This window comes from Balaenoptera ricei, chromosome 2 (assembly GCF_028023285.1).
Source record: "Balaenoptera ricei isolate mBalRic1 chromosome 2, mBalRic1.hap2, whole genome shotgun sequence".
Classification (NCBI taxonomy): Eukaryota; Metazoa; Chordata; class Mammalia; order Artiodactyla; family Balaenopteridae; genus Balaenoptera; species Balaenoptera ricei.
In genome coordinates, this window is record NC_082640.1 from 112222232 (window position 1) to 112493958 (window position 271727).

The 271727-nt window shown below is 44.7% G+C and overlaps 11 protein-coding genes, 1 long non-coding RNA gene and 1 pseudogene across 55 annotated transcripts; 8 read left to right on the forward strand and 5 right to left on the reverse strand.

Annotated features, from left to right (window-relative positions):
• Positions 1 to 36347: 36347 nt before the first annotated feature.
• Positions 36348 to 96609, reverse strand: LOC132360546 (uncharacterized). Of its 2 annotated transcripts, XR_009501125.1 has the most exons (6): positions 96532 to 96609; positions 96319 to 96430; positions 64629 to 64727; positions 62482 to 62634; positions 45052 to 46251; positions 36348 to 36409 (listed from the first exon to the last, which is right to left on the reverse strand). It is a non-coding gene; the product is annotated as an uncharacterized LOC132360546 (long non-coding RNA). The 2 variants fall into 2 exon arrangements; XR_009501124.1 differs by lacking the exon at positions 36348 to 36409 and having other exon boundaries at positions 44952 to 46251.
• Positions 51870 to 52370, forward strand: RNASE2 (ribonuclease A family member 2). Its single transcript, XM_059915627.1, has one exon. It carries the CDS (start codon positions 51870 to 51872, stop codon positions 52368 to 52370), a length of 501 nt encoding a protein of 166 aa, XP_059771610.1.
• Positions 96610 to 96789: 180 nt separating the features above from the next.
• METTL17 (methyltransferase like 17) lies at positions 96790 to 103073 on the forward strand. The gene is made up of 14 exons (XM_059913743.1): positions 96790 to 96881; positions 97033 to 97186; positions 97275 to 97409; positions 98295 to 98373; positions 98610 to 98691; positions 98991 to 99064; positions 99527 to 99621; positions 99990 to 100060; positions 100251 to 100358; positions 100630 to 100698; positions 101399 to 101449; positions 101706 to 101798; positions 102022 to 102206; positions 102282 to 103073. Exons 1-14 carry the CDS (start codon positions 96801 to 96803, stop codon positions 102385 to 102387), a joined length of 1383 nt encoding a protein of 460 aa, XP_059769726.1. The 5' UTR covers positions 96790 to 96800; the 3' UTR covers positions 102388 to 103073.
• A 1071-nt stretch (positions 103074 to 104144) lies between these two features.
• Positions 104145 to 106411, forward strand: SLC39A2 (solute carrier family 39 member 2). Its single transcript, XM_059915628.1, has 4 exons — positions 104145 to 104418; positions 104607 to 104737; positions 104984 to 105031; positions 105480 to 106411. Exons 1-4 carry the CDS (start codon positions 104304 to 104306, stop codon positions 106110 to 106112), a joined length of 927 nt encoding a protein of 308 aa, XP_059771611.1. The 5' UTR covers positions 104145 to 104303; the 3' UTR covers positions 106113 to 106411.
• Positions 106412 to 112441: 6030 nt separating this feature from the next.
• Positions 112442 to 121232, reverse strand: NDRG2 (NDRG family member 2). 8 transcript variants are annotated; one of them, XM_059913748.1, is made up of 17 exons: positions 121125 to 121232; positions 119399 to 119465; positions 118605 to 118676; positions 118217 to 118258; positions 117721 to 117826; positions 117370 to 117490; positions 117125 to 117187; positions 116133 to 116193; positions 115844 to 115930; positions 115594 to 115650; positions 115315 to 115418; positions 114800 to 114844; positions 114449 to 114500; positions 114161 to 114208; positions 113872 to 113907; positions 113667 to 113718; positions 112442 to 113436 (listed from the first exon to the last, which is right to left on the reverse strand). In XM_059913748.1, the coding sequence occupies exons 3-17, from the start codon at positions 118668 to 118670 to the stop codon at positions 113270 to 113272; spliced, it is 1107 nt and encodes a 368-aa protein (XP_059769731.1). In that variant the 5' UTR covers positions 118671 to 118676; positions 119399 to 119465; positions 121125 to 121232; the 3' UTR covers positions 112442 to 113269. The 8 variants fall into 8 exon arrangements, with proteins under 8 accessions (XP_059769731.1, XP_059769727.1, XP_059769729.1 ...); XM_059913744.1 differs by having other exon boundaries at positions 118596 to 118676; XM_059913746.1 differs by lacking the exon at positions 121125 to 121232 and adding an exon at positions 120876 to 121105 and having other exon boundaries at positions 118596 to 118676.
• Positions 120657 to 136930, forward strand: TPPP2 (tubulin polymerization promoting protein family member 2). Of its 18 annotated transcripts, XR_009500869.1 has the most exons (6): positions 120658 to 121032; positions 126204 to 126444; positions 126698 to 126851; positions 127651 to 127788; positions 132496 to 132802; positions 136614 to 136930. XR_009500869.1 is itself a non-coding variant. In XM_059913756.1 (5 exons), the coding sequence occupies exons 2-5, from the start codon at positions 126272 to 126274 to the stop codon at positions 132715 to 132717; spliced, it is 687 nt and encodes a 228-aa protein (XP_059769739.1). In that variant the 5' UTR covers positions 120657 to 121032; positions 126266 to 126271; the 3' UTR covers positions 132718 to 135499. The 18 variants fall into 18 exon arrangements, 17 of the variants coding, with proteins under 17 accessions (XP_059769739.1, XP_059769742.1, XP_059769744.1 ...); XM_059913756.1 differs by lacking the exon at positions 136614 to 136930 and having other exon boundaries at positions 120657 to 121032; positions 126266 to 126444; positions 132496 to 135499; XM_059913759.1 differs by lacking the exon at positions 136614 to 136930 and having other exon boundaries at positions 120657 to 120977; positions 126266 to 126444; positions 132496 to 135499.
• Positions 128667 to 130171, reverse strand: RNASE13 (ribonuclease A family member 13 (inactive)). The gene has a single exon (XM_059913771.1). The coding sequence runs from the start codon at positions 130063 to 130065 to the stop codon at positions 129604 to 129606; it is 462 nt and encodes a 153-aa protein (XP_059769754.1). The 5' UTR covers positions 130066 to 130171; the 3' UTR covers positions 128667 to 129603.
• Positions 136931 to 140172: 3242 nt separating the features above from the next.
• On the forward strand, positions 140173 to 141429 carry LOC132360548 (ribonuclease 8-like). The gene is made up of 2 exons (XM_059915629.1): positions 140173 to 140243; positions 140765 to 141429. Exon 2 carries the CDS (start codon positions 140805 to 140807, stop codon positions 141273 to 141275), a length of 471 nt encoding a protein of 156 aa, XP_059771612.1. The 5' UTR covers positions 140173 to 140243; positions 140765 to 140804; the 3' UTR covers positions 141276 to 141429.
• An 11809-nt stretch (positions 141430 to 153238) lies between these two features.
• LOC132359551 (ribonuclease 8-like) lies at positions 153239 to 153695 on the forward strand (annotated as a pseudogene).
• Positions 153696 to 165354: 11659 nt separating this feature from the next.
• On the forward strand, positions 165355 to 186190 carry ARHGEF40 (Rho guanine nucleotide exchange factor 40). Of its 8 annotated transcripts, none has more exons than XM_059913779.1 (24): positions 165355 to 165537; positions 168120 to 168317; positions 168939 to 170190; positions 170337 to 170504; positions 170638 to 170758; positions 171310 to 171406; positions 171517 to 171597; positions 171730 to 171846; positions 175794 to 175889; positions 175995 to 176110; positions 176486 to 176612; positions 178246 to 178368; positions 178470 to 178613; positions 179114 to 179724; positions 179851 to 180085; positions 180447 to 180533; positions 181135 to 181350; positions 182071 to 182241; positions 183051 to 183228; positions 183963 to 184067; positions 184299 to 184442; positions 184950 to 185080; positions 185482 to 185542; positions 185663 to 186190. In XM_059913779.1, the coding sequence occupies exons 1-23, from the start codon at positions 165535 to 165537 to the stop codon at positions 185536 to 185538; spliced, it is 4578 nt and encodes a 1525-aa protein (XP_059769762.1). In that variant the 5' UTR covers positions 165355 to 165534; the 3' UTR covers positions 185539 to 185542; positions 185663 to 186190. The 8 variants fall into 8 exon arrangements, with proteins under 8 accessions (XP_059769762.1, XP_059769758.1, XP_059769759.1 ...); XM_059913775.1 differs by having other exon boundaries at positions 165424 to 165537; positions 170388 to 170504; XM_059913772.1 differs by having other exon boundaries at positions 165426 to 165537; positions 185781 to 186190.
• A 519-nt stretch (positions 186191 to 186709) lies between these two features.
• Positions 186710 to 200938, reverse strand: ZNF219 (zinc finger protein 219). Of its 6 annotated transcripts, none has more exons than XM_059913782.1 (5): positions 200826 to 200938; positions 190202 to 190293; positions 188496 to 189903; positions 188051 to 188182; positions 186710 to 187783 (listed from the first exon to the last, which is right to left on the reverse strand). In XM_059913782.1, the coding sequence occupies exons 2-5, from the start codon at positions 190205 to 190207 to the stop codon at positions 187179 to 187181; spliced, it is 2151 nt and encodes a 716-aa protein (XP_059769765.1). In that variant the 5' UTR covers positions 190208 to 190293; positions 200826 to 200938; the 3' UTR covers positions 186710 to 187178. The 6 variants fall into 6 exon arrangements, with proteins under 6 accessions (XP_059769765.1, XP_059769769.1, XP_059769766.1 ...); XM_059913786.1 differs by lacking the exons at positions 190202 to 190293; positions 200826 to 200938 and adding exons at positions 194955 to 195375; positions 195458 to 195560; XM_059913783.1 differs by lacking the exon at positions 200826 to 200938 and adding an exon at positions 195458 to 195474.
• Positions 195453 to 209428, forward strand: TMEM253 (transmembrane protein 253). Of its 7 annotated transcripts, none has more exons than XR_009500873.1 (12): positions 195453 to 195861; positions 197464 to 197557; positions 197677 to 197820; positions 198154 to 198264; positions 198358 to 198414; positions 198696 to 198806; positions 198922 to 199068; positions 199417 to 199493; positions 200048 to 200207; positions 207701 to 207921; positions 208528 to 208617; positions 209300 to 209428. XR_009500873.1 is itself a non-coding variant. In XM_059913788.1 (8 exons), the coding sequence occupies exons 3-8, from the start codon at positions 197713 to 197715 to the stop codon at positions 199495 to 199497; spliced, it is 615 nt and encodes a 204-aa protein (XP_059769771.1). In that variant the 5' UTR covers positions 195453 to 195861; positions 197464 to 197557; positions 197677 to 197712; the 3' UTR covers positions 199498 to 199992. The 7 variants fall into 7 exon arrangements, 1 of the variants encoding a protein (XP_059769771.1); XR_009500871.1 differs by having other exon boundaries at positions 200048 to 200190; XR_009500874.1 differs by lacking the exon at positions 207701 to 207921.
• Positions 209429 to 236134: 26706 nt separating this feature from the next.
• On the reverse strand, positions 236135 to 237661 carry LOC132360549 (olfactory receptor 5AU1). Its single transcript, XM_059915630.1, is given in 4 exon segments — positions 236135 to 236352; positions 236355 to 236819; positions 237327 to 237429; positions 237431 to 237661. Coding segments are annotated over 4 exon segments (936 nt in total). The 5' UTR covers positions 237581 to 237661.
• Between the last annotated feature and the right edge of the window lie 34066 nt (positions 237662 to 271727).

Here is a 271727-nt window from a genome sequence, read left to right on the forward strand (position 1 = left end):
ATGGAAGGAATTCTTTCACAATGCCTGCGTATATCAAATTGTCACTTTGTAAACGTTAAATATCTTACAATTTTATTTGTCAATTATACCTCAATGAAGTTAAAAAGGAAAAAAAATACCCATTCTAATGCCATTTTTAGGTTATCCCAAATCTTAGCCACTGTTCCCAATCTTACTGACTGCCGAATATACCAACCATCACCAGATCCCCATGATAAAACCCTCTGGGCAATTCTGATTTCATCAAATGTGACCACAGGCAATCACAGCCAATGGCATTTCTACCCGTACCTACATGGAAAATTGACTCCAAAGAAGTCAACTGGTGATTTTGCTAGTGTCCCTCTCTCCCAGGGAAAAAAAAAAAATTTACAAAAATCTATTGTTCAGACCCTAGATAATTCTAAATTTGAACTCAGCAATCTTTGTAGGGTGATGAGCCAAATTCTTAGCACCTGAAAGAGACTAGTAGAGATCCAAACATGTAAGACCTTGGTTCCAACCTCATGTCATAAACAACTCTTTTTTCGTTGGATCTCCGTGTATCTCTCCTGGATACTACTTCCTTTGCGATCAGGATGCCTGGTCTTGTTAGCCTCAGACTAACACCTCAGGAACATTAGGAATAGTATTCCAAGACTTGTCTGTAATTGACCCTAATTCCATAAATCACCAAGGCTGGAATTCCAACTTAGATATGAAGTCCAGATGAGGCCATTCTGAATTATTTAGGTGCACTGCTTGGAAGAATTACTGGCTCAATTTTTATTTGAATAATCAGAGCAGTGTTCCCATCAGTGGGAATCATACAAACAGAAAAGACTTTAAGAAACCTACTACTGGGGGGAAGGATAAATTAGGAGGTTGGCATTAACATATACACACTAGCATATATAAAATAGATAATCAACCAGTACTTACTGCATAGCATTGGGAACTATACTCAATACTCTGTAATAACCTATATGGGAAAAGAATCTGAAAAAGAATAGATGTATGCATATGCATTAACAGAATCACTTTGCTGTACACCTGAAACTAACACAACATTGTAAACCAACTATACTTTAATATAAAATAATATAAAATAAAAATTAAAAAAAAAGAAACTGGGAATTCCCTGGTGGTGCAGTGGTTAAGAATCCGTCTGCCAATGCAGGGGACACAGGTTCAAGCCCTGGTCCGGGAAGATCCCACATGCCGCGGAGCAGCTAAGCCCGTGCGCCACAACTACTAAACCTGCGCTCTAGAGCTCGTGAGCCACAACTCCTGAGCCCACGTGCCACAACTACTGAAGCCCGCGCACCTAGAGCCTGTACTCCACAACAAGAGAAGCCACCTCAGTGAGAAGCCCGCGCGCTGCAACAAAGAGTAGCCCCCGCTCGCCGCAACTAGGCAAAGCCCACGTGCAGCAACGAAGACCCAACACAGCCAAAAATAAATACATAAATAAATAAATTTATTTATTTAAAAAAAAAGAATCTGCCTGCCAATGCAGGGGACATGGGTTCGAGCCCTGGTCCAGGAAGATGCCACATGCTGTGGAGCAACTAAGCCCATGCGCCACAACTGCTGAGCCCACGTGCCACAGCTACTGAAGCCCACGTGCCTAGAGCCTGTGCTCCACAACAGCAGAAGCCACCGCGATGAGAATCCTGTGCACCACAACGAAGAGCAGCCCCCGCTCACCGCAACTAGAGAAAGCCCACACACAGCAACGAAGACCCAACACAGCCAAAAATAAAATAAATAAATAAATAAATATTTTAAAAAAGAAACCTATTACTAACTCTGGCAGAAGTTGTTAATGATACCACCTCTGCCCTAGATGGAATACTGATGAGTCTCAACTCAACAGCATGAGTAGTGATGGACAATCATATTGCTTTAGATTTCTTGTTGACTAGTCACAGTAATGCCTGTGCCAGTGCTCATACTTCTTGTTGTACTTGTCAATGAAATAGGCAAGTTTAACAGGCTATCCATTGCCTTAAAGGAGAAGCTATTTGGATGTCTAAGGTTGAGCTTCACGGCCTATGGGATTTGTTCTCTGGGCCTGGGTTGGCCAGCTGGGCTTTGTGGTTTCGAAGCACCTCAGAGAGACTATTGCTCTTGTTTTAGTGATAGTGGGCATTATGCTGGTCTGTTGCAGAATCTTAAATGCTTCTGTGCAGCCTCTCTCTCATCAGATGATCACCATGATGATACAACAGAAACATCAAGAAGATCTTGCAATACAGTTGACCATGAAGATAACTGAACTGTTTTTGAGCAATGAAGATCTGGAATTCTAGTTTTCCTTAAGTTGGTCAACCTTTTGGAAGTGAGAGAATGAACAAGAAGAGGGACTGAGACACCAAATATACAAACAGACAGCAGCCAGACTATAAATAAAGATAAACTTCTGACCCCAAATCTGTAGCAATAAATCCAGGAAGCCAACGCACTATACATAGCAAACCAGTCCAGGAAACCAAAAAACAACCCCAGTAGCAAAACACGTTGGCTGTTTGCTGAAAACAGCTGTGACTTGATTAATAACTGAAATTTCCCTAATTTTTGTCCCCACTTCCCCAAATTAGGACCAACTGGAGAAAGCCAGATATGTGCCTCTAGCTGTAGGTTGTCCTGCTTCTAGTTAGCCCACCTCCAGCTCCATGCCAACAGCCTCCAATTAGGGCACATCTGAAAACTGCCCTTTTTTCCACCATAAATCTTTCCCACTTCCCTGCTTTTGAGTCTTTGCCAAACACAAGTGATAGTGGTTGACTTCCTTCTACAGTAAACTCTGAATAAATAGACTCTTCTTGTTCCCATTTGAGTGGTTTTGTTCATTTCCACATGATCTTTAAAAGAGCAAGGAAGGGGGTATGTAGAGGGTGAGGATGTTTTTTTACAGGGAAGGTTCAGAAAATCTCAAGGATGTTTTGCCATTAGGCTGGCTCCAAAGGCTCAGCACAGCCCCCCAAATACACACACACACACACACACACACACACACACACACACACAAATATTCCAGAGTTCCTTGTCAAACTCAGCAAGTAACAAAGCAGAGAAAAATTAGAAGGAAAAAGATGGAAAAGTGGAGGCAGGCAAAGAGGTGACTAGTGATTGGAAGGGGAGGGCAACGAGCAGAAAGGATGGAGGAAATACCCAAAGAGACATCTGAAGCCAGTGCTGCCCCTGCACTGGCTCCGCCCTGCCCCCACCCTGGTTCCCTGCAACCCAGCTGCCCACAGAGGGGAAATAGGGTCACCGCCAAGATGACATCCTTCAACTCACCTTTTTCCATCCAGAAATCCCACATGTGATTCTAAACCTAAGATGTAAGAATTTTTTTTTTAACATCTTTATTGGAGTATAATTGTTTACAGTGTTGTGTTAGTTTCTGCTGTATAACAAAGTGAATCAGCGATACATATAGACATATCCCCATATCCCCTCCCTCTTGCGTCTCCCTCCCACCCTCCCTATCCCACCCCTCTAGGTGGTCACAAAGCACCCAGCTGATCTCCCTGTGCTATGCGGCTGCTTCCCACTAGCTATCTATTTTACATTTGGTAGTGTATATATGTCCATGCCACTCTCTCACTTCGTCCCAGCTTACCCTTCCCCCTCCCCATATCCTCAAGTCCATTCTCTAAGTCTGTGTCTTTATTCCTGTCCTGCCCCTAGTCTAAGATTCGTTTTTAATGACTGATTATATGGAGAATGGAAAGGACAGCGGTGGAGGCTAAGCTGAGTTAATGACCAGCACTTCTCCCACCTCTAGCCCTTCCTGTCTTGTAGAGAGCTCCATCCTGGCTACAGGGGCCTCTTCCCCGACTCTCTGCATTTAGGCCACTCCCTGTCTAACAATGACTTACGACAGGTCTTAGAGCAGAACTGGGCAAGAAACTGCAGGGAGGGAGGCAGAATCAGGGATCTCCATCTTCAGGTCCCTTCGTCTGGGGACTCTTCCTCTCCCGTCCTTCCCTTTGGCCTCAGACACTGAAAGTGTTTGGAGATAAACACTTCAGAGCTGATTCTCAAACAGTCATGCCTGAGGAAGTATGCTGGGTCTGAGAATATTTGGGGGCACATGAGAGGCAACGAGGCAACTTCGACAAAGCTGTCTTCTGTCTCCAGGTCTCAGCCTCCCTTTCTGAGCTTCTTCCCCTGCTCATCTCCTCCACACATCTGTGCAGAAGCTCCTTGCTTCTTCTCTCCTTTCATCTACCTCCTTAAGAATCCAAAATCATTTAGAACCCAGTTAAATTGAATATATACTTTAAGCCTTATTTCCAAACATAGAATAAAATTTTTATCTTCTTATTAAAGAACTTCATGTGACGAGGGTGCATATGGATGCGTTTTTTTGGAATAGGGGAATGCAGTACCTGACACCCCGAAATCTCACCGAAGAGACTGTGATAAGCCCGAGTGTGAAGGGGAATTGTGTGTGGAGAGGACATCCAGGTGCAGGCAAGTGAGAAACAAGGGGATGGTGTCCTGAGCTCTGGAAGGTATGAATGCGACTGACATACCCAGGCCCTTGGGATCCTGAGCTTGTCCTCCTAGAGGAGGGACTGTGCAGCGTCAGGCTTCATAAGACTCTGCAACGTCCCCCTGCTCTTCCTGCCCCCAAGCATGGCTAGGCTATCCAGGTCCCCAGTCTGCATCCTCGTGAGGGGTGGTGGGAGGACCAACTTGAGTGTTCAAGGCAGGCTCCCAAGACTACATCACATCGTGAAGATGTATCAGTGACTGGCTTGATCCCAAGCCTGGTGGCGGGGGGTGGAGGGGGGCTTGGAAATTAACCTCTGAAATCCCCTTAAATTCAAAGGCAGCCCAGGAAGTTTAGAACTATACCTCACCTGCGGGCTCCAGGCCCTGGGGAGCCTCCTTAGAGAGACTGCGGCAAAGCCCACCCACACCTCCTGCACACTTTTCTCAGGTGGGGCATCTGCCCCTCTCCCAGGTTACGCAGTTTTCCTGGCTCCTTTTCAGGAGCGAGGCTCTGGACTCTGGACTGTCTGTAGCCAGCTCCACGGAGACAGAGGTTACTGTGGATGGCAGTAACTTGGGAGTCCCTTAGAAGCCCAACAGCGTGGCCCCTCAAGCCTGTCACAAAGCTATGCATTTATCAGCCTTAATTGAGAAACCTATTGTACAATCTTCTCCCAATTTCCTCCTGCCCATGTTGCCGAAATCTCGGCTTCTCTGTGCACCGATGCCGAACAGAAATCTGCTCACGGGCAGGCGGCCCCGCAGGGCCCCTTGGCTTGATCGGAAGCTCGGGAATCTCTCTCCATGCCAGCCTCCTTCAGGAGAGCAGAGGGTCGGAGGATATCTCTGAGTCCAGATCGCCTCTGACTCCCTGCCACAGGGCTGTGCCCGGATCGCACCCGGCCCGCCGACTCGGCTGCGGAACTCCGAGCCTGCGGTGGAGAACGGGGGAGAAGCTGACCCAGCAGCCGCCGAGGCTTCTTTTGCCTTGAGGACATCTCTTGCCCGCGCCGGCCTGGACTTCCACTCCGAGAAAATACTAAATATTGGAGGATCAGAAAGAGGGCATACGGAAGTCGCGACGCACCCGTCAGCATCTACGGTGAGTCTCCCGGAGTGCACTCCGTGACCTTTGACCGTCCCCTTATGGGAACTTCGGTTCCAATTTGGGGATTTCCCTGCAAAGGGAAATCCTGATGTGGAATTCTCCCTACAAGGGAAAATTCTGATGTGGAATTCTCCCTACAAAGGGAAAATTCTGATGTGGAATTCTCCCTACAAAGGGAAATTCTGATGTGGAATTCTCCCTGCAAAGGGAGATTCTGATGTAAGGCGTCGCTTTGGAGCAACGGTGCAGGTCGAGTGGGACTCGGAAGTCACGTCCGCCATATGTTTCTCGTTTTCCTTTTTGAGCATCCCTTTGCTGTTTCCTTTTACGGTTTATATTTTATGTGTGACTTCCAGCTGATGAGGTGAAGGTTTATGTTTTGACTTGAGCAGGCTAACATTTAACGTCTGTTACCAACTGCTCAAGCCAAAATGGGAAACGCTTCCTCTAAGGTTCCACCCCAACCTGGGAACCCTTAGGGAAAATTTTAAATGACTGGTCGACCTATAGCTATGATCCAAAGACAGAGAAAAATGGCCTGAAATGAGTCTCCTACAATTAGATCTTTATTGCCACAGGATGGGGAAAATGGACTGAGGTTCCCTTATGTTCAGGACTTTATGCCCCTTTTATTATAATCCGGCTCTAGGTGGCTCCATAATCAAAAGCCTGAGGAATCAGGGGCTTCCCTGGTGGCCCAGCGGTTAAGAATCTGCCTGCCAGTGCAGGGGACCCGGGTTGGTCCGGAAAGATCCCACATGCCGCGCAGCAAATAAGCCCGTTCGCCACAACTACTGAGCCTGCGCTCTAGAGCCCATGAGCTACAACTACTGAGCCCGCGTGCCACAGCTACTGAAGCCTGCGCACCTAGAGCCCGTGCGCCACAGCAAGAGAAGCCACTGCAATGAGAAACCCGTGCACTGCAATGAAGAGTAGCCCCCGCTCGCTGCAACTAGTGAAAGCCCACGTGCAGCAACCAAGACCCAATGCAGCCAAATTAATTAATTAATTAATTAATTTTAAAAAGCCTAAGGAATCAGAAAGACAAACAAAAAACCCCCACAAAAACAAAAAACTCTCCTGACATTCTTTTTTTTTAAATTTATTTAACATCTTTACTGGAGTATAATTGCTTTACAATGTTGTGTTAGTTTCTGTTGTATAACAAAGTGAATCAGCTATATGTATACATATATCCCCATATCCCCTCCCTCTTGCATCTCTCTCCCAACGTCCCTATCCCACCGCTCTAGGAGGTCACAAAGCACCGAGCTGATCTCCCTGTGCTATGCAGCTACTTCCCACTAGCTATTTTATATTTGGTACTGTATATATGTCAATGTTACTCTCTCACTTCGTCCCAGCTTACCCTTCTCCCTCCCCATGTCCTCAAGTCCATTCTCTATGTCTGCGTCTTTATTCCTGTCCTGCCCCTAGGTTCATCAGAACCTTTTTTTTTTTTTTTTTTAGATTCCATATATATGTGTTAGCATATGGTATTTGTTTTTCTCTTTCTGACTTACTTCACTCTGCATGACAGACTCTAGGTCCATCCACCTCACTACAAATAACTCAATTTCTTTTCTTTTTATGGCTGAGTAATATTCCATTGTATATGTGTGCCACATCTTCTTTAGCCATTCATCTGTCAATGGACACTTAGGTTGCTTCAATGTCCTGGCTATTGTAAATAGTGCTGCAATGAACATTGTGGTACATGACTCTTTTTGAATTATATTTTTATCAGGGTATATGCCCAGTAGTGTGACTGCTGCATCATATGGTAGTTCTATTTTTAGTTTTTTAAGGAACCTCCATACTGTTCTCCATAGTGGCTGTATCAATTTACATTCCCACCAACAGTGCAAGAGGGTTCCCTTTTCTCCACACCCTCTCCAGCATTTATTGTTTGTAGATATTTTGATGATGGCCATTCTGACCTGTGTGAGGTGATACCTCACTATAGTTTTGATTTGCATTTCTCTAATGATTAGTGATGTTGAGCATCCTTTCATGTGTTTGTTGGCAATCTGTATATCTTCTTTGGAAAAATGTCTATTTAGGTCTTCTGCCCATGTTTGGATTGGGTCGTTTGTTTTTTGATATTGAGCTGCATGAGCTGCTTGTATACTTTGGAGATTAATCCTTTGTCAGTTGCTTCGTTTGCAAATATTTTCTCCGATTCTGAGGGTTGTCTTTTCTTCTTGTTTATGGTTTCCTTTGCTGTGCAGAAGCTTTTAAGTTTCATTAGGTCCCATTTGTTTATTTTTGGTTTTCATTTCCATTTCTCCAGGAGGTGGGTCAAAAAGGATCTTGCTGTGATTTATGTCAAAGAGTGTTCTTCCTATGTTTTCCTCTAAGAGTTTTATAGTGTCTGGCCTTACATTTAGGTGTCTAATCCATTTTGAGTTATTTTTGTGTATGGTGTTAGGAAGTGTTCTAATTTCATTCTTTTACATGTAGCTGTCCAGTTTTCCCAGCACCACTTATTGAAGAGGCTGTCTTTTCTCCATTGTATATTGTTGCCTCCTTTATCAAAAATAAGGTGACCATATGTGCGTGGGTTTATCTCTGGGCTTTCTATCCTGTTCCATTGATCTATATTTCTGTTTTTGTGCCATTACCATACTGTCTTGATTACTGTAGCTTTGTAGTATAGTCTGAAGTCTGGGAGCCTGATTCCTCCAGCTCTGTTTTTCTTTCTCAAGATTGCTTTGGCTATTCGGGGTCTTTTGTGTTTCCATACAAATTGTGAAATTTTATGTTCTAGTTCTGTGAAAAATGCCATTGGTAGTTTGATAGGGATTGCATTTAATCTATAGATTGCTTTGAGTAGTATAGTCATTTACACAGTGTTGATTCTTCCAATCCAGGAACATGGTATATCTCTCCATCTGTTTGTATCATCTTTAATTTTTTTCATCAGCCTCTTATAGTTTTCTGCATACAGGTATTTTGTCTCCTTAGGTAGGTTTATTCCTAGGTATTTTATTCTTTTTGTTGCAATGGTAATGGGAGTGCTTCCTTAATTTCTCTTTCAGATTTTTCATCATTAGTGTATAGGAATGCAAGAGATTTCTGTGCATTAATTTTGTATCCTAAAAAAAAAAAAATTGTATCCTGCTACTCTACCAAATTTATTGATTAGCTCTAATAGTTTCCTGGTGGCATCCTTAGGATTTTCTATGTATACTCTCATGTCATCTGTAAACAGTGACAGTTTTACTTCTTTTCTGATTTGGACTCCTTTTATTTATTTTTCTTCTTTGATTGCTGTGGCTAAAACTTCCAGAACTATGTTGAATAGTAGTGGTGAGAGTGGGCAACCTTCCCTTGTTCCTTACCTTAGAGGAAATGGTTTCAGTTTTTCACCACTGAGAACAATGTGGGCTGTGGATTTGTCATATATGGCCTTTATTATGTTGAGGTAAGTTTCCTCTATGCCTACTTTCTGGAGAGTTTTTATCATAAATCGGTGTTGAATTTTGTCAAAAGCTTTTTCTGCATCTATTGAGATTATCACATGGTCTTTATCCTTCAATTTGTTAATGTGGTGTATCACATTGATTGATTTGCATATATTGAAAAAGCCTTGCATTCCTGGGATAAACCCCACTTAATCACAGTGTATGATCCTTTTAATGTGCTGTTGGATTGTGTTTGCTAGTATTTTGTTGAGGATTTTTGCATCTATGTTCATCAGTGATATTGCCCTGTAGTTTTCTTTTTGTGTGGCATCTTTGTCTGGTTTTGGTATCAGGGTGATGGTGGCCTCATAGAATGAGTTTGGGAGTGTTCCTCCCTCTGCTATATTTTGGAAGATTTTGAGAAGGATAGGTGTTAGCTTTTCTCTAAATGTTTGATAGAATTCACCTGTGAAGCTATCTGCTCCTGGGCTTTTGTTTGTTAGAAGATTTTTAATCACAGTTTCAATTTCAGTGCTTGTGATTGGTCTCTTTATATTTTCTATTTCTTTCTGGTTCAGTCTCGGAAGGTTGTGCTTTTCTAAGAATCTGTCCATTTCTTCCAGGTTGTCCATTTTATTGGCATAGAGTTGCTTGTAGTAATCTCTCATGATTGTTTGTATTTCTGCAGTGTCAGTGGTTACTTCTCCTTTTTCATTTCTAATTCTGTTGCTTTGAGTCTTCTCCCTTTTTTGTTTGATGAGTCTGGCTAATGGTTTATCAATTTTGTTTATCTTCTCAAAGAACCAGCTTTTAGTTTTATTGATCTTTGCTATTGTTTCCTTCATTTCTTTTTCATTTATTTCTAATCTGATCTTTATGATTTCTTTCCTTATGCTAACTTTGGGTTTTGTTCTTCTTTCTCTAATTGCTTTAGGTGTAAGTTTAGATTGTTTATTTGAGATGTTTCTTCTTTCTTGAGGTAGGATTGTATTGCTATAAACTTCCCTCTTAGAACTGCTTTTGCTGCATCCCACAGATTTTGCATCGTCGTGTTTTCATTGTCATTTGTTTCTAGGTATTTTTTAATTTCCTCTTTGATTTCTTCAGTGACCTCTTGGTTATTTAGTAGCGTACTGTTTAGCCTCCATGTGCTTGCATTTTTTCCAGTTTTTTTTTTCCTGAAATTGATATCTAGTCTCGTAATGTTCTGGTCAGAAAAATACTTGATACAATTTCAATTTTCTTAAATTTACCAAGGCTTGATTTGTGACCCAAGATATGATCTATCCTGGAGTATGTTCCATGAGCACTTGAGAAGAAAGTGTATTCTGTTGTTTTTGGATGGAATGTCCTATAGATATCAATTAAGTCCATCTTGTCTAATGTGTCATTTAAAGCTTGTGTTTCCTTATTTATTTTCGTTTTGGATGATCTGTCCATTGGTGAAAGTGGGGTGTTAAAGTCCCCCACTATTATTGTGTTACTGTCGATTTCCCCTTTTATGGCTGTTAGCATTTGCCTTATGTATTGTGGTGCTCCTATGTTGGGTGCATAAACATTTACAATTGTTAAATCTTCTTCTTGGATTGATCCCTTGATCATTATGTAGTGTCCTCTTGTAATAGTCTTTATTTTAAACTCTATTTTGTCTGATGTGAGAATTGCTACTCCAGCTTTTTTTTTTTAATTTCCTTTTGTATGAAAAATCTTTTTCCATCCCCTCACTTTCAGTCTGTATGTGTCCCTAGGTCTGAAGTGGGTCTCTTGTAGACAGCATATATACATGTCTTGTTTTTGTATCCATTCAGCCAGTCTATGTCTTTTGGCTGGAGCATTTAATCCATTTACATTTAAGGTAATTATCGATATGTATGTTCCTATTACCATTTTCTTAATTGTTTTGGGTTTCTTTTTGTAGGTTTTCCTTCTCTTGTGTTTCCTGCCTAGAGAAGTTCCTTTAGCATTTGTTGTAAAGCTGGTTTGGTGGAGCTGAATTCTCTTAACTTTTGCTTGTCTGTAAAGGTTTTAATTTCTCCGTTGAATCTGAATAAGATTGTTGTAGGTTTTAGGTTTTTCCCTTTCATCACTTTAAATATGTCCTGCCACTCCTTTCTGGCTTGTAGAGTTTCTGCTGAAAGATCAGCTGTTAACCTTATGGGGATTCCCTTGTATGTTATTTGTTGCTTTTCCCTTGATGCTTTTAATATTTTTTCTTTGTATTTAATTTTTGACAGTTTGACTAATATGTATCTTAGCATGTTTTTCCTTGGATTTATCCTGTATGGGACTCTTTGTGCTTCTTGGACTTGATTGGCTATTTCCTTTCCCATTTTAGGGAAGTTTTCAACTATAATCTCTTCAAATATTTTCTCAGACCCTTTTCTTTTCTCTTCTTCTTCTGGGACCCCTATAATTTGAATGTTGGTGTGTTTAATGTTGTCCCAGAGGTCTTTGAGACTGTCCTCATTTATTTTCATTCTTTTTTCTTTATTCTGCTATTTTATCTTCCAGGTCACTTATCCATTCTTCTGCCTCAGTTATTCTGCTATTGATTCCTTCTAGAGAATTTTTTATTTCATTTATTGTGTTGTTCATCATTGTTTGTCTGCTCTTTAGTTCTTCTAGGTCCTTGTTAAACATTTCTTGTATTTTCTCCACTCTATTTCCAAGATTTTGGATCATCTTTATTATCATTACTCTGAATTCTTTTTCAGGTAGACTGCCTATTTCCTCGTCATTTGTTTGGTCTGGTGGGTTTTTACATTGCTCCTTCATCTGCTGTGTATTTCTCTGTCTTCTCATTTTGCTTAACTTACTGTGCTTGGGGTCTCCTTTTTGCAGGCTTCAGGTTCATAGTTCCCATTGTTTTTGGTGTCTGCCCCCAGTGGGTGAGGTTGCTTCTGTGGCTTGTGTAAGCTTCCTGGTGGAGGGGACTGGTGTCTGTGTTCTGGTGGGTGGAGCTAGATCTTGTCTTTCTGGTGGGCAGGGTCACATCTGGTGGTGTGTTTTGGGGTGTCTGTGAACTTAGTATGATTTTGGGCAGCTTCTCTGCTAATGGGTGGATTTGTGTTCCTGTCTTGCTAGTTGTTTGGCATGGGGCATCCAGCACTGGAGCTTGCTGGCCTTTGGGTGGAGCTGGATCTTAGCATTGAGATGGAGATCTCTGGGAGAGCTCTCGCCGAATGAGATTACATGGGGCTGGGAGGTCTCTGGTGGACCAATGTCCTGCACCCCACTCTCCCACCTCAGAGGCACAGGCCTGACACCAGGCTGGAGCACCAAGACCCTGTCAGCCACACAGAATTATCAAGATACTGGACATTAGCAAGTGAAACCACAAGAGAAGAGGCCCGTGCTATGCCTGGTCCTGCTGAGCAATTTTCAGACTTCAGCTCATTCTGGCAACAGGGCGACTGGGTCAGTGACACGAGGCAGGATGGGGTCTGTGAGGCAGGTAGCGCTCACCCGGTGCGCAGCCTGAGGGACCTGGTCGAAGCCCTTGGGGAAGGCCGACAGCGGCCGGACTCTGGACTCCTGCGGCTGTGGCCTCTTTGGGGTCTCCCTCCTGGTGTCAAGTCACTCTCACTCCTGCTTTGGCAGCCATGACTTTACCCTGAGCTTCTTCACAAGGCTAGCGCTCCCTGAGGTGATGCGGGAAAAGTGCGGGCCTCGCGGAAGCGCGAGAAACGGGGGCCTCTCCTGACATTCTAAATAATCCTCTTCTAACTTCTCCCGGCTCTTGGGGGGCGGGGGTGGACCGAGCTAACCCCACTCCTGCAAGTTCCCTTACTCTTTTAGATTCTTCTGATCAAACTAAGACCCCACCTCCCCAGAGGGACAGTCCCTGCTGGGACAACATTTTATCAGCCAGTCTGCCCCTGTTATCAGAGCCCATTTGAGCACTACCTGGTTTAAATTTTAGCTATGAAACCATGACCACAAAAAGAGAAAGGTGATTTTTAACAATATGGTCACAATATTCTTTAGACTCTGGAGAAATTTGGTTAAAATAAAACTTTTCTTAAAATTGCAAAACCAGTTCTTTTTGCATGTGCAGTTAGAAAAAGCTTGCTTGTTAAAATACTTTTCTTCAAAATTCTGACCCTGAGAGAGCAAAAATATGCCTAGGACAAAGCTTGAAGTTAACTCTTATCATGTCCTTGAGCTACAAACACAGTCCACTTTGCCTGAGACTTCAGCCTTGGGTTAACTAGTAGAATTTCAAGCCAAGAGGAAAAAAAAAAAAAAAAAAAGAGGCAAAGAGACATTTAAATCCCAAGTGGAGACTATGAGATCTCTGTCTGTCTGGATATATGTATATGTCTCAGTATGTGTTTTTGTCTTTGGATAATATTGCTGAGGTTAATTTGTAAATGAGCTCTATTTAATTGGCTTAAATGAAAAGTAAGCACTTACAATCAAATGATTCTAAATACAAGAAAAATTAAATAAATTTCAGGTTCACGTGGACTGGGAAATATTCAATACTAAATTAATACTTGGTATTAATGTTTAAGTCTGTTGATCTAATTAATATAGACATGTCTTTAGAGCCATCAACATTAAGTATAATGCTTTTATTGTGCCTAGGTTTAATATAAACTAAATAAGATCTTATTATATGTTACAAATTTGTCAGCAATGAAAATAACTTGATGTGAAGAAACTTTTAAGGAAAAAAAATTGCAAGTGAGATAAGAGCTTTGGGTGAAATTTTTAGGAATAATTATGTTTTAGGAATATTTGCTTAAGAATGATCTCTCCAAATATTCGACAACTTGAAAATTTAGAGTGTGCTAAATTAAGTTAAAGGATGAAAGTTTATTAAATAACTAGGCCATTTCCAAAAAAAATAAGGTACTGAAACATTAATTACTGAACATTGGCTTCCTTTTACAGAGAAACAAAAGGTTTAGAACTATTAAAAAATGTGTTTGGTGCCACACTGAGATATTTTCTATAAGAAAGCACGTTCTTCAAAAATTATTATTTGTATGTATGTTTACCAATCTACAGAGTGCTGATATAAAGGACAGTTCATGGTTGCTTAAGGAAAGTAGGACGTGTGTTTTTAGTAAAGAAGGTATGAGGAATGGAATTGCATTTTATTAAGAGAAAAGGAAGTAAGTCTGACTTAACAGGTGGCAGTTTCTGAATGGGAAAATAAAGTGATGGACACAGAAAGTGATGAAAAAGGTTTGTGGAAAGTGGACCCTGAGAAATGAGTTTTATACATGGTACAAGTTTTCTTAAGATGTTGAACTGCCTTGGATGACAGATTTTAAGCTTCTTTACCTTGTAAGTGATCAGTTCAATATTTGCATTTAAAATCTTTTCTTGTTACTTTGCTAAGGGAATAACTATTATTTCACAGTGACATATGATCTTATCTGACTGAGTGTTCTAAACTCTTTTGATTTTTTTGATAAAACTTCCCAAATCAAACTGTAATGAAGTTTCTCTGACCTCTAGCTAACTTTGGGGTGCTTCAAAGGGCCCCTGAAACATCCCAAAGAGAGATATTACACTAATTAGGTTCATTTCATATGTTAAAAGCACGTGGGAAGTATTGTCAAACGTGTAATAAATCTTCTTAGGTTATATGGTGATTGTTACTAATATAGATATTCTAGAAATTGTATGGAGTTTCAAAAAAATTCTGATATGTCCTGGTAAAATGTTATCAGTCATAATTCTAGTTATTATCTTAAGTGCCATATGTTACAACAGTAACCAAGTTACCTTGTTAATTACATTGTAATCAGATTTTAAACTTCCTTAAGTCTTTTGTCATTATAGACATGGTTTCACTCTGATGCCTTTGCAAAAATGCTTCCTCTTCAAGAAGTTTTATAAAAAGGACTTTTAGATAAATACAAGTTTCTGACTTTCAGACCATAATGCTAAACTGGATATAAAGAAGCTCTTCTCAGGACTGCCCGGGTGGTGCGGTGGTTAAGAATCTGCCTGCCCAGGCAGGGGACGTGGGTTCGAGCCCTGGTCTGGGAAGATCCCACAACTAAGCCTGTGCACCACAACTACTGAGCCTGCGCTGTAGAGCCTGCGAGCCACAACTACTGAGCCCACGTGCCACAACTACTGAAGGCTGTGTGCTTAGAGCCTGTGCTCTGAAACAAGAGAAGCCACCACAATGAGAAGCCCGTGCACCTCAACGAAGAGTAGCCCCTGCTCGTTGCAACTAGAGAAAGCCTGCACGCAACTTGAAGACCCAATGCAGCCAAAAAATAAATAAATAAATAAATTTATTTTTAAAAAAAGAAGAAGCTCTTCTCCTCAAGCTACTTATGGTTTACAACAATTTGGTAATTTACCCTTATGGGTAAAATTAAAACATTTATCTTTTCTCTCTCTCTGCTCCCTCCAGAGACTGGAAACTCTTGGGTCCCCAGCAGCTTTAACAGATAAATTAAGAAGGCTACCTCACTAACAGGTACAGAAATCTCAAGGTATTTTCAGGAACTTTAAAAGGGAGGAATTCACCTAGATCTGGTAAGTGAAATCTGTGACAAGCCCTTGGTGTGACTTTCCTGAGAGGTCTTTTAAAAGTTCAGTCTGAGACTCCTTAAAAAAGTTTCAGCAAGCAAAAAGCCTATATGATCAATTATAGTTATATAAATTATCAGGCCAAGTTTATTGAGACCAGACTGAAATTTGGTTCTCCTCTCTGTTAAGAGAACAAAGTTTTCTTGGAATGCTGCTTTAATAACAGACTATGTATATTTCCTTGGCTTTAAGTGATTTTCATTTGCTTTTAAAATCTTTTGTTACTTTGGTAAAGTAAGTAGTATTTCACAATGATCTATGAAGATTATGGCGCATGTAGATAAAGTTCATTCTGCTTCTACAAAAATTAAACCCTCATTGCCAGACTTTTGCCATCCTGATGTCCTTAAAACATAACAACAGTCTACTCCTAAATCAGGGAATTTAAAATGGGTAAACAACAGCTGTCAATCAAACAGGGTTATGGGAAATCCAAGACAGCTGCTTGGCTTTTTCCGGTTCCCTGACAAACCTCATTTTTTATTTGATGGGATAAAGCCTTCCCTGGCTGCAGGGTTAATGCCCTCACAAGAAAGAAAAAAAATTATGTTTTACTGAATGTTAAATTCTAGTTTTGTTAATTAAGGTCTGTGTTTACCAAGACTCACTTCCCAGATAGTTCCTTGCTATTATGTTATATTGCTAAAAAGTTTAATTGAATTATTAAAGGACACTCTAAGTTTGTTTCTAAAGCTTATCTCAGTAATCTGTCTTTGGATGAAGATCAGATGCCCCACGACCTACAACCAGGGGATTATACATACTGGAAAAGACATAATTTAAAGGACTATCTCCAAACTGGATGGAAGGACTCTTATCAGGTACTCTTAACTGGCTCATACACAGTAAAACTAATGGGAATTAACTCTTGGATTAATTTCCACTCACAAAGGGCCCCTGCACTGGACTGGCCTATAGAGAGGACAGCTGACCTCAAAATCACCTTAACGCTCAAACATGGGAGAAACTACACTCACACCAAGATGAGAAAAAGACAACATCAGAAATAGCTTATCCAAGATCCTGGACCTGACTCATATTCTCATTTAGAATGTTTTCTTGACTTCTTGGACCTTTGCATATGAATCAGATGTTTTTCTATCATAGGCACGATCCTATGCTAGTTTTAAAAATCAGTCCAATTGTTGGGTTTGTGGTCAGTTACCTATGTCTAGTACTTCTGGGTTACCTGAGTGGATTTCTCCAGTCCAAGGCTCTAATTGGTTGACTCTTAGGAAATTTATCTTAAAAGGAAAATTATAGTCATGTTCAGGCCACTATTGATATTACTAGATGAGATCCCCTCACCTGACCAATTAATAATACCTGCTCTGACCCTGACCATAAATATGAATTTTCCTCTATTACTCAAAGTTCAATCAGAGCAACAAGCAAAATTTCAGCCAAGGAATAAAACTTCCCACAATTATGGGATGGATTTATGTAGTTAACACCAGGCTATGGTAATTTAAAGTTAAAGGCTCCTCTATGCTGGGAACAATTAAATCATACTAAAGATAATCAGTCTAGTAACACTAGGAAACTGGGCTGAGCACCTTATGGACAATGCCAATATATAGTTTCCCTGAAGAATAGGGACTGGTACAGAGCAGACTAAGTCAGATGACCTGGGATATACTGGGCTACACCTAATGGAAGTTCTTGGCTTAATTCTTACTTATGACTTTATTAATACTGCCAGCTATGCTATTTGTATTTTGCCTATTTCAAAAAAATTACTGTTTCTTACATTACCAAATGTGTGACTGAACCTCTGATAAAATGATGATATATAGTTCCATATGAGATCAATGATTGCAATAGTCTTAACTCTAGGTGTGAGAAGCGGCAACAAGAGGGAATATTGTCCTGGACCATACAAGATTAGGAAGACAGGTGGTCCAGAGACTTCCACATACTAGTAAAGGCCTAGTCCAGTAATAGCACATGGAGTGGCCTATCAGCAAAATCTTCGCCAGACCTGGGAATGAGCATTCCTAACTCCGTGGGACAAAATGGTCATGAAATGTCCCAAACCATGGTTGAAATTTTGACCATAAAGGGGCCCTGCTGACTGAAAACTGACACTTGCCATCTACTTCTACAAGGATTAAACCATGAGCTACTGTAGCTGTTGACTTTCAACACCCCCTACAAGGAGTTCAGGGTGGAGATCTTAAATGACGCACTCTGTGCTCTGGGAAAAACTGACAGGACAGGCCTTCAAATAGTTAAATACTTTCAGGAGAAGATTTTATGAGCCCCAATTCTTGCATCTTCTCATACCTAGAGAAACACTGACATCATTAACAGTGACACTATGGTGTGATTTTAGGCAAGTCCTTTTATTGCTAAGAACTTGAGTTTTCTGAGCTGTGTTAGATTTGGGATGCCACCAGCCATTCTCAAAACAATGTCTACTGGCAGCTGGTACCTGCAACCTTACTTCTTAAAGGTCTCCTCTTGTAACTATTACACTTTTAGATGATAACATTGCTTTAGATCATATGTTAACAAAAAGAGAAAATACATATGTAGTGACCAACAGCTCCTGTTATTTATATGTTAATACCACATCAAAGGTTAAAACCTACTTTGATGAAACTAGATAACCAGCTACCTGACTACAAGTCTCCCCAAAGTGCCACGCCTAGACTGGGTTTCAGGCTTATTCTCCTAAAAAGAAATGAGATCTGTTTTGTCTATTAACGTTTAGGTTGTCACTCCTCCAAATACTTCTAACAGAGTCTGTTACACCTACATCAATCACACTGGGCTAATAGAAGAGGACATAAAATTATATATATGACCAAATGGCTCGATTCCTTTAGACAGGGTAACCCAAGCACTGACTCTGTCTGGACCAGGATCAACTACTACCAAACGTAACATGGCTCTTAATCCTGCTTGGGCTCCCGGCTACAATAATTCTTTTACTAGTCTTTGGCCTCTGTTTTTTTAAACTACTTGTTAAATTCTGTCTCTACCAGATTACAATAGGTTCACATCAAGATAATGATGATGCAAAGATTCCAGCCATTTCTCAGAACAGATCCTGCCAAAACAACAACAGAAGTCACCCACCCTAGGGCCCTTAATAAGACAGGGCGAGAGCTCCATAACCCCAACTAGGTTGGGTCTACGAGCCCCTTGCCAGCCTGAAGAAGCTACAGAAGACAGGCCGTCATCCCTCATCCTCCCAATAAAGATTTCTTGGGGTTCATGGCTCTTGGGGGGGGGGCAATTTAAAATAGGAGATAGATGGGCCCCTGGGCCGGACAGCTGGTGTTTGTCAAGTGGAGCAAAACTGAAGTTTTGTCCTCAGCCAGACAAGAACGATGCCTGTTTCCCTTCCTCCCTTGATATGGAGGGAATGAACTAGCAGTGGGGAATTAGTTTGCAGTAAAAATAGAAATGAAGTTTTCCCTCTCCTGAGAACAAGGAAAATAAAGGGAGCAGGCTAGAGAAGAAACATAAACTGGCCTGAAAGAGTTAATCATTCCTAGTTTTTTTGTTTGTTTTTTAACTGTTACTAACCTGTAGTGTCTGTAACTAGATTTGTACTTCACAAAGCTAACCTATTACTCTTTAACACTATGTGGATTACATCCTGCACCCCCTTGTAGCAAATCACCCCTTGTAGCATTTGCATCTCAGAAGAAAAAGTCACAGGCCAATAACCCAGAGACAAAAGGACCCAATTACCAGGCTGCCTGATGCCAGCTGTGACTGCTTTGAGATAATGCAGGAAGAAGAATGCAAGAACTTCACTATTTTGATCCTTATCATATACCCTGTGAGCCCCACATACAAAATCCTTTCTGATTCCCGAAGGAGGGGGGGCACTGTTCTTGAGGCGCTAGCCTGCTGTGTCTTCCCTTCTGCCTGGCAGAAAAATAAAGCCATCTCTTCCTCCAAAATCTCTGTCTCCGAATTTCTGTTCGGCATCGGTGCACAGAGAAGCCGAGATTTCGGCAACACCCACACCACAACACTTCACCTCACATGACAAATCAACTACAAAAGGGCAAAAAGCTTTCAAGGCTGTACAGGTTCCTGCTGATTATCACTATTTTATAACACTTCCCATTTCTCCTTCTGTCCATCCCACCCACGTACACCCAACAGCACACACTGGGAAAGAAAGGGGCTCCAACATCTTGAGCACAGGCTGCCCTTTCCCAGAGGGTGGCTCTGACTTGCGTGTGAGCCCGCCAGGTGCAGTCAAGTCTGGACTCCAGAACACACAGAGACAGGCCCCAGTCTCCCACCTCCACCTCCCAGCCTTCCCACACTATCACAGGGTTCCTCAGCCCCAAGGACAGAGCGCCTTCTCCATATGTCCTTTCCCACCCCAATTACCAGCCCTGGGTCTTCTTAAATTGAGGCCAGATACTGCCCAGGGTGTCTGAGGAAAGACAGAGACTTGGGTGTCTGGGGTTCCTGATTGGAGAAGACCTAATTACCTAATTACCTTTTAGCCTGAGTTGGTCAGTGGTCTCTTGGTTTCAACCATTTTAGGAGAGTCCCTGCACCCCCTGCTTCCATTCTAGAGTAAGCCCCAGTGCCCTCATCCCTTACATAAGGGATAGCCCGCTTGTGCCAGCTCTTCTGGTGGCTTATCACAGTGGCGTTAATTGTTGACCAGGACTCCTGTGTGAAAGAAAACAGCTGAAAAGAGAGGAGGGCAGGGCACCCGAGGGATGTGGGGACCTCAAAACCGCAGCCTCTACCAGAGCTACATACCTTTTCTTCTCCTGAGAAGAGCTAAACAACTAAATCAAGGACTGTGTTTAAGATCCAAGTGCTGAGAATACTCTCCAACAGAAGCAGCCTCTAGAGTTGTAACATAAATCAGACCTTGAGAAGAGCTCCAGTAGACATGAGGATGGAGTTATTTGGAAGCAACAAGAGGAAAGGGGTGGAGTGAGGGGGAATCAGGGAAGGTTTCAGAGCAGAGATTACATTAGGGAAGACTTTTAAGGATACAGAGTTTTGTTTTGTTTTGTTTTCCCCATTAGGGGGAGGGGAAAAGTAATTCAGACAGAAAAAAGGCCAGAGAGTGACGTTAGACACATATGGCGGAGTACTGTGTGTTTAGAAACTAGCGAGTTTCTCCATGTGGCTGGGAGGAGGCAGGGGATGGCACAGAAATAAAATTTAGACCAGGGGAGGAGTATCTTTTTTTTTTTTTTTTTCATGATAAAATCAAAGTTTAATATCCTTTTTTTAAATTTAATTTTATTTATTTTTTATACGGCGGGTTCTAATTAGTTATCCATTTTATACATATTAGTGTATACATGTCAATCCCAATCTCCCAGTTCATCCCACCCCCCCCCCTTCAGCTTTCCACCTTGGTGTCCATACGTTTGTTCTCTACATCTGTGTCTCTATTTCTGCCCTGCAAACCGGTTCATCTGTACCATTTTTCTAGGTTCCACATATATGCATTAGTATACGATATTTGTTTTCAGGGGAGAAGTATCTTGAATGTCATGCAGAACACTTCAATTTGTAAAAGATACAGTTCCCTTGAACTCAAGGATGGACCGGACACAAGCAATGCAAGAGGCCTTCCTCCAGGCGTCCCATTATACACCCGAGGAGACTGAGGGCCCAAGTGGACCCAAGGTCAGAGAGCTGCGTCTTGGCAGCAGAAGCAGAAACCAGTGTCAGGTCCCCAACTTCCAGGGCAGCATTCTCACTAAACTGGGCTGCCTGGTGTGCCGTGGGGCAGGGAACCCGCCCTCGGGTTGGACACCCAAAGGGCTGCAATTTCTCATTGTGAAATAATCCCCTTCTTCTTCTAGCCTTGGATTTCCCCCTTCTCGCTCTTCCTGCTGCATCCTGTGGTGGGAGAAGACAGAGGTAGCTTTGCTGCTCCCCCTACCTGTGGAGTTAGGGGCCTGGGGACTCATACTGGGGTACAATCAGGGGCACTTCCACTGGAGCAGCTGGAGTAAGGGGACAGGAGGCAGGGGAGCCTGTTTAGGGGGAAGAGGCCCCCCCAGGAAAACAGCTACTCCAAACAGTACCCCTCCCTTTCTTTAAGAGGCAGCGCATGCTGGTTCCACCAAGGAGGCAAGGTCTTGAGAAAAGTCATTTGCTTAGAAATTTCTTGGGTCACACATCTTCCGTCTCCTGCTTTCCTCCTGGTATTAATCATCTGGACGGTTACAACCAGCACAATGGTGCTTCTTTACCCACAGGCAGGGGATGTTAAAGACAAACCACGTGGATGGGGAAGTCGATTCCGGAATATCAAGTGAAAAGAGTCAGCTTTATCGAGTTTAGGGGAAAAGTCTCACATCTACATAAGTGGAGTCTTTTATGGGGTCACTAAGTTCAGCCTCTTGACCTACTGGCTGACCTGCTTTGAGCTTTGAATTAAACAGTCCTGATGCCTTCCCTCATTGCGAACTGATCTGGCCTGAGTTCCCACTCCCTGAATACGGGTTTCGTTTCTCCAGAAAGGTTAATCCTTAATCCCTCTCTGCTTTCCTGGTTCTGCCCCAAACTCAACTTTTTTATTTTTTCTTTTTAAGTCATTTTATCTCTCATAAAGCAGCTAGCAAAGCAGACCTCAGCAGGGCTATGGTTATTTTCTATGAGCAGGAGAGGGTATCCCACACTCAGTACACACGTGTGTGAGGAAAAATGTGGGTGCCAGAGAGTCCATCCCCCTCCACCAGCTGGGTCAGTGGACTTCTGTCACTGTACTGTGCAGTGACTGTGGCCAAGTCATGTGATCTCTCTGGGCCTTAGTATTGTTTTCTGAGAAACGAAAGAGTGAAGAAAGATGATCTCTAAGATCACCCTGAGTTAAAACATTGTTTTGTTTCTTTAAAAGTATTTTCTTCTTCTAAAGATCTTCTGCTCAATATTTCCCAGGAAGAAAGGCAATGTAAGATCTCAATATCAGATCTATTTTCTTAAAACTTTTATGTTTTTCACAGAGCCGAAGTTGCTTTTATGGATCTATTCACCAATTGCCTTCGGTCTAACTGAAGAACAACTCATTCACACACCTTAGTCCAGAAACACAGATACACAGAAAGGGAGAAGAAAGTTCTCACCTATACCCGCCATCCTCCCCCAACTGAATCCCTGTCAAAGACCAGCAAGAAACGGGTTTTGAATATTTTCACACAATACACAAATTCCTATCTTCCTATGAAAAAATTAAATGTCTCCAGTATATTCACAGATAAGTGAAGTTCAGAGAAAGCATCATCCTGTGTTTGTCAATTCCCAAATGTCTTCAGCTCAAAATAATCCTCATGCCATTGTAACACATTCTAGAACTCTTTAGGGATTTATCAAATACATAATTATTTTAAGAAAGATCAGATCCACATTTGCCATTTAGGAGATGAGAGTTCCAAACGTGGAAGACAAGAAACTAGAAGGAACCTTGTGATGTTGGAGTGAAACTTGAGGGAACACTGCCTAGTCATGGGTTTTGATATTGATATAAAATGGAGATGTAAATCTGTGTGCGTGAATTTACATTCATATAGTTCCTCGATCTGTTCACTCAAAGAGGCTGAGAATAGCAACACCCCAACAGTGACAAGCACACGTAGATTTTAGCCAGAACATGGCTTTTAAATATCATGTACTACCCTTAAAAAGAACCTTGGAGAAATAGCTCCTTGAAGAACTGACTGATCCCAGGGCTAAGACGGGGAGCATAGGAGATGAGACTAGAATATCTTGTGCCAGAAAGCAAGGAAGTACCCAAAGAATGATAGGGACATGTCAAAAGGCCACAGAAGTCACTTTAAGGGGCTCCCAATGGCCAAATCTGTGACAATTTGAGCATGAAGATAAACAATGAAAATAACAGATTATATAACCTACTAAAAAATGAGAAACCATGAGGCTACACTGATACAATAAATAAATGAATAAATTGGAAGTTTGATGAGGAACAAGATATTGACACAATTTCAAAGTACAATCTCCCCCAACATTTATTAATCACAAAGGAGAAAACAGTAACTGTACCAGAGAAGCCTGGCAGACACTACCTTAATAAGCGGTCAAAGTGAATAACATAAGTTAATAGGGCAATAGTCTAAATGTGACGTGCCACCTAATAAGGTACAACAAGAAGAAAACAGCACCACTTCCCTGATATTCCTATCAAAGATGCACAAAACTTGAATTTAATCATGAGGAAACACCAGGCAAACCCAAATAGAGGTATGCTACAAAGTAACTGTAAAAGTCATGAAAGTCAAGAAAATGCTGAGGAATTATTCCGACTTGAAGAAAAAGAGACATGACAACTAAAAGCAGCAGATGGTAATCATGTACCAATATTCATTTCCTGATTTGGGTGGCTATTGATGATCATGATTAAGTAGGAGACTGTCCTCCTTTGTATGAAATACACAGTGGTGTATTGGCAAGTGTGGGAGGGTGGCAGAAGTGATGGGCATCATGTCTTCAATTTGGTTTATGTCTCAATTGGTTCAAGAAAAAGAAAGCTCTTGGAACTACTTGCAACTTTTATGTAAATTTGAAAATTGTTTTCAAAATTAAAAAAATAATAATAATAAATATGTCACAGTGGGAAAGTCCAGACAGAGGACTTCTAAATCTAAGAGGACCTGAGTCAAAATTTCTAATGCAAGCATGCTGCAAAATATTCAAAACCAGACAGACGAATGGATAAAGAAGATGTGGCACATATATACAATGGAATATTACTCAGCCATAAAAAGAAACGAAATTGAGTTATTTGTAGTGAGGTGGATGGACCTAGAGTCTGTCATACAGAGTGAAGTAAGTCAGAAAGAGAAAAACAAATACCGTATGCTAACACACATATATGGAATCTAAAAAAAAAAAAAAGGTTCTAATGAACCTAGGGGCAGGACAGGAAGAAAGGCGCAGATGTAGAGAATGGACTTGAGGACACGGGGAGGGGGAAGGGTAAGCTGGGACGAAGTGAGAGAGTAGCATGGACATATATACACTACCAAATGTAAAATATATAGCTAGTGGGAAGCAGCCGCATAGCACAGGGAGATCAGCTCGGTGCTTTGTGACCACCTAGAGGGGTGGGATAGGGAGAGGCAAGAGGGAGGGGATATGGGTATATATGTATACTTTTAGCTGATTCACTTTGTTATACAGCAGAAACTAACACAATATTGTAAAGCAATTATACTCCAATAAAGATGTTAAAAAAAAAAACACCAGACATGAGAATGAACACAAGAAAGTCTGGGACAAAAGGGTATGAGTGAGATGGTCTTGAGTAATCACTTAAGATACTTGTGAGGACAGGCTAGGCTATGATACCTGGGTGATCTGGCTGTTAAAGGGCCAGAGGAAGTGAAAACAGAAGAGAGGGGTAGATGTAGTCCAGAAACAACACACTAATTCTAAGAAGCATTCCAAGCAGGTCTGTTAAAGCTCTGATTTACTGTTTTGACTTGAAAGTAAAGGGATGATAAATAGCACTCAGCATGGAGTCATATGAAAATCACGAGTCTAATCTCATCTCCTGCCTCGACAAGGTAGAATTAGGAAATGCAGGGAATATTTTGCATCTTTACTTCAGCAAAGCATTTGATAAAGTCTCTCAATACAATGGCTGCCTTCCCAACTGGTTAAAGCAGATCTGGTGATGCTGTGACAGAGCTGTCTCCTCAGGCCTGTCTTGTTCACTGTTACAAACGACTTAGATGAAGATGCTAAATCTCATCACAGTAGATGGCATGACGGACAGATGACAGACAGAGAGAGAAAATAATATGGATGATAGAAAAGCTCTTGCCAGGCTGAAGCAGTGGATTATATCCAATAAGAAAAAGGATGAAATTTCACAGGTATGAATTTTTTGCTTTGGGGAACAGAACACCAATTGCTTAAATACAGGATGGAGGTGGGGTGGTGATGAGCAGCTTATCGGCATTACCTTTGTTCATGCTACATTCATTGAGTGCTTGCCCAAGAGTGAATTAGACAGAGATCCTGCCCTCAGCGACCTTGCAGTCTAGTGGGAGATGTAAACAAGTAAACAGGAAATTAAAACACTACATGACGGACTTCCCTGGTGGCACAGTGGTTAAGAATCCGCCTGCTGGGGGCTTCCCTGGTGGTGCAGTGGTTGAGAATCTGCCTGCCAATGCAGGGGACACGGGTTCGAGCCCTGGTCTGGGAAGATCCCACATGCCGCGGAGCAACTAGGCCCGTGAGCCACAACTACTGAGCCTGCGCGTCTGGAGCATGTGCTCCGCAACAAGAGAGGCCGCGATAGTGAGAGGCCCGCGTACCGCGATGAAGAGTGGCCCCCACTTGCCGCAACAAGAGAAAGCCCTTGCACAGAGGCGAAGACCCAACACAGCCATAAATAAATAAATAAATAAAATTTATAAAAAAAAAGAATCCGCCTGCCAATGCAGGGGACACGGGTTTGAGCCCTGGTCCGGGAAGATCCCACATGCCAGAGAGCAACTAAGCCTGTGTGCCACAACTACTGAACCTGCGCTCTAGAGCCCGTGAGCCACAACTACTGAAGCCTGCGCGCCTAGAGCCCGTGTTCCACGATGAGTAGCCACCGCAATGAGAAGCCTGCGCACCGCAAGAAGAGTAGCCCCCGCTCGCCGCAACTAGAGAAAGCCTGCGTGCAGCAACGAAGACCCAGCACAGCCAAGAATAAATAAATAAATTTATTTTTTTAAAAAATGCTGCATGACAATGACTATTAGTGCTAAAGAGCACAGAGGAGGCAAAGCAGTGAAATTCAGCTCTTGTGGAATTTGGAAATATTTCCCGGAGTAAATCACAGCTGAGTGGAGACCCAAAAGATGAGTAGAAACAAAGTAATTTTGAGGGAAAGAATTTTCCAGGCAAATGCAGCAGCAAGTCAAAGATCTGCAGATGAGGGAGGGCATGGCTCACTGCACCTTGAAAACCCTGGAGGTGCCTCTGTGGCTGCAGTTGGAGGCTAGAGGAGCTGGAGAAGACATCAGGGAAGGACCAGAGGCAATTATAGTAAAGAGTCTAAAGGAAATGATGATGGCCTGAAATAAGCCGTGGGAACAAAAAGCAGTAAGTAAACAGTTAAAGATATGAAAGAGATGAAATATGCAGAACTTGGTGATTGATTGGTTTAGGGCAATGAGAGAAAGGAAGGCATCAAGTAGAACGCCAGGATTATACTGTCCTGTGTAGCAATTTAATTTTTCGTTTAATACTTTCAATAACACTAAGAGATTGTTGGGCTACACCCCACAGACCTGCAAGCCCTGTACTTGCCCAGCCTCAAGATCCAAGAAAGAGCTGATAACAGAGACATCAATGGTTTAATGGATAGGGGGATCTTACATCTCTGAAGCAAGGCCCTGGAGCGACACCCCACCGTGTGCAGCAGACAATGGGGAGGACAGGGCAGCAGTCTCGGAGGAGGAAAGTTACCACTTGTAGGGGGAATTGATGTCAGGTTTGCTCATCAGTTACCAGGGAAACCAACAGAGGAGCACACCACTTTGACAAACTATCAGAGTGGAGATAGTTCTGATCTAAAGATTAGAATATGACTAGTTGGGGCCAGGGGGAAGTATGTAAGCTCTGTGATGAAGAGGGAAGGTCAGTCAGGTGAGTAGGGGTGTAGGTGAGGCAGGGACTGGTTGAGCAGAGGATGTACAGAGGGCAAGAGAATAGCCATCTTGGATGGCCTGATCTTACAAGATAGATGCTATTATTATTATATCTACAGATGAGCAAACTTGAAGTTAAATAACTTGCCAGAGTTAAGGTTAGAAAGTAATAGATTTGATATATTCAAACTCAGATTAACGAAAACACAACAGACTGGGCATTTATTTTTCACATATCAGGTATAAGACATAAATAAGAAATAAAAGAAAATTTAATGTCAATTTCTATTTAACCTTAAAAGTTTATGACTCTACTCTATTTTCTGAGTTTCAACTTTTTGTCCATAGATGTTCATAGATGTCCAAAAGTGTTGACATTTGAATGTCCGATCATAGCAACAAGGATCATAAAATAAAACATCTTCTAGGTCCTCCTTTGTTACTAATGGAATGTCCAACAGCAGAGGAGTGCAGAACTCCTCGGAAGTGATGACTCTAGGAATTCTGGCTTAGATTACTCATTTACGAGACAAAGAACACAGATGGAATACCCAGTATTATGAGAAAGATAGACTATGAGTTTTCTAAGATTGTCTTCAGAGGAATGACAGGCTGTTAGCTGACTTAGTAGAGACTATGGAAGCCAGAAAACAGAGGATTATAATGTTGAAAGTACTGAAAGAAAATCATGCCAATCTAGAATTATTTACCTGTCACTTTAAAAAGAAAGTAAAATAAAGCATTTTCAGATAAAAAAATAAAACTTCATAGAGTTTATAACTAGCAACCCTTCACTAAAGGAAATTTCAAAGCATGTATTTTAGATTGAAGAAAAAAGCTACTAAGTAGAATTCTGAAATTCAGGAAGGAATAAAAAACAAAGAGCATGATAAATATGTATGCAAATATTTAAAAATCACCATATAAAACAATGTCTTGTCCAATTAAGAAGATAGAATTAAAATGCACAACATCAATAACATAATTTGGAAGTGTTATAAATTGTCAGGTGTTCAACAGATGACTAAAAGGTATTGATTAAGTTTAGACTTTTATATGTTTAGCATGCATTTTGGAACTTCTAATGTAAATAAGGAAAAGAACAGAAACACAGTGTATGAATTCCAAACTAGCAGAGAGAACAAGTGGAATGTGGACCAGTTAGGATAGGCTAGGTTGTGCTGCAGTAACAAACAACCTCAAAAATTAAGTAGTTTAAAGTTTATTTTTCATTCCTGCTATATGTTCATCCTGGTCCAGCCAAGGGGTTCTGCCCACTGTAGTCACTTGGGAACACAGGTTGACACAGGCTTCAACTTGACATACACTTTCACAATCACAGAGGGAGAGGAAAGAGAACATGGTAACCCGCAGGTCAGCTCTTAACCCTTCTGGCAGAAAGGACACTTGTCACTCTACTTACACTTCGTTGACCAGAGAAAGTCACATGGTCACATCTAAGTACAAGGGACAGAGAGGTAGAATCCTTTTAGGTACCTGGAACAAGAGAACTAAACATTTGTGAATAGCCTTAATGGTTCTCATAGAATGACTGACAGGTACACAACTAATCCAAAAGAAGGAAAGAAAGGAGAGGTAATAGAAATACCAGACAAATGAGACAAATAGAAAAGACAAAATAAGATGGTAGATATACACTAAAGAAGATGAAGATGAATAATTACAACAAATAAAAATGGGCTAAATGGTTCAGTTAAAAGACAAGATTGAGAGATGGGGAAAAAATCTAACTCTATGCTATTCACAAGAGACGCTTCAAAAACATAGGAATTCATAAAGCTTGAGAATAAAAAATAAAAAAGTATGCTATACAAATTGTGGCACATTTGTGCATTAGAATCCTAAAGAGGAATGAAAATGAAAAATATGCATATCTACTTGTAGCAACATGAATGGATTTCGTAAACGTGATGTTAGTTAAGTTATAAAAAATATGTTCAATGTGACTCTTTTTAAAAAAATTTATTTATTTTATTTATTTATTTTTGGCTGCGTTGGGTCTTCGTTGCTGCGCACGGGCTTTTTTTTTTTCTCTAGTTGCGGCGAGCTGGGGCTACTCTTCTTGCGGTGCGCAGGCTTCTCATTGCAGTGGCTACTTGCTGTGGAACACGGGCTCTAGGCGCGCAGGCTCAGTAGTTGTGGCTCACGGCCTCTAGAGCGCAGGTTCAGTAGTTGTGGCACACAGACTTAGTTGCCGTGGCATGTGGGATCTTCCAGGACCAGGGCTCAAACCCACGTCCCCTGCATTGGCAAGCGGATTCTTAACCACTGCGCCACCAGGGAAGCCCTCAATGTGATTCTATTTAGATAAAATTCAAGAACAGGCAAAATTAAACTGTACTGTTTAGAGATACGTATATAGGAAATAAAAGTAGCAGAAGAAGGAAGGAAATTGCTATTTCAAACATAAATATAATGGTTTCTTCTAGAGGGAAAGAGGGAGCTGTGGTTAGGGAAAAGCACATGGTTGGGGCCTTTGAAGTGCTGGCAGTGTTCTATTTCTGACCTTGGCTGAAGTTATAAGAGTGTTTGCCTCATAGATATTTTTTAAACTTTCCAAACATGAATGTTTTTGGCACTCTGATATATATATATATATATATATATATATATATATATATATATATACACACACATACACATATATATGTACACATTTATCTGATATATATCTGATGATATCTCTGATATATATATGATGTAGCTTACAATTTTAAAAACTGCTTTAGAAGGAAATCGTTTATTAGGCGATTAGATGTGAAAATTAGGAGTTTGATGGATTATTTGCTGGAGTAGTTTCAGAGCATCCTTATTCCAGAAAGTTGAAAAGAAAGTCAGAGATGAAGAATGGAGTTAACAAAGAACCTGACAATGACAGGAAGGTGCTATTAGTGCACTAGCTTGATGAGGGTAGGCTGGGGAGAGGTGTGCATATCCTGAGGAAAGAGTCCGTACAGGAGAAGACACTGAAAATACAGCACAGAGATAGAGCATTGCCCCAAGAATTGGGCAGAGACAGGATCCAGCTTGCAGGTAAAGGAACAGCTGTCCTGTATGTGAGAATGGTGCACAGGGGTGAGGTGCGTACCAGATAAGGAAAGGGATGCAACTGAGAAACAGTGAAGTTGACCTAGAATACGAGCAAAACAGAAATGTCCTTTTCAGCAATGGAAACTGCTTCTACAAGTGGAACTTGAGTCCCTTCTCCCCTGTGGCTCAAACCTCTGTTTTGAAACAGGGTTCTGAGAAAGTCTGCATCACCTCTGTTGTCCTCTAGGTCATGGGGCAAGTTATCTAGTACGGTCTGAGTCTGTGATGCATTACTGAAGGGGTTCATTTCCACTGCATTAAATCATAGCTACAGGTTTTACTGCCATCACACGTATTAAAAGACAATATTAATCTCTAGGTATTTTTCTCAAGTAATTTGACATATATCACAACTTTAGTTTTGTAACTGAAAGTGGGGTCTGGCTGCTCACCGCTCAAAAGCCCAGAGAGGCAAGGTTGGTGGAAAGGAAAGTTTGTTTTATTTTGGATGCCAGTAATGGGGGATGGGGGTGGGCGGTGGACTTCTGTCCAAAGGCTGACTCCTCCGCCAACTGACAATCAGAGGGCAAGAGCTTTTATAGGAGGGAGGGGCTACATGTAGAAACAGCACAGTCAGCTCTGACAGTCATCTTGAAATTGGTCATCGGTGATCTGACCAGAGTCATCTTGATTGTTTTAAGTACAGTTAATCTTCAGTTCCAGAGTCAGTTTGTTCCCATTTCCTTGAGGCAAATTCTCAGAATTGTGGCAGCTTATGTCATGGCTACAATCTGGTCATCATGTAGCTAACTTCTTCCACCTGGTGGGCGTTTCAGTCTCTACAAGACAGTTCACAGGACATGGTTCAGCATATTATCTCTAGCCCTTGAGAAGGAACTAAAGGTCCTTCACTATGCTTAATGACTAAACTATTATTATTTAGTCTTGTTGGACTGTTTTTCTTCGCTTCTGCATTTTCTCATTTCTCTGATGAAACTTAATCTTTGGCTAAAGTTTTTCCACAGACAAAAGGCAGGCTGAGGACATGTGGGGGAAGGACCATAGGGTCCTGGTCCATTTCAGTTTCTTTATATTCATAAAATGTGATACTTATCTCCACAAATTACTCTGGAGAATTTGAATAGAGCTAGTAGAATGAAGAGACCAAATATATTTGTTGCAGCTTCATGACTGGTTTGCTGTGTTCAGGGAAAATTATTTCACCTCTCTGGATCTCAGTTTCATCATCTGTAAAACAGATAGGCTGGATAATTGGCAAGCAATAATAAAAGATAATTTAAATGTATGTGTGTGTGTGTGTGTGTGTGTGTGTGTGTGTGTATTGGGGTGGATTTGGGGTGTGGAGTCAGTTCACCTTTTTAATGATTCCTGCAAAACTGATTGGCATTTTTCTGGGTGAGTGCAGACTTATGCACAAAAGTCCTGATTTACTATTTTAAAGATCAGTCATTTTTCAGCTTCTATAGTTTGTTTTCTTATCTGTAAATTGGGGATAATTAAAGTACCTTACTGAATGTTTGTGTCCCCTCAAAATTCATATATTAAAGCCTAACCCTAAGGCTTCCCTGGTGGCACAGTGGTTAAGAATCCGCCTGCCAATGCAGGGGACACGGGTTCGAGCCCTGGTCCAGGAAGATCCCACATGCCGCGGAGCAACTAAGTCCGTGCGCCACAACTACTGAGCCTGTGCTCTGCAACAAGAGAAGCCACCTCAATGAGAAACCTGCGCACCTCAACAAAGAGTAGCCCCTGCTCGCCACAACTAGAGAAAGCCTGTGTGCAGCAAAGACCAAAACGCGGCCAAAAAAATAAAATAAAATAAATTAAAAAAAAAATAGGAGTGACAGTGATTAAAGTTTTTGATTGGGAGGGAGGGATGGTCTGACAGTTCTCTAAATTTTATCTTTATATAGAATTGGGGAGCAGCACAAATGGAGGGCACATGTCGGGGAATGCAGGGCAGGCAGATCCAGGCTTGGGGCACCTGTGAAGGTCATGAGTCATTGTAGACACACTGAGATTAATGTCAGAGGAACATGCAGCAGGTAGTGAGACGTTCAAAGCAATGTCTCTGAGAGAAAATTGGTACACTGTGTATAAACCGAGCATAATTCTAGAGGCGTGATGGTGGGAGCCATGGCAATGCCTGAGTCTGGGGGGTGGGGGAATGGGATGGAAAGAAAAAAGGAAACGAAGGAAGTGGATGAAGGCTGGAGCAAGAGGTGTCTAAACAATGCACCTGAAGGTGCCTTTGGACACTCCGTTCTGTGTGGTAGACAGAAGAGTAGCCAGGAAGAGGCAGGGAGCAGACCCAGAGCAGTAGCATGCCTGCGTCCCCTGTCCTGCCCTTTCTCCTGAACTCCCTCTCCAGAGCCCTTAATCCCTGTTAAGCTCCTGGGGGGAAGCTGCCTTGTAGCAGCTTCAACTCAGACAGTTGCAAATAGCATTTCAGAGCTGAAAGCTGGTCAGCCAGCTCTGATGACTGGAGTTGCAGCCCTTATTCACCGGAATAATGAAATCATTATTAAGTTCTCAGGGGACAATGGAATGTTTGTTTAACATTTCTGAGATGCTGCTGATTGCTCAAGTTCCAGAGAGTGTCCTCTTCCAGAGAAAAGCATTTAAAATTAGATTGGGAGTGGAGAGTGGGGGGTGGTGGGGGGAGCTTGGGAAAGTTTGCTCTGAACTTTCACTGACCTTTCATTGAAAGGGCGTGCTCCTTGTATTCTGTCCATCCTGTCTAGTGGCTAAGCTTGAGGAAAGAAGGGGGGCGCTCTTCCCATGTCGGCCTGCTTATCTGTCTGTTATCATCTGCCTCTGAACCACTTCCTCTTCCTGATTCCAGGCCCACTTAACTCTTCATCTGTGACTTCGTGGAACATAATGTAGTGAAGAAAAGCATGGGCTCTGGGGGGGTACAAAGACATGAATTTGAGCCCAATGCCACCTAAGGCTAATAACATTGTCTTGGTTACCTGTTGCTGCACATCACACTTACTAAACAACAATATTTTAATTCTCTCTTCTGATTTTATGGTTTAATTGTAACCCTTACGTATTAAGCAAGGTATAGTAGGGGTGGGGGAAAAGTTGCAAACATATCCTAAACCTTTTTAGTAGTCTTGTTTATTATAGTGGTAGGGCAAATAATTCTCAGACTATTTTAGATGTATTACAAGAGTGCGCAGATGAGTACAAGGGTTAATGTTGTGTGTTGGAAGAAGGAACATGTGAGTACCTAATGGGGGGAAGGTAATGCAGGGGAGAAAGAAACATTTTCCTCTGTCCATTAAGGTTCAGTGACTGAGGACCTACAAAACAAACAAAAGATAGACTACAAGAAAACAAAGCAAATTTAATTGCAGACATATGTACAACACCAAGAGTGAACCGTAATGGACTTTGAGTGATTATGATGGGTCAATGAAGATTCATCAGTTGTAACAAATGTCCCCCTCTGTTGGGGGATGTTGATAGTGGGGCACGCTAGGCATGTGGCAGGGGTGGGAGTAGGGGGTACATGGGTACTCTCAGTACTTTCTGCTAAATTTTGCTATGAATCTAAAACTGCTCTAAAATATGAAGTCTATTTAAAAGGAAAAATTTTAAAGGGGGATGTTGATTTCTTCAAAAATTTCGAAGACCTAAATGACAAAGAAAGACTGGAAATATGACAGATTAAAAATGGCTAAAGAGTCATACAAATAAATGTGACACGTCACACCAGGCTGGAATCTGTAGTAGTGGAAATATGTTATCGAGGATATTATTGGGCCAACTGACAAATTTGTATACAAAACAGATTTGAAAAAAACTATTCCATCAGGGTTAAATTTACTGCTCCAGGTGAAGTTGTTTATTTACCATTTTCTGAATTTTCCTTTTGAATCATTTGCCATTCCTGCTGCCTAGGGTGCTTTTGCCCATCCATTCGCATACTATTCAGCTCCAAACTCCAACTAACTACCCCATGACCCTTGATAGACTTGTCTTACTATTTCAGCCCTGAGTGATCTAATCTTCCTGTGAACTCACAGAACCTTTTTCTGCACTGCTTATACTGTGCTTTGTGGCCTTGAAGTTTTGGTTGTCTCCCTATATAAATTTAGTTTCCATCTAAACGGGAAGCAAACATATATAGGGATGTTGAGTTATTGTTACTGAAAGCTCGGCCTCTCTCTACACTGGTGCCAAATCGAATCTTGGAGACAGAGTTCTGGGTGAAGTAGAAAAGGATAGCTTTATCACTTTGCCAGGCAAAGCGGGGCACAGCAGGCTCCTGCCTCAAAAAACTATGTGTCCCAACCCGGGAGGATTGGAGGAGAAGTTTTATAGCAACGGTTCAAGGGTGGGGTCTCTGACAAGGTCAGGGGTGAGCAGGGCCTGCGCTCCCTTCATCTCGTCTCAGGTGGTCGGTCCCCTAATCTGGATGAGCTCCTCTGGCCCCTTTAATCTGGCCTCAGGTGGTTTCTTGGCTGCTCCTCCCTTGATTAGCAACTGTTCAAATCTGCCCTTCGGAACTCAGGGAAGGTCCTGGAGGCTGGAGTCTTGCCTACAAGAGACGGGGGACAAAAAGACCTCCGTGCCCAGGAGCCCCACAGGGCATCGCTTGGTTTCATTATGCTTCCTTTTACCTCACTGACCTCTCTTATGATAGATGTTCACTATCATTAACTTATTTGACAATTATTTATCAAGCATCTACTATGCACTAATCCTTATTAACACGCAGATAGATGAGACACAGTGCCTGCCCTCAAGGGACTTAAGAGTTCTATAGGGGGAGCCAAACTATTTAAAAAAAAGTTTTAAATGTGCAAGGAACATAAAGAAAGGAATAGGAATTGTTCCAAGGAAGGCTCCACGGAGTAGTTGACACTTAAATTGAGACTTGAAATGGGTGTAGGCGTTCACAGGTGGACAGGTCCCAATATGGTACACGGCTGAGAGAGGGTAGATGACCCGGGAAAGGCATCTGCATAACCTCCAGGTCTGTGCCCCTAGCCTTTTGCATGAGTGCCACAAGCCTCAGGCTATACCATCCCTACGGCTGAAATGCTCATGAAAGGGAGGAGCAGATGGGTGACCTCAGGAGACTGAAGCCATTGCTGGAGACTGGAGGAGCTACAGTGGGACAGGGACAGTTTTGGGGATTGCCACAGACAGAGAAATGAGAAGGAAGCCTTGATATTAATCAGGAACATGTAGAGGTCTGTGAGATTGATGGGGTTCAATGAACCCAGCCTGAGAACAAGCCGTCAGGCACTTGGGCAGCCTGTACACAATGGCTATGCACTCAGAGAGGAGGCGCTGGGTGATTTCTGCAGGGACAGGTTGATTAGACCACGATAGATGATGCCAATAAAGGAGGAAATTAGGCCACTGAGAAAGAAGGGAGAAATCAAACAGAAGTTCTTTATTCTATCAGTGATCTTTCATTACCATTAACGCATGGGATAATTGATTAATTTAGAGATTAGTCCATCTCTTCCTCTTTTTTGGCAAAAGGAAACTATACGTAGAGAACTAATGAAGGGAGAGTCAACATTTATCCTTAGTAATCCAGTAGATCAGCTCACAGCCCTTCTCTGCAGCTCTATAATAATGACTCTGAATCTCTGTGTTTGCATTTTGAATGCATTCAGTTCTTCTCTATTGTTTTCTTTTTGTTTGTTTTTTTTTGGCTGCACCTCATGGCTTGTGAGACCTTAGCTCCCCACCCAGGAATCGATCCCACACACCCTCAGCAATGAAAGCACAGAGTCCTAACCACTGGACTGCCAGGGAGTTCCCTCTATTCTTACTACTTATGCTAAATTAACATCTGTTCAGAATTTGTCATTACTTAACACAGTTTGTTGCGTGGCTGCTGATGTTAGAACTGTTAGCATGTCTCCTCCAGGGAGAGCATCATGCAACTTCTCTTTGTCTAGTGATGAGGCTCATTACATCACTCTTTCCTCTGCAGGAGGACCTCAGAACCTCAGAGACACCCTCCTCACTTAAAGATTTGCTGTGGAGAGAGAGTTTGTCACCTGAGATTTTGCTGCTGCTGCCCCTGCTTGGGTTAGATCTTGCACAACTCCTTGTGGTGAGCTGATCCACATTTCATTCCAGTGATGGTCTGCAGTCAGTGATGTCTCTTTCTGTAAGAAATTGGGGGTTTCTCTTTAGCATTTTCCTGAGGCCACACCAATTCTAGGACGGGAGATCTATTCCCTGGAGAATCCCCTGTTGACCCTTCGGCTGACTCTTCTATTATGTATGTCTTCTCTTTCTATCTCTTCATCAGCATCTCACTTCACCTCAGCCGCACTGGCCTCTGTAGGCACCTAAAAGATGCCAAGCCTTTGCCTGCCTCTGGACTTTTGCACGTTCTGTTCTTTCTGCCTGAAATGTTCTTTTATATGACATCAGGTTTCAGTTTAAATTTCCCTTCATCAGTGATTCTTTCCTGACCACCCTGTCTATAGTCCTTGTCTTAGTCCCTTCAGGTTGCTACAACAAACTTCCAAAGACTGAGTGGCTTACAAACAACAGAAATTCATTTCTCACAGTTCTGAAGGTTGGGAAGTCCGAGATCAAGGCACCAGCACATTTGGTGTCTGGTGAGAGCCACTTCCTGGTTCATAGATGTCTCTCTTTGTCCTCACATAGTAGAAAGGGCCAGGGAGCTCTCTGAAATCTCTTTTATTTATTTATTTTTAATTATTAATTAATTAGTTAATTTTTTGGCTGCGTTGGGTCTTTGTTGCTGCACGCAGGCTTTCTCTAGTTGTGGCGAGCAGGGGCTACTCTTCATTGTGGTGTGCAGGCGTCTCATTGCGGTGGCTTCTCTTGTTGCGGAGCACGGGCTCTAGGCACACGAGCTTCAGTAGTAGCGGCACGTGGGCTTCAGTAGTTGTGGCACTTGGGCTCAGTAGTTGTGGCTCCCGGGCTCTAGAGCGCAGGCTCAGTAGTTGTGGTGCACAGGCTTAGCTGCTCCACGGCATGTGGGAATCTTCCCAGACCAGGGCTCGAACCTGTGTCCCCTTAACCACTGCGTCTCCAGGGAAGTCCCTGGAATCTCTTTTAAAAGGACACTAATCTCATCCATGAGGGCTCCACTCTCAAGACCCCACCTCCTAACATCATCCCATTTGGGGTTAGGATTTCAACGTAGGAAATTGGGGAGGATGAAAACATTCAGTCTATAGCAATTCTCTTCTTTTCACCCACCAGTTCTTCTATCATATCACCTTACTTTTCCCTTCATAGCTCTTATTATAATCTTCAATTATTTATTTGTTACTTATTTAACATTTCTCTGCCTCCACTCCAATGTATGTTCAAAAGAGTAGGGCCCTTGTCTGTCTCTTTCACAACTGAGTTCCAGTGCTTAGCACATTTCCCACATTTCTTGGCAAATAATAGGTATTTAACTAATAGTTGATGAATGAATAAACTAATAAATAGTGAAAATTACCCTCCACTCACTCTCTGGCAAGCTATTTTGCAGTTAATTTTTAATCAGTCTTATAGAATCAGTGTAATCCTTTATTATAACTCCATCAAGGTTTCCGATTATATAGGACAAGAATAACTACTTACGATATTCTCTTGCGAAACTAGAGGCAGGTGCCTGAAAGTCAGGAATCATATCTAATTCACATAATCATAATAGCATACATGAATCCTACAATTATAATGATTCAAACCATTCACTAATAGGTGGAACTAACAGAGTTTTTTTTAATTATTAGTAGGCCTCACTAGGCATGGTGACCTCAGAAGCCTTTCTGAGTTTTCCTTATATTCTTATGATCTCCCTCTGCTACCCCATCCCTGCCACACACATACTTTAATGTGCTGATTCATTCCTTACCCTAAAAGAAGTTAGTTTTCTAGGGGGAAAATATTCTTATCTTTTTTTGTTCAGAAGAAGAGGAAGACACAGAAATTCTGACCAGAGAAGTGAAGATTATACACTCACTCTTTACCTAAGACTGGATCTGGGGCAAGTGTCTTATTCTAGAAGTTTCCTTGGAAGGGAAATGCTAAAGGGAAGAATGAGTGGATATCTGTTGGGGGTTCCCATAAGAGAGTTCGATGAAAAGAAAGGGCCCCTGGACTTCCCTGGCAGTCCAGTGGTTAGGTCTCTGCGCTTCCACTGCAGAGGGCATGGGGTTCCATACCTTGTCGGGGGAATTAAGATACTGCATGCCGCGTGGCATGGCCAGAACAAAAAAAGAAAGGAAGGATGCCTGGGTTCAATGCCTGAGAAGTTGCTTCTCGCACCAGATATCTCAGGGGCAGTGAGCTCAGGACACCGGCGCTATGCTGCATGGCATGTAACATGTGCGTTTGGCATGTACCTTTGTGTTTGCTACATTTAATTTAGGTCTTTGTTTCCCTTTTGTTAGTAAAGATAATTCCCAAAATGCCAAATGGATTTTCCATCCACACTGGGGTCTGTGGGCGTTAACGTGGGAGAGAGAAAATGAGACAGAAGTTAATGAAAACCTGCAGCAGAGTTCATGGGTCTCAAGCTTGATTTGATTAAACCTGGAAGAATTTTTTCAGAGAAGTGATTCTTTTATACCTCTAATAATAAATATGCTTAAAATGTTATTAGATTAGAATTATATTTTAAATAGTTGGTTTCTAAGTAACGACCAAACTTTAAAAATCATATTTGTTTTACAATTTTTTTAATTTAAGTACAGTTGATTTACAATGTTGTGCTAGTTTCTGGTGTACAGCAAAGTGATTCATATATATATAATATATATATGTATATATATATTCGTTTTCATATTCTTTTCCATTACGGTTTATTACAGGATATTGAATGTAGTTTCCTGTGCTATACAGTAGGACCTTGTAGTTTATTTTATTTATTGTAGTTTGTATCTGCTAATCCCAAACTCCTAATTTATCTCTCCCCTGCCCCCTTTCACCTTTGGTAACCATAAGTTTGTTTTCTATGTCTGTGAGTCTGTATCTGTTTTGTAAATAAGTTCATTTGTATCATATTTTAGGTTCCACTGTTTTACAATTTGTATGCATCAAGCACCACTATTTACAGAAAGCCATCCCTTTGACTGTCCTCCCCTGGATTGCTGGTGTCTGCATATAGAGGCCCTTATGGCTATGGAACCTTAAGGAGAGGCTTTCTGGACTCGGAATGCTCACTGGCATCAGGGAACAGATGCACATCACAGAAGAAGGTTTTCACAAATTTTCACATGGGCTAACTTCTTCCTTCTGCATCTTCATTCACAAGCCCCCTCAGTTCAGACTCTTCCCATCGTTCCAACAATCTGCATCCCAGAAGAAACATGAGAGTTTTATCAGGAAAAGAGTGGGAATCAGCTTTCATGTTTACCCTGGAGAAGGAAGGCTACAGGAAGTTTCATGTTTTTTTTTTTTTTTCTTTGTAGGTCCTTGTGTCCTCAAGGTAAATGGCGTGACATTTCCATCAGTATTTGAAAGCTTCTATCTGGCAAGGCTCTGTGACCTATGGGCACCATCAGTTCTGTTCAGAACTGTGTGTCCTCCCTCTTTTCAGGTTCACTGCCTAGTGGGACATGAAAATTACAGTGACAAGAGTAAACATGAGAAGGTAAAGATTCCCAGCACCCAAAGGAGATCATAAAATATTTCAAGAGCATTCTCCAAAATGTATCAGGAGTCATGGGGAAAAGGGGTTCCAGGGCCCAAACATTTGGGGATAAAGAACAAAATAAAGTTAAATAGAATTATAACAGAACTTTTCATATTTCTAACATGCATTGTAAATATCTTAGAACCAACTACGATAAGCAGATTGCTTAAACTCTCCTCAACCCACAGGAACTACTCTTTCTCCCCAGCAAAGCATCCAGTAAGGCTAGCGTTTCTGCAGTACTGGTCTTCTAAGATCCAAGGAGATTAGAGATCCTTAAAAGTCACTATCAGAAGAACAAAAAGGAAAAGAAATGAAGGTCAAAGGGAGAAATGGCTTTATTTACTTTTACCTCCTCTGAATGGCCTTAACAATGGTTTTAATTATTCTTTTCAAAGCCTTAACCTGTAACCACTGACTAATGTGAATCAGTAAACATGTTTGGTCCCTTAAGGCACCTTGTGGAAACTTCGTTCCTACAATACTGATCATCTAAGATAATGGGGAATTAAAGACCTTTGAGATGCACTATTCAGGGGAAGAAAAGAAATGCAAACCAAATGGATGTGATGGTTCCGTTTTAACTCCCCTGGTTGGTTCTACTGACTTTTTAGATAGCCCTCTATAAAGCCTTGTTAACCATAGGAGCCGAGCTCCAATGTGGGTTAGAATCAAACGTTCCATCCCAGCCCCAGTTTTCAGAGGATTTGTTAGGATACCTAAAATACAAACTCATTTGCCAGCTTTTGCTCTGTCATGCCCCTATTTGACTGTTGGTCACACAGAAACCCCTGAGACAGGCCACTGAGTAAAAGAAGAAACCAGTTTTTGTCAGGATATGCTGGGCTGGCTAAAGAGCTAGTTCCCAAGGAGAGGGGCCAGGAGTCCAGAATAAGATGCCCGGTTGACTCAGGCTGATGTCAAAATTCCAGAAGAACCAAGCCAGTGGGAAGGCTGGTACTACTGGCTTTATAAGTGAGGTGGGAGCCATGGTAATGTGTGCAGTGAACAGTGGAGAGAAGGATCCTCTCCACAGCTGGAGGGTCTGGGCAACAGGAGCCAGCTCTCAATGGGAGAGCGCTGGTGAGACATTTGAATCTCTGGGGTTCCAGTCATGGCTCCAGTCCTAGAGGACAACTAGAGTTCAAAGCAGGAAACAGACAGATGATCACTGAGACATAGAACAGAAAGTAGGATAACATATAATTGGTAGAATATTCTGATTTATACATTTAATGACTTTTAGCGGACTCGATGTGCTGTGTCAGATGTACAGTATGTCCCTCCATTCATCAATCAAACATTTCTGAGCATGGACTCTGTGCCAGGTAAAAGGGATTCAAAGACACACCCAGTCCCAGGGAGCCCCCAGTCCTGTGGACTTAACTCACTAGATGTGGCCACTCATCTGCCTCCATGCCTGGCGAGGCATGAGGAAGCTTCTGGAAGATTCACCTTCTCATGAAGTCTTCATTCGCGTTCCCTTATACCCTCCCTTCCCTCCTCCTTCTCTTTCTTCTTTTCTTCCTTTCAGATGTTCCATACCTGCTGGTCTATTTTAGCACACTTTATTACAGCACGTGTGTCCGTCTGCAACAATACATGCTGACCTAGAACATCCTAGAGACAATTACCTGGGGGTAATTGGGTATTGGTTTTTTCTTTTTTCTTTTTGGCTGCATTGGGTCTTCGTTGCTGCATGTGGGCTATCTCCAGTTGTGGTGAGCAGGGACTACTCTTTGTTGTGGAGCATGGGCTCTAGGCACATGGGCTTCAGTAGTTGTGGCACGCAGGCTCAGTAGTTGTGGCGCACGGGCTCAGTTGCTCCGTGGCATGTGGGAATCTTCCCGGACCAGGGCTCGAACCCGTGTACCCTGCATTGGCAGGTGGATTCTTAACCACTGCACCACCAGGGAAGTCCCCGTAATTGGGTATTGTTAGTGGACCTTCACACATGTTTGTGCTTTTGCTTAATAGACTTCCAGACTATTAGAGAATGTTAATCCTGGAGATCCAGATTTTTATTAGAGTTTCTAGACCTCTCTTTTAGAGAAATGCAGGAGCATCTGAATTCATCATCACCCACAATTAGTGAGAGCAAAGAGATGCATCCTAAGGGTGCTTACTTTCAAAATGATTCCCAACTTTCATAGAAATATTCTGTAATTTTATATAATTAGCTTACTTTCCAACTGCTAACAAAGATCTGTAGCACAGTCACTTCTAATTTTTGTCAACAGAATGGCTCTCAGGAGTGTTGCCACTTGGTAGAAACTTCCCCATTCCCACTTCTTTGAGACTGAGGAAAAGATGCTCAGTCATCATACAAACCAGCCCTTTTTCTCAGTTCACCTTCCCCTGCTCCCCGTAACACACACACACACACACACACACACACACACACTAAAGACCTCCTTTAATTTAGACCAGGAGAAAACAGCTGAGGGTCCCAATGCATGGACCCCTCTATCTTTGCAGAAACTGCAGGATCTAACATTGGGATTCAAGGTGAATCTAATATTACAGCCTTCAGGATATAATAATAACTTCCTGTTCTCCCTATTCTGGTTCCTGGGGTGGGAAGAGCACAGAAATTTTCCAGTTAGAAAATTAAAGAATATACGCAAACAGGATATTTTGCTGAGACGTGAATTTTTCTTTCTTTTTCTGTACGTTCCTCATTCCCCTAGTTCCAAGTAGGAGCCGCACCCTTTGTATTTCCTTGGTTCAGGGATATCTGCTTTCTAAAGCTTCTGCTTTAGAAAATAAACATACTACTTCATGGAGAACAAAACCCAGTATTTTCGAGTTATAACTCAAAACTTCCAAAGCTATTTCCATGCACTATTCCCAGGAGTTTCACATACTGTCATGTAATTACAGTTTCCAATGTCCTTCATTTCTGTGTAGGTTTCTATTTCCACTTGGTGTCATTTTTCCTCTGCCTTAAGGACTTCCTTCAGGCAATGAATTCTTTTAGCTCTTGTATGTCTGAAAAAGTCTTTGTTTAATAAGTCTAATAAAACGACAGCTCTCATAAGCTTTATCAATTTTAAAAGGTATAAATAAAATGTCAGAAATAAGATGTAAAAAGAGATGCTGTAAATATTAACAAAAGAATAGGAACAACTTTGTGCCAATATATTTAAGCACTTTAGATGAAATGGATAAATTCCTAGGGGGAAAAAAAAACTTGCCAAAATGATCTCCGGAAGAACTAGGGATATCACTTATATGTGGAATCCAAAAAAATAATATGAATGAATGTATATGCAAAATAGAAACAGACTCACAGATATAGAAAACAATTTGTGGTTACTAAAGGTGAAAGGGAAGGGAGTAAGGACAAATTAGGGGTATGGGATTAACAGATACCAACTACTATGTATAAAATAGGTAAGCAATAGCACAGGGAATTATAGCCATTATCTTGTAATAACCTATAATGGAGTATAATCTGCAAAAATACTGAATCACTATGTTGTACACCTGAAACTAATATAATATTGTAAATCAACTATACTTCAATTTTTAAAAAAAGGACTAGGGCTTCCGTGGTGGCGCAGTGGTTGAGAATCTGCCTGCCAATGCAGGGGACACGGGTTCGAGCCCTGGTCTGGGAAGATCCCACATGCCGCGGAGCAACTAGGCCCGTGAGCCACAGCTACTGAGCCTGCGCGTCTGGAGCCTGTGCTCCGCAACAAGAGAAGCCACGATAGTAAGAGGGCCGCGCACCGCGATGAAGAGTGGCCCCCGCTTGCTGCAACTGGAGAAAGCCCTCGCACAGAAACGAAGACCCAACACAGCCAAAAATAAATAAATAAATACATAATAATTAAAAATGAATATCTGCTAAAAAAAAAAAGAATAAATAAAGGAACTCCAGTTTAAAAAAAAAAAAAAAAGGACTAGAAAACTCAGCATGTCTATAACCATTAAAGAAATTGAAATAGAAGTTAAAAATAGTCTCAAAGAAAGTATCAGGGCCAAACAGCCTTACAGATGAGTTCTGTAAATAATAAAATAACATATAATTCCAATTACAGAAAATAGAGAAAGAGGGAATATTCCTCAACTCATTTCTGAAGGCTAACATAGAATCTGGATACCAAAATCAAACAAGATAGTTCCAAAAAAAATTTTCAGACCAATTTCATTCATGAACATAAATGCAAAAAACAAGAACAAAAAAAGACCAAAAAAACCCTTAAATATTAGCAAGCTAAATACAGTGATTAAAAAAAGAAAATTTAGCATAACCAATATGAGTTTATCCCAAAGTTGGTTTAATATTCTAAAATCAATTAATGCAATTCACCCCATTCACTGATTAGGAGAGAAATACTATACGATTTTATCATTAGATGAAGACAAATCTTCAATAAAATTCACAATGCATTCAAGAGTGGAAACTAGGAGTAGAAGGGAAGGAAACTTTCCCAACCTGAAAGTGAAAGTCTACGGATATCCACAGCACCAAAAGCATCTACCACAATGGCCCTTTAACATTTTATTGAAAACATTTTTATAGCAAGCATTAAGTGTGGAAGGTCACAAACGACTGTAACACAACTACAGCTCCTGGCTTCAGGGGAGAAGATGAAAATAAGAGTATCCAGTTTTGTCACCATTATTCCAGGAGGGTAAAATCCCCAGTCTACTCCATGAGCACCTAGCCAATCAGTCCATGGATGGCTGCCCTAGAGTCAGGTGCCCTCCTTTGATTCAAAGCCCTGTCACCATTTTGATGGAGTCTCAGAGAACATGGTCATCTATGGCTGCTCCTTCTTGTGGGTAGAAAAACTTCCTTCAGAAGAGGATTGTATATATATATATACATACATACATATATATATATATATATACACACACACACATATATATGTATATATATGTATATAATGGATTCCAAGAAAGAAATAGGCTCTTTTTTTTCCAGTGCAGCCAAACTGCAAAGCTTATAACACAAGTAGGTGCTCTGTACAGATCTTACTTCCTCTATATCTGCGGTGCTAGAATGTAAATCTGTAGGCAAGTTAAATACTAAAGAGTACGAGAGCGTGAAAGTTATGGTAAACTCAGAAATCTGTTTTTTTGAAAGTTAGGCTGTATTTATGCTGGCTGAATGTTCTGTTTAATCACCTGTTATCCTCCATTGCCGTGTCGGTAACCAAGAAGCTTCCAACCCATCTCTCCCTGTCTTGAGAGGAACCCGGAAAGCAGCTCTGGTCTCTGTTTGGCCCGGGGTCTCAGGTGGCGCAGCGCCCCCTGCGGGCCAGTTGAGGCGGCGCCGGCGAGAGACGCCGAAGGGACCGCTTGGTGTGGGAGTCGCCCGGCTCCGTGCCACCTCTCCTCCAGGTAGCGGCTCCTTCCCGTGCTGTGTCCCCCGCATCAGGGGTCTGTTTCTATAAAGGAAGCAGGTTTCCCTCACGGGAGTCGTCCCAAATCCCCTCCGCAGGAGCCCGCAGGGGAGAAGGGAGCCGAAGGACCCGCAGGAGGACCCTGCGAGGCGGGCCACTCGGGGCTGCCCAGGGCCAGCGCCATTGGGAGTTCTTATTAGAGCAGCTCGTGGGCAAATCAGCCCAGCCAGCCCGGCTTGTGTAGCCGCTCCAGGGGAGCAAGGCTTTTCCAGAGGTAGATTCCCTTTGCGAGGTAGCAGGGCTTTCTCCCCAGCTCCCCAGCCGCATCTTGTCCTACACCCAAAACACCGACTCCGTGGCAGGAGTGTGGGGTGGAGCGTGGAGTCAGGGTCGGGGGAGAGGCTGTGAGAGAGATGCTCGTGACTGGGAACAATGAGGGATCCAGATGCGAGAGAAGAAGCGTTTACAGGGAAGACTTTGGCAGGGCTTCAAAGATCTGGAGGTGTAGGGTGCAAGTCACTGGGCTTCCCACGTCAGGGCTGGGGGCAGACTGGCCGTCCAGGTGAACAGGGCCCCCCTCCTCACAGCCCACGCGGATGGGCCTGGTGGAGTCCTTCTTACAGCAGTGGCAGTGCGGGGGCCGGCTGCCTGCTTTGGCAAAGCAGTCGGTGACGCTGACATCGTGAGCACCGTTGTGGCAGCTTTGCAAGGAGCTGCTCTGCTGGTACAGGGCACAGATGGAGTTCTCAGAAATCTGCTCTGGTGGCCAAATCCTCGTGAATGAGGGTGTTGATCTGCTTGCACCTACCCCTCCGGATCAGCCACCCTCGCCTCATCATCACGTCACAGTACCGGTGGTGTCCTCCAGGGACTCATGACCTGGGGTTGTCTGTACACCTTCTTGAGAAGGGCAGGCCTGGAGTGAAGACAATTGGCCCCAGGAGGAGGAGGAGAAGAAGGGTCCACATCAGATTCATGTTCCCTGTGAAAGCAGGTCGAGGAAGAGTGGGGTCAGGGAGCAGGCTGTGGTCCCTTGCCCCCAAGATACCTATTGTATTTCTAAGAACTCTCAGCCCAAACACTTCATGTCCCGGCTGGCCCCTATCTACACTTCTTCTTGTACTCACAGCAACTACTGTTCTCACATTCTCCTTCCACCTCACACCCCTTCTTTTCTCTGGGTAAGAAGTGAGAAGAGAAGAGAAGGACTTGTGAAGAAAGGAGGTGCCTACCACCCACTCACCCCTTTATAGGCCTGACATACAAAGGTATTTTCAAACTCCGAAGTGATTTTTGCTCCTCACTTGAGTAGTTAACCTAAAAAAGTGTTTGCATCTATCAGCCACCTGATTCCCCAGCCTATGAATGAAGCAGGTGTCCCTGCCAAACCTTTTCTACAGTAGGTGAGCTCACTACTAATCCATATGCCTCGCATCTTAGAAAATATTTCCACTTCCTTAAATACATATGCCTGTTTTAAATGCTGTTAAAAAGAAAATGGAAGCATTTCAGTTCTAAGAGAGTAGACTTATGTTTTCCCCACAGATTCCTCTGCCTCAGAATAAAAATTCCTGGCTCCTCAGGGCTTCCCTGCTGGCGCAGTGGTGAAGACACTGTGCTCCCAAAGCAGGGGGCCCAGGTTCGATCCCTGGTCAGGGAACTAGATCCCACATGCCACAACTAAGGAGCCTGCATGCTGCAGTAAGACCCAGCATCTTACTTATAAATAAATATTCTTTAAAAAATTCCTGGCTCTTCTATGTATAGGGCCTGTCATCATGAAACTTCCCAACGAGTGCCCAGGGAGTCTGAGTAAAGACTGAGTGTATATTCTGACTCTTTTACTGAATACCTGGGAGTCCCAGGGCAGGGTTTTTGCAGAGCAGATGACAACCACAGAGATAGATATGTCCCTGTCAGTGGTGGATACTCCTAGCAGAAATGGAACCTCCGTTGCCTTCCCTCCTTCCTCTAATCCTATAGGAATTACATTGTGGATATTTTCTTCCCAGACCTTAAAGGGAAGGCCATATGGAAAACTCTCAGGTCTGTCAATGATCTTTTTTTTTTTTTTTAATTATTTTATTTATTTATTTATTTTTGGCTGTGTTGGGTCTTCGTTTCTGTGCGGGGGCTTTCTCTAGTTGCTGAGAGCGGGGGCCACTCTTCATCGCGGTGCGCGGGCCTCTCACTGTCACGGCCCCTCTTGTAGCGGAGCACCAGCTCCAGATGCACAGGCTCAGTAGTTGTGGCTCATGGGCCCAGTTGCTCCGTGGCATGTGGGATCTTCCCAGACCAGGGCTCGAACCTATGTCCCCAGCATTGGCAGGCAGATTCTCAACCACTGCGCCACCAGGGAAGCCCCTGTCAATGATCTTAAACAGATTGCCTAGTAGGACTAATTTCATGTTTACTATTTCACACCCACAGTCTTTACCAGCATCACACAGAGTACCTATGACACCACCGCACATATGAAGAAAAATACCTGCAGTTTGGTGACTGTCGCTAGCTTGCTATTATTGGAGGTGGGCAAATCACCTCATCCTTATACTCTAAAGTGAAGGTTATAGACTAAAGATCTTTTTCACCTCAATCATTCTCTGTCTTTCACTCCCTAACTAAGCATTACTTGTGTGTATGAGTCCATGTGTGATTTTCTGTGTGTACATATTGTTTTGTACATGTTCAGGTAAGCAGAAATATTTTGTTTGCAAGTTGGGTTTCCATTTGAGAACTGTGAATCCAATTAAATCTAATTTTTCTTAAAAACAGTTGTTAATGAATTTAGGCAAAAAAAAAAAATCCATCTCTTTTATGTAAAGATTACATTCTTTTTGTCTTCACAATTTAAACTGTGAATGTTCTTATTATGGGAGAAGCTGCCTGAGACGTAGGTCTGCATTTCAGTAAGGTAAGGGAAGAAATAGTACATACGCCTGTCCAGAGCTCCAAAATCAGTTATGTTAGGGGACCTGCTAATGAAGGTGGTGGCAGGGGCACATACAGTCAATCAACAAGTTGTAATATAAGTAGATTTCATAGGTCTTATCTTGATAGTTCTCCCTGGCAGATAGGCCTCAGAAGCCTTTTGTCTGATTAGGCAACAGAGCAAAAGCTGACTGACAGCTGGCAGGAAACTGAGTTGAGATCTAATAACTAGATCTCAATATCCTTTATAATTGGCCAAGAAAAGAGGAACTGCCTTTTTTGGAACTTCACTATGCTTAGCTATTCTTGTTTAATTCACACCATAGTTCTAACAAGTATGTGTTATTATTTACAGGTTTCACAATTTCGTGTGTTCATGGCTCTGCATAACTGGCCATTGGGCTTAAAGAATCCAACCCTTTGGCCAAGTGGTACATATAGGGTCTCATTTCTCAGAATTAGTAGAGCTCGGATTCAAATCAAGGTCTTTACCTGACCTTAACTTTTTGAAGAGGGTATGTGGCAGGCCGCAGGACAAGCAAAGATTTAGAAATTCATTCAACATGAAAAAAAACTTGTCTTTATATTGAGGGAAAAATTACCTTTGTAGTGAGAGACTAACCTAGTCGTCTGAAAACAACCAAGAGGAAAAAGCACATTACCTAAAATTATTAGTTGTGATTAGTGGCAGTTACTGAATGATATGTAGATTAGCCAACAAAAATTTCTATGAAGAGATTTAGTGTAAGGTAAATATGCATAGAGGAAAGCTATGGACGAACCAATCAGGAAAAGCATAGAAGGTGTGCTCCGAATACAATTTTAAAGGTGGACCATGGTTGCAGATTGGGCATGATATTGGGTGAGTCTCTTCTCAGGACGCTTGTGATAAGCGTGATGGGCAGTATCTGAGTGAACAGACAGGATGTGATCAGTAGGTAGGAGTAGAGTGAGTGAAAACCCCTGAACTATTGCCACCTTCAACAGAGGTGGGAACTACTCAGCTCTAGTTGATCCCTTGTGGTAATGGAGACTCAGTGCACCGACAACATCTCCGGATTTTTAAAGGTAAGACAGGAATGCAAATTTTTATGTGAACTATCCCAACTTGAAGTGTTAATATTCCAAAACCCACTATTAAAACTATATGCTGATCAAGAACAGGTTTTGAGCCAGATGCACTCCCTGTGACTGCAGTGTATGATTTTTAGTTCATATTATAGACACTTGAGTACAGGTCCTTCTACCCAGGGTGGTTGTCGGTATCACAGAAGGGCTAAACTACACCTAATTCATTTTTACATCCTCATCTCTCATGAAAATGCTTTCCACAAAATATACATGAAAAAAAAAAAACTTACTTCATGGTAAAAGATATTAATGCCTTTTAGGCAGAACAAGATTTCAGGCAGAATCCTATTAGCACTGCACTGAGTCCTATCCAGGTCACCATTATGTCCATGTTTACATAACGACATCAGTGGTAAAATAATTGCATTTCCACATGACAGAAATATAAAAAGGTAGTTTAAAAAAATGTGGATTAATTTTCTTGGAAGGTTGTACAGTGCCATTTGAGGACCTAATCCAGTTTCCTTTTTTTAAATTTTATTTATTTATTTGTTTGTTTGTTTGTTTATTGGCTGCGTCAGGTCTTCGTTGCTGTGCACGGGCTTTCTCTAGTTGCAGCCAGAGTGCGCCACTGCGCCATCAGGGAAGCCCCAGTTTTCTAACTAAGAGGTTAGACCAGGGATTTAATATCTCTTATCTGGAGGCCTTTCCTACCTTGATGCACTTTCCCTGTCTGTACAATGTCCCACACCATCTTCTTAGCCTAGAATGCTCATTTATTCCCTAAAGTCCCTAAACTCTGCTTATCCTTTATGGGCCAGCTCAAATGGACATTTCTTCTGGAAGCCTTTCTTATCCCATGAGGCCAAGTAAGACCCTTCATTCTCAGGGTCCCCATAAAACCATCTTCACACAGTGTTATTACCTCTATCACATAGTAATAAAATTATTATAGGTCTACAATTATTTTCCTCTGCTTCTCTGAGAACCAAGAGTATGTTTCATGCATCAAGTTACATACTATGACTTCCATAATTTCAGGAATACAGTGTCCTATCCATTGATGCTCATTTTATAAATTAAAAAATTTTTTTCCTGTTAACATCAAGAAATGAAATGTACTAGTAAGATAAATGACAACTCTAGGACAGACTGTTTTTTAGAAAATAGCACAGATTGAAAAGAACACAGGAATTCAAGCTCTAGCTTGGAATCCCTTACATGACACCAAATGTTCATTCTCTGGCAGATTTTACAGACTTTCTTCTGGGTGTTTTTAGGTCATGCTACTTCACAGGAAGTGAAGGCAAAAACTGCGCCAGGGTAAAAACAAGAGAAAGTGAATTCAATGCATAGGAAGCAGAAAAAAAAAAATGACAACAACAATAACAAAAAGTCATAGATTTGTCACAAACTAATTACTTATAGGATTTTGAGCAGTGAGAAATTCAGAGCTCAAGTTTCCACCACAGGGAAGTGAGGAGATAAAGAACATTTGGGTGAGAAGGAACCAGGGTGATTACTAAAATGAAAGGGGTGCCTGGGTTCCTCTGGTGCAAACAAGCCTCCTGGCTCTATTTGTTCTGAGTACCAGGCCTGCCTTCATGTACTTCAGTCTTTCAATGTGTTGCCCCCAAGTTGAGTTATAAAATCTATAGCCATTCTGGGACTTCCCTAGTGGCGCAGTGGTTAAGAATCCGCCTGCCAATGCAGGGGACACCGGTTGGAGCCCTGGTCCGGGAAGATCCCACATGCTGCAGAGCAACTAAGCCCATGTGCCACAACTACTAAGCCTGAGCTCTAGAGCCCGTGAGCCACAACTCTTGAGCCCTTGTGCCACAACGACTGAAGCCCACGTGCCTAGAGCCCATGCTCCGCAACAAAAGAAGCCACCGCAATGAGAAGCCCGTGCACCGCAACGAAGAGTAGCCCCCACTCGCTGCAACTAGAGAAAGCCCATGCGCAGCAACAATGACCCAATGCAGCCAAATAAATAAATAAAAATAAAAAATCTATGGCCATTCTGCAGCCAGTGATATTTTTCATTTAGGAAATCCAGACCCAGTGGCAGAGCTCTGCCCTGCACAGGATGCCTGGAATTAGATTTGTTACAACAGAAGCAGCAGTGGTTCATCCCTGGGTACGCATTGATCAGCAAATGATAAAACAAAGGGCTCATTGCATAAGTGGACCATGTCCTAATCTGTGCGTTTCTTCATGTCCTAGATTCAGAGCCCTCCTTGTTCTGCTCGCCCCACCCACAGGGGCTGCTCTATATCTCCAGTCCCAAGAACTGGGGGGAAACCAGCTGCCCCTGAGCGCCAGGACCACCAGCTGGATCTGTTCTCACAGGAGCCACAGTAGAGATACTGGGTAAGACAATGAGCCCCAGACCTGGAACAGGAGAGACAGCAATGAAGCAGCAACAGGGGGAGCGGTGAGCTGAAGTTAGTGCCCAGGACACATGACAGACTTCGGGGAGCAGAGGGGAGAGGAGCTAGAACCACAGTGACAGCAGGGTGTCTGCAGGGTGAGTGAGGAGGGAGTGCGTTATTTGTGGGCCGGGATGCAGAAGATACCCTTCTTTTCACAGGAAACATGGTTCCAATACAGCAGAATGCCCGGCTTCCTCTCTTTTTGCTGCTGGGGCTCTTGGGAATGGTGATCTCACTCCATGCCCAACCTCCTAATTTAACCCGGGCTCAGTGGTTTGAGATTCAGCACATAAATATGGCCCACCCTCAATGCAATGATGCAATGCGGGTGGTTAACCGTTACAGAATGGAGATGCCTAACCGTCCCAGAATGGTATGCAAAAATCAAAATACTTTTCTCCACACAACGTTTGCTGAAGTAGCTCGTGTTTGTACCACCAGAAATGTATGCTGCCCTTCATCATGCAGGAAGAATTGTCATATTAGCTCAGTTCAAGTGCCTGTAACCCACTGCAACCTCACAAGAAATGCACGACATTATATGGACTGCCGTTATACACCGACACAGGCACAGAAGAGCTTCATCATTGCGTGTGACAACAGATCACCACAGGACAATGCCACGTACCCCGTGGTTCCAGTTCACTTGGATGTGATCATCTAAACCCTGGGCCAGCACTTTGGGCCGTGCTCATCTGCCAAGCGCCACAGTCCTGTCCCACCATCCACCCCAGATATCAGCATCAGTCCTCATCTCACCAGCCTCCAGGTCCCTTTAAGCTTTGCTCAGCTGAAGCTCCTTGTGCACGCACAATAAACTTTACAGAATTACCTACAAGGCTCCGTGTGTCTGTCTGTGCTCTTCTATCATGTAGTTACATTCTGGTCTAGAGGCTTTTCCCCTTCTTCTAATCTGAGATTTGTGGGAAATAAATAGATGTGAGGATAAGAGGCTCCTTGTGTCATGAAGTTGTGCAGACTTTTCCTTCTCTCTGCTTTAGGCCAGGAAGCTGAGGCTTCCTCTCATAGCTGCCTATTTCAATACCAGGAGGCAAAGAGCCCCCAGTAAGTAGAAACAAATGTATTTGATTCTGATTTAAGAACCATACATTTTATGATAAAAGAGAACGATACGGTGTAAAAACAAAAAGAAAGGGGGAAATGCCATAATTGTGATAAGACCAAAAGAAAAAAGCAAATTTTAGCCCCAGAGATTTGTTTTTAAATAAGTGTATCAAATCTTCAGATATTAATGGTTATCCTAGGGGTGGATCCAGAGTTTGAGTCTAATGTGGAATGAGACAAATTGTTCAGGTAGTATATGGACAGATTCCAGTACTACCTGGAGAAGAGGTGAAACTCTTTCCTGGCGATTTCTGTGTCCTGGAGAAGGGAACAGCTGGTCATCTGGTAGCAGAAGGTAAAGAAGGAGACATGGAATTGGGCTCTCTCCCAAGGAGAGGATCAGTGGCTTGTTCACATTCAGGTCAGGTAGGGGCACAGGCTCCAGGATTACAGAAATGTAGACAGACAGAAAAGGGAGCGGATAATGAAAGCCCCTACTCTGCCTCCATCACAAGGCTGCACTCAGGAATCAATGAGGAACAGGAAGGGAAAGCTCTTTGCAAACTGTGGTCAGATGCAGCATTCAAGTGACTGTTCGGGGGACATGTTGGGTCTTTTGCAGCACCTGACTCAGAATAGAACGCAGGTAGCATGTCATTAAATCTGTACCTCTGTCCTTGAGTCTGGGATTCCTGACCTCCTATTTTTCAGCTCCTCTTTCAGGCCCAGATATACAGCAATTTCCATTCCTCCCACCCTCCATATGGGCAGTCATTCTTGCTCTTGGTAGTACTACATATGGCATCTGCACTTGAGCATCTTCTCTGGAGAAGCCACTGGAGGATTTGTTCCTCCAGGCGGGTCTGTTGACTCAAGCTATTGCGTGGAGATACTAGGTTTGGACAATTCCAGGGCTCAACAGAATCCACTGACTTTAGGTTAATAGAGAGTGGCATGAAATGAGCTTACCCTTCCAACAGGCTTGGAGTAACAGAAGGAGAAGGTGGGATACCGCAAGGCTGGAGTCACATTTGCCATGATGCAGTGAACCTTCCTTGTCTCAGCAGATCATATGTCACTTCCCAGCCATGGACACAGCCTCTCTAACACCGTATGGTAGAGGGATCAGCCAACTCAGCTGCCCCATCTCTCTCTGCCTTGTGTCGTCATCCCCTCTCCCATCATTCACTCATCATTCATTAATGCAGTAGTTAACCCATGTGCAGATGTGCTCTAGGCAGATTTCTAAGCTCGTGAGGATGCAATGTAAACAAAGACACATTTCTGTCCTAGGGTGCCTATTCTACTGGGAAGAAAATGAACTTACAAAATTATTTTTCCAGGTGATAAGTGTCAGGAGGAAAACTGCACTGAGGAAAACAATGTACAGTCATCTCTCAGTATCTTCAGGGGATTGGTTCCAGGAGACTCTGCAGATATCAAAATCCACAGATGCTCAAGTCCCTTATATAAAAGGGGGTCATACCGTTGGCCCTCCACATCCGTGGCTTTCACATCCACACAGAGGGCCATCTGTAGTGGGTCTCAATGAGTCCATAGAAGTGAATCTGCAGTGTGGTTGGTAGGGGCCCAATGAAGGAATGAATTCTGAACAATATCAGAAGCAGCTGGTCATGCAGAAACTAAGGGGATAGTCTTCCTGAGAGAGACAGAGACAGAGACAGAGAGACAGAGAGAGAGCATTCAAAGGGCCCAACATGAATGTAGATTAGTCATGTTAGAAAAATAAAAGTTAGTCTAGCAGGACAAGAGCATTTTAACCATGAGCATTAGTGATAGAGGTTATTGAGGCTCAGATGCTTCATACCTATGGAGATGAAAATAAAGAGTAAATTTCCTATGGGGTACAAATGGAGCATGTTAGATAATACTGTGACCTGAAGATCAGTCTGGCAGCTGTGCAGGGACTGCGGGGACAGTCAGAAACTCGTGGTATCCAGGCCAAATCCCAGAGGCATGGGATAAGGTAATAGCAATAGGGCAGAAGAAAAAGTGCAGGTTTAGGATTATGTTTCCAAGTTCGAATCATCAGGCTTTAGTGAAGGATTGGAAGCGGAGGGAGAGGGGAACAGAAGAGATTTCCTCATGTCAGTAAAATGCACCTTCATCCTCTCACTCCGCAGCACCATGCTGTTCCCCCTCCCTGAGGCCATGCTTCCCCACTCTCTTCCTGCTTTTCCTCTGTTCCTCATCTTCCCCGGTCCCTGTGCTGAAGATTGGGCTGGGGTCAGAGGGAGCTGGTGGCCCTGAAGCTTAGAAGTAGCTTCTCCCTCCCGGGAGGCAGGAGGATTCAAAGCAGAGCAAGGAGGATTCTGTGCTCTGTGACGACAAAGCCGTGGCTTGGCTCCCACCGCCCTCTGTAATAGACACTCAAGATCTGACTGCACTGAACCTGAGGCCAGCACTACAGTGGCCACTATTAGAGAAGTTAATTGTTCACGTCAGCATGTTCCAAGGACACGTTCCTTGGAGTCCACTTCTCTTCCCTAAGCCTCCATTTCTAACTTTGTAAAATGCTCGTAATAGTACCAAATCTCAAGGAAGTCTTGGAAGAGTGAAAGCAGTTAGTGGTTGTAACACACTTTGTAAGGTACAGCATGAAGTGAAAGGGCCGTTCACATTGTTATTGTTTCTAGTTTATGTTTTAACATCAGGAGCAGATTCCTCTGTGTGGGTACGAAGCAGATTGTCTCAAGTGACCCTCAGATCAGGGAGAGAAGGCCCCAGGGTCAGGCCAGGAGATGTGAGAGGAGAGCAATCTGATCTAAATCTTCTGATTTGTTTTTGTCTGATATTGAGATTTTAGGCACTGTTTCCATTTGAATCACATAAGGGAGTGAGACTGTGACAACATGGACGGACCTAGAGGGGATCATGCTTGGTGAAATAAGTCAGACAGAGAAAGACAAATACTGTATGATTTCACTTATATGTGGAACCTACAGAACAAAACAAATGAACAAGCATAACAAAACAGAAACAGAGTCATTGGTACAGATAACAAACAGGTGTTTGCCAGAGGGGAGCAGGATAAGGGAATGAAAGAAATAGGTGAGGGAGATTAAGATGTAAAAACTTCCAGTTATAAAACAAATGAGTCACAGGTATACATTTACAGTGTGGGGGAATATAGTCAATAATTATGTCATATCTTTGGTAACAGATGATAAGCAGATGTCATGGTGTTCATTTTGAAATGTATAGAAATACTGAATCACTCTGCTACGTACCAGGAACTAACATAGTGCTGTAGGTCAATTATACTTCAAAAACAAACAAACAAACAAACAAAACAAACTCATAGAAAAAGAGATCAGATTTGTGGTTACCAGAGGTGGGGGATGAGAGGGAGGGGGATTTGGATAAAGAGAGTCAAACTTCCAGTTATAAGATAAATAAGCACTAGGGATGTGATATACAACATGATAAATGCAATTAACATTGCTGTATGTTATATATGAAAGTTGTTAAGAGAATAAATCCAAAGAGCTCTCATCACAAGGAAAAAAAATATTTTCCAATTCTTTAATTTTGTATCTATATGAGATGATGAAGGTTCACTAAATTTATGGTGCTAATTACTTCATTATGTTTGTAAGTCAAATCGTTATGCTGTACACCTTAAACTTATACAGTGCTGTATGTCAATTATATCTCAGTAAAACTGGAAGAAAAAAAAGAGAGTGAGGCAATGAGTAGGGAAGGGAGCACAGAAATTCTGTTCCCATCCCCAATTCAAATTACCTATGAAAAATAGCCTTTTTTTGAAACTAAAACTTTACTTATGTTATTAAATTTGCTTCCTAAAACGCACATAGAAATGTGGCACTGTTAACTGTTATTCATGTCTCAAGTATGAGTTATAATAATAACATAAGAACAATGCCTAGGTAGCTCCCATCAGGAAACTTGCATAAGCCTCTTAGATAGCCTCACCAGAGGGCAGACAGCAGAAGCAAGAAGAACTACAATCCTGCAGTCTATGGAACAAAAACCACATTCACAAAAAAGATAGACAAGATGAAAAGGCAGGGGGCTATGTACCAGATGAAGGAACAAGATAAAACCCCAGAAAAACAACTAAATGAAGTGGAGATAGGCAACCTTCCAGAAAAACAATTCAGAATAACGATAGTGAAGATGATCCAGGACCTCGGGAAAGGCATGGAGGCAGGGCTTCCCTGCCAGCGCAGTGGTTAAGAATCCGCCTGCCAATGCAAGGGACACGGGTTCAGGCCCTGGTCTGGGAAGATCCCACATGCCGCGGAGCAACTAAGCCCATGTGCCGCAAGAGCCCGCAAGCCACAACTACTGAGCCCACGCACCACAACTACTGAAGCCTGCGTGCCTAGAGCCTGTGCTCCGCAACAAGAGAAGCCACAACAATGAGGAGCCCACGCACCACAACGAAGAGTAGGCCCCGCTCACAACTAGAGAAAGCCCGCGCACAGCAAGGAAGACCCAACGCAGCCGAAAATAAGAACAAACAAATAAATAAATAAATACATTTATTTTTTTTAAAAAATGGAGGCAAAGATCGAGAAGATACAAGAAATGTTTAACAAAGACCTAGAAGAATTAAAAAACAAACAAACAGAGATGAAGAATACAATAACTGAAATGAAAACTACACGAGAAGGAATCAATAGCAGAATAACTGAGGCAGAAGAACGGATAAGTGACCTGGAAGACAGAAGGGTGGAATTCACTGCTGCAGAACAGAACAAAGAAAAAAGAATGAAAAGAAATGAAGACAGCCTAAGAGACCTCTGGGACAACATTAACCGCAACAACATTCGCATTATAGGGGTCCCAGAAGGAGAAGACAGAGAGAAAGGACCCGAGAAAATCTTTGAAGAGATTATAGTCTAAAATTTCCCTAACATGGGAAACGAAATAGCCACCCAAGTCCAGGAAGAGCAGCGAGTCCCATACAGGATAAACCCAAGGAGAAACATGCCGAGACACATAGTAATCAAACTGGCAAAAATTAAAGACTAAGAAAAATTATTGAAAGCAGCAAGGGAAAAACGACAAATAACATACAAGGGAACTCCCATAAGGTTAACAGTGGATTTCTCAGCAGAAACTCTACAAGCCAGAAGGGAGTGGCATGATATACTTAAAGTGATGAAAGGGAAGAACCTGCAACCAAGATTACTCTACCCAGCAAGGATCTCATTCAGATTCGATGGAGAAATCAAAAGCTTTACAAACAAGAAAAAGCTAAGAGAATTCAGCACCACCAAACCACCACCAAATGCTAAAGGGACTTCTCTAAGTGGGAAGCACAAGAGAAGAAAAGGACCTACAAAAACAAACCCAAAACAATGAAGAAAACGGTCATAGGAACATACATATCGATAATTACCTTAAACGTGAATGGATTAAATGCTCCAACCAAAAGACACAGGCTTGCTGAATGGATACAAAAACAAGACCCATATATATGCTGTCTACAAGAGACCCACTTCAGACCTAGGGACACATTCAGACTGAAAGTGAGGGGATGGAAAAAGATATTCCATGCAAATGGAAATCACAAGAAAGCTGGAGTAGCAATACTCATATCAGATAAAATAAACTTTAAAATAGAGAATGTTACAAGAGACAAGGAAGGACACTACATAATGATCAAGGGATCAATCCAAGAAGGAGATATAGCAATTATAAATATATATGCACCCAACATAGGAGCACCTCAATACATAAGGCATCTGCTAACAGCTATAAAAGAGGAAATCGACAGTAACACAATCATAGTGGGGGACTTTAACACCTCACTTACACCAATGGACAGATCATCCAAAATGAAAATAAATAAGGAAAAACAAGCTTTAAATGACACAATAGACCAGATAGATTTAATGGATATTTATAGGGCATTTCATCCAAAAACAGCAAATTACACTTTCTTCCCAAGTGCGCACGGAACATTCTCCAGGATAGATCACACCTTGGGTCACAAATCAATCCTCAGTAAATTTAAGAAAATTGAAATCATGTCAAGCGTCTTTTCCGATAACAAAACTGTGAGATTAGAAATGAATTACAGGGGAAAAAACATAAAAAAAAACACAGACACATGGAGGCTAAACAATATGTTACTAAATAACCAAGAGATCACTGAAGAAATCAAAGAGGAAATCAAAAAATACCTAGAGACAAATAAATGAAAACATGACGATCCAAAACCTATGGGATACAGCAAAAGCAATTCTAAGAGGGAAGTTTATAGCTATACAAGCCTACCTCAAGAAACAAGAAAAATCTCAAATAAACAATCTAACCTTACACCTAAAGGAACTAGAGAAAGAAGAACAAACAAAACCCAAAGTTAGCAGAAGGAAGGAAATCACAAAGATCAGAGAAGAAATAAATGAAATAGAAATAAAGAAAACAATAGCAAAGATCAATAAAACTAAAAGCTGGTTCTTTGAGAAGATAAACAAAATTGATAAACCATTAGCCAGACTCATCAAGAAAAAGACGGAGAGGACTCAAATCAATAAAATTAGAAATGAAAAAGGAGAAGTTACAACAGACACCGCAGAAATACAAACCATCCTAAGAGACTACTACAAGCAACTCTCTGCCAATAAAATGGATAACTTGGAAGAAATGGACAAACTCTTAGAAAGGTATAACCTTCCAAGACTGAACCAGGAAGAAATAGAAAATATGAACAGACCAATCACAAGTAATGAAATTGAAACTGTGATTTAAAATCTTCCAACAAACAAAAGTCCAGGACCAGATGGCTTCACAGGTGAATTCTATCAGATGGCTTCACAGGTGAATTCTTCTCAAACATTCAGAGAAGATCTAACACCCATCCTTCTGAAACTCTTCCCAAAAATTGTGGAGGAAGGAACACTCCCAAACTCATTCTATGAGGCCACCATCACCCTGATACCAAAACCAGACAAAGATACTACAAAAAAAGAAAATTACAGACCAATATCACTGATGAATATAGATGCAAAAATCCTCAACAAAATACTAGAAAACAGAATCCAACAACACATTAAAAGGATCATACACCATGATCAAGTGGGATTTATCCCAGGGATGCAAGGATTCTTCAATATACGCAAATCAATCAATGTGATACACCATATTAACAAATTGAAGAATAAAAACCATATGATCATCTCAATAGATGCAGAAAAACTTTTGACAAAATTCAACACCCTTTTATGATAAAAACTCCCCAGAAAGTGGGCATAGAGGGAACCTACCTCAACATAATAAAGGCCATATATGACAAACCCACAGCAAACATCATTCTCAATGGTGAAAGACTGAAAACATTTCCTTAAGATCGGGAACAAGACAAGGTTGTCCACTCTCGCCACTATTATTCAACATAGTTTTGGAAGTCCTAGCCACTGCAATCAGAGAAGAAAAAGAAAAGGAATACAAATTGGAAAAGAAGAAGTAAAACTGTCACTGTTTGCAGATGACATGATACTATACATAGAGAATCCTAAAGATGCCACCAGAAAACTGCAAGAGCTAATCAATGAATTTGGTAAAGTTGCAGGATACAAAATTAATGCACAGAAATCTCTTGCATTCCTACACACTAATGATGAAAAATCTGAAAGAGAAATTAAGGAAACACTCCCATTTACCATTGCAACAAAAAGAATAAAATACCTAGGAATAAACCTACCTAGGGAGACAAAAGACCTGTATGCAGAAAACTATAAGACACTGATGAAAGAAATTAAAGATGATACCAACAGATGGAGAGATATACCATGTTCTTGGATTGGAAGAATCAACATTGTGAAAATGAGTATACTACCCAAAGCAATCTACAGATTCAATGCAATCCCTATCAAATTACCAATGGCATTTTTTACGGAACTAGAACAAAAAATCTTAAAATTTGTATGGAGACACAAAAGACCCCGAATAGCCAAAGCAGTCTTGAGGGAGAAAAACGGAGCTGGAGGAATCAGACTCCGTGATTTCAGACTATACTATAAAGCTACAGTAATCAAGACAATATGGTACTGGCACAAAAACAGAAACATAGATCAATGGAACAGGATAGAAAGCCCAGAGATAAACCCACGCACCTATGGTCAACTAATCTATGACAAAGGAGGCAAGGATATACAATGGAGAAAAGACAGCCTCTTCAATAAGTGGTGCTGGGAAAACTGGACAGCTACATGTAAAAGAATGAAATTAGACACTCCTTAACATCATACACAAAAATAAACTCAAAATGGATTCGAGACCTAAATGTAAGACCGGACACTATAAAACTCTTAGAGGAAAACATAGGAAGAACACTCTTTGACATGAATCACAGCAAGATCTTTTTTGATCCACCTGCTAGAGTAATGGAAATAAAAACAAAAATAAACAAATGGGACCTAACGAAACTTCAAAGCTTTTGCACAGCAAAGGAAACCATAAACAAAATGAAAAGACAACCCTCAGAATGGGAGAAAATATTTGCAAACGAATCAACGGACAACAGATTAATCTCCAAAATATATAAACAGCTCATGCAGCTCAATATTAAAAAAAAACAAACAACCCAATCCTAAAATGGGCAGAAGACCTAAATAGACATTTCTCCAAAGAAGACATATAGATGGCCAAGAAGCACATGAAAAGCTGCTCCACATCACTAATTATTAGGGAAATGTAAATCAAAACTACAATGAGGTATCACCTCACACCAGTAAGAATGGGCATCATCAGAAAATCTACAAACAACAAATGCTGGAGAGGGTGTGGTGAAAAGGGAACCCTCCTGCACTGTTGGTGGGAATGTAAATTGATATAGCCACTATGGAGGACAGTATGGAGGTTCCTTAGAAAACTAAAAATAGAATTACCATATGATCCAGCAATCCCTGGGCATTGGGTATATACAATCTGGGTATATACTGGGCATATACCCAGAGGAAACCATATTTCAAAAAGACACATGCACCCCAATGTTCATTGCAGCACTATTTACAATAGCCATGTCATGGAAGCAGCCTAAATGCCCATCGACAGACGAATGGATGAAGAAGATGTGGTACATATACACAATGGAATATTACTCAGCCATAAAAAGGAACGAAATTGGGTCATTTGTTGAGACATGGATGGATCTAGAGACTGTCATACAGAGTGAAGTAAGTCAGAAAGAGAAAAACAAACATTGTATATTAACGCATATATGTGGAACCTAGCAAAATGGTACAGATGAACCGGCTTGCAGGGCAGAAATAGAGACACAGATGTAGAGAACAAACGTATGGACACCAAGGGGGGGAAAGCAGCGGGGGGGTGGGGGTGGGATGAATTGGGCGATTGGGATTGACATGTATACACTGATGTGTATAAAATTGATGACTAATAAGAACCTGCTGTATAAAAAAATAAATTAAATTAAATTTAAAAATTAAAAAAAAAAAGAGAACAATGCCTACTTCAAAATTCTCAGTATTTCAAAGGTATGTTGGATTCAGAATTGGTGACATGAGAGACATTAGTGAATGGGAGTAGCAGGGTGATTACAGTGGCTAACAGGAACACCAAGTAGATCAAATCGTTCACACATACCCACTGAGTTAGAAAATACGACCCATGGTGCACCATCTGGACATTACCAAATCTGGCAAAAGACATCAGGACCCACCTATATTAGGTCAGTGCACTTCTGAACTTACCAGAAATTCAGTCTCGCCTATGAGGTGAAATTTGTCTGGAGGGGAGTCAGGAACCTAGGACACAGCTAATAATGAGAAACAACAAATTCTTCATTTGCTTTCTAACAAAATGCGAGAGCCATTTGCCACAATCCTTTCATCATGAGCAGTTATCTAAAAAACAAAGAGATTCAAAACCAAGTGGAGGATTAAATTAATTCATTTATTCATCTATTTTAATATCCTCTACACTTTCCCGTGGATTTTGACCAGCTTGTGACCCACTGGGTCCTCCACAGCTCTGATTGTTTCAGGAGCTCCTCCGGCCACAACGGTGTGCCGAAACCCCTTCCCTCCACAAGTACTTGGCCTTGCTGATGATGTCCTAACAATCTGCAAGAACAGTTAAACCGCCCTGAGAAATAACGGGCTGTTATGGCTTAATGTGCAGCTTATCAGAACTCAGATGATGAAAAGAGAACCAAAGTTTCTCTCTCTTTCTCCATTTCCATCTCTCCTAGACCTTGGTGCTCATTTCAGGCAAATTTCTCTCACATTTTTGTAAGGTGACTGCAACAACGCCAAACCATATACCCTCTCAGGAATAAGTCCAGCAGAGGAGGGCCATGTCTTCATACGCCAACATTCCCATCAAACGTATCTGATTGTGTTTAGGGTTGATCTCAGAATCAACCACTGTGACCTGAGAAATGAGAGATGCATGCACTGATCAGGTCAAGTATGGTTCAAGGAAACTGGTGGTCCCACAAACCCTTTCACAGTATCTATTAGGTTCTTACCTTTCAAACCACATATCTATGTGAGGCCAGGTTCTCTTTACATAGTTTAGCAAAACAACATAGCACAATGGATGAATGCAAAAGCAGATGTGAGAATCCAGCTGTCAATATAGAGCCAGCCATTAAAGAAAATGTGAAACAACGGCATTCTTCTTATTACTATTTTTTGTTTTAGAAAATAAGTTTTTAAAAAAAATATTATATCAACATTTAATGATTCGATATTGTTATTAAATGATTTTTGAATTAATTACTAAGCATTCTAAAATTTCTTGGTTCAAATTTCTAATAAGGTAAATATAAATAGGTATAATCAACATAAACAAAAGCTCTTTGCTGTTCTCAGTAACTTTTAGAGTGTAAAGTGATACTGAGAGCAAAAACTTTTAGTCTTGCTGCTACGGAATATTGGGCAGAGGTCGGGGTGTGTGGTCGAGGTGAGGTTGTCCCATACTGAAACCTGGGTTCATACCCACCCTGCTGCTCTCCTTTGACATTCTGTGAGGCCAGAAATCCAACCATGGTTTTTCTGGTATCAAGCTATTATTCTAGGCAGCGGATATTGGTCGTAGTCAACCAACATATACAACATCGTATTTGGTCACTCATCATGACCTCCGCAGAGTCTCAGAATGGGGGTTGTTTTACTGAGAGGTCAAATGAGGTTGAATTCAGTGGGCACTTTCCATGGTCTTTATTAAGACGCCTTAGAAGAAACTAAGGCACTGTGGTGATCACCGATACCTCATCTTTGTGTTCCACTCGGTCACAAAGTGAATCTTGCCTATGCCCTTGTTCATTTAGAAAACTGCAGAGTTTGGGAGCTCAGGAGTCAGCACTTCCAAATCTTTCTTCAGATGTTTCTGTTGTAACCTGTCCCCAGCCTGGCATTTGGGACTCACTTTAACTGATCCTGACTTCAGAAGCCTATGATGGAAATTGATAGTGTCTCGATATTGGGGCTATTCCAAGGTGAGAGGAAGTGGAGGTACCATTTGCCTTGGGAGCCCAAGACAACTCCAGCTACAAATACTTCTAATCATGCACCTATATCCTAGGAAAAACCTGTGTTAACTTGACCCAATCATCACCTGAGTGCACACAACTGACCTACCTGTCATTGTGACATTTTCCCGTTGAATGAAGGGAGAAATGATCAAAGGTTTTGGCTGAGACCCATTACATGGAATAAAAGACCTCAGTACATTGCTACATCCCTTGTGCCTAGAACAGTACCTGGTACCAATCAGATGTTAAGTAAAGTTTTTGAATGAATGAAGACACATAGATTGTATCAATTTTTCATTTTTGCATAATAAATTAATGAAAACTTAGCAGCTTAAAAACAACATATAATTATTATCTCACGGTTTTTGTGGATCAGGAATCCAGGCACAGTTTTTCTGGGTCCTCCACTCAGGGTCTCACAAGGCTGCAATCAAAGCGTTGGCCAGGCCGCATTCTCATCTAAAGGGTTGATTAACGGAGAATCTATTCCCAAATTCATTCAGATTATTGGAAGAATTTATTTCCTTGCAGCCATCAGGGTCCTTGGACCACATTTTGACAACTGCTTTACTAGAGTGCAAGTATTATACTATATGTTATTGCAAATATCCAAAAAGAAACACACGTTTACCTATATTAAGGAGGAATAGCAGAGGCTAATGAAACAACTGAACAGAAAGTACCTATGCCATGGTAAAACCATTTAACTCAGGTACTCAAAAGTATCACATAACAATTATACATATAATATATATATATATATATTATATGTGATCAATTAAAATGGCAAAAAATAATTTTATTACTTGTGTATATAAACATAGCTTCTGCATGAAGGGAAAATAACAAGGGTCCTTGGGGGTATGAAAGGTGAGAGAACCATTAGAATGGAGACTCACATTCTATAAATACATTTTATTAAGGAAACATTATTACCTAGGAAACAAAACCCTGACATACCTGATGAAGCAGGTATTTCAGCCTGGATGATATGCCCATCTTAGACAAGAGACTCAGAGGCCACCTGAATGGATGAAACTTACCTTAAACCTACTATGCATCCTGCCTCCTTCTAAGAAGCAGCCCACAATGAAGGATAACATCACGCTTTGAAGGAGTCGCTTGTGGCTCTGCTTCTACCTGCTATTACGTCACTCTTTGGGCCTCAGTATAACCTCTAAAATGGGGATAGTAATACCTGCCTTATGGGCTATTGTGAGGGTCAGTTTAAATAAAGAAATTGTTTTACAAATGAGAACTTTGAATTTGCTCTAGAATATGTTCAGTGTGAATATAAAAATAAGTTAGTTATCTCTCTTGGCATCTTAGTTTGTCCTCCATATATAAACATGGTTATTATTTTAACCCTCTCCGGTATTAAAAGACCAAAGTTTGATCCAATTGATACTGACTCCTCAGATTCCCGTTACAAGAAAAAATAACTGAGTTGTGCTGAAAATGTTCACTTTCCCTAGGCTTCATTAGATCCAGTGACACCATGTGCATCTGGAAGGCTTTTCTGTTGTCAGACCACAGCATTCCCCACCGTCCACCCATGCAGGAGCTTCAGCAAAGGCCCTAGGAAGCCCATGACAAGTACATGGGGTGACTTGCCAATAGCACATGCACTGACGTAAACACATGGTGCTTAATGTTGCTGCTTTGTTCCACTATAATCATTCCAACTTGTTTATACTAGTAAAAGTTTGGAAACAAACAGAATATCCTGAATATGGGACTGGATAAAAAACAATGGTATATCCTTACAGAAGAATACTATACAGCCACTAAATAGTATAAGGTACACTCTTGCTGCGGGCATGGAATATGTCCAAAATATATTGTTGCTGGGAAAGAGGTAATGGTGTAGAACACTGAATATAAAGTGTTACTATTTGTGGGGGGGGGGGGGGAAGAGGAGAGAAACACTCGCATCTATACTCATGTCAACAAACTTATAAATGTGTTTAACATGTGTAGATTATATAAAGACTGTAAAAGTATACCAAAAAAAAAAAAAAACTGAAAAATTATTGCGTCTGGAAAATAAAATTTGGGCCTATTAGACAAGGACCAGAGGAAGACATCCTTTTTACTAGATTTGCTCTCAACGTTTGAATTTACGTCTGCCATTTGCAGGTACAACGCATCTGTATTTTGAACGGAAAAAGTCAAATAGGCTACCTCAGTGTAGCCCTTTCTCAGTCGAGTAAGGAAAGGTCCCTGGTCATAGAAAGTTCAAACAATGAAGTGATGAAATAAAACGTAAATTGCCTTGGTGATGCAGCATAGAGCTGACCTCGAAACTCCCACCTCTCCCCTCGAGGCGGAGAAGCAGAGCGCCGCAGATATCCCTCCTTCCTCGCCCGGCCCTCCTTCCGCACATCACCACCTTCGTGATGGAGAGTTCGTGGTACACAGTAGGCGCTCATTATCTGAAGCCTACTTACTTATTATCCTGCGGTTTTCCTCAGTGATTGAAGGAGGCTTTTGAAAGTTCGAAGCCATCTCTAAGAACCCGGAGGTAAAAGTTCTGGTCCCTCTCGGCCCGCGGGGTCCAGGCGGCGCAGCGCCCCCTGCCGGCCAAGGTGGCGGCCGTGGGAACCCGCCTGCTAGAGCAAAGGCGAGGGGAGAGGTGGGGTCGCCCCTACTCCGCGGCCCCTCCTCTCCTGGCAGCGCCTTGTCCTCGGGCTGTGCTTGCAAGTCTGGGGTTTGTTTCTATGAAGGAAGCGGAGACCCTCGGGGTAGAGCCTCCAGACCCCTCTCAGAAGCCTGTGATCTGCCCGCGCGGTGGCAGAGGCTTTGGGGGTGAAGAGACTCGAAGGAAAACGCTGTGGACCCGGTCACTCGGGGCTCAGGGTCAGCACCATCGGAGTTTTATTAGAGCGGCCGTGCGCAGATCGGTCAGTGAGCCTGGAGAGCATCATCCCATGGTGGGAGCATGGCTTTCCCGAGCAGATGCCCACCGTCCCATCACCACAGTCGCGCGCACGCAAGAACTTGCTGACTCTCCGGGCCCGGTTTCCTTCAATCCTGCCCAAGAAGAGGGCGAGGAGGGAAGAGGGGAGAACTAGCCAAGAAAACCGGCAAGGCTGGAGCAAGGCGCGAGCCCAGCACGGAATTTCGCAGCAGCACCTGCCCTCTGCTGGCGGGAAGGCGCATTTACAGATGGCTCCGCGTTGCGGTCAAAGGCCCTCAGCCACCGGAGAGGCTGTGAGAGAGGCAGCCGGCTGGGTTCAGCGAGGGGTGCGGATTCCGGACCGGAAGCGTTAGAAGGAAAGACTGAGGTTCACCAAACAAAAGGGGATTGGATCACCAGCACTTGTCCTACTAGGAAAGGAGGTGTCTACACCAGACCCCTATTAGGCCTCGTGGGTGATCAGTGTGGAGCTTCAGTTGCAAAAGCAGCTGGTAAGGGCTGGCATGGAGCCTAAATCAGTCAGGGACCTTGACATCTCAGGAATATTGTGTCATGGCAACTGATTTGAGGAGGCTTATTCAGCAAACATTTCTTGAGTACCTATGTGTGAGACACCGTTAGAGGTATGTGGGATTCTTCAGAGAATACAGCAGACAAAAAGGAGACAATAAAAATAATAAATATGTAAGTTATATAGACAGGGTGATGAGCTCTATGGGGGAAATAGAGCAGGAAGGAGAATGGAGGGGTGGGGAAACTACGGGTAGCATTTCATTTATTTTTATTTGCCAGGGCAGCTTGTGGGATTTTAGTTCCCCTGCCAGGGATTGAACCCAGCCGCCCTCGGCAGCCAGAGTGCAGAGTCCTAACCACTGGACCACCAGGGAATTCTCTACCTGCAGCATTTTAAATTAGGGGTCATGAAAGAGCCAGGAGACAGTGGTGTCCCACACCCAACATGCAGATTGACACAACTATCTGTCTTGAGGGCATTGGGACTGATCTCACAATGCTTTTCACCCTTGTTTGTGTCACAAGAAGCCCCATTGCCAGGTCAGCCTCATCAAGGAGGAGGGAGTTATCAACCATGCCTGATGCTGCTGAGCCTGGAGAATCAACCCGATTGCGGTGGGGAGGTCTTACTTCAAATGCAAGGAGTGCCCCCTAACCCTTACTAATGATGCTGAGGAGTTAATTGAGGAAATTTACAAAGTTCTTGGCCTAGAAGAAGACTGTCTTGTCCAGGAGTGAGTAGGAAGAGGATACGCATCTGAGTCATGTTCTCTGTCCTAGAAGAGGGAATGGAGAGATAGAGAGTAGGGCATCTCTGTCTCACTTCCCTTAGTTACCAGTCCCTCCTCCTCCAGACTCCAGGCCCTCAGGACTCTCCCTTTCTCCTCTTCCTCACTCGTCTAAGTACTCATTTGAGAAGCTCACTTTGTCATACTTTCCTTCCTCTTCTGTATCGAGTTCCAGCTCCTCCCTCCTTACTTCTCTCTGTCCCACTACCTTGACTCTGCACGTTCTCCTGGAGATCTCTGCAGGTTGTACATAGACCCACCTTGTTTTTTAAATAGCCACGTAGTACTTATGGAATCCTTGTTTCAAGGAGCCATGTGTTTCTTTCCCAGTTCTATCTCTACTTTTCTGTGTCAGCTAGATAAATCACTCCACCATTCTGGTCCTCAGATGTTAAATGAAGGACTTGGAACAAATGTCCAAGTTCCTTCCAACTCAGACTCTTGTAATTCTCTGAATTCCTGATAAAGGAGTAGGGGTGTGTGTGTGTGTGTGTGTGTGTGTGTGTGTGTGTGTAGTGGAATGTCTACAGAAAATGCAATCCTCATTTCTGAATTTTTCTACTATGTAAATCTTATTTTTTTTTAAAGATTATACCTAAATCCAGAAGAAATAGCTCGATTACCTGAAATAAAATATATGTATGTATATGTGATGGTTAATTTTGTGTCATCTTGACTGGGCCATGGGGTGCCCAGATGTTCAGTCAAACACTATCTTGGGTATTTCTGTGAGGGTGGTTTTAGATGACATTAATATTGAAATTGGTAGACTGAGTAAAACAGATTGTCTCCCTAATGTGGGTGGGCCTCATCCGGTCAGTTGAAGGCCTGAATAGAACAAAAAGGCTGACCCTTCCCCCAAATAAGACAGAATTCTCCTGCCTGATGGCCTTCAAACTGGGACATCGGCTTTTTCCTGCCTTTTGACTCAAACTGAAACATCAGCTCTTCATGGGTCTACAGCCTGCCTGCCTGCGTTTGGATTAGAACTCCACCAACAGCTCTCCTGGGTCTCTAGCTTGCTGACTCACCCTGGAGAGCTTAGAACTTGCCAGCCTCCATAATTGCATGAACCAATTCCTTACTACAAATCTCTTTATATATATTTAATAACATTGGTTCTGTTTCTCTGGAGAAACCTGACTAATGGAGCATGTATATTTATTATTGTTATTGTTGCTTTACTCTTATCAAGAAAAACATTTAACTATTATATTGCAGGCAGCATGCAAATCCCTACCCCTCAGAACTGTTGTTTAATTGAGCAAGATAAAAGATCATCACAGAAGACTACAGGGTGATCTTAGGCCTCTGAGGCTGTCTAGATGTGAAGACTGGCTAACTGGCTAATGCACTTGGGGAAACCTGTCAGTCAGCAAACATTCATGGAGTAGTTCCGTTCTTGGCACTCTCCAGTGAGGCTCACCAACCTCTGGTCTAATAGGAAAACAGAAGGCCTAAAACTTATTAAACCTAAGAGAAAGCTTTGATGGGTGCTATACAGCCTAAAATATCTCAGCATCATTCACGATATTTATACCTCATGGAGTGTTGAAAATAAATGCAAAAAGGGTTGAAAATAACAAGAAAGCCACCACCTCTTTGATGCACCTATTTCATACAAGGCAATTGGGATTAAGCCTCACAATAATGCTGTCCAGTTGGTAACACTCCCTACACTTTCTAGTGTTTTCACCTGTGCTCAACATCCAGCATGACCCACCATCAGACTTAGGATGTCTGTGTATCCAGAAAGAATTTTACTGTTTCCCTGGTAGAAAAGGGAAGGCAGACTCCTTGAGTGAGGTCACATGGTTGGTGAATAGCAGAGCTGTGAGTCAAACTCTGATCTTTTTTTTTTAAAGCCCATGCACTTTAACAGACAAACAAGCTTGTTCCTCTCACGTGAGACTGAGGTGAAATAGGAGATAACGTTCCACACAGGAAAATATCCTGGCTTTGGAGAAAGAACATACCTTAACAATTAAGAGGCCCAAAATTAGCCTGAATGGCATCAAAAGGAAAGCCTTAACTACTAAAAATTATCAGCAGTAATGACGATTGTTGAGAAACAAGTGGAATAGCTCAAACTGAGAAACAAGACAATTAGGGCATAGACCCAGGTAAGCCTGACTGTTCATCTCAGGATTTCCCAGACATCAGATATCCTGCACCATAGCTCCATTCCATCTGTATTATTAATATTTCCTTTTTAGCAGCTCAGTTTTTCACACAGTTTTGTTCTAAGCAATAATATATATGAAACCACAGATTTGACACACTGATTATTCATCACGTTAAAATAAACCCATAACAATTAATACCTTAAATATTTCTCTGTGTACTCCTTAACATCAGTCAGCTCACTTCTCAGCAGTTATACACGTTTCATACTTTCATAAACAGCTGTATCTCGAGTTTTAAGTTGAAAAATTCTACCTGGAAAAATGCTTTCACAGAAGAATAAAAAACCCAAGGACACTAGAAAAAATGAAGCCCCAAATCAAAGATTTGGTCATATTCACTCAACTCTGTTCAAAAGAGAGGCTAAACCAAGCAGTGTTAAACAAGCAGTGTTTATAATTATAAAATGTTATTATCACTGCATTAGGAAAGCCGTGTGCAGAAAGGTATTGACAGTTGGCATCTCCCTTTCAGCAGGTTAAGGGCACACATCGCAAGAGTACCCTGGGGCTGAAGAAATTGCAAGCGCTAGACATCAGATGACTTTGAGAAACCCTGTGGCCAATGTCCTCAACAGTTGTTTTTACTACAATGCAGAAGACTGTTTCCCAAGACTATATCTTACAATGTCCCTGGATTACAAATAATGGCATAATGACATTGGCTGATAATTCAGTGGCTGCTGATGTGGTGATTAAACTAATGAAATAACAGAACAAGCTCACATTTAGCAGCGTTTTGATACTAAAGACAATATCATGCTGAGAATCCAGTATACTTTCAGTATGGGTTTGTATTAATTTCTTTTCAAATAAACAGATCCTCAGCCCAAGGTCTTTCCTGTCAACTAGGTCATTTGGATTTAATTTGAAGGCAATGGAGGGCAATTAAAAATGTGCAGAGGGAATCTATAGAAAAAACTATCAGAAAATGTGTTTGGGGATGTTCTCTGAATACAGTCTAAAGGAGAATGGTCAAGGATAGGGTAGAGTATCATCTAGACTTCTCTCAGGACACTTAACAAGTCTGATGGCTCATAAACACAAATGTCTACAGGAGCCAGATAGGTATCATCATTGAGTGAACAGACAGGATGGGAGTCAGGAGGGAGGAGTGGAATCAGGGAAGAGTTCTTGAGCTTTTTAGAAGTGGCAGTTGCTACTCTGCTCTAGCTGATGGTTACATGGCCACATTTTGGCAGGCTATTTTAAGGCAAACCAGGGATCCATATTTTCTATGTGAAAATCCCTGTTTGGAAAGGTTATCATCAACTCCAAAAATTATTTTTAAATTATTTTAAATTGTTAACAACAACAACAAAACCCACTGACTAGGCCAATCAGATCAGCTCTTGAGCCAGGTAGACTATGACTGGAGTATACGGGTTTTGCCTCATATTATAAACACTTGAGTACAGCCTTGCTGCCCACTGAGACACTAAAGCATCACAGAAGGGGTACAATATACCTAATTCACTTTTATACCCTCATCACCTATAAAAACGCTTCACACACAATATATATGAAAAAAAAAACGTGCTTAATAGTCAAAGGAATTAAGGAATTCCACAAAACAATATGACAAAATAGAGTGCTGTTAGCTTGGCCTTCAGTCCTGTCTAGGTCAACATTTGTGTCCATATTTATATAAGGACAACAGTGGTAACAGGATCACATTTTCAGATGAGAATATAGAAAGGTAATAAAAATTACGTGGATTAATTTTGTTGAAGGATTATAGTATGCCAGTTCAAGAGTCTAATTCCAATTTTTCTCACCTAGAAGCTGGACCAGTGATTTAACCTCTATCTCTTAGGACTCAGTCCTTCTCCACCTTTGTGCATTGTTCCACACCAATTCCTTCACCTAGAATGCCCAGCCTTTCCCTAATGCTGAGCAAACCCCTGCTTATCCTCACGGCCCTGCTCTGATGGAGTCTACTCCTGGAAGCCTTCCTGGACCCATCAGGGGAAGTAACTTCCTCCACCCCTTGAACTCCCACTAAGGCATGTTTATATAAGTGATATTACTTCTATCACAAAATCAGTTTCTCTACTTTCCACAGGCCACTTGGGGATCTAGACTACACTTCATGTATCTTGATATACCTTGTGGGTAACACAGTTTCAGGAATAGAGTACACTGTCCATAAATGGGTGGTTTACAAAAAAAGATAAAATTCCCAATTTACATAGTGAAATACAAGCACTAAGAATGTACATGACAATTGTGTAGAAAACAGCACATATGTGAATAAATCCAAGATTCTAGAAACCTAGACTGCAGTCCTTTATACAACACCAGATGTTCATTCTTGTACAGATTTTACAGAAAGACTTTTGTGTTTTTTCAGGTTGTTAGTTGACATAGAGTAGAAGCAATGATCAGGTCCAGACTGAAAATTAGAGAAAGTAAATCCAATGCAAGTGAAACAGAGGAAGAAAACTCAAGAAGTACTTAACAAACTGTTCTAACACTTTGCAAAACTGAACAGCAAAAAAATCAAAGACTCAGTTTGCAGCATCAGGAGGTGATGAGATGCAGAATGTTTGTGTGAAGAGAAAGCAAGGGGCAATGCTAAAAACAAAAAGGAACCTGGGTTTCTCCTTTGCAAACAGCCTTCCCTGGCTCTATTTGTTCCAACTATTAGGACTCTTTTTTTGTTGGCCGTGCCGTGGGGCTTGCGGGATCTTAGTTCCCCAACCAGGGATTGAATCCGGGGCTTCAGCAGTGAAAACACGGAGTCCTAACCACTGGACCACCAGGGAATTCCGGGCCTCTTTTTACATAACATGGCTCTTTAGTGGGCTGGAGTAGGATTAAAGAGTTGAAGGGGGTTGGGGGAAGACTGAACTGGCCTGTAGAATCTTAGGAGATTTTATTGATATCTGATGCCATAGTACTTTCAGAGCTTGGATAAAGGCACCCTACTGAGTTCCAAATGGAAATTTGGGGGCTTCCCTGGTGGCGCAATGGTTAAGAATCCGCCTGCCAATGCAGGGCACGCGGGTTCGAGCCCGGGTCCAGGCAGATTCCACATGCCACGGAGCAACTAACTACTGACCCTGCACTCTAGAGCCTGTGAGCCACAACCACTGAGCCCACGTGCCACAACTACTGAAGCCCGCGCGCCTAGAGCCCGTGCTCCACAACAAGAGAAGCCACCGCAATGAGAAGCCCGCGCACCGCAACGAAGAGTAGCCCCCGCTCACTGCAACTAGAGAAAGCCAGCGCACAGCAACGAAGACCCAATGCAGCCAATAAATAAATAAATAAATGTCCCTTTTTAAAAAATAAAAATGTAAATTTGGAGCAAGGTTTGTACAAGAAAAAGAAGGTAGCACCTCCCATAACACATTCCACTCCTCTCCTGGTTTTAGCCCTTAAAACAAGACTTGGCACATATAATGCAGTCAGTAAAGGATTCCACTAATTCAGAAATGAAAAATAATTTCCATATCATAAATAAATATATTTTCTCATTATATACCTTTCTCTCCTCTCTCTTTTCTCTCTCTTTTTCCACCCCTTTCTTCTCACATTTCTTCTTCATTTTCTAGACAACCTCCTGGGCTGAGTAGCTAGGTTGCCCATGTTGGTTCTCAAAAACACTGACAGATCCTTCCAGAATTCTCTCTTGAATTAGTTCCTGCTGCAGGGCAGTATATTAGAAATGGTATTTCTAGAAGGCATGGAGAAGTTAATGAGGAACCCAAGTTTCCTTGGGATTCCTCTCTGGAGACTGGAATAGAAACTGCTAAATAAGTAAGTTGTTGAACAGTGGAGGCCCCTGGCCCAGATGACTACATTTGGGATAATTTTAAGGTTTCCTTCAGAGAGTCATGAACTGAGAGCAGGAAGACTTCTACATCCTCTCACTGCCATGGCCACTCTGGTGCCCATGTCGAAGTCCCAGGTCCTTAGGAGAGATACGGGAGATTCCCAGTGGGTGTCCAATCCTTTGTACCTCTAGAGAAGCTCCTATATGAGCAAGACTCATGTTCTGAGGATGTCAGGGATCCATTCATGCCATCCCATGCAGAGGGGAGCACTGCTCTGTGACACTATGTGGACTGGAGTTCCCCTACTCCCCTGTCCTATATCTGTAGGGAGCCCTGGCAGGGTCTACCCAACCAGTTTTTTTAAAATGTATGAGCCCTCTGGAACCAGCTTGCTCTCTTCAACATAGGTTTTTGCCAAAGGAGATACCCTAAACATACGGTGCACCCCAGCTCCCTCTTCAGAGGCAGCCCGGAATAAATGGGAACACTTGGCTTTTGAGGGAGACACTCCTGGTTCTGCGCTATTGTCTGTTAACTGTGTGGGCCTCTGTTTGATCACCTTTAAAATGAGACTAATGGGGACTTCCCTGGTGGCACAGTGGTTGAGAATCCGCCTGCCAGTGCAGGGGACAAGGGTTCGAGCCCTGGTCCGGGAAGATCCCACATGCCGCGGAGCAACTAAGCCCGTGCGCCACAACTACTGATCCTGCGCTCTAGAGCCCGCGAGCCACAACTACTGAGCCCGTGAGCCTAGAGCCCGTGCTCCGCAACAAGAGAAGCCACCCAATGAGAAGCCTGCGAACCGCAATGAAGAGTAGCCCCCGCTCACCGCAACTAGAGAAAGCCCGTGCGCAGCAACAAAGACCCAAGGCAGCCAAAAATAAAAATAAATAAATTTAAAAAAAGAAATGAGACTAATGGTATCTACCTCATGGGTTGTCATGAGGGTTAAATGAGTCAATTTATGTAAAGTGCTTACCCCACAGAAGTTGCTTGAAAATGAGAGCTTGCAATTTGCTCTAAAATTCTCTCTATATGAAACTAAATTAGCTGTTCTTACCTGTATCTAGTTTATCTAACACATATAAATAGGTATTTGCTTTCTCTCGTATTAAAAGACCAGAACTTTGAAACTATAATGCTGACTTCCATGTGCAGATATGTCACTGGGCTCTCACAACAAGGAAACGTCCCCTGGTCGTGTTGTTACGTTCTGAAAAATAATAGTCTCCCAGGCTTCCTTGGGGTCAACGATACTGGGTGCATCTGGAAGACTTGGTGCTGCCAACTCACAACTCCCCTCCACCTCACAGCTTGCAGGAGCTTCAGTGCTGGGGTCTTGGGAACGTTAATCATGTATGGGAGTGAGCTGGTCAACAGCTGAATACAAAGGGTTTGATGTTGCTATTTTGTTCCAGGATATACATTCTATCTTGTTTCTAGCAGTAAAAGACTGGAACAAACTGTATGATTGTATCTATGATTAAATAGCCACAGATGAGAATACCATGCAGCCATTAACTAGAGTGAGGTACATCCTTCGCCAAAACATAGTAGTTACAAAATAAGGTGTGGAACACTGTATATGACACTACTATGCGTGGGGTAAATGGAAGAGATACACACAAACACACACAAACCTCTATACGTACCAATAAATATATATAGGTGTATAGGCATATATATTATGTATCGACTGTGAAAAGATACAAAGAAACTAAATATCTGTTGCTTTTAGAAAAGAAACTGGGGCCTAAAAGACAAATATTAAAGGAAGATATTCTTTTCACTGGATACACATCGCTAATGTTTGAGGTTATATTTTTACCATATGCCCGTACTATCAGAGACAGAGATACAAATGATGATAGTGAGAGAGACAGAGAGAGAGAGACACGCTCACAGAGAGCGCCTGCTCTTGGAGCAGAAAAGAGAAGCGCTCTGCTGATACTCTCTCCCTCCTCCCCTGGTCCTCCTCCATCTTCACTCTACTGTTGGCGGCTCATGGTACACAATGGATGCTCAGTAGATGTGTCTGCTGCTGCTCTTCTGTCTTTGAAAAAGTGTGACTATCCCAAGGCAGCAGGTAGAATAAGGCAGGGGGCCAGTTCGCCGCGGAAGGGTAAAAATCTTGTACTTTGGCAGCTGATCTGTTTTAGGATATTTAAACCTATGTGTCTATTTCTCTCACGGCTCAAAAAGGCTTTTAAAAGATAAAGCCGGTCTCAGCCTTGCTAAGCAGAGCCAAGAGGGAAATTTCGACCTGTTGCTCTCGGCTCGTGGGGAGCCAGCAGCATAGCGCCCCCTGCCTGCCGGTGCGGTGCGCGGCGCCTCCGCCAGAGAAGAGGGTAGAGCCGCCAGAGGAAACGCTGTCAGCCAGAATCAGTTTTATGAGAACAGCTCGTGAGCAAATTGCCTCCATGACTCAGAGAGCATAACCCTAGGGCGGGATCAAGGCTTCCCGAAGTAGATGCTGCCCCGCTCCCACCCCACGCACTGCGAACCCTGCGAAGATTCCCCAGGCGAAAGGGTGACCAGGGAAAAGCCGGCCAAGTGGCAAGTCTCAGCCTAGGATGTCACGGGGGCCCTGCACTCATCTGGCAGGAAGGGCAATCACACGCGGAGGAGACAGCATAGCCATTCTCCCGTCGTACACCCATGTCTCCTCACCCCACTCCCTGTCACTTGAGGCGCCCTGAGAGAGATGGTGGGCTGGGGTCAGTGAGCTGTGCAGATTCGGGGAAGAAGTCTAACGAGGGGGAAGCACCACAAAAGGCGGTCCAATTAAGGCGCTGGGGCGCTGAGATCCTCAGACGGCCCACGGAGGACCCGGTGACCTGGGAGTCCAGCCCTCCAGATCAACCTGCTGATTCCGCACACAGGCCACTCGGATGTGCCAGGACCAGATCCTCGACCTGTAAGGACAGTCAGAGGGCTAGGACCCCAGAGATACCACTTGGTGGTGAGTTTTCAGAGGCGGAAAACTCATTCATTCCGGCACCTGGTAGGTATGGCGCTGCACGTCATTTATCCTTTGCAAGCTCTGGCGAAGGAAGGTATTGAGGGACTTGCAGACCCTAGAGACCCTTCCCCTGTGCTGCGTCATCACGTGGTGGTACTGACTGGACCCACGCGGGATCCTGGACCTGGGGTAGTCATGATGACGCTGTGGCAGTCCTGGGCCTGGGAGAAAAACAGTCTGATCTAGCAGCAGAAACTGGAGGAGGGTCCACGTCATAACCGTGTTTTCTGCGAAAGGCACGCAGTGAGAATGTCTCTTCCCCGAGACACAGTATCTTCCCCCCTCCTAGTCAGGAAATGTAGTACTGCAAGTTCTCGCCACTCTGTTGGAATTTTCTGACACTCCCTCTTCTGCACCAGTTTCGGATACTCACTTGGCCACACCCTCTTCTACTTGACGCATCTCCTTCTTTTTCTTCTCTAGGGCTTCCCCTTCCTTTATTCCCCATCCCTCTGCACTGGCCCAGCACATTCCTAATCACAGTGCTGGGGTCTAGATTTCTTCAAGGAACTGAGGTAGAGGGAGCTGTCACACAAGAAGAGGCCACATCCCACCTCCTTCTAAACGTGGTGCAGAGATCCCATCTTATCCCAAAGGATCTATGATCCTCACCTAATCGCTCCTCAGTAATTGCCATAACTTACATTTGTGAAGTGGTTTAGGGATTACAGAGCTTTTTTTTTTTTTTCTTTTTTCTTCCCATCTGATCCTCACCACAACCTTATGAGTTAAGGCAAGCATTTTTACAATCCCATTTTATAAAGAGATAACTGACTCTCAGAAAGTTTCAGCGACCTGCCCGAAGTCAGACAGCTAAAAAGTGAGAGGGAGGCTAGAATAATGGTGAGCCCTTCAAATTCAATAAAAACAAAGTTCTCCACCATTAGAAACCTGCCTCATGCTGCAAACTAAGAAAGCCTCCCCAGCCTCCTCTTCCTCTCATGCTCACTTTGCCTTATTTATAACTACCTCACTCAGCCCCTTACCCACTCTTCTGCCCAGGACCACAGAAGGGTCGCCACAGCTATTGCTACCCCTCCAGTGAGAATCCTCACTCCCACAGTCTTGATCTCATGTGCCCAGCCCCCTTTAATAGGCCCTGGGGCTGAGGATCTCGCAGAGTTAGAGTTGAGGATTCTGTGGCTGGAGAAGTGTTGAGGGTCTTTCCCTCCCAAGGTGTATTGTTCTATTGCCCAGGGAGGGAGGGACTGCATGTGGTGGGGCTGAGTAAGGAGTACTGTCCCATTATCTTCCAGGGATGAAAGTTGAGACTTTCAGTCTTGACACTCAAATAGGACCTCAAGCAATGTGTGACGAGACTGCATAGCAGGAGCCCAGTGGTCCTTGGGGAAATCAGACCCCGGCATGGCCTGGAGGGTGAAAAGAAGCAAATAGAAGGCAGCCCCAACTCCCGGACTCCCCAGATAATTGTCTCCTCTCCTTGAGCCTCTTTTTTTGCCACAGGTTGTAAGGGGAAGGAATCCAATTGTTCCATTTCATCTGGAAGAGCAGTGGTAAGGAAGAAGAGAGTCTAACTAGAAAGCGTAAATCCTTTCACCAAATGCAACCCAGTCTGAGCAAGAAGCCAGCCTCCACCCTGACTGTCCTCTCCCCTAAGTAGCCCTGGGGCTCTCTCATTTGAAGCCAGGAAATCAAAGGGCCTGGGGAAGAGAATATTCATAGGTTCCCAGTGAAGAAGGGTCCCTCAGAGTCAGCTGGAAGGAAGGGAAGAGGACCTGAGGACGGAAGGCAGGAAGAGCAGGAGCTGAGATCTGAGGAAAAGAATTGGTGCTGACTGTGTAAGTAACGCTGCTCCTCTAATGCCCTCCCAGGTTCCATGAAGAAAAATCCTAACCCCCTAGTCCTCTCCTCCTTCCATCATGAGAGCCAGAACTTTGGTCTCAAGACTTTTTTGGTCACAGTCCACACTTGGGGACAGCTCTCTAAATGCCTCATCAACTTCATGCACTGCAGACTGGGTCACCCTCTTGCTCAGCCAAGTCTTTGCTTTTCTATTAGTTGGTTCTTTCAGCCTGACCACTCAGCCCTGATTGGCCTTCTTCCTCCTGGATTCAGGGCTTGCCCTGTGCTTCAGACCCTATTCTGATCTGCCACAGGCCCTTAGACAAGAATCATTACCCCTCATCTGGAAAATTGAAGTAAAAGATAGATACACGTTCACTTATGATGCATGGTCCATAGCACTTGCTAAGCAGATCTTTACCGAATGAAAGGGAGCCACCCCCTAGGCAAAAGGAGAGTGCCTGAGTCCCTAAACCCGGCATCTCAGCCATCTAGCCATTCACAGCATGGTGGGGTGATAACAGGGCTTCTCCTATCCATAGAGCTCTCCAGGGTCTCCCAGATCCCTATGTTGGCATCTACATGATCACTGCTAGAGAGTGCTTTCTCATATGTCTAAATGCCTTTGGGACCAATGTACTGCAATTGTGACCCCATTCAGCTTGTTCTTGTTTTGGAGGAGATGGAATATAAAAACAAACTACATGTTGACCCTTCTTAGTGTTGCAAAACTTTTTCTTCCCCAGGCCCTCTCCTTTAACTTTTCCTTTAGGTTATAATTCTCAGGCTTTCAATCTTCCCATCTCACTCTTGGCAATGCTGGTGAGCAGGATTAAGTCCATTCTTCTCTGGAGACAGTTAGTGTATGTTCCCATCACTTTCTCCTATACTGTGGCCTGACTCTCTGCTCTGCCAAGGCACCAGGGGCCCCATGCCAGATGGAGCTGCCATGGGAAAGGGAAAGGATCATGTAGGTCTTGCCTGTCTTGTGCCCTGTGGCTCCAGCTGCCAGTCTCTCCTACCCAAGAAGTCATCTCTGCTTCTTATTAGGGGCTCAGGGATCACTGAAGTCCTGCATTGTGTTAAAGAGACCCAGGGAATGCAGCTCATGCTTGCCAGCTGCTACTACACGGGAGTTTGTAGCCAAGGTGGCATGATTTGCCTATGTCTGTCCCAGGGAAGTGAAGGGATGAATATGTACCTCTAGGCAGAAAATAAAAACCAGAGTCAGGCTTCCCTGGTGGCGCAGTGGTTGAGAATCTGCCTGTTAATGCAGGGGACACGGGTTCGAGCCCTGGTCTGGGAGGATCCCACGTGCCGCGGAGCAACTAGGCCCGTGAGCCGCAATTACTGAGCCTGCGCGTCTGGAGCCTGTGCTCCGCAACGAGAGAGTCTGCGATAGTGAGAGGCCCGCGCACCGCGATGAAGAGTGGCCCCCGCTCGCCGCAACTACAGAAAGCCCTCGCACAGAAACGAAGACCCAACACAGCCAAAAATAAATAAATTAAAATAAATTAAAAAAAAAAAAAACCAGAGTCAAGGGAAAGAAACTAAACGTGTAAAAAGTTTTTCTAATGTCAGCCTTGAGAATGGTTGACTAACTTGCTGAAATCACTTCCAGGCCTCTCCTCCAGCCAAGCTGAACCATGGACAGCCACCTCCAGGTCTTATTCTGGCTCTGCCTGGAACATCCTTCCCCACGTGGTTTTCCAGGGTAATTATTTATCCTCCCAGATTCAGTGTGGTGTCATCTCCTGCAGGAAACCTTCCCTGTCCCCTGCCGCACCCTCACCAGACCTGCAGGTAGGCCCCCATCTTCCCCATTCACGTCTGTATTATTATTATCTGATTATTGGTATGTTTTCCCCCAGCCGTCCATCAGTTCCTGAAGGGCACAGTATGCAACACCAGTCTCTGATGTCTCTGCCTAGAATGTTATCTGTCATTTGGAAGGGACCCTATAAATGTTCACAGAATAACAAAATTGGGATCAATGGATCAAAGAACACAAACAATCCTTTCGGCTCTTGATATACTGCAAAACTGCCCTCCAAAACGTTAACACCTATTTATAATGCCATCTGCTGTGGAATATAAGTTTCACTGCAACCTTGCTATTTTAATGGGAGAAACTGTGTCCTAATGCTTTTTTTGGGGGTGGGGGGGTGTATTTTTGGCTGTGCCACGCGGCGTGCGGGGATCTTAGCTCCCTGACCAGGGATCAGACCCGTGCCCCCTGCAGTGGAAGTGTGGAGTCTTAACCACTGGCCCACCAGGGAAGTCCCTATCCTAATGTTTTAACATGTATTTCTTTACTAGTGAGGTTAAATAGTTTCCCCAATTTTTATTTCACTAATCATAATCCTCTACTGTGAACTGTCTCTTTATATCTTAGTAATCATTTTCTGACAGCTTGCCAAGGCTACAGCCAAATTTCTTTCTCCCCTTAAGCAAGGAGCCACAGGCCCAACCTTGCAGTTGAATGAAGGACTTGTTTCCTAAGCTCTGTAGATCCATATCAACATGCCCCATAAGGGCAGCGTACAACCTAAGTTTGCTACAAGGCCCAACACAGGTAAGATTCTCCACGTTACAGACTTTATTTTCTTGGTGGGAGCTACAGATAAGAAATACAGTCTGACAGTTTTCAGCAGATGCCTAAAATTTATGGAAATGTGCAAGTCTGCAGAAAAAAAGATCTATCCCATCTATCCCTTGAAATTTGTCAAGTCTGTTCTCTAGAACTTCTTCCCTTAAACCTCTCGATGGAGAGGGAAAGCAGGAGTAGGCAGCATGTGGTTTTGCCAGAGCACAGGTCAAGGACATGCCCACACTGAAAACTTCTTAGCCAGCTTTGCAGTCAGCTGGTTAAGTTGTTGCGATATAAATTTGAAAGACAAAGTCTTTTTCTCCAAAAAGTGTGGCCTGAGAGATCCTATTCTATCCCTATACCTCTCCGGCATGAGGGAGGCCTCTCCCGTTTCCTCTGATAGATAGTTACGTAAAGCGCGTTGTTACGTAAAGCGCGTTGTCACCATGGTGACAATGGCTTTTCACAGTACATGCTAACTAGAGAGCATTAGGGAAAATTTCTGGGTACTGTCTCAAGCCACACAACGTGCTTGCCACACTCTCAGCCACCATTCAGGCTGTGAAGCCTGCTGCAGTGCACTTCAAAGTTCACATGTACAGCTAGTCCCCATTTTAGGCCAGAGCTCTTTATCCCTTGCTCTCTGAAGAAGCAGGGTTCTTTCAGTCTGAACTCTGGGTCCAGCCTTCACGGCTCAAGTAGAAACTACCCTCCTTAGGTCCATACAAAGTCAACTTGAGAGCTCATCTGTATTCTGTTTAGAGAACATTTCTAAACTAGTCTCTTCCTGGCCGACAATTCTAACCTTTTCCTGCCCTGAAAACATTCTCTTCTTGTTTAAAAGTTCACCAACTATAGAGCATCCAGAGAGCCAGCAACCATCTCTTTCAGGAACTCATCCAACTCACTCAAAAATTTTTTTGATCAGATGCTTATTAGGAATCTGCTCTGACTATATGCCTGACTTTGCCTAAGTGCTGAAGATATAGCCAGAACTACCCTTAGGCCCAAGAAAGGAGAGCCCCCTTCCCTGGGCCTCACATTTGAGGAAGCCCCACAAGTAACTAATGTAGACATATAAATAATAAATTTACTAACCAACAGATGTGCCTCTATTACTTGGGATCCAGTGCAACCTATCATCCTAAACTTCTGCTTTCGGACTGACATGGCTCTAATCCAGGGGAAACACTTTTCCACATCTCTTGCCCAAATGCTTAAAGGTGACTATGTCGAGTGACAAGACTCCTTATAGATTGTGCCTCTTCCAGGATAGGAGACAGGCACTGCTTCCAAATACAGGAAGGACTAGGCAGCAGAAGCATATAGCAAAAAAAAAGACAAATTTGTCAAATTCTTCCTCTCAGAGAGCATGACTGTAGTGCATTTTTATGTTATGATGTAACATGGTACAAAGCACCTATTTCTTTTTTCCCTTCATGTTCCAATGCACAGTTCTGAAGGTACTCAAAAATTAGCACAATATCCCCAATAGTTGTACTTAGCAGCTGAGGCACAGTTTGCAATAGACAACAATGTCTTTACTCTTAAATTTGTATATGTAGGCTTGGACAATATGTGTGAACTTGATACAAATTCTTTGCAACTATCTATGTATCTAGATAATGCTTTAAGAAATGGTAAAAATCACAATGTAAGTTATAGTACTTTATATAATAAAATAGTCCTTAACATTTAATGTGATCATGTTAATTTAACATATGCAACCCCATTACAGTGTGAGAACACGGTATATAAAACTACCAATTCATTTCCAAATCTAAGTATTGCTTTAAGAACTGTATTAACAATACCAGTTGCTATGGACTTAACAGAACAAAATATTTTCAAATTACATTAATTTTTAAAAACTAATAACTACAATGATTCAAGAAAGACTGGCTAATTTGACATCAATTGCTGTCCAAAGAACATAAATTATGTAGAAATCTGGACTGGAACAACACAGTGATTTTGCTGAAATGAGGGCCAAAAAAATTTTTCAGCTGTGCCTTTAGAAGGTCGATCTGTCTGCCCTGCTTCCTTTAAACAGAAGACGTCCCACACACCATCAATTCTCTGCTGCTTTCAACTCCAGTGATCTTGCCCAGACTTTGGAAGGAGAAATTGGAAGGGACATGATTATATGGAAGTTAGAGAGCTATTTCTGGTACAGAGGATTTGTGTGACTATAGAAAGGAGGCTTGAGGAGAAGCACGTTAGATTCCGAGGCTCTTCACATGTTTCTGGGTCACTGATGCTCTCAGCATTTGAGGTCAGTGAGCAGAGGCTGGAGATTTCAAGCATGGGTGGGTCATGCATTTTTTGCCCCCTCCCATCCCAGCGGCCTGTAGATTCCCCTTTAGCCTCCTCTGCTTTCAGCCATACTTTCAATGACCATTTCCTTTTCTTTTCCCAAGATCCTTACCAACCAGGACTGGAATCATCTTTAGTTTGAACCATATTGTATCAAGAGCTGGAGCAGAGCTAGAGAATGCTTCATAGAAAGAACATCAGGATCAGAAAAAGGAACAATCTTGATCATTTTCGAAAGCTCTGAATCCCCAGGAAGGAGCCAGAGAGGGCTCTAAGGAAACAGAAGATGAACAGAAGTGATTTCTGAATGAGCTGGAAATGAGGAAGAATGGAATAAGAACCATAGGACAGGAGGGAGAGCTGAGTTAGTTGGGGCGTGGTAACTAGAAACCAAATTCAGGATTGACTTAGGAAGGGACCTGGGAGCTGGGGAAAGTTAGGAAGAACCATGCCAACCACAGGGGGGCACTGAATCCCCATGGGCTAGCCTGGAGTGTGCAGGACCCACAAAGCAGAGAGGTCAGTCAAGGACAGCAAAGCCCTTCTCCCTTGCTCCCAGCAGACAGCATCTCTCCCTCTACCTAACTCTTGGGTTCCTTACAGATGCAGAGGCATCTGTAGGAGAGAGACACACAGAGTCACCACCCATTTCACACACCACCTCCATGACAGATACATACACACACACGCTCTCTCCTATGTACACACAACTGTAATTTACTCCCTCTTCCGAAGATTACCCTGCTAACAGTGTTATCTTTTTAGGCAAATGTACTGAGAAGACCTGCCTTCCCTTCCATAACGAGCAACAGCAGCTATTGCCAGTCAAGGCTGTGAGTTCTTTGCCTTTTCCTCATGTTTATCTAGGAGCTGGTTGGTCCACTGACTCCAATTATGCTGTTTCTTTTCTTTAGTGTGGCATTTAAGCACTGCTTGCTGCCTGCCCTGTGCGTCGTTAGCCTCCCCATTCCTGGCCATCATGGAGCCACCTGCTGTTGATCAAAGAAGTTTGATGATTTCTGGAAATTATTGGTAATCATGAGACAAACCCTCCTTTTTGTTATAAAAGCAACTTGCCCCTTCTACTCAGGGAGCTAGCACTTTTTCCCCCATCTTCTCCCTTGTGCACAAGCTATCTATTTTTATATATATATAAATTTATTTATTTATTTTATTTATTTTTGGCTGCGTGGGGTCTTCGTTGCTGCACTCGGGCTTTCTCTAGTTGTGGCGAGCAGGGGCTACTCTTTGTTGCGGTGTGCGGGCTTCTCATTGCGGTGGCTTCTTTTGTTGTGGAGCACGGGCTCTAGGCACACTGGCTTCGGTAGTTGCGGCACGCGGGCTCAGTAGTTGTGGCTCACCGGCTCTGAAGCGCAGGCTCAGTAGTTGTGGCGCACGGGTTTCGTTGCTCTGCGGAATGTGGGATCTTCCCAGACCAGGGCTCAAGCCTGTGTCCCCTGCATTGTCAGGCGGATTCTTAACCACTGCGCCACCAGGGAAGTCCTATGTTTTTAATTGAAGCATAGTTGATTTATAGTATCATGTTAGGTTCAGATTCGTTTCCCTTATAGTTATTACAGAGTATTGAGTATAGTTCCCTGTGCTATACAGTAGGTCCTTGTTGGTTGCCTAAGAGTCTTGTGGAAGCAATTATTCATTTCTGTGGTATTGCTGTCCAAAAATATGGAAAGGGCCTGATAACACCCTCACATATATACACATAGCTGTAATTTACTCCCTCTTCGGAAGATTACCCCAATAACAGCTGTTGCCAGTCAAGGCTGCTGCTGGTTGGAGTTCTTTGCCTTTTCTTCATGTTCTACCACAGCTTAAAAATATCAGGGCTTTTAATGGTACTCTGTCTGTGCTCATACTAAGCTTGTATGTTCTTCCTGACACCAAGCTTTGCCTCATAAGATAGAATGGCAGGAGACCAAGGGAGAAGTGAATGATGATTCATCTTGGAAAAAATATTCTTGGATCAAAAGTAGAGGTTTCAGGGGGTAGGGGTGGGCAAAATGGGTGCAGGGGGTCAAAAGGTACAAACTTCATTATGTATTCAATGAAATGAATAAGTAATGACAGCATGGTGACTATAGTTAATGCTGTATTGCATAATTGAAAGTTTCTAAGAGAGTAGATCTTAAAAGTCCTCATCACAGAAAAAAAAAAAAAAAAAGAGGAGAGGGTCTTTGGATGGCATGTGTTCCCAATCAGCCTTCTGAAAGACAACAAAGAGAAAATTTCAATTATGAAGAGACTAAAGCATTTATTCTGAGGGGCGCCTCAGGAAAAGAAGTGGACTGACCCCCTCAAAAGTAGTCAGGAATTCTCTGAGCAGCCCTGGGATTTTAAACATCCCTCTATCAATATCACTTACTGGGAGGAAGAGTACAAAATTCTAGACAAATGTGCAGTCCCCACTGCAGCAAGAAGAGGATCTTGTGAGGCTGGAAAAGACCTCAGAATGTCTGATTTAAGGGGCAAATATTTTAAATAACATTTTAAAAAATGTTTCTAATTAGAGAAGTAACACGTATTCAATAAAGAATTGTTAGGAAATTTGGAAAAGTTACAAATCTTAAAAAAAAAAAAAAAACCTAGTCAGCTGTAATCTCACCAACCAAACACTCTCTGTATTTGCAAATTTCCAACCAGTATTTTTTTCTGATTATATTCAAAACTAAAATGTGTGATATGATACATATTATTTCATGTTCTGCTTTTTTATTTTATTTTTAATTTTTTTTGGCTGCTTTGGGTCTTCGTTGCTGCTCGCGGACTTTCTCTAGCTGCAGTGAGCGGGGGTTACTCTTCGTTGCAGGGCGCAGGCTTCTTCTGTTGCGGAGCACAGGCTCTAGGCTTACGGGCTTCAGTAGTTGCGGCACGTGTCATGTTCTGCTTTTTTGCTCAGCAATATAAAAGGAATGTTTTTCCACTCCCATAAACTTTCTCCTAGGGAGGAATTTATGGCAGCTTAGTTCGCCATCCTACGTTGGTGCCATCACTTGTTTAACCTTTCTCCTATTGCTGAGTATTTCAGTTATTTTCCCTACTCAGGACAGCAGCCTGAGAGCTGATAACTGAAATGTGGCCCTCAGTGGTGGTGGCCTTTCCTCATGAGCTCTTTCAAGTGCTCATGATCACCAGGGTGGGGACTTGTTCTCCTTAAAGTCCTTGGTTTTTGTTTCAGTTTAGAGTGTTAACAACATACCTCAGTGCTGGTGAAACAAAAGGGATATCTGGGCCAGCCTCAATGGCTGTTGGTATTTCACAGATGAAACACTGAAAATTCAGGATGGATGGACCAAAGCAACCCCAGACTTACCATGTGCTTGCTTGACTTCACCTACTTACAGTTTCATTCTACTAAAACTTTTCTCGAGGTGAGCAAAAACCAAAATGAATGTACTGTTCCAGAATTTTTCTTTACCTATTTTATAAAAACGGTCATTTTTTTCCACTTTCTGCCAGATTTCAGAGATGACAGCACAGCTTGACTCAGTGAGTGGTGTCCCCCAGTGTAGAGATGTTGCAGCTCTCCCCCATCCCCCCACATAGGAAGGAAACACTCCTTGCACTATTTTTCTCCTATTGGTGAGGCTCTGCTCTAAGCCACTCACACCTGTCCCCTTTCACATAGTACGATCTTTACTGTCATAATAATTTTAAAGAAATTTTTTTAAAAATACAGTATTTAGAAACAAAACAAACAAACAAAAGTTTTCCTTTAGGTTGATGACAGGGAGCAGGGGATGGTCACTCAGTTCCCTTGAATGAATCCGGCCAGCCCCGGCTGTGGTCCTAAGTTGGTGGAAAGATTGAGTAGCAATAGGAGACTGCTTATAGCTCTACAGCACATGGGACAAATCAGACAGAAGCCAGCCAACTAATACTGGACACATATGGTGATTTGTGCGATTTGTTTAGGTATTTTTAAAAGGATGCCTCACTTCCCACTGAAGTGAATTGTTTTGACAAAGGGTTTTCACTTCACTTTGTCAAATTATAAACATATTGTTATTTTAAAATTTCATAAACATGTTTGTGTAAATCTTACTTTTAAACCTGTTTTCGAGAGAAATTTTTTAAAGCAGAAAATGTGTTTGTGTCTGAAATAAGTAATGTAACCATCTTGTTTGTTTTTGTGGAAGAACTGGTGAGGACCTGGGGTCAGGTTCCTGGCTGCCTGCAGTAACCCTCAATCCCTGGTGTGAGTTTTAGCATAAAAGCTTGGGCAGCCACACCATCTCTGAACATTGAGCACCGAGCACCAATATCCCTGCACTTCTAATGGAGAAGGTTGAATCAGGTTTCCTGCAGACCGTTACCACCAGTCTTTGAAGGGACTCCAGTCTCCTTGTGGAGAAAATCTTGCAGATGGAGGTCACTGATGGGCAGCAGTCACTAGGCAGCAGCAGCAGCTTGGCATGGAGACACTAATGGTTTCCAAGTTGGTATGTGTGTCTGTCCCTATTTTCCTACACTACACATTTGCTTGCTTAGCTAATTGACAGAAATAAATGTAAATGCTGCATTAATCAAGTGAGTGTGTATGTGTCATAAATATTTTCTCTCAGGATTGCCTATACTTTGAAATCCTGAACCTAGGGGCTTCACATTTAACCTTATTACTCAAAATAAAACACATATCCTTTCTTCTTGTAGTTCTTGGCCTGCTGAATTCTTGAAAGCCATAAGAGAGATGTATAGCCACCCATTCTGACTCAACTTGGTCGATCCAGTGAGACTTTATCACTGCAAGAGAATTTTCCTGGCCTTACCTTCCCTCCCCGGGACAACTGTCACTCTGAGCACAGAGTCATGTTTAAATTGCATTCCAGCAACACAGAAGTCGAACCAGTAGAAATGTACCATGCCTACTTGTTGAATATCTAACTTGCGTCCCAAATCTATTAACAGGACCTACTAACCTGAAAGGGTCCCAAATCTCTACTTTAAAATATGTATTTTAATTTTTTTCTATAACTCCCCCTTCCCATGCTGTAGAAAGTACAGTTTACAAATCTCAGTCAAATGCCAGAAACCTAAACATCTAAACATTAGAATGAGGTGCTAATTCAGTTGATATTGATACTGTCCTTAACCACAGGGGGGGAGAAAAATGATAATGCATCTCACTTGATTCCCAGAGAGCTAACTTAAAATATACTGAGATTCCAAAAATGAACATAAAACACAAGACACAGAATCAATAATCAAAGATAGAAGAAATATTCTTTGGCGGGAGGTAGGGATCTGGTTTTAGAAATAGGTAGACCTCATAGATTCCCACCACAGGCAGAAGCAACACAATACCATTGCCTTTAAAAAGAATGTCTAAAACATAACAAAAGAAAGACTTTCTGAAAGTTGCTAAGTAGGAAAAGCAGACCACTAACAGAGCAATACAGATAATAATAATCCATGGCATTCCACTGAAAAAATAAAAACTACCATGTGGACACCAAGAAACAAAGGATACTTTAGTTAACTATGTATTCTTATGTGAAGACAACAGAGAGTCATTCTTAGATTACTAACATTTATTTAACTGACATTTCTTTTTTTTTTTTAATTTATCTATTTTTGGCTGCGTTGGATTTTCCTTGCTGCATGCGGGCTTTCTCTAGTTGCAGTGAGCAGGGGCTGCTCTTCGTTGCAATGCATGGGCTTCTCACTGCGGTGGCTTTTCTTGTTGCGGAGCATGGGCTCTAGGTTTGCAGGCTCTAGAGCACAGGCTCAGTAGTTGTGGCACACGGGCTTAGTTGCTCCGCGGCATGCGGGATCTTCCCAAACCAGGGCTTGAACCCTTGTCCGCTGCATTGGCAGGCGGATTCTTAACCACTGCACCACCAGGGAAGCCCCTGACATTTCTTTCTGAGGGTCTTTGATGTGACAAACACTATTCTAAGTGCTGTGCGTATAGTGAGCAAAACAGATAGGTGCCTGCATTTTAGAAATTTTGTCCCCATGATGCCAAAAGCTCAACGGCTCTGTACGCTGGTGCCGAATCAAATCTTGGAGACAGAGTTTTGGGTGAAGTAGAAAAGGATAGCTTTATCACTTTGCCAGGCAAAGGGGGACACAGTGGGCTCCTGTCCTTGAAAACTATGTGTCCCAACCCGGGAGGATTGGAGGAGAAGTTTTATAGCAACGGTTCAAGGGCGGGGTCTCTGACAAGGTCAGGGGTGAGCAGGGCCTGTGCTCCCTTCATCTCGTCTCAGGTGGTCGGTCCCCTAATCTGGATGAGCTCCTCTGGTCCCTTTAATCTGGCTTCAGGTGGTTTCTTGGCTGCTCCTCCCTTGATTAGCAACTGTTCGAATCTGCCCTTTGGAACTGAGGGAACTCAGAACTGGAGGCTGGAGTCTTGCCTACAAGAAATAGGGGACAAAAAAGGCCTCCGTGGGACTTCTCTGGTGGCGCAGCGGTTAAGAATCCGCCTGCCAATGCAGGGGACACGGGTTCAAGCCCTGGTCCGGGAAGATCCCACATGCCGCAGAGTAACTAAGCCCGTGTGCCACGACTACTGAGCCCGCAAGCCTAGGGCCCGTACTCCACAACAAGAGAAGCCACCGCAATGAGAAGCCCTCGCACTGCAACAAAAAGTAGCCCCCACTCGCCACAACTAGAGAAAGCCCACGCGCAGCAACGAAGACCCAACACAGCCAAAAATAAATTTAAAAAAAAAAAAAAAAAAAGGCCTCAGTGCCCAGGAGCCCCACAGGGCATCGCTTGGTTTCACCCACATACCTTGGATATTTCTCAAACTAGTTCAGTGGGGTATATTTGAACTAAGAAGAGAAAGTCCTTCTGTTGCAGCAATTAAATACCCGCAGTGAGAGCCCACTTTCATTACCATCATAACCACAGACACTGCAAGGGGAAGAATGACCCTGCCTTTGGCATCAAGACTATTGCTTGGGACCTCCTATGTGGCCTGCATCAGTGAATCAGGTGAGGATAAATTATTTATCCAATCTGGGAAAGATAGAAGTCAAATATCATAAGAGGAAAAGGTAGTGCAGTCATCACCAGGTGGCTCTGCTGGCTTGATAAGTAAAATCAAAGATACAGAGGGCTATAACCAAGGAGAATTAGCTAAACTACCACATTCTATTTAATCACAGTTCATAAGAGCTCCCCTAACTTCTGTTGAAGTTACTTCAACAATATCACTTACCTCTAGAGGAAAGTAAGGGACTAATGGGAAGAGTTAATTGGTATTTACTTCAAAACAAAAGAGAAAGTGAAGGTCACTCCAGGTCCAAAAAAGATAGATAGATAGATAAGAAAAAAGGAGGAAAGGAGGGAGGAAGGGAGAGGAAGAAAAGGGGAAGGAAGGGAAAGGAAGGGGAGGAGAGGGGAGGGTAACAGGCTGGCTTTCTAAAGGCACAGCTGAAGCAACAGTTTGGAGGCAACATTCTGAAAGGATGGGGTACGGTCCTTCAGGATGCATTGTATTTATTGAACCAGAAACCTCTAAATGATACTGTGTCCCCCCTAAAAGATGATACTCAGTCTTCATAAGTAGAAGCAGGAATGCTTCCCAAACCATCACTCAAACAGACTACCAATTATCCATACTCTAATTACCCTCTTCATCATCTTTCAACCTTAACCCTGGCTCTGCAGGTCAAGGTCCAAGTCCCAAAGAGGTTGCACTCTTTCCTCCTCCTCATCTCCTCTTCTAACCCGACACAACTTCTCCCACCACCAACTCTTCCATCTTACTTACTAAAACCCATTTATACTCTCCTCCAACACATCCCAGATGAAAGAGGATTTACCATACTATCAGGACTAAATAACCCTAATTACATATCCCCCCTCCCCCCTCCTCCACTCCACACATACAGTAGAGAAGAATTCCATATGGAACCCCAAACCCAAACATCCCCCCCCACCAACTCCCTACCCCCCCACACTCCATCCCCCCTCACCACCCTCCATCCCTCCCCATACATTCCCATGCTCCACTGTAGCTGTGAGTGTATATGTGCAGCAACGTCAGCCAGAGAAAGATATGACTATCAAGAGTTTGGACCACTCAGGAACAAGGGTTTGGGTCCATAACACCAGACAAGCCAATAAGACATAATAGCTGAAGGCGAAGGGAAATGAGAATGGATAGTAAAGGAGGGAGAGGATGGGTGCCAGTTGCAGCCCTGAGATCAACTGCAGTAACAGTGACTATAATTTTCCCCACTAACCTTCATCTTCCAAGTTTCTCTTCCAAAACAGAGTCCCATACAAAGCTTGAAGGAATTGTCTCTTGAACCTATCTGGAGGACTAGATCTGTGTGGCTGTAGGGCAGCTGTGGAAATGAACTACTCAGATCTCCTGCTGTGGGGATCATAATTAACCGATGGCCCCAACTGCCACCCTCTGAATCTGCTACGCTTCCCGTGGGCTGTCTCAGACAATGACTGAGTGTAGCAGGGATACTAAGTCAGATCCATTTCTCAGGATGCAAGACTCCTCTGATGGCCACCTTAACATCCAGTAACCTAGCTGAAACTTTTAGAACTGTGCCTATCCAACCTGTTTTCCTTCCCTCCCTCTTTCACAGAGGTCAGACCTGCATCACAGTCTGACAGCTCCTCCTGCCTCTTCTGGCTTCCTCTCTCTTTCCCTCACAGGCATTCTCCCAATAAATCTCACATAAATCTAATTCCATCTTAATGTCTGCTTCTTTAAGAACGTAAACCAACATAGACCTGCCCACAAAACAGATTAAAACGGTAATCCATGATTTCAAAACAAGCTAAGAAAATAATACAAGACATGAAAGAACATGTATCAAAATTAGAAAAAATTCAGAAAAAAGGGTGACATATTCAGGAAAGTTACAAATAAAAGTGAAAATTGTTTAAAAGATAAATACTAATCTAGAAGACACACAAATGCAAATAAACTCAACAAATAATGCCTTAAGAGAAGATTTTAAAAAGGAAAACAACAAAAAGAAATGAAGAAAGTGATAAAAAGGGTACTACTTGGGATCTTTGATGGTAGAATTTCTTTAACTTCCCAAGATATTATTCCAGTTGCTTCACATCTTCATTACTGAGACTTTCTCTAGATCTAATTATTAGCTCTTTCCATTGGTCATTATCCATCTCTAACCAACTTATCCAAACCTTCCTCAAAGAATCTTTCTTATTTTCCTTTACTTAATTGGGGGGGGTGGTGGTATTTCTCTTTAATATTGTCTAGTTTCTCCACACTTTTATCTGCTTTTTAAATGTAGAGCCACTAATTGGAAATATTACCCAGGTCAAAGTATGATCAGTGTTAAGTTGGTAGAATTCATGGATTAGGTATGAAATGGGCTCATCTATGCTTTATGGGATTGTGACCTGGTTAAATGACTAGACTCAGCTCCTCAACCTAGTCTATCCTGCTGAGATTTTCCAAGCATGGAAACAAATATGTCACTTTATTAACATCATCAACAAATATTGATTAAGCATTATCAATGTACAAAAAATTATGTGCACTGTTTTAGATGTGTTAAGGACATCCTTGATCCCTGAGGAGGCTCATGTGGAGGTTTCTGTTTTGTTTTGTTTTTATGAACAACACTTTGGCTTAAGAACAAAGACACATAAATTCAGAACTATGTCAGCTTTTGAGATGTTGTATTATCGAAGGAAGGGAACAATCCTAATTAGGCCAGTGTCAAAATACATGAAGCCACATCTATGTTGGTAGTTCTAAAGGAAAAGCAGGAGGGACATTCAGAGGCACCACCAAGCTCTCCTGCTCATTACTTCTCAGTCTCCAGTGCTTTGTCTTACTTGGTCCCAAATATCCCCATTTTCAAGTCTGTCTTGGAAATAAGACATGAATTCATAATAAAAATTAAAATGTGATCATGTCCCTTTAAGTTCCCAAAATACATATGATAATAATAGCATAAACACATTGAGCATTTACTTTGGGCTAGACATTATCTTATTAAATCCTCACTCCAATAACCCTGTGAGGTAGCAACTATTATTGTCTTGCTGCTCTAGAATTCAAATTCAGACTGCCAGACTCCAGATGCCAAGCACTTTATCCCTATGTTCTGCTACCTCCTTACGTCAAAAAATAACATAGCCAATCTTATGCTATAGCTAACCTACAGTTATATAGTTTATCTTGCTAACACTTGAGCCAGCAATATAAAGTAAAACAAAGTGTCACAAGAAATGAGACTAAGTGTGGCAGCATGAATCAAAGTGGTGGGGAGGTGAGGAGAGAAGGTGAACCTGAAAGGGAGAAGAGCAGTGAGTGGGGCATTTACAACAGCGGTCTTAAGCGCCCCTAAGTCTCCTTCCGTAGCATTCAGATTATGAAAAGGCCTCCTTTATTAGAAGCAAAGTTTAATAACCCAAATGCAAACCAGACATTTAACTCTCCAACTGATATAGTTCCCCATACTTTATCACATAATTTTCATATTTGGATGCTTGCAGTTACACCAAAGACAATACTGCTACCCATCCAGCCACCAGATTTCTATCCCAAAAGGTTAAAATACACCATAGCTAACTAATGTGTTTGCTATAGGAATCAAGAGGTTAGAGTGGGTAAGTTCTTTTTAATGCTACATGTTAATTTAATACTTCAGAACATTTAGCTTATTGTTCTTAGTTAACTTGTGTCAACTGAAAAAAAACGCACAATGTGAGCGTTGTGAATTAAGTTTTATTTAGGGGCAAAATGAGGACTATAGCCCGGGAGACAGCATTTCAGATAGCTCTGCTCCAAAGAGGCAGGGGGTTAGGTCAGTATATATGTGATTTTGGTGAGGGGTGTGGGGGATACCTGCAATCAAGCACACATTAAAAAATTTCTTTTTATTTATTCATTTTTTTGGCCAAGCCACATGGCATGTGGGATCTTAGTTCCCCAACCAGGGATCGAACCCGTGTCACCTACAGTGGAAGTGCAGAGTCTTAACCACTGGACTGCCAGGGAGGTCCCAAGCACACAGTTTTGCAGAAGGTTGCTGCTACTCTCGTGAAGGTTACTTCTAGTCATGAGGAGCAGACTTCACCATGAAAGATTTTAGTGCTTTTCTAGATATGCGGAGATGCAAGAATTGGGCTCATAAAAATCATCTCCTGAAAATATCTAACTCTCTGAAGGTCTTCTCCGCCAGTTCCTCCCAGAGCACAGAGTGCCTCATTCTTGATCTCCACCCTTAACTCCTTTCAGAGAGTGTTAAAGTTCAGCACCTGCAGCAGCTCATGATTTAATCCTTGTAGAGGTAGATGGCAAGTGCTAATTTGTAGTTGGCACTTGGTAACTTGCATTCTAAGTGCCAACATTATGCAGTAGAGCATATGTTTAAAGGTGACGATCAGACTTAGACTGCCAAGGTTTAAATCTTGTTTTCACCTAACAAGCTCTGTGATCTTGGGCGTAATAGCCACCTGAACACTCACTTTCCTTGGGTGCAAAATGGGGTTAAAGTAACCTACCATATAGAATTGTGGGGACTAAATGAGGTAGTACCATATAAAAGTGCTTGCCACACTATCTGGCACATAATGTTCTCATGGTGGCTATTTACCTAAGAGTACTGGTTTAATATTAAGAGAAACTAACATGCAAAAAACATTAAATCTCATAAAAAGAAATGAAATGGAAGTATTTGTAATGAGGTGGATGGAGTTAGAGTCTGTCATACAGAGTGAAGTAAGTCAGAAAGAGAAAAACAAATACCGTATGCTAACACATATATATGGAATCTAAGGGAAAAAAAAAAAAAAAGGCCATGAAGAACCTAGTGGCAAGACGGGAATAAAGACACAGACCTACTGGAGAATGGACTTGAGGATATGGGAAGGGGGAGGGGTGAGATGTGACAGGGTGAGAGAGTGTCATGGACATATATACACTACCAAATGTAAAATGGATAGCTAGTGGGAAGCAGCCGCATGGCACAGGGAGATCAGCTCGGTGCTTTGTGACCACCTAGAGGGGTGGGAGGGAGGGAGATGCAAGAGGGAAGAGATATGGGAACATATGTATAACTGATTCACTTTGTTATGGGGCAGAAGCTAGCAAACCATTGTAAAGCAATTGTTCTTCAATAAAGATGTTTAAAAAAAAAACCATTAAATCTAGTATTACCTATTATTCTGTTAAATTCGGACGCCTAAATCTGGCTTTCCTTATTTCACCTTTCCGATACTGCATTCTCTCCGTTTCACACAGGAGGTAAAAATCCCAAGACTTCAGCGTTCTCCAGAAGAGAAAAAAAAGAACACGGGTAGTTAATACAAACAGAAACGCTGCCTGTCTCTGACGCGTTTCTAGAGACCGCAGCACAGGGCCCGCTCCTACCTCCTCCCGCCCTCTCGATTTCTGGAGGCGGAGACAAATCCCAACACAGAGTCGAGGCCACCTCGCTTCCGGCTCGCTCCGTCGGAACTGAGGCGCACGTACGGTCTTCAAGGAGACTTACATATCGATTGCTTATTGGCTACTAGCAAGCACTCCTTCTCCTCATTGGCTGATTCTGCCCCGCGCCGACGTTCCGCGGAGGATGTTCGCCGCGGCGAGTGAGAGGGTCACTGCACCTAAATTTCCGGTTCCGGTTCACCTCTGGCTCCATGGCGACCGCTAGAGGACCAGGGTATCTGCTGACATTAGGCAGATGGCGCCGCGGCCTTGGAATAGCTCCCCAGTCCCGAGTGAGTGCTTACTTTCCCTGCTGTCGAAGAGGCTGTGGATCTCAGAAACAGCTCCGCTCCGAGGAGGAGCGCTCTCGGCCGCCCCTTCCTTAGCCACCGTCCGCAGCCATGCTTTCTGCCCCCCAATCAGCTTTTCTTTCCCGGTCTGCAGGCTCTCGCTGCCCTCGTGCCCGGCGTATCCCAGGTGGATAACAAGTCTGATTTCCTGGGGAAGAGGCCCCATCGCCGGCACCCCGGCATCCTGCAGCTGTCGCGCGTGCGGCTGCCGCAAGTATTGGTTGACGCCGCGCAGTTACTGCTGCTGGGTGAGTAACGGTGAGAAATGGAGGCTCGAGAAGAAGCGGAAACTGGGCCTGCGTGCAAGTGATGCCACTTTTCATTTTTGGTCCTTAGAGAGCTCGATGCCCAATATGGAGAAGAAGGTGCAAGCACTGACCAATTATCTCTGGAGCCGGCATTTACCTGTAGAGCCAGAGGAGTTGCAAAGACGGGCTGTCCATCTTGAGAAAAAATTCCTGGAAAACGCAGGTAGGGCTTAAGAATAAAGAGTAGGCCAAATTGAAAAAACAGAGGGAAATGAAGAGCAAGAAATAATTTCGCAGTCTCTTAAATAGATACTGCAATTTCTTATTTGACTTTCTCACGAGAGCAGTTATTACAATGATGCCTTACTAAGAGAAGACAGATTATTTCAGAGATTGCGCTTGGGGCTTGAGTAAAGGTCAGTGAGTGCTTCAGTATCCTGTCAAAACTTAGATCTTTGGTTTTGTCCTCCAAGTCCACTGGATTAAGACCATCTAAGCTTTTGTTCAAGTAAAATAAAGTTCGTCTCCAGTACTAAAACCCACTACAGGGAAAGGAGAATAATTTATCGGGTTATTTTTATGGTTATGAGTTGTCTCTTATTAAGAAACCTGCCTTTTATTCATCTTGTATTCCCCGAACTTCTTATAGCATCTGGTTCATAGTAGGTGCTCGGTAGATAAGATAGTATTGAACAAAACACAATCATGAGACTTTAGTTTTTCAAGCCCCTTTCCTCTCTATAGGAGCATTGGAGACGTCACAATATTAAGTTTTGGGGAAGTGAAGAAATCCACAAAATACTGTGTTTATCCTAGCCTTTAAATTTTTGTTACACCTCCTTTTAATATAGAACACACCTGTGGGATAGAGTTGGTTGAGTTGAATGAACTGCTGTTAGAGGAAATATACTATCTGTTACACTTTGGTGGTGGTGGTGGTCATTGTTATTCTTACCTGAAACTTTTCTCTAGGTTTGACTTCTCTCTTAAGCTTTGAGGCTTTTCCCAGGTGGGAATTGGGGATGAATGGGCAGGCAGTCTATTCAGATATTGGATCTGAGCCCTGTTCTTCCTAGGTCCTCACTTCCAGTCCTTGTTCTCACCCCAGACTCATGTCAGATGGAAAAACTTTGTGGAGAAGTGCTGCATGCTCTGCGTAGAACTACCTATCATTGGCAAGAGTTGAGGTAAGGGAGACTAGAAGGGCTGCAGAAGAAGGAGACTTGGGGAAGTACAGTTACACAATTTTGTGTTTGAAAAAGCGACCTGGCTTGTAAGCCTCCCTAGGACTCTTCTGTGTTGAGAAGTGAAAGTGTTGAGCTGGAAGAGCCCTTTCCAAAGATTTCATTTCCTAAAAGTCTAGAGGGTAGCTACGGGATAGAGGTTATTTCCCAGTGGTATGACTCTCTGGTTTTTCTGGCAGCTACAGTGAGGGACTGAGCCTGGTGTATATGGCAGCAAGACTGGATGGTGGCTTTGCAGCAGTCTCCAGGGCATTCCATGAGGTGAAATTCGCTCAGTTTCCTACCGTCAGTTCCCTTATTCATAAAGTAGTCTTCTGGGGTAGGATACTTGGGACGTTGCATGTGCATATTTTTTTTTTTTAGGAGGTTCTCTATTCTCTGAAAGGAATTTTTGACCCAAGAAAGGTTTAGAAGCACTGTTTTAAGAGCTTTCTATTCTATAAAGCATTTACATTGAATCTTAAAAGGCATTCATATCTCATTTTCTCTGTTGTGGTCCCCTAATTCATGTTGACCAAGCGTCTACTTTCCCCACTGTGGGGTGTTGTATATTTCTTTAGATCCAAGCTCGACTTCCAGAGTTCCAGCCACAAACCTTGATGGACTTTGGCACAGGTACTGGCTCTGTCACCTGGTGAGTATCTTTCTCTTTCTCTGTCAATTCTAGCTCTAGAGAGCCATGCTTACACCACGTCAATATCAAGAGACTGCAGAACCAGAGGGAGAATAGGAAAGTTGGGGACTGGAATGTTTCTTCCCTCAGGTTAGACAAGGCATGAGAAGGTATATGGATTAGGGCCAGAACATAAAGAAATGTCAAGTGAAAAAAAGATCCATGATTAGAAGGATAAAAAAGGAAAGGAATTTAGTCTAGGGTAGAGGTGTTACATATTATCAGGATTGTTTTGTGCACAAATAGTTTTTGAGTCTGCCTTTTTTTAAGGAGTTGTAAATGAAATAAGAAAATAACACTATTAGTTTTTCCAACTATTTTAACATAGCACTCTGTTCCTCCAAGGGTGGGTCGGGAACAGAGGGGTCTCTTGTAGGGATGACTCTGTCATGAGAACTGGCGATTTACTTTTTGCCATTTTAGGGCTGCTCATAGTACTTGGGGCCAGAGCCTACGTGAATATATGTGCGTGGACAGCTCAGCAGCCATGTTGGAATTGGCAGAAAAGCTACTGAAAGGTGAGGACAAAGTATAAGGAAGGGCTTTTCCAAAGTTGAAGGAGTTAAAAAAGCAAAGGAGTACAAGAGAGGGTCTTTTATTGGGGAGTAGAGGAGAGGGCTAAAAGTTAAAAATGAGTCTCATCTTCCAATACAATAGTCCAGCAGAAGATGCTGGAGACCTTTGTTGGACTGTGAATGGGTAGGGTAAGAATAACAGGACAGGTGACCCAGTATTCTCTCTGCCCTTTTTTATAGTTGCTTACTCTGTTGCATCTCACCCTCAGCTAGCGTTTTTCTTTGTTCTCGGGGCCATGTTTCTTATCGGAATGTCACTTCAGTTTACACCTGTACACTCATAGTTGCCACATCTCTACTTTCCTGTACAGGTGGTTCAGGATCTGGGATGCCTTATGTGCCAGGTGTCTTTTTCAGACAGTTTCTACCTGTATCACCCAAGGCAAGTGGCGATGTTTAAAGTATGCTAAATGTGGAGTGTGCACATGGAAAACTGTGGCCTTGGCTTTGCAACCTTGCATTAAGTGTTAGAAAATAAAAGAAAGCAGAAGAAATTTAGTGGGATAGACCTTTGTTGTACTCTTAGAAGAGGGAGATGTCAGGTCTGTCATGTTCCTTGTCCTGTGCACCAGGTACAATTCGATGTGGTGGTATCAGCCTTTTCTCTCAGTGAACTGCCCAGCAAGGCCAACCGGACTGATGTAGTCCAAACCTTGTGGCGCAAGACAGGTCATTTTCTGGTGAGTAGAAACCCCTTTTTCCCTTCAAGTTTTAAAGCAGCTTCATGGGTTTCATGCCTTTCCTTCTCCCCGTTGGAGCTTGTCTTCATTCTTGACCATTTTTCTCTTACATAGATCCCTTTGTCCTTCTTTTAGGGTCTCCATCCACATCTTATATATAATGCCCATTTCTTTTAGGATCCCTATTCCATCTGGGAATGTTCTTACAGAGCTACTGACATTTATGTTTTCGTGTAATTTGGGGCTTCTTATTTTCCCCTTTTGTAATCAGGTATTGGTGGAGAATGGAACAAAAGCTGGACACTCCCTTCTCATGGACGCCAGGGACCTGGTCCTTAACGTAAGGTTCTTTCTCCTTTTTTCACCTTACCCTCCATACCCCACCTATTCTCACCAGTTACTGGCACGCCTGTGAAAACTGAAGGGACTCTGTCATACAATGGTGAGGATGACTCTCAAGATAGTAGGCATATGAAGTCATTATGATATGGGGTAGTGGTTGGCAAACTTGGGCCTGTGGGTCAGATCCGGCCTGCCACCTGTTTTTATAAGAGCCGTGCTTGTTTGTGTGTCTGTGGCTGTATGTCTGTTGTCTGTGGCTGTTTTCACAGTACAAACAGCAGTTGAATAGTTAGGAAAGAAACAGATTTTGCCTACTCTCTGGGCCTTTTATAAAAAACATGTTTGCCGACCCCTGATCCAGGGCATTTCTGAGCCAAGAACCTTATCTCTTTGGGACAGTATGAGCCAGTGTATAATCATAAATTTAATTGTCTTAGAGTGGGATCTTTTTGAGAGTGGAGGTTGCTGACAAGGGAGAGCACCATACTATGTGCCAAGTTTCTGCCTTTCTCCTGCTGCAAAGAGAAAGTTCTTTGTTTGGAGGATTAAAGAAGCAGCCAGCTTAATTCAAAGAACATAGTTAATAATTACCAGAATTGAATGTTAGAGGAGTCCTCAATTTACTGAGTGCAGAGATTGAGTTATGAGAATAGACCCCTCAGGCCCAACCTAATTTTTTTGATTTCCTTTGATTTCAGGGAAAAGAGAAGTCACCTTTGGACCCTCGGCCTGGTTTTGTCTTTGCCCCGGTGAGTATTACTTCTCCCTTTCCCAGCGCGCAAAGATCTGAACTCAGCTGTGGCCAGGAAAAGTAAGAGAGTAAAGCTAAGCCACCTCCACTACTTTGTGTCCCTATCCAGTTTCTTTCTTAGTGATTCCTCTGGCTTTCCTACCCTCTGCTCCTGTGCTCCCCTATCCCTAGCCCTTCTTGACTCTCACTCTTAGGTTTTCAGTTTTATGATCTGTTCTTTTGTCTTACCTCATGTCTTTTGTTTGTGTTCACAGTGTCCCCATGAACTTCCGTGTCCCCAGTTGACAGCCTCTAAGCCCCTGGCCTGTAGCTTTTCCCAGGCCTACCATGCCATCCCCTTCAGCTGGGTATGTACTCTGGGAATGCTGTGGTAGGGAGAAAATAGCCTGGGAGAGTACAATGAAAAAGACTCAGAGGCGGGAGGATTTGGAAAATTCAGAGAATAGCTTGGAGATTTTAGGCCCTGAATGTGCATGACTTATAGAATATGAAAAGGGCTGCAGGAATGGGGTTCAAATTTTTTTTTCCCTTGTCTTTTACCTCTAAGCCATCTCTATATCCTTAACTTAGAACAAGAAGCCAAAGGAGGAAAAGTTCTCGATGGTAATCCTTGCCCGAGGGTCTCTGGAGGAGGCTAATCGCTGGCCCCGAATCACTCAGCCTGTTCTTAAACGGCCGCGCCATGTGCATTGTCACCTGTGCTGTCCAGATGGGCATATGCAGCATGCTGTGATCACAGCCCGCAGACATGGCAGGTATAGAGGGTGTGACCAAAATTAGTGGAAGGTAGCAAGAACCTGCAGCCCACATTGACCCTCTGTTTTATATAGGGATTTGTATCGCTGTGCCCGTGTCAGCTCCTGGGGAGATCGTTTACCTGTGATCACGCCATCTGAGCTTCCTCCATCACCTGTTCAAGATCCCCCTGAGAGTTGACAAGGATGTGTAACGAGTGTTTTCTTCTATCATGACTGCCAAGGCTGAAGCTACCTGGTATCCAGGATGGGAGTGCTGGTACTTTTACAGCAAAAAACTAGTTAAAATAGCCTCCATTATAGTAGGCCTTATTCTTTTAGCTCACTCGGCCATCCTCTCACAGATGCTTTTCTTTCTTGTTTAATTGCACTTTGCAGATGATTGCCTTCTAGCTAGAATTGTACTATGCACCTGGTGTTTACTCCTCCAAGGAAACACTCCCTAACACTCCCTTCCCTTGTGAGCATTGTTCATTCCAGAAAGAAGGTCACCGTGCAGTAATCTCAAGGACCACCAGAACCAGTCTGGAGAGCAGCTAACACGAGCTTTGAAATTTTCCAGAAGTGAAGAATGCAAGCTTGCATCTACCCTGATCCTTATCTATGGCCCTATTTTCCACTTCCAAACTATAAGACCCCTTGCTGTTCTCTCTTAAGGGAGGGCACAGTCTTTAGGGCATTAGCCTGCTGTGGCCTCCTTTGCCTGGCAAAGCAATAAAAGCTACTCTTTTATACTTCACCGAAAACTCTATCTCTGCGTCTCTGTTCAGCACCGGTGAACAGAGGCTGAGTTTCAGCAACAGTACCCCTATATAGCTGTGTTCGCTTAGGTTTTAATAATAATTAAAAGTTTTCAAAGAACGGAAATGGATCTTGTGATTCTTAAAAGGTGTAGAAGTCTGTTGTCATGGCCTGTCCTATAATGAAGAGAATCCTCAGATTTTCAATGCTTCCCACACAAATCTCCAGCTCACCCTGTCCTGGAAGAACCCTGCTGCTTCCACCAGATTCCAGGACTTCCCAGGGAGTCCTGAGATAATCTGGAGTAGTGGGGAAAGCCACCCCCAACTCCCTGAGAACTGGCTCAACAGGTCTCAGGGTTGTTAGGCAGGCCACCTGAATAGGGGAATCAGCAGCTGCTTGGCTTCTATTTTTTTCTTCCTCCTTCCCTTTCAACTTTCTCAGCCCCCTCAGAGTTCACTTCATACATTTCTCTCAAGAGTTGATTCCCCTCAGGCCTGAATCTATCTCCACCCTCATATATCCAGGCAGGAGCCTTCAGTTTTCCCTTAGGCCTTGCTGTTTCAGAGCTAGAGCAACTTTCTTTGTCTTAAAACTCTCAGTCCCTCTCCTATAATTTATATCAGGAAACAAGCATAGTCAAAAGTTATAGCAGTATTGGTGTTGTAGTACTAGAAATCTTCCTTCTAGACATTTCCATGCCTGGAGCTGTTTTTCTGGGGTTACAAGATAGGGGAGTCCCCCTCCTCTGCTAGTTCCCACAGAGTGGTGGCAGCTCCACTTCCCAGGCCCTCCTCCTTACCCCAAGTGGCCCCAAATCCCCTCTGAAAGGGTGCAGTTCAGGTATCAGCATAGCAACCTATAAGACTTGAGGTGGGGTAGAGAGGGTATAGAAGGCTTAGATCAAATGTCCTGAGTGAGGCAGGACCAGATTGTCCCCAACACAAAACAGCTGGGGAGAGCTACCATAGACTCCCGTTTTGGATTAGAACAGCCCCAGGCTAGAACTAAGACTGCACAGCCCTTGGGTTAGTTGGAGCATTGAAGAGGAGGAGAAGACACAGCACCAGGCTGTGCCTGGCAGGGAGTCTGGAGTTTCTGATTTCTAAATTCAGGAAGGCGTCAGCCAGGGGAGGGGCCTCCATGTAGGGGAAGGGCGGGAAGCTGGGGCTGGGCAAGTTTTCTATGCAAGGCTGCGCAAGAAGAGGCCACACAGACCAGAAAGAAGACCCAATAGCCTTCTGAAACTCAGAAGAGTGGACGCTCCAGCTTTGACCACCTGAGACACCACTCCTGCTGCCAAGATTGTAACTCCATTTGTTATTCTGAGGCCTCTACTTACCCTGTACCACAAGGATGGAGCCACTACTAGGAGTAAAAATTGGCTGCCTGTTTTCCCTGCTGGTTCTCACTCTGGTCTGTGGCCTTTTCCCCATCTGCTTCAAATGGTTCCAGACTGCTACAGCCACAGGTACAGCCCGACCACGTCTTTGTCCCCATAACCTAAGTCTGACTCAGCCTTGTCACCCTATCCTGATACCTTGCTCTGATTCTCTCATCATCCCCAAGCTTGGGACATGGGGTGCTGCCTGTGGCTCTTCAGTCATCGCTGTCTGTCTCCTCTTTGCCAGCTGGATTGTAACTCCTGCTTTTTATTAGGTCGTCATCGCCGGGTCCTCAGCCTCCTGAGTTGCACTTCTGCTGGCATTTTCCTGGGAGCGGGTTTCATGCACATGACTGCTGAAGCCTTGGAGGGAATTGAATCAGAGATCCAGAAGTTGGTGATACAGGTGAGCAGCAGAGTTGCTGAGCTGCAGGGCTGTGAGGCCAGAATGATGAACAGAACCAGGAGGAGAAAGGGGGGAAAGTAATGAAGCCAAGGACACAGGAGGAACAGCAGGGAAGATGACAGCTCTTGCGCGGAATGATGGAAGCAGGTCAGACTGGCCTTTAAGGAAAGTGATGGAGCCGAAGGCACAGGACGGGAAGCTGAGCTGCTCTTTCCCTCGTCTAATTTGTGCTTTTTTTCTCCCTAGAACAGCACAAACAGTGAGGGGAATTCTGATGATGCTGATTCAGCTTATGTAAGTATCTCCCACCAGCCCCTACCTGGAGAGTAAGGAGAGCCAGAGATGCCTTTCATGCCCAGACCTTTTGGAGAGGATTTATGTGTGGAATTCCAGGAATTCCTTCTGCTCCTCAGCTCTGGCATTGCGGAGGAAAAGAGGAGCCCCCCAATCCTTTTGGGCTTATGAAACCCCAGAAAGAACTCTTGTTTAGCCTTCCATTCTTTCTCTGGACCCTTTGACATGCTTCATATCATTTTCCCATTTTTTAAACCTGTTGATACTGTTTCCCTTAGTTCCTCTGGTATTCTTGTTGTCGAACGTCCGTGTCTACTCTTGGCTTCATTTCCCTTATTTTCATTCTATTACCACACTTCCCATTCTCTTCAGTCTCCCAATCCCATGTCCATCCAATGCAATTTCTTGCCTTCCTTTCCCATCTCACAACCCTTCTTTCTGTTCCTAGATGGAGTATCCCTATGGAGAGCTCATCATCTCCCTGGGCTTCTTCTTTGTCTTCCTTTTGGAGTCGCTGGCATTGCAGTGCTGTCCTGGGGCTGCTGGAAGATCAAAAGTGCAGGAGCAAGAATGGGGTATGGCTAATGTCCTTGAACCCCATAGCCATGGACCTCTACCCTCACCATCACGAGGTCCCCTGCGAGCCCTCGTCCTCTTGCTCTCTCTCTCCTTTCACTCCGTGTTTGAAGGTCTAGCTGTGGGACTGCAGCCAACAGTCGCAGCTACCTTGCAGCTCTGTCTTGCCATCCTGGCTCACAAGGGGCTCGTAGTGTTTGGTGTAGGACTGCGGCTGGTGCAGGTAGGCACTGGATCACGTTGGGCCATGCTCTCCATACTGTCGTTAGCTCTCATGTCCCCCGTGGGCCTAGCCCTAGGGCTGGCTGTGCCTCAGGGAGTCTCTGAAGGGCGACAAGGCTTGGCCCAGGCTGTGTTAGAAGGCATGGCAGCTGGCACCTTCCTGTATGTCACCTTCCTGGAAATTCTGCCCCGGGAGCTTGCAGGTCCTGAAGCCCCTCTGGCCAAGTGGGGCTGTGTAGCCACCGGTTTTGCTTTCATGGCCTTTATTGCCTTGTGGGCCTGAGAGATACCTGACTTTTCTGATGGATCTAAGATGACCTCCCTACCCCCAAGAGATGCCTCCCAAATGACCTTAGCCCTCTGACATTTCTTCACTGAGACAAAGTGACATTCACTAGGCATCATTCCGTAACCTGGACCCCAGCTTTTCGCTACGCGAGATGCCATTTCTTATGCAGAACTGAGAAAAGGATGTTTCAGTTGAGTGCCTATAAACTGGAGGATTGATATAAAGACCATCACTCCAGATTTGACTCTTGTCCCGTTTATCCTACTGTTGTGTAATAAAATGTCCATTTTATCCTTCCCCTTCAGCCATGCTATACTTCATTTCTCCGGGTTGCCTAGGAGGCACCTGGTACAGGAGGTGTGGTGGAGTGGAGAGCGGGAAGGGTGAGTGTGGGATGCAGTCTTATTTTCTGGAATTGGGCCCCCAGCCATTCTGTCAGTTGCAGGCCATGCCTCTCGAGACATGGGAGCATTGCTGAAATTCCAACGACCTACTACCACCTTATGCACAGGTGTTGAGAAACTGAGCCAGAGTTCCCAGAATTTAGAGAGAAGAGGTTTAAAAACAGAAACCACAGGGATCTAGATTTTTTTCCTATGCTAACCACACCCACCCCACTCCCAGTGCCTATTATCAGTCTCCCACAAAGTGTCCAACAGACTCTTGAGATAAGGCTAAATGGAGCCTATTTCCTTCTGGTTGCTATGTTTCACGCTGAGCCCTGTGTGGCTTCAGGGCCACTCTTGCTCTTCTTTGAGTCTCTGTCTCCCTCCAGCTGCCTTGTGCTGAGGGATTAAGAAGCAGTGTGTTTGGAGAGGGAGAAAGGCACCAGAGAAATGCCTGGGGTGATTACTTGGCTCTGCCACGACTTAGCGGTTTTCCTTCTGCATGCCTGACCTGCCGCTAGGGCTCCAGCCCCTCCCTGCTGGACAATTTGCCTTTCAGTTTGAGCGACTCCCACAATGTGTTGCTTCTCTTAGAAGCTGCTAAGGACATGTACATTATGTGCAACTGAGGAGGAGCAGGATGGCTGTTGCCCAGCCCCTGACCCACGAGATGGAGGAATATATCAGACTTAGTGGAGAAACTGGGAAAGAGAAGGTGTGCCCTTTGAGCTCAACAGCTTACCACTTTGCCCTTTCTCATATTTTCGGTGTGGAAGCCCAAGTGGCTTTAACATGGACCAGGTCTCCCAAGTTTCATTCTTGTCTCAGTCTGTCCTCTGTCCGTCCCATCCCCCTCCCCATAAATTAAGATACACACACCTCCTCAGCAGCCCAGCTTACACACACAGGGGTCAGCGAGAAGGCAAGCTTCAGGCAAAGCTAAATTAAAATGTCTGACATGGGAAATAATCTCCCTGAAGCACCATCCTATTCCGTTTTCCCTTCAGTATTAAATGTTCTCACGTGGAATACACTCACAGGTAGTAATAATAGAATTTCTACATTGAGCACCTGGCACTGTGCTATTGCTTTCACATACATTATCTCCCCTTCCCAACCCTGCCAGGTAGATCTTATCCCTATGTTAAGTCTAGGGAAGTGCATTTAGAAAAGTGAAATAACTTGATAGCTAGCTGGGGTTCAAACCCGTGTTTCTGTGATTCTAAGAAAAGCTCAAGATGTAGATTCTCTTCTTCCTTACCTTTCCCTCCCCATCTTCTTTGTTAGGGTCTCATAAGAAAGCAGAGAACACATTGGATAAGTGAGGCAAGTTTAATAAAGGGAGTATATAGAAAGGTGTGGGCAGGGTTTAGACAGAGCAACAAGGGATGGTGTAATTCCCTGGGGCTGAATAATAACAATGCTGTTACCTAGGCTGAACAGAGGGAGCAGTTACCAAAAACTAGAGGGCCATCCAATAAGAGGTGTGGCCTCGGTGCAGGGATGCAACCAACCTGCAGGGACTCGACCAGGAGGAAACCAGAGGAATACCCTCACTCTCCTTCTACTCTTTGACCTACTGCCAATGTCTCCTGTTGGCCATACCCAAACGAAGAACGAAAGAAGCCAAACCAAAGAAGCCAAGGACGAAAATGTCTGTTGATGCACTGCAGATAGGTCAGCCTTGTGAGGTACAGGTCCTAAAGAAGTCTGGAGAGGCAAACAGAAGACGTCCCACACACCATTGATTCTCTGCTGCTTTCAGCTCCAGTGATCTTGCCCAGACTTTGGAAGGAGAAATTGGAAAGGACATGATTATATGGAAGTTAGAGAGCTATTTCTGGTACAGAGGATTTGTATGGCTATAGAAAGGAGGCTTGAGGAGAAGCACATTAGATTCCGAGGCTCTTCACATGTTTCTGTGTCACTGATGCTCTCAGCATTTGAGGTCAATGAACAGAGGCTGGAGATTTCAAGCATGGGTGGGTCATGCATTTTCTTGCCTCCTCCCATCCCAGGAGACTTTAGATTCCCCTTTAGCCTCCTCTGCTTTCAGCCATCCTTCCAATGACCATTTCCTTTTCCTTTCCCAAGATCCTTACCAACCAGGACTGGAATCATCTTTAGTTTGAACCCTATTGTATCAAGAGCTAGAATAGAGCTAGGGAATGCTGCAGAGAGAGAACATTGGGATCAGGAAAAGGAACAATCGTGATCATTTTCAAAAGCTCTGAATCCCCAGCAAGGAGCCAGAGAGGGCTCTAATGGAGCAGAAGATGAACGTGATTTCTGAATGAGCTGGAAATGAGGAAGAATGGAATAAGAACAGGCATGAGAACCATAGGACAGGAGGGACAACTGAGTTAGCTGGGGCATGGTGACTAGAAGCCAGATTCAGGAGTGAACCTTGATTCTCTCAGCCTTGAGAGATAGGTTGTAACTGAAGAAAATTAGAATCATGAGAGTTGAAAGATAAAAATAGGAGTGAAGATATACAGGTTAGGAAAGTAGATAAGAGGAGAAGCTAGTTGGAATAGTCACAAGAGAGTTTATGTGAATCAGTTTTCAAGTCTTCTCAACTCCTGTGTCCCTTCCCCACCCCTCGTTCTCCACCCCATCTATTTTTATATATTTAAACAGAAACAAAAACAAAAGAATGAGACCTCCAATTGCCCTCCCGCTTTGAGCCAGCTTTCCATTTTTGCACCAATAAATGATTTTCTGAAGCAACCCCCTGGAGCTTTCCACCTTTCCCTTGCTTACAAGTTGAGAATCGGGCTTGGATATTGCTGTTGTAAGATAAGAATTTGTGAAGAAAGGGAGCCGGGGAACAGCATCAAAGGGAAACCAGAGTTTTGTGAATACCCCAGAGCCAGGAGGGAGGCCAGTTAGAGAACACACGTCAACAATATACACCCAGGAACAAAAACCAAAGAGCTCCAGACTAATTCTTAGGAGACAATTCATTCCACTTCGCCCTCCCCTGAAGGACAGCTTTCCAGTGTCTTGCCTCCCTCACCAGGGGAAACGGTCCCTTGCTCCTGGCTCTGGGTGACAGAGTACAAGAAACAGCTGCCAGATTTGGAGTGGGTTGGTACATGTGAGTGTGCCGACTGGCCAGATACCCTCACATTCCCCCCGCTGACCTGAGGAAGAGCCCATGGTTACTGGCAAAGGTGAAGCCAAAGGGGTGCAGACAGGGGTTATGCCCACCCCCAGTCTGTGGGGATGCTTAAGGACTAAGTCTAAAGACACCAGTTGTCAATGCTTTCCTTTTTATTTCAGTTTTATTCTGAGTTACTGTCTTTAGACTCATTGAATGTCAAAAACAGAAAGCATTCTACTTTTACTGTATATTTATCCAACTGGCCAAAAATTCTGATGTTGGTGAGGAGAGAGTGTGCAAACGACTACTTTGTTCTGGGCATGGTTTACCCTGACCACACCCCTGGCCTCTGGTCAGAATAGACTCTCACTTTCCAGTTAGTCCTAAAATCTCTCTAGAAAGGTCACGTCTCCCTCTCTGGCTTTTCCCTATTAGAGGAGTACTCTTTAAAGCTTAACATCTATCCCTCCTGCTGTAGTTTCACTGCTTTGTGTGTTCCTTTAGAGAATCACCCTTTAATATCTCTTTATGAGTTCCAGAATTTTCAAGCTGACAACCCAAGGCTCTCATGACCGTGTTCTTCTAGTTTTAATCTCCTTCCCATAGCACCCTTGCTTAGCTATCTTGGGCTTCTGTTCCTAAAGTCAGGGAAACATTCCTTGAAAATGAGAGGAAGGGAGAAACAGTCCTAAGCCTGAAGCCGAGACAAAAGGGCAGTAGTTTGCCGTTCAACATCTGTGAAGTCGCCCCACCTCTCCTCTGAGCCTCTGAGCGCCAATCTTGAGAATGGGCAGGAGCCACAGACCACTGCTGACCATGGTATCAGGCCCTCCCACCATAGCTACTGCTAGAATCACAAAGAACAGTGGGGGACTCAGGAAGGGACCTGGGAGCTGGGGAAAGTTAGGAAGAACCATGCCAACCACAGGGGGGCACTGAATCCCCATGGGCTAGCCTGGAGTGTGCAGGACCCACAAAGCAGAGAGGTCAGTCAAGGACAGCAAAGCCCTTCTCCCTTGCTCCCAGCAGACAGCATCTCTCCCTCTACCTAACTCTTGGGTTCCTTACAGATGCAGAGGCATCTGTAGGAGAGAGACACACAGAGTCACCACCCATTTCACACACCACCTCCATGACAGATACATACACACACACGCTCTCTCCTATGTACACACAACTGTAATTTACTCCCTCTTCCGAAGATTACCCTGCTAATAACAGTGTTATCTTTTTAGGCAAATGTACTGAGAAGACCTGCCTTCCCTTCCATAACAAGCAACAGCAGCTATTGCCAGTCAAGGCTGTGAGTTCTTTGCCTTTTCCTCATGTTTATCTAGGAGCTGGTTGGTCCACTGACTCCAATTATGCTGTTTCTTTTCTTTAGTGTGGCATTTAAGCACTGCTTGCTGCCTGCCCTCTGCGTGGTTAGCCAACACCCTCACCATCAATAACTAGCTCTATAACTTGTATAACTCTGCTGGTCACCTAATACTGCCCCCTTCTAGTCCTGGCCTACTGTATTTAAAATAGACTTGGTCCTGTGAGAGAGAGTGAGGAAAAGCTCAAGATTCAAGAACATATTCCATGCTCCACTTTTATGCCAGTGTGTTGGCACCAGACACCAAGCTGCATTAGTCCTCAGCTTGGTTCCGCTGAGGAAACTGTAATTGCCTGTGGAGTTTCTATAAGGTAATCTGGCAAATGACCTTGTAATAGTCTATCCACAATCCTCTTGCCAATAATGCTATACGGTTCCTTCTCATTTTTACTTCATTATTTTTTTAAGTTTATTTTCATTTTTATTTATTTTTGGCTGTGTTGGGTGTTCGTTGCTGTGCACGGGCTTTCTCTAGTTGTGGCGAGCGGGGGCTACTCTTCGTTGTAGTGCACAGGCTTCTCATTGCGGTGGCTTCTCTTGTTGTGGAGCACGGGCTCTAGGCACGCGGGCTTCAGTAGTTGTGGCACGTGGGCTCAGTAGTTGTGGTTCACGGGCTCTAGAGCTCGGGCTCAGTAGTTGTGGCACACGGGCTTAGTTGCTCCGCGGCATGTGGGATCTTCCCGGACCAAGGCTCGAACCCGTGTCCCCTGCATTGGCAGGTGGATTCTTAACCACTGCACCACAAGGGAAGCCCTCATTTTTACTTCTTGTGCCCCAAGAGCCCAAGAATCAGCTTGCATCAGCCACAGACTATCTGAAGTCCTCTTGATGATTGTTCATACTTGAAAAGCTTCTCAGAGAATCACAAACATAGTCTAATTAACTCCCTGATTCAAAGGAGAGATTTCTGAGAGGAAGTCTTTTTTGCTGTGACTCTCCTGAAGGAGTCTTCCTATTGGGATCAACTATGAGCAACCCAACCCCTCTAGCAACTGCATGACATGAGGCCTGGTCTACTGATTGTATCGAACCATCTAAAATAGAATCTACGTGACCCTAGGGAGGATCCGATCCTGCTGGAAAATGAGTCACAAGATGTCCTTGAACACTTCAGTCAGCTTTCTACGCTTCCTTCTTTAAGATCACGATGTTGGTGACGTCTCTGAAATCCTGTGGCATTTCTCAATGGTCCATTCCACAGATATGAAGTATCCTAAGATCTGAGTAGCTCCTCCCACCCCAAACTTGAAAATACTATCAATATTGAGGACAATACCATTCTATTGGAATAGGGACCAGTAACTATGAGGTCACATTTTGTGGCGTGTCTATGCTATATAAGCCCTCTCCCATGGTTTTTGTCACTTTGAGAAGAGAATGTGAGAGCTGGGCAGGGAGAGGGCAGGAAAGGGGCATGAGGCAGGCATACTCAGACAAGGAAGAATAATGGAACTCGGATTCCTCTACAGTTTATTGTTACAGCAGAAGTTGTGGGAGACAGGAGGGTGCCCCCCACACATAACGCACCGTGGTCAGAGCCCCAAGGCAACCCTTCCCACCGCAATGCCAAGCCCCAAGCAGCCCTGCCCAGCTTGGCTCCCTCCCCCCTCCCACTCTAGACACACACTGTCTAGACAGCTACCAAAGTTAGAGCAGCCAATGGCCCCAGCCCCCTTCCTATTGCCCAGCTCCAATCCTTCTGTCACACTTGTTCACTGCCCACCACTTCCCATTCCAGCTTCCATTTCCACACTGAATGTTTCTGTCACATCCTGAGGACCACTAACCTACCAGCAGTTCTCCCGACACACATTCATTTAGGCCCATACCCTTCAGCAGTCTGAAGGGTTCATGAGAAGCCATATCAGCTTTGGTGAGTGTGGTGCCCCAGCCCCGAGCCCCCGACTCTTGCAACATGGCATAAGGAGGCAGAATCCGGAGGAGGCGCCACGGACAACTACAACAACCTCTTATCCCTTAGCTACAGACACCCAGAGTGGGGAGGGGGGGATACGTGCCTTCTCTGCCTTAACACCATGATGAAGGAGGGGGGTCATTTAGGGGTCTGGGTCCCTAAGAGATATTAGGACATCTCTCCCAGGAGCTGAGGGGAATCACAGGTTAGAGGTCAAGGTTAGGGTAGCCATCAAAGATCAAGTTCCTCTCCGCACACGATCTGCCCCGCTTCCCTTGCTCACTCTGGCCCAGTGCCCTACGCACCTCCCAGGTTAGTGCTGGGGGAGATGAGGGCTGGGTCCCACACCAGGGCAACAGGGGTCATTCAACAGGAGACCTCCATGGTGTGCCCTGGGGGCCCTGAAGGGAGATGCCCAGACTCGCTGCTCTGGGACACGGTGCGAGAGCGGGATCGGTTGCCATCCAGGGATGCGGCACTGGTCAGGGAGGCTGTGCGAGACCGGGACAGGCGAGTCATGCAGGACGAGGCCACTGTGGAGACAGAAGGAGAAGCAGGCAGTCAGAGAGGAGAGGGGAAGAGAGGCTGGGATGCTTGGCTGGAGACGAGAGTTACAGATGGGGCCGGGGGGTCAATGAGCTTGATTTGGCAGATGGTGGTAAATCCAGGAATTAGCCTGAAAGGGTTGCTCCCCTCAGTGCCCCTCCCTCCTCCTGTGCCAACACCCCCTGTCCTCATGACAGCCTCTGACCCACATACTCACTATAGCCCATGCCTTGCAGGAAGTACTTGAAGGCCTCGGTCAGCTTGCCTGGCTGTAAAGGTAAAACGAGGAGAGGGAGACAGGGAGGGGAGGTTAGAAGCTGAGCTAGAGCTCACGGCCGTGGCACGTTAGAGATGGGGTGTGTGGCGAAGGGTATAGTTCAGGGCCACTAATATCCCACCCCACAGATGGCAGGGGTACTCACCTGAGTCAGCTGGGGCTGACCTCCGGAGTCAGCCATCTGTTCAGGAGAGAGCCATCCAGAAAAAGTGATACACACATAAATAAAAAGCCATGCCGAGAGGTAGAAGAGGGTCTCTCTTCCCCAGGTTCCCCGCTCCAAGCCTTTAGGGTGTTTTTTATTTTTTTTTTACTCCACCCACCCACTTGCTCCCATGGAGGACCCTGGGAGCCTAGCAGCTGAATCTAGAGAGGAGCTATGGCTCTGGACAGGGGGCCAGGAGTCAGGCTGGGCGCGGGGTACGGTTACTGACCTTGAGGAAAGAAGTCTGGGTGGGGTCCAGTTTCGAGTTACATTCCACCTGGAGTAAGGAAGAGGCTGAATGAATGAGGTCACACTCCCTGTGGCCCCTCCCAACCAAGGGACCCAGGGACCCAGACCCAGTTTCTTTCTTATCAGCCCCCTACCCATTTCCTTCTTACCAGGAATCAAATTCTTACGCCCCAAAGTTGCTCTCCCTGTCCCAAACAGAGCTTGCCTCTTGGCAAGACAGCCCTCTGACTGCCACCCTCCCTCACCCACACCAAGATTCCCTACTGACCACTGCATCTTCATGGGGTGCTTGGTCTCCTACCACCAGCATCACAGGGCACCTAGAGGCATAGTGTCGGGGAGTAGGCAGTGAGCCCCTGGCACTCCTTCCCCCGTCTTTTCCCAGAAGAGCAGCTGGAAGATGTTGGCTCCAAAGAGGAAACATCCTTCTGAACCTTGCTGACCCCACTAACAGGGTTCAAAGTGGTAAGACCTAGAGGGACGTGATTTGCTAAACAGGATGGGGTTGGGGGGGCAGGTGACAAGAAAATTCCCTGGCAGAAGACTCTCCTTCTAAAGGATGGAGGCACCTAGGGAAGATCCCGGGAGAGAGGCAAAGCTTTATCCCTTAAAGTCTTACTTGAGGGTGATATCGCTTCCACGCTCAAAGTTCAGGTCTCGGCGACTGAAGAGGGTGCAAAAGAAGAGTAGGAATTTTAGGCAAGTAGTGCTATCCATCCAGATAAGCCAGCTCCCCCGTGAGGAAGTTATCTTCCTCCCCAAGATTAGAGTCAAATATTGGTGATTACAGGTGGGAACTGAAGGAGAAGGTGGCAGACAGGCCTCAAGCATGAGCCCTGTGGTCATTTGTGCCCAAGGTCCCTGGTCAGAGGGCAGTGAAGGGGATGAAGGGCACAAGGATACGAGATCATCTAACTTCTGGGAATCCAAAAATCTAAGGAAGTAACAGGAGAGAGGGGGCCGGCTCTCATAATTCTCCCCCTTGGGCCTGTCCTGCAGCTGCCCCAGCTGCCCCCAGCTGACCACCAAACCCTGCCCGCCTTGCATGGCCTACTTCCCAGTCTCCCCTCCCCTTCTCTGTGCCTCCCATGACCCCTGTTACTGCTTCTACATTTCTCTTACATGCCCACTCACTTGTTGTAGCTGTTCCAGTACAGTTCAATGTTCTCCAGGTTGGGGGCATGTGTAATGATATTTCTATACTTTTGTATCAACTCAGAATTTCCAGACAGCTCTTCCTGAAGGAAAGAAGAGGGAGAATAATTAGGGCTGGGAAGGGAAGTCAACAGTTACTGGATGCGAAGAGGCAAGCCCTCTTCCCTCCCCAGATCCTATTCCAAGTAAGGAAGTCACCCCAAGCATTCCAGTCCCTGCTGGTCCCCTCTACTTCTTCCAACTTCCACAACCACTTACCTGGCTGAAAAGATGTCCAAGGATCATCTCCGGAATGGAAGAGGTGAGGCCTGTTAGCTACGTGGAAAGGGCAGGTAAGAAAGCTCAGGACATGAGGTGGAGAAGAGACCTAGGCAAAGTGACATGGCTTCTTTCCTGCTCCATCCTCCCTCCTTGAAGCTCACAGGCCAATCAGTTATGTTGTTAGAGCCTGAATGGACCCATACGGGGGAAGCCCGCCCTAGATCTCAGCGCACAGGCCCCTCCAAACCTTGTGAGCTGCCCAATCCATCCAGCCCTTGGCATTGGGATCGATGTTGATGAGGACAAGACCCTCGACAGTATCCGGGTGGGTAAGCTGAGGGGCAGTAGAGGGAACGGAAATCAGAGGCATACATGGCCTTACCCCCTCCCCAGTGAGCTCCATCCACCCCAGGCTCCACAGGGCCTGTCTCCCCACCCTCTTACCCACGTCCTCCCCCTAAGCACACACTAATAAACAATACTCTGCCTGAGCCTTGGACCTGCCTTTCCCTCGTCTGGGGTTTTTTATTTCTTACGGCATATCGCGACAGGACGTAGGCCCCAGCTCCAACACCGACTCCAATTATCGTGGAGAAACTGTGAAAGGGAAATGTAGGTCTAATGGGTCCTGGTGTCCAAAACTTTGACTCTCCAAACTCCTCACCCTCCTTCCCAAGGCCACGGGCGCAAAGGACAGAAAGGGACCTTCCTTTGGGGGATGCTGAAAAAGAAGGTGCCAAGGAGCTAAAAATGGACACTGGTGGTCAGCGTCAGTCCCTGAAGTCCTCCCCCAGCTCCCTCTGGGAGAGTGAGTGTCTTGAAAAGAAACACCTGTTCGCCAACCAACCAGACACTGTTTCCTATGTAGCTGTTTGTCCATTCTCAACTTTCAGGAGCTAGTTCAACTTGTTCTGTTTTAGTTCCTGGTTCCTCTAGAGGAACTGGGAAGAAGGGAACTTGAAGCAAGATGTTAAAAAAAAAGATACAACTTTAGTGAACAACAGGAAGAATGGGGAGAAAGAGAGCCAAAGGGTGAACCAGAGCTGCCCAGGGCCCTGGTGCCCAGGAAAAGCCAAGCCAAGGACAGAGCACCAAGGAGGCCTTGCCCGGCTTTCTTTTCCTTCTCCCACTCCCCTCACACACACGGTGCCCAGGGCACCAGGTGTGTGTCTGGAGGAGGCAGAGGGGGTGGGAGGGAAAGACAGGTCTGTCTGGTTCCTCGGGGACTGTGTCACCCCCTCCTCTTTCTTCTCTAGCTTCTAGATCAGAGAAGCCCCTCCTCAGCCTGAGGCAGGGCCAGGCACACAGTTTCCTTTTCTTCTCCTCTATCCCTTAGGGCTACTCTGCTGACTCAAGCCAGTTTTCCACACCCACCCGCTTCCTCTCGGCAATCAGATTGGAGCATGGAGAAGGGAGGATACTTCTAGTCCAGACAGAACTCGCCCAGAAGCCGTGGACACAGGCGTTCTAAGGGCCACCTTGTGCTGGAAAGAGAACTCTGGCTTGTAGGGGTCCCCAGGCCTCTCACTTTAAGTACTGCAGGATGCAAGGGATCATGTCCGCAAGCTGGTCCAGAGATGGGTACTGATATCTGGGGAAGAAAGGAATGTTGAGGAAAACAGCAATCTGCCGTTATGGCCCCCACCTCAAGTGTCCTACTCTTCCTCTCCCAGAATCACCACTCGCCCTCCCTTCCTTCTTCCCCGGTCCAATCTTCTCCATACCTGCCACGTGCCTCACAGTCTGATGAGGAGGGAAGGAGCTAATTCTCACCCCAAAGGGAACACGGGAGCCCCCTCTTCCATTCCAGGGGCATCCACATGAACCCGCACGAAGTTCTGAATGATTTCCTGCATATCCGCAAATTGAAACAGCGGCTTGAAGCAGGATTTATCTAAAGAGAATCCCCATCACCCCAATAGTAGAGTTAGACAGGGAAAATGTCCCCAAGTCACAACCCACCCTCTTTCTTTCATGCCACAGTCAGGCTAGGAGAGAACTTTTCCTTGACATGCCACATGGCTCCCTTCCCATACTGACCCCTCCCCTCACACTGACCGGGGTTTTACCCTTCCCCGCAGCCTCTTCCCAGAAAGAAACGGGAGGGGAAGTGAAGGTCCTTACAGTTGAGTCCCACATCGTGGTAGGTGAGTATCGCTGGGCGTTTGGGTTTGGGGGTGCCATAGACAGTAAAAGTGACGGAGCCATAAGGTGTCTCCACAGAGTGAGTCTGCAGGAAAACAGGTCACCATCAGGTAGGAGTTAGGCTAAGAGGAAAAGAGGCAGGAGAGGAATCTCCACAAAAGTCAAGGAGTTGAGGGGAGAGGGGCAAAGAGAGGAGACGGGAACCAAAAAATAGAAACGGGATCGGCAAGAATTCAGTTTATGTAAAAATGACACTGCAAGATGATTTTGAGGGTGGAAAAGAATAATGAAAGATCGCAGAGCATCAGGGAACTCTGAGAAGGGAGGAGAAGGAACGAAAGAGGAGAAATGGGGACAGGAAAGGACTGGAATAGAAGGAGAGGAAGCAGAGAGGAGAGAGAGCCAGGTAGCAGCCCTTTCCTTCCTGGGGAGAGGACAGCCCCTCCTCCCACCTGCGGCTGCCCCAAGCTGTTACCTGTCCCTGGTCCAGGAGGATTCGGGCAGCTAACTCAGCCTCCTGGAGAAAGACACACACGGACAGATACACACGGAAACACACAGCCACGCAGAGTCAGATGGAGAGACAGATACAGATAAAGAAAGGTAGGTAAAGAGACCAACAGAGACCAAAGACAGAAAGAGATTGACAAAGAGACACGGAGAGGATGAAGGTTAGCGTAGTTACAGGACAGAAGCCTGGACTCTCAGTTGTGGTGTATGGGGAGAGAAACGCGGGTAGACATGGAGAAAGCAGGGGTGTGGTTAGACGGAGATCATGAATTTGGGAAGGTAAGGAGTGAGGGGGTTGCCTGAAGGTCTGGAATTCGGGCCTGGGAGTCAGAGGGTCTGATAACCTTGGCCACCTCAGGTGTCTGCCCTGGCAACAGCGGCTTCTCCTCCGTGATCTGCACCTCCTGCAGCTCCGCCATGGTGGCCTGGCAGGGTGAGGAAACACGGAGACTGGGGAGGCTGGTTCCATACCCCCGCACCTCCTCGAACAGCTGGCTTCCTCCCTCAGCCCTGGACAATAGGGCGCAGAGGGCCCCAGGAGCTGAGGACTACTCCGGGACACAGAGAGGGCCTTTCCTGCCCCCAGCTCCAGATCCAGGCAGCGGGGGAGGAGGGCTTGTGGAGGAGGGCTCAGGACACCACTTCCTTTTAGCCTGGCCATCCCCAGCACCCCTCAACACCCACACCTCCGGACCCCTCTCCCCTGTCCTGGATGGAAATACCAGGGTGGGGCAGCAGTGCAGCTCGGGTGTCCCAGGCTATACTTATGGGCCACCCCACACTCCTAGTTAGGTAGGGGGTGAAACTCATGGCTCAGTGACTGGGTACTCTAAGGATACTAAGGATGGGTAATGAGAGTTCACCGTGGACTGTGACCTTCAACTAAAGCCCCAAGGTCAGCAGCCAAAGGGAAAGGGGCTAAAAATGACCTGAGTAACATGACCAAGAGGGGGAGGGGGAAACAAGAAAAGAAGCACAAGGGACATCTGTGTCCAACTGACTCAGTGCCTCCCTTCCTCTCAAGACTCTTCCTCCTGACTGTGAATAAATTAGCATATATTCAATCTTTGAAACGGGGGCGAGGAGCAGAGCACCTGTGCAGACCAGCACAGTAAAGGGCCCCCAGCCCGGGGGTGGGGTCACTTACTGGGCTCCTATTGGCTGGATGCAGTGGGGTTAAGGGTCAGGGTTCTCACTCCTCCTGGCTCTGGGGTCTGAGAAAACAAGGCAATGAGGTGAATGACATGGGAGACAGACCCTGGGTCTTTTAGGGACAGAAAGCCTAAGCCAAGACCTGGACTACCTGGGTCACCAACCCTTGCCAGGTCACTAACTCTCCCCAATTTGTACCCCCGAGTCCAGTGAACAAGTCTTCTCTAGGCCTCAACTAGAATCAGTACAGGCTGGAGGGGTCTGCGGGGCAACACAGAGAGCAGGTATCAGTCCAGGCGGGGGGGGGGGGGGGGGGGGGGAGGGGTGGCGGGGCGGGGAGAGGAGAGAAGGAAGTGCTGATGTGGAGGAGAGAGCGTGGCTTGTATCAGAACCTATGGATTCTAGTCCGGGGTTCTGCTGCTACCAGTGCGACCTTGGCTCAGCCTGTCACTACTCTTGCCCTCAATTTCTCATTTGCAAACTACAAGTGGGGACTAGGGGATCCCCAAGATTTTTGACAGCTCTCGAGTGAGACGGGGTAGCAGAGCACGACTGTTTCTCTCCACTATTAAAAAAAAATTTTTTTTTTAAGCCTCGTGCCATCTCTTCTCTCCTCCACCCAGTCTCGGTGTGGGTCCCGCGAGTGGAGAAGGCGGGGGGGGGTGGAGCGGGGAGTGAGGGGCGGTCCCACAATCTCTTCCCAGCCTTCCCCGACGACCTGCAAAGGCCGAGCGCCGCCGGCTGGGAAGGGATGAGTAGGACAGAAGGGACTGACTGGGCCCAGCCCCCGGGACCTGTCCCTACGAGTCCCTTCGCTGCGCGTCCGCGTGGGGACTGACACGCTCGCGCGGCTGGCGCGGAGCGCCCTGGACCCCGGGCACAACCTCGCGCACGCCCCAAACACGCCCTGCAGCCCGCGGAGCCTCCGCCTTTGTGCGCGGCGGCCCAGCGGCCCTCCCGGCGGGCCCCTTCCCGCGAGCCGTCAACTCCGAGGGATCGGGATCAAACCGGCCCCGCCCCCACCCCGGCCCCGCCGGCGCCAGCCAGACCCCGCGGCCCCTCGCCCGCCCTTCCCCCTACCTGCTGCCGCCGCGGCCACTTCCACCTTCACTTGCCTTTGACTCCCCGGCCCGCCCCGGCTCAGGCTCCCCACAGACCCGCCCCCGGCCCGCCCCCGCCCGCCCACGGGCCGCCGGATCCCCGCAGATCCGCCCCAGACCCCCTGTAAACACGCCCCCCTTCCCCCCGCCCCAGGCTGCCTGCCGCTCTGGGAGGGGCTGTGCTGGGGGCCCGAAGGGAGCTCTAAGGAAAACAAACTGCTGGGTGCTTCCAGGCTCCGGCCCCGGCTACCCGCAACGGGGCGGCTGTGGGGTACGCGGGGATCCCTTAGTCCCGCGGGGGATCCCCACGCCCGCCCGCAGCACTGCCGCCACCCGTGACCTGGCTCTGCCTGTCGCACTCAGGCTCCTTACTTCACCCCCAGACTCCGAGGTGGGGACGGATAAAAGGGAGGCGAATCCAGGGCGCTGGCATCCCACGAATTTGACTCCACCCGCCCGGAAACAGAGTACTAGGTTAAGGGAGGATCGCTGCTGAGGAGGCGGGGGTCTCGCCCGCTGGGAGGGGAAGGTGTGCCTGCGCGGACTGGGCGGTGGGGGCTGGAGGTGGGAGCGTCGAGGGCGCAGGAGTTCCAGCTCCGGGGCTCCCAGGGTCCTTGGTACCTCCTCTCTCTCCGCAGTGTCCCGACGCCTGCTCTCCGGCCGCTCCCTGAGGAGTTGGAAAACAAGGCGGGGAGGGGGGACGGGGATTGCGGGGGCCGCTATAAATAGAGGGAGATCGCGGGAGGGGGGGGGGAGAGGATGGCCAACGGGGACTCCCGGGTCAAGGCCCCAAGGGGGGGCGGAGGAGGGGCCAGGGACCCCCAGGGGTTCTGACTCTTGGGTAAACAGGCGCAGGGGTGGAGTTAACTCTGTGGAGGTGGAGTGGGGGCTTGGGGAGGACGCAGTGTCCTGGGCTGGGACCCAAGAGACCCTGTGGCTTCAGTGCTAACCCCTTCTAGTCTGGCCCAGAGAAGGACGGTGAGGCCAGCTCGGCCCGGCAAAATCGCATTGCCCAGACGCTGGTTTCTCAGGCACTGCTGCGTCTCTCAGGGCCTGGCTGGGTTTGATGTCCTGGACCCCTCACTCGCCCTGCCCTCCCCCCACTTACATGCACCCTCCCTGTGCCCCTAAGAGGAATGCCACCCAGAAGGGGATCGTTATGTGGCTAAAGGGATTCAAAGCTGTCTTAGACAAAAGGACACCAGACTGAATTTCTCCCCACCTGCACCCCTTCCAGGCCCCCTCACCCGCTGAGGTCCCCACCCTATCCTCCTTCAGCCTGGCTCCCGAGTTGCCATTTCGGGGGCTAGGCACCAGGCCAGTTGGGAACAATGGCCAATGGAACTGGAGCTGCCAACTGCAACACCAGCTCAGACTGCCCCCCCAAGACCCCCAAAGTGCCTGCCCCCTCCTGCCTGGGAACTGCCCACCACCACCACCCTCACCACTCACAACCCAATCCCATCCAAGGAACATCAATGCCCCTTTCATCCCCACTTGGCAGGGTCTATTGGAAAGGAGGGCCCAAGAGGGAGGAGGTGACCCACAGTAGAACCGGTCAGGATCAAGCCCAGCTTTCAGCAGCCCCACATCTAAAGGATCTCCCTAGATTCCCCAATTTGGAGCACCCAAGTTTTCCTCCATTCCCTTCCCCCACTCCCTTCATAACTATTTACCCAGAAACTGGCACAGCAGGTGGGCACCCTGGCTCCTCTCCTAGTCCCCTCTCCCCTCTGATGTCATTTTAACACTCTCCCGGACAAGGGAAAGCCTGCTGGAATTGGGACTGTAGATAAAGATGCATAAGACAGAAGAGAGATTTCCCCAGCCTGACTGCAACTGGGGGAGAAAGAGAGCCTAGGGTGAGAGCTTCTGCCGGCAGCCTCCTCTGATGTGTCTAAAGTAGTCTTACTTGGAGTGGGGGAGGGAAGGACCTGGAGGTTCCAGCATCTAAATTCGTCTCTGGGTCAGGATGACTCAGGGGGAACCTGATAAGGGGCCGACGCAGGGGCGTAGGGCAGACAGGAGTTGGGAAATTTCCACTGGGATCTGTTTGCTTCCTAGGCTTGGGGTCTCAGCCTGCCGCAGGCAGTAATGAGGCTGCTTCTGATCTAAGATGGGGTTCCTCCTTGTCAGGGCAGGTCTCAGCCTGGCCCAGTGTCAGTGGCCCAACAAGAATACTTTCTGTCTCTAATTTTCTTCTCTTGGGCCAGAAGCAGCTTCAAACTATACCTTCCAGTAAGCCACAGTTTTTTGTTTTTTGTGTTTTTTTTTGTTTTTTTTTTTTTTTAATTTATATTTATTTTTGGCTGTGTTGGGTCTTCGTTTCTGTGCGAGGGCTTTCTCCAGTTGTGGCAAGCGGGGGCCACTCTTCATCGCGGTGCGCGGGCCTCTCCCCGTCGCGGCCTCTCCCGTTGCGGAGCACAGGCTCCAGACGCGCAGGCTCAGTAGTTGTGGCTCACGGGCTTAGTCGCTCCGCGGCATGTGGGATCTTCCCGGACCAGGGCTCGAACCCGTGTTCCCTGCATTGGCAGGCGGATTCTTAACCACTGCGCCACCAGGGAAGCCCCTAAGCCACAGTTTTAAGTACCTGCTCCATACAAGCCACTGTATAGATGGAATTCAAAGAAGTGTGATGTCTAGTCATACCCTCTCTAGAGCGTAGGATCCAGTAGTTGAGTGAAGGTATAAAGATAGAAAAAATTAAGAAGTGATGTATATATAAGTTAATTGTTTAGACAATAAGTCCTATAGCAATAGTTTCCCACCCTTTTCAAATGGGAGATCAGAGATTTCCATTTCCAAATGATGGTTTTAGAATCCCCTGATGGGGACAAACCGTGAATTCAGCAATACTTTCAAATAAATTTGTTCAGTCTTCTGATAATCGCAACATCTATGCATCTATGCACCTACATGTGCAAAGCTTATTATTTACTCAACGACCAGTCTTCTGTGTACATACAGATTGCAGAGGTCCTTGCAAGAACTCAGAAACCCTTGCCCCAGGAGGCTGCAGCCCACAGGCTAGGAACCATTATCTTAGTATAATTCAGAGGAGGAAAAGGGTTGGTTTTCTTTTAAAGCAACGAGTGCTCAAGCTGTTTCATTTTGGGCTTTTTTTATGAATTTATTTTTTACTTATTTATTTTTGGCTGCGTTGGGTCTTTGTTGCTGCGCGCGGGCTTTCTCTAGTTGTGGCGAGTGGGGGCTACTCTTTCTTGCCGTGCACGGGCTTATCATTGTGGTGGCTTCTCTTGTTGCAGAGCACGGGCTCTAGGCGTGCGGGCTTCAGTAGTTGTGGCTCGCGAACTCAATAGTTGTGGCTCACGGGCACCAGAGCACAGGCTCAGTAGTTGTGGCGCGAGGGCTTAGCTGTTCTGCGGCATGTGGGATTTTCCCAGACCAGGGCTCGAACCCGTGTCCCCTGCGATGGCAAGCAGATTCTTAACCGCTGTGCCACCAGGGAAGTCCCAGGAAAAGGGTTTTGTTCCTAGGGTAAACCCTATGAAGAGTACAACAATGGAGTACTTGAGTGGTAAGGAGGGGCATTCTATCCAGGCAGAGAGAGATCATGAAGGAAAGTTTTGGGACAGAAATACACAAGTTACTTTGATGAATTGAATAGTAGCTACTATGTGCAAGGTAATTCCCATATATTATCCCCTAATACTATGTAAGGTAAGTACTATTGTCCTCACTATACAGATGAAGAAATTAAAGCTCAGAGATGTTCAGTGACTTGCCCAAGGCCACTCAGCTAGTAGATGACTTATCTAAGACTGAAATCCCCAGATTCATTCCACTCCAAGGTTATTCTCTCTCCACTAGGCTTCAGGTAGCTTCTGAAGCATATAATGATTAGGCCATTATGGCCCCGGATGAAGAGTAATGTTGATGAAAGGTAGGTGATGTTTGGTAAGGTAGATTGGAGCCAAGTGTGAAGGTCCTTGAATGACAGGCAAAAAGGTTTGGCATTTCAGAAAGGTTTGAAGATCCATAGAGTGTTCTTGAGTAGCAGCAATGGATAAATAATTGTTCTGTGAAAATTAATCTGATGGGGGGTTTAAAAGAGATGGATTATGGGGTGGATAGGGGTGAAGCATTTGACTTAGGAAAGAGGTCGTTTAGAAGTCAGGATAATCAACTGGATATGAGATGACAGGGACTTGAATAAAGTGTGGGAGTAATAGCAATGGAAAGAAAGGAGTGGATTTGTAAGACAAGGGAAATTATAGGAATTGCTGACTGATTAGATGGGAAGGAGAGGAAAGTCACCAACCTAGTTGCTCTCTTTTAGGGGCCCTGAAGTTCATTCATCTGTATCGTTTCTAGCCAGAGAAAAGGCCAAAGAGAAACCCCTTCTGAAAGAAGAAACAACACATTTAGAAAAAACTGAATAAAATTATAGCTTTACTTTTAAAAAAAAGGGGCGGGGGGGTGGAATTCACTGGCGGTCCAGTGGTTACTCAGTGCCTTCACTGCCCGGGCCAGGTTCAATCCCTGGTCCGGGAACTAAGTTCCCACAAGCCACACGGTGCAGCCCCAAACAACAAACAAACAAACAAACAAAGAAAATCCTTGACCTGCACAGAAAATTATCTAGAGTCTGAGGCTCAACCTCACCCTGACCCACCCAGATGTGCGACCCTCCAAGGCCCATGCTCTTTCCACATGGGGCCCAACTTTGGAAGCCATTTAAAGCTCCTATTACACCTGGTCTGCCAAAGCCAGTGGGATTTTCCATGTTGGTTATGAACCTGGGCCTGGAGACTAGAAAAAAGGACAATGTTGGACTGATGTCAACCTGTTTCCATTAACTCCTTCCCTGAGCTCTCCTCACCTTTTTTTTTTTAATTTTATTTATTTATTTATTTATTTGTGGCTGTGTTAAGTCTTCGTTTCTGTGCGAGGGCTTTCTCTAGTTGCGGCAAGTGGGGGCCACTCTTCATCACGGTGCACGGGCCTCTCACTATCGCGGCCCCTCTTGTTGCGGAGCACAGGCTCCAGACGCACAGGCTCAGTAATTGTGGCTCACGGGCCTAGTTGCTCCGCAGCATGTGGGATCCTCCCAGACCAGGGCTAGAACCCGTGTCCCCTGCATTGGCAGGCAGATTCTCAACCACTGCGCCACCAGGGAAGCCCTCTCCTCAGCTTTTGTTGAGGGACAGAGCATAAGGCAATTTGATAAAGACCCAGAAGACTGGGTCAAGCAGGGCTGAAACCATGAGGGAAGCTTGATCACCTGCAGAGATCAGGAGGTTGGCAACATGCTCAAAGCAGCGTGCAAGGTAGGGACCTAAGGACCCCACCCCCAAAGATTAAGGCTGTAACAAGGGCTGAAAATGATGTCACATAAACACTGCTGAGGTCATAGAAGCTTCCCTCTTCTCCCCAGTCTTCCCACTGCCACACAGTCTCACCAGCCAGCTGGCTCCCACAGATCTGCACACACTTACTTACAAAGGCTGGGAAGGGTCAGACACCATCTGGGTACTCTCAGGTACACAGAAGTGATGGGGCAGTGGGTGGTGGTGGTGATTATTCAGTATGTAGGATCCACACTAGTATCCCTCGTACTGGGAACAGTAGGTCAGATGGGAATCAGAGGGAAGGGGGGAGAGAGGGAGAGGGAAAAGGGGGTTTGTTCCTGTTGCTGATTCTGATTTTACTTTAACCTTCATCATTATTACTCCTCAGTCCTCCCTTCCCCTCCTCCCTCACCCGCAAGTCTCCCCCATACTGTCCTCCCCCATCTCCAGTTGACCATGGCATCAGAAGCAGAAAGAACATTCCAGCGGTTTGCTGTCTTTGGAGAATCGTCAAGCAGTGGCACTGAAATGAACAACAAGAACTTCTCCAAGCTGTGCAAAGACTGTGGCATAATGGATGACAAGACGGTCACCTCCACTGACGTGGACATCGTGTTCAGCAAAGTCAAGTAAGAGACCAGAGACGGGGGGGGGGGGGGGGTGGTGAGTAGAACTAACAAGGTGGTGGGATGTGGGAGGGTTTCTGTGGTGGAACATTTGTAATGTGTCTCCTGAGCACCTGCTGGGTGCCTGGCACTGTGCTAGTCCCTGTCGTCAAGGCGCTCAGTGTGTAGAGGCCCTGTCTGAGTAAGGGGAGGGTTAGACCTTGGAAGGTGATGAGTTCATGTTCCTGAGTTCCTGGATTTCTGTCTGACTGATCAGGGCCAAGAATGCCCGAACCATCACTTTCCAACAGTTCCAGGAAGCAATGAAAGAACTGGGCCAGAAGCAGTTCAAGGGGAAAAGCCCAGATGAAGCCCTGGAGAACATTTATAGACTCATGGAAGGCAAAGACCCAGCTACCACCGGTGTTACTGTGAGTGAGTCTTCATTCCTGACCCCTGACCCTACTTCCCTGAGTCCCTGCTGCTCCTGTGTCCCTTCCTCCATGCCGATGTCCCTAACCCCTGCCAATAGCAGCACTGCAGGGAGACAGGGCGGAGGCCTCTGGGCACTGTTGGTATTGAAACAGACTTTAGAGATCATCCAGTCATTTCAGAGGTGAGGAAACTGTGAGAGGAAATGACTTACCCAAGGTCCACAGCTATGTTAATAGTAAAACTTAGACTCATTCCCAAGCGTCCAGGATCTGGGCCAGGCAACTAGGGCCTGCTGGCTTTTGGGGGACACTGAGCGCGGACGACTTGGTACCTGGGCCTCTCTCCTCTTCCCGCTCTTATGTAAGGTGAAATATCTGACTTCCTCCCTCTCACCCGCCCTCTGTTCCCTACTTGTCCCCTCTCTACTAAAAGCTCTTCCTATTCTAGGTTTCAAATAGGGCCTTCCCAACAGGACAGACTTTGTGTTTTAGGTCTGGGGTTGAAGTCCTCTGGCTGCAGCCTAGTCAAAATAGCTCCTCTGGAAGCAGAAAAATACACACGCACACACACCCCCCCACTCATTCCCATACACCAGATTTCTTCCTCACAAGTGGATGGTTCTTATTATAGTTCCTGCCTACAGCTGCACCTGGGCCCTAAGCAAGCAGCACCATGCCAAGGGTTGAACAAGAGCTCTGAGAACTAGTCGAACTACTAGAAGGCCATCTCTAGAGAAGGGGCGTGATGGTGGAGGGGAAGGGAGAGGGCTCAGACGCCTCATCCTCTGGCTTGCAGAAAGCAATGACGGTGGGAGGGGTGAGCCGGCTGACGGACACCAGCAAGTACACGGGCACCCACAAGGAGCGCTTTGACCAGAGTGGCAAGGGTAAAGGCATCGCGGGACGGGAGGACATGACTGACAACTCAGGCTACGTGAGTGGCTACAAGGGTGCTGGCACCTATGATAAGAAGGGCAGCAACTAGGGGGTAGCCTCAACTTAGCCTGCCGGCCCTCGACCCTGCATCTTTAACACCGGGGAGCTTGGGGGCCAATAAACATCTGTGTGTGCAGCAGCTCATGGGCTCTGTCTTCCACCAGGGTGAGGGAAGAGGGGCCCCTTGGTGCAGAGACGGAGAGAGGAGCCGAGAAACCCAAGGATGGGGGTTCTCAGCACCACACCCTTTACTCTACTTGGCCTCCCCGCCATTAGGTAGCAACGCCTTCAACAGCTGCTTCTAAGAACACGGCTGAGGAATATATTTGGAGATAAGAGAGAAGCTAGATGTGGAGGCAAAAGTATTTGCTACTTGTGTTCACATAATACTGATATCCATCCCTTTCGACCTGCCAAAGGGGAGTAGAAATTCCTGATTTGAGCTAGTAGGACCCAGATATTAGCAACTAGACCCTTCCCGGTCCCTCCACCTTCCTCATCTGTTGCAATCCATGTTTTGTTGAGGAGAAATAGAAACCAGAGAGGGTGGGCCAAAGATCTACTTAGCCTAACTGCTGTTAATGAGTTTATTCTAGAGCTGACGGGGAGGGAGAATCCATTTTCAACACCCAGCCTGGAACTGAGTTTTACCCCACCCCACCTCCATCATGGTAGACATGGAATGGAAGATCCTACTGACTGCCAAGGGTAGCCCAGTAAGATGGCCAGAGGTGGGTGGCCTCCAGGACTCTGAGAGTAGGAGTTCTGGTGCACTGAGGAAAAAGGAATGAAATCAGAACTAATTCAGATGTGTTTTTTTATCTTTTTATTTTGCAGTGATTCACAGGCAGATGCAAAAAGTACAGAGAGGTCCCATGTACCCTTCACCCAGTTTCATCCAATGGTTATATCTTACATAATTCAGATATGGTTTTAAAACCTTCTGTGACTACAGCTGAGCCCACTTCACCCCTTCCTTGTCAGAGGCAGATTCTGGAGTTTGGGGGATGTTAGGAGGAGGTTGGGAAGTAAAAGGATGCAGGAATCTGGGGGGAATAGGTCAGAGAAGATAACTTGGAACTCCAGTGAGCCAAGCTGAGACGGATGGAAGGAAAAGAGGTCAGAGAAGAATAAAGGGTGACTAAAGAGGTTGGGTGTGTAGGGGAGAAACTGCACTGGGCTCCATGGTGGAAGGAGGATGGAAAGGACAGGTTACATGAAGAGGAAATCAGTGATTCCATAGAGAGGAGCAGACTGAGAGCTTGGGAGAGGGGGCGTGGCCTGGAGAAATGAAGCTACTATGAGTCTAAGACTCTCAGGGAGGTCCCTATAGCTAGAGATACCTACCATGTGGGTGAGTGAGTAGAGGGAATCATAAGGGAAATGGGGAAGACTGAGAAGGGAAGGGTGGCAGGGATGGGGATTTGAGACTCGGAACTGGTACCATGGTGTGAGCTGAGGCTCTGGGCCTCCAGCCACGATACAGGATCTGGCCCAGTAGATGAACAGTCACTACCAACTGGACACAGTCAGCTTCTTGGGTGGGCGAAACTGTCTGTGGGAGAGGGAGGATGTGGCAGGAGTGATGGGGGGAGATAAACAAGTTAGAAAGAGCCTAGAAGACAGTACAACTTTGCATGGTGACCAAAGCTCTGGACATATTTCCTATCTCCCTGGTCTCTTGGGAGGGGATCCTGCCTACCTTTGAAGCCAGGAAGGAAGCCTTGTACCAGGGATCAGAGCTTCAGGAGTGGGGACAGGCTGGTCCGTAGCAGCAGTAGGGGGGCTGGTTCAGACTTAACACCTCCCATCCCTAGTAGAGGCCAATGATATCTATCGGTTCAGCATCATACTTTTGGGAGCAGAGCAGATACAGCCTTTGGTTGGTTAGGGTGCTGGTGTAGTGGCAGCTGGTGGGTGGCTGCTTGGAGCTCAGGGAGCAGATTGTGAGGGGGAAGGAGTCCTGGGTGACTGTACAATATTCATTGTAATTCTCACAGAAGCTCTCACTGTACTTGCAGAACTTCTTGATGACTGTCCACGGGGCATGTAAGACATAATGGATCTTTGGGCAATACCAGCTTTGTTGTCTGCCCCGTACATAGGACATCAGACCATTACAGTAGCCCCGGAAACCCTTTGCGTAGTTAACCTTGGGATAGTCGATATGTAAGGTACGGAAGTTCTTGATGGCAAGCTGTAGCTGGATGTTTTCGACCAAAGCTGGCCCTAGAACAAGCTGGAGGAACAGGAGCTGGACCACAGGTGGTGCCATTCTTCCTGCTGGCAGAGTTAAGGTGGTTGGAAGCAGAGGTGGGTCTCGAGTGGCTGTCCGCCCCTTCCCAGAGCTTCCAGTGTGCCCCCAGCCTTCCCCATGTGCCTTCCCCTATGCCCTCAAAGCCGGACTGTCCTTCAGAGATCATCTGGCCCAAGTCCTCATGCCTCAGAGAGAGGAGACGTTTGCCCAAGGTCACCCATCTGGTCAGCCACCTCTAGCTTGGTCTACCTTAGGGTCTCAGCCTCACCCAGTCCGGGAGCTGTAACACTTACGAAATACGAGGTCCAACTGGTCCTTGGGTGAGAGATGCTTCCCCTCTATCCCTGGCCCAGTTAATCCTTCTGGTAAAAATGCAGAGGGTCCAGAAGGGACAGGCTCAGCTACACTTCTCTGACTGAAGTGGAAGGACAGGAGCTGGAGGGCAGCAGGGCAGGGGTGGGATTCTTCCTTCCTGAGGCCAAGGACAGCCCAAAGGTAAGAAGAGGCTAGAAAGGTTTCTGGATGAAGACCAGTCTGGGAGGAAGGAGTGTCCCCTGGGTTTGAGGAGCCCCTGTGCTGAGGGGGGTGGATGAGGGGGAGGAAAGAGACATTGCTTTCTGGTCTCCTCCTCTCTGGTGTCATCAGAACATTTAGTTCCAGCCTCCTTGCGAGAAGTCCCGAAGTTCTTGGGTTTCCTTTGATGTCTTCTCTGGTTCATAGGCCATGCTCCTGTGGAAAGGTGACAAGGAAAGCACCGTCATGTTCTTGAGGAACAAGGTGCTGCTTATTCCTGACCCTCAGAGAACAGAGGGTTTTCCGCTCTCTCATCCCACTCACTGGATCCCCGGAGGCCACGTACGCAAGGGCCTCCCGCCCGAGTGCTGGCCTGAGAATCAAAGACCTCGGTGTGGACCCCCCCCACCATCCCCACCATCAACTTCACTCCAATCGTGATCACACGGACACTCTCACCTGTAACCTCAGGCCCTCTCAGAGTCACAGCACTCCTGGAAATCTATGCATGCTGACCCCGAAGCCTCAAATTTGTCAGGTGGGATTAGACAGCATAGCCTGGACTTGAGGGGGTGTGGACCGCCTGTGTCCAGCAGATCAGATTCTTGCTGTAGTTTGTCATGTTGGAAAAAAGGGCCAGTCTCCTAACTCTTTTTCATCAACACCTGCCCCTTCATCAGAACCAAAGAGCTAGCTCCCTAGAGCCTGCCAGCCACCGTCCTTGATGCCCACAGGCCTCTCAGCCCTGCCTCCACGCACCTGTTGTCCAGGTTGTGGGCTTAGGACAGCTTACCATTGTCTCCCTGGAGAGCGGGAGAAGGGAGTCAGAACAGAGAAGCCTGAGTGTCCCGAGGCCAGTGTGTAGTTCAGGAAGGGTGGGGGGCGCATGAGAGAGACGCATGGGTGTTCCTCGTTCACAGCCCCCTTGAACTTGCTCTTTCTGGCAGCACAAAGCAGAGTCCAGAACTGAACCCATCCTTCGCCAACTCGCTTACCCTCCTGCCTAGTCCCTTTCCTCAGTTACTTATGCAAGAAGGCTGAGAGTGGTCCTCGACCCCGCCCTCTCCTTAATCCCACCTGTTAGGAGGCGGTACAGCATGGTGGTTAAGAGCAAAGCTTTTGAGTAAAACAGACCAGGAATTGCATCCTGGCTCTACTGCTTCCAGGCTGTACACCATCAGTCTAAGTTCACTAAACCAGTGTAAGCTTCAGTTTCTTCATCAGTTAATGAGGATAACATTCTGTACCTCATGGCAGTCTTAGGATTCGTTAAGATTTATATCAAGAGCTCTTAGCCCAGGGCCTGGCACATGGTGAGTACTCAATCCGAGCATGAGTCCATCAGTCACGCAGCTCCGACAACCTTTTTTTTTTATTAATTCTTTTTTTTTTAAATTAATTTATTTATTTTTGGCTGCATTGGGTCTTCGTTGCTGCGCACGGACTTTCTCTAGTTGTGGCGAGCAGGGGCTACTCTTCATTGCAGTGCACGGGCTTCTCATTGTGGTGGCTTCACTTGTTGCAGAGCACAGGCTCTAGGCACGCGGGCTTCAGTAGTTGTGGCACACGGCTCAGTAGTTGTGGCTCGCGGGCTCTAGAGCACAGGCTCATTAGTTGTGGCGCACAGGCTTAGTTGCTCCGTGGCATGTGGGATCTTCCCGGACCAGGGCCTGAACCCGTGTCCCCTTCATTGGCAGGCGGATTCTTAACCACTGTGCCACCAGGGAAGCCCTAATTAATTCTTTAAAATTATTTATTTATTTATTTGTTTGTTTGGCTGCACCAGGTCTTAGTTGCGGTGTATGCGATCTTCGTTGTGGCATGCGGCTCTTAGTTGTGGCTTGCAGGATCTAGTTCCCTGACCAGGGATTGAACCTATGCCCGCTGCATTGGGAGCGTGGAGTCTCTTCCATTCCTATTTCTTCCCCTGCTCAGGCTTTCCCCTCTCCAGGACGCCACACGCTCTCCAACTCCAGGAGGACTCTACACCTCACAGGACAGAAGACCTCCATGATCTGGCCGCCACCGTGTCTCCAACTGCATCTCCATCTCTGCCTGCTTCCCCCATTGGTGCCCACCCCGCCTCTCGCTCACGTTATCTCCTCTACCCAGCATGCTGCTCTCTCCTCCCGCTCTCACCCCCGTCAGTTCCGCTGAGCCAGCTCATGTGAAGATCAGCCCGGATGTCCTGTTTAAGAAGCGTCTGCTTGGAGCACCTCCCCAGGGAAGTGTGCACAGCCAAGTGAGTGAGGATAAAGCCCACATAGGCAGGTGGCTCATCTGTATCCTTCAGGCTGGTGTATCAGCCAACACCCAGTGGGAATCCATGCAGGGTGGGGCCAGAGCCTGGCTGACTCAGGTCTTTGTTTTGAGGAAACTAGCACTTTGTGGCCCCAGCCTCAGCGTGTGCCACCTCTTCCTTATTTGCTCAAGGCTGCAGCTTCCCTTGGAAGAGAAAGGGGCTTTTCATGCCTCTTGGTCGTCTTCTTTCTTCATTCCTACCCACCCACCACCGCTCACCTCTGCACACAGTGTTACAGAGATGGAACAGCACATAGTAGAGGAAAGAGTTTAGGCCTTGATCTCAGATAACCTACTGAGCTTCTGTTTCCTCTTCTATAAAATGAAAGTCTTCCTTACCTCATGAGGCTGCAAGAATAAAATGAGATGGTCAATATGGAGGTGACTTTTAGCCATTAAACAATATATAAATGGATAACTGGATACGGTCTCCTAGGTCTTATACCAACTCACTTTTTTCCCCAACTCACTTAACATCTGCAAAGCCTTCTGCCTTTTTTTTTTTTTAATGTATTTATTTTATTTATTTATTTTTGGCTGCGTTGGGTCTTTGTTGCTGTGCGCGGGCTTTCTCTGGTTGTGGCGAGCGGGGAATATCCTTCCTTGCGGTGTGCAGGCTTCTCGTTGCGGTGGCTTCTCTTATTGCAGAGCACGGGCTCTAGGCGCATGGGCTTCAGTAGTTGTGGCACGTGGGCTCAGTAGTTGTGGCTCGTGGGCTCTAGAGTGCAGGCTCAGTAGTTGTGGTTCATGGGCTTAGTTGCTCCGCGGCATGTGGGATCTTCCCGGACCAGGGCTCAAACCAGTGTCCCCTGCGTCGGCAGGTGGATTCTTAACCACTGTGCCACCAGGGAAGCCCTGCAAAGTCTTATATTCCCCAAATGAGCCAAGTGACCTCCCCACATCTCCACTCTGCCAATCTAGAGCCCTATTTAACACCTGACTTAAATTCATCTTCACCAAGATTTCTATTAGTCATGCCCCACGTTGATTACTTTTAAATACTTTAAATTGTTGAATACTAAGAAAATAGAAAGGTAAATAAGACAGTTCCAGTCCAGATTAAATTTACAATTCAGTAGGAACAACACACGTATGAACATATGTTAAAAAGGCATGAACACGGGACCAGGAAAAGTGCTGAGTGTGCGATGGGCCTTCACGTTCCTACCTACAGTCCTACTGGTCTGGTCTTTAAAATCCTATCCCAGAGGAGCTGATCCATAAGATTGCTTCATCCATTCTGACAAAGCCTGAGATTTGTGGAATTGTTACCCCATTACACTGGACTTTATATATGCAAGAATCGTCCTAGAGATGAAGAAACTAAGTTTTAGAGAGGGATAGTAGCTTGCTTGAGGTCATATGTCTAATTCAGTAGTTCTCAATGGGGAGCAATTGGATCACATCTGGAGACTTTTTTTGGTTGTCACAACTGGGAGGTGCTACTGGCATCTAGTGGGTAGAGGCCAGAGATGCTACTAAACATCCTACATTGCACAAGACAGCTCCCACAGCAAAGAAGTATCTAGACAAAAATGTAGATTGTGCTGAGGTTGAGAAATTCTGGTCTAATGAGAGAATCAGATTTCCTAACAAAAGCAGACTTATTTATACTTTATATATTGAAAAGGATTGGTAAATATCCAAGACTTAGAAATATTTTTGTTAGACTTTGCTTGTGATGGTGCTGGTTCTTCTACCAGCAAAAGGATTATTGATAGTTCATCATTGAAACAACTTTTCGTTATTTTTCCCGTAAAAGTGACTTTCTGCATAGAGCCATCTACACATTCTTTCCCTCCTCCCCTCCCCAATGGTAGGATTTCTAGAACCACTGGCTAGAGTGACAAGTGCAGGGGTGATTCCCTATGATTGAGGGGGAGCCCCAAGATTTTGCCCCAAGTGAGCTCACTACAATCTCAGTGGCATCACTTTTGCCCTGTCCAACTCATATTGTTCAAATAGCAAACCGTGTCCTGGGTTGTCCTTGAACCCAAAGGATTGCTTCAGCCATTTCAACCTTCTTGTCATAGGTTCACCTCCTCCCCAGGGTGAAAGTTCAGGAGCTGCCTTGTCAGTTCCTCAGCTGGGACTGGGATGATTCAGGTGATACCACCTGGGACTGGGATCATTCAAGGGCTGAATGAATGCCTTCTAATGTAGAATTTGAATCATTTAGGGTCCCTTATTTGCAAGGCACTATGCTACATCCTGTGGGAGGTACAGAAGTAGTATAACAGATGGTCCTTGTCTTCTGGGAATTGACAGTCTAAACTGGAGGAAAGCAATAAATATATATGAAGAAATAACCAATGACTCAAGGCAGAAAATTATACATCTTGAAGATAGTAAATGTTGTAGGAATTTAGAGGTGAGAGAGATCCCTCTGAATTAGGAGGGTCAGAGAAAGTTTTCTGGGGAGAGAGGGAGTCACCTGGGACCTCGGGGTGAGTCTCAAGGAACAGTTGAGTTAAGTGGAGATAAAGAGAATTATGAAAGGTATGTTTGAGGAAAGAGAGAAAACCAGCCTGGCTGGGTTGAGGCAATCAGTGGGAGAAAAGTCAGAGATAAAGTTAGAAAGACGGGTTTGCCAGATTACGGCAGACCTTGAATATCAGGCTAAGGAATTTATATTTTATTCTATAGATAAATGAGGAACTGGCAATGGCTTATGAGACAGAGTGACCTGGTGAGGCCTCTCAACCCCAGACCGGGTCCTCCACTCCTACATCCTGGCTTGTCTAAAGGCATTGGTCTGGGAGCCAAAGATTCCAACCTTCTGTCCCTGCTGCCTCCTCCAGATCCACAGCTGTTCCAGGAAAGGTCATGAGAATTCAAAGACCTAAAGTGAATCCCACATCTGACCCCGACTTGCTGTTTTTTTCACTTTCCCCGTCTACAAAAATGAGTCCACTACCTTTATTTATCCTGGGATAACAGAACTTGGATCTGCTCCTGCTTGGAGGGAAACTCTCACGGGCTTTCCATCGGTATCCAGAGGCTGTGTGGAACTCCGGAAGAGAGAGAGGCTGGCCTCTGAAGGGTGGGCACCAATCCAGGCTTGGCCCTCCTCTCTCCCAGCCCCCCACACCCCCTCCCAGTGCAGGCTAGAGGAAGTAGCAGCTGTGGTCCTGTGGGGAAGACAGGCAGAGGTGCACCTGGCACTATTGGCATTTTCACAACACCCACCCGAACAACTTTAAACACACACACACACACACACACACACACACACACACACAGAGCAGCAGCCTGGGGAGAGGTTAGGCCAAGAGCAGTGACTATGCCGCTAGAAGGAGAAGGAGGCGGGGGAGCTACCTCACATCCCTGGATAGAGGCTGCCACGTGAGGGGCCTTCTTCCCTCCCATCTTCTCTCCCACCATTTTGTCTTCTGCTCTCCCTTCTTTAATTTTTCTCTTCTCTCTTCTGCCAGACTCCCTGCCCAGTCCTTGGCCTGATGCCTGACTCCTTTTGTTCTCCCTAACCCTGTTCCCCTTCCTCCATCCTTTCCTCTCACCCTATGAATGTAGTGAAGGAAACATGGCAAAATTATCCTACCGAGTGCAAAGTGAAACGGATCTTGGAAGCTGGATAGTTTCGGCGAAAAAAGTAAACAAAATCACCTGCCTTATCCAAATAATGGAGGTGAAATAAGGGTTTCAGCTTGAACTGTGCAAATAGTAGGTTCGACTTTTCAGTTTTCACACGCAAACCTAACCCTTTACTCCCTCTTCCCTTTGAACTGGGACAGCACGGCTGTGTTTACTTTCACAGAGCGCTAAGGAAGCCTTCTGGAGAACCCCACGTGATGAAGTTAAAGGGCAAACTGGGATAATTATAATGACAGGAAAATACAAGAGCAGAGAGCAGTGCAAGCCATGGTTTGGAAACATCTCACCCTAGAATAATGAGAAGTGAGGAGGAGTCCGGGCAGGCGAGGAATCCAAATGAGCTCCTGGCCTCCCACCCCCTCCTCTGACCCCAGCCTCCGGTCCAGGGCTGGCCTGATCCACATTCTGTCCACAGTCTGCTTTAAACCATGGATTTTACCTCCAAACATTTGCATTTCTACAGCAGCAGAAGCATAATTCTCTACCCAGAAGTTCCAACTACAAAGATTCAGGCACCTGAACAAAGCAGTGAATGCTGCTGCCCAGCCAAGGCCTCACAGAGGGGGAACCGGAGGAGCAAGAGGCCTGGGGGAACTGGCTCCCGCTTCTCTGCTGCCACCTAGTGGTGTTTCTCCCTCCAGCACCATTTTTTATTCCAAAGATACTTCATCCTGACCCACAGCTATGCTCTCTATCTGCTAAAATGATGTCCCCTGACCTCAAAACAAACACCCATCTTCCTGACTCAAAATCCTAACTTCTGGACCAGAACACAAACTGTATGACCCACATGGTTTGCGTGGGCCTTTCTGCAGTCACATCCACACAACAGCCAGGGGATTTTTAAACAGATAGGGCTTTTACTCCTCTGCTACTTTTTTTCTTTTTTTTTTTTCTTTTGGCCATGCCGCACGGCTTGTGGGATCTTGCAGGATCCCAGTTCCCCAACCAGGGATTGAACCCGGGCCATGGCAGTGAAAGCCTGGAATCCTAACCACTAGACCACCAGGGAGCTCCCTTTATTCCTCTGCTTAGAACCCTCCTAGGGCTCCCCACTGTGTGCACAGCAAAACTCCTAATGGTCTCTGAGGCGTCCCGTGATCTGGCCTCTGGTCCCTCTCTGACCCCATCACTCATCCGCTCCAGCCACACTGGACTCCTCACTGTTCCTCCAACTCCCCAGGCATCCATCTGCTTTAGGGCCTTTACAGTGCTGTCCTCTATGCTTGGAGCATTCTTCCCCAGACAAGCATAAGTTCACTCTCACCTTGAAATCTTTGTCCCAGAGTCACCTACTTCAATGACCCTATTTAAAAATCACTGCCTGAACACTCTTTGACATAAATCGCAGCAAGATCTTTTTTACCCAACTCCTAGAGTAATGAAAATAAAAACAAAAATAAACAAATGGGACCTAATGAAACTTAAAAGCTTTTGCACAGCAAAGGAAACCATAAACAAGACGAAAAAATCCTCAGAATGGGAGAAAATATTTGCAAATGAAGCAACTGACCAGGGACTAATCTCCAAAATATACAAACAGCTCATGCAGCTCAATATCAAAAAAACAAACAACCCAATCAAAAACTGGGAGGAAGACCTAAATAGACATTTCTCCAAAGAAGACATACAGATGGCCAACAAACACATGAAAATATGCTCAACATCACTAATTATTAGAGAAATGCAAATCAAAACTACAATGAGGTATCACCTCACACTGGTCAGAATGGCCATCATCAAAAAATCACAAACAGTAAATGCTGGAGAAGGTGTGGAGAAAAGGGAACCCTCTTACACTGTTGGTGGGACTGTAGATTGATATAGCCACTGTGGAGAACAGTATGGAGGTTCCTTAAAAAACTAAAAATAGAATTACCATATGATCCAACAATCCAACTCCTGGGCATATACCTGGAGAAGACCATAATTCAAAAAGATACATGCACCCTAATGTTCATTGCAGCACTGTTTACAATAGCCAGGACATGGAAGCAACCTAAACATCCATCAACAGAGGAATGGATAAAGATGATGTGGTACACATGTACAATAGAATATTACTCAGCCATAAAAAGGAGCAAAACTGTGCCATTTGCAAAGACATGGATGGATCTAGAGACTGTCATACACAATGAAGTAAGTCAGAAAGAGAAAAACAAATATTGTATATTAATGCATATATGTGGAATCTAGAAAAATGGTATAGATGAACCTATTTGCAAAGCAGAAATAGAGACACAGTTGTAGAGAACAAACATATGGATACCAAGGGAGGAAGGGAGGGGTGGGATGAATTGGGAGACTGGGATTGACATATATACACTACTATGTATAAAATAGAGAACTAATGAGAACCGACTGTATAGCACAGGGAACTCTACTCAGTGCTCTGTGGTGACCTAAATGGGAAGGAAATCCAAAAAAGAGGGGTTATATGTATAAGTATAGCTGGTTCACTTTGCTGTACAGTAGAAACTAACACAATATTGTAAAGCAACTATACTCCAATAAAAAATAAATAAAAATCAAAATCACTGCCTACCAATCTCCATTTGTTCTTTTTTCCTTAGCAATGGTGTATTTTTTACTGCCTTTCCTCCAATGGAATGTAAGGATTCTATTCCCCCAATGAAATGTAAGGATTCCAAATGTAGGGATTTTTGTCTCTTTTATTCACTAATATATCCCAAGCACCTTGGCACATAGTAGATGCTCAATAAATATTGACTACGTGAATGAACCTGAACCCACTATTCTGAGACCACCTACTACTTACAGGTGAAACCTGAAAACAAGAACACTGTTCATCTCAGTTTTCCAGGCCTTCCCATCCACAGATAGCGATGCTTCTCTTCCTCAGTGTCTCAGTTCTTCTGAGTCTCCCATGCCAAGCTCACTGGAGCCGCCGGAACAGCACGGACCCAAGCTCTCCACACAAGTGTAACTGCCGCAAGGAACAGGGAATACACGGTAGAGGAAGGTCTAGGCTGGCTGTGGAGCAGCACCACCACCAATAGTATTTTCAAATTAGGACACTAAGCGTTGCAAATTTTAATAAAGTAGTAAGGGAAAGAGTGAAGGGTGAGAGGTGTTGGGTGCCATCTCTAGGTAAAGCCAGATGACCTTGCTTGACCCTGGAATGGGAGGGACCCAGAGGGATGACTCATTGTAGAATAGCTGAGGTGGGATGGTGCTGCGACTTGTGACTCTGGTGATTGATTGGTCCACTTCCCTGTCTCCTCCATCTCCTCCAAAAGATAAGCAGTAAGTCCTGCTGACAGGAAGTAACTTTCTAGGCTATTCCATCTTTATCTCGGATCAGAAAAAGCAATCCTTACCACCACAGTGATTGGCTCTTCCCAGAATCAGAGCCAGAGGTGTATATAGGAGATGATAAATGACAGCTCTCACTTGGGGTTGACACCTGAGTCAGGTGCATTATTAGAGTCATTAGAACCATGTGGCTAGGGGCCAGGCTAGTCTTTGAGCGTGAGGATTCAGGCTTCCTCACTGCTGAAGGTGTTTAAGCAGGTGTACTAGCTCCACAGGTATCCACTTACCTGGGACATGTAAGTGAAGAGGCATGAACCTGATTCATTTCCTGATCCACGGCTACTCCCCAGCCTGCCCTCAAACAGAAGCACCACAAGCCAGGCCAGCTCTTAAGGAGTTCGGTGGTGAGAAGAGGCCCTCAGAGATCTGAGGCCCAGCGGAAGGCAGGTGCTTCCCAGTGAGCAGGGGCCACAACACGAGGATTTGGTGAGGAGGTAAGGCCTGTGGCGGGACATGAGTGAGGAGAGAGGACAGGGAAGGGATGGGTTCTGGCCAGAGAGCGGTATACTCAGGTGAGTGACAAAGTGGACAAAGGAGGGACCCAATGTGGAGGGGATGAGGACACACACAGGGGAGAGAGGAGAGAGATGCTGAGGGATGGAGGCACAAAATGGGGCTATGGAGGAGATGGGGATGGGGTCATGGAGGGCGTGAGACACAGAGAAAGGAATAAGGACGTAGGGACATGGGGACACAGAGGGATGGACCTGAGGGAGAGGAGATAGAGCAAGGAGTGGGAGGCATGAGGGACAGAATGAAGGAGGATAGGGATTCAAGGTGAGGGGGATGGAGCCCTAGGGTTAGGGGGTGGGGTCTTAGTGGTTTGGGGCACACAGAGGGGAAGGGAGGGGAAAGACACAGGGTGAGGCAGGAAGGAGACAGTAGGGGAGGGAGATGGCAATTAGCTAGAAGGAGCAGGTTTAGGAAGGCTAATTTCCACCTCCTCTGTCCCCAGAGACCCCAGCCCCCGCTTCTGACTGTTCCCCCTAAGAGAGATGGCGCCAGCCAGAGCAGGATTGTGCCCTCTGCCGCTGCTCCTGCTGCTGGGGCTGTGGCTGGCCGAGGACCCAGTCGGTGCCAAGCCCAGAAACATGACCTCAGCTCAGTGGTTTGAAACTCAGCACGTGCAGCCCAGGCCTCAGAGATGCAACACGGCGATGCAAAACATCAACAAGTACTCCAGTCGCTGCAAAGGCCTCAACACCTTCGTGCATGAATCCTTCTCCGGTGTGGCCGCCACTTGTCAGACTCCCAGCATAACCTGCAAGAGAGGCCGTAAAAACTGCCACCGGAGCCAGAAGCCTGTATCCCTGACCGTGTGTAACCTCACCTCAGGGAGGTACCCAGACTGCAGGTACAAGGAGGAGCAACTGCACGCTGCTTACATAGTGGCCTGTGACCCTCCCCAGAAAGGGGACCCCAGGAAATTCAAGCTGGTTCCTGTCCACCTGGACGATGTCCTGTAGGTTTCCAGCCAGCCGCGTGCTTGGGCCGCGCCTTCAATCCCTCTGCAGGCCTCTGGACCACTCCTCCTCAGCCCAGAAGCTTCTCTTCTCACATCTCTTGGGGCCCTTCCTAGCTCAGGCTCCTCTGAGCGGGTGGGGCTGTGGGGAGTTGAGGTGATACATTAGTAGGCTAAGCTCCAGAAGAGATGGTGATCTCTCAGCTTTTCATTGCTGTTTTTCCAGAAGCTTATCCCGGAGAAGCTTAGGGGTGTGGGTTCCTTGGTCTGTGCCTCCTACATCTTTCCCCTACCCCATCTTCTCACGGCAGCATGACGAGAGGAGGAAAGAAATGGAAAAGGAGTGTAGGGGATTTATGGCGAGAGCCACTCCTATTCCTAAACGAGGCCACTTCCCCAGCTCTGATGTGGTAGTGAGGTGGCTTGTGGGCAGGGAGGTGGCCTGAAGGGAAGAAGACAAAGCAGCACCACTTCATAGTTACATAGCATTTCATGCTTTTCACAGTGTATCCACGTGAGTCCCTTGTGAGATAGACCTGACTAGGATAACTGACCTTCTTTAGGGATGAGGACGTTGAGATTTCAGAAAGATTTGTTAATTAAAGAGCTTGTCAGGTTGGTTAGTAGCAGAAGCTGGACTTGAAACTAGGTCTCCTGACTCTAAATACAGCGCACTTTCTACTTTACCACTGGGCCGAAAAGGAGAGACCTCTGCAGGGACCACAGGGGAACCAGCTAAGATTTCACCTGTGAAACAATGTCCCGAGAGCTCTGAAGAGCCAGTTACCCCATGTTGGCTGCAGTAAAGGTCATTACCTCTCTAGCCAAGGGACTGTTTACGAGGTGCTCCAAGGATCTTAATTCTCTCTCTCTCTCTCTGCCCCACCACACCTCTCTGCCCTCCCCCTTCTCTTGTCCACTGCTCTTTCTTCCTGGGCCCTGGGCCTGGCTCTAGCTTGATCGCCTATGGCCCTGACGGCACAGTGTCAGGGGAGTGTCCCAGCTTCATCCCCCTGCTCCGGGATCACATTTCCCTTGACCTCAAGGGACTTCCGTGGCCCAGTGCCTGCTTGTCACAAACAAGCTGGTGGGAGCTGCCAGAGCTTCCTTCCTCCCGATAATGATCTCTCCTGCCTTGGTGCTTCCCTGGCTCTCTGCTCTGGCAGTCCGCCCAGGCCGGAGGGGTTGAGATGTGGAAATGCCATCTCCCCATCCTCCCCCCACCCCTCCAAACCCCGGCTGCAGACACCGCTTCTCCCTTCCTGGTGAGCAGAACTGGAGAAGCTATGGCTTTACGTAGGCTCGGTCCTGATAGCTTCCCACTCCTAGCCCACAGCCAGCATTGCCTGCAGCCTTGACCATCACCAGCCCCTTCTCTCTTCCTTAATCTCAGTCCCAGACAAACTGCACTAAGCCCCATGCCCGCCCCACACCCACCCTACTTGAGCACCCAAATACTACCTTGTTCGACCTTGCCTTCCCAGCTGTGGAGTCTACTCTCTACCTATCCCTCTCCCACGCTCCAGTGCTCCCTTATGCCTTGCCAGAGTCAGAGTAAGCTTTGGAGCCAGACACAATTGGGTGTAAATCTTGGCTCAGTCCTTTGTGGCTACATGACCTCAAGAAAACTGCACCTCTTTGCAACTATGTTTCCATATATGGGAGTAATACTACCTACCCAACAGGATTTCAGGAAGATTTAGAAATGACATTTATGAGGCCTTAGTCAACCCCAGGCACTGGTAAGCATTCAGTAATGATACCTAGCTGTAGGTAATGGTAGCAATAGCCCTGTCCAGTCATATTCACCTTTGGCAAACACGCAGATACCCCTTTGGCAAATACCCCATTCAATTCTCCTTGAGGTCTTTCTTCTGCTAGAATGATGTTTATGAGTAGGCTAGAGAATAAGTCTGCAGGCAGAGTCCTGCTAGGTGGGCTGGGTGGTTTGAGATGGTGAGGAGAGAAGGTAGGGAAGGGATGATGAAACGAAAGGGGAGCAGAACATTGAACAATTCAATTCAAGTAGAGTGAGGGGCCAATACGTTGATGAGTCTTGAAAGCAGAGGGGCAATAAATACACTTTATAGCCAAATGCCAGAATGTAAAATCTATATATCCTGTGGTCACTGTACTAGACATTTATCACTCTAAATACATGATTTTCAACTGAGGTGCATAGAAAACCAAGTCTCTTTAGGGGTAGCTGATTTTTCTTTTCACTCTATTCTTTCTTCACGACTCTTTTTTTTACTCTTTATTGATGATTTTTCTTATGGGTGTTATGGTTTTGGAGACATCCTCCTCACAAACTTTTTAAGTGGCTAAAATTATGCTTTTAATGTATCCTCTTGAAATAAGAAGAATTTCCAAATATGGCTTTTTCTTGAAATACTCATGATCTAAATAGTATTAAATAACTAAACATTAAACATAATTCTAAAGCAATCTATAGTGTGGTGATAGTGGTCAGAATAGTGGTAACCTTGGGGAGTGCTAAATGGGAAGGTGTAGGAGGTAGGCTGGAAATGTTCTATTCTTGCTCTGGTTATGCTTACTTTGTGAAAACTCATTGAGCTGTGCACTTAAGATTTGTGTACTTTACTGTAAGCAAATTATACCTCAATTTAAAAATCTTCCTAAAAAGTATAGTTTTTAAGGATTAGTTTATTTAACATGACAAATGCTAATATATCAATTCACAAAGATTATAATATAATGAAATCATAGACTCATGATCTAATCTAATTTCTATTGTTCTGCTTTGTACTATTTGTTAAATTAAATAGTAGTTGTGCTAATTATTAAATTGTTGTAATATTTTTGGTTCAAAAAGTATATGAGGTTTTTTCCTAAAGTTATCCAGCTAATCCATGCTCTTCTATTACTTATATAACTGTCAGCTAATTTTCCTATTTAACTATGTGAAAATTCTTAATAAAATTTATATGTAGTACAAGCTTTTACAACCATTCATTATTACAACATTTTTCTTAAAATAATAAATATGCATTTATATTTCCCCTGACTGATAGAGGTAATGACCTTTCAACATTTTTAAAGTTCATAAGGAAAATTTCACTTCCGGTCACATTCAGTGTACTCACCAGTATCTGAAAGAGATTATTCAGATATTAACAATGAACCCAAATGACCTGCCTTGTTTTCATACCGATGCTTTAACAGATTAGATTTGACAGTCACCCTTTCCTTCACATGATCCTGATCACAGCCAAGTTCAGGGATGCCAGGAATTATGTTGAAATAAGCATTTGGCTATTCAGCCTTTCAAAGGCTGAAGCTGAGGTCCAAAACGAATAACAGGTTTGCACCAGTTACCAAGGCTGCATCTTGATACATTCCTACTTAAAGACTGAAAAATGGGAAAAGGAGACTGATTGGTTATGAGATTTCTGTTGCTGGGGATGGGAGCTTGGAGGGGGGAGGAGGGTGTCTAGGGGAGTATTGCCCAGCCTTGTGTAGATGGCTCTAAAGAAAATTGTTTTGACCTGGATCTAAGGAGCAGAAACAGAGTCCTGTAAAGAATGTAAGCCAAGAACTGGAGCTAGTGTGAACTAGCTTTCTAGGAGTGAGACCATCTGAGATAGCCTAGGTAGGATACTTTTCTACGTGACCCTAGTTCCCCAAAGTCTCCACACTCTGAAGAAAATGACCCATAGACACTATGAAGAGAGCCAGCTGAGTCAACAGAGAGAGAAGGGTCCTGATCTCAAGGGCAGGGTGTAGGAAGAGGAAATGCCCTTGAGACTGGGACCCTTTTGCTCACATTGATTCAGACAGCCCTCTTCATAGTGTCTCTGACCCTAGGGGATGACCTTAGAGCTACAGCAGCAGAAAACAGACCAACACAGCAACAGCGTCCAGGGAGACTTCTCTGTGAGAACCCTGGCCCATTTCACCACATTCCTCCTACGCTCCTGCACAACTGGGCCTCCAAAAGGGCTTCGAAGACTTCAGATCCTCATTTCAAAGTCCTCCTCCTACACCACCCGCCCAATCCCACCCCCACATTCTACCATGGAGAGATAGAAAGAGCAGTCACAGCTCTTACCAGGATGTGTTCCTGTGCAGGACTCCAAAGCCAGTAAGCTTGGGAGAATCTATGAAGCCATGGGGGCATGAGAAAACATTGCTAGTGAGGCCTTGTAGGAAGTTCACAAGCGGTGAGATAAGGAAAGATGTCTACCCATAATGGAAATACACCCATGATGAAAAGTCCTCTTGATTTAGAGAGATTGGAACTTCCTCATCTATGCAAAGGTCACCTACTTCATAGAGTATTATGCAGATTAATGTGACAACATATATAAAGGGCTTAGTACAGTGGCTGGTGTGTAGGAAAAGTTTGAGAGATGTAATCATTTATATTTATTACTGTGATGTCAAATGTTGAGAGGCCAAACCTGTGATGGATGGAGCAGGCCTGACTTCCATGACAGAAGAACAAAGGACTTAAACAAAGGAGGCCAAACTCCTCCTCAGCCTCCTCTTGCCAAAAAAAACTTCCTAGCCAAGAGTATATAAGGTAGGGTTCAAGGTTAGACAAAAAGGAAAATATGTATTAATTTCTCTAGGTAAGATAATTTGGAGTGGGGAGGGTGGGGGCAATGTTTTCAATTAGAGGGGGAAAAAAAGGCTATTGAGTATTTATATTAAGACTACTTAAGGGGTTTTTTCTCATCTCTACCTTCCATGAATCCAAAGATATGGAAAGAAGGCAGAAGATTTAGGGCCACTAACTTTTGAGGGTGTCCTCCTTACCAGCTCCTCTCCAAAGGGTTCAATTATCACAGCAGTTGATGGAGAGAAGGCTCTAGTGACATTTCCAACTTCCCCTCCTGAGTCATTTAAACTAGTCCTTAGGTAAGCTTACTGTCCCTTCACCTCCCTTGTGGAAGATCTCCTGTATTTTTCCCACCCTCTGATTCAGCTCCATTTCCTAGTTTGTCTTCCATTACACAAGACTACCACCAATGGTGGTCCACTGCTTTCCAATGGATTGGTTACAATGGGAAAACATCACACTTGTTACTTTCTATGGTCTTCACATAGAAACTTAGTTGAAGTTACACATTTAAAACATAAACTGTACACCTGAAATTAACACAACATTGTAAATCAACTATATTTCCATTATAAACAAACAAACAAAACCAACAAACAAGCAAACAAACTGACCTGGTGAGAATCAATACAAATTCCTGCTTGGGCCATGGCATTTAGCACAAGACAGAACTTCACATCTGCATAACTTTAGGCTCTTTCAGTAGATATTCGTAAAATCATGTCTTAAGAGATTGTATCCAGTGACCTCAGAGATCATCTAGTCCTCCCCTCCGCATTTTGCAAATGAGAAAAATAAGACCGAGGGGACCCAAGATCACATGATTAGTTTAAGTGAGAATTCAGGTTTCTTGAACCAGTCCAGGGATGCTCCCAAAGTGTCATTCTAGTTAATGGTCCCGAATGGATCTCAGACATCTTCCAAGGTCAAACTCACCATACCTGGACTGGCAAATCAATCAGCAAATGGGCAGGTTCCCAGATTGAGACAAAAGCATGTTCATTCAAAAGAGAGTGTTCAGTGCCCATGATCCTGAGGTGTTTACATTTCTGCCGCTCACTTGTGGACCACATCCCCTTCACCTGAATGCTCACATTGTATCAGTGAGATGGAAAAAAAGTAGCACCCAAGAACTTGATGGTAAACTAGTCAGGCATGTCCCTGGACCATGCCATTGGCTGTTGGAGACATAAATAAGGGCATGCAGCAAGAACAAAAGTCTTCACTTCCCATCTGCTATTTGGGGCCAGGGTGAAAACATTGCAGAGTTCCCATCTGGTGGACCACCAGATGGGCCTGAAACATCCGAAATATTTTCTCTTTGGTAAGTATCATCATTCTTTTTTTTTTTTTTTTGAATTTTATTTTATTAATTTTTTATACAGCAGGTTCTTATTAGTTATCCATTTAATACATATTAGTGTATATATGTCAACCTCAATCTCCCAATTCATCACACCACCACCACCAACCCCCGGCCACTTTCCCCCCTTGGTGTCCATACATTTGTTCTCTACATCTGTGTCTCTATTTCTGCCCTGCAAACCGGTTCATCTGTACCATTTTTCTAGGTAGGATCAATATTCTTTACCCTCAAAGTTGGCACATCCAGGGCTGGGTCTTCATGGTCAACTAGAGCCCACAGAGCAATGTTTCTCACACTTTTCCCCAAAGTGCTAGTAATGGCCGAGGGGAATTAAGCACCTAAAGTCATGCCCAGCAGGAATGAGCTTTCTCTGAAGCCTCTTTCTTTTACTTAACTAATATTTATAAAATAACCAAGTGCACAGATTTTTTTTTCCCCCCGTACTGCAAGGCTTGTGGGATTTTTAGTTCCCCAGCCAGGGATCAAACCCGGGCCCTCGGTAGGGAGAGTGCAGAGTCCTAACAACTGGACCACCAGGGAATTCCCCCAAAGATGTTTTATATGTTATCTTCAAACATCATTTGTGGTAATAATGGATCAACATTAATTTCCTGGTTTTGATGGCTGTACTGTGGTTATGTAGGCAAGAGTACTTGTAATTAGGAAATATTCATTTCTGTATAAAGGGGTAATGGAGCATTTTGTCTGTAACTTAGTCTCATATAGCTCAGAAATGTTAATAATTAGGGAATTTGGGTGAAGTAGATAGGGGAGCTCTGTGTACTATTTCTGAAACATATATAAATTTGAAATTATTTCAAATCAGAACCATTTAAAATTATTTTTTTAAAGTAGTTGATTTGAATTTTTCAATATACTCCATCAAAGTTTTATTTTATATAAAAACAATGTTTTAAATTACTTCCTTTCCCCAAAAAAATAGTTTTGGTAAAATTGGGATAGAAGACATTTATCCTGTGGCTTTGTGTGTACTTTGTGCATATCTGCATTCAACCTAGGATAGGAGTATACTGGCCTTAATGAGGTTTTCCTTAACTTGCTCGCTATGGGCTATGCCTCTGACCAGTATTTCTCTTTAGGAACTGAATGAGGAAGATAAGGTAGCCATGGAGCCAGGGCAATAGGAAGGTTCCTCATATGCTACAAAAATGAGAAAATAGACATCGAGCACTTGCAACAGTGACTGGGACCTGGAAACCCCTCAGTAAGTGTTTTTATCATCGTCATCATCATCCCTGGGAGGTCCAAACACTGAACACGGGCTTGAAATAAGTCAAAGGCAACAAAACACACGCGAGGGGAGCCACATGCCTCCACTCTGGCTGGACTGAAGACTACATCCTCTCCTTCTTGAGGACAGATCCTACAGTCAGGAACTAAGGGGGGCATTCCACTCACTGAAGCAAGATCATGGTGGCACTGGGCTCCCTGAGCAGGCCCCAAAGAGCGACACAGTAAAGAAAAATGGACCTGGTAAGAGAGAGGGTCAGCCACTGGGTACGGAAGGAGGCTTCCCAGTAGGAGTGCAGCAACCAGATTTCCTGTGCTGAGGCTCGGAGTTTAGAAACCAGGATCCAGGACATCTCATGGCCATGGGCCTTCAGAGTCAGGGACCCCTCTTGGAGGAGACTCCTTCTTGGAGAGATTCCCTGTGAACGCTTCTGGCAATCCGAGACCAACCCAACTCCTCTGGCCTGGCTGTTGACTCATTGCCAAGAGCACAGGTCTCAGCAAGCAGAGCAAGGAGGACATTCAGCCTCATAGTGCTCAGAGAAACAGAAGACTATCAGCAGCCACCTGCCTCCTGAAGCTAAAGTTACACCTTCATTCAGCTTGTCTCTCCGGTGGATTTCACTTCAGGGTATCTGCACCCCAGCCCGGCTCAGCCTTGGCACCTACGGAAAGCGGAAAACGGCGTCAGCGACAGCTCTTTTTCACAGGCTGTCAGGAGTGACTTAGCGGAGCAGCGAAGCTTCCAGCTGGTTACTCACAGTTGAACCTGTCCTCGGACACAACCTCTATGAAAAGATCCCACCAGTGTCCTCTACTGAGGGGTCAGGAATCAGTTCTGGACAATCTCACACAGGACCCAAGCAGAGGATCAGAAAATGCACAGCCCATTCTCCCCTTAGCCACTGCTGGTCATTTGTAGTGGCCCCGGCTCCTCCTATACCAGCCCCGCTCTTCCAGAACGCCCTTCTTCCTGAAGAAGCTACCTCTCACCTCCAGGGTGAAGCCTGACAACCATCCTGGAGGTGGCATTTGGAGTTCAAAGACTACCTCAGGCCAGCAACCCAGACAGACTTTTCTGGCCCCCTCACCCATGCCTCTAGGCTATCCTGAAAAAACTAGTCTCTACAAGATCATTGCGTACTCTCTACTCCCCCTCTTCTAAGCTACCTTTGGGGTCTTCCTGCAGGGCCTCTCTTCACATTCTAGTCTGGCTACTAGCATTTTGATGTTTCATCTTGTCTCATAGAATCTTAGAAGCGGGCAGGGCGGGGGAGCTTTTTAGAAATTATCCAGCTGAAACTCTTTGGGTTACAAATGATGAGGAGACTAAGAGGACCAGAGTGGCGATTCAGTTCAACACACACTTACTGAGTAGCCCTCTGAGCTATCCATATGCCTGGCACTATGGAGATACAGAAGCGTGAAAGGGCCTGATTTCTTTCCCACGAGTTTACCGTCTAGTTGGGAAGACCTGATACACACGTAAGAGTCAAATAACAAGACAAGGTAGTACATGATGGAGCACCCAAATGAGTGGTACCAGGAGTTAATGCCGAAGGAGGTTACGTTCAGGAAGGATTCACCCGAGGTAGAGTTGTACAGGAAGATTCATGCAGGTGGCTATGCACAAGCTCATAGGACCAAGCGGAGATCTGAAGGATGGTAATAGTTGAGGGAGAGCCCTTAGGGAAGAGAAAGAAAAACAGAAGTAAAGTTGAAGAGAGCAAAACCTGTCCAGGAGACAAAAAGGAGCCCTATCTATTAGAATAGTCACAGAGTGACTGTCAGCCCATAAGGTAACTATCAGTAAACAGGGAAGCAGTGTGGCAGGAAGAGAACAACAGCTTTGGAGGCAGACCTCCCTCATTTTCAATCCTGGGCCTGCCACTTAACACATCTGTGACCTTAGCCTCTCCAAGCCTCAGTTTCCTTTTCTCTAAAATGGAGATAATAACATGGAACACACAATATTGTTTTGCATATAGCATTACACATAAAGCACAAGGCCTTGGCACACAGAAGGCACTTTTTAAATGAAAGCTATTTTCCGTAACCAAGTACCTAGCACCGTGCCAAGCGCACATCACATGTTCACTAAATGATGGTCAGCAGTATTCCTTTCTTCCTGCAGCTGTGGTACAGCCCTGTGCTGACCTGACCCTAAAGTAAGGTGGCGTGTATTCTCCTGGCCGACTTTAGGAGAGTAGTAAGTGATACACTCAAGGCAACTGGCCCTAGAATGTCAAGGGCTATGTTTAATACGCCCATACCACACTAGGCATTTTAACATTTTATCACGCCATATAGAATATATAAAATGTATGTTCCTCATTCAGTATCATTCTTGCAGATGTGTACCTGAAATTATTTTTAAAGTTTTACTTCTGAAATTGTTTGACTCCAAGTAATTTGGGATTGGCACTGCTCCTTCTGCAATTGTGGTATTAAGAATTCCCATAAAAGGAGAAAAAAAATCTAACCTAAGATTGTTTTCCAACATAATAAACTTCTTATGGGTGCCAAATTCCAAAATAAGTGAAATCAACTTACCTGCTACCACCATGTTACTGCGGTAGCACATAAGTAAATATTTTAAATTTGATTTTATAGTTGACTTTTCCTATATTGGAGCCAATCTTTTTTTTTTTCCTAGTCTCAAATATTGTAGGCCCTTGAAAACCTCCCAGACCCTAGTCACTGGGCCTCCAGTGCTTAATGGATAAAACAGCCCTGAGACTGTAGCAGTTGGGAAGACATGTGATGAATAACTAGGATCAAATACACAATCAAAGGAACCCCTTCTTCAGGCCTCCCTGAGTGGGGCTGGCCAGCTGCAGGGTCAGCACCTACTTGAGGAAAAGCATGTTTGCAACTTAACTGGATTCAGAGCTTGCAAAGTCTGTGGTCAGTCATCTTGGTCGGCACGAAATGTTCGTGCCAACCCTTGGCTCCTGCTGCCATCCCTACCCTCTTGCACAAAAGCCCAGAGGCTTGGGTCTCCAACTGTAAATGAATAATCACATGGTAATCCTTCCATCCCCATGGAAAAGGCTCAGCTGAGGGCCTGCAAAAGAGAAATGACTTCCTGAATAAATATATATATATATTTGCTCTCTGAGGCCCAAGTCAACTACTTGCTGGATAATGTTCTCCTGGGGTGAAAAATCAATGTTTTGTTAGCTTTGTGGGGAGGAATGCAGGAAGGGATTCCCCACTATGAAAACGGTGAGCTCTGTTGATGAACCTAGCTCCACCTTGGAGACAGAAAGGCAAACATCTCAGAAGTTTCCCATCTGGCAATGCAGATCATAGGAGCCTAAGTGATTTTTGTCACTTTGCAGAGCATTTTATCTCAAAGGCAGTGAAGTCACATGGAGGTCAAGATGCTGGGTAGGGCTCAACACACCAGCAAAAACCTGAGAGGCTATAGCCAAAGCGAGATCCCTCACTTCAGTCATTTGCTTCCTCCCTTGATAATTGCTTCAATACTGCCAGTATAATATTTACTAAATATGTATGTATGCATTTAGCTCAAATAGTTCTTTGAAAATGAAACTGTGTAACATCATATTTCAAAGAATACTAGGGTCACTTAATAAATAGAAGTAAAAATAAATATAATGAATGCCATCCAATTTTTAAAAATTCTATCCAGATATTGCTTTCAGCTGCAGGCTCAGCCTGGGGTCTGTCGTCTGTACTGAAAAGTGGGGAGAAACAAAGGCTTACCTTCTTGCTCTAATAGGAGACCTTCTTCTAAATGTCATCAGAAGGATTAGAAGAGAATTATCGAAGGCAATGTTCATGTTTCATTTAAACCACAAACAGACACACTCACTGTTTTCTGTTTCTATGGGAAAGACTTTTCTCCTTCCCTTTTCAGCCTGGCACTAGACCAAAGGGATGGGCTGAAAGTCAAGAAGCTCCAGTCCCAGCTCTGCCACTCACCTGGTGGCCTTCGGAAGGGCAGTTGCTCTTTCAGGCCCTCCAGCCCTTTCATCTGTAAAATAGAGTTGATTGAGATGATCTTGAAAAACTCTTCTTGAAAAACTCTTCTGCTCTGATTCTCTATTATTCCAAGACTTTCTCCAATAGAGCAATATGTCAGCCATGGAAAGAACCCAACTCACCGTACTGCTTTGCTGGCTAGAGCAGTGAGAATGACTTTTTCTAGCTTCAGAGAGAAATTGGACCACAGAGCAGAGAGGAATTAGCCTGACTCCACAATCTTAATACTGACTTTCAGGAATGACTGAGCTAGCCTGGGAGAGTGAGGTACGGACGCTTGGCCTACTTTTCTTCCAAGATTAGTTTCCTTTTGTGGTCTGACTTCTCAGAGTTTCAAACAAGAAACATGGGAATATGGAAAGAACAGGGGTTTTGGAAGCCAAGAAGCATTGATTCAAATCCTGTGTTTGACACTCCCTAGCTGTGTGATGATGGGCAATTTCCTTAACTTTTCTGAGTCTCAGTTTGCTCATATATTAAAAAAAAAGAAAGAAAGAAAGAAAGAAATCATACCTCATAAAACTCTTATGAGGGAAAAACAGTCTAAGTGTTTATTGGGGGCATAAAAATGTACATTATCTGCTGGGACTGAACGATAAACAGCCAGTAGTGTTCTTAAATATCTGAGGCTATAGGAGCCCTGCAATAATTGACTTACAGTATGGAATTCTTAGAAGGGCTAGCAGGGCACCACCCATGGTGACCCGGTCACATACCTCCCACTTCTTCGGTGCCACTGTGCCCCTTGGGAGAGATGGCACCAGCCAGAGCAGGATTGTGCCCTCTGCTGCTGCTTCTGCTGCTGGGACTGTGGATGGCCGAGGACCCAGTCGGTGCCAAGCCCAGAAACATGACCTCAGCTCGGTGGTTTGAAACTCAGCACGTGCAGCCCAGGCCTCAGGGATGCAATGCTGCGATGGCAACATCAGCAAGTACTCCAAAAGCTGCAAAGGCCTCAACACCTTCCTGCATGAATCCTTCTCCAGCGTGGAGACTCCCATCATAACCTGCAAGAATGGCTGTAAAAACTGCCACCAGAGCCAGAAGCCTGTACGCCTGACCACGTATAAGCTCATCTCAGGGGGGTGCTCAGACTGCAGGTACAAGGAGAAGCAACTGGATGCATTCTTCATCATGGCCTGGGATCCTCCACAACAGAAGGATGGCCTAAGGTACCAGCTGGTCCTGTGCTTTTGGATAATGTTGTCTAAGGCCAGGTGTTCCCTCACCCCAAGCTCTACAGACTCCCGATGCTACAGCTGCATTTCCTCCCTTGAGTTCTTCACTAATCCTTACCCTTTTTGCAAAGACCACTTCTCTCCCACGCAGCCAACTTCACATAGTCTTAATTACTTACAGGGTTTTGTGGATGCTCCAAATGGTGAGGGAAGAGAGGTGATTCTTCTTAGCCCTTCACTGTTGCTTACATTGTTGTCTGAGTGTGGATACCATGTGGCCCTTCAAGCACTAAGGCTCTTAGCAGAGGTGGATCCAGGTTTTGTGGGGCTTATGGCATATGCAGTTTTGGAGACCATCTTAAAGAAGAAGAATACAGTCAGGACCTTAGAAGAGCTGTGGTTGGACAGTTCAGAGGGAACCCCGTCGGGGGAGGGGGAGATTATCTAAGGAAGGAGGGCCAGAGAATCTGTGCCGGGTTCCCTGTGTTGGGCAAAGGAATGTGTCTGATTTTGCTGCAATAAAAGACCCTGCTTTTCCTGATTGTGTGTATTACTATCCAAGTGAAAGTATGGAGGTTTGGAAACCCCTCCTTATCTCTGTGAAGCTTCAGTATCACATGCCCTGCAGGCAGAAGGGAGGGTAGCTCCCTGAGCAGGCTTGGGCTTGGAGGAACAGCCTGGGCTCTGCCTTCCACCCCCTTGAAAATTGCCTGGTGGTCCCACGTCATATGAAGGGGAGGAAGGCGAGGAAGGGCAGGCGGAGCCCTGGGATGCCAGTCAGACCTGAGGCTGGACCCCCTTGTTTATGCTCAAGACCTGACCTCATGCCTCATTGGTATGACCCAGAGCAGGAACCTCAGACTTCTGAAGTGAATCTCCCCCCCTTGGAAATTTCAGAATCAGGACCTTCTGAAAATCTTGATCTGGTTCTAATTAGTGCTTCTCCAACTAACTGTGGTGAAGGAGCAGTTTTATATGCAATCTGCCACAGACCAGCACTTTCATAAAAAACAATAAAATGAATTGCTGGAAAAATGAAACAGAACATACAGATATAGAAAACACAAGGCCAATTTTTTTATTATTAGATTCAATTAACATAAAATCAGCGTAACAGATTGGCATAAAAGTTTCTCAGTGCTTCCTCTCAATTTCTAGACTTACCATGATAGATACACAGCGAAAAATATATACATGTACACATATAAATTAAACACCAACATAAGACATACACGCCCATACACATACATACACAGGGGCACATACTCACATACGTGCACGTGTGTACACAATACAAACACACGTATACAAGTACACACACTCAACCATAAGGCACCCACTGTCCTTCCTTCTTCTGACTCTGCCTCCCCCATACACTTCCCTTCCCATATTTAGAAAGCGATTTTCCTACACAGACTAGGGCTCAGAATAAGGAAAGGATGATTGGTGAAACGGGAAATGGCAGGAAAAGCAGAGAATCCAAAAATTCTGACTCCCAGCCCGCTTCCCTGCTTTCTAGAAAGAGATCTAAGGTAGAGCTCCTTGCTACCTACCACACCCACACTATCCTATCCCAAATATAGCTTCCCCAACAGCATCTAGGTGGCCCTGCCATACCACACTCTGCCCATCACTATCACTATTGCGCCCACCCTGTGCTTCTGACCAAGGAAGACGTACTGCAGATGAGAGGAAAACAACATTCTTCTACTCCTCTGGCTTCGCCCCAGTGTCGTGGGCAGACTCCACTTTCTCTGTCTGCACCTTAAATGATGGTGTTTCTCAGGGTCCTATTCTTAGCTCTCTTTTCTTCTCACACTGTACTCTCTTGAGTGACTTGATAAAGTTCCATGGCTTCAAGTGCCACTTACCTGCTCCCAAAAGCACCTCCCCAGCTCCAGTCTCCCAAGTTCCAGGCACATATATCCATCTCCCTACTGTTACTACCTGCCTCAGCATCCTGCAGACATCTCAACAAAAACACTCAGAACTGGGCTCAAATCTGCCTGGCTGCCAAACTCGCCCCTCCTCCTGCCATCTCTCAGTCTTGGTTAGGGGAAACAGCAGAGCCAATCATTCAAGACCCTAATCTAAGAGGCACCTGTGTCTACTCATTCTTTTTTGTTTGCTTCCTTTTCCAGTAATTCCCCATCTATCCCAGATACTACCTTCGGAGGGCACAAAAGTTCTTGGATTTTCTTTTTTCCATATATCACTGGGTTCCTAACATGGGTCCAACACACATTATGATTTTGGAGGGGGCTGTGAATTGAAGCTAAGCAAAGACACCTAGGTGGTTGCAATCAAGGATTTACCGTCTAGCTTAGGAGGCAAGAAAAAATAATACCTTTAAAACACTATCAAACAATAACAGAAGAGTAAAATGAATCAAATGGATTCTGTAACATTTTTCTCCCACCTCTCCCAGGGTTTCATTCATCCTAACCTAAAGTTTGTTCCCTGTTAAATGTTAATATTCCTGATACATGTCTCTGACATAACGTTAGGTCTGTAACCAGAGTCAGGCAACACCAGAGAAATTAAACCACTCAATATCTGTAAGAGTTGTGGCTCCAGAAGCTGGCAGGAGTGTGGAAAGAATCCAGAATAGAATGGATCCTTAAATAGATTAATTATATCCAAACAAATGGTGTAGCAGCCTGGGTAGGAGTTTCTGACTTCCGTGTGTAGGTTGAAGAATTAGATGGAGTGTAACTTGAATCTAGGGGCCATGGACTATGAAACTGGCCCATTCGGAGACTAATGACACAGCATCCATAAAGCAGGGCCCAGTGGGGAAGCTGGGGCCTGAGAAGAGCTACCCAAAAGCCTTGGGACTAAATCTCTGCTGGTTATACTCTCTGAGCCACTGAGAATGTGTTTCCAAAAAAGTCACTCAGGAAGGAACTTCCCAGATATTTAGGATGACATAATTATTACCTAGTGGGTAAGTTTTTTTTAATATCCAGAAATTTTTAAATTAAGGATAAAAATATTTACGTGAATCAAATACATGGCATTAATGTGTCTGTATTAAGGACTTTGTGCATATTTGGTATTTTAGGTATTTGCAGTGTGTAAGAGAATTTAGCCTGTTACAGTAAGAAATTGGTCTTGCCATTCTAATTTTTTTAACTTTTTTTTTAATACATTTATTTATTTATTTATTTATTTTTGGCTGCATGGGTCTTCGTTGCTGCACACGGGCTTTCTCTAGTTGCGGCGAGCGGGGGCTACTGTTCGTAGCGGTGCGTGGCTTCTCATTGCAGTGGCTTCTCTTGTTGCGGAGCAGGGGCTCTAGGCACGCGGGCTTCTGTAGTTGTGGCTCGCGGGCTCTACAGTGCAGGCTCAGTAGTTGTGGCACACGGGCTTAGTTGCTCCGCGGCATGTGGAATCTTCCCGGACCAGGGCTCGAACCCGTGTCCCCTGCACTGGCAGGTGGATTCTTAACCACTGCACCACCAGGGAAGTCCGCCATTCTAATTTTAAACGTTTAATTAGTTTAGATGTGTGGTTTGAAACAGAATTTTCCTTTAAAATTAGTTTTGGAACATTTAAGAAAACAGGAGTTTAATCACCATATTCATAAATTGTCAGATTTCTAAGAATTTTTTTAGGTATTCAGGAATGTGTAGTTGGTTAGTTCAGATAACTGCATTACTTTGTAAGGACATGGAATATGTTAAACTTATAAAGTATATTTTTAAATGTTTAAAGGAGTCTTTTAAACTACATTTATAAATGGTACCAAATAGTCCTCAAATACAACCATTTAAAGTGATTATTAAAATATACTTGTTTGTAAGTTAAACATAAAAGCTTAAGGAAGAACTGAGCTTCTGATTTGCATCTTTAACATAGGGAACATACATTTGAAAAAGCCAAAGTAGCCCCCTAAATGTTCTTTCCTGGGCACAAAAGAACATTTTAAAAATTCGTATTGACACTGCGAGACCAGTTCATTTTCTGGACTGTTTTCATCTACACAGTGCAGAGTAGTTTCATTGATTGTATTTCCTGGTGTTCCCATGTTTGCTGGTTTTATTAAGCCTTCAGAAGAGAGAGTGGCCTCTGATGATGCAATAGCTGAAGCCAGGCTCGGGCACAGTGCTGGCAGTGGTGGCACTGGAACTGAACCCGGAACTGTCTCTCCCCAGCGCCCTCCTTTCTCTGCATTGTGCCGCCTCCAGGTGGATCATTCTGCTGACTTGAAGAGGGTCTCCCACTGCATTGTGGAGGAACTGAGAAAGGGGAGCAGGGCTCCCCCTGAGGCCGGTGTGGTCGTTGCAGAGGAGTTCAGCTAAATATACTCTAAGAAAAAGTAAAACTCAGAGACTATATAATTGAGTCTCCATCCTCAATAGGGACTTCTCCTCCCTGGCCAAAATTGGAGGTTTGAGACTACATATTTCCAAGTAAGGTGGCTTTAAAGAAACAAAAACAAAAAAACAACAGATTGTTAAGCAACTGGTTCCTTCAATAAATCAGGCTGCTTGCCTGGAAGGGTGTGTGTGTGTGTGTGTGTGTGTGTGTGTGTGTGTGTAAACACACGTGTTCATGGTGGGGAGAAGTTATGTTAGTGGAATTAGGAGTGCTATATTCCACAAATTACAGATTCTTTGGGGACCAAAACTCCTCATTTGAAGTACAAATATCTTTTGGCAGAAATAAAAAACAAGATAATGTAACAATTACTTGGAATCAATCACTTAGGTACTGGTGCATTTGGCTTGGGAGCATTTGGATGCATTGCATAGTGTATTGAAAGTTTTGTAACAAATGTCTTAAAAATAGGTGGAATATGGGCAGAGACATGGAAGTAGAAAATGAGCACAGAAAACGAGATGTCAAGGAACTGGAGACAAATTTGCACCCACCTGCTTAGCAGTTCTGAAGACTGGGGGGTTGGGAGTGGGGATGGAGGTATGACTTCATGCTGTTGTAATTCCCAGGTTGCCGGCCCCTGGAGGCTCAGCTAGGAGTCTGCCAATGAGAGCTTCAGCTGCCACTGGATATACCTAGCACATTTAGATCTTAATAAATGTTCATTGAACACAATTTGTTTTCAGAGCAAAGGAATGGGGCTAGGAAAATATACAAATCACAACTCTGGAAAGTTTATAAAACAATTTATTTTAAAATTCTCTCATTATGTTTTAAAATTTCCAGAGGGGGGGAATTTACTACCTATGGAGACAGCCTGTGCCATTTTTTGGCAGCTCTAAATATTAAAAATTATCCTATAGAGAACCTAATCTATATCTCCGTCACTACAGCAATTTACTGATGCCCTATCACTTTGAGCCATTCAGAATAAATCCAATTCCTCATCACACTCAGTTTTTTTCTTTTTTTTTCTTTTTTTTTTTTGGCTGTGTTGGGTCTTCGTTTCTGTGAGAGGGCTTTCTCTAGTTGTGGTAAGCGGGGGCCACTCTTCATCGCGGTGCGCGGGCCTCTCACTATCACGGGCTCTCTTATTGCGGAGCATAGGCTCCAGACGCGCAGGCTCAGTAGTTGTGGCTCACGGGCCTAGTTGCTCCACGGCATGTGGGATCTTCCCAGACCAGGGCTCAAACCCGTGTCCCCTGCATTAGCAGGCAGATTCTCAACCACTGCGCCACCAGGGAAGCCCCACACTCAGCTTTTTAAATATTTTCAAGAGTGTTTCATGCTCCTTGCCCTCCAAAATTGCCTCATCAGACAACAACACAAGCTATAAAATGGCCTCTAACGTTTAATCCAATAATTCTACCTGGTAAAATATGCTAAATGGAACTAACTCAAAGTGAGGAGGAGTAAACTTGTGCAACCCGTTTATACTTTTCTTTTTGTAACCAAAAATAAGCTTAGAAATAATACAAATTCCCCAAAATTGAGAGTGACTAAACAAATGATGGGGCAACTACTTATAGTGCTTTAACTGAAGTGTCAAGTCATCACTTTAACTGAAGACAAATACACAGAAATTACATTGATGCATGGAAATGTGTGTGGGCAATGCTACATGAAGAAAAGAGAACATAAAACTGTATTTCGGGCTTCCCTGGTGGTGCAGTGGTTGAGAATCCACCTGCCAATGCAGGGGACACGGGTTCGAGCCCTGGTCTGGGAAGATCCCGCATGCCGCGGAGCAACTAGGCCCGTGAGCCACAACTACTGAGCCTGTGCTCCGTAACAAGAGAGGACGCGACAGTGAGAGGCCCGCGCACCGCGATGAAGAGTGGCCCCCGCTGGCCGCAACTGGAGAAAGCCCTCGCACAGAAACTAAGACCCAATGCAGCCAAAAATAAATAAATAAATAAATTTAAAAAAAAAAAAGAACTGTATTTCCAGGGGACTTCCCTGGCAGTCCAGTGGTTAATACTCCGCCCTACCACTACAGGGGGCACGGGTTCAATGCCTGGTCAGGGAATTAAGATCCTGCATGCTTCGTGGCCAAAACAAGACAAAAAAACCCCGTATTTTCAAATGGATTACAACTATGTAAAAGAATCCCTGGTTTTGTACACCAATAAAGTCCATAAGTGAATTTGGAACCTTTCCAGAATTCCATCTCCAAACCAATGCTTCCTCCAGATTCATCTAGCCCAGTGAACCTACATCTGACCCAGAAGACATTCCACATGTGCTTTGTTTTTCTTTTAATTAAAGTATAATTGACATATAACATTATACCAGTTTCAGGTATACAACATAATGATTCAATATTTGTATATACTGCAAAATGATCACTGCAATAAGTCTACTTAACATCCGTCACCATACATAGTTACAAAAACTTTTTTTCTTGCGATGAGAACTTTTAAGATCTAATCTCTTGGCAACTTTCAAATACGCAATACAGTATTATTAATTATCGTCACTATGCTGTACATTGCATCTCATGACTTATTTTATACGTGGAAGTTTGTATCTTTTGATCCCTTTCACCCATTTCACCCCCCCCACTCATGTCTCTGGCAAGGCAACCAGCAATCTGTTCCCTGTATCTATGAGTTTTTTTTAAAAATTTCACATGTAAATGAGATCACATAGTATTTGTCTTTCTCTGACTTATTTTACCTAGCATAATGCCCTCCAGGTCCATCCAAACTGTTGCAAACGGCAAGATTTAATTCTTTTTTTACAGTTGAATAATATTCCATTGTATATACATACCATATTTTCGTTGTCCATTCATCTACCAGTGGACACTTGGGCTGATTCCATATCTTGGCTATTATAAATAATGCTGCAATGAACATGGAGGTGCATATATCTTTTCAAGTTCGTGTTTTCATTTCTTTTTTTTTTTGGCCACACTGAGCAGCTTGTGGGAATCCTAGTTCCCTGACCAGGGATTGAACCAGGGCCCTCGGCAGTGAAAGCAACACGTCCCAACCATTGGACCGCCAGGGAATTCCTCAAGCTAGTGTTTTCATTTTCTTTGGACAAATACCCAGAAGTGGAATTGCTAGATCATATGGTAGTTCTAGTTTGAATTTTTTGAAGAAACTCCATACTGTTTTCCATAAGGGCTGCACCCCACATTTCTTTTTAATTCTGTCCTGTGTATTTTCCACTTGCAAATATCAACCAACAGACAGAGAACTTGTGAGAGCTAAGGCCAGGAAGAAAGGAAAGCCTAAGCAGCAGACTCCATGCCTTGGCCTCCCCACTTGCTCCTGGTTTCTATCTCTCACCTGTTCCCACCACAATTCTTATTATATGGGGATTTCTGCTCCCCTTACAGTCCTCACCTGGATTGGTGACATCTTTTGGAAACTTGTCAGACACTATCTAGTATACAGCAGTGACAAAACAGACAAGGTCCTTGACTTCACAAAGCTTGTTTTCAAATGATATGTGGTGGCAGAGGTGGGCCTATTATGAGAGACAAGAAATATCCAAAGAAATGAATACATAATCAAATTGAGATAAATGCTGTGAGGAAAACAAAACAAAAACATACATTATTGGGAGGGACAACAGGTGAGAGACCAGTTTAGTCCACTTTAGGTCAGGGAAGACATTTGAGGATGTAAAACTTCAGTTAGGACCTGAAGGATGAGAGCCAGCCCTTAGAATTGTGAAAAGAAGCCTCCAAACAGAAGGAAAAGAGAGTAAGAAGGCCGCAAATTAGGAATAACCAAGACCTGTGTGAAGAACTGGAAGGCCACCACGGCTGCAGGGTCACTAGTGGCTTCCCACAACAGGGTCGTGGTAAGAGATGAGGCTGGAGAGAGAGGACAAAAGGAGTCATGATGCAAATGGGAGGCCGTTAGAAAGGGTTGATGTGATATGACTGAGGTTTTCAGAAGATCACTCTAGTGAGGGTGCAGGGAACGCCTTCTCAGGCGGCGAGAGTGGAGCATGTAGACCAGTATGGAAACTAATGCGCTAGTGCAGGCAAGACGGTGGTGGTGTGGGCTTTGGCGACACCCAGTTCAGAGCAGACAAGTTAAATATAAATATTTAAAGGAATATTAGCTCTAAAATAAAACCAAAACTAAGGGGAAATTAAACAAAAAATAGAATCAACGTATGTATACTACACAGATCTCTTATCCTGCAATAGCTAAGGTTTGGCCCCTAGTTTCCTTGGAAGGCATGAGTAACAAGAACATGTTCCCTCAAGTCTGTCCCTTCCTGTCCCCCAAATTCTCCTTTGTGGTCCTTCATTAATTCTCCCTTAACTTGAGGCATGCAGCTCAAGCAGAGCCCTAGTCACTGCTACTCTCCAAGTGGACAAGTGGTGAGCAGCCTAAAGTCCCAACCCTAGGTAGAATGGCCATTACATCTCTTGGTGCACATAAGCCAGGTAATAAACATTAAAAACACAAATGTTTCTTTCACCATCTCTCATGTTTGCATAACACCACTTCCCCATAAGAACCATATTGGAAATTTCTTGGGGATTATTTTAAGTATTACTTACTCTAGAACAAGACTAGGGGGGAAATGGTTTCAATTTCTGACCCACAGTGACATATTTATCACTTTTAGAAACTCTTTCAGCACTGGCTACTACAAAAATAAACACTTTTTTTTTTTAAACAGCTTTATTGGAGTATAATTGCTTTACAATGGTGTGTTAGTTTCTGCTTTATAACAAAGTGAATCAGCTATAAAGTTAACACTTTTTAACATGATGGTTAGGTGGTGGAAAAGGTGATATAGTGTTCAAAATGCTTCTTTTATGGACTCTTGACAGCTTAGATGAAACCCTATAACTTAGTGGTTGAGAATGAAGCCTCTGGTGTCAGACTGCTGGGGTTCAAATCCTGGCTTCTCCACTTACTGTGTAGCTTACAGCTAGTTTTTTAATTTCAATAAGCCAGAATTTCATCTGTAAAATGGGAGTTTGATAAGCTCCAAAGACTCTGAAATTGGTGAAATATAGTGAGAACTGTTTGTGAACACTGGAGAGAGCTTCTAAACCTGGTCTATTCCCAGCCTCTATTTCCTTCATTTTAATCTTTCCACTTCACATCTCCCCCAAAACATACACATCAACACACACTCTGTTGCACAGACACACAGGCACCACACACATACACTCACTATTAGGTAAGAGCCTGCATTCTTGGAGAAAGTGATATTTAACCACTGTAAGCATGTCTGTCACCTTATTTAATAAAATAAACCTTTCTAATTTAGCACAGATTAAAACTCCTGGAAAGGAATAACTGGATCCCAGACGCTGCATCCAAAATCCCTCACCCCATAGGCTCAAAAACTTTCAATAACTCCCTTTTTTCCAAGGGGAAAAAAATGATCCACTCATTTTTTCCCCAGGAGTCCACAGACTCCAAGAGCCAGTTTAATTTGTATGCCACTGCCTAATTGTGGGAACCTTGGATTCTACCAACTCTTCCCCAATTTGCTTGAGTATAAAGAATGTAAGACCTGGTAAGGGAAGGTTCAGACTCTGTCAACACTAGGAATGGGCGAGTTGGGTTTGAAACAAGTGAATAAGGTTCATAATACACCCCCTAAGAAAGTTTCCTAAATTCTGATCTCTGTAACCAACCACTGGGCAGCATTTACAGAGTGGACACCAGGGGGTAGCAAAATCTCACTCTCCCAGTTCTCGGCACTAATTATAAGGAAGCTGGAGAGTCTGGATGGGCCCATAACCCATTGATGGAAAAGAGCTCCAGCTCCCTGCCTCTAACTCTGCTGGGAAGATGGTCACTGAGGTTTGATGCCCTAGATTATGTTTGGGTGTTTTTTTTGTTTGTTTGTTTGTTTGTTTTTTGATGCTATGGGCAGAGGGATCTTCTTGCCTCCAAGAAAGATGAACATTTTCTCTCTCCTCTTTTCCAGACCCGGAGGAGTGGAGAAAGGACGGAGATTAGCGTTCTGAGGAGGTGAGAGAAGAGCCCATCACCTAGGCGACGCCGCGCCCCCCCCGCCCTTCCCCCTCCGCCCGCCTCTGTGCCAAAGACTTCCCTGAGGCTCCGGCCTCCTGGCTTCGTAGAAGCTGCATCCACGGGCAGGACGTTTTCCAAACGCCACCCCCCAGTCGCAGTGGTACTTGCCTTCACGTCCGTCTCTGGAGTCTATTTGGCTTTCCTATCTTCTCAAATGCCCACCCTTTAGAAGCGCCCCTCCCCACGCCCGCCACCCCTGCAGGGCTTCCCGGTGCCTGCTCAGAGGAGGGGCAAGACATCTCCCTGCTATGCCTAAGCCTCCCCCAGCCCTCCTGGGGGACCCTCGCCAGGGCTTCATTTCCCATCCAGACGCGGTGGAGGATGGGTGAGAATAGAACTTTCTTAACTAGCCTACCCCCTTTGTCTACTGCGTCAGAGCCATCCCCGCTGCCAAGAGCCCTAGCGGCCCTGGGAGACTCTCTTTCGCCACCCCATAAGAAGGAAGGGTCTGGTATCCAGTACCGGATCGTGGGGCTGAACGGGGGTCTGGTGCCTTCCCTCCGCTAGCTCAGGGAGAGACAGGGGATGCGGAGGGGAAGGGGCAGCGAGGAAAGAACTCAGAAAACGTCCGCCGAAGCGCACGCCCCTGCAGGAGGATCCTGATCCCGGGACCCTGCGCGCATTCAGCCTCGACACCCACCCCCCTCCCCAGGCCTTCACCGCTCCCTAATTCCCCCACGCCTCCGCCCTCCCCAGGCCGCACAGAGGAGCCCATTGTCGGAGCCCGAAGGCTCGAGGCCCGAGGAGATGGGAGGGGAAGGAGGAAGGCGGGCAAGGCCCTGGAGAGTGGGAGGAATCCCCCGATTTTCCTGCCCTCGGCTCTACGGGAAGCGGGCAGGGGTTTTGGGGGGAGGTCTCTTCTGAGCCCCAGGTGCTGCCGAAGTCTGGCAATGGAGGGGTGAAGAGGTTCCCAGGCGAGTTAGAGTCAGGAGGCTTCCGGCCATCAAACGACTCCAGTCCTAGGCTGGGGACCCCACGGATTTCACGCACGCCCCAGCCTCTGGACTGTCCCTTGCGGAGACTAAACTGATCCCGTAGGGAGCTAGGCGGTGGCGGGAAAAGAGGGGCGTCCTCGGCGGGACGGGCCTCCGAGGGTCAGGGTCGGGGCTACCGGCTGGAGGGCGGGGAGAAGGAAGAAGAGGGTTGCGGGAGAGCTGGGCAGATCGGGTGGGGGCGTAGGGGGAGCGGCCAGAGGCAAGGCGCGGGAGAGGGAGTCCCGGCTGGGGGTCAGACGCGGAGGCGGAGGCGGGCACTGAAGGGCGGGGCGGGGAGGGGCGGCCGTCTCGACCCTCCCTGGTGGGGCCCCGCGGCCTGGGAGCCCGAGCTGGCCGAGCCGCCACCGCGGCCGGAGCTGTCCCCTAGCCAGACCCGGCGAGACGCGAGCGGCGGGAGGGAGGCGGCGGCGCGCCCGGCCCCGCCCGCCCGCCCGAGCGTCGGACGCGGCCCCGAGCCGAGCCATGGTGAGTCCCGCGTCGCAACCCGGTGTCCCCTCCGCCTTCCCGCAGCCCGCTGTGGATCGCCAGCCCCTAGCTTGGGTGCCTCTTGCTCCTGCTTGGAACTCTTGAGCGCTCCTGGGACTCTCCTCCCTCCCATCCCCCATTCTTTTCTTTGATCTGTCTGTCTGCCCCGCTGTCTGGCTCTGTCCCCACTGGGTATTGCCCTCACTCCTTTCTTCATCCTCTTCTCCGCCCCTTCCCCCAACCTCCCTTAGCTCTCTCCCTCTAATCCACACACCTCCCGTCGCCCTCCTCTGTCCCGACCTGTGCCTTCCTTTGCAGGATCCTCCCTCCCCCTCCCGGTCCCAGCTCCTTACCCGCGGGAGACCCCTGCGGGATTGGGCTGCAGCGGCCCTGGCAGGGGCCCGGGCTCGGGTCATGAGAACTGACCTGCCTGGCACCACCATTTTCCACCCCAGTCCCCAGCCCGGTGAGCCGGGCCCACCCATCCGGCCCTGGGGGACCGGCCACAGCTGTGGCTGGGCTGGGGCCAGGGACCTGGCCAAAAAGGGAAATTCCCGCGGAGAAAGAGAGGCTGCCTCAGAGTGGTGGACAGAGTGGGGAGGGGGCTCACAGTGCCCGGGGGCGTGACGCTGCCAGAGGCGACACGAGATGCGGTGCGGGGGGAGAGGAGTGCCCCCGAGCTCACGCTGCAGGGAACAGAAACACTGTCCCAGAGCATTCCCGCTGCAGAGGGGAGGGGACACTGGCACAAGCTCCCTGCCGCGGGTTGGGGACCCTGGCAGCAGCAACTCAGGGCACAGGAAGCAGGAGGGCGCTATTAAGGGACGTCCATGCCAACAGGAGTGGACACTATCCTGTGAACTCTCGCTCCAAAAGTACTCTCTGAAGAGTAATTGCAGGTGTGCGCACTGCCAGGGAGAGCGCCCACTGCGGGAGGGATGGGTGGGGGGGGCACGGCCAAGGGGGCGCTCACCGCAGGGAACGGAGGAGGGGGAGAGGCCCTGCCAGGGGGCGCTCACCGCAGGGGGGAGGAGGGGGAGGAGCACCACCGGGGCTGCTCCTCTACAGAAGGAAGGGCACCCCCTGGCAGGGAGGCTGGAACAAGAAGAAAGAGGAACTGGGCCAGGGAGAGCTGACTCAGTCTCTCTGGTCTCCTCTTTGGTCCGGGCCGGCTGGAGGCCGGTCTCTGAGCTCCTGCCCGCCCCCTCCCACCCCAGACCCCTCCTCCCCTCCTGCCGCTGCCGTTTCCTGTGGCTGGGACTCTCACTCAGCCATGAGCTCACCGCCCCTAATGGGTTGCAGCTGCCTCGCAGCTCCAACTCTAGCTCCCCCTTGCAGGCCTCGGAGCGGACGGCTCACTCTGCCTCCCGCCCGCCCATCTCCACCCTCCCCCCACCCACGCTCCCGGCGCTGGCCGGGTCCCCGGAACACTGGGGGGTCTGTCTGCTCGCCCACACACCTTGGGGCCGGGTCTCTATGCTGACGCACTGACTGTCGGCCTCCGGAGTGGCTGCCTCGCTTCTCAGAAGGTCGGGACAGGCAGGCAACGCTCAGGCTGAGAGGACTTAAAGTGAAATATGCAGTATTGTCCTCAGGGCGAAGGCGGGGGATGGGGTGGGGGCGGGTTGCAATGGGGAGTAGAGAACTAGATAAACACTTCAGCGAGCATCCCCCTTGCCCCGTTACAGCAAAGAAATCTGATAAAAGGAATTTCACAGCCACCTTGAAAGACAAATAGGTTTGCAGAGGAATAGCCTGAGGGGTGGCTGTTTAGGGTATGAGATGGAGAAAGATATCCAGCTGATTCACTTAGGGACACGAGTCTGGAGGAAGCAGGGCTGAGACTTTTGAGATAGTGGCTCCCGGTGGAGGTTGGTGGAGAGGCCCTACAGGAATCAGAAAATATTTCAGCTCCAATACATACCAGCAAGGCCTCCTCCTCCCTTCCCTACAAGTTCCTTTTGTGACTTTTTCCTCTTTCAACTGTCCCCACCCAAGTCTTTGTAACCCAATCCCACATGCTCCGGGAATGGGTGATTGCTTTAGAGCCACTCTGGGAGAGGATGAGGGGTGCTCGAAAGACTCAAGACAGATAGCCCTTCAGTCCTCCTTCTTCCCACCCAACGATCATCTCTAGCATATGATTGTTCATGGGTGGTGGCACCTCTACTTAAGATGGGGGTCTCTGTGGGAGGCCCTGAGAAGAGGGACTGGCAGGAGGGCTGTGTAAAAGGGCTCCACCCTCCAGAGCTCTCAGCCATCAGTGACTTCCCTGATGGCCCAGGGGCCCATCTCTTCCTGAGGAGGGCCTATGCAATCCTTGCAATTTACAAGAACTAGGCGCAGCCCTAATCAAAGTCCTTCACAAAAAAGTCTCCTCAGATCTCCAAAGCCAAGGTCTCAGAGTACACTGTGCACTCCGACTGGGCCAGCCCCACTCCCATCTCATTCAGCCAGCATTTCCTGTCGTCTCTCTGCACACACTCTGTACATGATGGGGCCCCTGGGGGACACAGCCAGCCTCCAAGGAGCCATGCTCGGGTGATCTCTAGGGATCTGCAGCCTGGTCTTGTCTCTCCCAGGAGCCTGAACCAGTAGAGGACTGTGTGCAGAGTACTTTGGCCGCCCTGTACCCACCTTTCGAGGCAACAGCCCCTACACTGTTGGGCCAAGTGTTCCAGGTGGTGGAGAGGACTTATCGGGAGGATGCGCTGAGGTACACGCTGGACTTCCTGGTGCCCGCCAAGCACCTGCTTGCCAAGGTCCAGCAGGAAGCCTGTGTGAGTGAATGCATCCCTGTTCTATCTCCCCTAAGAGCCACTGCCTCACCCGAGACACCAGTCAGACTGACTAATTTCCCCTCACCCAGAGACATCGCCTCCCCTGATACTGATCCCCCCAGAGGCACTTGCCATTCTCATGCTAACACATAGACATTCATCTTCCCCAAATACTGACCCCTAAGAAACATCAGCTCCCAAAGAACCTGACCCTCCAGACCCAATTCCAGACATTTCCCTCCTCATATCAATTTTTCAAGATACCAACTCCCCCAGAAATGACTCAACAGAGTCACTTCTACAGATATAAAGAACTCCTAGGAGTCTCTGGCTCCTCCAAGACAATGGCATCTGCTGACCATGTCTTTATAATGACTCAGTTCTTACCCTCCCACTCATGGAACTAGCTTCCTAGAGAAGCTTCCTACCACCAGAAAACTGATCAGTCCCAATCCTTTCCTCTGTCACATGCACACCCCAAGATATCTCCTCCGGCTCCCCTGGGGTTATAACCCACCAGGTATAAGGCCACTCCTGCCTAGGGTAGCCCCATTCTAACTGCCCCCTCCTGCTGGTTTCATCAGCAGACGCCTGAGCACAGCCTGCCACCTCTCTCCCCAGGCCCAGTACAGCGGTTTCCTCTTCTTCCACGAGGGCTGGCCCCTCTGCCTGCACGAGCAGGTAGTGGTGCAGCTAGCAGCACTCCCCTGGCAGCTGCTGCGCCCAGGAGACTTCTACCTGCAAGTGGTGCCCTCAGCAGCCCAAGCGCCCCGCCTGGCACTCAAGTGCCTGGCCCCAGGGGGTGGGCGAGTGCAGGAACTGCCTGTGCCCAATGAGGCTTGTGCTTACCTGTTCACACCTGAGTGGCTACAAGGCGTCAATAAGGACAGGCCAACAGGTCGCCTCAGCACCTGCCTTCTGTCCGCACCCTCTGGGATTCAGCGACTGCCCTGGGCCGAGCTCATCTGCCCTCGATTTGTACACAAAGGGGCCCTCATGGTTGGACATCGGCCAAGCACACTACCCCCAGAAGTGCCCTCCGGACCCCAAGGGCTCCCCAGCCCTCCACTCCCCGAGGAGGCCCTGGGCACTCGGAGTCCCGGCGATGGGCACAATGCCCCTGCTGAAGGACCTGAGGGCGAGTACGTGGAGCTGCTGGAGGTGACGCTGCCTGTGAGGGGGAGCCCCACGGATGCTGACGGCTCCTCGGGCCTCTCCAGGACCCGGACGGTACCCACCCGCAAGGGTGCTGGGGGGAAGGGCCGGCATCGGAGACACCGGGCGTGGATGCACCAGAAGGGCCTGGGGCCTCGGGACCAGGATGGAGCCCGCCCGCCCGGTGAGGGGAGCAGCGCTGGAGCCTCCCCTGGGTCTCCCCCGGGAGCCGAGGCTGAGGCTCTCCCTGAGGCAGCAGCCCTGGAAGTATCTGAGCCCCCAGCAGAGGCGCTGGGGGAAGCCTCTGAGTTTTGCCCCCTGAGGCCAGGGGAGGTCGGAGGAGGAGCAGGCCAGGGGGCTGAAGGGCCGCCCGGTACCCCTCGGAGAGCAGGCAAAGGAAACAGGAGAAAGAAGCGAGCTGCAGGCAGAGGGGCTCTTAACCGAGGAGGAGACAGTGCCCCACTGAGCCCTGGGGACAAGGAAGAGACCAGCCACCAGGAAGCCCTTGTCAGTCTGCCCCCCCCAAGTGAACACGAGCTTCCAGGATGCGGCCCAGTTAAGGAGGAGCATGAAGGCTCGGGGAAGCCAGACCCTGAGCCGAGAGAGGAGCTCAAACCAGCAGACGAAAAAGAGCCTCGGCCCCCAGAAGCCCGTGGGCCTGTAGAAGAGAGGGCCAGAGAAAGAGAGCAGGAGGGGCCGAGGCTGGTGCGCGTGGCAGGTGAGATGACACCGAGGCCAGTGGGACAATGGCCAGGGTAGGTGCGGCCTAGGGAACGGGGCTGCAGGAAGAGCGGAGGTGAGGGTGGGAGCAGAGTAGCCAGACCTGTCCTCACTTCAGGCCCATAGCTCTGCCTGTGCCTGCAGGGCCCAGCAATCCAGAAGGGCTCCTGTCTGACCCCCTGGCACCATCCCCAGAGACTGTGCAGGAAGTGAAAGGGGACAGCATCCCGGAAGAGGCCACTCCAGTCTCCAGCTCTGATGATCCTGGTGTAGCTTGGGACTTAATGTCGTCTGGATGTCTCGTCCTGACTGGTCAGTGGGCAGCAGTGGCTGAAGGGAAAGGGGTCGAGGAAGGAGAAGCCTCCTGGGTGGGCTGGGGAGGGAGGCAGGGTGGATGGGAGGTAGGCAAGGCCTGCCCCCAGCCGGGACCATTTTGTGTCTTCAGGAGGGGTGGATCAGAGTGGGCGAGCTCTGCTGACCATTACCCCACCGTGCCCTCCTGAGGAGCCTCCACCCTCCCAAGACGTGCTGAGCGCTGCTCTTCATTACCTCCACTCACTGCTCAGGTAACTGAGGCCCAGGCTGGCAGCTTGCACACTAACCTCCTGGGTTGTGAGGACCCTGCTCTCCTCTCTCCTCAAGACATTGACCTCTAGGATACCTACTTCTTCAACCCTCAGATTTTCAAGTCATTGCTCTCTGACCTTACCGACCCCTGACTTGCAGCATATCTTCATCAATCCTCAAAATCAACACTGCTGACTTTCAGTATCCTGAGACAAAACCTAGTTTATCAGAACCTTGATTAACTCATTCAACAACTCTTTCTTGAGCACCAGAGCCTATTAGGCAGTATGCTAGGTGCTGGCATTGAAGTCATACCCTTCCAGAGCACAGAATTCCTAACTTTTTAATCCCTGATCCCATGACCCAGTAGCCACGCGAATATAGAATCCTAATTGCTAGGTCACTACCTCTTGGACACATGTCCGAGACTTTGACACTTTGCCCATCGCCAGGAACTAACTTTTCCTGAGGATGAGTAACATTAACACACACACACACACACACACACACACACACACACACAGCCTCCTTGGATCTTCTGCCCCCACAGGCCTGACTTACAGGTACTGGGGCTGTCAGTCCTGCTGGACCTTCGCAAGGCACCCGCACTGCCTCCAGCACTCATTCCTGTCCTGAGTCAACTTCAGGTAAGCAACCCCTTGAGACAAGTACTTCTTCTGGGTCCTGACTCTTCCCTAGTGGTCATTCCAGGCCACCCCGTTGCTCACAATTTAGGGTTATTCTTCTCTGCCTTCAGGACTCAGGAGACCCTCCCCTCATTCAGCGGCTGCTGCTTCTCACTCATGATGACCCTCCAACTGAACTCCATGGATTTCAGGTTTGAGCCCCTCACTCCCACCTAGTCCCCATCAGTAGTGGAGAGAAAAGAAGAGGCTGGCTGGAGCCCCAGGCCAGTCCCTGAGTCCCTAGGTGCCTAGGCCAGAAACCCCCTGCCTTCACATGTCTACAGGGTGCTGAGTTGCTGTCAGAGAGTGATCTGAAAAGAGTGGCCAAGCCAGAGGAGCTGCAGTGGGACTTGGGAGGTCACAGGGACCCCTCTCCCAGCCACTGGGTAGAGACACACAAGGTAAGCTTCACCTCCCCCACTCAGGACACTGGGAGCCAGGAGTGACCCAGCAGAGGACATTCTAGGAGAGAGAGGACAGATCTGAGATATGACCAAGGGGTTGAGGAAAAGTGGTTTCCCTTCCATTTAGTTCAATAAATATTTATGGTTCACAATTCAACAAGTGTTTATGAGCAAATTCAATTCAACAAGTATTTATGAGCAAAAGTCTGTGCATGTGCCCTGGGCTACTGGAGAGATGGGACGAGTATGTTAAATAAATTCTCTTTTTCCTTCTAGTTTTGAGATATAATTGAACAAGCACTGAACAAGTTTGAGGTGTACAACATAATGATTTGACTTACATACAACCATGAAGTGGTTACCACTAGTTTAGTGAACAGCCATCATCTCCTATAGATACAAAATTAAAGAAATAGGAAAAAAAATTTTTTCCTTGTGATGGGAACTCTTAGGATTTACTCTTAACAACTTTCATATATAACATACAGCAGAGTTAATTATATTAGTATTTATCATGTTGTACATCACATCCCTAGTGCTTACCTGTCTTATAACTGGAAATTTGACTGTCTTCATCCAATTCCCCCTCCCTCTCATCTCCTGCCTCTGGTAACCACAAATCTGATCTCTTTTTCTATGAGTTTGTTTTGTTTATTTGTTTTTGAGGTATAATTGACCTACCACACTATGTTAGTTCTTGGTACACAACATAGTGATTCAATATTTCTATGCATTTCTCCATAATGTCTAGTTGTCATCTGTCACCATACAAAGATATCACGTAATTATTGACTCTATTCCCCACATTGTACATTTTATACCCGTCGCTCATTTATTTTGCAACTGGAAGTTTGTATGCCTTGATCTCCCTTACCTATTTCTCTCCTCTCCTCACCCCCCTCCCCTCTGGCAACCATCCGTTTGCTCTCCGTATCTATAACTCTACTTCTGTTTTGTTATGTTTGTTCACTTGTTTTTAAGATTCCACATATAAGTGAAATCATACAGTATTTGTCTTTCTCTGTCTGACTTATTTCACTTAGCATAATACCCTCTAGTCCATCCATGTTGTCACAAATGACAAGATTTCATTCTTTTTTTATGGCTGAGTAATATTCCATTGTATGTATATACCACATATTCTTTAGCCATTCATCTATTGATGGGAGCTTAAGTTGCTTCCGTATCTTGGCTATTGTAGATAATGCTGCAATTAACACAGAGATGCATATATCTTTTCTAATTAGTGTTTTCACTTTCTTGGGATAAATACCCAGGAGTGGAATTGCTGGATTGTATGGTAGTTCTATTTTTAATTTTTTGAGGAATATCCATACTGTTGTCCATAGTGGCTGCACCAATTTACATTCCCACCAACAGTGCATGAGGGTTCCCTTTTCTGCACATCCTCACCTACACTTGTTATTCTGACAGGTGTGAGGTGATATCTCATTGCGGTTTTCATTTGCATTTTCCTGATGATTAGTAATGCTGAGCATCTTTTCATGTGCCTGTTGGCCATCTGTATGTCTTCTTTGGAAAAATGTTTATTCAGATCCTTGGCCCATTTTTTAATTGGGTTGTTTGTTTTTTCGATGTTGAGTTGTGTGAGTTCTTTGTATATTTTGGATATTAACCCCTGATAAGATATATCATTTGCAAATATCTTTTCCCATTCAGTAGGCAGTCTTTTCATTTTGTTGATGGTTCCTTCGGTGTGCAAAAGCATTTTAGTTATACGTAGTCCCATTTGCTTATTTTTGCTTTTGTTTCCCTCGCATAAAGAGAAGTATCAAAAAACATATTACTAAGACAGATGTCAAACAGTGTATTGCCTATGTTTTCTTCTAGAAGTTTTATGCTTTCAGGTCTTACATTCAAGTCTTTAATCCATTTAGAATTTATCTTTGTGCATGGTGTGAAAGAGTAGTCCAGTTTGATTCTTTTGCATGTAGCTGTCCAGTATTCCCAATACCATTTATTGCCAAGGTGGTCTTTTCCCATTGTATATTCTTGCCTCCTTTGTCATAGATTAATTGACCATATGTGTGTGGATTCATTTCTGGGTTCCCTATTCTGTTCCACTGATCTATGTGTCTGTTTTTGTGCCAGTATCATACTGTTTTGATTACTGTAGCTTTGTAGTATAGTTTGAAATCAGGGAGCATGATACCTCCCTTGACTTTGTTCTTTGTCAAGATTGTTTTGGCTATTCAGGGTCTTTTGTATTTCCATACAAATTTTAGAATTATTTGTTCTAGTTCTGTGAAAAATGCCATTGATATTTTGATAGGGATTGCCTTGAATCTGTAATTGTCTTGGGTAGTATGGACATTTTAACAATAATAATTCTTCCAATCCATGAGCACGGTATATCTTTCCATCTGTTTGTGTCATCTTCAATTTCTTTCATCACTGTGTTATAGTTTTCCAAGTACAGGTCTTTTACCTCCTTAGTTAACGTTTATTCCTAGGTATTTTATTCTTTTTGATGCAATTGTAAATGGAATTGTTTTCTTAATTTCTCTTTCTGATAGTCCAGTATTAGTGTATAAAAATGCAACAGATTTCTATATATTGATTTTGTATCCTGCAACTTTACTGAATTCATTGGTGAGATCTAGTAGTTTTTTGGTGGTGTCTCTAGGATTTTTTATGTATAGTATCATATCATCTGCAAACAGTAACCATTTTACTTCTTCCTTTTCAATTTGGATGCCTTTTATTTCTTTTTCTTCTCTGATTGCTGTGGCTAGGCCTTCCAAAACTATGTTGAATCAAAGTGGCGAGAGTGGGCATCCTTGTCTTATTCCTGATCTTAAAGGAAATGCTTTCAGCTTTTCATCATTGAGTATAATGTTAGCTGTGGGTTTGTCGTAAGTGACCTTTATTATGTTGAGGTATGTTCCCTCTTTACCCACCTTGTTGAGAGTTTTTATCATAAGTGGATGCTGAATATTGTGAAAAGTTTTCTCCACATCTATCAAGATGATCACGTGATTTTTATCCTACATTTTGTTAACATGGTGTATCACGTTGACCAGTTTGCAGATGTTGAACCATCCTTGCATATCTGGAATAAATTCCATTTGATCATGCTGTATGATTCTTTTAATATACTGTTGGATTTGGTTTGCTGGTATTTTGTTGAGTGTTTTTGCATCTATGTTTATCAGTGATATTGGCCTGTAATTTTCTCTTTTTGCGATTCTTAATATGACATTAAACAGCATATCATTTTTGGTGGATGATAAGTCAGAAACAACTGGAGAAGAGTGCAAAATAGTATCACTGGGGTTCTAGAAAGAGCGGAGAGTCAGAGAGGCTGGTTCTGGTTCCATGTGACCTTGAGCAAGCTAATGTACCTTACTTCCGGAGATGGTGCCTTTCTGTACCTGCTCCCTGCACCAGCATTCCAGCCTCAAGATCATTGCCCTCACAGTCCAGCAATTGTGACATAATCTCTGATTCTATGAATCTAAATTCTGTGAGTATTCAAGAAAAGAGGTATGAGCATGATCTGAGCCAAGTATTAAAGGGGGTCTGTAACATGGTCTCTAAGCTGTGGATCAAAGGGGAAGTGCATCTGAAGAGGCAGAGAAGAGGGTTTTATAGGGTCAAGGGCCAGTGCAGATGAGGGAAAGGAGATTCATGTTTACTAAGCTGTAAAATGTGCCAGGCCCATGAGAGCTGCTTACCTAGCATCATCTCTTTAAACCTTTAAATCCAGTGTGTCTTATCATGACTTTACAGTTGAGGAAACTGATGTTCAGGAAGGTTTCTGGACCTGCCTAAGGTCATACAATTAGTAAGCGACAAAGTCAGGAACTGAACCCAGCATTGCCCCCATAAAAGTCTCTGGGGTTGCCCCTCCTCCACCCTAGGGCTTAGGCCCCTTATCCTGAACTCTGTCCCTGGACTCCATTCCTGTGTGTTTGTCTCAGGAAGTGGAAAGGTTGTGCCGCCTGTGCCGAGGTGTGCTGGGCTCTGTACGGCGAGCCATTGAGGAGCTAGAGAGAGCAGCAGAGCCAGAGGGAGAGGTAGGAAATGAGATGGGACAAAAGGGGATGAGGTGGGGATGGGTCTGGGCTGAGCTGAGGACCTCCTGGTGGAACCCCAACTGTCAACTTCTCCCCGCCCCTCAGGAGGCGGCAGGAATGCCTGAGCCCCTACAGAAGGTACTGGCAGATCCCCGGCTGACGGAGCTGCAGAGGGATGGGGGAGCCATCCTGATGAGGCTGCGCTCCACCCACAGCAGCAAGTACGAGGGATGGGTGTGTGGGTGCAGGTGGACATGGAGGATGGAGACACAGCAGAGGGCTGCCAATTCACCTTAGCTGCCAGATAATTCTTACTAAGCATGTATCTGGACAAGATATGCTTCACCACTTATCTCATAACTCTCACAACATCCCTAGGTGCTAGTTATGATTATCAATGGGGATTTGGAGGATTAGAAATGTTTAATGTCTTGGCCAAGGTTGGTCAGTAAATGGAAGAGTAAGGATTCAGATCCAGGCCCATACTCTGACCCAGGATGCTGTGCCACCCCTCACGCTGGGATGCAAGGATGGGATGGGGTTGCGGGGGAGGCTTGACAAAGGCAGTGGTTCATTCTGCCCCCCTCCCTACCCAGGCTGGAGGGCCCAGGCCCAGCTACACTGTATCAGGAGGTGGACGAAGCCATTCACCAGCTCGTGCGCCTTTCCAACCTACATGTGCAACAGCAGGAGCAGCGGCAACGCTTGCACCGACTTCAGCAGGTGAGCCAGGACCTCCTCCCCCATGCTTCTTAACTCCACCTGGGGGCCTGGCCTCCAGCACCCTTTCCCACTGATACTTACAGTTGATGGTGTTCTCCTAACCTGGCTTGGTCGAACGGCCCTCCCTCTCTCCTCATCTCCCCTGGAAGTTGATCATGGTCAGTGTGAGATTCAACAAGAGGGAGATAGCATCTCAGCACCCGCAAAGAAGAGAAGCCAGATCTTGCCCTCCCACTGTTGATGTTTGATCAAGGATCCTTAGAGATTGTGAGAGATGCTTAGGTGCCCTAGGGGATTCTGGGAAGGGCCGATTGACTCTGAGTGCCTACCTCCTTAGCTTAAAAGCAACAAATGTCTATTGATACCAGCTCCCTCCACCTGTTATGCAATGTCATCCCCAAACCTGAGGATGGAAAGGTCCCACCTCCCTCCACCTTGGAAGGAGAGGACAATGGAAACTGCTAAAGACCTTGGAAACCAAGGCCTCTTTGTGGGAAAGATTCAGGAATAAAGCTGGCTTCTCTGAGCCTTGATTCTTTTCTCCTGGGGTTAAGAACTCCATAGGAATTTGCTCTCCACCCTACCTTGTGGGGTAGCAGGGGCACTGAAATCTGATTGCTCCTCCATAGCTCCTAAGTGTGGTGAGTGAACACCTCATGGACCTGCATGTGGCCTTAGGGGAAAGGTCTTCTCAGGGTCAGTGGTAAAGGGGGTGGGGGGGCAGGGCTCTCTGTTCCTGAGATTTCTGCATATTATTTAGCTTCCTCCATCCCAGCATCCAAAGGTTTGTATCTCCTACTGTTTGTTTGTTTGCTTATTAGCTGTTTTCCTCCTGTGTAAAAACTATTAGCGCACAGGATTTGGAGTCTAAAGTGTTCAGCTTGAGTTCTTCTCTGCTAGGAGTGAGATATTGGACAAGTCTGGAAGCATCTCTGAGTTCCCAAGTCCTCATATGCAGAATGGGGGTGATAGTAAGGCTTACCTCACAAGGGTGTTCGGGTGATTAAATGATTTCAGCAAAGGACTGTAAAAGTGTTTATTGTTGGCACAGGTTATTGGGAACATTCTCAAACTTCCCGTCCTCAGGCTGTCTCGCCCCAGATTCCAACCTTTCTTCAGAGGGAAGAATTACCATCCCTTTTTGGTCAGATATCCCAGAACCAACACGAGAGTACCTAGAGCCCCATAATAGGCAACTGGAGCTACACACACACACACACACACACACACACACACACACACGCCTGGGTTGTATCTCCAAGCCTGGTCCCTGTCACTAGGCTCTATGAATGTGAAATTTCTCCTGGCCCTCGTGCCTCTGGCTCACACCAATTTTATCTATTTCACCCGGAGGCATAGCCCTGGAACCCTAGCATGCGTCTCTCAGTGCTTCCTCCAGCCCAGCCTCCCCTTCAACTGGTGCTTTACAAAGATGGCTTACTCACTTTACTTGACCCTTGTGGAAACTAGCACCATTCCCTGTTATCATTTCCACTTTACAGCTGAGATGAAATGGTTTCCCCCAAGGTTCTACAGGGTGGGGCGGTGGGGTCAGAGCTGGATCTCAGCTTTCCTTTCCACTGCACGGCCCCTTCTCCCTCACGGCCCCGCTCTCCCACCCTGTCTGCCCCAGGTGCTGCAGTGGCTCTCGGGCCCGGGGGAGGAGCAGCTGGTGAGCTTTGCTGTGCCCGGGGACTCCCTGTCTGCCCTGCAGGAGACAGAGCTACGATTCCGGGCTTTCAGTGCTGAGGTTCAGGTGAGAAGCGGGAGAGGGGCAGGTGAGGGGAAACACGCGGGGAGGGAAGGGGAGACTGACTGGACTGAGGGCCAGGTCTGAGAGCAGCCTCCCTTCTCCAGGAGCGCTTGGCTCAGGCGAGGGAGGCCCTGGCCCTGGAGGAGGACCCTGCCTCCCAGAAGGTTCTGGATATCTTTGAACAGCGCCTGGAGCAGGTTGAGAGTGGCCTCCACCGGGCTCTGCGGCTACAGCGCTTCTTCCAGCAGGTATGTGCTGAGCCTCTTCCTTCTATGCCCACCACTGCCTTTCTTCTGCCTGGAGAAGCTGATCGGGCGGTTGTTAGAAGCAGGGACTTAGGAGGCCGTCTCCTGGGCTTTGACTCTTGGCTCTGCCGCCTACTTGATGAATGACCTGGGACAGGATACTAAACCTGAGTGTGCCTCGTGGCACCTCCCTTACAGGGCTGAGTGAGGATTACGTAAGCAGTATGTAACAGGTACTTAGCACAGAGTCTGCCACTTGTAAATTCTGTGTAAGTATCGGCCATCCTTTCATCTAGGCCCCGCTGTCTCCATACCAGCTCAGAGTGACACGCTAGGCCGTGATGCTGGGACAGTGAGGGGAGGTGTTCTAAGAGGACTGGGGTGTGGTGGGCCTTGGGAAGCCACCAGCGAAGGAGGACAGGAGCTGTCACCGGGCAGCGTGTGGGAGGGGCACAGGACCTCACTCCTTCCCCTCGCCACTCCCCACCCCTTTGGCCTTGTAGGCACATGAATGGGTGGACGAAGGTTCCACGAGGCTAGCAGGAGCTGGGCCGGGGCGGGAAGCAGTGCTGGCAGCCCTGGCCCTGCGGCGCACCCCGGAGCCCAGCGCCGGCACCTTCCAGGAGATGCGGGCCCTGGCCCTGGACCTGGGCAGCCCGGCGGCCCTGCGAGAGTGGGGCCGCTGCCGGGCCCGCTGCCAAGAGCTGGAGAAGAGGGTTCAGCAACAGCTGGGAGCGGAGGCGAGTCCACGGGGCCACCGGCGACGACGGGCAGACAGTGCCAGCAGCGGAGGGGCCCAGCGGGGCTCCCACAGCCCCTCACCCAGCCTCCGTTCCCTGCTGCTCCCCAGCAGTCCCGGGCCGCGGGCAGCCCCGTCCCACTGCTCCCTGGCCCCCTGTGGGGAGGACTGTGAGGAGGAGGGCCCCGAGCTGGCTCCGGAAGCAGAGGGCAGACCGCCGAGGACCGTGCTGATCCGAGGCCTGGAGGTCACCAGTACGGAGGTGGTAGACAGGACGTGCTCACCCCGGGAACACGTGCTGCTGGGCCGGGCCGGGGGCCCAGAAGGGCCCTGGGGAGTAGGCACCCCCCGGATGGAGCGCAAGCGAAGCATCAGGTGAGAGCCCAGCCCAGCTGGTGCCCGAGAGGCAGGCCCAGCTGGCCCGCAGGAAAAGAACATGATACTGTTGGCATGCTCCTCCCATGCCACAACCTCCCCTGTCACTCCTCGTTGTACCTGCAGCGCCCAGCAGCGTCTGGTGTCTGAGCTGATTGCCTGTGAGCAGGAGTACGTGGCCACCTTGAGTGAGCCAGTGCCACCCGCCGGGCCTGAGCTGACCCCTGAATTGCGGGGCACCTGGGCCGCGGCCCTGAGTGCCCGGGAGAGGCTCCGCAGTTTCCACCGGACACACTTTCTGCGGGAGCTTCAGGGCTGCACCACCCACCCCCTGCGCATTGGGGCCTGCTTCCTTCGCCATGTGAGTCAGCCTCTGAAACTCCTTCCAGGGCTTCTCCCTTCACACGTCCCAGCCCCATCTGCTTGTCCCTCCTTCTCAGTATCGGCCCCCCGACCCCACCCACCACCAGAACGTGTGGCCCCAAACGCCGGCGCCTACTGCTGTTTGCTGGGCTCCTGGATCCACTCAGCTCATGTGTCCCTGACGTCCAGTGCCGCCTGGCCTTCGCTCTCTCCACGGGAGCCTGTCACTCCCCAGGCAGACTGAGTGTCCCCTGGTGGCCTGTCCCTCCTTCGGGCTCTACAGGATGCGGAGGAGGAAAGGGAGAGGCTTGTCTGCAGGGCCTCGCTGGAGATGACTTACCGCTTCCCTACCGGCACAGGGGGACCAGTTCAGCCTTTACGCCCAGTACGTGAAGCACCGGCACAAACTGGAGAATGGTCTGGCTGCCCTCAGTCCCCCAACCAAGGTAACTTTTTCTCCAACCCTCATGAGAAGGGGAGGGGCCAGGAAGACCTAAAATCCACCCAACCTCAAAATCTCTCAGGGAAGAAAAGCTTTCCTGGATGTACCCAGGAACGTCACCTACCAATAATCTCCCAGAATTGCTGAGGGTGGGACGAGCACTGGACTGGGAGCCAGGTGAACCCGGGTTCTTATCCAGCCCACCTGAGGACTTTGGGCAACAGTCTTGATTCCTCTGGGCCGCTGTTTCTTCATCCAGTAAATGGTGGCAGTATTCACTATAGCTAACTAAGAGAGTGCTCTGAGGGTCAAAAGGCCTCGCATCAAAAGATGTGAAAGTGATTTCAAAAGTTAAAAGCCAGAGAATATAAGGGATTACTTGTATTCCTCTTCCACTCTCCTTCAAGATATAGAGGACAGCTGAATCTCCTGCAGCCCTCCTGCCTCCTTTCTTTCTGGGGGAAGGTTTTTTGCCTTACCTTTGGGTGTATCTGGGCTTGACCTACCCCTAAAAACCCGGAGTACCACGCATCTTCCCCGAAGGGCTCAGACCCGAACAGCTCCAGCCCCTCCCCTCATTCCTATCTGTTTCCGCCCCAAACTAGGGCACAATGGAGGGGGGCCCTCATCTGCCCCGGGCCCTGCAGCAGCCCCTGGAGCAGCTGGCCAGGTATGGGCGGCTCCTGGAGGAGCTCCTAAGGGAAGCTGGGCCTGAACCAAGTTCTGAGCGCCAGGCCCTTGGGGCTGCCATGCAACTGCTCCGGGAACAAGAGACCCGCGGCAAAGACCTGCTGGCTGTGGAGGCGGTGCGTGGCTGCGAGGTGAGGCCATGGCTCCAGACGCTCCAGCTCGGGCTGCCTAGCCTCGTAGCCTCAGAAGCAGTGTGGGCTGGTGACCAGAAAACTAGACTCGAGGTCAGAGGGCTCCAGGCTGTAATTTCTAACCAGCTGGATAGCTTTGGTCTAGTCACTGAACTTCACTGGGGCTCCATTTCCTCGTCTATAAATAAAGAAGCTATGTCCTGCCCGACATCCTGTGACCCTATATGTGCCTGTGCTTTCCTATTCCTTTCCTAATTCTTATCTCTATCTACCCTGCACTTCATCCTGTATCTCAACATTCAGCATATACCTTATTCTCCTCTCCTTAGTCTCTTTCCAGTCCTGAGGTTCCAGAACAGGTTGGAAACCTACCTCCTCTAGGATAGACCTCTTTTCCCTTCAGTTCTTTGCTGATTTGATTCTCTTCCTGGGGCAAAATGGTGCTTTGGTCCCCAACATGCAAAGGCTTACCCATTGGAGGCTATAAACCCTACTGTGTGATGTACCTTCTATCTTCAGAGGCAGGGCTGTGCTGCTGGGCCAGGTGTGCTGTGCATGGTGACCAGTGGATGGATTCTAGGCCAAGGGCTTCCCTGATTTCCTGACTCTGCCTGAGAACCAGTGCATTCGGCCCCTGGCCCTAGAAATCCCATTTTTACTCCCTGTATAATATATACAAAGGGCTCCAGGGCCAATGACCTTTCCTTTTGCTTTCCCCAGATAGATCTGAAGGAGCAGGGACAACTCCTGCACCGGGACCCTTTCACAGTCATCTGTGGCCGGAAAAAGTGCCTTCGCCACGTCTTTCTCTTTGAGCATCTCCTCCTGTTCAGCAAGCTCAAGGGCCCTGAGGGGGGGTCAGAGACCTTTGTTTATAAGCAGGCCTTTAAGGTACAATGCCTGGGGGGTGGGGTGGGGGTGGGAAACCATGGGGATGGGACAGGAAGTCATGCTCTTCTTGGGAACGCAGGATGTTCTGGAAATTCAATCCCAACCCAGGTTCAGAATCTGTATCATCTAGAAAAGGCTTTGGCCTGTAATCAAACATCAGGTTAGGGTGTCGAGGTGACAGAAGTCCCTGTCATTGGTCTACTCCATGGGGTTCTCCTTATTCACGCAGGAGATTCATGAGGCATTCCAAACCAGAAGCGGGGAGGACCTTTCCCATTAAGAACACACATGCTTTCTGAGTTAGGGATGGTCCCTGGGGGAGGAAGAGAAAGGACACTATAAATATCGCTTAACTTGACGGAACTGAAGAACCCAAGAGGAGGGAGGCCTTGCTTTAGGGAAACAGCCTTGATATCCAGATAAACATCAATAGCGGCCTAGTCCCAGATCAGGCGTTATGGCATGACTCCTAATAGTTTCTGACTTTGTTCCCCTACACTAGTTCCAGCAGAGTCCCGTATAGAGAAAAAAGCCTCAGTTTGGAATAACATAGCCATGAGTTTGAACTCTTTCTCCAATAAGCTATGATAAGCCCTTGGACAAGTTGCTTTGTGTGTCTGGGCACACCCCCTTCTGTAAATCGTGCTTGTTATGAAGACTAAATGCAGAGCACTTGGCGCATGGTAGGTGTTGAGCAAACATTTACTAAGCATCTACCAGATGCCAGGCTAAGTATAGTGCTTTTCCACGTGGTACCATCTAGCCAGAATGCACTCCGTCTTCACCCACTCTCCTCCGCTTTTTCTCAGACTGCTGACATGGGGCTAACAGAAAACATCGGGGACAGTGGGCTCTGCTTTGAGCTGTGGTTTCGGCGGCGGCGTGCACGAGAGGCGTACACTCTGCAAGCAGCCTCACCAGAGATCAAACTCAAGTGGACAAGTTCTATTGCCCAGCTGCTGTGGAGACAGGCGGCCCACAACAAGGGTACCAGGCAGAGCCGGGAGAGGGTGTGCTTGGGATCAAGGTTATGGCAGGTTAGCTGGAGAGTGTGGAGAGTGCCCAGGGGAAAGAGGATGTAGGATGGAGAATGACGTATGAGAAGATTGAAGATCTGACATGAGAGAGATTGCTGACATAGAACTTAATCTAAGGTGCACCAAAAGGAAAGAGGAAGCTAGCAAATTTCAGGGAGGCAAGCGCAAATGGCTGGGCAAAAGAGAGTGAGAGCTTGCTCACCGGACCTGCCTTCCAGAACTTAATTGCGGTGTTACCAGGACTAGTTTGTTTGTTTTGTTTTGGGGGGTCTTTTGCTAGTTTTTGTTTTTGGTTTTTGATTCTCTGAACCTCATTCCACTCATCTGAAAAATGGAAAGTAACTTCTACATCTCGGTATGATAGGAAGGATTAAATAAGGTGATATATATGGAAGCACTTGATAAACTGTAAAGGTATGTAAAAACGTGAGTTTTGCCCTTAATGCCCAAGATAAAGGGAAGAAGGTATTAGAAGAGAAGCTGGGAAGCCGGAATGACAAGTGGGCAGGATGCAGCATATAGGAGAGAAGAGACAGATGTCTGAGGGGGAAGTCGAGGACCACGATCACCATCCATGTCATAACAGTCAACAGGAAGAGTGACAAGAGATACCAGAGGAATAAGAGGGAGGAACGAGAGTTGGGAAGGAGCAAAGAGGTTGGTAACAGGGTCTCTGTTCCCTAGAGCTCCGAGTGCAGCAGATGGTCTCCATGGGCATTGGGAATAAACCCTTCCTGGACATCAAGGCCCTTGGGGAGCGGACGCTGAGTGCCCTGCTCACTGGAAGAGGTGAGGGCCAGAGTGCTGGGGGGCGGGGGTGGCCTCCAGCAGTCAAGACCTTGAGAGCGAAAGCACAGTGAGGAGGCATGGTGGAAAATGAGGAAAGGTCATGAGTGGATATGTCTTCCCAGAAACTGTGGGACTGACTGGGAGGCCCTCTATGAGCTGAGGGCCATTTCAGGGAGCCAGGAGGGCTTTCCCACGCCAGCACCCCACCCCTCCACCCCCCACTCTCTGCAGCCGCCCGCACCCGGGCCTCGGTGGCCGTGTCATCTTTTGAGCATGCCGGCCCCTCCCTTCCCGGTCTTTCCCCGGGAGCCTGTTCCCTGCCTGCCCGCGTCGAGGAGGAGGCCTGGGATCTGGACGTCAAGCAAATTTCCCTGGGTGAGGCACCTCTCAAGGGGTGGCTCCCAACAGCTGGGTCATCATGGTGAAGTTCAGGCTGCTTGCTGCGGAGCAATTCCTTTCTCTAGCCGAGGGGCCCAGCTGCCATGACAACTATGTACAGCTTCCCCATTGCTAAAAGAGCCTTCCATCTGGTTGCTAGGGTAATGCTTACAGCAGCCTGTTGCTAAGAAGCTCTTCCTCTGTACCTCTCTCTCTCTAGCTCTCCTTGGGTTTCTATGGAAACTGCTTCAGCTTCCTGTTGTACCCTCCTGGTTCACCACGGCAATCCTTATAGTTTCCTGTCGCTTCCTCTCTGGTTGCTCTAATGATGCTGCTGACAGTTTCCTGCCTCTTGGTAGGGGGGTTCTCTTGCAACTGGATTGCTATGGTGACTTACAGCTTCCTGTTGCTCTAGAGCTTTTTCTTCCCTGATGGAGCAGCTTGGTTACTTAAGGTAATCTAGAGGGGTTCTATACACTGCTCTCACCCTAGCTTCCCCTCCAGCCCCAGAAACACTTGCCTCTTCTGGAGATGTGTCCCCAGGACCAAGAAACAGCCCCAGCCTGCAACGCCCACACCCTGGGAGCAGCACTCCCATCTTGGCCAGTGGAGGGATCTTAGGGCTATCCCGACAGGTAGGTCCTTGCAATAGGGCTGAGAACGGGGTAGTCTCTTTGCACACTTTCTGGGTGGGCTCTTCTGATCATTCAACCCATGAGGGGCAGGGGGACCAGTGAGCCTGTGCTCCCAGCAAGGCTACAGGTTGGATGGATGTATTGTCCAGTCTGCCTTTCTCCTCTTCCCCAGGCCTGGTTGAAAGGGCTCAAGGTCAGAAGTGAATCTTTAATAAGGAGTGGAGGGCAGGAGTGACAGAAAGGGGAGAATTCCAACAGCCTGGACTTGGATTATATCAGCAAAATTCAGGAACGCTGGGGAGGAAAGAGGGGTGAACTAATTGACAGGCTTGGGAGAGAGAGAAAGGTTATATAACCTCTCTATATAAGAGGTCGTTTCTTATCCTTTAAATTCACCACAGTTTCTCTTCCCTCAGAGTCATGCCCGAGCTCTGAGTGACCCCACCACACCTCTGTGACTGGGTGAGTTGGTACCCGCTTTCTACCACATCCTACAGCCTTTCCTCTTCCCTTCCCCAGCTGCTTGGGAGTCAGCTTCTTCTCTCTCCCAACCCATCTTCCCTCTTCTTTCCTGGCATCTAGAGAAGATCCAGAACTTGGCTACAGCCCCTCCTCTCAGCACGCTTTGGGCTGGGATGCTGGGGGGACATAGTGGAGGACTGGAAGAGCATTGAATTCCTTCCCTCTGCTTCTTGGACAGAAAGAAGGTCAAAGGACCAGTGTGTTTCCCTGCTACTGCTGTCTCTAGCTCTCCCCAGCCAGGTGCCTTCCTGCAGGAACCAAAGTGTCCACACTTGCTTGCCTTCATACCCTGGAGGTGGGGAAATTATCCCTCGTCCAGTCCTTCCCCATCCGGGGCCACTGCATACTCCCAAGACACCGCTCCGTGTCAGCCCTTCCCCGACAGCCTGTGTTCGCCCCTTCGTCCTGCCCCCTGACTCTCCTTGAGAAGACTCATCTCTGCCAGTTCCTGGTGACTCCATTCTGGGGTGTCATAGGAAACGGAGCTATGCAAACCATTATAGAAGGGTGGGCTAGGGAACTGCAAACTTTATATATGTAATAACTGTTATTTTAATACTATTGTTATATTAAATATATTTACTCACACTTTGTCTCCGAAGAGCTAGAGCAGACCTCAGGGTTGGGGTGATACCACTAACTTGAGCACTTCCGCTCACCCAACCATTAACTAGAACACAGAAGATAAAACCAAGGCTGCAAGGTACCCTGTACCCTTTACTGGGCCAAAGCTGGGCCCGTGCCTGGGTGAATGTGCGCCCTCCCAGAGGAGTGGCCCCCAGAGGCTCAATGCACCCTTTGAAGTTCCTGCTCTCATGCTGCACCCACTTCTTGAGGCTGAGCTGGTTACAGTCAAGCTGGGGTCCAGCACCATTCAGCAGTTCTCAAAATGAGGTCCTCAGATCACAGTACATGAGAACCCCCTAGGCTACTTGTTAAATGCTCGTTCCTGGGCCCCACCCCTGAGCTACTTAAGCCAAAGCCTGAGGGTAAAGCCCAAGTTTCTTACCAAGCTCTTTGGGTGATAAAAAGTGCCTGAAGAGATGACTATTTTCTGGACACAGTGGCCCAAGGAGGACAGGACATAGGCAGGCAGACACAGTGCCCTGTGCCTCAAGACACCTGTTTATTGGGGACACAACTCTGCGACAGGGATGACAGGAATCGTACCAAAAATAGCAACGTCTACAGGGCCCCTGGAGGGGCTAGAAGGGTACAGTGCCCCCACCCCCACCCATTGTACAAAAATAAACTCTCACGCCTATGGACCAGCAAAGACTGGCAAAGCTGCCCCTCACCAGGAACACTCCTCTCTGCCAGCCCTGGGACCCCGTTCTTTGATCCTCACCCCTGCCACTTCTAAGGCACTGTGACTCTCTCTTGGGCTGGGTGGGTATCGCCCAGGTATCGCCCACCCACCCTCCTAACGCCCTCTGCCCCCTCCACCTCTGGTCCGCCCGGGGCTGGGATATGGGTCCCACGCTGCCCCCTGCTGGCTGCTCTACCCAACTACCTCTAGCGCGGCCCCGCTCCTGCGGGGTAAACTCACTAAGCTAACAGCCCGTAAGAGGGCTCCCTACCTTTCTTGCCCCCCCAGCCCAGCCTCTCCTGAACGCAACAGCCCGGGGCCCTCCTCCCCTTCCTGCGGAGGACTGGGAGGGGTCTCTCCGGACGGTGCCCGGGCATAGGGCGGGGATGCATCGGCCTGGGGCGGCCTGCGGCCCCGAGCCCTGCGGCTGTGGTGCACTTGCAGGTGCAAGGCCATGAGCTCGGGGGCTCCAGTGGCGAAGGGACAGAAGAGGCATCGGTGGAGGGCACCCCCCGGCCCAGCCTCGCCTCCCGGCCCTGCCCGCAGGGACAGGTCGAGGGGTTCGGCCTCACCGCCTCGCCCGTTGCGCAGGGTCCTCCCGGGGCTGGCGGGCTTCCGACGGGACCCCGACGCGGCGCCGCTCGAGGGAGGCCGAGAGCTCGCTGTGCCCTCCACCCAGGTCGCAGGCTGCGCAGCCGGCTTGGCTCCCGACGACTGGGTTGCACCCCGCTGGGAAGGGGGTGGCGGCTCTGGAGGAGGCCCGGGGCCTGCCCCGCTCTTCTGCTCCCGGTGGTGGCGCTGCAGGTGATACTTGAGCGACCCGGACTGGGTGCCCGCGTAGTCGCAGTGCGGACACTTGTAGGGGCGCTCTCCTGGAGGGAGGGGGGTGCGATAGGGCCCGAGTCACCATCACTGCCAGCCCTAACCCGCAATTCACTCCACGTACAGACAGACCTCCGGGCCAGGAAGAAAACCGCGCCTCTCCCACCCCTCCGATTTAATTAAGAGGCGTTTCCTAACGATCTCATCTGGACAATCCGAAGGCAGCCGAATGTCATCTCCCGGCGTTTCCCATAGAACCTCTCACCCCCCTTCCTGCCCTCCAGTCCCCTCCCCACCCCGGAGGCTGCCCCCCTCACCTGTGTGCACTCGCAGGTGCACTTTGAGGTGATGCGCTGAGCGGAAGGATTTTCCACAAAAGGGGCAATCCTTGCCGGTGGCCCCCCGGCCCCCTTCAGGCCGGGTCCCTCCAACTAGGAGCCCATTCTCTTCTGCAATACACACATTAAAAGAAGTCAGAGGGACCCTGTGCCCTAACCCTATTAGGGCCTTGTGTCCCCATACCCACCCACAGTATTGCTTCCCCTCCCAGCCCAGAAGGAAACAGCATGTTTGCGGGAACCTGAGGGGTCTGATTTGCTGTGAGTGGAAATGTACCCTCAAAAGGTTGTAAAGCCTCCAGAGGAGGAAAATTGGGAAATAAGAAACAGGTCCTTTTTAAAAAGGAGGGGACAGGAGGGCAGTGGTGGCGTCAGAGTGCGCCCAGGATGCCGAAATCCTCAGAGAAAGGAGACCCTTACGTACCCTGCGTGGCGGTGGACCTCGCCGGGGCCCCCGCAGCAGTCGCAGAGTGCCCTGGGCCCTCGCCTGAGCGCGGGGGCAGTGAAGCCAGAGGGCCCACCGCCCTGCTGCGGGCCCAGGTTTCTTCCTCTGCCTCCACCACCTCCTCTTCCTCGTCCGGCTCCTCCGCGCGGTGCCGGCGAGCCCGGCCTGGGAGAGCAGAGGGCAGTGGGCGGAAGCCTCCAAAGCTGCGGCCAGCCCCAGGCTCAGCGCCCTCACCATTGGGCCGGGCCTCGCCGGCTCGCAGGCTCAGGTATCCCAGGAGGCTCGGAGGCTCACGGCGCTCAGCCGGGGTGGGCGCCGGGGCCAAGAGGAGCGCGGGACCCAGAGGCTCATAGGCCAGCAGGCCCAGGTCAGGAGGCTGGGGTGCCCGGGCAGGCCCAGAACCAGGCCCCGGGGCACGCAGCGGGCCCAGCTTGCTGGCGTGCACCTTCATGTGGTTCTTAAGGAACCAGGGCTCCTTGAAGCAGCGGCCACAAACAGGACATGCATGATCGAAGGAGGCCTTGTGCTTGCGCATGTGGCCCTTGAGAAACCAGGACTGCGTAAAGCTCTGGCCACACACTTGACAGCGGAACTCCGGAGGCGCGGGGGTCTCCTCGGGAGCAGCAGGAGCGGAGACGGGGGTTGCCTCACGTTCAGGCTCCGGCTCGGGCTCAGGGACGGATCTGGGTTCAGGCTGGGGTGGAGGCTGAGGCTGGGGTGCAGCCGAGGTGGCCGCCAGGGGGCGCTCAGGAGCTCCGTGGGCCGTCAGGCTGTGGTGCAGCAGCTCCTCCTCCTGGCTGGAGCCGAAACTGCACAGGCCGCACTTCCAGGGCCTGTGCAGAATGTGCAGGTGGCGTTCGCGCTCCGCCGCGGTGCGAAACTTGCCTTTGCAGAAAGGGCAACGGAAGGCGGACGACGAAGGAGCCTGGGACCGCGCCAGGCCCTCAGTGGCAGGGGTGGCCTGCAGGCCCGCTGAGCTTCGGGGTCTCCCCAGCCGCGCTTCCCGCAGTAGCGCGCGCTCCTCCAACTCCAGCAACAGGCGCGCGGCGGGGCTTCGCGGGCGCTCAGGCTGGTGCGTGCGCAGGTGCGAGCGCAGCAGCGCCCGCTGCGCAGCACGGTGGCCGCAGTGCGGGCACTGGAAGGCCTGGGCGCCTGGGTGCGCCCGTAGGTGCAAAGCCAGGATAGAGTTGAAGCGGAAGCGCTTCCCGCATACAGGGCAGGGGAAGCGCCGTTCGCCTGTGCGACTCTCAGACCAGCCCACTGCTCCCATCCCCGGAGACCCGGCGCTTACGCCTGGCCCGTTGGAGTAGTGCTGCAGATCCAGTTCGCCGTCGAAGGCCGGTGGCGACGGCGCTAGGTGGCCGCCCGGGGCGCGGGGACGTGAGCCCTGTGGAGAAAGATGTGAGTAGAGCAAAAAGGTGGAGAAGGGAGAGCTGTGGGGAAAGCAAGGGCATGGAGAGCCAGAGGAACCCGAGGGAGGGTGGGTCAGGGCCTGAACCACGAACACTGGGTGCCCCTCCCACTCACCTTGGGGAGGCTCGGGGATGAATGGGAATTGAGCTGTTAGGGCCACGAAAACAACTTCTGGTAATGGGAGGCCAAACAGAGAGAGAAAGAGAGAGAGGTAGGGAGGGGAGGAAGTATAGTTGCAGGTACTCATAGGTTCAGGCCAGAGCTTCACTCACCTCCATGGACCCCCTTCACATTCTTTGGTTCTGAGGAGTGCAGGGAAGAGGAGGAGGAAAAGCTGCTAGTGAAGGCAACAGGTGCTGAAGAGCTAAAGCAAGAGAGACAGATTTGGAGGAAGAGGTGAGCCCTGGTTTTCAGCAGTGGGAAGAGTCACCCCAAACCCCAGACTCTTAGCACCCTGAAACCTATCCCTTCTCCTTCCTTACATCCTGAGACAGGAGGGGGCTGCTGTCTTCAAAACTTGTACTCCTTTATTTGCCCACAAGTCTCCCTGATAACCCAGATTTCTTCCCCCAAATTATTCGTATGAAATGCCTTGTCCAGAACAACCACTACCACCACCAAGCCCCCCCGCCCACTTCCTCTCAACCCTCGTGGTGGAGGAGACCATCACAGTATACCCTTCTCTCATTTAGGTTGGGCTGTGCAGCTTGAAGAGCAAATGGGGTGGGCTTGCCATGCTCCCCAGTTATCCAAGTGGGACCAGTTGCTCTCAGACCGCTAACTGACCAGCCAGCCAAACATTCTTCCAGGCTCCATAGTTCTTCCTTCTGCCTTTACCCTGTCTTTCTGTCTTTCCCCCTCTTTCTTCCTCCCTCCGCCTGGATTCCTGATCCATTCATTTCCATTCATTACAGAGACTCATTCATGCATGGGAGAGAAACACCTCCCAGCAGCAGAGAGTCTGGAGACAGACAGAGGGGGAGGGGCATGAAGGGGGAGAGAGCCAGAGGGAGAGGGAATGAAGAGAGAGTTGGGGGAGGAGTGGAAGTTAAGGGGCGCTGCTGGCTTTGGGAAGGGGTTAAAAACTGCAAATACCGGATTGGATTCATCCCCTTGTTTCAAACCTTGGAGCCTGCAGTTTGATGGGGCATCTCAGCCCCTTTGTCCAGGGCTGTTCCAAAGCAGGCTTTCCTCCTCTCTGCAGGGGAGAGGCTCCCTCACACAAGAGGAGGATTACACAGGCTCTGAGCTCAAGAGGCTGGAGTGAGGGACGGGGGGCGGGGCTGGGCCATCTGCACAGATAGGGGCTCAGCACATACTGTGAGCTGGAAAGGGTTAAAGTTCTCCAGGCTAAAATTCTCTGGGCCTGGGATGTGCAGAGCTCCAGTTCTGAGGATGAAGAGCAGTGAGAGGAAGAGGACTTGGTGGCTGGAGAAGGGGGGCGGGGGTCGGGGGTGGAACCTCCTGATTCTAAGCTGCAGAGGAGGTTAGCATTAGGACTTAGAAGCAACCCCAGAATTAAGATTCATGGAGATAGGCCTAGGAGAATGGACCAGAACTCATCCAGTCTATCTTTCTTACTTACATATAGAATTGTATCTGGTCAAGGCTAGACAAATGTGGGCCTAACCTTTTTTTTTTTTTTTTTTTTTTGCCTGAGATAGAAAGAATATTTGAGATATAAAGAACTTCCTTATAATAGGCATTGTGAAACTGAAATCGGTTACTGAGAAAGAAAAGGACTCAGCATTACTTTGCTTAAGGATCTTTAATAGAAGAGAACTGAGCCAGGAGTCAGCCCTGCAACGAGAAAAGGCTCTGGAGATCCAAGGCTTCTTTAATTTTTGACATTTAGTAGATAGGATAAGACTCTATGAAGGGGCAGGTACCTGTTACATGTGGAATCTGTGTTATGGGAATTTTATTAAGAGGAGATTAATTAACAAAATGTCTTTGTCCAAGGATCAGTAAACAACCTCCAGCACCACTTTTAATATCTGTATTTCTGTAGCTCCAAATTAAGGCATCCACCCTCATTTTCTGGATCCTCGAAATAAGCCCCTTTCCTGAGACCAAGAGCCTAGCCAAGTTCGCTGAGTAGTATAATGAAAGGTGAATTAGAGTACAACTGAGGGGTGCAAGACTATTGTGGGCCCAGTCAGACCATTAATAGCCCTGCAATCCTCAGTAAATCACTTAACCTCCTGGTTTACTCATCTGTAAAATAAGAGGGTTGGACTGATTTATACTGATGGTCCCTTCCAGTTCAGAAGTTTTGTGGTTCTGAGTCACAGGACTCTTCTGGACCCCAGAAAGATGCTGAAACAAATGGTCATTCCTTCAGTACCATGGAGAGTGCAGTGGGCTACCAGAGGAGCCACTTTGGCCACCTCCGTACCATAGAGCAATGAAGTACTAGAGGGGCCACATTTGCCATTTTAGCACCACAGATAAGGCACTGAGAAAAGCCAGAGGATTTGTAAAAATTCCTATCTGGAAACCATAGAGGGGGAAAAAAAATAGTGGTACCAGAGGGATTATTTTGGCCTTTTGGATGTCACTGAAAATAGACAGATATAATAGAAAATAGATGTAACTAGAAGAATTTTAATTAGCTATAAGGAGTGTTCTGACAGTTACAGTTTGTACATCCTGGAATGAGTTACTGAGGCATCGTATGTGGGTCCATCACATTCTGTTGCTCTCCTGGGGATTCCCGGAACATCCTGGTGTACAGCCAATCTGGTATATTCAGAGGAAGCAGATGGTGGGGGAGGAGGGGGGAGGCTGGGAATACTGCATGGTCATAGCTGACTAACCTATGGGCACATACTCTGATTCTGAGAAGATTCTAGAGCCCCTAAAACTGCCTATAGGATAGTAAACAAAATACCTCATGGGAGGCTGACCTCATATCCAAGGCAAGTAGAGTAGGAATTGGGCAAAAGCTTCCTCCCCCAAACAAAACAAAAACAAAAAACCTGCTTTGCACATAGCAGTTTCCAGGATGGAAATCCAGTGATATACAAGAAGGCCCAAATTGAAGCTGAATTCCCAAGAAGGGAAAGTTTCCCCAGAGGGTGGCCTCAAATCAACAAAACCACTGAGAGACCCTCCTAGGCCCAGTCAAGATCTCCTGAATCATCTCCTCACCAAATGGGGTCCCAAGAACCTGATCCCATGAGTTTTTCTCAATAGGAAAAAGCACTGACAGAGCCCCAGATTTTATGAACTGACCTGGGACCTAGATCATGCATGTACTGCCTGTGGGCAATAGTCAGAGTTTTCTATAGTCAGGCCCTAAACACCAGCCATGAGACTTAGCCAGACAGTAGCACTGACCTACTTTCCACCCCCACTGGGAATCAAGGGTTACCTTACCCTTATTTGGGTTCTATAGGGATGCAGGGCCAGGGATAGGGATCTAAAATCTTTCCAAAGCAACAGGCCAATTCCTTTTATGTGCTAGGAGAGCTGGTGTGGACCATCATACCTTACTGAGTAGGGAAGGATGGAAGGGTTGGTGAGAAGACTCTTAGAAACAACTGGGACAAGTACATAGAAGCATCTGCTGACTGGAGGACCATGAAGATTGTCCCTCAAGCTTTGTGATTCAAAAGTTTTTAGGGTCAAAGTGTAAGGGGCAAGTGTTCAGCACTTGAAGTATATTTGTGACTAGGTCTCTGCCTCTGGTCATTTCTAATATTGTACATGATGTTTTTCCCTCTGAAAATCCTTATACCTTCCAAGTCCCCTAACAATTGATTAACGCTGCACTAGATGGAGTTAAAAGGAAAGGGAACTCCTTAGGTGGTCTAGAGTCAAGACCACTTTTATCACACAGACATGTCAGTAGTTCACTTTTATGGTCTCCTCTCCATGGCCCTCTGAACCTCATTGCTCAGGTGGCTCCCCCAAACTGACCCCACAGCATAGCTTGCCCACCTTTTAGATCCAGTTCTTGGGAAAGCCTCCTTCCCTCCATCCTCACTGCCCTGAGTTGGGGTTACAGACCTCAGTCATGGGTTTCAAATGTACAGCCTGAGGTGAGAGGAAGGTACACCTGCTCACCTACTGCCACCCCACCATGGAGAATCTTATCCCAGGGGCATGTCCCAACTTGACCCCTCTTCTGAAAGTTCTGGAACACCTGGATTTGGGGGAGGGGGCATGTAGCCAGCCCTAAGCCCCTTTAGCTGGAGCTGACCCTAGAAAGGTCAGAGTCTTGGCACCCATAGGAACCTCAGTTCTCAGATTAGGGGGTGGGGAGTGGGTAGGAGAGCCTCTGGGAAAATCTCCCTCCCAGAAGTAGATTGGCAAGTAGGGCAAGACCTTTCATCCTGCACAAGAGGTTCTTCCAGCAGCACCCCAGACCCCTCCCGGGGAAGATAAACCAGAAGGATGATGGGGGACAGGGCTGGGAGACTGGGAGGCCAGGGCTCAGCTACCCGGGCCGGGAGAACAAAAGCTGAGTTGCAGCCGCCTCCGCCGCTGCCGCCGGCCGAGCTCTTTGTGACACTTTGTTTGGGACGCAGAGAGGGAAGCACCCCCCATCCTCTCCCCTCCCCCACCCCCCGATCCCGGAGAGTTTGGGTCCCTTCCCCCTCCTCCATCAGCCCTACCTGGGCCGGGGGGCACTCATCCACTCTGGCTCCCAGCTTTGCCGCCCCGCACCCCAGGCCCCTCGCGCCCTGCATTCGGGCCCCTACAAAGACGCCCGCCCCCCCACTCCCGCTGGCCTTTCCCCTTTGGTGTCCGCTTTCCCGGCTCCCCCACCTGCCCCCCCCCTCGAGGCCCCCCTAGCTCTCCAGGCTTCCGTGGCCGCCGCCCCCACCCCGCCCCCCCAGGAGCTCTGGGCGAAGTTTGCTTGGGGCCGAGCCGGCGCCCCTCCCCCGCCCCCGCCCCCTGCACCTGCTCCGAGCCGGGAGCGCGTAACGGCCCCCCGCTCCGGGAGGGGGGGCGGGGGCCGGGGGCGGGGGCCGGGTGGCGGAGGGGGGGCCGGGAGTGGGGGGAGCAGCTACTCACGAGCCCCGGGCGGGCGGCGGCGGAGCGGGCGGCGGCGGCGGCGGCGGCGGGCGGCGGGCCGGCGGCGCGGGCGTCAGCGTTACGTGGGGCCGGGGGAGATGCGCCGGGCCCCGGCCCCCCCGCCCCCGGCCCGGCCCCCGCCCCCTCCCCGGTCCCCCGCCCCCGGCCCTGGCCCGCATTGTGTGCGGCGGGAGGCGGCCCGGCCATTAGCATGCGGGGGGCGGCGCGGCGGGGCTGGGAGCCGCGCGGGAGCGAGAGCGGGAGCGGGGCTCTGGCTCCGGGGACAGGGAGCTGGGGACCCCGGGAGCCGCGAGAGGCGGCCGCCAGGGGCGGGGTGCGGGCCGTTTGGAGACTGGGGGCGCTGTCGGAGGGAAGGAGGGAGGGAGCGGGGGTGGGGCGCACGGATGATTCCAACAGGAGACTGGAAGAGATTTTGAAAGGTCATCTCGTCCTTCCCCCAGCCTCCAAGCGGACTGCCCCTCCCACCCTAAACCCGGACATACCAGGGAAGGAGCTGGCTCTGCCGCTCTTTCTGCCCCAACATGCACAGACTCGGGAAGTTCTTCCTGGGGTTTTATCTCAAAGCCTCTCCCTTACAATTTCTGCCTCTCTTTTGGGGGAGGAGGAGGGGCGATTATAGAGATAGTTAATGTCTGCCGTATAAGAAACATTATTAAAGTTACTCTCCGGTCCTTTCCCTTCTTGATAAACAATTCCTGCTCCTTCCTCTCGAATTCTGTTTTTCCATTCCTTAAGTCACTTTAATGGCTCTTCAATACAACAAATATTTACTGAGTGTTTACTAAGTACCAGGCACCTATGCTCAGCGCCGTGGGGGATGAACACATGAGGGGAATGTAGTACCCTCCCTGGAGGAGATTGTAATCCAGACAGGGACTGCAAATTTGTAAGTAGGATACTTAGATTTAATCAATATTTACCGAATGCCTGTTCACATATTTAATAGTATATAATCCTTCCAATAACACTGTGAAATATAATTGGTCTGCATTTACAGGTAAGGGAAATGAGGCTAAAAGAGTCGCTTTCCACTGGCCTACCAGCTCAGGGATGCTCAGCCCAACATCTCACATTCTATCAGGCCATTGCCACAAAATAAAATTAATGTACATAAGGATCGAGGAGGGGGTAGACACACAACAGTTCTCAGGATCCCTTTAAATGTGATTTCCACTCCCCAGGAAAGAAGAGTGGGCACAGTGTTCCAGTGAGTGTTGGCCCAGCACTGAGCAGGGCAGAAGTGGCTTACAAAGGCCACTTGCCTCCCAGGACCCTGCCTCCTGGTACTAACTCCTGGGGGTCTTCTGGCTCAGTCGTCTTCTGTAATCAATAATAATAATAATAGCCACTAACATTTACTGAGCATGTATGTGCCAGGTGCTGGACTGAGTTGGTTCATATGCATTTTCTCTTTTAATACTTAAGGCAATCTCTTGAGATTGATATTCCCTTTATTGATAAGGAAACAGCGAGATTAAGTACCTTGCCCAAGGTCACCCACGTAGATCTGGGCTTTGAACATAGGTCTGATTGCCCCCAGACCTCAGGCTCTGCACCAAGATGGACTTTTCCTATTTTTGATGTACAGAATATATATTTGGGCCCATGTGATTCTGCTTCTTATTGTATGAATAAATGACCCTAGCTTAGCTTATGAATAAGCCCTGTAGTATATGAGGTACATCAGTATGACCTCATCAGCACCATTAATGGTTATTATGCACCTACCCTGAGTCAGCAACCCTTCACAGTCATATTATTATCCCCCTTTTAATCACTCAGTTTCAACAAACTGAGGTTCAATTGGTAGAATAATGTATCCAAGGCCACACAGCTCGGAAAGTGGCAGAGTTTGCCCGGCTGCAAGGCAACTTCTGTCCCTCAAAAATATTAATTGTTGCAATAGTGTCCTTCCCGAGACTGACCATTTAAGGACCATCTTCTATACATGTCTAGCTGCAGGTTATCACTGAGTCAAAAGCAATCCCTACTATAAATAGAGCTCTCCATCCACTTAGTCAGTGTCCGATCCAGAGTAAATCCTTCAAGAAAGGAATGAGAGAGGAGAAACTGTCCAGAAAGTGAGAGACAGGAAGCCAGGTCTTGGCTGGTCTTGGGACAAATCTTCAAGCAGTAATGACGGGACTAATTCAGAGAGTAATGTGGGATTTCCCTAGGGAACAGCAAGTAATTTGAGGAGGAAGCCCCCTAAAAAAAGGAGAAAGATTAGATGGAAATGGGGGGAAATTGGGGCCCAGGGTGGTAGTGTCCATGTATAAGGTGAGTGGATAAGGTGAGTGATCAGAAGAGGAACCCAGGATGGGCAGAGATGGGGTCAGTAGGAAACAGGAACAGAATGAGTTAGGGCTGGGTGTCTTGTGGAGTGAACTGAGGCTGGTGTCTACCCAGCACCACTCCCTGGATCCTGAGGCCCTCATAGGGACCTTTGCCCCACCACACCCCAGCCCTGATAGCCTGTCTCTGCCAGGACAAGTTTGTCTTCTGCTCTGAGCTACCGGGCCCTACCAGGAGCTCCAGGGCCAGCTGGGACCCATCCCTTTGGAGCAGCTGCTTCAGACTAGGTAAGTGTGAGGCCCCGAGCCTCAAGTCCCTGGATATTGGAAGCAGACAGAGGGGCAGCTGAAAGAGATGTTGCTGCATGTCCTGTCTCCTGATAGGTGCCATAATGAATTTTTCCCAGGCTAGGAAGCACTGAGCTCTAGTGGTCAAGGGAGCCATGGAGGAGAGAGCTGGTCAGCGAGAGCAAGACAGACCCAGCCTTCGTCTGGAAAAGCTACAGCACTGGGCCAGGCACAGGCAGAGTGGGCACCTCTTGGTGCTGGCGGTGAGGCCAGGCTGCCCCACCCCAACTTGTACCCCAATTCAATTCCACCCATGTTTAGTGAGCACCTATCATCTGCCTGAAACTGTGCTAGGCTCTGAGTGGGAGGAGGGTGGAGGAAACATAGAATAAACAATGCAAGACCCTGCATCTCCAAGTAGCTTCCATCATGTGGGGAAAACACATAGTTAAGTAACTGAACTATGACATGAGGCAGAAAAAATTAAATGATATCCCCTTCTTTTATGGCTCTTGGTTGACTACTCTCCACCACTTGGGAGGAAGGAAGGGAATCCCTAACAGTTCTCCTTCAACTACCCTGCATCTGGCCTCCAGGTGAGCCAGCTATGGCTGGCAGTGGCTGTGGTGCCCTTTGCTATCTCAGTTGCCTGCCTGAACTCTGCTTGTCACATGGCCACAGCACTGCCACTTGGGCCTGGCGTACTGGTAAGAACTACCATACGGGAGGGTGGAAGGAAGGTCCTGGGGGGCCCCTCCCTAATGGGCCAGAGCTCACCACTTGCCTTTCTCATCATTCAGGGTCTCCTCACTGGGATTGTAACCCTTGAGCTGCGCAGAGCACCCCGTCTCTGGAAGGTGAGAGGGGAAGAGAATGCAGTACTATTTTCCCACCCCCTAAAACACACACACACCTCAGCCCAGGAAGTGGATTTCTAACTGTTGACTAATTGTGTTAGTTATCTGCCCGTGACTGGTCTAAAAGACTGAGGAGGGAAACAAGGAAGTTGGAGGGCTGATGGTCCCGTTTGGAGGTGGAAGAATAGGAGCTGAGTTTTGTTTTCAGCTAGGCTACAGGTGGGGCTTGGGGTTGCAGTGAGTCCCCTAGGCTGGGCAGGGCTGAACTAACTCACTGGCAGGTGCACGCCATGATGCTATTCAACACCTTCAATCTGATCTTGGGCTTCATTGCGTTCGTGGTCGAAGTGGTGAAGACAGCCTTGATGTCTGCCCCAACTGTCCCCTCCCAGGTACAAGTGAATAAAGGAGAATGGGGGAGGATGAGGAGGCAAGAGGAGGGGAAAGGGCAGGGGCAAATAGGTGCAGGGTCGCCTGCAGCACACCCTCAGCCCTATCTACCTACAGCTAGCCGGCTTGCTGGTGCTGGAGCTCAGTGCTGAGGCCTTCACCCTAGGGGGAGTGCTGGTCTCAGCATACTCCCTGTTCCTGCTGAGCCAGAGGAAGCCAGGATGCTGCCAGAGCCAGAGTCTGCACTACCAGGAGCTGCAGGAGGTATTGAGGGCAGGGAGGAAGCAGCTAGCTAGCACTTCATTTTTTCACTGGCTATCCTGGTCGATGGTACTTAAGGGAAAACAATGGGGCAGCAGGGAAAGGAAGGGGTCCTAAACTGAAACTGACTGGTTTTCTGGCTTTGGACATTTCTCCCCTAGTGGTGGGTAAGAGTGAATTGAGTATCTAAATGGGGCTAAAAATGTGGGAGAGCATTAGAAATCTGCGTAAATATTGGAAGGGCTATGGGAACACGAGAAAAAAAATGGGAGAGGAGGAAGCTGCATCTGTCTGGGATTCCTCATTTCTCACCCTTACAGTTTGCTTGCCTCACACCTGTCTGGTTTTCAGGGTCTCTCAGAATTAGAGGAAGTTCCTGATTTGGAGACTGGTCCCACGGTGGCTAGCAGAGCAAACAGAACAAATGAGTGAGCTGGCAAGGGGAAGCAGACAGGTGTTGCTTTCCTACCCGGCGGGAGCGTTCTCCAGACCCTCCTGCACCCCATCCCACCGAACTCAAACTAGATGGAGTCCCCTGAGACCTACTTGAAGTCTGGTGGAGTGCCTTCAATCTTCACTCAGACTAGGCCCCTTTCTTTTTCCTTCCCTGCTGCGGAGAGCAATACCTAGACCGAGTCTTAAACCACCTCACCGCCCTGAAAATCTGCCCGCCTGCAGGATATCCTTAAACCAACTTTCAGCTAGACCCATTTTTCTCCCTTCTATCCTCACCCTCCTTCCCCACTGCCTCCCCATCCTGCTTCACATGTGCCTCATCTCACTATTTCCAAGATTTCCACCTTTCACAATCCCATCCACTAAAAACCCGTACACGCCCACTCTCTGAAATCAATTCACAACGGGTGCTTTCGTTCTCTCGCTTCGATCCGGTTCCTTTCTACTCTAGCGGAGACTACAAATCCCAGGATGCCCCGCTACCCTGTGGCCCGCTGGGAAATAAAGAACCTTCCCTCCGCGGTAGGGGCGCTGTGCATCTGCTAAGTGACGCGAAGCCCTGGAAGTCGGGGCTTGGCTGAGAGTTTCTTCGGACGCGACCACTGGCCCAGCGTGCAGGGAGGAGCCGGACGGGCTATTCTGCGCGGGGGCGCCACCACCCCAACCTCGGTAACGGAGAGCTGATTGTGGGTCTACATTCCTACATCCGGCAGCTTCGGAGACGGGCAGGGGCTGAGGGCTGGCCGTCGGCAGAGCTAGGGTTTCCCAGATGCTGTCGCCGTGCCCCCTCCCACAGTGCCCAGGTGCAAAGTCCTGAGACTTGGAGCGCGCGCGAGAAAGGGGTTGGAGATGATGAGTCAGAAGGCCAGGGCACTTCTCATCCCCCTCCCCCGGGGCCTACGCGCCTGAGGAGGACGGACTGGCTGGGCAGACGGGTGGACCGGGCAGGAAGAGGGAGGGACACGGCGACCCGACCTAAGGTTTCCCGCCTCTTGCGAGCACGCCGGTGTAAGGAGCCCGCGTTGCCGCCACCCTTTCTCTCCAAGGTGGGAGCGGGACTGCGCAGGCTCAGCCTCTCGGCAGCCCAGCCGACCTTTGATCCCAGCTGCGGGGCGGTTGCTGAAGTTCTGGTTTTGCTCAATCCCCACCGTTTATGATCTTTGCAAGTGTGCAAGGATGGCAGGCTCAGGTGGGCTTGAGAAAAGCCCAGGAAAACGGGGGCACCCTGTAGCACCAGCCCCACAGCTTACTAGCGGCTAGAAAAACTAGAAGTTGACCAGAGCTGCAGTACTAAGAGAACTCACCCCAAATTCACATAGTGCCCAGGATGGGTGTGCGCCTCACACTCATTTTTGTTCCCACTTGAGAAGGCTTCTTTCCCTAGAGAATGCTGCTTCTCCGGGCTTAGCCAAGCCCAGGCACCAGTGAGGAAAGAGCGCAGCCTGGCTGCGTTGCCCTGACATTGCAGTGGCGCCAGCGGCAGCTCCTTTCTGTTTGTGACACCTTGGGAGTGGTAATAGTCGCCCTATGACAAGATTGTGTGACTCTTAGTGGGTGGGGACAGTTCTGGGATTAGGCTCTGGAATGGTGAAAACAAGATTTGGGCCTCCCCCTTCTCCTCCTCCAAGTCTAAATGCCAGAATAATGGAGAGCTCATCTGTGAAGGACTCAAAATGCTTTCTTCAAAATCAGAAGGTGGTGGTAGCTGAGGAAGCTGGGGGTAAAAATCAATTCATTCTCACTGTCTTCCACTTAGGAGCAACAGCTTTTAGTGATATGATCAGATGTCTAGAAATTGCATTTTAGTTCTTGGAGAAGTTCAGTCCCCACGCAGATGAACCTTGTATCAGGTTAGGCTAGGTTATGCTGTGGTAACAATGCCAAAATCTCAGTGGCCTAAAACTGCAAAGGTTTATCTCTCACACTACATGTCTAGGGTACTCTGGCAGGGTGCTCTGCTCCTTGTAAGTGATTCAGGTAACCAAGCCCATGGAGCGCCACCATTTTGAGATCCTATCTTGTAACCATGAGACTAATCCCGCCTATCTCCACCCCCTTCCCCAGTTGTGAAGTAAGCATGAAGAATTGTTCATGGGCTCTTAAATGCTTCTGCCTCAAAGGGTTACATATCACTTCCACACACATTTCATGGGCCAAAGCAAGTCATATAGCCACACCCAATTTCAGGATGGTTAGAAGGGCAATCTCTTCATATGCCTGGAAGGGGAGTAGAAATACTTCATTAAAAGAAGGGGAAGTAGTAATTTGCAATGATTCTTGAACAGCTTAGCAGTTGGAATTCATCCATTCTAGCAGTTATGCCCATATCTACTTCTTTGGTTTTGTTCCATGAACCACTAAAATGAAGTTCTTTTTTAAAAATTTATTTATTTTATTTATTTATTTTTGTTTGCGTTGGGTCTTCGTTGCTATGCGGGGGGCTTTCTCTAGCGGGGGTGAGCAGGGGCTACTCTGTTGTGGTGCATGGGCTTCTCATTGCAGTGGCTTCTCTTGTTGCAGAGCATGGGCTCTAGGCGCACGGGCTTCAGTAGTTGTGGCACGTGGGCTCTAGAGCGCAGGCTCAGTAGTTGTGGCGCACGGGCTTAGTTGCTCCACAGCATGTGGGATCTTCCCGGACCAGGGCTCGAACCCGTGTCCCCTGCATTGGCAGGCAGATTCTTAACCACTGCGCCACCAGGGAAGCCCCTAAAATGAAGTTCTTAATAGAAATTTTCCTCCCAGAATAATACTGGGAGTCAGGAAATCTAGACTCTGGTTTTGATGTGTAAGTTTGGGCAAGTCAGACCTCTCTGAACTACATTTTGCTTAAATGGAGATTATAATATTTACCCTCTCTACCTTACTGGAGTACCAAGGCTCAAATAAAATCACACATGAAAAAATACTTTAAAACTAAAAAGCACTTCAGAGGTTGAAAATAAATTGCCTATAGGGACGAGGAGTGGTGTAAATGAGTGAAGCAGATTAGGTATGAGTTAATAGGGAGTGGTGGGAACTATGGCAAACTAGAGAGCCCACATTCTGTTGAAAGACTAACCGCACTCATCTCTACCCAATTGCCATGTGGGACTGTGGGCTTGGTATTGCCATTGTTCCAGTTTTCCTATAAAAGTCAGAAATTCTGACTTTTTAAATGTGAAATCTTCTGCTTTTAAAATGTTGATAACTGATTTTTTAAAAACTGAGGACCAGATTTGGCCCATAGTCCTTCAGTTATTGTCTCTCCATTATACAAACATACGGTAGAAATTCAGGTTTTAGATATGCAATATGGTTCTTGTAGGCCCTTGAGGCCTGTTCTGAAATTCAAGAGTCTTGGAGAGATTTTACATTAGGTTCTTAAAACCTTTTTTTATCATATCCCTCTCATATTGGTTCTCAGGGAGGGGGCATTTTGCCCCCAGGGGTTATTTGGCAGTTTTTGGTAGTGACAGCTTTGGGGGGAGGAGGCATATATAACCAAAGGGGCATTAGGTGATAAGTTGGAAGATCAGAGATTTACTCCCAGTGCTACTGATCCCCCTTTCCTGTGCATTATCCTCTGCCAACTGCAAGTGAAGACTGTGTGAGACTTGGCCTGTGGGCCTCATTATGCCCACCCCCCCCCCCATCCCACCCAACGCTGCCTATTGCCAGAGTCCCCAGCTGCTCCATGAAAGCATTCTGCTTTGCTGCAATGCTGCCCAGCAACTTCTGTATCTGCCCCTTCATCAGTTTGGCAGCCTCTGTGAAAGTCACTCGTATTTTACTTGAATTGCTGCCCATTGGAACTTCACAAAAAGAAGTGACTGTGACAAGGTTCCTGCTGACGTCAGTTTTTAAAGGCCTTGACCCCTATCCGTGCTTTAAGCATTGGAGAAATATGTGGCTTCATATGCAGCTGAATTCTGTGGTGGTTGGGAAATTCTCCATGTTGATGAATTTTACCCTCATTTCTTTGAAATTCAGTAATGTATTCTGGCCTCGAATACATGATTATAGACAAGTGACCTTTCCCCAGTGAAATATCTGCTTTTGCAGATGGTTCAGGTTTTGTGTCCTGGGCTGCGTCCTCTGCTGCCATCTCGTGGCCTCTTTGCTGCCCCGGTCGAGGTCTCACAAAGGGCCTTCCCGCAAGGTAATGGCGTGTGTCAGCGGCTTAGTTGGAGAAGGAGTCTCTGCTCACTGTGGGGCGTGCTCCCAAATCCCTCCCCTGCTGTGAGTCCACCTGGGCAGACACACATGCCGCTTGGTGCGTCGCGAGTAGGCTGGAGGCGCAGGGCCCTTCCGGGTCATTCTCAGCCCCTTGGGCCTCTATGTGTTATGCAATCCTGGACTCGAGCCACGAAATCAGTAAACTCAACTACCCAGGAGTAATCGGAGCTGACCTCGCCTGCTTGGCCTGATGAATGCCCCGCGGCCTCTCGCCACTCGCCAGCCGGGGCTGGGATATTCTTTATCTTAGTGAAAAGAGATGATTACCCCGTCAGGTTTCTGGATTTCGTTTTCTTGTCTAGGCCCATTTTGGGTTGCTTTGTGTACACGCGCTTCATTCTTGACTTGCCCAGCGGTGCTGCCTCAATTTCGATGTTTGATTGCTGGATTGAGCAGGACAGTGGCAGTGTGTCACTGTTAGGCAGTGTCTCCTATAAATATGACAGGATCTGAGCACTGTAGTGATCAGAGGTCCATCTCCAGGGCACAGGGAATCTAGGAGACTGCCCTAGTAGCTGGGTTACTGGTGACTGAGCAGTGAGTGACTCATGCAGGAGGAAAGGCAGGAAAATCTTATTTGGTGCTAATTTTTTTTCATTATAATAATGTGTTTAAAACCTTCCAGTTGTTAAAGTAAATGTGTAGAACTGTCCCTTAGTTGTTAGCCCCACCTGTATGCTTTACACATGTTCGGCTTCTTCTGGAGAGCCCTGACTCTACCAGGCCCCCCTTATCCCTAACCCCAGAATTGGAGGAGGAAGAGGAAGAGGAAGGAAGAGAGGAGGAGGAGCAAAAGGAGGAGGAGGTGGGGAGGAGAAATTGCTGCCTTTAGTGTTTGTTTTAATCTGCTTTTCCCTGTATAAAAATTCAGGGGGAAAGGCCTCCTTGTATGGCCTCCGCCATTTCCTAGGCTACTAAAACTGGTGTGCACTGCCGCTCTTTAAAATTCAGGTGCCGCTTACTTAATGAGAGTTGTCTTCTGTTTCTCTTGTTTTTCCTTCTTTGCCTACATTTTTTCAGCCATATTTATATTTTGTGTTGCACGTTATTCTTGATTCTACTTATCATCTGAATCTTTGGTTTATTTTTCTTATTAGAAACTTTTCCTGTGTTCTGTCCAGAGGGAATGAGTCGTCTTTGTTGATTCTTGTTTGTTTTTCGTTGCCTTTGTAAAGTTTTCTTGTTTATAATATTTTTCCACAAGTCCAAGCTCCCCAGATATGATTTAATTTGTTTTGCTTCTTTATAATTATGTGCTCACTTTATAAGGAAGATGCTCGCTTTATAAGGAAAATGCTTTGCACCCACTCTTAAGCTTTAGGTAAAGTGAGAGGACTCAAAGTCATGGCATAAGAGAAACGGGATGGATGTCTTCGTGAATCTCAAAGATAATTATGAGGAAGAGAAACTGTTCTTTGTGAACCTAAGAAGTGAAGCTGGGTCCAATGGTTACGTATTATAGAGAGGCCAGTTTTAGACCAAAAAAGAGAAACTGAACACCTTTCAAAAGATGCGCTGCTTTGAAGTTAGGCTGTCAACCTCTGGGTATGTTTGAGGTGTTTTGTGCAATGCACTTCTGCACAGATAGGTTGTTGAAGCAAGTTTTCAAATATCAACTGAATGGTTGGAATACATAACCTTTAATTTCTCCTCCGACACTAAGATTTGGTTTCTCAGCAGTGGTGGTGTTTTTTTAGTAGACCCATCCATACTCTCTCATCTGAATGACCGGCGCTGGGCGAAAGTGTAAAGTATTCCTCTAGTCCCTAGAACAGAGTTTATCAACTGTGGCACTACTGACATTTGGGCCAGATAATTCTTTGTTGTGGAAGGCTGTCCCTTGCATTGTAGGATGTTTAGCAGCATCCCTGGCTTCTAACCACTAAATACCAGTAGCACTCCTCTCCCTAAATGTGACAACTAAAAATGTCTCCAGACATTGCCAAGTATCCCTTGGGGAGCAAAATTGCCCCCTCATAGGGCATGAAAACCAATGCCCTAGAGAGATATGATCAGAAAGATTTCAAGAACTTAGTGTTTAACTTCTCCAAGATTCTTATATTTAAAAAGAACCTACAAAGACCTGCAAGAACCATACTGCACACTCAAAACCTTAAATCTTCTCTTTGTGCCCCCATTCTCCCTTCTGAATTTTCCGTCATTTTTTTTTCTTTTTTTTTTTTAATAAATTTATTTATTTTTTGTTTATTTATTTTTGGCTGCGCTGGGTCTTCATTGCTGCGCACGGGCTTTCTCTAGTTGCTGAGAGCAGGGGGCTACTCTTTGTTGCGGTGCGCGGGCTCCTTATGGAGGTGGCTTCTCTTGTTGCAGAGCGCGGGCTCTAGAGCGCAGGCTCGGTAGTTGTGGTGCACGGGCTTAGTTTCCCCACAGCATGTGGGATCTTCCTGGACCAGGGATCAAACCCCTGTCTCCTGCATTGGTAGGCGGATTCTTAACCGCTGCGCTACCAGGGAAGCCCCTGAATTTTCCATCTTAACTGGTGTGATCACTTGGTCACATAAGCTGAATGCTAAACTCCTCTCCCTCACTTCCTGTAGCCAAATGCTCACCACACTCTATAGATTTTCTTCCTGCTCTTGAATCAGTCTTCTCCTCATCACCACCACCCCTGCCCTAGTTCAGGCCCCCACCACTTCTCACCTACTACAGAAAAAGCTTCCTAAATAGTTTCTATCTTTCACATAGCCACATAAACGTGACCACATAGCTTCCCTGCTTAAAAGCTCTTCAGTCATCTCCGTCCTATAAGATCAGCTCCAAGCTTTTTTAAATGATGCAGTGATCCCTGTGATCTGGCCCCCGCCTTTGCAGTGCCGTCTCTCACATCCCCTCCCTTGCACTACACTCTTCAGTGACAGCAGTCTGAAGAAGGTGGCATTGGCGTGCAGCCTTAAAATTTTGTTTTAATTATTAATTAATATGTATGAGAAACACTTCCACCCCATCTTTGAGCTTTACCCTCTCCCTCTTTTTTTTTCTTTTTGATTAGCCCAAGGATGATGATGATGACAGCAATGACTCAGTGATGGGCGGGGTGGGGGTCAGGGCTGTTTGTTGCGCACATTAATAGGAAGTCAGAACAATTAAAACACCAGTGATAAGTCAAAGCCATGTCATGTCAAAATAGCTAAGTCAAAACATCTCACTTTGGCACATATGTTTCTTTCTTTTTTTTTTTTTGGACCTTTAGTAATTTTTATTATTGCAATTACAAATAATGTTGCATTGAACATTCCTATACATGCATCTTTTCACACATTCATAATATTATCAGCAGGTTAAATTCCTAGAAGTAGAATTCTTGGGTCAATGGCACATATGTTTCTTACTTCCATGCCTTATTCAAGCTGTTGTAACTAGTCCAACCCCATATTGCTAACTGGTACTGTTTCTTTAAGACCCAGCTTAGTCTTCACCTACTTTGGGAAGCTTCCCTGACCTCTCCCATCACCACCAAGACTGTACTCTTACAGTGCTCTACACATAGTTCTATACGTATTGTGAAGAGGATCAGAATGCACCACCCCAAAATGTGCCACATTGGCATGGGGATTGTTTTTATTGGAAGACAAATAAGAAGCAGCAAACTCAGAAAATGCTCTCTGCCCTCCCCCTATCTCAATAAAAATGGGCTGTAAATTTCCCTTTGTGAGGGTCTTCCCCACCCTCTCTCCTCCTTCTCAGGAGGAAGAAAAACAACCATTACACTGCAGACAGAGAGTCAGCACCATGAATGGGTCCATACAAACAAACCTTACTAAAATCACACTTATCTTCCATCAGTTTCCCCTATATACTTACTTTCCTGCAATCTACGACCCCTAGAAGCCCAAAATGCTTTTCCTTTGTCTTGTCACTTCTCCACAATTCCTCACCCTTTGTTAAAATGGTATATAGGACTTTGCTAGTAGCACAGTGGTTAAGACTCCGCCTGCCAATGCAGGGGACATGGGTTTGAGCCCTGGTCCAGGAAGATACCACATGCCGTGGAGCAACTAAGCCCGTGAGCCACAACTACTGAGCCTGCGTGCCACAACTACTGAAGCTCATGCACCTAGAGCCCGTGCTCTTCAACAAGAGAAGCCACTGCAATGAGAAGCCCACACACTGCAATGAAGAGTAGCCCCCGCTCAGCAATGAAGACCCAATGCAAAAAAAAAAAAGGTATATAATACCCTGTGTCTAATCGCCCTGAGCCTTCATTTCTTTTCTGTAAAGATCCTCTGTATACATAAAAATTGAACTATTAACATCAAGTGAAATGTGTATGCCTTTTCTCCTGTTAATTTGCCTTTTGTCAATTTAATTTGCAAGCTCCAGCTACTAAACCAAAGAGGGTAGGGTAGAGAAAAGTTTTTCCTTCCCCTACAATTGAAATTATCATTTATGTGCCCACCTTTGAAGAGAGAACCGTGTTTTATTCATCTTTATAACCCCAGAACCTAGCTAAGTGAATGGCATAAGGAGACATTCAATACATGTTTACTGAATGAATGAATAAATTAAATCAGAAGGAGTCTTAGAAGGCATTCTACTCAACACAGAAACTCCTGTGCAACATTCTGATAGTCATTCATTCTCTGCTAAAACATTAACAGTAATGGTGCTACTAGAGAAAATCACTCAAAAATGGCAGCTGGTGCCACAAAAAATTCATGATCTCAAACTGCAACTAGATCCTAAAGGCAACCCCATAATACTACTATTGGCAGTTCTAAATGTCCACAGCTTCTGCTTCAAGTTTTTTGTATTGTTTTGCTTTGTTTTCAGTAGTTATTCTAAAGTGCATCTGGAAGAATAAACAAATGAAAATGAAAGAAAGGGAAGGAAGGAAGGGCTTCTAACAAGAAGAGTAATAAGGTGAGACTTGGTCTATCAGCTATTAATGTATATTATAAAGATGAAAAATTAAAACATTATGGTATTGACATCAGAATAGACAGATAGATGAATGGAATAGAATAGAGTCAAAAAAAGAGCTCAAGTATATACAAAGATTTAACATATTTTAGTAGCACTATTTCTTATCAGTCAGTTAATCATAAACTAATTTTTTTCAGTAAGTGATGTTGGAATAACTGCATAACTATTTGCACTAAGTTACACTTCTATCATACTCCATGCACCAAAATAAATTCTAGACTTAAATGGAAAAAATCAAAACCATAAAAATATGAGAAGGAATATAGTAATTATTTATATAACCTGGGGCAGATGAGAGCTTTTAGATATAACACTAATAGCAGAAACTAAAAAAAAAGATTGATTTTACATTAAAAATTTTAGGCTTTCTATCAAAAAAAATCACAATAAAGATAAAGTTCAAATATAAAGTTAAGAAAGGATGACTGAGAGTAACATATAGCTAAAAGATTGTTAGTATTAATATTGAATCTTTTCTTATAGAAAAACTGATAAAGGCAAAACAGCCAATTTACCAAATAAAGAAATTTAAATGGCCAGTAAATCTATGAAAGATGATTTGTATTCATAGTAGTTAAATAAATACAATTTATTTATTTTTTTTGGCTTCACCTTGCAGCATGAGGGATCTTAGTTCCCCAACCAGAGATCGAACCTGTGCCCCCTGCAGTGGAAGCGCAGAATCTTAACTACTGGACCACCAGGGAAGTACCTAAATAAATGCAATTTAAAACAGTACGATGCCATTTTGTGCCAATCACATTGTTATTTTTAAATGCGTAAAACCCATCACTGGTGAGTGTGCAAGGAAATAGGCACTTTCTTATACCTCTGATAGGACTGTAAATTGGTACAACAGTAATGGAAAGCAATTTAACATCTTGTATATACAGGTTAAAAATTACCTACCCTTGGCCCAGCAATTCTGCATCTAGGAATTTTCTGCAGGAATACTTTTGGACATGTATAAGGAGTTACCTATTGAAATGTTCAGTACAGCATTAATTTTTCAAGTGCAAGGAGTTCTAAATGTCTAACAATAAGGTAGTTGATTTTTAAAGTATAATAAATGTAGAGATTGAAATATTATACTATATTATACTGGCATAAAAAAGACTAAAAGATGTGCATGGTATATTCCTAAGTGGAAAAACAAAAACAAAAAAAACACATTGCATCATTGCATCCAGTTAAAAAATGGCAAAAGTCTTGAATAGACATTTCTCCAAAAAATTTGCAAATGACCAAAAAACACATGAAAATGATGTTGCGCATCATTAGTCATTAGGGAAATACAATTCAAAACCACAACAAGATACTACTTTACCACTTCACAGCTACTAGGAGAGCTATAAAAACAACGGCAACAAATGGAAAATGACAGGTGTTGGCAAGGATGTGGAGAAATTGGAACTCTCATGTATTGCTGGTAGGAACGTAAATGCTGCTGTGGAAAACAACTTGGTGATTCCTCAATAGGTGAAACATAGAATTGCCATATGAGTCAGCAATTCCGCTCCTAGGTATATACTAAATAGGTGTTTAAACAAAAAGTTACACATAAATGTTCATAGCAAAAAGATGGAAACAACTCAAATGTCCATCACCTGATAAATGGATAAACAAAATGTGGTATATATCCATATAATGGAACACTTCTTATTCCACTATGTACAACATGGATGAACCTACCAACTATGCTAAGTGAAAGAAGCCAGACACAAAAGGTCACATATTGTGTGATTCCATTTATCTGAAATATCCAGAATAGGGCTTCCCTGGTGGCGCAGTGGTTGAGAGTCTGCCTGCCAATGCAGGGGACATGGGTTCGGGCCCTGGTCTGGGAAGATCCCACATGCTGCAGAGCAACTAAGCCCGTGAGCCACAACTACTGAGCCTGCGCGTCTGGAGACTGTGCTCCGCAACGGGAGAGGCCGCGACAGTGAGAGGCCCGCACACCGCGATGAAGAGTGGCCCCCGCTCGCCGCAACTGGAGAAAGCCCTCGCACAGAAACGAAGACCCAACACAGCCAAAAATAAATAAATAAATAAATAAATTTATTAAAAAAAAAAAAAAAGTTTTGAAATATCCAGAATAGGCAAATCCATAGAAACAAAAAGCATTTTAGTGGTTGCCAGGGGCTGGGAGAAGGAGAGAATGGGGCATGACTGCTTAATGGCTATGAGGTTTCCTTTTGTGATGCTAAAAGTGTTCTGGAACTAGATAGTGGTAATGATTGCACAGCACTGTAAATGTACGAAATGCCACCAGATTGTATATTTTAAAATCGTTAAAATGGTGAAATTTATATTATGTGAATTTCACCACAATACAAAAAGTGCATTACAAAACAGTAGGTATAGTTGGTTTTGTTTTTCTAGAAGTATATGCATAGGAAAAAAAAAGTGTAGAAGGATAAATATCAAACTACTATGGTCATCCATGGTTGTCATTTAGGACTAATGTTCTAACTTTTCTACAATAATCCTCGATTACTTGACTCCGTTTTAAAACATGCTGTAGAATAATATTTAATGAAAGAGAGGATCGTTCATCATATAATGCCCTCCAAGTCCATTCATGTTGCTGCAAATTCAAAATTTCATTCTTTTTTTAAGGCTGAGTAGTATTCCACTGAATATTTATACCATTTCTTCTTATTTGTTCATCTGTTGATAGACACTTAGGTTGCTTCCACCTCTTGGCAACTTTGAATAATGCTGCATTGGGGTGCATCCAAACCAGTATATTTGAATGAAACCAACTTTATTGTAAAAACACACATATTGCATAGAACAAAAACCTACTGGAAGTATATATGCCAACATATTAATGGTTATATTTCAGGGGGTGATTATAGGTGAATTTTATTTACTTTTAAAAAATACATTTTCAAAATTCTTCCAGTGAATATGTATATATATTACCTCCACAATCTGGGTTTTAAATATTATTTTAAAGTTTTCCTGGAGGATACATGAGCATCGTGGTAGTGTGAGAAGCTCCCTTTTTCTCACCCCTTCAATTTACAACTAGTAAAACATCCCTAACTCAAGAAAATTTCCCTACCCAACACAGCAGAATGCTAGAGAGATCCACACATCTGTGCATGTGAAGGTGGGTGCATTGGAACACATAGAGGAGGTAGAAGCTGGGGGAACAGCGGAGGCAGTGCCCATGATCCCAGCCCCCTGGCCACAGCAGCTGAACCCGGAGCCCCAGAGAACCCTGTGGCAGGAGGAGGGGCGGCAGACACAACTTCAGCCTCCTGGCTGCACCAGTGCCTATGGGCACAGGAAACTGGGCAGCAGCACTGGTGAGGCCAAGACTCAGTCCCTCCAACCATGGTGACGCCCACAACTCTCCCCCCACTCCCCCGCCCTCGCCCACTGCAGCGACACCTGCAAACCAAACAACCCCAGACATGGTGGAGGTGCCCATGACCCTGGATCCCTCACCAATCCTCTCCCCTCACTGTGGTGGCAATGCCTGCAACCCAGTCAACCCTGGACAAGGCAAAGGTACCCGCCATCCCAGTGTCCCTGGTGGTGACGCCAGCAACGCCAGAGGCACAAGCAGCTATGACAAGGGCACCAGTGACACCTCTGGCAGAGGCAGTGGAAGATGGAAAGTGCCGATTCTCAAATATAGACAGAACAGCTCAGGTAAGAGAAACCAAAAACTTGTGCTATAGCGCCACCTACTGAAAAACAAAAGAAAGGCCTTCTAGTGACCAATCTGTTAAATTGTTAAAATCAAAGTAAACAAAACTACCTAAAGAAGAAAGGTGTTCGCTACTTCAGATACGCTGGCAGAGGACCAATTCATCAAGCACCATAAAAGAAAACATGCTAACACAGTATCAAAAAAAAAAGAAAATGACAAGTCTACAGAAATTAAACTTAAAGTCACAGAAGATTTTAATCTAACTATTAGAGAATTCAAAAATAGCTGTCATGAAGAAATTCAGCAAGAAAACACAAAAAGGCAGCTCAATGAGCTCAGGAATAAAATCAATGAACAGGGGCTTCCCTGGTGGTCCAATGGTTAAGACTCCACCTTCCAATGCAGGGGACATGGGTTCGATCCCTGGTCACAGAACTAAGATCCCAGATGCCGGGTGGTGTGGCCAAGAAAACAAATAAATAAAATAAAATAAAATATAATCAATGAACAGAAGGAATATTTTACCAAAGAGATTGAAACTCTAAAAAAGAACTAAGTAGGAAATCTGGAGCTGAAGAACTCAATAAATGAGATGAAGAATGCATTAGAAAGCACTGGAAATAGAGAAGACCATATGGTAGAGAAAATTCACAAGCTTAAAGACAGAAATCTAGAAATGATTCATGTAGAAGAGGAGATAGAACTAAGTTTTGTGTTTTGTTTTGTTTTTTAATGAAGAAATTCTATGAGAACTATCTAACTACCTTAGGAAAAGCAACATAAGGATAATGGGTATCCCAGAAGGAAAAGGGGGGAAGAAGGGAGCAAAAAACTTATTTAAAGGAATAATAGCTGAGAATTTTCCAAATCTGGGGAAGGAACTGGATATATACGTTCATGAAGCTAATACAACACCTAATTATATCAATGAAAAAAGACCTTTTCCAAAGCACATTATATTAAAACTGTCAAAAGTCAGTGACAAAGAATTTTAAAGTCATTGAGGGGGAAAAAAGACAGTAACCTAGAAAGGTACCCCAATAGGTTATCAGCATATTTCTCAACAAAAACTCTACAGGCCAGAAGAGAGCAAAATGACATACTCAAGATACAGAAAGATAAAAACTGTCAGCCAAGAATACTCTATCCAGAAAAGTTATCATTCAGATATGAAGGAGAAATGAAGTCTTTCCCAGACAAACAAAAGCTGAGGGATTTCATTACCACTAGACCTATTTACAAGAAATGTTGAAAGGAGCTCTTATACCTGAAACAAGAAGGCAAAAGTACACAAAACTGAGTAAGGTGACAAATAGAATCAGAAAATTAGAACTCTATATCAGAATAGATTATAGATTGTTAAACAATTATAGCATAAAGGTTAAAGGGGAAAAAGTATTAAAAGTAACAATAGCTACTTCAATTTGATAATGAACTCACAACATAAAAAAGGACAATTTGTGACAATAAAAACATGGAAGAGGAAAAGGACAAAATCTGTATAGGCAAATGAAGACAAGATGCTATCAGCAGAAAGAGAAACTATAGTCCTAAAAAGGACTATTTTATCTGTGAGATGTTTTATACAAATCTCATGGTAACCACAAAAAAATTTGAAGCAGAGACATGAAACATGAAAAAGAGGAAACAGAAAAACATCATGAAAAACCACCAAACCAAAATGACAGACAGAAACACAAGGAAAAAGAAACAATGGAGATAAAGAGGAACCAGAAAACAAAAGATAAAATGGCAGGACTAAGTCCTCATCTGTCAATACTCACCTTAAATGCAAATGGATTGAATTCACTAATTATAGGACAAAGAGTGGCTGGATGGATTAAAAAACAAGACCCAACTATATGCTGCCTCCAGGAGACTCAGCTCAGCTCTAAAGACAAACAGGCTCAAAGTGAAGGGATGGAAGATGATACTCCAAGCAAATGGCAGCCAAAAGAAGGTGGGTATAATTAATACTCATATCAGGCAAAATAGACTTCAAGAAAAAAAGGTAACAAGAGATAAAGATGGACATTATATAATGACAAAGGGGACAATCCATCAAGAAGATATAACATTTATTAATATATACGAACCTAACATAGAAGCACCAAAATATATGAAGCAATTATTAATAGACCTATAAGGAGAAATTGACAGTAGCACAATAATAGTTGGGGACTTTAACATCCCACTACATCAATGGATAGATTATCCAGACAGAAATCCAACAAGAAAATATCAATCTGAAATCATATGGACTTAATAGATTTATACAGAAGACCCCATTCAAAAGCAGTAGAATACACATTCTTCTCAAGTGCACATAGAACATTCTCAAGGATAGACTAGATGCTGGGATACAAAACAACTCTCAGTAAATTTAAGAAGACTGAAATCACATCAAACGTCTTTCCCCTACACAACAGTATGAAACTAGAAATCAGTTACAAGAAGAAAGCTGGAAAAATCACAAATATTTGGAGACTGAACAAGATGCTACTGAAAAACTATTGGGTCAATGAAGAAATCAAAGGAGAAATTTAAAAAATACACAAAGACAAATTAAAATATGACATACCAAAATCTATGGGATGCAGCAAAAGCAGTATTAAAAGAAAAGTGTGTGGCAATACAAGCCTACCTCAAGAAACATGAAAAATCTCAAACAATCTAATCTTACTCCTAAAGGAGCTAGAAAAGAACAAATGAAGCCCAAAGAAGCAAATAATAAAAATCAGAGCGCAATTAAATGAAATAGAGACTAAAAAGATATCAGAAAAGATCAATGAAACTAAGAGCTTGCTCTTTGAAAATATAAAAAATAGAGAAGGCTCAGACAAAATCAGAAATGAAAGAGAAATTACAACAGAAACCACAGAAGTACAAAAGATTATAAGAGAATACTATGAACAGCTATACAACAACAAATTAGACAACCTAAAAAATAAATCCTTTGAATCATCAAGACTGAATCATGAAGAAATAGAAAATCTGAATAGACTGATCTCTAGCAAGGAGATTGAAACAGTAATAAAAAACCTCCCAAAAAACAAAAGTCTAGGACAAGGTGGCTTCTCTGGTGAATTCTACCAAACATTCAAAAGAGATTTAATACCAATCCTCAAACTATTCCAAAAAATTGAAGAAGAGGCAATGCTTCCTAACTCATTTTACAAGGCCATTAGGCTGATACCAAAACCAGACAAGGGCAACACACACAAAAAAAATTACAGGCCAATATCACTGATGAATATAGATGCAAAAATTCTCAACAAAATATTAGCAAACCAAATACAATAATACATTTAAATGACCATGCACCATGATCAAGTGAGATATATTCCAGGTATGCAAGGATGGTTCAACATTTGCAAGTCAATCAACGTGATACACCACATTAATAAAATGAAGGATAAAAATCATATGATCATCTCAATAGATGTAGAAAAAGCATTTGACAAGATTCAATGTCCATTTACGATAAAAACTCTCAATAAATTGGGTACAGAGGGAACATACCTCAACAAAATAAAGGCCATTTATGACAAGCCCACAGCTAATACTATACTCAATGGTGAAAAACTGAAAGCTCTCTCTAAGATCAGGAACAAGACAAGGATACCCACTCTCATCATTTTTTAAAAAAATAAATTTATTTATTTATTTTTGGCTGCTTTGGGTCTTCGTTGCTGTGCCCAGGCTTTCTCCAGTTGCGGCGAGTGGGGGCTACTCTTCATTGCAGTGAGTGGGCTTCTCATTGCAGTGGCTTCTCCTGTTGTGGAGCACGGGCTCTAGGCGCTCAGGCTTCAGTAGTTGTGGCACACGTGGGCTCAGTAGTTGTGGCTCGCAGGCTGTAGAATGCAGGCTCAGTAGTTGTGGTGCACAGGCTTAGTTGCTCCACGGCACGTGGGCTCTTCCCAGACCAGGGCTTGAACCTGTGTCCCCTGCATTGGCAGGCAGACTCCCAACCACTGAGCCACCAGGGAAGTCCCCACTCTCATCATTTTTTATGTTCTGGGTATTCAAAGAAAACAAAAACACTAATTTGAAAAGATATACGCACCTCTATGTTCATTGCAGCATTATTTACAATAGCCAAGATATGGAAACAACTTATGTTCTTATCGATGGATGAATGGATAAAGATGTGGTATATATATATATATACCATTCAGCCATAAAAAGATGAAATCTTGCCATCTGCGACAACATGGATGGACCTTGAGGGTATTATGCTAAGTGAAATAAGTCAGATGGAGAAAGACAACTATCGTATGACTTCACTCATGTGGAATATATAAAATAAATAAATAAGTGAACAAACAAAACAAAACAAGGGGACTTCCCTGGTGGTCTAGTGGTTAAGACTCCACCCTTCCACTGCAAGCGGTGCAGGTTCAATCCCTGGTCCAGGAACTAAGATCCCACATGCCCCATGGCATGGCCAAACAAGGCCAAACAAACAAACAAACAAAAAACCCCACATAGACACAGAGAACAGATTGGTGGTTACTAGTTGGGAAGGGGGTTGAGAGGGAGGGTGAAATAAGTAAATGGGGTCAACTGTACGGTGATGGATAGAAACTAGACTTTTGGTGGAAGGCACATTGTTGTGTATTCAGAAGTCAAATTATAATGTACACATGAAACTTACCTCAATTAAAAAAAATAAAATAAATATGCCATTTCCCAATCAAACTGAAAAATGAAAGTTATATCAACTTGAAGCGGAAAAAAAAGTTTTCCTTATATTGAGCCCAAAACTCATTTTACTTGTTAAATTAAACCTTTAGTTGGGGAAAAATTGATAGCGTTTTAAAGGTAAATAACACCAAAGAATCTGGAAACTACTAAAATTATGGTGGAAGAGAACATTCAGAGAGACAAGTAAGCATGTGCTTAGAAAGGAAAAAAATCTCTTTTATAGCTGAGTCAAAGATGTTGTTATTGCAGGGGAGAAATACCTTTCAAAAAGAGAAAGGCAAGCAAAGAAAAGAGAATAAGGATGCAACAGAATCATATTAAGAGGTACAGACTAGAAGTTCCTTTTGCAATAGATTGTAACAAACAGTGCCAGGGAATTAAAAAAGAACTCAGGGAAGAAATTAGAAAACTATTGACCAGGGGCTTCCCTGGTGGCGCAGTGGTTGAGAGTCTGCCTGCCAATGCAGGGGACACGGGTTTGAGCCCTGGTCTGGGAAGATCCCACATGCCGCGGAGCAACTGGGCCCATGAGCCACAATTGCTGAGCCTGCGTGTCTGGAGCTTGTGCTCCGCAACAAGAGAGGCCGCGATGGTGAGAGCCCCGCGCACCGTGATGAAGGGTGGCCCCCGCTTGCCGCAGCTGGAGAGAGCCCTCGCGCAGAAACGAAGACCCAACACAGCCAAAAATAAATAAATTAATTAATTAAAAAAAAAAAAAAAAGAAAACTATTGACCAAATCTGTGACCTCTGACTACAGCTGCCAACTGGGTTGCAAGACATATGGGTTGCAAGTGTGGTTTGTGTTCATGAAAAAGCCTTCAAAAGGGGCCTGAGAAAATAGCAGTTATGAGCAGTCATGTAGCATTTATAATAATAATAATTATTATTATTATTTTCTTTTTTTAAAATTTATTTTTGGCTGCGTTGGGTCTTCGTTGCTGTGCGCAGGCTTTCTCTAGCTGCAGAGAGTGGGGGCTGCTTTTCATTGTAATACACGTGCTTCTCATTGTGGTAGCTTCTCTTGTGGAGCACGGGCCCTAGGCACACGGGCTTCAGTAGTTGTGGCACGTGGGCTCAGTAGTTGTGGCTCGTGGGCTCTAGAGCACAGGCTCAGTAGTTGTGGTGCACGGGCTTAGTTGCTCCGTGGCATGTGGGATCTTCCCTGACAAGGGATCAGACCCATGTCCCCTGCATTAGCAGGCGGATTCTTAACCACTGCACCACCAGGGAAGCCCCCAATACCTTTATTTCTAATGATAATATTTACATGTGCCTTTGTCACGCTTACTCTGTGCTTGACTCTGTCTTAAGCACTTTTAGTGTTTTAACTCACTTAAACCTCACAACATCCCTAAAAAGCAGGCATTATTCTTGTTTTACAGTTAAGGAAAATAAAGCACAGGAAAGTTAAGGTCACACAGTCAGTAAAGAGCCAATTCACATCCAGGAGTCCCTGTTCTGGAGTTCATGCACCTAACCACTGTTACACTGCCTCTATGGCCAAAACATCCCCTCCAGCTGTGGTTCACAAAGGACAGTCCTTTCAGGAAGTCCAGGAGGTCAAAACTATTCTCAAAATAACACTAAGATTTTTTTTCTTCCTTTTTCATTCTCATGTTTTTATGAGTATACAGAGGAAATTTCCAGAGGCTACAGGAGGTGTGATGACATCATCACTCTAGATAATAGAAAATGTGTTTGTATAGTCTTGTGTTTTCTGGAATTTTCTAAGGCAAGCTGTTTGGGATCCTGAAACCAAAAATTTTGAGAACCATTGCCCTAAGGTAAAGTGTTCTCTGGTTTCTGAAGCAATAATCAAGAGTGATTGCCATAATTTATTCATTCATTCATTCAATAATTATTGAGCACTACATTCCAGGTATTATGCCAGGTGTGGGGAATACAGTGGTGGACAAGAGTGGCATGGTCCCTTGACTCATGGAGTTTGGTGAGATGGTCCTAAAACATTTGGGTGCATGGGAATTACTTGGCAAATTAATTAAAAGTACAAATTTAAATGCTGATTCATTTTTTAGGGGATGGGACTCAGGAATTTTTATTTTTTAAAAAAAACAGCTGCTAAGTCAATTCTGAAGCAAAATATCCACTAACTACACATTGGAAAACACTGGTCTAGTGGTTGTTTAGCTTGAAGAGAAAATTTGGGGAAATGAAAGTGATCTCCATATATAAAGACCTGTGTGACTCCAGAGAGCAGACTAGATACCAGTAAGCAAAACTAATCTGGAGGCAGATTTCCATCTAGTATTAGTTAGGAATGGTCTTCCACGTGAGGCAGAGAATTCCCAATTAACTGCAAGTTTTGAGTCGGCTAGAGAGCCATACCATAGACATCATCATAAAAATTCTTACATTGGGTGTGAAATTTTTCTATATGACCTGTAAGCATGAGGGAATTTTATAAGAACCAAAAGGAAGGACTGATAAAAGTCACAACTAATTTAATGCACTATCTTAACCACTAATTTTCTCCAAAAAACTATGTCATCTCAGATGATAATACAAATTCCAAAGTGACCACTTAGGCTACGACAGACTACAAGGGCTGGCTAAAGTTCAAGAACTTTGAAAATGAGAGGATGAGGACTTTGAGAATGAGGAAAAAGCGGAAGCAGCTTCCCAGACCTTCCCTTGTTCCTCATGGGGCTGCACCCAGAGTTCAGTGTAGCAGTAAGGGCCTTACCTCTGCGGTAAGAACCAAGAACAGCATTCTTGGGCTTCCCTGGTGGCGCAGTGGTTGAGAATCTGCCTGCCAATGCAGGGGACATGGGTTCGAGCCCTGGTCTGGGAAGATCCCACATGCCACGGAGCAACTAGGCCCGTGAGCCACAACTGCTGAGCCTGCGCGTCTGGAGCCTGTGCTCCACAACAAGAGAGGCCGCGATAGTGAGAGGCCCGCGCACCGCGATGAAGAGTGGCCCCCGCTCGCCACACTTGGAGAAAGCCCTCGCACAGAAACGAAGACCCAACACAGCCCAAAATAAATAAATAAATAAATAAATAAATAAATTTATTAAAAAAAAAAAAAAAGAACAGCATTCTTCCATCTTGGGAGAGGAGTTCTGTCAGGCCTCATCATTCCAGCTAACACCTGAGTTCCAGGTTCATAGATCCTTTCTGTGCCATAGAAATATAATCTAACTAAGAAACCCATATGAAGCATTTTATGTAACTTAGCTACTTGCAAGTTTCATCTCTTGCTGGCACTTAGGCCTACTAGAGATTTCAGTACAGCAAACCTAGCCATGGCCTATATACTGTACGTGACCTACCTGCACGTGCATTAACCCTTGGAAGCAAACACTATTATCCACATTTTAGAGATGAACTAGAATTAAGTTTATGACTCACTTCATATTTTACTGAGAAAATAGGAAAATCTAACTAAAAACTACTTCGTCTTCTTCACCAAGCTACCGAACTACCTGGGCCTATACCTGTCTGCCTTCTTTCCTGTTACAACGGATGAACTATTCTCACTACCATCTAAGGCCAATCCCCTCATTTGTGTACAAGACTCCAATCCCTTTTCCTTACTCACAGGCTCTGCTCTTCTAGTTATACCCTCTCTCTTCTGCGCCATCAATTTCTTCCTCTATAGCCTACAAATATGTTACAGTATCTCCCATCTTTGGAGAAAAAAAATTTGTTTCTATCATGACACTGCCTATTTTCTCTGCTCTCCTATGTCAGTGTCAGTGTGAATTACGTTTAGTCACATATAACACAAAATGCAGAATAGAGTAGCATATATAAGGCAGGGTTTGTTTTCTTTTATATAAAGGAAGCTCAGAGGTAGATATTATGGGTTCATATTGTCCCTAGGGACCCAAGCTCCTCTGTCTTCCTGCTCTGCCATCCTTAGCGTAAAACTTCCAGCCTCAAGGTTACCTCATGACCTAATATGGCTACTCTACTCCAGACACTTTATCTATGTTCCAGGCAAATAGAAGTAGAAAATTGGAGGAGGGAAAAAAGAAGTAAATCCTAGGCTTTCCTCTGCACCACTGTACTGAAAATGCTTTTGCCAAGTTCACCATTACTTCCATATTTTCAAATTTCATATTAAATTTTCTGTTTTCATCTTACTGAAATCTCAGAAACATGGGACATACTAACCCCTCCTTAGTTTTGAAACAGTGCTTTCATCTGACATCAGAGACTCCACATTCTCCTGGTTTCTTTGTACTTCATTGGCTGCTGCTTCTTAATTTCCTTTACTGGATCTTCCTTCTCTTCCCAATCTCTAAAGATCAGTTGCCTCAGGCTTCATTTCTTGGTCCTCTTCTTTATATACTCTGTTTCCCTAATGATCTCATTCAGTCCCATGACTTTAAATACTCTCTATATGCTGCTGATCCCATCAGTTTATATCTCCAGACATGACTCTGTCCTGAACCCTAGACTCATATATTATCTCCACTTGGATGCCTTATAGGGATCTCAAATATAACATGACCAAAACAGGACTTCTAATTCCTACCTTTAAAAAAAAATCTTCTCTTCTCCCTCAATATTTCCCATTTCAATTAATGGCACTACCATTCACACAGTTCTGCTGGACAAAAACCTCAGAGTCATCCTTGATTACTTTATTTTCCTCCCCTTCCTCATCCAATCCTTTAGAAAGTCTTGTCTACTTAATGTCCAAAATATATCTCCAATCCAATAACCTCTTATACCGCCAACATTCTTGCCCACACCATCATTGCCTCTCATCTGGTTTATTATAATAACCTCTAACGCTTTCCCTTCTTCCAGCCTTGTTTCCACTGATGGTCAGGGTTAATAGTTACAAAAAACAGAAACTAACCACTGATTTAAGCAGAAAAAGAAAGAATTTGAAGGAATATGGGCAGGGAATTTGGAGGTAAACTGGTGTGCAGCATTGGTAGGGTGGATAAGAGAACACAGCAGATAAAATCATGACATGCCATGCATGGAAACAACCCCCATGGATACCATCCCCAGTGGTCTAGGATGCTGCCACTAGTTTTACCATGAAGGGGCAGGCAGTGACTGTCTGTCTCAAAACAACTCTGCAGAAGGAAAGAGCAGAACTTTAAGAAGCTTTTCTTCACCTACCTTCTCACTGCTACCCTCCACCGTAGTGTAGCCCCCAGTCTCTCTTTCTCTCCTCGATACCCACCTTCTTCCCCCCTTCCCACACACTCTAATTCAAGACAGACTTTTTAGTCTCCCTAAGGGTTTCTCACAGAGGTAGTGATTATGGTGGTTCATTCCTGGATTCTATGCTTCCCTCTTACTTTACATTTTCTCCACGGTTGATTTTAGAGGAAAAAGCCAGTGACCCGAGCTTATTTGCCAGTTGCTGGTGTTTTCTGGTTCTTTACAAGTTCCTGTAGTTATTGGAGGAGGTTATCGCATTGTTATTGAAAGGAGGGGTTGGCCCAGAGATATTTTTAACCCCCAAATTGTATAACTTATAGGAAGCTGATTTAGTGTCATCGATGCAATAATCCCTGGGAAAGGATCTGGAATACATTGTGGATTCACGTTCATCTTAATTAACTCAACGAATACTTGGGTGGTTATTGTAAGCTAGGGGTGGTGCTGTGTACTAGGGGGGCGGAAAAAAAAGGAATTGTCCCTGCCCTCTAGTGGAGGAGGAGAGGAATTATCTATTATAATTATAATATTGTAAATAAGGATAATTGCATACCTTAATAGAGCCATGCACAAGGTCATTAAGCATGTAGGATCCTTGGCAAAATGCTGTTTCATGGAAGGGTAACATGTGAGCAGAGAACTTGAAGAATGTGTAGGAGTTTTCAAAGAAAGCAAACAGAAGGAAAATGTTACAAGCAAAGAAAAAGTACAGTATGAGGCAAAGAAAAAAGGCTTGAGAAAGCATGGGGAAATACAAAATAGATCAGTATTTCTAGAACATAAACTGTGAATGAAAATAGGTGCTGTAATTCATTGCCGATAGGTGTGTAAATTGGTTCTACTCTTCAGGAAGGCCATTTAGCAATAACTCAAAATATTAAATGCATATACTTTTTGGTCAGGAATATGTATCCTCCAGCATTGTTTGTAATAGCAAAAGATTTGAAACCACCTAAATATCCATGAAAGAAGGAATTGGTTAAATAAATGATAGGATATCCAAACAATGGAAGAGTATGCAGTTATAAAAAAGAACGAGGCAGATCTGTAGGTACAAATATGAACTAGTTTTCAAGGCATACATTGTTAAATGAAAAAATCTGGGTGCTGAGCACTGTGAATACAACATTATAATTTTTGATTGTTTGTTGGAGGGGGCGGGGTGACTTCACACAGATGCATAGAATATCTGGATGAGTTCACAAGGAATAGGTAACAGGAGCTGCCCCCTAAAGATAGGAACTGAAAATCTGGAGTGGGAGGCAGTGACTGACAGGTTCTAAAATGGTCCCAAATCATCTCTGCCTCCTAACATTCATGCCCATGTGTAATCCGTTCCCCTTCAAGTGTGGACAGGATCTGCAACTTGTTTCTAGACAATAGAATACAACAAAAGTGATGGATGTCACTTCTGTGATTATGTTAAATAGGACTGTAATTTCCATCTTGCTAGCAGACTCTACTGAACCTCACACTTGCTGGATTTTATGAAGTAAACAGCCATTCAGAGAGGTCATATGCCAAGGAACTGAGGATACCTCTGGCTGGTAACCCACAGGCACAAGGAACAAATCCTGCAACAATGACATTAGCTTGGGAGTGTATCCTTTCCCAGTTGAGCCTCAGATGAGACTCCAGTCCTGGCCGGTAACTTGATTGCAGCTTGTGAGACCCTGAAGCAGACGACCCAGATGAGCCAAGCCCAGGACTCAGGTGAGCCATGCTCGTATTCCTGACACACAGAAAATGGTATAATAAATGTGTGTTGTTTTAAGCTTCTAAGTTCATGGTAATTCATTAACACAGTGTTAGATAGCTAACACAGAACCTGACTTATTTTTCTTATAATACATTTTTAATGCTTTTAATCATGTGCCTGTAAAACCTACTTAAACAGACTTATTTTTCTTGTAATACATTTTTTTTAACATCTTTACTGGAGTATAATTGCTTTACAATGGTGTGTTAGTTTCTGCTTTATAACAAAGTGAATCAGCTATACGTATACATATCATATATCCCCATATCTCTTCCCTCTTGTGTCTCCCTCCCTCCCACCCTCCTTATCCCACCCCTCTAGGTGGTCACAAAGCACCGAGCTGATCTCCCTGTGCTATGCAGCTGCTTCCCACTAGCTATCTATTTTACATTTGGTAGTGTATATATGTCCACGCCACTCTCTCACTTCGTCCCAGCTTACCCTTCCCCCTCCCCATGTCCTCAAGTCCATTCTCTAGTAGGTCTGCATCTCTATTCCCGTCCTGCCCCTAGGTTCTTCATAACCATTTTTTCTTTTTTTTTTTTGATTCCATATTTATGTGTTAGCATACGGTATTTGTTTTTCTCTTTCTGACTTCACTCTGTATGACAGACTCTAGGTCCATCCACCTCAATACAAATAACTCAATTTCATTTCTTTTTATGGCTGAATAATATTCCATTGTATATATGTGCCACATCTTCTTTATCCATTCATCTGTCGATGGACACTTAAGTTGCTTCCATGTCCTGATGATTGTAAGTAGTGTTGCAATGAACATTGTAGTACATGTCTCTTTTTGAATTATGGCTTTCTCAGGGTATATGCCCAGTAGTGGGATTGCTGGGTCGTATGGTAGTTCTATTTTTAGTTTCTTAAGGAACCTCCATACTGTTCTCCATAGTGGCTGTATCAATTTACATTCCCACCAACAGTGCAAGAGGGTTCCCTCTTCTCCACACCCTCTCCAGCATTTATTGTTTGTAGATTTTTTGATGATGGCCATACTGACTGGTGTGAGGTGATACCTCATTGTAGTTTTGATTTGCATTTCTCTAATGATTAATGATGTTGAGCATTCTTTCATGTGTTTGTTGGCAATCTGTATATCTTCTTTGGAGAAATGTCTATTTAGGTCTTCTGCCCATTTTTGGATTGGGGTGTTTGTTTTTTGATATTGAGCTGCTTGTAAATTTTGGAGATTAATACTTTGTCAGTTGCTTCATTTCAAAATATTTTCTCCCATTCTGAGGGTTGTCTTTTCGTCTTGTTTATGGTTTCCTTTGCTGTGCAAAAGCTTCTAAGTTTCATTAGGTCCCATTTGTTTATTTTTGGTTTTATTTCCATTTCTCTAGGAGGTGGGTCAAAAAGGATCTTGCTGTGATTTATGTCATAGAGTGTTCTGCCTATGTTTTCCTCTAAGAGTTTTATAGTGTCTGGCCTTACATTTAGGTCTTTAATCCATTTTGAGTTTATTTTTGTGTATGGTGTTAGGTAGTGTTCTAATTTCATTCTTTTACATGTAGCTGTCCAGTTTTCCCAGCACCACTTATTGAAGAGGCTGTCTTTTCTCCATTGTATGTTCTTGCCTCCTTTGTAGTAAATTAGGTGACCATATGTGTGTGGGTTTATCTCTGGGCATTCTATCCTGTACCATTGATCTATATTTCTGTTTTTGTGCCAGTACCAGACTGTCTTGATTACTGTAGCTTTGTAGTATAATCTGAAGTCAGGGAGCCTGATTCCTCCAGCTCCATTTTTCTTTCTCAAGATTGCTTTGGCTATTCGGGGTCTTTTATGTTTCCATACAAATTGTGAAATTTTTTGTTCTAGTTCTGTGAAAAATGCCAGTGGTAGTTTGATAGGGATTGCATTGAATTTCTAGATTGCTTTAGGTAGTATAGTCATTTTCACAATGTTGATTCTTCCAATCCAAGAACATGGTATATCTCTCCATCTGTTGGTATCATCTTTAATTTCTTTCATCAGCCTCTTATAGTTTTCTGCATACAGGTCTTTTGTCTCCTTAGGTAGGTTTATTCCTAGGTATTTCATTCTTTTTGTTGCAGTGGTAAATGGGAGTGTTTCCTTAATTTCTCTTTCAGATTTTTCATCATTAGTGTATAGGAATGCAAGAGATTTCTGTGCATTAATTTTGTAACCTGCTACTTTACCAAATTCATTGATTAACTCTAGTAGGTTTCTGGTAGCATCTTTAGGATTCTCTATGTATAATATCATGTCATCTGCAAACAGTGAGAGCTTAACTTCTTCTTTTCCGATTTGGATTCCTTTTATTTCTTTTTCTTCTCTGATTGCTGTAGCTAAAAATTCCAAAAGTGTGTTGAATAATAGTGGTGAGTGTGGACAACCTTGTCTTGTTCTTGATCTTAGTGGAAATGGTTTCAGTTTTTCACCATTGAGGACAATGTTGGCTGTGGGTTTGTCATATATGGCCTTTATTATGTTGAGGTAAGTTCCCTCTATGCCTACTTTCTGGAGGGTTTTTATCATAAATGGGTGTTGAATTTTGTCAAAAGCTTTTTCTGCATCTATTGAGATGATCATATGGTTTTTATTCTTCAATTTGTTAATATGGTGTATCACATTGATTGATTTGTGTATATTGAAGAATCCTTGCATTCCTGGGATAAACCCCACTTGATCATGGTGTATGATCCTCTTAATGTGCTGTTGGATTCTGTTTGCTAGTATTTTGTTGAGGATTTTTGCATCTATGTTCATCAGTGATATTGGCCTGTAGTTTTCTTTCTTTGTGACATCTTTGTCTGGTTTTGGTATCAGGGTGATAGTGCCTCGTAGAACGCATTTGGAAGTGTTCCTCCCTCTGCTATATTTTGGAAGAGTTTGAGAAGGATAGGTGTTAGCTCTTCTCTAAATGTTTGATAGAATTTGCCTGTGAAACCATCTGGTCCTGGGCTTTTGTTTGTTGGAAGGTTTTTAATCACAGTTTCAATTTCAGTGCTTGTGATTGGTCTGTTTATATTTTCTATTTCTTCCTGGTTCAGTCTCGGAAGGTTGTGCTCTTCTAAGAATTTGTCCAGTTCTTCCAGATTGTCCATTTTATTGGCATATAGTTGCTTGTAGTAATCTCTCATGATCCTTTGTATTTCTGCAGTGTCAGTTGTTACTTCTCCTTTTTCATTTCTAATTCTATTGATTTGAGTCTTCTCCGTTTTTTTCTTGATGAGTCTGGCTAGTGGTTTATCAATTTTGTTTATCTTCTCAAAGAGCCAGCTTTTAGTTTTATTGATCTTTGCTATTGTTTCCTTCATTTCTTTTTCATTTATTTCTGATCTGAACTTTATGATTTCTTTCCTTCTGCTAACTTTGGGGTTTTTTTGTCCTTCTTTCTCTAATTGCTTTAGGTGTAAGGTTAGGTTGTTTATTGGAGATTTTTCTTGTTTCTTGATGTAGGATTGTATTGCCATAAACTTCCATCTTAGAACTGCTTTTGCTGCATCCCATAGGTTTTGGGTCGTCGTGTTTTCATTGTCATTTGTTGCTAGGTATTTTTTGATTTCTTCAGTGATCTCTTGGTTATTAAGTAGTGTATTGTTTAGCCTCCATGTGTTCGTATTTTTTACAGATTTTTTCTGTAATTGATATCTAGTCTTATAACATTGTGCTCGGAAAAGATACGTGATACGATTTCAATTTTCTTAAATTTACTAAGGCTTGATTTGTGACCCAAGATACTATCTATCCTGGAGAATGTTCCATGAGCACTTGTGTAATACATTTTTAATGCTTTTAACCATGTGTCTGTAAAACCTACTTAAACATGACAATGCATTCATTCATTGATAAACAATAAATAGATTAATAAATCAACCAATAAAATAATCTTAAATAATATCTTAATGATTTATTTATTAAGAGCTGGTTATATCAGATGACTTCTGGGATGATGGCAGGAGAATCTCTTCAGAGCTCTTCCCCAGGGAAATATCTGTAACTGGCAAAATTATAAACACACATTTACACGTTCTGGAAATTGTCACAAGAACATACAGCAAATAAAGAAACATTTATTCAAGAAAATGTACTCAAATCACAGTAAGAAGAGCAAGAGTCCATGGCAACTGAGCCATGACCTGCTCTTTCCCTAAACTCTCCAGCTCAGTGTGATGGAAAGTCCATTCCAAGCAGGTTTGGCCAGTAAGACAGGTACCATCTTCCCCCAGATCCCAGCCAATAGCTATCATATCTCACTGGGAGGGACATGCCACCAACATTTCTCATCTCTCCAAATTCCATGTTGCAGAGGTTAAATCTGAGACAAATGTGCCAAGATATCGAAGTCTCCCTTCTTCCACCTGGTTCCCACTCATTGAGCAGAGGCTCTACCTGAGGCATGGCAGGCTGAGAATACTGGGACCCCAATTACCCTCACCCAGTGTGTTCATAGAGTAGTGTTATGGTGGAGTTCCACAGCAAGAGAGGCAAGCCAAGAAGACCAGAGATTACTGCCCTACCTTGTGGCCTGCTCATAAAGCAGGGGAATCATTCCAAGAAAAGCAGGCTGCTATCTCCACCCAAGTCCTGAAGCAGTGGCTGAGATTTTTCTCAGTAGCAGGGGTGGTTCTTAAGAGCTGTGGCGCTCTCCCCAAGTGAACTGACTTTAATTGAAAAAAGAGCATGGTGGCAATATATGGCAGGTCCACAGCTAACATCATACTCAGTGGTGAAATGTTGACAACTTTTCCTCTAAGGTCAGGAACAAGACAAGGGTGTGCCCACTCTCACCACTCCTATTCAACATAGTACTGGAAGTCCTAACCAGAGCAATCAAGCAAGAGAAAGAAATAAAAAGTATCAGAACTAGAAAGCAAGAAGTAAAGTTGTCCCTATTTGCAGATGACATGATTTTATATATAGAAAATCCTAAGGACTCCACCAAAAAAAAAAAAAAAACTGTTAGATCTAATCAATAAATTCAGTAAAGGTGCAGGATGCAAAAATTTTTTTTATAAATTTATTTTATTTTTATTTATTTTTGGCTGCGTTGGGTCTTTGTTGCTGTGCATGGGCTTTCTCTAGTTGTGGCAAGTGGGGGCTGCTCTTTGTTGCGGTGTGCAGGCTTCTCATTGCAGTGGCTTCTCTTGTTGCGGAGCACAGGCTCTAGGCGCACGGGCTTCGGTAGTTGCGGCACACGGGCTCAGTAGTTGTGGCACACAGGTTTAGTTGCTCTGCAGCATGTGGGATCTTCCCAGACCAGGGCTTGAACCTGTGTCCCCTGCATTGACAGGCGGATTTTTAACCACTGCGCCACCAGGGAGGGAAACCCAGGATGCAAAATTAACATGCAAAAATAAGTAACATTTCCATACACTAATAATGAATTATGTGAAAAAGAAATAAAGTGATCCCATTCACAATAGCATCAAAAATAATGTGAGGGATTTCAAGGCTGAGGGTCAAAAACAATGGAGATTTAAATTGTAAGCCATTAAGAGGTGGCTGGAAGCTCCATGAAAGGAACAAAGTAAACTGTAGGCCAGCTAGTTTACCAGAATCACGGAAAGAGACAGCTATAAAGAGTCCTCAGAACAAACCCAAGACTGGCCTCAAAACCACCTGTAGGAAGAGGCCTGAATTTAATTGACTGGAAGAATTTATGCCTTAGGGCATTGTCAAAAACAGTAAAGCAATCAGCCACCAATTAGTGAAGCCTATGAGCTGGGTATGATATAGAGGCAGACAGCTGACTAGAGAGATCAGGGAAACAGTCAAAAAGAGCCCTGCTAAAAACACCCAAGATGATTATACATATTCCTAAGCCTGCACTCTTCAGGGTGTGACATCAGAGGCTATATGCTGTGGAGGAAATAGACATCCTCAAAATAATCCAGCCAAGTCACTAAACAAACCAACAACAACAAGCCTTGGATGGGGAGGATGAAATTAGTATCCAGAATTGCTTTATCATCTCAAACATCCAGTTTTCAACAACAACAACAAAATTATGAGAAATGTAAAGAAAAGGAAATTGCGACTCATACGTGTGGGGCCGAGGGTGGGGTTGGGGAGGGGGAGTCAACAGAAACTGTCTATGAGCAGGCCCAGATAATGGGCTTAGCAACCAAAGACTTAGCAGCAGCTATTATAGATATATTCAAAGAACCAAAGAAAGTCATGATTTAAGAAGTAAAGGATTATATGATGACAATTTCTCATCAAGTAGAGGATATAAATAGATAGAAATTACAAAAAAGAACCAAATGGAAATTCTGAAGTTGAAAAGTAAAATAACTGAAATGAAAAATTTCCTAGAGAAACCCAATGGTATCTTTAAATTAGCAGAAGAATCAGTGATTTGAAGACGGATTGATAGAGATTTTGTAATCCAAAGAACAGAGAGAAAAAAAATGAAGAAAAATAAACAGAGACTCAGAAAATGTGAGGCATACTTAAGGGCACCAGCATATGCATACTTGGAGTACAAACAGAAGAGGAGTGAGAGAATGGAGAAGAAAAAATATACAAAGAAATAATGGATTAAATATTCTCAAATTTGATGAAAATACTAATCTACACACCCAAGAAACTTATTGAATTCCAACTAGGATAAATGCAAAGAAATTCAAAAACAGACACATCATAATAAACCTGTTGAAAGGTAAAGACAAAAAGAAAATATAGAAAATGGGGGGAGGGGGAATATGTGCTCACAAGATACAGATTTATTGTAAAGATAAAGTAATTAAGACAGTGTGGTATCAGTGCAGAGAAATACAAATGGACCAATAAAACAGAATAGAGAACCAAGAAAAGGACTCATGCATATGTGGAATTTGATTTATGACAGAACTGGCATTGCAGATCCATAAGGTATTGAGTGCCTATGCAAGAAATGGTCTGGGACAATTGGGTATCGATTTTGAAAAAAAGAAATTTAATCCCAACCTAACAACAAAACAAATGTGAAGGCAAAACTTTTAAAAACATTTAGAAGAAAACATAAGAGAATATCTTTATGATTTTACATTTGGGAAAGATTCTTAAGATACACATTAAAAAAATTCAAACCAGAAAAGAAAGTATTGCTAAATCTGCTCATATTAAAATTAAGACCTTCTGTTAATCAACACATCATAAAGAAAGTAAAAATAAATAACATATTTAGAAGACATAACTAGGTGAAGATACTTGCCACACATTTAACCAACAAAAGATTAGTTTCCAGCATACAAAAAACTAAAAAACAAAAAGATGTAACTTATGAATAAGCACCCCCTAGTGATAGGGACAGAGTAAAGGGACAAAGTAGGTGATTAAATAGTTAATCCCACTAGGGAATTGTAAATAAAGAAAAAGTATGGGAGATCCGTGTAAGTTAATGATCACTCAAGAAAGCAGGTTTGCTTAACCACAAAATCAAGCAGGCTTGCTTAGCAACAAAACCATGCAACAGAAGCATGAGACATGCCCCCAAATTATAAAACAATGGTGGCATGAGACCCACATCCTGCCCAGTGAGCTCGGTAAGTTAATGACTCCTAGGACATGCTCTCTGCACACATAAAAAACAATAATTTATGGAAAGGTGACATTTCAAAGTGAAAGACGCTTACTGTACTGAGACCTGAAATAATTTTTCCATAATGCCATGACAGTCCTGGCTTGACCATGTAGGGACAAGAAATCTCCCCTGCCCAACCTGGAGGAGGAGGTGATGATGGAAGCGTGACATCTACTCAAGAATGAGGAAGAAGGTGGTCTTTTCCCCCTCCCCACTTTTCCTTTGATTATAAAAATGTAACCCACTAAGTACTCAGGGCAGCGCAATGCTTGACTGTCTGCTTGTAAGCCTCATAAGCATCCTATTCTAATAAATCACTTTGCTTTGAATTCTTTCTGCACGGAGACATAAAGGACCAGAGCCGCCCCCCCGAAACGCCACCTAGTGGTTTCACTAGAAGATAAACAAGAATAGTTTTTAGTGAATCAGTAATATTGTCTCTTTAGCTGGATTGTGAGTGATTGCATTTTATTTTATTTATTTATTTTTAAAGGAATTCCTTTATTTTTATTATCATTTTTTATTTATTTATTTTATTTTATTTTTGGCTGTGTTGGGTCTTTGTCCCTGTGCGAGAGCCTTCTCTAGCTGCGGCAAGTGGGGGCCACTCCCCATCATGGTGCACAGGCCTCTCACCACTGCGGCCTCTCTTGTTGCAGAGCACAGGCTCCAGACACGCAGGCTCAGCAGCTGTGGCTCACGGGCCCAGCTGCTCCGCAGCATGTGGGATCCTCCCAGACCAGGGCCCGAACCCACGTCCCCTGCACCGGCAGGCAGACCCTCAACCACTGCGCCACCAGGGAAGCCCTGCATTTTATTTTTAATCACTGTATGGTAGATAGACATGAATATGTTTAAAATATTCTTTTGCGGATTTTCAGTATTTAATAACGATAACATGACAAAAAAAACAAAATAAATGAAAAGAAAACAGAAAGAAGGAATTAATAAAGAAACCTGACATTAATAAAATGGGAAGCTGATACATTGTAGAAATAAGAAGAAAAACCAGAAAACAGAATGTTTTAAAAGGTTGATAAAATCTTCTGTTAAGCATTATTAAGGAAAATAAAACAAACAAATATATGAAGAATGTGTAAGGCAATATTACCACAGAAACACACAAAAGAAATAAAAGTAGCTAATACAGACTTAGGAAAGGTTTACTATGTGTCAGACAATGTTTTAGATATTACGTCATTTAAACTCCACAAGTATAAGTATTATGTCATTTAATTTTCACAACAGTTTTATACATGAGATAGCTTTTATTGTTACTTCTATTTACCAAATGAGGAAAACTTAGCAGAGAGAGGTAAAAGAACTTCCCCAAGTTTACATTGCTAGTGAGTGACAGATCTGGGATTGGAATCTAGGCAGTATATGTGTTTAATCCTTCCTCAACATTGTCTTTCTTCAAATGTTTATCTCATAGAATGTTAGAGTCCAGAAGATCCTTACAGACCACTTAATCCATTTCTCTCATTTTGTGGTAGAGGATCTTTTTTTGGATTGTCCTAAAAAATGGAACAAACTCTCTGGAGAGACTTAGAAGAGTAAGTGCAGATGTTACTGACCTAAAGAACAAATACAAAAATTATAAGAGAATGTTAGCGCAACTCATGGCAATAAATTTGAAAACATAGAAGAAGGAAACAATTTTTGAGCAAAATACAAATGATGAAACTGACTTAATAAGCAGGGAAAAAACCTAAAATGAAACCAATAATCATATAAGAAATTGGAAGAGTAATTAAAGATCTACCTTTTAAAAACACACCAGGGCTTCCCTGGTGGCGCAGTGGTTGAGAGTCTGCCTGCTAATGCAGGGGACACGGGTTCGAGCCCTGGTCTGGGAGGATCCCACGTGCCGTGGAGCAACTGGGCCCGTGAGCCACAACTGCTGAGCCTGCGCGTCTGGAGCCTGTGCCCCGCAACGGGAGGGGCCGCGATGGTGAGAGGCCCGCGCACCGCGGTGAAGAGTGGCCCCCGCTTGCCGCAACTAGAGAGAGCCCTCGCACAGAAACGAAGACCCAACACAGCCAAAATAAATAAATAAATAATAAAAATAAGTAAATTTAAAAAAAAAAGTCATTCATCATCACAGCTATAAAAAAAAATAAATTAATTAAAAAAATAAAAAAAATAAAAATAAAACACACCAGTCTCAGATGGTTTTATAGCAGAGCATATATCATTTTTTTTTAAAGTAGCTGCTCTCTTTTTTTTTAAAGTTTAATTTTTATTTATTTATTTATTTATTTATTTATTTATTTATTTATTTATGGCTGTGTTGGGTCTTCGTTTCTGTGCGAGGGCTCTCTCTAGTTGCGGCAAGCGGGGGCCACTCTTCATCGCGGTGTGCGGGCCTCTCACCATCGTGGCCTCTCCCGCTGCGGAGCACAGGCTCCAGACGCGCAGGCTCAGTAGTTGTGGCTCACGGGCCTAGTTGCTCCGTGGCATGTGGGATCCTCCCAGACCAGGGCCCGAACCCGTGTCCCCTGCATTGGCAGGCAGACTCCCAACCACTGCGCCACCAGAGAAGCCCCATATATCATTTTTTAAGAACAGATATTCCTATCTTATTTAAATTATTCCACACTATAGGAAAAGAAGAACTTAAAATACATTTTATAAGACTAGCTTACACTTAATATTAAAACATAATAAAGATACTACAAAAAGATAATAGATCAACTTTATCTTTGAATACAGATGCAAAGAGCCTAAATAAAATCTTTGCAAATCAAATCCAACAGTCTATTAAAAGAAAATCATTTCATGACTAAGTAGGATTCCAGGAAACAATAATAGTTTAACATTAGAAAATCTATGTCTTCAATTCACCATGGGAACAAAATAAAGGAGGAAGATCACATGATTATATCAAGAGTGATATAAGGCATTGTCAGCAGCCGTTTCTAATAATAACAGCTAATGTTTAAGTGCTTGCTCTGTGCCAGGCATCGGTTCTAAGTGCTTTGTTTGCATTAACGTACTTAATTTTCCTAACAACAGTATTGCTACAATCATTATTATTGCTCTTTTACAAAAGTGAAAACTTGAACTCAGAGAGGTTAAATAATGTCCCACATATAGGAAATGATGGAGCCAGGATTTGAAGAAAGGTTGTGTTGCTCTAGAGCCCACATCCTTATCAGCTAGACTACACTGCCACTAAGAAAATCTCTAATTAACACTAAAAGAAAGTCACTATATTTAAATATGATCAACATTCATTTTTTTTTTTTTTTTTCACACACACACAACATTCATTATTGAAGGCTAACAGTAAACTCTACAATAAAAGGTGAAATTTCCATTAAAATTCAGGAACAAGTTCAGTGTCAGGATCTTTGTGTGGGTGTGTCAATATATATAGCACCGTTCTTTCCCTCGTGAATCTGAACAATGTAGAAAAAGCATAAGATGTAATCAGGGAGGAAAATATCAGTCATATTACCATTAAAGGCTAGATTAGAGTTCATGGATTGCATTTGTGGGAAATGGACTTTGGAAACTAAACTCCAGAGTTAGGCAGACCTTGCTGACCCAGTCATGGAAGCACCAGACCGAGGCAGGCCTCCCCTTGTCAGGGAACTAGCCAAGCATGCCTGATTTATTTTCCTCAAGTGTGTCAATGAGCCCAGAGAGCCCAGGAATATTATGTTTGATTGAGCTCCCTCTATGTGATTCTTCTTATTTAAAAAGATTTAATTTGATTCAGTCACAACTTATAAACTACCAAGAACCAAGCAGGGACAGCAAACCTTTGTGAATGGCAGAACATGTATTCCTCTCTCTCACTTTGTGAGAACTTAGGGGCTGAGAGAAAGGAAAAGATGGGGCGTGTGGCATGCAGGATCTTAGTTCCCCGACCAGGGACCAAACCCGTTCCCCCTGCAGTAGAAGTGCAGAGTCTTAATTGCTGGACCACCAGGGAAGTCCACAAATGTCTATCTTGGGCTGAATGATTTACCTGCAATATCTAATTGAATGCTTAGTTTAAAACTCACACCAATTAAAAGATGAGATATCTGTGACTCAGAAAAGCTAAGTAACTTGCTCTAGTTTATCCAGTTTGGAAGTGACTAAGTAGCTATTTGGCCAGGAAAAAAAGTCAGTAAAGACAATAGAACATCATCTGAGCTTTTGAAATTGTTGTTTACAGTATCATTCAAATAATTAGTCTCAATCAAAAAAAGTTTGTTTAAGTCAAGGAGTCAGCCTTTACAAAGAAGAGATTGTAAAGAATGGGGAGGATTTCCCCAAGAAGTGAAGGTCTTCAAGTTAGTCAAGGGAAGAATTTCATTATGAAGAATATAAATGTCAGTTTGTAATAATAAACTATAATATTCACAAACATGGAAATATGAATGAAGCATCTGAACAAAGGCATGACTAAATATTGCCAGGGGTCCAATTATGCAACAAGCCAACCCTCCTTGCTTCTTTTTAGTCTCTATGACACCATCAATTCTTTCTGTGGCAGGTAGATGCAGAAGCACCTGCAGACCAGAGAGTGCCCCCTATAAAGAGGGGTGAGCATGGGATTGTACTCAGGTTGGCACTACATAAAGTACCCTCAGTTTTCTAAAGATATGTGGTGATGAACTGAGAAGATCATTCCATTATTTTCCTTCCCCAAACCTTTCTTAAAGCTTCTTTCACATCCTTGTTTCTCAAAGAGTAGATAAGGGGGTTCAGCACTGGGATCACCACTGTGTAGATCACAGCAACCTTGAGGTCTTGGGTCAGGGAGTGGCTGGACCTGGGGCGCAGGTACATGAAAAGTGTTGTGCCATAGAAGAGGCACACAGCAGTGAAGTGGGAAGCACAGTGGAAAAGGCCTTGAACCTGCCCTGGGCTGAGTTCCTTCTCAGGATGGTGACGAGAATGAAGAGGTAGGAGACCAAGATGGTGAGGGTACAGCTCAAAAGGTTGAAACCAGCAAAAATGAAGAGCAGGATTTCACACAGCAAAGTGTCCACGCGTGACGGAGACAGGATGGGCGCTCCATCACAGAAGTGAGTGACCACGTGAGCACCACAGAATTTCAGACTAAAGATACAGCTCGTGTGGATTAGAGAACTGAGGAATCCTGCACGGTAGGAGCCCACAATCAGAGAGGCACAGACCTCAGGAGGTGTGGCAGTTGGGTAGAGCAGGGGGTTACAAATAGCCGCATAGCGGTTGTAGGCCATGGCAGCAACGAGATAGCACTCACTGGTGGCAAAACCCGCATAGAAAAACATCTGAGCCATGCAGCCGGGAGAAGAGATCACCTTCCTCTTGGTTAAGAAGTTCACTGCCGCAGACCGGCTGCAGAAAGCTAGAAGTTCCTGGCGGTGAGGGGTAAGGAACTGAAAAGCACCAGTATGGGGTCAGAAGGGCCAAGACAACTGATGGTTGCAAGGCAAGTTTATTCAAAGAGCATGAATGTATATATAGGTTCAGCACGGAAGGAACACTAGGCAACAAATCAGTAAACCTTGTATTTCCACATAATTCTGTCGCCGCTATCTATGCGCCACTATCTATGCACCACTATCTATGCACCACTATCTATGCGTCAGCATGCCTTATGGGCCGTTCTTTGGAGATACAGACTTCCCCCTCAGGGCAGCACGTCCTTCTTCTGGGGAACAACCAGGGGCTCTTAGATCCAGAGCAGGCACCTGGAACGAAACTGGCCGCAAGCCATTCTCCTTTTTTACGCTCAATACCGCAGCGTCAGGAGTGCATACCAAGAAAGAGACAAGCAGTTCTCCGCAAAGCAGAAAGCTGAATAAGCTTACAGCTTGGGGGCCACCACAGTTCACCAGGGTCTGGGGGACAACTGTGAAGGAGTAGCAGAAATCCGAGAAGGAGAGGCTCTTCAGAAGGGAGTACACGGGTGTGTGCAAGGTGGCACTCAGCGTGGATCATAATGGACATGATCAGATTCCCCAGCAGCGTGATAGTGTACATGCCCAGGAACACCATGAAGAGCAGTGTCTGGAGCCAGGGGTCACTGGTGAGGCCCAAGAGCTCAAACTCAATCCCTCGGCTCAGGTTTGCCCCTTCCATATTTCTCCAGTTCTCTGTGGTGTGGAAAGAGAGGACCACCAGAAATGAGGTGAAACACACAGGGGCTCTCACTGGTTTCGTTCTGCCCTATGGACAGCCTTCTGAAGATTGTTGATAGAACTTTGTCATAGAGAAGTTCTCCACTACTTGGCTGGTTGGTTAGTTAGGAAGCATAACTTGAGCAGCAATGGAAAATATAAAAGAAATATACACAGTTTGCTCTCTTAGGGATCTTAAAAAATTCTAAATAATGAAACAGTTACTTACCAAGTATTTATTGACCGTCTGCCATATGCTTAGCTCCATGTTCTTCCTGTCAGGAATTCAAGAGTGTCTGACCTCAGGAAGTTTATATTCTAGAGACAGTATATTTTGTGTTTAGGCACACAGGCTCTGGCGTCAGACTGCCAAGGGTTCCAAGCCGGGACCTCACTACTAACTAGCTGTGTAAACTTGGGAATGTTTCTTAACCTCTCTGATTTTCAGTTTTCGGTAAAATAGGGATAATAACACTAATCTCAAAAGCTTGTTGTAAAAATTCAATGACTTAATTCATGTAAAGCACTTGAACAAAGCCTGGCACATTGAGAAAGAATGTTAGCTTTGATTATTCTTGTTGGAGAGATAGATCTAACACAAAACTAAACAACAATAAAATAAATAAGTGAAACAATGACAAGATTTGGCAAGCAACCTACCACCAAACAAAATAGACAGAGACACGTGTACTAAGCAAGAGTGACTAAACAGGCCTTCAGAGGATCCTGAGTGTTCTAGAGGAGTTGAAGGTGGTTCATTGGCTCAGCTATAAAATTGCCTCTCAGAACTTGGCCCAAGCCAGGCACTGCTATGGGCTCTAAAGGTGATGGGGGTCAGGATGTGGAGAGATGGGGATGGTGTAGGGCTGTAGAGAGCAGGCTGAGACCTTGCACTCGGGAGCATCAACCAAAGGGAAAATGCCACCCATCATTCACAAAGTCACCATCGTTTCCAGTGAGTAGAATCACCTTGTTCTCAAGGGCTGTTGGGCCAGCAGGGAAGGAACAGCCCCTCCCTAGGATTAGGGCTTTGTAAAAATGCCTTTTCTATTCAGAGAATGAATAAAGCCATGATGCATCACCTAAGCACCACACTCTCTTCTGCTGCATTGGCTGCTCTGTTCCTGGATTACCTCTGGGCTCTGGAGTCAGTTAAGTACCCTGTGCTCTTCGGTGAGAATCTTCAGTTGTGAAGATTTTGAAACCAGCAGACGTGATTGGGGTAGGATAGAAAGGGACAAAATTGAGCCCCCTCCTTCTGCCTTGAGGAGAGTAAATGAATAATACAGCTGTGAAAGATGTTGGGAGGATTCCAGAGAGGAAAGAGCTGTAATGAACAGGCAAAAGATTCTAGTTTATCCCACTGGCAGACTTTCCAGAATCAGCAAAATGCCAGAGCAGCGGAAGACTCTGGACATGTGGATAACTAAATTTACCTGTCAAGTAGGTAATGAAGGCACTATGGCTGTTGATAGAACACTGTGAGTGGTGAATGGCGACAAGAAGAAAGCATTGTAATGCCCGAAGAGGTAACATGCCCTAATGAAGTTAAGACACAAAATACGAGGGCAAATTTGAATACCAAATTGGAGCCTCGGTAACTTCTTTTAGAGCACGTGGAGCATGACTGATTTATCTGGTCACTGAGGTGTAACATTCAGCCATTCTTAACCCAACAGTTTCTAGTTTATAATAAACCCCATTATTGCAGGAATGTGGACAGCTCTTGATTTGGGTTGCAAATGTCGTTGGCCCTGTTGGTGTCAAAAGCCAACTCAGCTTCAGGGAAAATTACAAGGACTTCAAAGAATTAACTGTAAAAATTCCAGGATGGAATAATTTACAGGAACTTCAAGAAAGTTGAGGAATTGTTGTTAAGAGTGAAGTAGAACTTCTTAAGACGCAGCTTCACATCTTCTTCCTCAGTTGACTGTTTCATTGTGGGTAATGGGTCTGCAAGTACCTCTCTGATTAAAAGAATGGACAAAAGCATGAGAACTTGAGCAAGAGAAGAGAAGGAATGTGGCCAACACTCAGGCAGGGAGGTGGGTTGGAATAGGGTAGGGTAGGGTAAGGTGGTGGTTAATACAATGGGTAGCTGATCAGAGCCTCTGATTTATTACTTGCTTTAAATCTACTCTCTCTCTTCTTCTCCCCTTTCCTCTCTCATCTCTCTCCTCCAACCTGTACTAAATTCAAAACTATTCAGAATATAGTTAGTCAAGCAAGAGATTGTGGAGAAATTGACATCTCTGACAGTCTTTCAAAGGATGCTGGAGTAATCACTATTTCTGTTGGCTGCAGTTTGTACCTGTGAATGAAAACGAGGAAGAAAATTTGAGTGGTCTTATCATATGGAAATGGATTGTGGAGTGGAGTGTTTAGGAGTGAGAGCAGGTGCCTGGGGCCTGTAGATGAGGGAGAAGTAAACAAGGGATTTTATTTCTACCTGCTTCTTTGCCCTCCTCCTTGGGCTAGCAGAGTGGGAGTACAATGGAGAGCTGGCAGTCAGAGGGAGCAGCCGGTATCTCTGAGCAACAATGATCCGAAGCAATGGTTCGTAAACATTAAGGTGCCCTGCCCAAGGTTCACTGGAGAAGCTTGTTTCTGTGCAGATTCCAGGTCCCAACCTCAGAAAATGGGAGCCAGTAAGTCTATAGCCAGGCCCCCAAATCTGGTGAATCTGAAACAAGTGGTTGCTGAACCATACTAAACACTGAACCATAAGAAACACTAAACCATGGGGTAACTTCCCCTGAGCCACATATAAATATCCTTTCTAAGTTGCTAGAATTCTCCATGTCCTGGAAAATCAGATCAGCCTGTGGGGTAGGATGGTTGTCCTGGACATTCTCTTCCTTCCAGAATACGTGTCAGTAGTTAACAGTTCCCAGAAATCTGAGTATTACCTGGTGATAATCAAACACCAGCGAATTTCCTCCTTCAAGGTTGCTTGAGATGTCCTTAAGCAAACCATTTAATTCCGACAAAGCATGTGACTTGGTGGCAGAGCTGTTGCTCTGGGATCAGAACACAAGCCTTCATTAGAAAAACAGTAAAGACAAAGCCAGACTCATTCGGTCCATAGACTGAGTCTGGGGATCAGAGCCTGCTACTGACATTAACCTCTCACGTGGTGAGGGGAGGGAGGCAGCCCCCTCCCTGAGAGGCACTCACAGCCGATCCTGTACTGGGAAGAGACACCCCAGAGCTATCTTTTCCCCTGGGTGGCCCATCAGGTCACAGCTGGGGAGGACGATGTGTTCATTGATGAGGGCTTAGCAGGCAGGTTAGGAAGTGAGAATAACTGGCCCCATGTAGATCCATTAACGTGTTTGCAAAGTTACTAGCTCCTCTGCCCTTGAGGAATCTGGTGATTGGGAAACTGGAAATGAAGGGAATGGTTCCACACCAGATCCCTGACAATACACTGATCATTAGTCCCAAAGGACTTCTCTACCTCAACCCCAAACTGAACTCTTGTGTAATTATTATCTGTATTTCTTCTACACTGGAAAACCAAGTTTTTACAGTTTTTCTTTCTTTTATTCCAGTTACCCAATGTACACTGGGACCTAGATTACAGCTGAGGACTTCTATGCCCATCAAGATCATAATAAAATTAGAGGTATGTGATTTACTTAACAAATACTCGGGGATTTTCTAGGGATCTTTCGGTTATTGATTTCTAATTTGATAGCATGTGATCAGAGAACATACTTTGTATGCCTTGAATGCTTTTGAATTTATTGAGACTTGTTTATGGCCCACCCAGAATATGGTGTATTTTGATGAATGTTCCATGACCGCTTGAAAAGAATTATATTCTGCTGTTGTTAGGTCAAGTGGTCTATCATTGTCAGTTAGGTCATATTCCTTGATAGTGTTGTTCAAGTCTACTATATCCTTTCTAATTTTCTGCCTACTTGTTCTATCAAGAGTTGAAAGGGGAGTATATTGAAATCTCTAACTGTAATTGTGAATTTGTTGATTTCTCCTTGCTGTTTTTCAGTTTTGCTTCATGTATTTTGAAATTTTGTTATGAGGTGCATAAACATTTAAGATTGTTATGTCCTCTTGATAAATTTCCCCACTTACATCATAAAATGACCTTCTTTATGCCCGCTAATATTTTGGCTCTGAAACATACTTTTCTGAAATTAATACTGTCACTACAGTTTTATTTTGATTACTCAGCATGGTATATCTTTTTTCATTTCTTTACTGCTAACCCTTTATTCCCAACTTTTCTGCACCATTACATTTGCAGAATTTCCCCAGGCAGACCTGAAATCTTGGTCTTCTAGGATGATGATATGCCTGGAAAATTGATTTCAGATGTACCTTGACACACAGTAAGCATTCAGAAATATTTGGGGGCTTTATCAGAAGAGCTGGTATGGGCTAGGCAGAAATCAAACGAACCCTGTGAAAGGCAACTTTGCAAAGGATGGGATGGGAGCCTCACCCCAATCAGATGGTATCATAGGCAGCCTTTGTTGAGCCCTGAAAGCCAGAGATAATTGTCACTTTGATAGAGTGCTGCTGTATCTTCTTCTCCATGCAGGTATCTTTATTCAGTTGATTTCTCACATCCTTTACTTACAGTAAAGGAATTTTTGCCCTTTATTTGCGTCTGTTAGCTTGTTTCACATTAAAATCACTTTGGGGAACCAACAGTCAAAGTTTCAGGCGTGTGTGGCTTTTGTAAACAGCATATATCTAGAATATTCTCTTTTAACTAATCAGAGTATCTGTTTTTATATAGGTGAGATTTTGGGGTATTGGTTTTTTGCTTTTCAACTTTTGGGGCTTTCAGGTATATTGAATTTGTTTTATTTCTCACCTTGAGTTTTCCATTTATCATACTTTTTCCAATTTGCTTCCCTCCCCCACCCTTTGATCCTGTTCCTGTTTCCTTTTGGATTAAGTTTTCTTTGTTTTGTAATGTACGTTTTCCCCCTTCTACTGATTCCTCTATTTCTATTAGTAGCTATCCTTAAATATTTAACAATAATATTTAATTTAACAAAGTCTATCAAATATGCTTAAATCCGTAAGTTCATGATGATATTTAAATTAATTGGTCACTGGATTAGTTATCTATTGTCACACAACAGATTATCTCAATAAACATTCATTTTCTTATACTTTTGGAAGTGACACAGTACTGTAATTTTTGCAGTATCCTCCTGGTTACACAGGTCAGCCCCATTCACTGTGGGAGTGGACTACACAAGGACATCAATACCAGGAGCTGAGAATCACTGGGGCCATCTCAAAGACTGGCTATCATAGTCCTCCCTCTGGCCCTCACTGATTCATGTCCAACTTACACATGAATATACGTTCAAAATATACTCACCCCCTCCCAAGAATCCCAAAAGTCACGTTCCATTACAGTATCAGCTCAACGTCCACAATCACATCATCTAAATCAGGTACAGGTATGGATGAAGTGCATCATGTGTGGTTCCTTACACAGAGTTTCTTGAGTACAATTCCTCTCAATCATAAGACTGGTGAGCTAAACACACAAGTTACATCTGGCTTCTACACATACAAAACACATAATGGCAGGACAGGTATGGGAAAACCACTATAGAAAAAATGGGGGGTAGGGGAAGGTGGGCACACAAGAGTTACTGAGTCACAAAAATTCTAAAATCCAGTAAGACACTTGTTGGCAAGTCCTTGATTAGGACTCAAATCCTAGGAATAATTCTCTGTGGCTCTTGGCTCCACTCTGAGATTATAGTTCTGCCCACTAAATTATCCTTCATTTTATATGAAAGCTAGCCTGTGTTTGTAGCTGAGTAGTTTTCTTAGCTTGCTTCCTGTCTGAAGGAGTTTGGGGATTGAAAGGCTTCTCTTCATTTTCTACTGTCTTACAGTTCAAGCTGGTGGTGATTCTGCCACCATGACATTCTTAAAAACTTAACAAATCTCTCTGAGATAACACTCTACCTTGAACCTCAGCTGAGACTGCTGAGGGCCTACACTCTGAAGCTTCCTGGAAGTCCTATCATTTGTCTGAACTGTTCTCTGAGGCACCGCCCTGGATCTTCCTAAGGTTTTAACGAAAGATTTTACTGTCACCCTCAGCTTCATCTTTATTGATTGATTGATTGATTGATTGATTGGCTGCACGCAGCTTGCGGGATCTTAGTTCCCTGACCAGGGATTGAACGTGGGCCCTCGGCAGTGACAGCATGCACTCCTAAGCACTGGACCACCAGGGAATTCCCAGATCACCCATTTCATTGGGTACATTTTCTACCACCTACATTACTGTAACAACAGAGTTGCTAAACTCTCTGCCACTGCATAAGATGGGTTTTTTTCTCCAGTTTCCAATAACACTATCCTCATGTTTATTTAAGTCCCATTGGCAGCCTTCTCAAAGGCTATCAGAATTTTACTAACAGTCTCCTCAAGGCCTTTTAGACTTTCACTGATACTTTCCTCAAAGTTCTTTCAGCTTCCTCCCACCGTACTGTCAAAGACACTAACTTTTTAGGGTTTTGCTAGGTCAACGTCTCACTTCCATGTACCAAAGTCTGTATTACTTATCTATTGCTGTGTAACAAATTGTCCTAAAATTTAGCAGCTTAAAAGAACAATAAACACTTAGTATTTCACATCATTTCTGCTGGTCAGAAGTTTGAGAGACCTTGGCTCTCACCACCAGGGAAGTCCGTCAGGTGGATTCTTAACCACTGCACCACCAGGGAAGTCCGAAAGAAATTCTTAAAGAACATAACTTACCAAAACAAAGAGGAAATAGATAATCAAAATAGTCCTAAAGCTAATAAAAATTTTTATCCATTATTGAAAATTCCCGGGACTTCCCTGGTGGCACAGTGGTTGCAGCCCTGGTCCGGGAAGATCCCACATGCCATGGAGCAACTAAGCCTGTGTGCCACAACTACTGAGCCTGTGCTCTAAAGCCCATGAGCCACAACTACTGAGCCTGCGTGCCACAACTACTGAAGCCCACATGCCCTAGAGCCCGTGCTCCACAGAAAGAGAAGCCACCGCAGTGAGAAGCCTGCGCACTGCAAGGAAGAGTAGCCCCTGCTCGCCACAACAAGAGAAAGCCTGCGCACAGCAATGAAGGCCAAACGCAGCCACAAAAAGAAATTTAATTAATTAATTTTAAAAAATTCTCTGCAAAGGAAAGTCTAGGCCCAGATGGCTTATCAGTAAAATTTCTCAAATATTTAAAGAATAAATAACATCTATATTACACAAAAAATTCCAGGGGATAGAAAAAGAGGAAATTCTGTTCAGTTCATTGGAAGAGGCCAGCATAACCTTGACCACCAAACTTGAAAAACACTGTAAGAAAGGAACCTACAGGTCAATTTCTCTCCTGAACATAGATACAAAAATCCTAAATAAAATATTACTAAAGCAAAGACAGCAATATATAAAAAAGGTAAACCTTACATCAAGTTGATTTTATTCTAGGAATGCAAAGTTGATTTAACATTCAAGATAGGATCTAAAGAAAGGGTACAAATGAACTTATTTACAAAACAAAAGTAGAGTCACAGATGTAGAAAACAAACATGGTTACTGTGGGTAAGGGCGGGGAGGGATAAATTGGGAGATTGGGATTGACATATACACACTACTATATATAAAACAGATAATTAATAAGGACCTACTGTATAGCACAGGGAACTCTACTCAATACTATGTAAGGGCTTATATGGGAAAAGAATCTAAAAAAAGAGTGGATATATGTATATATATAACTGATTCACTTTGCTGTGCATCTGAAACTAACACAACATTGTAAATCAACTATACTCCAATAAAATTTTTTTTTAAAAATTCAAAAAAAAGGATAAAATATATAATTGTCACAATTGATGGAGAGTAAGCATTTGATAAAATTCCATATCCACTCATGATTTTTAAAAACCTTTGCAAACTAGTAATAAAAAAGAATATCCTGGGCTTCCCTGGTGGCGCAGTGGTTGAGAATCTGCCTGCCAATGCAGGGGACACGGGTTCGAGCCCTGGTCTGGGAAGATCCCACATGCCGCGGAGCAACTTGGCCCGTGAGCCACAACTACTGAGCCTGCGCGTCTGGAGCGTGTGCTCCGCAACAAGAGAGGCCGCGATAGTGAGAGGCCCGCGCACCGCGATGAAGAGTGGCCCCCGCTTGCCACAACTGGAGAAAGCCCTCGCACAGAAACAAAGACCCAACACAGCTAAAAATAAATAAATAAATTTATATAAAAAAACAAAAAAACAAAAAAACAAAAAAAAAAACAAAAAAAAAAAAAAAAAAAGAATATCCTTAATCTAACAAAAGATGAGTACAAAAACTTTACAGCAAGCATCACATTTATTGGCTTTATTAAAATCCAATAAATAGTAAAAGTTTTCTCCCTGAGATCAGGAATGAAGCAGGGTTGTCCTCTATCACAATTTTGTTTTGATATTGAACTGAACAATTTGTATTCGATAGTGTGTAATAGGCAGGAAGAAGAAATACGAGGTATTGAAAAAGAAGAAACACAACTTTTATTATTCACAGACATGATTGAATACATAGAAAGTCCAAAATGAATCTAAAGAATTAATAAGTTAATTTAACAAGGACCTGAATACAAAGTTAATGCATAAAAAATAAATTATTAGAAAAGATCATTAGAAAATTAAACATCAAATGATAGCATTTCTACTGGTATCCAAAATTAATGAATTCTAATGAAAGATGTATATGAAAGCTACTACATAATACTAAAACAACTAAAGAAGACTAAATAAATAGTTATATTATTTTCATAGATTGGAAGATTCAAAATTATAAAAATTCATTCCATTTTGATCTATAGATTACATTCAGTCTCACTCAAAATCCCAGCAGTTTGTCTTTGGAAATTTCAAGCTGATTTTAAAATTATTACAGATTTTTAAAAAAGGCCCTCCCCAAATCCTCTCTGTAGCCAAAGGACTGGCAAAGGGTGGCCTAGCAGAATAGAAAATCTTTGGACCATATTCACACTACTCCAAACCACCGTAGCAAAAACTGCAGTCAGCAGTCCCAAATGAGAAACCTAGAGTTCCAACCCATCCAGCAGTAATGAGGCACCATTCTCCCTCCCTGCAGAAGCTGAATGGAGGGTCTAGACTGCCATTCCTGCCTGACAGTAACAAAGTGCCCCTCTGGATACCCATGATGTCAGTAGAGGCTGAATCAAAAGTCTAAATTTCTACCCCTACCCAGCAGTAATGAAGCATTTCTCCCCATGCAGGCAGAGGCTGAGTGGAGAGCATAAACTTTCACCCCCACCCAGTGAAAAAAAGAGGTGTCCTCCCTTACCCCACCATCAAGGTGTCATTGGAGGCCTGCTAAAAGACAAGATTTAAATAAGATCCAGAAAATCATAAAATAATACCCAGTATGTCCAGGATACAATAAAAAAAAAACAGTTGTCATACCAAGAACCAAGGAAAGCCTCAACTTCAATGAGGCAACACCAAATGAACACCGTTGGAATTATCTTAGAAAGATTTTAAAGCAACCATCATAAAAATACCTCAATGAGAAATTATAAACATGCTTAAAACAAGTGAAAGAATAGAAAATCTCAGCAAAGAAATAGATATAAATAAGAACCAAATTCCATTTCCATGGAAATCTAAATTTCCAATTTAGAACTTAAAAATAACTGAAATTTAAAACTAACTGGATGGGGCTTCCCTGGTGGCGCAGTGGTTGAGAATCTGCCTGCCAATGCAGGGGACACGGGTTCGAGCCCTGGTCTGGGAAGATCCCACATGCCACGGAGCAACTGGGCCCGTGAGCCACAATTGCTGAGCTTGCGCGTCTGGAGCCTGTGCTCCACAAGAGAGGCTGCGACGGTGAGAGGCCCGCGCACCGCGATGAGGAGTGGCCCCCGCTTGCCACAACTAGAGAAAGCCCTCGCACAGAAACGAAGACCCAACACAGCCATAAATAAATAAATAAATAAATAATAAAAATTAAAAAAAAAAAAAAAAAAAAAAACTAACTGGATGGGCTAAAATAGTACAAATGGAGATGACAGAGGAAAGAATATGTGAATGTGAAGATAGAACAATAGGAGCTACCCTATCTAAACAACAAACAGGGAGAAAAGGGACAAAAAAAAACCAACCCCAAACTAAACAAACAAAGAAAACACCACCAACAACAACAAAAGAAAACAAAAAAACCCCCCAAAACCTCAGGTACTTGTGGGACACTAACAAAAGATCTAACACTTGTATGATCAGAGTCCCAGAAGAACAGAAAGAGAATGAGAATTTTTAAATTAAAAAAAAAAAAAAAGCTCAATTTCCCCCAAATTAGGTGACAGGCATAAACCTACAGATTCAAGAAGCCTAGCAAATAATTCCTAACAAGATGAACCCAAAGAAATCCACACAGAGAACATCATAATCAAAACTTTTGTAAACTAAGAATGAAGAAAACATCTTGAAAGCACCTAGAGAGAAAAGATACATTACCTATGGGGGAATAAGAATTCAAATATTAGACTTCTCATGAAAAATCATGGAAGCCAGAAAGGAGTGGCACACTTCAAGTGCTGGAAGAATGGTCAGCCATGACTCTTTATGCAGGGAAAATATCCCTCAGGAAGGAAAGTTAAATAAAGATATTTTCAACTGAGGTAAAACTAAGAATTTTTGTCACCCAACCTATTCTAAAGAATAAAGCAAGTTCTTGAAAAAGAAAGGATCTTGAAAAAGAAACTTTGGAATATTAGTAATGAAAAATAGGAAAATGAAAAGGGTAAAAATATGACTAAACGTAATACACTATCCTCCTCTTGAATTAAAAAAAAAATTCTGTTTGATGGTTGAAGCAAAAATAAAATTGTCTGATGTGGTTCTCTATGCAGGTAAAGGAAATATTTAAGACAATTTTATGATGAAGGAACAGGGTAAAGGGATCTAAATAAGGTTTCAAAATTTTGCTCAAAATGGTAAAATAGGGCTTCCCTGGTGGCACAGTGGTTGAGAATCTGCCTGCCAGTGCAGGGGACATGGGTTCGAGCCGTGGTCTGGGAGATCCCACATGCCGTGGAGCAACTAGGCCCGTGAGCCACAACTACTGAGCCTGCGCGTCTGGAGCCTGTGCTCTGCAACAAGAGAGGCCGCGACAGTGAGAGGCCCGCGCACCGCGATGAAGAGTGGCCCCCATTCGCCGCAACTACAGAAAGCCCACGCACAGAAACGAAGACCCAACACAGCCAAAAATAAATAAATAAAGTGTAAAATTTATAAAAAAACAAATGGTAAAATAAAAGCAGTAGACTGTGGGCTTCCCTGGTGGCGCAGTGGTTAAGAATCTGCCTGCCAATGCAGGGGAGATGGGAGCACTGGTCTGGGACAATCCCACATGCCATGGAGCAACTAAGCCCATGCACCACAACTACTGAGCCTGCGCTCTAGAGCCCGCGAACCACAACTACTGAGCCCACATGCCACAATTACTAAAGCCCACATGCCTAGAGCCTGTGCTCCACAACAAGAGAAGCCACCGCAATGAGAAGCCCATGCACTGCAACGAAGAGTAGCCCCCGCTCGCCGCAACTAGAGAAAGCCTGCGCACTGCAACAAAGACCCAACACAGCCAAAAATAAACAAAATAAATAAAAAATTTTAAAAATGCAGTAGACTGTGATCAGTTTTGTATGTATAATGTAATATCTAAGCAATCTCTAAAAATCACTATAGAAATCTATAACAGAGTGAAAACACAATCCACAAAATGAAAGAAAATATTTGAATATAGCTCATAAAGAACTGATATTCAGAATTCATAAAGGACTTCTATAACCCAACAAAAATGAAACAAGTCAATTAAAAAATGGGCAAAGGACTTGAATAGACTTTACTCCAAAGAACATATAAAAATGACCAATAAGCACAGCAAAAATGCTCAACATCATTAATCATTAGCGAAATGCAAATCAAAACCACAGAATTCCCTGGTAGTCCAGGGGTTAGGACTGTGTGCTTCCACTGCAGGGGGCACAGGTTTGATCCCTTGTCAGGGAATTAAGATCCCACATGCTGTGGTATGGCAAGAAATAAATAAATAAATAAAAATAAAAAACATTAAAAAAAAGAGACTCTATAAAAAAAAAAACACACATTGAGATACCACTTCACATCTTTTAGGATGGCTATTATCAAAAAAAGAAAGAAAAAAAAATAACAAGAGTTAGTGAGGATGTGGAGAAATCGGAACATTTGTGCATTGCTGGTGGGAATTTAAAATGGTGCAGCCAAGGGAATTCCCTGGTGGTCCAGTGGTTAGGACTCGGTACTCTCACTGCCAGGGGTCCGGGTTTGATTCCTGGTTGGGGAACTAAGATCCCACAAGTCGCATGGTACAGCCAAAAAATGGTGCAGCCACTGTAGAAAATGGTGTGACAACACCTCAAAAAATTAAACAGAATTCCCATATGATCCAGCAATTCTACTTCAAAGTATATAGCCCAAAAAAGTGATAGCAGAAACTTGAATAGATATTTGTACATCCAGGTTCATAACAGCATTATTCACAATAGTCAATAGGTAGAAGCAAACCAGTGTCCATTAAGCAGATGGATAAACAAAAGTGGTATATGAAAAAAAAAAAAGTGGTATATGTACCTAGGAATAAACCTACCTAAGGAGGCAAAAGACCTGTACTCTGAAAACTGTAAGATGCTGATGAAAGAAATTAAAGATGACACAAACAGATGGAAAGATATACCGTGTTCTTGTTTTTATTTTTCACCTTTTCAAGAACTTTATTTATTTTAGAATTGACTTTTTTCCCCTGTATATATATTTTTAACATCGTTATTGGAATATAATTGCTTTACAATAGTGTGTTAGTTTCTGCTTTATAACATAGTGAATGAGCTATACATTTATATATATCCCCATATCTCCTCCCTCTTGCGTCTCCCTGCCACCCTCCCTATCCCACGCCGCTAGGTGGTCACAAAGCACAGAGCTGATCTCCCTGTGCTATGTGGCTGCTTCCCACTACCTATTTTACATTTGGTAATATATATAAGTCCATGCCACTCTCTCTTTGTCCCAGCTTACCCTTCCCCCCTCCATGTCCTCAAGTCCATTCTCTATGTCTGCGTCTTTATTCCTGTCCTGCCCCTAGGTTCTTCATAACCATTTTTTTGTTTTAGATTCCGTATATATGTGTTAGCATGCAGTATTTGTTTTTCTCTTTCTGACTTACTTCACTCTGTATGACAGACTCTAGGTCCATCCACCTCACTACAAATAACTCAATTTCGTTTCTTTTTATGGTTGAGTAATATTCCATTGTATATATGTGCCACATCTTCTTTATCCATTCATCTGTCGATGGACACTTAGGTTGCTTCCATTTCCTGGCTATTGTAAATAGAGCTGCAATGAACATTGTGGTACATGACTCTTTTTGAATCCGTGTTCTTGGATTGGAAGAATCAATATTGTTAAAATGACCATACTACCAGGAATTCCCTGGAGGTGCAGTGGTTAGGACTCCATGCTTCCACTGCAGGGGGGCATGGGTTTGATCCCTGGTCGGGAACTAAGATCCCACAAGCCATGTGGCACAGCCAAAAAAAAAAAACCCCAGGCAATCTACAGATCCAATTAAATCCCTATCAAATTACCAATGGCATTTTTCACAGAAATAGAACAAAAATTTTAAAATTTGTATGGAAACACAAAAGACCCTGGATAGCCAAAACAATCTTGAGAAAGAAGAATGGAGCTGGAGGAATCATGCTCCCTGACTTCAGACTATACTACAAAGCTACAGTAATCAAAACAGTATGGTACTTGCACAAAAATAGACATATAGAGCAATGAAACAGGATAGAAAGCCCAGAAATAAACCCATGCACTTATGGTCAATTAATCTATGACAAAGGAAGCAAAAATATACAGCAGAGAAGAGACAGTGTCTTCAATAAGTGGTGCTGGGAAAACTGGATGGCTACATGTAAAAGAATGAAATTAGAACATTCTCTAACACCACAAACTCAAAATGGATTAAAGACCTAAATGTAAGACTGGATACTAAAAAAAAAAAAAAAAAAAAAAAGACTGGATACTGTAAAACTCCTAGAGGAAAACCTAGGCAGAACACTCTTTGACATAAATTGCAGCAATATTTTTTTGGATCCATCGCCTAGAGTAATGAAAATAAAAACAAAAATAAATGAATGGGACCAAATTAAACTTAAAAGCTTTTGCACAGCAAAGGAAACGATAAACAAACTGAAAAGACCTTGTGTTAGACTGGGAGAAAGTATTTTCAAACGATGCTACCAACAATGGATTAATTTCCAAAATATACAAAGAGGTCATATAGCTTAATATCAAAAAAACAAACAACCCAATCAAAAAATGGGCAGACCTAAATAGACATTTCTCCAAAGAAGACATATAGACAACCAACAGGCACATGAAAATATGCTTGACATTGCTATTTATTAGAGAAATGCAAATCAAAACTACAATGATGTATCACCTCACACCGGTCAGAATGGCCATCATTAAAAAGTCTACAGGGCTTCCCTGTTGGTGCAGTGGTTAAGAATCTGCCTGCCAATGAAGGGGACACGGGTTCGAGCCCTGCTCCAGGAAGAGCCCGCATGCCACGGAGCAACTAAGCCCATGCGCCACAACTACTGAGCCTGTGATCTAGAGCCCGCGAGCCACAACTACTGAAGCCCGCGTGCCTAGAGCCCGTGATCTGCAACAAGAGAAGCCTGTGCACCACAATGAAGAGTAGCCCCTGCTCGCCACAACTAGAGAAAGCCCATGCGCAGCAACAAGGACCCACCACAGCCAAAAATAAATAAATAAATAAATAAATTTATTTTTTAAAAAAAGTCTACAAATAATAAATGCTGGAGAGGGTGTGGAGAAAAGGGAACTTTCCTACACTTTTGGTGGGAATGTAAGTTGTCGCAGCCACTATGGAAAACAGTATGGAGGTTCCTTAATAAACTAAAAGTAGAGTTGCCATATGATCCAGCAATCCCACTCCTGCGCACATATCTGGAGAAAACTCTAATTCGAAAAGACACATGCACCCCAATGTTCATAGCAGCACTAGGTACAACAGCCAAGACATGGAAGCAACCTAAATGTCCACTGACAGATAAATGGATAAAGAAGATGTGGCATATATATACAATGGAATATTACTCAACCATTAAAAAAGAATGAAATAATGCCATTTGCAGCAACATGGATGGACCTAGAGATTATCATAGTAAGTGAAGTAAGTGATACAGAGAAAGACAAATATATGATATCACTTATATGTGGAATCTAAAAAAAATAATACAAAGGAGCTTATTTACAAAACAGAAATAGACTCACAGACACAGAAAACAAACTTATGGAATGGAGGAGTGGGGTGGGGTGGGAGATAAATTAGGAATTTGGGATTAACATACACACACTACTATATATAAAATAGGTAAACAACAAGGACCTACTGTATAGCACAGGGATCTATACTCAATATCTTGTAATAACCTATAATGGAAAAGAGTCTGAAAAAGAATATATATGAATAACTGAATCACTTTGCTGTACACTTGAAACTAACACAACATTGTATATTAACTATACTTCAATAAAAATTTTTAAAGCGATGTATGTATAGATATATATGTGATATAATAAAAAATAAATATTTGTACTTTGTTCCTAGTTCCTGGCACAGATTTCCTAAAACCCTTGGAATCTCCTACGTGAAAAGAGTGTCTCTTGTATGCAAGTGAGATTACTCATGGGGTGGGGGGTTGCACCTAGATATCTTCAGGATGAGGACTGGTTGCCAGAAAAACTAACAACTGATTAGAAAGCTAGAACTTTCAGCCTCACTCCCAAACCTTGGGGAGGGGAGAGGGGCTGGAGATTAAATTCAAGCATCAGTGGCCAACAATTTAACCAATCATGCCAAAGTAATGAAACCTTCATAACTATCTCTAAACAACAAGGTTCAGTGAGCTTTCAGATCAGTGAACACATCAGTGTGCTGGGAGGGTAGCATACCTGGTAAAGGCAGGGAAACTGCATCACCCCACCCCCACGTCTTTCCAATACGTCTCTTCCTTTAGGCTGTGCCTGAGTTGTATCCTTTATAGTAAATCAGTAAAAGTAAGCATAGCACTTTCCTGAATTCTGTGAGTTGTTCTAGTGAATTATTGAACCTGAGGCAGGAGGTGAGGGGTGTTGGAACCCCCAAATTTTCAATAGGCCAGGCAGAGAGTGGCTAATTTGGGCACTGCATTTTCAGCTGGGGTCTGAAGTTGGGGCAGTCTTCTGGAATTAAGTCCTTAACCTGTGGGGTCTGCACTAACTCCAGGAGTTACTGTCAGAATTGAATTATTGGACATCGAGTCAATGTTGGAGAACTGGAATGAACTGGTTGGTGCTAGAAAAAAACACATATATTTAGTGTCAGAAACACTTTACACCATACAATGGAATATTATTCAGCCTTAAAAAGGAAGGAAATTCTGACACATGCTGCAACATAGATGAACCTTGAAGACATTATGCTAATAAGCCAGTCATGACAGAAAAAATATGGTATGATTCTACTTATATGAGGTACCTAAAGTAGTCAGATTCATAGAGACAGAAAGGGGCTGGGAGGAGGGAGAAAAGGGGAGTTAGTACTTAAATGAGTAGAGTTTCAGCTGCGGAAGATGAAAAAGATCTGGGGATGGATGATGGTGATGGTTGCACAACAATGTGAATGTATGTACTTAATGCCACAGAACTATATGCTTTAAAATGGTTAAAATGGTAAATTTTACCTTATGTATATTTTGCCACAATTTTTTAAAAAGACTATTTCTAAAAACATTTTAAGTTAACCAAATTACCCACCAAAACTACCAGAGCTAAATCAAGATGAAATTCTAAAAAGTGTTCAAGTAACCCATAAGATGTCAGGAAAATGGGGAGGTGGGGAGAACAAAATAGAGAGGAAACAAACAGAAAAAAAAAAAAAGCGGACTAAAGCCCTAACATACCAATAATAACATTAAGTGTAAATGGTCTAATCCATCAAGAAGACATAGCAATCCTAAACATGTATGATCCAAATAATAGAGGTTCAAATGCATGAAGCAAAAACTGATGGACCGGGCTTCCCTGGTGGCGCAGTGGTTAAGAATCCGCCTGCCAATGCAGGGGAGATGGGTTCGAGCCCTGGTCCAGGAAGATCCCACATGCTGAGGAGCAACTAAGCCCACTTGCCACAACTACTGAGCCCACGTGCCTAGAGCCCGTGCTCCGCAACAAGAGAAGCCACTGCAATGAGAAGCCCACGCACGGCAACGAAGAGTAGCCCCCGCTTGCTGCAACTAGAGAAAGCCCGCACGCAGCAATGAAAACCCAATGCAGCCAAAAATAAATAAATAAAATAAATAAATTTATTAAATAAACAAAAAACTGATGGACCGAAATGAGAAATAGATAAAATCATAATTATAGTTAGAAACTTCAATATCCCTCTCTAAACAATGTACATAACTATTAGATTAAAAACAAAGATATGGAATATCTGGATAACACCATTAACCAACAGAACCTAATTGAAATTTATACAACACTCACCAAACAACAGAGTAGAATACATTCTTTTTAAGCATCAATGGAACACCTACCAAGATGGACCATTTCCTGGGTCATAAAACAAACCTCAGCAACTTTAAAAGAATTGAAATAATACAGAATATGTACCCTGATCATGATGGCAACAAACTAGAAATCAATAGCAGAATGATAATAGGAAGACATACAAACACTTGGACATTAAGCAACACAAATCTAAATAATCCATGGATGAAAAAAGAAGTCTCAGAGGAATTAAGATTACATTAAACTGAATAAAAATGAAAATACAACATACCAAAATTTGTGGGACATAGTTAAAGCAGAGAGAAAGGGAAATTTACAGCAGTAAATACTTATATCTCAAGAAACTAGAAAAAGAGTAAAACAAAACCAAAGCAAGCAGAAGAAGGCGAATAATAAAGATAAGAGCAGAAATTGAAAATAGAATAAGAGAAAATTGAACAAAAAAGTGCCTCTTTGAATAGATCAACAATCTTGGGCTTCCCTGGTGGCGCAGTGGTTGAGAATCTGCCTGCTAATGCAGGGGACACGGGTTCGAGCCCTGGTCTGGGAAGATCCCACATGCCGCGGAGCAGCTGGGCCCGTGAGCCACAACTACTGAGCCTGCGCGTCTGGAGCCTGTGCCCCGCAACGGGAGGGGCCGCGATAGTGAAAGGCCCGCGCACCGCGATGAAGAGCGGTCCCCGCACCGCGATGAAGAGTGGCCCCCGCTTGCCGCAACTAGAGAAAGCCCTCGCACGAACCGAAGACCCAACACAGCCAATCAATCAATCAATCAATCAATCAATAAAGTAGCTAAAAAAAAAAAAAAAAAAAAAAAGAAACTACTTGTTGAATAAAGTGCTTACTCTGTGCCAGGCACTATCCTAGTGCTTTTAAAAAAAAAAAAAACAATCTTGATAAACCTCTAGCAAGACTGACAAAGGAAAAAAAAAGAGAGAAGACACAAATTACCAACATCAAGGATGAAACAGTGGCCACTACAGAGCCCACAGACTTCAAAAGGATAGTAAGAGAACAGGTCAAACAACTCTACACACATAGATTCAACAACTTAAATAAAATGGATCAATTCTTTAAAAAAAAAAAACCAAACTATTAAAATCACCCAAAACAAAATAGATAACTGAGTTCCTAGTTTAAAAAAATCCTTAAAAGTAAATCTCTAGGTCTAGATGGTTTCAGTGGACAATTCTACCAAATATTTAAATAAGAATTCACATCTATTCTACATAATCTCTTCAAGAAAATACAAGAAAACCTTTCCAACTCATTTTATGAGACCAGTATTACCATAATACCAAAAACAAAACAAAACAAAACAACAAAAAAAAGGAAAATGGAAAAAAAAGAAAAAGACCATACTTTAAAAAATTCTGTCAAGAATACAGACACAAAACTCTTCAACAAAATATTAGCAAACAGAATCTAACCATATATAAAGAGAATTATGCACTATGACTAAGTGGTGTTGATTTTGGGAATGCAAGATTGGTTCACTATTTGGAACACAGTTGTTGGAGTCTACCATATTAATAGGCTAAGGAAGAAAGTCACACAATAATATCAACTGGTGCACAAAAAGCACTTGACAAAATTGAACACTCATTCATGAAAAAACACTCTCAGCAAGTTAGGAATAGAGGGAAATTATCTCAACCTGATAAAGAGCATCTGTGAAAATCCTACAGCTAATATCATAATTATTATTATTATTATTATTATTATTTTTTTTTTTTTTAGGAAATGCTTTCAGTTTTTCACCATTGAGAATGATGTTTGCTGTGGGTTTGTCATATATGGCCTTTATTATGTTGAGGTAGGTTCCCTCTATGCCCACTTTCTGGAGAGTTTTTATCAGAAATGGGTGTTGAATTTTGTCAAAAGCTTTTTCTGCATCTATTGAGATGATCATATGGTTTTTATTCTTCAATTTGTTAATATGGTGTATCACATTGATTGATTTGCGTATATTGAAGAATCCTTGCATCCCTGGGATAAATCCCACTTGATCGTGGTGTATGATCCTTTTAATGTGTTGTTGGATTCTGTTTGCTAGTATTTTGTTGAGGATTTTTGCATCTATATTCATCAGTGATATTGGTCTGTAATTTTCTTTTTTTGTAGTGTCTTTGTCTGGTTTTGGTATCAGGGTGATGGTGGCCTCATAGAATGAGTTTGGGAGTGTTCCTTCCTCTGCAATTTTTTGGAAGAGTTTGAGAAGGATGGGTGTTAGCTCTTCTCTAAATGTTTGATAGAATTCACCTGTGAAGCCATCTGGTCCTGGACTTTTGTTTGTTGGAAGATTTTTAATCACAGTTTCAATTTCATTACTTGTGATTGGTCTGTTCATATTTTCTATTTCTTCCTGGTTCAGTCTTGGAAGGTTATACCTTTCTAAGAATTTGTCCATTTCTTCCAGGTTGTCCATTTTATTGGCATAAAGTTGCTTGTAGTAGTCTCTTAGGATGCTTTGTATTTCTGCAGTGTCTGTTGTAACTTCTCCTTTTTCATTTCTGATTTTATTGATTTGAGTCCTCTCCCTCTTTTTCTTGATGAGTCTGGCTAATGGTTTATCAATTTTGTTTATCTTCTCAAAGAACCAACTTTTAGTTTTATTGATCTTTGCTATTGTTTTCTTTGTTTCTATTTCATTTATTTCTGCTCTGATCTTTATGATTTCTTTCCTTCTGCTAACTTTGGGTTTTGTTTGTTCTTCTTTCTCTAGTTTCTTTAAGTGTACGGTTAGATTGTTTACTTGAGCTTTTTCTTGTTTCTTTAGGTAGGCTTGTATAGCTATAAACTTCCCTCTTAGAACTGCTTTTGCTGCATCCCATAGGTTTTGGGTCGTCGTGTTTTCATTGTCATTTGTCTCTAGGTATTTTTTGATTTCCTCTTTGATTTCTTCAGTGATCTCTTGGTTATTTAGTAACGTATTGTTTAGCCTCCATGTGTTTGTCCTTTTTACGTTTTTTTCCCTGTAATTCATTTCTAATCTCATAGCGTTGTGGTCAGAAAAGATGCTTGATATGATTTCAATTTTCTTAAATTTACTGAGGCTTGATTTGTGACCCAAGATGTGATCTATCTTGGAGAATGTTCCGTGCGCACTTGAGAAGAACGTGTAATCTGCTGTTTTTGGATGGAATGTCCGATATATATCAATTAAATCTATCTGGTCTATTGTGTCATTTAAAGCTTCTGTTTCCTTATTTATTTTCATTTTGGATGATCTGTCCATTGGTGTAAGTGAGGTGTTAAAGTCCCCCACTATTATTGTGTTACTGTCGATTTCCTCTTTTATAGCTGTTAGCAGTTGCCTTATGTATTGAGGTGCTCCTATGTTGGGTGCATATATATTTATAATTGTTATATCTTCTTCTTGGATTGATCCCTGGATCATTATGTAGTGTCCTTCCTTGTCTCTTGTAACATTCTTTAATTTAAAGTCTATTTTATCTGATATGAGTATAGCTACTCCAGCTTTCTTTTGATTTCCATTTGCATGGAATATCTTTTTCCATCCCATCACTTTCAGTCTGTATGTGTCCCTAGGTCTAAAGTGGGTCTCTTGTAGACAGCATATATATGGGTCTTGTTTTTGTATCCATTCAGCCAGTCTATGTCTTTTGGTTGGGGCATTTAATCCATTCACGTTTAAGGTAATTATCGATATGTATGTTCCTATGACCATTTTCTTAATTGTTTTGTGTTTGTTTTTGTAGGTCCTTTTCTTCTCTTGTGTTTCCCACTTAGAGAAGTTCCTTTAGCATTTGTTGTAGAGCTGGTTTGGTGGTGCTGAATTCTCTTAGCTTTTGCTTGTCTGTAAAGCTTTTGATTTCTCCATCAAATCTAAATGAGATCCTTGCCGGGTAGAGTAATCTTGGTTGTAGGTTCTTCCCTTTCATCACTTTAAGTATATCATGCCACTCCCTTCTGGCTTGCAGAGTTTCTGCTGAGAAATCAGCTGTTAACCTTATGGGAGTTCCCTTGTATGTTATTTGTCGTTTTTCCCTTGCTGCTTTCAATAATTTTTCTTTGTCTTTAATTTTTGCCACTTTGATTACTATGTGTCTCGGCGTGTTTCTCCTTGGGTTTATCCTGTATGGGACTCTCTGCGCTTCCTGGACTTGGGTGGCTATTTCCTTTCCCATGTTAGGGAAGTTTTCGACTATAATCTCTTCAAATATTTTCTCTGGTCCTTTCTCTCTCTCTTCTCCTTCTGGGACCCCTATAATGCGAATGTTGTTGCGTTTAATGTTATCCCAGAGGTCTCTTAGGCTGTCTTCATTTCTTTTCATTCTTTTTTCTTTAGTCTGTTCCGCAGCAGTGAATTCCATCATTCTGTCTTCCAGGTCACTTATCCGTTCTTCTGCCTCAGTTATTCTGCTATTGATTCCTTCTAGTGTAGTTTTCATTTCAGTTATTGTATTGGTCATCTCTGTTTGTTTGTTCTTTAATTCTTCTAGGTCTTTGTTAATCATTTCTTGCATCTTCTCAATCTTTGCCTCCATTCTTATTCCGAGGTCCTGGATCATCTTCACTATCATTATTCTGAATTCTTTTTCTGGAAGGTTGCCTATCTCCACTTCATTTAGTTGTTTTTCTGGGGTTTTTTCTTGTTCCTTCATCTGGTACATAGCCCTCTGCCTTTTCATCTTCTCTATCTTTCTGTAACTGTCTAATATCATAATTATGACTGAGTATTATCCCCCCTAAAATTGGGAACAAAGCAAGGATGTCTGCTCTTACCACCCTTATGCATCATAGTACTAGAAATCATAGCCAGTGCAAGAATGCAAGAAAAGGAAACAAAAGGCATACATATTGGATAGGAAGAAAATCCCTATTTGCTGATGACATGACTGTCGAGGCAGATAAATCTACAAAATTTTCAATGCATTGAGAAAATTCATTTCTCAATGAAGCTACAAAAAAACACACAAAACTCCTAGAATAAGAGAGTTCAGTAAGGTTGCAAGATGCAAGATCAAGATATAAAAATGAACTATATTTCTACATACTAGCAATGAACATGTAGAAACTGAAATTAAAATAAAATACCATTTGCAATTGCTCCAAAATACTTAGATATAAATTTAACAAAACCTGTACAGAATCTGCTTTGCTATATGCTTAAAACTACAAAACACTGATGAAAGAAATAAAAGATCTAAATAAATGGAAAGTCATGCCATGTTCATGGATTGGAGGACTCAACATGGTAAAGATGTCAATTTTCCTAAATTGATCTACAGATTTAAGACATTTCCTATCATAATCCAAGTAAGATTTTTAACATACAGACAAGCATATTCTAAAATGTATATGGAAATGCAAAGGAAATAACTAAAACAAGTTTGAAAAAAATAAAAGAATAAGTGGAAGGAAACAGTCTACCCAATTTTAAGACTTTCTATACAGCTACAGTTAACAAAAGTATGATACGGACAAGTGGATAAATACACTGAACAATGGAACAAAAGAGAGAACCCAGAAACAGACTCACACAAGTATGCTCAATTGATTTTTGACAAAGGTGCAGAAGCATTTCAGTGGAGGAAGGATAGTCTTTTCAACAAATGGTGCTGGAATAATTGAATAGACATAGGTTAAAAACAAACAAACAAACAAACAATAACATCCTTCAATCTAAACCTCACATCTTATATCAATACAAAAAACTTTAAATGGATCATAGATTTAAACTTAAAAGGTAAAACTATAAAACTTTTAAGAGAAAAACATAGGAGAAAATTGTCAGGACCTAGGTCTTGGTGAAGAATTCTTAGAAATGACACTAAGGGACTTCCCTGGTGATCCTGTGGCTAAGATTCCGTGCTCCCAATGCAGAGGGCCCAGGTTCCATCCCTGGTCAGGGAATTAGATCCCACATGCCGCAACTAAGAGTTCATATGCCGCAACTCAGACCCAGCGCAGACAAATAAATAAATATTAAAAAAAAAAAGAAAAGAAATGACACTAAAAGCATGATAATAAAAGAAAAAAATTGATTACTGGACTTCACCAAAATTTAAAACTTTTGTTCTACAAAAGGCTCTATTAAGAAGATGAAAAGACAAGCTACAGACTAGGGGAAAATATTTGCAAACCATCCAAAGGACATGTATCTAGAATATATAAAGAACTCTCAAACTTCAGCAGTTTAAAAAGAATCCAATTATAAAATGGATAAAAACATGAACAGACATTTCACCAAAGAGGGATGTATGGATAGCAGATAAGCACATGAAAAGATGGTCAACAGCATTAGCCATTAGGGAAATACAAACAAGCAAATAGAAACAGAAAACCACTACATACCTATTAGAAAAGTGAAAATAAAATCTAGTGACAATCCCAAATCCTGGCAAGAATGTGGAGAAACTGGATGTCTTCTACACTGTCGATGGGAATGTAAAGTAATACAGCATCTCTGGGAAATAGTTTGGCACTTTTTAATAAAAATAAACATATACATACTTACCATACTACTCACCAATCACCACCAAATGTCCACAAAAACTGACACATGAATATTCATAGCAGCCTTGTTTGTAATAGCTCCAAACTGGAAACATCCCAAATGTCCTTCGACAGATGAATAGTTAAACAAACTGGTACATCCACAGCAATAAAAAGGAACAAATTATTGATACACGTTAACAACTTGGATGGAGTTCAAGAGCATTGTGCTGTGGGGTAAGGAGGAGCCATTCTCAAAAAGTTACACACTGAGATGTTTTCTAGGCAAAAAGAGTAGTGGAATTGCTAAAGGCACAGAGATATTGAAGGAGCATGTTTGGAGAATGGAGAAGAGTCTAGTGTGGCACTTTGGTGATGTGGAGGAGATACTGGAAAGGTAAGCTGGGGCTGCATCATGAAGATGCTGGCAGTAGTGGAAGAGGAGGAGAAGGAGACAAAGAGGGAGGGGGAAGAGGAAGAAGATCATCCTCAAAGTGTTGACAGCATGTTTTTCAAAAGAGTGATAAGAGAGACCCATTTTATAACAACTCTAAAGGGTGAAGATGGACAAAAAGGGACGTAAGGGTATCTAACTTTTTCTTAATTTCTTTGGGCCAAGGGAGCCATTTTTGCCTGTACTACAGTTGTGATAAAGCAATGGTCAGTGAGTCTTGGAAAGTAATATGCTTGATAGTCACAAAGATGAATGTCTTCATTCTCCATTAAGTTAATTTTTTAGTAGAATGTAAAGTGTCAGGGCCCACGTCCCTACCAAAGTACCAAAGTGTGAGGTTTTTCTCCCTTCCCCCTCCTCTGAAGATTAGAAGTGATTTCAAGATTGCCAGTCCTTTCAAATTTAAAAAGAGGAATTTAACCCCTCTGCCCCAACTCTTGGTAACAATTTCACTCAGTGCATTCATATCCTACACACTTAAAGGCAGGCATTTCAAAGGCAGTCTTAGACAATGAGGCAGATCTTTGCCCCAGGGTCCGGGGAGTGGCCTTTGAGTCTTCCCTGTTCTCTGTCTTTCCCTTTCTTTCCTCCTCTTTATAAGTGGCCTTAATATTACCCTTAATATTAGCTTTTACTAAATAATTTTATTTCTGTTTCGAAATTTAAAAGTTGATGAATAAAAGTTCATATTTAACCCTTTAAAAAAAAAAAAGTTACACACTGTACAATGCCATTTATATAACTTCTTGAAATGGCACAATTATAGTGACCAGGAACAGATTAGTGGTTTCCAGCGGTTAGGGATGGTAGTGGGAGGATGGGGTATGTGTGTGTGATGAGACAATAAATAGTACGAGCGTTCCTTTGTGGTGATGGAACACTTCTTTATATTGATTGTGGTGGTGGTTACATGAATTTATACATGTGACAAAATTGTGCAGAAACACACACATACACACACACGTGCATGTAAAAACTGGTGAAGTCTGAATAAGGTCTGGAGTTTAATAGTATTGTACCAGTGTTGGTTTCTGAGTTTTGACACATATGCCATGGTAGTGTTAAGATGTTAAGGGAAACTGGATGAGGGATATACAAGGAGTTCTCTGTACTGTCTTTGCATCTTTTCTGTAAATCTAACATGATTCCAACATTAAAAGCTTTTTTTTTTTTAAAAGAAAAAAAATTTAATGTGATTCCACTAGGCACCTTTAAAATTAGAGAGAATCTAGGTAGGCAAGGGTGTGGGGAATACTCTTTATCCCAGTGATTTCATTCTTAGTTTCATAACCGGAATAGATACATATGTTCAAAAAGACATGCTCTAGAATGTAGCAGCTTTATTCATAACAGCTAAAATCAAAAACAGTCCAAATACCTATTCACAGAACGAATAAACTGCAATATATTTTTACAATGTAATACTATACAACAGGTATGAACTACAACATGCAACAATATAGATGAATTGCACAAACATAATGTTGGATCAAAAAGCCAGACACAAAAAACTACATAATATTATATACCATTTATTTGCAGTTCAAAATCAGGCAAAAAGAATCTATGGTGTCAGGATAACACGTTCCTGGGATGGTGGTATAGTGATGGGAAGAGGGCATGCATGCATAGGGCTCTAGCGCTGGTGATTTTCCAATTCTTGATTTCTAGCTATTGTGTGTGTGTTCAGTGTGTGAAAAGTAACAGCTATACACATGATTTGTGCACTTTTCTATATGTAAATTATACTTCAATAAAAAGTTTACCAAAAAGCAAACAAACACAAAGTGAGATACCACTACATACTCATCAAAGAAAACTAAAATTAAAAGGACTAACAATATCAAGTGCTGGCAAGGATGTGGAGCAACTGAAAATTTCATTTACAGCTAGTAAGAATATATATTAGTACAATCACTTTGGAAAAGTGTTTTGCAATATCTGTTAAAGCTAAATATACACATAGCATATGATCCAACAATTCCACCCAATTATATACCCAACAGAAATGTGTACAAATGTGTACATATGTGTTCTCCAAAGACATTATCCCAAACTGAAAATAATTCAAATGTCCTTCATTGCTGCTGGAGCCTAAGATCAATTACAGCCCAGAACTGTATAGAAGTTAACCTTCTTGTGGCATCCCTCAGCGAATGGGGAAGAGGAGCCCGTGGATAAGTATTCCAGCCTCCCATTCTCCCAACCTTCAGATAATTCTGGGAAGCATTATGTGTCCAATCTCAATAACACACCTTTATATTGGCGTTTCCTTCTTAACTGTCTCACTCTCCCCACTTCATCACTCCTGTCTCCTGGGATCATCCCCCCAAATAAACTACTATACCCAAGTGTTTTCTCAGGGGAGCCCAAAGTTCCACGATACAATACTACTACATCTACACATAGTTCAAAGACAGACAAAATCTATCTATGGTGACAGAAGTCAGAATAGTGGTTACCTAGTGCTGTAATGATTGGAGGGGGCATGAAGGAGGTTCCTGGGGTACTGGTAATGTTCCATATCCTGATCAGGGTGGTGCTTAAACAGGCATGTTCACTTTGCACATCTTCACCAAACTGTATGCTTAAAATGTATGCATTTTATAGTATATATGTATAATTTTAAAAATTAACGAATGCCGGTGTTGAGGAGTAGGAGAGCTGCTTACTAATGGGAGAGTGGGCTATGTAAGGGAAATCAGACATAAAGGTATTGAAAGGTTAATTGCAATAGGTACATCCATCTTTCTGGATAATGCCCTTTCTCTCTCATCCTTGGCATCAGACACAGATTATTGAGGGATTTGTTGGAGGCTGACATTGGGAGAGGATTGTGAAACATTACAGTGGAAGCAAAGGCACCGAAATTCACCTGTTAGGAAAGCACCTCCTTGAGACAGGCACAGGCATTACAACATTCTTCCAGGTGTGTAGTAAAGTCAGTTCTTCAGCCTTGCTTGGCATTCCTGCTGCCTGTTTCCAAGACTGCCTCACTCAGGGCTAACCCTCCCCACCTCCTTTCTTTCCCTTCTTCATTCATTCATTCATCCAACATATATTTGTGTTTCAGATACTATGTTAAGCACTTGGGATATACTGGTGAACAGTAAGAGATGTGGTTCCTGCTCTCATTGAGTTCCATTCTAAAAGAAAAACTTATTAATCAAATAATCAATACAAATTGATGAGTGTGTCTGTTATCAGTGCTACAAAGAAGAGATTCCTGGTTCTATGAGAGCCTATTGGTCTACTTAGGAAAGGTTGGGAGTGACAGTTGAGCTAAACTCTAAGGATGAATAGAAGTTAGCTAGGGACAAATGGGCAAAGGTGGAGGGGGAGAGCATGGGGAGTAAGAGGGACAAAGAAAAGTCCCATATGGTTGCAAAAGGCAAAGTGCAGGAGCAAATGGTAGAGAGGCTGGACAGATGGGCAAGGGAAGACCATTTTTGTCCATGTACACTGTGTTAAGAAGTTTTGTCATAATCCTAAGGACAAGTAAAGCCAGGGGGGTTTTAAGCTGAGAAGTGGCATCATTACATGTGTGTTTTGAAAAGATTACTATGGTTGGTGTGTGAAGTGATGGGAAAAGGATCACAGTGGATGTGGGTATACAGGAGGGTACTAAGCCAGGAGAAAGGTGATGGTAGCATGGACTGGGATAGTGGCAGTCAAGATGGACAGAAATAAAACAGTTGAACAGATATTTAGGAGGCACATGAGCTTTAAAAGTAGCTATTAAAATATGGTGTGTCATCTTTACTTCTGAACAAATATGTGTTTACATAGCTAGATGCAAAAGCATACATATTGTTAACTTCGGTTGTTATTGTTTCACTAGCACATTTCTTAGGAAAAAAGGTGTGTGGCCATGTTGCAACTGAACTGTGCCTGGGATATTCTGAAGCTGCTAAGTACCAATATTGCTTAAGGAAAGAATTGAAGACTGCCATAAAGTTGCCCAAAAAGGGAGCAGGGGGAGAACATGGCTAGGGAACCACCAATGAAGAAAAAACACCCAAAGGGCAATGCAAGCGAGGCAAAATGAAAAACAAGTGTACAGAGGGCAGGCAGGAGGCTGCCATCTTGGTGGAAGAAAGTTGAAACAGGACTCCAGATACACCAAAGCTAAGACAAAACTTCTCAAGGTCTGTAGAGATTTTGGGAACACGAACCTTTGAGTCATTTGCAGGACGAATGCAGAATCCTTGAGAAAGTGAGGGACTCTGCTGAGGGTGTTAATATCTTGAAGGAAAGATGTAGATACTTACACTCAGGTGGATGCTTAGGAGGACAGGACAGTACAGCTTCAGAAGAGTGCCTGCCGCGTGCCTGATCCCAGGCTGAGGGGGAGACAGCAGGGCCCCACCGGAATGGATCAGGAGTGTATGCCCAGCTAAGAGGGGATGAAAACACTGACGGCAAACACTGAGGCTGTCTCCGAAAGTGTCATGAGAAAACAAAGTGAGGATGCTGCCAGACTTCCCCTGGGGGAGTAGATGCTGCCAAAGGCTGTTCCTCTGCCCAAGGCAGAGAGAGTTGGAATACCTCTAGCTGGAAAAACACTGTGGGTCAGTCCAAGATGGGGGACCTGGAAAGGACAGTGCAGACCATCACAGCATTTCCAGCAGTTATGCAGACAACTTCCTGGCAATTAAACGCCAGCAACTTCTGGGACCTGGGAATGACCTAGCTGCTGCTACCCAACAGCTTTTGTGAAGAGTGCATATAAAATTCTCGGGAAAGGACAGACTTGGCTGGATGAGGAAACTAACAAAAAGTAATCACACACAGGTTCCAAGCGGGGAGAGGAATTTTGTGGGTGAGGTTGGGCTGGAAGCTGGTTCTAGACAGCTATTTAGCAGACCACCTGGTCCACTACAAGCTCTCTGGCTAGCGTAATTTCTCCCAGCAAGACCAAGACAGTGTTTGAAGTATTACATTCATAACTCTGGAGCAAGTATCCTTGAAGGCAGAGACAAAACAGGCAAAAAAACAAACAACAAAAAACAAAAACAAAAACAAAAAAAACATCAGACATCAAGGTCCACTTCTAAGTTTGGATGGGAACTAGTAAAGCTGTTAACCAAGGACCAAGCTGGAAATCAGCAGGCTCACCTTCCTCCAACCTGCAATGTGTCTCATAGCCACGCCAGCAACTCATTATTGTGGCTTGTGTGGGTCTGCAAAGGTGAGTCAATCTGTGTCATCGAACCCCTTCCAGATGAAGTCCTTTTTTGGGAGGGACTCATCTTGCAATGGCGTTGCCAGGCGCTTCTTATGAGTCATGCAGCCTCAAGGGATGTGTAGTCGTTGTACTATCCTGACAAAGAATAATTTTTACAAGGTATTTGGAAAGTTTATGTTGTTTGAAGTGCAAGAAATGGTCTAAAATAGGGGTTCTGGGTGCCCCAGGAAGAGCGAAGGAAAATGGGTGAGAGAGAATGTATTTTCTGTATTCTTCCTACATTTCTAAAGCCCAACCATGTAGCATAAAACAGCAGCATTTCAGCTCTTAGCCAGGCATTTTTCAACAATGTGCTTTTCCAATGATTAGGTCTATGAACCACTCTAGTACTCAGTGGACAGAATGGAAAGAAAAATGAAGGTATTTTTCCTCTTTTGTTAAGTTTAAGAGAGTAGGTGCTGACAGCAGGTTACTGTAATTTGGAAATAGTTTTGTCATTTTCGAGGATTCGGGATGTGGGTTCAAATACACCATTCCCTCGCCTAAGGTCCGAAATCCATGGGTGTTAAGTCAGATCACAGATTGAAATGTTGGCATCATTTAATAACTATGGGGCTTTAAAGATATTTAATCTCTCTGAAACCCTTTGAAACAGCAATTACCACTTCCATACATATGTAATAGAATGGTGTGAGAATGAAGTAAGATTGTATATGTTAAAGGCTTGCCTAGCGTCATGCTGGATGCATGTAAAACTCTCTATAAATGGTAATATCTGCCTGAGCCTTGGGCCACCCAGCCGACAAGTCAGGTTACCACTTAAAAATATATTTTATTCTACAAGAGGCCTCGCTAAATCAAGGCGTGAGCAACATGGATTAGGCCTGCAGTTGTAGATGTTCTCATGCTAGGGAAATCTTCAATTTAGGGTCTAGGGATGTTCCAGGTAATGTTCAATGTTCTAGGGAAGTCTTCAGTGCTAGTGCCTAGGGCCTGGAAATAATGAACTCAGGATATGAAACATCTTGGAAACAGTCACATTTGTTCACATAAGTTTGTTAGTAATCTGTATCTGTACTTGTTTGGAAACTGCTCAGTATTCTCTAATACTACACTACCCAAGAAGGTAGCCACATACTACATGTGACTATTTAAAAGTAAAGAAAATTAAAATCCAATTCCTCATTTTTTTTTTTTTTGCCTGTTTGGCTTGCGGGATCTTAGTTCTCCGACCAGGTGTTGAACCCGGGACCCCAGCAGCGAAAGCCTGGAATCTTAATCACTGGACCGTCAGGGAATTCCCCACACTAGCCACATTTCAAGGCCTCAGCCACTGGGCTACCATACTGGTCAATGCATGATGAAACATTTCCATCATCACATAAAGTTCTAGTGGACCATGCTGCAGTTTCTTATTCCCCACACACCTTGGGCTACAACTCCTTCCTATTAACCACTCTTTTTTGGCATTACATTATCCCTTCTCTCTTCCTACTGTTTTATAGTTCTAATTTAAGTGGTGGGGGCAGAGTCCCACTGTAGCTCACAACAGGGCTTTAATTCTTCAACACCGTCTAAACAGGTCCCGCTTTTCTTAACTGGGGTTCTAAAATTTTTTTGATAAACCTGGAAGTTACTAATGAAAACACCTACTGTTTCGAGGCTTTCTCCTTGATTTACTTTAATTCTAATGATTAATTTGATTAGAAAAATCAGAATAACTTGGAACTTCCAAAACCCCTAATTTAGTCTCTTCTCTGAATATTTGGAGTTCTGTCAGCCCAGTCAGGTAGACATCTATACCCAGCCTTTTCTCTACACAGCTTAACTGCCAAGTTTTTACTTTATCCCTAAGGTCTTTCTAAACACGGAAAGTCCTCCAACATAGCGTCCCTTATTAGTCAAATAAACACCATGGTATAAATGCCTGTTCTCTGTGAGGTAGAGCATTGGTAAAGCAAGTGAGGTACTTTAAGTTACTTAGTAGCCCCACTCTGCGTATTATATATAACATTTACTCATCACTCATTTCTATGTCACATCTGTTTACTATTGTTAAGTGGTTTCTGCAAGTAATCAGGGTATTGCTTTTTCTTTGATCCCTCTAAATTCAACTGAAAGGCATTTTCTTGGTCAAGCTGATCTGAACTAGGGTCCCAAAATTCAAACCCCACTTGACATTGGTGCAGCTGCATTTTCCTCATATTTTCCTCAAATTAAATAAAAAGGTCAACTGTCACTGAACTTTATCTGGCTAAGTCCTTCATTCTCCCAGGCCACCACAGTCAATAATGATGCTTCCTGGTTCTCTCCTGAAAGTAAAATTAGCCCATAAATGGTCAGTCAATGCGGTCACAGGCCAGCCATGTGTTCTCAGAACAAAGTCCATTTTTAAACTGATCTCTTTAAATATACAGCTATTTCCTATTCCCCAACTATTTCCATAACACATCCCATCATTTCATCTGGGTTAACTAAAAAACACTAGTACTTGTGAAGTATAGATTGTCACCTGTTTCTTTACTTCCTGTATCATACCCCTGGGGCTTTGCTATCCCTACTTACTCTTTTGAACATACTGCTAAGGTGTCCAGAAGATTCCTTTATGGACATTTTATGTCTACTGTATGACTCAAATGGTGGTTATTTTTCTTCTACTCTTTCCATTACATTCTCAATCCTCATCTGACTTCAGTTTATTCCCTTCCAATTTACATAATCTTATTGTTCCTGTTTGCATTATTTCCCTTTTCTTTCACATCCAGTTCCCTCTATAAAACAGGGGCTTTAAAACATGCATTGACTGGTACTAGTCTATTTATAATCCTTGCAGGTTTCAGATGCTGGAGTAACATCTGAACTGAAATCTAATGGGAACCCCCTTTCAAGCATTCCAAATTTGTCATCCACCCCAACCTGACATCAAGTTTGCTCCTTCCACTGGTTAGATAACAGCAAATTACAAAGTACCCTAAGCCAGTGAGCTCCAAAGAACAGTTTACCAATTAAAAATTACGTACCATTAGAAATGTTTCAAAGGGATTCCTTTTCAATCATCCAACCTTCTCTCTTGCATTCCAACCTTTGTTGGAAACTGCATTCTTAAAATCTTCCAGGCTATTTTCTTAGATTTCATGGCATACTGAGAAAACCCATTATTCTAAATTTTATATCCAAACAAACGCATCACCGTATTTTACTTTGTTTTGAGCTTTCCACAATTTTTTCAATACTTGGTTTCATATGCAATTAAAAATAGATGCTTGTATGCCTGGGCTAATTGGTCCAGTACTTCTAAATACTGATGGCTAACATAATCTCAAACAGGTTTTATTAGCATCTTAGTCTTAGAACTTTGACTCTTCTTCTAAGCATCTAGTTTATTTTCTTGTCATCAGTTATGTGCTAAAAGTGAGTTTGTATAACATATGAGAACATATAAGATCAGAAAACAAGGTTGTTAAAAGTATTTTTGACCAAATTATCACACAAAAGCTATGTATATACTGTGTATCTGAGATCCAAGGGCAGTCCACAGATCAGCCTTTCCCTTCTATTCTACTTTGTCACCTATTATATAAAATGATTGATGAAATCTTTATAAATAGGATATGACTTCTGCCCATACTAGGTTGTATATAAACGCCTTTGAAACAGCAGCAACTTTCTGGGGAATCCAAGGTTTGTGTGAGTGGTAACAGCCCAAAACTAACTGTTTTTGTCCTGCTCTGCAGGAAAAACTGAAGTATAAAACAAATAAACCGGACCTTTCAGGACAAGGCAAGCATCACAAAACTGAAAGCTGTTTAATAAGTCCAGCCTTAGAAGTTTGGGTGCTAGTTAGTACCATGCCTAAAATTAGTTTATATGGATAGAATTAATTGAAAGTGAAATAAATGTGTAACTCTGTGTCCTCAGTTACCTAGGAAGGCACAGGCTACAAAAGACCAGGAAATAAAAAGCTCTCCTATTTTCAGTAACACCGAGGCACAGACTCAGTATCCATTTGGTAACTGGGGCTATAAACAGCAATTAAAAGAACAAAATGGAAGAAAATACAGGTTTTATTCTCCAGTTGTTTCATTTTTCCTAAAATCTTGACATGTTTGAGCCTCTTTCTATTTAAGGTTGAAACAGTTCAGCACACGACAAAAAAAATCTCAAAAAAGGTGCCAACTGGATGGACCACAAAGCATTGAAGAAAAGGCTTAAAGCAGTTCCCGAACTTTTTCATTAGGATCTAAAAGCCATTTTCGCAAAAGAATCTCCACTTCACATCAAAGTTACTTGTCTCCTTAATTCACCACCCACCCCAAT

Excerpts from the sequence above, each read along its gene's own strand:
- SLC39A2 (XM_059915628.1), top strand. The coding sequence starts at position 104,304 with ATGGAGCCACTACTAGGAGTAAAAATTGGCTGCCTGTTTTCCCTGCTG. Across the intron at positions 104,738-104,983 it reads TCCAGAAGTTGGTGATACAG|AACAGCACAAACAGTGAGGG; the intron begins GTGAGCAGCAGA and ends TTTTCTCCCTAG. Across the intron at positions 105,032-105,479 it reads ATGATGCTGATTCAGCTTAT|ATGGAGTATCCCTATGGAGA; the intron begins GTAAGTATCTCC and ends TTCTGTTCCTAG.
- METTL17 (XM_059913743.1), top strand. The coding sequence starts at position 96,801 with ATGGCGACCGCTAGAGGACCAGGGTATCTGCTGACATTAGGCAGATGG. Across the intron at positions 99,065-99,526 it reads GGTACTGGCTCTGTCACCTG|GGCTGCTCATAGTACTTGGG; the intron begins GTGAGTATCTTT and ends TTGCCATTTTAG. Across the intron at positions 102,207-102,281 it reads ACAGCCCGCAGACATGGCAG|GGATTTGTATCGCTGTGCCC; the intron begins GTATAGAGGGTG and ends TGTTTTATATAG.
- TMEM253 (XM_059913788.1), top strand. The coding sequence starts at position 197,713 with ATGGAGGAGAGAGCTGGTCAGCGAGAGCAAGACAGACCCAGCCTTCGT. Across the intron at positions 198,265-198,357 it reads CACTTGGGCCTGGCGTACTG|GGTCTCCTCACTGGGATTGT; the intron begins GTAAGAACTACC and ends CTCATCATTCAG. Across the intron at positions 198,807-198,921 it reads CCCCAACTGTCCCCTCCCAG|CTAGCCGGCTTGCTGGTGCT; the intron begins GTACAAGTGAAT and ends ATCTACCTACAG.
- ZNF219 (XM_059913786.1), bottom strand. The coding sequence starts at position 195,498 with ATGTTGGGGCAGAAAGAGCGGCAGAGCCAGCTCCTTCCCTG. Across the intron at positions 195,376-195,457 it reads CAGAGCCAGCTCCTTCCCTG|TCTCCTGTTGGAATCATCCG; the intron begins GTATGTCCGGGT and ends AATCTCTTCCAG. Across the intron at positions 189,904-194,954 it reads CCGCCGCCCGCCCGGGGCTC|GGCTCACGTCCCCGCGCCCC; the intron begins GTGAGTAGCTGC and ends CTTTCTCCACAG.
- TPPP2 (XM_059913756.1), top strand. The coding sequence starts at position 126,272 with ATGGCATCAGAAGCAGAAAGAACATTCCAGCGGTTTGCTGTCTTTGGA. Across the intron at positions 126,445-126,697 it reads ATCGTGTTCAGCAAAGTCAA|GGCCAAGAATGCCCGAACCA; the intron begins GTAAGAGACCAG and ends CTGACTGATCAG. Across the intron at positions 127,789-132,495 it reads TGACTGACAACTCAGGCTAC|GCTTTCCCCTCTCCAGGACG; the intron begins GTGAGTGGCTAC and ends TCCCCTGCTCAG.
- ARHGEF40 (XM_059913779.1), top strand. Across the intron at positions 178,369-178,469 it reads CTTTCAGTGCTGAGGTTCAG|GAGCGCTTGGCTCAGGCGAG; the intron begins GTGAGAAGCGGG and ends TCCCTTCTCCAG. Across the intron at positions 180,086-180,446 it reads GGGCCTGCTTCCTTCGCCAT|GGGGACCAGTTCAGCCTTTA; the intron begins GTGAGTCAGCCT and ends CTACCGGCACAG.
- LOC132360548 (XM_059915629.1), top strand. The coding sequence starts at position 140,805 with ATGGCGCCAGCCAGAGCAGGATTGTGCCCTCTGCCGCTGCTCCTGCTG.
- RNASE13 (XM_059913771.1), bottom strand. The coding sequence starts at position 130,065 with ATGGCACCACCTGTGGTCCAGCTCCTGTTCCTCCAGCTTGTTCTAGGG.
- RNASE2 (XM_059915627.1), top strand. The coding sequence starts at position 51,870 with ATGGTTCCAATACAGCAGAATGCCCGGCTTCCTCTCTTTTTGCTGCTG.
- NDRG2 (XM_059913744.1), bottom strand. The coding sequence starts at position 118,670 with ATGGCGGAGCTGCAGGAGGTGCAGATCACGGAGGAGAAGCCGCTGTTG. Across the intron at positions 115,931-116,132 it reads ACGTCCTGTCGCGATATGCC|CTTACCCACCCGGATACTGT; the intron begins GTAAGAAATAAA and ends ACTGCCCCTCAG. Across the intron at positions 113,908-114,160 it reads CCCAGACTTCTTTCCTCAAG|ATGGCTGACTCCGGAGGTCA; the intron begins GTCAGTAACCGT and ends TCTCCTGAACAG.